General features: G+C 40.7%; 3 protein-coding genes and 1 pseudogene across 9 annotated transcripts; 2 read left to right on the top strand and 2 right to left on the bottom strand.

Annotated features, from left to right (window-relative positions):
- Positions 1-30: 30 nt before the first annotated feature.
- Positions 31-1,377, top strand: LOC140199710 (small ribosomal subunit protein uS19 pseudogene; annotated as a pseudogene).
- A 17,829-nt stretch (positions 1,378-19,206) lies between these two features.
- On the bottom strand, positions 19,207-79,744 carry hunk (hormonally up-regulated Neu-associated kinase). Of its 2 annotated transcripts, XM_072260094.1 has the most exons (10): positions 78,343-79,744; positions 73,679-73,971; positions 61,257-61,312; positions 57,411-57,546; positions 54,577-54,704; positions 46,840-46,975; positions 36,073-36,241; positions 32,480-32,560; positions 26,566-26,734; positions 19,207-22,776 (listed from the first exon to the last, which is right to left on the bottom strand). In XM_072260094.1, the coding sequence occupies exons 1-10, from the start codon at positions 78,565-78,567 to the stop codon at positions 22,115-22,117; spliced, it is 2,055 nt and encodes a 684-aa protein (XP_072116195.1). In that variant the 5' UTR covers positions 78,568-79,744; the 3' UTR covers positions 19,207-22,114. The 2 variants fall into 2 exon arrangements, with proteins under 2 accessions (XP_072116195.1, XP_072116196.1); XM_072260095.1 differs by lacking the exon at positions 32,480-32,560.
- Positions 79,745-120,177: 40,433 nt separating this feature from the next.
- Positions 120,178-139,001, bottom strand: cpox (coproporphyrinogen oxidase). Its single transcript, XM_072260093.1, has 7 exons — positions 138,422-139,001; positions 134,910-135,053; positions 132,278-132,388; positions 130,558-130,699; positions 127,461-127,679; positions 124,070-124,174; positions 120,178-121,065 (listed from the first exon to the last, which is right to left on the bottom strand). Exons 1-7 carry the CDS (start codon positions 138,912-138,914, stop codon positions 120,978-120,980), a joined length of 1,302 nt encoding a protein of 433 aa, XP_072116194.1. The 5' UTR covers positions 138,915-139,001; the 3' UTR covers positions 120,178-120,977.
- Positions 139,002-155,638: 16,637 nt separating this feature from the next.
- Positions 155,639-279,245, top strand: eva1c (eva-1 homolog C (C. elegans)). 6 transcript variants are annotated; one of them, XM_072260086.1, is made up of 9 exons: positions 155,639-157,268; positions 206,274-206,384; positions 234,747-234,952; positions 241,562-241,685; positions 244,185-244,334; positions 261,197-261,340; positions 264,764-264,838; positions 265,911-266,003; positions 267,035-279,245. In XM_072260086.1, exons 1-9 carry the CDS (start codon positions 157,157-157,159, stop codon positions 267,457-267,459), a joined length of 1,440 nt encoding a protein of 479 aa, XP_072116187.1. In that variant the 5' UTR covers positions 155,639-157,156; the 3' UTR covers positions 267,460-279,245. The 6 variants fall into 6 exon arrangements, with proteins under 6 accessions (XP_072116187.1, XP_072116188.1, XP_072116191.1 ...); XM_072260088.1 differs by lacking the exon at positions 155,639-157,268 and adding an exon at positions 204,815-204,848; XM_072260087.1 differs by lacking the exon at positions 264,764-264,838.
- Positions 279,246-288,358: the final 9,113 nt, after the last annotated feature.

Raw genomic sequence — 288,358 nt, 5'->3', positions numbered from 1 at the left:
AAAAGCCTTGAAATATATATTTTAGACAACATGCAGGTATCTGAAGGCTGACTGGATAAAATTGACATTAATTCACCAGCTGTAGTTTTTAACTTTTATTAAAATTCTGAATTCAGAATTCAAATTTCTTCTTTCAAAGTATTGTAGGTAGCAGAGCTTTTGAAAGATAAAATGAGGGACAGGGTCCTCAGAAATATAAAAACATTTAGACCTTATTGGTGGAAGCACAAAACATAAATACATAACATACATAACATGCTGGTGGATCTCAGTAGGTCAGGCAAGGGTAAAACAGTCTATGTTTCAGGCCAAAACCCTTCATCAGGACTGGTGGGGCGTCATGGTCCAAAACGTCGACTGTTTATTCCCCTCCATAGATGCTGCCTGACCTGCTGAGTTCCTCCAGCATTTGTCCATTGCTTTGGATTTCCAGCATCTGCAGAATCCCTTATGTTTAAATTTAACTAAATACAGCATTACAATCATATAGTACATTATTCCTTCTAATTACATTTTATTTTTCACCTCAGTAGCAGAGCTCTCAGGATGTTTTGATTTTGAAACTGAATGTGCGCTTGGATAGATATAAAAGCTTCTATAACAGTATCAAGAAGAAAGCAGATGAGAATTTAAGATGGACTGATAACCCACAGATGTTGGTTTGTAATCAGCCGTCTGATCTATCTTTGAAGTTATTATATGCAGCACAGCAAAAGAAAAACACATTTGTTGAACTTAAAGGTGAATTCCTTTCTGGTTCCGCAAAAATTACATAATAGAAGAAATAAATTAAGTGAAGAAAGAAAGGTTCCACCGAATAACTGCTAATGGGTCAGAAAAAGTGAAGCATGTTTGTAGTGTTCTCACTACTATAATATACATTATAGTCAAGATTTTATAGTTACGCTTTTCATCGAGAGCGGGTAATGATGGCGGACCCAGTTAGAGCAGAAAAAGAAAAGGACCTTCAGGAAATTCACCTATTGAAGTGTGGATCTGGACCAGCTCCTTGATATGTCCTATGAACAGTTGATGCAATTGTATTGTGCTCGACAGCGGAGGCGTGTGAACAGGGGTCTGCGCCGTAAGCAGCAATCCCTCCTGAAGAGGCTGCGCAAGGCTGAAAGGGAAGCTCCACCTATGGAGAAACCAGAAGTTGTTAAGACACATCTCCGTGACATGGTTATCCTTCCAGAGATGGTTGGCAGCATGGTTGGTGTATATAAAGGCAAAACGTTTAACCAGGTTGAAATCAAGCCTGAAATGATTGGCCATTACCTTGGAGAGTTCTCCATCACCTACAAGCCAGTCAAGCGCGGCAGACCTGGTATTGGTGCCACTCACTCCTCCAGGTTCATCCCTCTGAAGTAGTGAAGTAGTGTAAATAAAACTCATTCCAGAAAAAGAAACAAAATAAAAGATTTTATAGTTATAATGATGACTAAATCGCCATTGTTCCCACATTATAATACAAAATTGATAGCAATGTTTGGAGTATCTGCATGGGAACTTCTATATATACCTTGCATCTGCATGGTATGCATAGAGATGGAAATCTTTTGAAAGGAGCTTCATTTCTCACATTATTCTTACCATAAATTCACTTCATGTTAAGTCTTGATGAAAGAGGTGTATCCAAGGAACTATCGCATGCCATATTGTTATTACTGATCAGGAAGTTAACCGTATGTATGTAGAATTAAAATCCTCAGATTAAAATTTTAAATACCTTGAAGCTTAAAGGTGGTAAATTTAATTCATTTTTAAAGTTTTCTTATGTTTCAGTTTTGACACATATTTTGAGTATCTTTCAGAGAGATTTTTGAAATGTGCAGTGCAAATAAAAATTGTTTCTTGCCTTACTGAACTTTTAAAATTTAAATTAAACACAGAACTTGTTTTCTGCCGATCACTATGCCTGAAATTGTGAATGATACTGCAAAAAGTTTGGACAGTATAGAGCATGGATCATTACACAGAACTATGATGTTGCGGCCATTACTGAAACTTGGCTGAGAGAGGGGCGGGAATGGGCGATTAATGTACCGGGCTTTCGAAGTTTTAGAAAAGGTAGAGGAGGAGGTAAAACAGGGGTTGGGGTTGCACTACTAATCAGAGACAATATCACGGCTGCACTGAGGGGAGACATAATGAAGGGGTCAGACACTGAGTCCATTTGGGTGGAACTCAGGAACAGGAAGGGTGCAATCACTCTGATGGGATTGTACTACAGACCCCAAATAGCCACCAGGACATTGAGGGACAGATATGTAATCAGATGAAGGAAATTTGTAGAAATAATAGGGTTGTTGTCATGGGGAATTTCAATTTCCCTAATATAAACTGGGACCTTCTTAGTGTGAGGGGTTTAGCTGGGGCTGAATTTGTAAAATGTATTCAGGAAGGTTTCTTAAATCGATATGTGGACAGTCCAACAAGAGGAGGGGCCATACTGGACTTGGTGTTGGGCAATGAGCCTGGCCAGGTGACTGACCTTTCAGTGGGTGAACAGTTAGGGAACAGTGACCACAACTCCTTATCATTCAGGATAGCAATAGATAGGGATAGGTATGGTCCTTATGAGAGAGTTTTAAATTGGGCAAATTGCAAGGCCATTAGGCAGGAACTAAGAAGCGTTAATTGGGAAGATTTTTTCTCTGGCAAGTCCACATCAGACATGTGGAGGGTGTTTAAAGATCAATTACACAGAGTACAAGAAAGGTACGTTCCTGTTTGAAGGAAGGATGGGGATGGAAAGATAACAGGATAAGATAATAAGAATAAGATAAGAGGATAAGTTAAGATGTCCAGAGAGGTGATGAATTTAGTCAAGAAGAAAAAGGAAAAGTATGTAAAGTTTCGGAAGTCAGGATCAAATGATACACATGAGGAATATAAAGAAGCCAGAAAAGAACAAAAGAAGGGAATTACAAAAGCCAGGATGGGACATGAAAAGTCCTTGGCAAGTAGGATTAAGGTGAATCCCAAAGCATTCTATACATACATTGAGAGCAAGAGGATAACTAGGGAGAGGATGGGACCACCCAAGGATAAAGGGGGTAACATTGGCTTAGATGCAGAGAGTGTGAGTGAGTTACTTGATGAGTACTTTGCTTCAGTATTTACCAAGGAAAAGGATATGGAGGACCAGGAGATCAGTACTGAGTGCATAAGTATGTTAGGGTGTTTAGAGGTCAAGGAGGAGGAACTGTTGGGCCTCCTAATGAGTATTAAGGTGGATAAGTCCACAAGGGCTGAAGGGATTTACGCCAGGTTATTGGAGGAGGCAAGAGACAAGATTGCTGGGTCTTTGATCATTATCCCTGTGTCCTCTCTAGCCACAGGTGAAGTCCCGGAGAACTGGAAAGTGGCTTATGTTGCACCTCTATTTAAGCAGGGAACAAGGGGAAATTCCAGGAACTATAGACCGATGAGTCTCACATCAGTTATTGGGAAATTGCTGGAGAAAATTCTTAGGGATAGGATATATGAGCATTTGGAAACCCATGGCCTAATTAGAGAGAGCCAGCATGGCTTTGTGTGTGGCAGGCAGTGCCTTACCAACTTGACTGAGTTTTTTTGCCAAGGTGGGAAGAGAGATTAATGAAGGTCGGGCAGTGGATGTTGTCTACATGGATTTTAGTAAAGTGTTTGACAAAGTCCCTCATGGGTGGCTACTCCAGAAGATTAAGATGCATGGGGTCAGCAGTGAATTGGCTGTTTGGATTCAGACTGGCTTGCACATAGAAGACAGAGGGTAGTGCTTGAAGGGACTTATCTGAGCTGGAAGTCTGTAATTAGTGGAGTTCCACGGGGATCTGTGCTGGGACCTCTGCTGTTTGTAATGTAAGTAAATGACCTGGATGAAAATGTGTATGGGTGGGTTAGTAAATTTGGTGGAGTTGAGGATAGTGTAGAAGACTGGCAAAGAATGCAATATGATAGAGACCAATTGCAGATATGGGCTGAGAAATGGCAGATAGAGTTTTACCCAGATAAATGAGAGGTGTTCCACCTCAGGAGACAGCAGAGAGATTTTAGGATCCAAGTTCACAACTCCTTGAAAGAGACTACACAGATCGATAAGATGGTTAACAAGGCGTATGGAATACTTGCTTTTATTAACCGAGGCATTGAGTTCAAAAGCCAGGAGGTTACGTTGCAACTTAATAAAACTCTGGCTAGGCCACATCTGGAGCATTGCATACATTTCCAGTCGCCCCATTATAGGAAGGAATGTTGAGGCTTTGGAGGGGATGCAGAAAAGGTTCACCAGGATGCTGCTTGGTTTAGAGGACATGTGCTATCACAAGAGGCTGGATAAACTTGGGTTGTTTTTTTCTGGAGCCTCGGAGGCTGAGGGGAGATCTGATAGAGGTTTACAGGATTATGAGAGGCATAGATAGAGTGGACAGAGAGTATCTGTTTCAAGATCGAAATGCCTAATACTAGAGGGCATGCATTGAAGGTGAGAGGGGGTAGATTCCAGAGGGATGCGAGAGGTAAGTTTTTTATTCAGAGTCATGGATGCCTGGCATGGTGGCATGGTGGTATGATGGCATGGTGGTATGGTGGTATGGTGGTAGGGGCAAATACATTAGAGGTTTATAACAGATGTTTGGATAGCCACATAGATATAAGGAGGATGGAGGCATATGGACATGGTGTAGGTAGGAGGAATTAGTGTTTGGGTGTTTTTGATTTGATTTTTAGCTGGTTCAGAACAACACCGTGGGCTGAATAGCCTGTTTCTGTGCTGTTCTATGTTCTATATTCCAGCTGACCCAGAAAACATTCTAGCTTGAATTCTTTGTCATTTAGAACTAAATTACACACTATACATAAACAGCCCTCAATTTTATCTATTTAATACTTTTTTTATTTCTGCCTTTCACCAATTTGGCCTTTATGTCATAATTTTCATCTGTCTTGAAAATATTTAATGTTATGTGTCATGAAGCATGACTTTAATGTTATGAGTTAACTCCCTGCTTGGGAGGAAACATACTGTAAAGGGAAAGTCATTTTGACCTTTGTTGTGAGAATACAAACTTCATTCTTTCTTCCACAACTATCAGTCACTGAACAGAACTATATATCTGTATCTAAAACAGTCAAGGCTTGAATTTATTCCACGTTCACACACTGGAATTGTAGCTAAATTCTAATTTTGCAATGTTGTGGCTGAGTTAGTTTGTTTTCCTTACAGAACACTTACTTCATTTATTGGCACCAAAAGGTTTAGGGTCTCTCCATTGTGTAGTTCCTGTTGACAAAGCGGCCTATTGGGATTCACATATACATGTGGCTCCCAGTGGCTCACTGATGGTCTGTCAACCCTAGTTCTTCAAGGCCCATGTTGCTTTGTTGTGCTGAGAGAGACGGAGCGAAGTTAGATGCTATCTCAGCACGTAATGTAATCTACCTTCTCAGATGTAAAAGACCCAATACAAGAGTTGAATAGTCAGCTCCACATGATGATTAACATTTATTCCTCCATTTGACATCATGGCCACAGGGTAGGAATTGTTATTATTGGTAGGATGTTGACCAAAATCTGCCTGTCCTACTTCATAAATTACAACAGAGTACATACTTCAAAAAATTCTTCAGTGACTACAAAACATTTTGGCTTGTACATGAGTCCATCACAGGCAAAGCCCACCAGTTCACTGAGAGCATCTACAAGGAGCGCTGCACAAGAAAGTAGCATCACTCATCAAAGACTCCCACCATCCAAGCCTGCTCTCTTCTCTACTGCCATCAGGAAGGAGCTACAGGAGTCTCAGGTCCCATACCAACAGGTCCAAGAACAGTTATAACCCTTAAACAATGAGGCTCCTAAACCAGTGTGGATAACTTCATTTGCCTCAACTCTGAAATGATTCCACAACCAATGGACACAATTTCGAGGACCCTACAACTCATGTTCCCAGTACTATAAACACAAGAGAATCCCCAGATTCTGGAAATCCACAGCAACACACACAAAACACTGGAGGAACCCAACAGGTCAGGCAGCATCTATGAAAATAAGGCAGGGGCAAGCCTAGTGGCCGTCGTCTGAGTGAACAGAATGGTGATCTTGAGGATTTAGCTCTTCGAAGCTTCAGTCAGAGAAAGCAAAAGAAATGAAAAGCTCCAGGTTAAGATTTCTTTGTCCTTCCCTTCTTTATATCTGCCCAGCTAGGACAGTAGAGACGCCAGGCTGGATAGCTGAATGCTCCTGTTGCGGGATGTGGGAAAGCAGGGAGATCTCCAGTGTCCCTAATGACTACAACTGGGAGAAATAGATCCAATTGCATCTTCTAACAATTCACATTAAGGAGATGGAGCTGGAACTGGATGTACTCCGGATCATTCGAGAGGCTAAGGAGATGATAGACAGGACATATAGAGAGGTAGGTAGTTACACTCAAGATGCAGGATGCAGAAAACTGGGTGACAGTCAGGAAGGAGAAAGGGGTTAAGGATACAGTGCAGAGAACCCCTGTGGCCATCCCTCTCAACAACTCTCAGGGATACTGTCTAGCTGTTGGATAATGTCAGGGGGAGTGACCTAACAGAGGGAAGTCACAGTGGTCCTGTCTCTAGCACTGTATTTGCCTCTGTGACTCAGAAGGGAAAGGCGAAGAAGAGGCATGGTGTGGTGAGAGGGGATTTGTTAGTTAGAGGAATGGGCAGGACATTCTGTGGGTGTGAACAAGAGTCCCAGACGGTATATTGCCTCCTGGTGCCATGGTCAGAGACATCTCAGATTGAATCTTCAACATTCTTAAGTGGGAGGGTGAAAAACCAGAGGTCATGGTCCATATAGGTACCAATGACATGGTAGAAGGAGTGATGAAGTTCTGTATAGGGAGTTCAGAGAGTTAGGTGCTAAGTTAAAGGGCAGGACCTCCAGGGTTCTGATCTGAGGATTGCTACCCGTGCCATGTACTAGTGAGAACTAGGAAGATTATACAGTTTAATCTGTGTCTAAGGAGTTGGTGTAGAAGGGAGGGCATAAGATTTTTGGATCAGTGGGCTCTCTTCCAGGGAAGGTGGGACCTGTACGGAAGGGACAGTTTGTACCTAAACTGGAGGGAAACTAATATCCTAGCAGGAAGGTTTGTTAATGATGCACCGTGGGATTTAAACTAGAGTTGCAAGGGAATGGGATCCAGAGTGCCAGAACAGTTACCGGAGAGGTTGTGGAGGCAGATGTTGGTATAACCTCAGACAAAGTTAGAAATCAAAAGGTTGAGCATGGTATGACTAGTGTCCTGAGCTGCCTATATTTCAATGCAAGAAGTACAGTAGAAAAGACATATAATTGTGTTGAAGATGAAGTAGCTGGCTTACAAACAGAGGCGATGTGTAGTGAGGAGAGGCTGTTGATAGGGCAAAATTGCAGTCTTTTAAGAACCAACAGAAGGCACCTAAAAAGTTATTACAAAGGTAAGGATGGAATACAAAAGTAACCTAGCCAATAATATTAAATAGGATACCAGAAGTTTCTTCAGATGCATAAAGTGCAAAAGAGAGTCAAGAGTGGATATTGGACCATTGGAAAATGATGCTGGATAGGTAGTAATGGGGGACAATTTAATGGCAGATGAACTGAATAAGAATTTTGTATCAGTATTCATTGTGGATGACACTAGCAGTATGATGGAAGTTCCACGTGTCAGGGGTCATGAAGTATGTGAAGTTAACATAACTAGAGAGAAGGTTCTTGGGAAACTGAAAGGTCTGAAGGTAGATAAGTCAACAGGACCAGGTGGTGTACACCCCAGTGCTCTGGAAGAAGTGGTTGAAAAGATCATGGAGGCATTATTAATGATCTTTCAAGAATCACTAGATTCTAGAATGGTTCCGGAAGACTGGAAAATTGCAAATGTCACTCCACTCTTCAAGAAAGGAGAGAGGTTGAAGAAAGGAAGCTATAGGAGAGTTAGTATGACCTCAGTGGTTGGGAAGATGTTGGAGTTGATTATTAAGGTGGAGGCCACAGGGTATTTGGAGGCACATGATAAAATAGGCCAAAGTCAGCATGGTTTCCTGAAGGGAAAATCTTGCCTGACAAATCTGTTGGAATCCTTTGAAGAAATAACAAGCAGGATAGACAAACGAGAATCAGTTGATGTTGTGTACTTGGATTTTCAGAAGGCCTTTGACAAGGTGCCACACATGAGGCTGCTTAATAAGCTATGCACCCATAGTATTACAGGAAAGATTCTAGCATGGTTAAAGCAGTGGCTGATTGGCAGGAGGCATAGAGTGGGAATAAAGGGAGCCTTTCTGATTGTCTGTTGGTGACTAGTGGTGTTGGGACTGATACTTTACGTTATATGTTAATGACCATATATAAAAACTTAAATTAAGTAGTGCAAAAAGAGAGGAAAAACATATGGGTTTATTCAGAAATCTGATTAGATTCTGAATTTTCTTTGAATATTGTAAAACTTACATATAAGCAAGTTCTTCTTCCATAGACTTCAATACTGATGGCCAGAGTCATAGATAGGTTCAACTGGCAACAAGGACCCATCCTTGAATGGGTTGTCACCTTTTCACAATTCTCCTGTGAGAATTAATTCTCTAGAAAATTACTTCAATCAATCCAACAGGAAAATGACAGACATTCATAGTTTCTTTTAAGTTTTCCTTGAATCTTTCAATGGTTATAAAAACATTGGAGTTGTGGAGTTGAGGGGAAAATTAATGTTTTACCAACTCTACAAAAGCACACAACTAGATATCAAAGGCGTTGGCCATTTTCTGATTGAGTTGAGAAGTGAGAGAGAGTGTGGAAAGAGGTTGGTGCCCATGGAGTCTGCATCAACCATAAAGCACTTACTGTGACACAAATCTTATCATTAGCCATTTATTCTTTTCACATTTCTATCAACTACCCCCACGCCCAGATTGTACAACTCAACAACACAATATGGGCCATTTACAATGGTCAATTGACCTACAAACCCACACGGGTCTTCAGGGTGTGAAAGGAAACCACAGCACCCAAGGTCACAGGGAGAATGTGCAAAATCCACTCGGAAAACAGCCAAGGTTAAGATTGAAGCTGGGACTCTGGAATTGTGAGGCAGTGGCTCTAATAGATACAGAACTGTACCATCCTGTTGGATGTTAATAGAGGAAAACAAATAGGATAATATTTTGTGCAAGGATAAACAGTTATACTTTAGATCATGTTGAACTATACCGTAAATCCCACTAGAAACTAGTTTGCTTTAATGTAGTTTCATGGTCCAGGTCATGTACCTTTAAAGAACAATGCACTAAACAGAGTCTCTTTCACCACTTCTTCTAATTCATTTCCCTGTGGGGCCAATGTATGCTTAGCATTTGACCTGCACATGTGCATGACATTATAGTTTTCTAAGTTCAATAGGTACATTTAATGTATACAATATAAATCCTGAAATTCTTTTTCTTTGTGAACATCCATGAAAACAGAAGAGTGCCCCAAAGAATGTATTTCCAAACATGGGCTTCAAGCAACCATTTCTCAGTCCCTTAAGTTCCTAATTCTCACATTTATTGGCTGTTTTTCCTTTAACATGTCATAAATGCTGAAATCTACCAACATCTCTAAGTTCACATCCAAGACAATACTTGTTTTCCCTCTTCATAAATGCTTAGCCTTGTTACACCTGCAGCTACAGCTACATTATTAATGAGCATAATAAACTATGAGGGGTCTAACGCTGACCTGTTTCAGATATCACCACCACAGGGAAGTCCAGGCTGATGTGCATCAACTGGTGATCATCTCCACCTGCAGAACATTCCAGGAGGGCCCTCTTCCTTCTCTTGGATCATCTCATCATGTAGGTTCTCAACGCTGAGGAAAATATTATCAATTGGAGAGTTTGTTAGGATATCACTGCCATCGTATTGTACGTAAGTACATATTTGACTTTCTGAAAAGCATTCAATTTTTCAACATTATTTGAGTTTTTTTAGGGGGTGGATTTAGTGGGTATACTTCTGCCTCTTTGCTCCACACTCCACCTCAGTAGGTTGTGGTAATGCACCTTATGTTGGTCTGCTAACTGCAATTAAGCTTCATAAGATGAAGAAGAAGATATTACCTATCAGATAATCCACATCTACTAACTAGGTGGCTTTCCTGTTAATCCTTTGATATCAGATTCATACTTGCAATGTTTATAGCAATCTAAAATGTGGTATGATATGAGCTTATGTAATTTTCTTGCATTAATTAATTGATCATCACCATTATGTGCCATGTCAGTATGATGTGGGCAATCATGGTCGTATGACCTTGATTGTTCTTGACAAATTTTTCAACAGAAATGGCTTGTCATTGCCTTCTTCTGGGCAGTGTCTTTACAAGATGGGTGACCCCAGCCATTACCAATACTCTTCATAGATTGTCAGTCTGGCATCAGTGGTTGCATAACCAGGACTTGTGATATGCACCAGCTGCTCACACAACCATCTCCCACCTGCTTCCATGGCTTCACGTGACTCTGATCGGGTTGGGGGGGGTGGTGGGTAGAGTGGTTGACTAAGCAGGTGCTACACTTTGCCCAAGGGTGACCTGCAGGCTAGCAGAGGGAAGGAGTGCCTTACACTTCATTCGGTAGAGAAATACCTCCACCCTGTGGTTAACTGCATGTGGTAAAAGTGTTATGGTTGAAGCAAGGGTTAGAAGGGATAAAACAATATGAATGGTTGTTGTGTGATAGGACTACATTTTTATTTCAAAGCCACAACCTCTGTACCTATATCCTTATCTCCTTTGGACCACAGCTGTCTGAAATTCCTACAATATTTAATACCCATGTCGTGTAATGGTAAATGGAACAGATAAACAGATTGTGATGAAGGACAGGCAGCGAATTTGGGCATAGTGTATTCAGTTGGATTGATTGAAATATGTCCATTTTAAGGTGAGAAGGATCAGGAACAAGGGTGATGGATTCAGGACATAGATCAGTACATAAACTTACAATGTTGTGGCCATTAATGAGACTTGGCCTTCCCAAGGGCAGGAATGGTTGCTGGAGGTTCCCAGGTACATAGATGTTTCGAAAGGGGTAGGGGGAGGTAAAGAGTTGAGGAATGGCATTGCTAATCAGGGATAGTTCAAGTCTGCACAAAGGGAGGACGTCATGAAGGGATCATTTACTGAGTCAGTGTGGGTGGAAGTTAGAATCAGGAAGGGAGCAAGCACTTAATTGAATGTATTTTGTAGAAGCCCCGAGGAGCAGATCAGGAGGCAGATTTGGGAAATGTGCAAAATTGACAGGGTTGTTGTCATGGGTGACTTCAGTTTCACTGATGTTGACTGGCATCCCCTTATTCCCAAAGTTTAGATGGAGGAGAATTTATAAGTGTGTCCAGGAAGGATTCTTGAACAACTAGAGGAGGGTCATACTGGGTCTGAAACTAGGCAATGAACCTGGTCAGATGTCAGATCTCTCGATGGGTGAGCAACTCAGATATAGCAATCATAACTCCCTCACCTCTACTATAACCTCGAAAAGGGATGGGAGCAGACAATATGGAAGAATATTCAATTGGGGGAGGGGGAATTATGATGCTTTTGGGCAGGAACTTGAGAGTGTAAACTGGGAACAGATGTACTCACAGAAATGCATAACAGAAATGTAGAGTTGTTTAGGGAGCACTTGCATAGGGTTCTGGATAGATTTGTCCCACTGAGGCAGGGAGGGAGGTATGGCAAAGAGATCGAGTGAAAGGAAAGAGCATACCTAATGTTTGGGAAGCAAGGATCAGACAGGGCTCTGGAGAGTTGAAGAAATTTAAGAAGGGACTTAGGGGAGCCAGGAGGGGATATAAGAAGGCCTTGGTGAGTTAAATTAAGGAAACTTCCAAAGCATTCTACACATACATGAAGAACAGGAGGTTGACTAGAGTGAGTGTAGCACAGAACTTCCAGATAAGATGGGCAGGTGGGTGTTGTGAAACTAAAAACAAGAAGTATAATAATATAAGATAATAAAAGATGTTAAACTGAGGAAAGAATGGGAGTGTAAGATGAGGTCCAGCATCCTTAATAATTAACAAATTGAATTGACTCTATTTCTTACATCCTTCATATACATGAGGAGTAAAAATCTTTACGTTACATCTCCGTCTGAATGTACAATGTGTAATTTATAGTAATTTATAATAAATAGTATGTACAACAGGATAGTCAATATAACATAGAAATACAGTTGTATCAGCATTAATTAATCAGTCTCTCTGCTCGGTGGAAGAAGCTGTCCCGGAACCTGTTGCTCCTGGCTTTTATGCTGCAGTACTTTTTCCCAGATGGTATCAGCTTGTGTTTGGGGTGACTCAGGTCCCCAACGATCCTTTTTACACACCTGTCTTTGTAAATGTCCTGAATAGTGAGAAGTTCACATCTACAGATGCGTTGAGCTGTCTGCACCACTCTCTGCAGAGTCCTGCAATTGAGGGAAGTACAGTTCCCATACCAGGCAGTGATGAAGCCAGTCAGGATGCTCTCAATTGTGCCCCTGTAGAAAGTTCTTGGGATTTGGGGGCCCATAGCAAACCCCTTCAACCGTCTGAGGTGAAAGAGACACTATTGTGCCTTTTTCACCACACAGCCCGTATGTACAGACCACGTGAGAACTTTGGTGATGTGTATGCCGAGGAACTTAAAGCTGTTCACCCTCTCAACCTCAGATCCATTGACGACAATAGGGGTTAGCCTGTCTCCATTCCTCCTGTAGTCCACAACCAGCTCCTTTGTTTTTGTGACATTGAGGAAGAGGTTGTTTTCTTGACACCACTGTGTCAGGGTGATGATTTTTTCTCTGCAGGCTGCCTCATTATTATTTGAGATTAGGCCAATCAATGTACCATCGGCAGTAAATTTAATTAGCAGATTGGAGCTGTGGGTGGCGACACAGTCATGGGTATACAGATAGTAAAGGAAGGGACTTAGTACACAGCCCTGTGGGGCACCTATGTTGAGGGTCAGAGGGGCGGAGGTGAGGGAGCCCACCCTTACCACCTGCCGGCGATCTGACAGGAAGTCCAGGATCAGCTACACCAGGCAGGGTGAAGGCCAAGGTCTCTGAGCTTCTTGTCGAGCCTGGAGGGAATTATGGTGTTGAATACTGAACTGTAGTCCAAGAACAGCATTCTCACATTAGCATCCTTTTTCTCCAGATGTGTAAGGACAGTGTGTAGAGCTGTGGCTATTGCGTCATCTGTCGATCGGTTGTGTTGGTAGGTGATTTGTGGGGGTCCAGGGTGGGTGGTAGCAAGCTGCAGATGTAGTCCTTGACCAGCCTCTCAAAGCATTTGCTTATTATTAAGGTGAGTGCGACAGGACGCTAGTCGTTCAAACATGTTACCTTGGTCTTTTTAGGTACAAGAACAATGGTGGATGTTTTGAGGCAGAAGGGCACTCTACACTGGAAGAGGGAGAGATTAAAAATGATTGTAAACACACCTGCCAGTTGTGCCGTGCACACCCTGAGTACTCGCCCTGGGATGCCATCCAGTCCAGCAGCTTTGCGACTGTCCGCTCATTGGAAACACCTGCGTACTTCAGCCTCAGAGATGGCCAAGGTGCAGGTCTCTTTGGTGGCTGCCCTCAAGGGCTCAGTGTTGGCAACATCGAATTGCGTGTAAAAAAGATTTAGCTCATCTGGGAGAGAGGCAACGATGTTGGAAAACACCACTGCATTTAGCTTTGAAGTCTGCGATGGTGTGCAGACCTTGCCATAAGCTGCGTGTGTTGTTGCTGGAGAGTTGTGTCTGGATCTTGTCCCTGTATTGTTGTTTGGCTGCCTTTATGACTTTCTGCAGATTGTAGCTGCATTTCTTGAGTCACCAGCAACGTAAGCTCTATGTCGCGCAGTAAGTGCTGCTCGCACGGAACTGTTGATCCAGAGTTTCTGGTTTGGATAGACCCTGATCGATTTCTGGGGCACAGCATCCTCAATGCACTTCTGGATGAAACCCGTGACCCCTTCTGTGAACTCGGAGACATCCTCATCATGAAAGACATTCCAGTCGACGTCATCAAAGCAGTCCTGTAGCATGGAGGCCGATTGGTTTAATCAAAAGTGGACGGTTTTAACTACGGCCACCTCTTGTTTCAGCTTCTGCCTGTAGCTCGGCAGCAGCGAGATGGAGGAGCGATCCGACTTTCCAAACGGCGGACGGAGGAGTGCTTTTTAAGTGTTTTGGAAGGGAGAGTAGCAGTGGTCGAGTATGCTATCCCCTGTGTGCTCACCTGGATGTGCTGACAAAACTTCGGTGAGACTTTATTCAGTGACGCTCTATTGACAGTACAAAACGAAATCTATCCCAGGATTCTCAAATAATCATAATAGGAAGGAGTGCATGTTCTGGCAATTTCTTCTATGATCTTTTTGACTAAAGTTGTGGTAACCTGGATGAATATTTTTCCTATTTTATAAATTTCTATAATTTTGTGACTTTTTAAAACTTATTCCTTTGACAAAGCCTCTGGCCACCAATATTAACCTTGGCTTATGGAAACCAAGTCAATAAGCATTTCTTTGAAACACTTTGCATTACTTTCCAATTTTAAATACACTGTATAAATGAAAACAGTGTATATTGGCACGTTCATTGTTGTAGAAGAAGCAATGCTGAATTATATTCACATGTTCCTCATCCATCCCCACCAGCTGGTGGATAATTTGTTGCTTTTTTAACATGTAAAATAATGAAGAAAATATGATTTGCAGTGGTCCCATTGTATTGTAGCTGATGCATGTGGGATAGGTCAGACCTCCATCGGAATGGAAGGGATGCGCAAGATAAAAGTTCAAAGTTCTAAATTCAATGTTCAAAGTACGTATATGTCATCATATGCTACCTTGAGAAACATTTTCTGTAGGCATTCACAGTAAAACAAAGAAACAAAATAGAAGTAATGAAAAACTCTACACACTAGTTGTAAAAATTCAGCTCAGATACTTTGCAGTCTTATCACAATGAAGGCCGTGAATTATAATAACATAAATCCAAAATGGAACCTGGTCAAACACCACTGTGTTCCTTCCTCATCAGTTATAATTTACTTCAAAGGTTATTTTGGAAAGCAGTTTGCTTTTAACAGGGCTGTCTTGACTTCTACAGAATAAACAATAACATTTTCACTTTTAGTCCAGATATAACACTGTCTCCAGAATAAGTTGTTTACTCATTGTAAACAGAGTGTCAGACGGGGTCCATTCTTCATCGTGAGTCAGTGGAAGAAGGAGGCCCGTCTAGCAGCATAACTGCTCTTGTAATGCAAACAAAATAAATAGCTTCTTCAAATCCATGGTGCTAACTATTTTATTTTCTGACATGCCAGTTAGATGCTGTGCATGTAAAGAAAGCGTGTGTTTGAAGAGAAAGTTTCCGAGGATCAAAATATTTGCTCAGAAACATTTTTTTTAAATGTCATGAATCATTGCGGCAGAGTCTTTACAAATTACAAACATTCTGACGCTGATAAAAGAGATGGCAGACGCTGGAATCTGGAGCAAAATAACTGCTGGAGGGAATCAGTGGATCAGGCAGCTCTGGTGGAGGGAAATATACAGTCGACATTTTGGGTTAAGATTCTTCATCTGGACTACAGCTGCTGCCTGTGCTACCAAGCTCCTTCAGCAGATTGTATTTTTTTTGCTTAACATTCCAGTGCCAGTAATTTAATTCACGTTTTTAATGTAATTCTTGTAAGAATTAAAATGATTTGTGAAGGCAAGTGTTCAGCAATATGAATGATACTACAAGGGCGGAAATGAAATAAAAATACTGCATGAGGGACCCTAATCCTAATGCTTGAAATCCTAATGCCTCATTAAGGTGAGGCTTTGTGGGTTGCTGGTGCCAGCCTTGTTTGGGTTCCCAATATTCCACCATACGCAACAACCAAGCTTAGTTTATTCAGACCTACTAAGTAACATCATAAAACAAACTCCTGCAGAACCCATATGATCTGAAGGAGTCTTTCTGCTACATTAAGGAGAATCCACAGCAGTCTGAGACTATACTGCTTTAGGGGAAATTAAGTTTTATATGATTCAAATTTGAATGAGTAAATTAATTCAGGATCAGACTCTTAGTAATTAAATCTGTGGGCCAATAAGTAGATTGCTTCCATGCTGAAGAACTGCTGATAAATAATACTCATCTGCCAAACTGGATCCACATGGCAGATTACAGGATTACATCATCCTTTGTATACAGTACTGTGAAAAGCTTTTGAAAATAAGCAAAACAATTTCTTCCCTTTTGGAGCAAAGCAGAACATTTTAGACTCACCCTGCAAGTCCATCAGCAGACTCACAGAGTCCCTTCGGCCCAACTGATCCATGCAGACCAAGGGTTGTATCTAGGCTAGTCCTATTTGCTCATGTTTGGTACATATCCTTTTTTATGCCATAGACCAACACCATTAAGCAAGGGGTCCACGGACCCTAGGATGGGAACCCCTGTTTCAACCTTTCCTGTACCTGTCCATGTTCTTTTTAAATACTGTTAATGTAAGTGCCTCAACCACTTTCCCTGGCAGCTCATTCCATATACTGACGACGCTCTAGGAGAAAAAGGTTGTCCCTCAGGTTCCTGTTAAATCTCACCCCTCACACCTTAAACCAATGTCCTCCAGATTCCCCAACTCTGAGTAAAAGAGTGTGCACATTCATCCTATCTATGCCTTTATGCTCATCTACAACGTCACCCCTCTTTCTCCTTTGCTCCAATGAATAAAGTCCCAACCTGCTGAACCTCTCTCCATAAGTCAGTCCCTTGACTCTTGGCGATATCCTTGCAAATCTCTTCTGCACTCTTTCCAGTTTAATGGCATCTCTCCTATACCAGGGTAACCAAAACTGAGCACAACATTCCAAGCGTAACCTCTCCAACATCTTGTACAACTGCAGTGCAACAGTCAAACCTCCATACTCAATGCCTGGAATGTCAAGGTCAGCAGGGCAAAAGCCTCCTTCACCATCCTGTCTACCTGCGACTTCACTTTCAGGGAACCATGTTCTTGTGCTGGTGTAATAAGGGCTCTGGTGAGAGGATATACAGAAAGTTAAAGGTCAATCTGATAGTGCAGAGTAGAGGGATGAATAATGAAAAACAAAGTCTGTCAGGAATAGAAGGAGCATATTATCATAAAGATATTCCTCAATTTAGAATGAGAGAAAGAAATTGTGGAAATTGCAAGCTTAACATAACATTCACTGATTCACTAAAGGCACAAAAAGAAATGAATGGATGCGACCAATAGTTATTATGAAGATACTGTTGTGAAGTGTCCAAGGCTGGGATTTAAATATTTTAGGATATCTAACATCCTGGGGAAGTGCCAAAGTAGAAAGGGAAAACTGAGAATAAAATAATGGAATTACAGCAGAAGATGGATGCAGGATAAGTTTGGGTGCAGCTAAGAAAATTGCACAGGACAGAAAACATCAGTGGGATTTTGTGTAGGCTCTCCAGAGACTACTGGTAAGTAAGCACACATAACAAGCTTAACACAATAATCATCAGGCACTTCAATCTACATTTGTAATACTGTGTTTCATTATTCATCCCTCTACTCGGCACATATACATAGCTAGGGAGCCTAACACTTTAACACAGTATTACACATGTAGATTAAAGTGCCTGATGATTGCGGCCAAAAAGTTCTATTCTAAAGGTTCAAAGGAATATCTAAACAAGCCTGATGCATTTTGGAAATAAGTCCTGTGGACTGCTGAAGTTAATATAGAACTTTTTGGCCGCAATGAGAAAAGCTATATTTGGAGAAAAAAGGGTGCAGAATTTCATGAAAAGGACCCCTCTCCAACTGTTAAGCACGGGGGTGGATCAATCATGCTTTGGGCTTGTGTTGCAGCCAGTGGCATGGGGAGCATTTACCGGTGCAGGGAAGAATGAATTCGATTAAATACCAGCAAATTCTGGAAGCAAACATCACACTGTCTGTAAAAAAGCCGAAGATGAAAAGAGGATGGCTTCTACAACTGGATAATGATCCTAAACACACCTCAAAATCCACAATGGACTACCTCAAGAGGCGCAAGCTGAAGGTTTTGCCATGGCCCTCACAGTCCCCTGACCTAAATACCATCAAGAGTCTGTGGATAGAACAGTGCAAGCAAGACGACCCAAGAATCTCACAGAACTACAAGTCCTTTGCAAGGAAGAATAGGCAGAAATCCCCTGAACAAGAATTGAAAGACTCTCAGCTGGCTACTAAAAGTGTTTACAAGCCGTGATACTTTCCAAAGGGGGTGTTACTAAGTACTGCCATGCAGGGTGCCCAAACTTTTGCTTTGGGCCCTTTTCCTTTTTTGTTATTTTGAAACTGTAAAAGATGGAAATAAAAAAGCAATCTTGCTTAAAATTTTAAAGAAATGTGTCATCTTTAATTTTATGTCTTTTGGAAATTAGTTCATTTTTTACTCACTTAACTATTCACAGTAACAGAAATTTTGACCAGGGGTGCCCAAACATTTGCATGCCACTGTGTGTGTATGTATGTGTGTGTGTGTATATATATATATATATATATAGACAGATAGGATACCAAAGACTTTTGGACAGTATTGTATCTACTAAATGTTTACCAAAAACTTAAGATTCATAGATATTGCTATTTCAAGGACAAATTAAGACAGGATGGAGATAGATGCCTTTCCACTATGTGCTTTAAATCAGATCAAACCTTTGCACAGAACAATTCATGTGATAAATAATTGAATCTGAATCTGTTTTCAGAATTCAAAGGATAACCTAAAAATTGATAAGGAAATGTGAAGAAGAATACAAGAGTAATCCGGAAAAAAAACAAAGAGGCAAACTAAGTAATGAAGGGTACGGATCAAGAGCAGGCAGATGGAATCAGTTAAATTAGCATTTTGGTCAGTGCAGCGATAGTGGGCTGAATGGCTTGTTCCTGTGCTGTACTATTCTGCAAATCTCTCTATGTATTCAAAAATGAAAAGCTTAGGAAGAGCAGAAAAACTGAGTACCTTTTTAGAATGCAAGAGATTGGAAGGTGGTTGTTTTTTGAGGGATTGGGTTGTCCTTTTACATGATGGCAGAAAGTAAACCGAGATACAAAAAACAAGTAGTAGGAATTAAAGAATATGATAGTCTTTATTGCAAGAGGATTTATATACAAGAGTAAAATGTTGTACTGCATTTACAATATATAGGAACCCAGTAAGACTGCTCCTTGAATATTGCATAGAGGTTTGGTCAGTCTACCTACTTGCCTGAGATGGAAGGTATTTAATTTAAGAACATTAGAGACAAGGGTTGGTGTAGCCTGTCTCAGTAAGGGGAACTGATCCAGACTTGGCAACAAGACCATTTTTCCATTCGCTCCCCTTTGGATTTGACTTCCTTGTAGTTTAAATGTCAATCTCTACCCTGAATAGATGAAATAGATCCCCCTCCACAGCTCTGTGAGTAAAGAATTCCAATAATTCCCAACAATCTGAGAGAAAAAAAGTCTTCCTAATTTCCTGAAATGGGTAATCTCTTATTCTGAATCTATGTACTTCAGCTCTATATATCTTCACCAGGGAAAACATCGTCAAGGATTCCATTGTGTCATTTCTCTTCAGAATTTTATGTTTCAGTATGTTCACTTGCCATTCTTACATATCCATTTGTTCAGCTTTTAAAATAGTAACCTGCAGGCTATACTGAACAACAGATGGTAAGTCACACAGAGAATTTTAACTTCTCTCTGCCCCTGTTGCTACCAGACAGGCAAGGTTAAAAAGTCTCCTCAGGAAGGCATGGTTACAATTTTCAGTGAAACGTGCCAAATGTTGCTAAAACAAATCTTTAGAAAAAAAAACTGAATGCAATGTTTGTTTAAATTTAATCAGGCATCCAATTTATATAAAAATGATTTCAGTGCTGTGCAAAAGTCTTAGGCATGTACATATAGATAGGATACCAAAGACTTTTGGACAGTACTGTATATATTGAAAGTTTACCAAAAACTTAAGATTCATAGATATTGCTGTTTCAAGGGGAAATTAAGAGAGGATGGAGATAGATATCTTTCCACCATGTGCTTCAAATCAAATCAAAATTAACCCACACAAGAAATTATATTAAAAACAGCTTACAGTACCATGCAAAATCCTTAGAACCCTAAGAATTTTGCACAATACTGTAGAACAGTACAGCATAGCACAAGCCCTACTGCCTCCAAAATCTACCTCATGATTAAGCTAACCCTCCCACCTCATCATCATCATCAAGTGCCGTGCCCAGTTTGAGCTTTGACTGCCATGGCCCACACACTCCTGTTTCGGGTCAAGTGGATCAATTCATTGGTATTCATTTCCAGTTCTCTGGCTGCTGTCTCCATCATTTGTCTTTGTCTTCCTCTTGCTTTCTTCCCTTCAATCTTTCCCATAATTACCGTGCATTCTAACTCCTCTTTCCTAATCACATGTCCATTGAAGTTACATTGATCTCATACATTATTTCTCTTTTTGTGTTTACTCTGTTCATGACATCCTCGTTAGATATTCATTTCATCCATGATATTCTTCGCATCCTCCTCAAAAACCACATCTCTGCTGCTTCAATTCAGTTCCTCATGTTACTAGATATTGTCCAACATTCTGAGCCATATAACATAACTGGATAAATGTAACATTTCAGTACGCTGAGGCGAGTTGTCATGCCTAGTTTAGTATTGGTCCGTATACTCTTCATTCTCGTAAAGGTGTTTTTTGCTTCACTATTCTTCTTTTGATGTCCATGTTGCACCTGCCATCTGATGTCACCCAGCTTCCTAAGTAGCAAAAGTTCTTTACTTGTTTTATGTCTTCCCCATTTATTCTCAGCCTGCAGATAGGATTCTCCTTCTTTATGGATATCACCATACATTCTGTCTTTTTGCAATTGATAGATAGACCTATTTTTGCTCTTTCTTCAACAACTATATCAATTAGGTTTTGTAGTTCTTCCTCCATACTTGCAATTAACACAGTGTCATCTGCATATCTGAAATTGTTGATGTTTTCACCACCAACTTTGATTTCCAAGACGTCTCTTATTTTTTGTGATATTGTTTTACTGTACACATTAAATAAATCAGGGGAGAAAACATACCCTTGTCTAACGCCTCTCTTGATTTTCGTAAACTGACTCACTTCTCCATCTATTCTTATAGCGGCAGTTTGTTCCCAGTACAGAATTTTGATTAGGCAGAGGTCTTTCAAATCTAGATCTAGAGTTTTCTGTAATATTTCAAATAACTTATCCCTCCTACATAACCCATAAACCTCAATTTTTTTCATCCACATGCCTATCTAAAAGTCTCTTAAATGCCCCTAATGTATCAGCCTCAACCACCACCTACAGCAGTGCATTCCACACACCAAACACTCTGTGTCAAAAACCTACTTCTGACATCCCCCTTATACTTTTCTCCACTCAACTTAAAAAGATGTGCTCTACTTCTGCTGTCCTGGGGATAAAAAACTCTGGCTATCCACTCTATAATGTTTCTCAGACTGCTTAACAAGTTTGATCAGATATTTGCTTTTCTGTTAAATATCTCACTTTCCACAAAAGAAACATAATTGCTTGTCTGAAGTTTAGACCAGATGGCATCAGCACAGAATATGACACCTACAAAGCACAAAGTACATGGCAAGGCAGCTTTCGAGGTGCAATTTAACTTAAGTTCTTTGACGAATGGCCGCGTGCAATATAAAACACATCTGCGTGATTTGTAGCATTCAGAATCCAGACAATGGCTCACAAACAAACAAAGATTTTTCAGAAGTGGTTTCCCTGCTCTTTTTAATATACAACAACAGAGACTATTGTACAGGGAACAGTTCAATTTTGTGCTATTTTATAATAATACTGACCAAATTCATGGCCTTCTGATTCAAATTAGCTTAGCACAACAAAATGAGATTAAATATTTTCTATGAGTTCCTGAGAGAATTTATGTAAAAATATCATAGAAAAGAAATCATATAATATATATTTATATAGTGTATTGAATGAGAAATCTCATAAACCTTATGCATGCATCCCCGAGATAAACCACACCTCAGTCTATGGCTCAGGAGTGAAATGAGCACTGGGGTTGTAGACTGCCAGCAGTATACAGTATCTTCTGTATAATGTTTGATTTTGGGGTCACATGGCCACTCACATCTATGGGACTGTCTGTTCTTAACTGTAAAGCCTCATTTCGTTTTCTTAACATCTGTCCAATGCCCATCATTGGGAATTTGCCTCTGCTTTTAACCAAGTAAGGATTGGTCAATTCATTAGATTTTGCATTAGTTGCATTTGATGGAATAAGTGATGCCCTCTGGGGCCTTAAAATATCTTTCTTTCCATCATACATTGGAACAGTGTGAGCTGGATGACTCAGAGATTTCGAGGGACTTAAGCATTCATGCTGTTCAGTGGATGCAGAAAAGATCATTTGTGTAGATGCTATGTCCCTCTGCTGAGGAACCAGTTCTTGTTGTTCTTGCCCCATGCCAGGATGATACCCAGTGGTGGTGATTGGCAATAGATCTTTCATTCTTCTTTTCGAGCTCACCAAGCATAGTGGCTGGGATTCGTGCTGCCTGATAGGCAAAGGAGTCCTTGGCTGGGGACGATGCATTTCCAAGTACTCTAAGGAAGGTGACTTTAGGTAGCCGTTCTTGCTGGATGTTGCTCCACCTACTGGGATGGATCCAATAGGGCGGCAAGGTTCCGGCAACAACCCTGCAGGGAAAAGATTAAAAACAGACTTTGAGGCTTCAGATTTCCAAAATTTAAATAAATAAGTTATCTCAGCAACCTTGCAAATACTTAACGCACTCAGCAGAAAACCTTGGATGTTTTGCATTGCAACTATCTGCACATAATTTAAAATATGTGCTTGAAATTGGTTGGGTTGCTGGCCAGTACAGCTTGGTGAACTGAAAGAGCCTGTTCTGCGCTGCATCTCGAAATAAAAAAATTAATGCATTCCGTGCCTTTTTATTAAATTATTGCACCTAAAGTCTGAGACTTTAATCTGTTTATTTTAAATGGCTAAAGCCTTCATTAAAATAGATGGTTAATATGATAGATAAAATGTTTATATATAATAATAATTGAGAAATGGACTTTCTATTATGCTTTATAGTCAGTGGGGAATCATAGAGGAGAATAGGTTCAGAGGTCATTTGGTCTATTGCCTGCACTGTCTCATACACGAGAACATGTACAGATGCTGGAAATCCAAACAACCCACACAAAATGCTGGAAGAACTCAGCAGGCCAGGCAGCATCTATGGAAAAGAGTAAACAGCTGACATTTCAGGCCAAGGCCCTTCATCAGGACCAGAAAAAAAAAGATGAGAAGTCAGAGCAAGAAGGTGGGAGTAAATGTCAACTGTTCAATCCTTTCCATAGACGCTGCCTGGCCTGCTGAGTTCTTCCAGCATTTTGTGTGTTGCCTGCCATGTCTCTGTTGAAGTGCAATCCAATTAGTCCTATTTCTCTACAATTTTCCTCTGTCCGTGCAAGGTTTCATTGAATTTCTATCTGCCTGGAATGAGAGTTCATCTCATTCCCTAATTATATATGGAATAAGATTTACCTCGAATTCCTTCTGGTTCTTCTGCCAGTTACTTTAAATTTATGCTCTCCGCATTTCAACACTGCATACAATAGAAATATACTTCTTTGTTTATTCTTGTGTATATTTTCAGGAGTTGAAACGCCTCCATCAAATCTCCTCCCTTGGCCTTCTCTACTCTCAGGAGAGTTACTACCACAACTCTAGTCAATCCATTTATCAATGCTCTCTGGTACCTGGAACCACTCAAGTAAATCTCTTATATACCCTCTTCCAATTACCATAATCTTTCTCAAGTGTGAAATTGGAAACAATCAGGAAGCTGGGAACTAGTTAATGTTTTATGTAACTCTAACAAAGCTTTTTTGCTTCTATGCCATTGTACACAAAGCTGAGGATCCCATATTCTTTGCCAAATGCTTCGTTAATCCATATTGTCACCTTCAAATACCTGTAGCCTTCCTATGTTATTGTACACTTATCATCTGATTCATTACATTTCAAGCTCTCTGTGTCCCATCCACAAAAATTCTTTTAGATTATCTATGCCATTGATACCTATTGGTTCCTTAAAGTTGTCATGGCCGGTCGAGGGGGTGGGGGGCAGGGTGTGCATGTAGTAGTCGGGATAAACTCCCACTACCTATTAATTGCTCCCTCCCAATGGTGTGCATCTTAAATAACCTCTGACAACAAAGTCTGGCTCCTGGTTTTCATGAGTGGCTTAACTACTAGACCCGGCAGAACCGTTTCTACTGACAGGAGAAAGGGCAAAGGCAGGTTACTGGCACCTTAAAACCAGCTGCTTCAGGCAGATAAGACCTGTCAGCCATGTTTGGCATCACTCATGTATCTACAGACAATCAAATACATAGATCTTTACAAATTTTACCCTCAGTTTTAAGAATCCTTACACATTTTACCCTCATTTCCCTCTTTCAAGCTTGCATTTGTATACAAAATTATGAAGGATATAGATAGGATAATTGCAAGCAGGCTTTTTCCATTGAGGTTGGGTGGAACTACAACAAGAGGCCATGGGTTAAGGGTGAAAGGTGAAAAGTTTAAGAGGAACATGAGGGGAAACTTCTTCACTCAGAGGATCATGAGAGTGTGGAATGAGCCGCCAGCGCAAGTGGTCCCTGCAAGTCTGATTTCGATATTTAAGAGAAGTTTAGATAGATACATGGATAGCAGGGATATGGAAGGCAATGGTCCAGCTGTAGGTCATTGGGAGTAGGTGGTTTAAATGGTTTTGGCATGGACTAAATGGGCTGAAGGGCCTGTTTCTGTGCTGTACTATTCAATGACTCTATTTCTTCTCAAGCAGTCAATTTATCTGTCTTAAATACTGATACTATTTCTGTTTTATTTATTTTACCACAACCATCTCGTCACAGCTCTGGTAAAATCTTCTTCCGCAGTAAATGCTGATGTAAAGAATTCATTTGGTAGCTTATCGTTCTCCACTAATAGTTCTCCATTGTCTAATTTACCTTACATATTCTGACAATCTTTTTTTATTATTTAAATCGATTAACTCCTCTTCACGTTGATCATCATTCTATTTTCATACAGTCTGTTTGCTGCTCGCATTTCCTTTTCCTCTTCTTCTCTGTACTTGCTATAATCAGCTTTATTCTCCTTTGAATTATTCAGTTAACATCTATCATGTGAATTATTGTGTTGACCTGTTGATATCTATCATGAGAGTCCCTCTGCAGCTCCATCCCGTTTCCTAAATCTTTCACCATCCAGGAAGCTTTGGCCTTCCTACAACACTTGTGGGGAAGTATCAGTAAATTTTAAGTAGTTTGATTAATTGCTTTAAAAGATGTTAACGAGATTTTCAATCAAGCTGCATTTTTGCAGACCACCGCTATAACGTAGTACATTAATTTAAAATATAAACTTAATTTTTTCTTTAATGCAAGTGTAGGATATTTAAAATTTCAAGGACTCAAATGAAAAATTATTAACTGGAAGAGGACAAGTTACAGACAGCACAGTAGCAAAGTGTTTAGTACAACACTTTTCAGTACCAGTGACATGGGTTCAATTCCCACCACTGCCTTTAAGGTGTTTGTACATTCTCCTGTGAACATGTGGGTTTCCTACAGGTGTTCCAGTTTCCTCCCACGGTCCAAAGATGTACTAGTCGGTAGGTTAATTGGTCATTGTAAACCGTCTTGTGATTAAACTAGGATTAAATTGGGGGATTGAGGGTGGAGCCGCTCAAAGGGATAGAAGGGCCTATTCCGTGCTCAACCTCAAGCAATAAATAAATAAAATACTTTCTAAATAGCATAAGTTTACACATAATTTATCACTGCAGTTATCCACATTTAGAGAAAACTTTTCTTATTCACCATTTTAGTACAAATGTGCAATGGGACTGAAAAATGGACAAAAAGCAATATTGGAAATCTGTAAAGAGAGATGATTGTTTTAGGAAAGGGGGTTTCATTAGTTCTGTTGAAAGATCTATACCAAAAAGATTGTATTTCCAGTGGTGTACACTTCCATTGAACAGCTTGACAGTGCAAGAAAGGTGTTTTGAATAACAAAATCTAAGCTTTTACATGATTATGTAATGAAGTTCAAAAGAAAGCTATTGTTCTATAGATGTACATTGGGGTAGAAGTTCATCCTGAGTCACTTATGCCAAATGCATAATGTATTCTACAACTTGATGCTATGTATTAAATATATGCATGACGTACTTAATACAGCACATTGTATTCTTTTCTGGAACTTATTTTTGATGGAAAGAAATTTCAGAACTCATGCTCATTTTGCTGTTATGAATGGGCAATTGCTGTTACATTGCTCATTTGGTGCAAGAAGATAAGCACATATTCCTATGGTAACTCTATCCCCTCCACAGATGCTGCCCACCTGATGAGTGTTTCCAACATTTCCTGCTTATCCCATTCTACTGAACTTACCTCGCTCGGCTTTGGCGACCTTTCTGTCAGTCTGCGCAACTTTATTGGAGTTCACTGGAGCAAGAAAACAGGGTGCCTGTTTTGAAATATTAAAACCTTTCTCTGCCTTTCTGGGGAAAGGTTTCTGGATAACATCCATTTGTTTCCCTGGATCCTTGGTCTTCTTTTCCTACAAAGGAGAAAACAATTTAACTTATCATTCAAACAAAAAGGACTATTTCAAATAAATTATATCTTAATGGACAATTCCATTCAAAGTACATCAGAGAATAAACAAACTGTGCTGGCTTGCAGAAAGGTCTAGGCAATACTAAAATGAATAGAAAATAATATTTTTATCACTGAGATGCCAGTCAGTGCTCATCTCTAAGAAACAAGATTCAATGCCAGTAGCGTCACTGAGCTCTTACCACCAACATATAGGCGTCACTATTCACCAAGAACGTAACTGAAGCAACCACATAAATACTGTAGTTAAAAGAGGTCAGAGGCTGGCTGGTCCCATGGAGAAAGACTCACCTCATGACAGTGACTCTCACGTCTATACAGAAAGAGATCAGGCCAAAGTTCTGCTGCAGAACATGACAGACCCTCAGTACTCCTCAAAGGTTCAAAGGTTCATTTATTGTCAAAATACATATCCAGGTACAACACTGAAATTTGTCTTCTCCAGATAGCCACAAAACAAAGAAAGAACATGAAAGTGGTCCAGAGAGAAACATCAAACCCACCCCCTCCGTACAAAAGAGAATGGCATCCTGATCACCAACCCCCAAATCCATGCACACAACGGAACAGGAACATTGACCCCCTCCAAAAAAACAACCCTCCCCTGAACAAAAAAACTAACAGAACGTCAACCCCCAAACACCCTCCCCTCTCACAACAAAATGGAAAAGGAGTGGGTGATATAAAAACACAAGATATCAAAACCATATGTATGACAAAGCATGGGCAACTGCCGGTCTTCCATACAACCTTGCCCAGGCCTGCGCCCTGGAGAGTGAAGACTTTCCAGGCACAGATCCATGGACTCACAAGACTAACGGATGCCTTTATTCTTATTTAGGTATGAAAAAGTCCACAGTCCAAAAACACAATAGTCCAATCCATGAAAGTAGAACTATGAAACCATCCTCGGATATCACCAACATTCATTAAAGAGAGAGAAGCCACACGATGCAGAGAGGCCACCGGCCTGGAACAGCAAGCCAAGCTGCAAATGGCCACTCACAGACTCCTTCTCCAGCAGCTATCAAAAAAGGAAGGCAGTCGGCGCTGAACTCTCACTCACCTTCCGCATTCGCCTCGATGTCTCAAGCTTGCTCAATGCTTTAATCAGCGATTAATGGATGCTTTAATTGTCAAAATAGAGTTGAACATCAGCTCGTGTTCAATCTCATAGATTCTTCGTATCGAAGCCATCCGAGTACGCGCTGCCTTGCTTGCTGGACAGTTCAAGGTACAAATGCATCTCCCAGAGTACTCTTGAGGGAGAATTCAGAGTCCTTTTGATAATAAACTTCTACAAAGTTCAGAACAACCTTCTGTTGCTCCAAAGTTCTGTGTGCCTGACTTAAACAAGCTCAGCTTCAATTTCCCTTCAAAAAAAAATCCTGCAAGTAATTGATGATCCCTTTAAAGTGGACAGGTGCAAGCCTTGCTCCTGCTGCTCTGATTGATTTCCAGTTCATGGTCCACACTGTATTAATTGCATGTGCATAAATCAATTTGACAAGCAAGACATCAATTGTGCATTGCATGAGGTGTGACGTGTCCCTGAGCACTCTGGTACCACATGCACATGCTTTCTATGCACATGAAATTGTGCAGTGAAAAATCACATGCTGTGCCACGTGACCACATTTACCAGTCTATTTCATTCTACAGTTCACTTGCACAGCCCAAGGCCTTAGTGAACAAGACCTGAGGGGTGCAATGCCTCCCTGAACTGTGGATTGTGAATAATTTAACATTGTTTCATTTTGGAGTTGTACTGATTTAGCTATCTAATAAATATTCAAAAATATTTTGCTATTTCATTAAACAAAAACTTTTGATCTTTAACAAAACAACTGTAATTTTTTAATAATTTATGACTATGATTCTGTTTAACTATGATTCCATTAAATTTAAATTTTAAATTTTAAATTAATTAATTTGTTAGTCCATTTAATTATAATGGAATAACAAAGTAAATTATTTAAAATTTAAAATGTAGATTTAATAGAATCATAATTCAAAAGAATCATAATTCCATGACCATAAATTAAAAGGAATCATAGTTACAGTCATTACAACACTGAAATGGATTCTTCTGACTCATATCCATGCCAACTATTTTGCTATCTACACTATTTCCAGTTTCCCATATTAGACCTGTATCCTCTGGTTCCTTGCCTATTCAAGTGCATGTCTAACTAGCTCTTACATGTAGTGATTATATCTGATTCCATCCCCTCCTCTGACAGCACATTGCAGATAACAATGGCTCTGTCAAAAAAATTCCCTTTATATTGCCCTTCAAATCCCCCTTTATAATTCCTCCCTCTCACCTTAAGCCTACACTCTCCTTTCTTTACTGCCTCTACTGTGAGATTATTTGAATGCATTAGTTCCTCATATTAAAAAAAATTCAACAATTCCCATGGGAGCACATCCTGCACCTCCAACTTATTTCTCCATACCCAACCCTTGAGGATGTCATGTTAACTTATTTTTTTCCCCAGTCAAATGCATTTGAAGGAATGTTAGACACACCCAGAGCTTAAGTTTCAGACCCATTAAAATATTTTTTGACTTGTGATCAGGACAGATCTCAGAATCTCAGCATTTTGAGGCTTGCATCAGCTTCGCTTTGGGAACTGTCAGTCTGTCTCAACAAGTTAACTTGACTGGCAATTTCATTGCCTCAGCACATGCCCAATTGTACCTGATTGTCCTGTGCATTTAGCTTTCGGGCAGAAGCTAGGTTACTTTCAAAGGCAAAGCAGCTGGTGAAGTGAAACAGTTCCTTCATCAGCAGGATTCCCTCAGAAAAATTGAACATGAAATTTAAACTACATGAACATGAAACTAAAACACAGCTGCTCTTTGTAGGAATCTCACAAACACTTGACGCGACTTTGCACTAAAGAAAGATTTGTAAAAGCAGAAATTGTCAAGGCTAAAGAGCATGTGGCAGCTGCAAACGTTTGTCGAACTGCTTCAGGCAAACTTGAAGGTGAGTGGACAAAGAGGTCAGTCTGTTCAATGAAGCAAACAAAGGACAGCTTTCTATTAGCTTTCACATCTCACTGTAAGCTGATAGTGGCAACCATTAACACAGCAGATGGACCGTCTGTACTGTGAAACAATAGGGACTGATTTATTAGAAATAACAAATAACTTTCAATTACATGAAAAACTGGAGTCTTTTCTCAGTCAAGGTAGAATTTTTTTTTGCTGTTGTCATTAGTACCCTGAAAACAGAACTGTATACGTATATCACACTGTCCTTGGATCACCCATGTTTGTTGCAACTTTGGATGGTGCCCTCCCAAAATGAACACTAATTAGGGTATTGGAATAGGGTTAATACCCTAGCTAGTTATACCTTAGGGTATTAACATCAGAATATTATACAGGTTTCCCCCGCCATCCGAAGGTAGAGCGTTCCTATGAAACGGTTCATAAGCCGGAATGTCGTAAAGCAAAGAAGCAATTACCATTTATTTATATGGGAAAAATTTATGAGCATTCGCAGACCCAAAAATAACCTACCAAATCATGCCAAATAACACATAAAACCTAAAATAACAGTAACATATAGTAAAAGCAGGAATGATATGATAAGTACACAGCCTATATAAATTAGAAATACTTCTCTACAACGATTGCCTGCACTGTTCTCTGTAGTGAAAATCTCACGCAAGCGCTCTCGGCAGAAACATGGCGCAAGCGCTCTCCAGTAACCTTTAAGCTGTGAAACTGCCAAATATACCAAATAACATGTAAAAATATACCGCCGGTATAAAGTAGAAATAATGTATGTACAGTGTAATATCATTTATGGGAATCGGGAAGACAGCGTTGAGCACACTAATGATGGTGTGTTAGGCTGAGTCGTCGGAGGCTGGGGTGGTGCAGTGGTCCCCACTCTCTGGGCAGCAAACTGATACCGATCTGTGGAGAATGCAGTGGTCCAGCGGTGGTCGGGACACACCCAGCTCATCTTTAAGAAAAAAGCCGAAATAAACAAGCTAATTAATTAGGTGCCGCCCGGCACGTAAATGTCGGCACAGATCAGAGGCGATGCAATCAGCAATCGCCCCTGATCTGGGCCGACATATAGTCTGCGGCCCGGGGGTTGGGACCACTGGGGTGGTGGGACACGGGGGTGTCATCTCATCGTCGATCAGGGCAGGCAGGTCATCTTCTATGTCTGCCTGCCTCGATGTCGAAGGTCGAGGTTCATTGTCTGCTGTGGCTGATGTGGAAGACTTGAAAAACGACAGTATACTTGACTGCTTAACCTCGCACATTTTTCTATCATACAGTTCTTTGTAAGCACTCAAACCATCTTGCAAATATGCCCTAAACCTACGTACCCTTTCAAAATTAAAGTCATACTTTTCTGCAATCATTGCAGCAAAAATCTCACGCAGTTGCTTCACGTTCAGTTCCTGGACAACTTCACTTTCGCTACAGCATTCGGTTTTGATTGTTATCCTTTCCTCTTACAACTGCATCAGCTCTTCATCTATCAGTTCTTGGTCATGGGATGCCAAAACCTCTTCAACATCACCTTCGTCAACTTCCACAAGCCAAACTCACTTTGTCCTTACTTCGTTCACCACGATCGAAACGCTTAATTATGTCTAGTTTTACGCTAAGTTCAACACCCTTATGAGTTCTTTTAGGCATTTCCGATACCTTAGAACTCATCTTGCAAACGGACACATGTTTAAGCAATGCCAACAAGAATGCCGTTCCAAATCCGGGGGAGAGTGGCTGCTCGGGGCGCACGGCGCGCTACTTTTTTCACACGCTGCAGTGAAAACACTTTCTGTTAGCAAAAACAGGCAACTAATGTAGGTCTTTCGTAACAGTGAGGTTTCGTAAAGCGAACGTTCGAGAAGTGGGGGACACCTGTAATAGGGAACTTTTGAGTATTAACTCAATTGACAGAATATTACTGGAGAGAAAATTAGAGTATTTGTATTTTATTATTACTGAAGGCCCCTATTTCCTCTCTTTTTCATTCTTCATGTTGTAGCACTATTTTTTATAACATTCCTCCTTCTCTTCCCTTAAAAAAATGGTTTTGATTCCTTCCTCATCATGGATCAAACCAAAGTATTGCACACTTTATCCATATACATGAAACTCTTTACAAGACTTTCTTTTACAGCATTCTAGACTCAAGAGATTCTGCAGCTGCTGGAAGTCCAGAGCAACACACAAAAATGCTGGAGAAACTCAGCAGGTCAGGCAGCATCCATGGAGAGAAAAAAACAGTCGATGTTTTGGACCGAGACCCTTCACCAGGACTGTATCTCTACGTACTGATGCTGAGAGTCCAAACATTTCCAGTGTCCATTATCTATATTTCTTTTTTTCCCCTCATTATGTTTGGGATGATTCTACTTGTCCCCAAGACGTAGATCTGCCCTGCACATTACAAAACTCAAGCAGCCCCAGCAGATACAGCCACACTTAGATAAAACAGGAAGCTTCCAGAACTAAAAAGGAATCACCAGACTGATGACTTGTAGATAGTAGATAAAATCAAAATACATTTGCTTTTCTGAGATAATTATTCTATGTCCAGAATAGGATGCTTAGTTTGAAGGATGCAACTTGGAAATGTAAAATCATAGATGTGAAAATCAATATCAAGAAAAAAAATGGATCTACTCAGATTAAACTGTACCTCCTGCATTTCCTTGAGTCTGTATTTATCACACTGATGCAGTAGGTTCTTATAGCAAATGCCATCTGCAAAGTCTGCTTTCTGCAAAAGAAGTAAATATGATTAACATTGGCAAATGATTTTCTCAGTCCTGTTCTGAATCCTGTTAAATGGTAGAAAGAGTTTCGTATTGATTTAATATTACTTTCAAAGAGTCTTTGTTTTAAAGTGGTCCCTGGGTTTAAAATCAACAAAATAATTTGGTTCAGCTAAATTTATCTTTCACTATCCTGTTTTAACAAAGTTTCAAGGGATTGACAAAGATTTTAACTTCTTTTATCATTCTGTTCTTTTGTTACTGTTTGGTTTAACCTGACTGGATTAGAGGATTTACTGGACTCAGTGGAATGAACAGAGAAGTGATTAAAAGCAGAGAACCTCTGTAATCTTATACCTTCAACAGTAGGCATACTAAGTTAACTTTTGTACCATTAGGTTCAGTGTTCAGTTATTCTTCCCATCCATTTCCCTCAAAGCTATAGTTAGTGGTTAATTACCTAAACAAGATTTTTTGTAGAATTATATCATGTTCTCAGGTCATCAATAATTTTCACATTATTTAAAGTTTCAGAAAATAGAATAAAAGCGTTGTATAATATAATGATCTGCTATACAAAAAAACACGAAGTGAACAACTCAGAATCAAACAGACTTAGCATTTTGACAAGTGGAAAATTATGAGTGGGGTTCCTTTGATAAATTGACTGATGTATGCACTTGACTAGGTGAATGGAAATGCATGACAAACTATAAATTATTGCTTCTTAAGAGTTCCTAAATTGTTAAATGAATTTAATAAATGATTAAAAGGAAATTTAATTTACAAAAATTAATAATACATTAAATATACATTTAATTGACTGTGGATTTCTTTCCATCAAACTCTTATTTTTTAAATAATTTCTAAATCAAACACTATACAATATCAGTCCTGTCTGTAGGCTCTTTCATGTTGTTACCAGCTAAGGAAATCAGTGAACTTCCAATTAAAAAGTTGTGACTGGTACACCAATGTATCAAAGGCATGACACAAATATACCTCAGTCCTTTAAAAGTTTCTTTACCCAAAATACCATACACTACTCTTCAAAAGTGAAATGAACTTTACACATAATCAACTATTTACAAACATAATTATATAAAATAGGTTCAATATTTACATTTGGATCTACATTTATAAATTCACTCAATTATATATTCAATTGATTTATTGGTCCTCAATCTCCCATTCCACAAAATTGCATTTGTCATCCCTGAAGTGTCTATTTTTGACATCCTCGGTTCTGGTGCATCATCTTCTCCTGTAGGCAATGTGGCATCCATTCAATATTCAGTGGCTCCTGACCCCATCCTATGAAGTAACATCTGCATCATGGAACTGACCCTATAACTCAAATCCATGCATATTCAGTACCTCATGTTCTTGAGCACCTTCTTCACATTTACCAGTTAAACCACACTAACCCATGCCATTCGCAATTTGACTCCATAACATGGGTAATGGCTGCACTATTTCGTGGACAGCACGAGAACCAAAATGCTTTCCATCAATCAAATTGGGCCAGAAAGGATTTACTAAATTCAGAGGGGTGTAGACTCAGCGAGCAACGACCATCAAGGGCACCTTCCAAAGAGCGTGCCTCAACATAGGCGGACCCTCGGAAACACTTCCACTCTTTCCATTTAAAGGCCAGATGGTTGAAACAGTTTGTTCCCGTCTGGCTTACCAACCTGCCTTTCAACTGCTGCCTCCCATTTTGAGAGGAAAATCCAATTCTCTATCCTCATTGCAAAGTATCATCCTCTCAGTGCTACCACAAAGCATCAAAATACCAAACCCGCTGCCCTTGAGGGCCCTTTTGGCACAAGCAGTGATAGAGAGACAGCTATCAATAGAGTATTCCTTAATGGAGCAGTAAATCTCAGCTAATCAATAGTGGCTAGTACACCCATGTATCAAGGTCATCCCACAAGATGCACTCGGATGTTCAATATACGCATAGGCAGCGTAGAACACAGTATCCTCTACACAGAATATTGCAGCACAATATTGTGCTGACCTTTTAACCGACTCTAAAATCAATCTGACCTTTTCCTTTCACTCATTTCCTCTGAATTTCTTTGCATTTCTTCCTGCAAAGGCACCCTGTAATCTTTAGCATTATACACTTGTCATAGTTAGTCCCAGCCCAGAGTGCATATTTGGACTAGCACACTACCAGGAGTGAAGGACAGCTGCCCTGTCAGAAGTGTTGTCATTCAATCGCAGCAGGGGCCCTCCTCCATTGACTTAAAAGATCACATTACATAGTTCTAAAGAAAAGTTGGGTGTGAGTGATTGATTATCTGCTCACCACATTTGTGGAAACAGATTAGACATGAAGAGGAAGCCTCCAATATGGAGGAGTCCAGGACCAGGTTGCATCACCTCAGAATACAAGGGATTCTCTTTAGAACAGAGATGACGACACATTTCATAGGCATGAACATCGATTTTTCCAACTTCCAGTAATTTCTTTCCCCTGCAGCTTCCCTCTTCTTCAATTCCCCACTCTGGCCTCTTAAACTCTTCTCCTCACCTGCCGATCACCTCCTCCTGGTGCCCCTCCTCCTTCCCCTTCTCCCATGGTCCATTCTCCTGTCCTATCAGATTCCTTCTGCTCCAACTCATTGCCTTTTTACCTATCATCTCCCGGCTTCTTACTTCATCCCACTCTCCCCCCCTCAACCCACCTGGCTTCACTTGTCACCCTCTAGCTTGTCTTCCTTCCCCACTCCAGCTTCTTGTTCTGGTTTCTCCCCCCTTCATTTCCAGTCCTGACGAAGGGTCTCTACCCGAAACATCGACCGTTTATTCATTTCATTAGATGCTGCCTGACCTGCTGAGTTCTTCCAGCATTTTGTGCGTGTTGCCGAGAAGGAATTTCTTTAACCAGAGAATTTTGAATCTCTGGAATTCATTGATGAGGATGGCTGTGGAGGCCAAGTTGTTGGACATATTTGAAGCAGAAGGTTGATAGTAAGGGTGATAGAAGGGAAGAAAATGGGGTTGACAGAGTTCATATATGAGCCATGATTGATGGGCTGAATGGCCTAATTCTGCTCCTATATCTTATGGTCTAAATATCGCGCAAACATAGGCTGCTGTGTTTATCACAGGAGTAAACACATTGGTTGTAAGGTACTTTTGGATGTCCTAGATCTTATAAATACAGATTTTACAATCCAGCCTTGACAAGGTGGAAGCCAACATTATTGATCGAACATCCAACCATTTATACTTTCAGGGTGAGTAGAGTTGAGGACCACAATGCACCCAATCAAGACAAAATACTTACTTAAGCCCCCTTTAAGAACCCCAAGAAACTGAAGCTAACCCCATTCTGATATCAGCATAGACCAAAGATCAAATCGTGTCCACTAGGTTCCATGATCCATCTAACACAGCGTATTCTGTTGCTACAACAACAGAGGCTGTGTGGTATTTCTTGCCAATTTAATTTCTTCCTTTGCATAGTTCTTTTCAAAACATCACTGCTCAGTCTGTTACTTACCCCAATGCTTTTAAAATAGTGATCCAATTTCCTATTGAGCAGAAAGTAGATGGAAAGAGTATGGGAGGCTCGGTTTGACAGCACTGTGTTTACAACCTCAGCGTGCTTATATCCCATTTTCTCAGTCATGTGGAGCACCACACTCTGATTCAAGTCCTCTGGATGAAGCCTAGAGTAGTAAAAACAATTGGATGTTTAACAACAACCTTTTTTATCTTTCCAGAACATTGGAAGGAGAGAGAAAACACATTTCAGAACTAATTGCTGTTTGCTTTTGATAAACAGCATATGACTCACTCCAACAGTACACAATGTAATTAATGCTCAGCATTTTCAATAGACATCAGCAGCGAAGTACCACAACATTTCATTCAAAACTGAGTAACTGAGTAGAGTGTTCGTACATTATCCAATTCTCATGTAATTAAATGGCCTAATCACTTCAGTGAGAGAAAGGAGGCCATAATCTAGTCCTTAATTTTTGATTTTTTAATTCAACATTTTGGCTCTTTTAATCTAATTAAGGCAGCAGCTATATTTTATTAGGAGTTTGAGAAGATTTGGTATGCATCCAAAAACTCTTGAAAATTTCTACAGATGTCCTGTGGAGAGCATTCTAGTGGCTACCTCACAGCCTGGTATGGAGGGCCTTCTGCACAGGATCAAAGTAAGCTGCAGAGAGCAGTCAGCTCTATCATGAGCACTAGCATCCGTAGTATCCAGGACAGCTTCAAGGTGCGATGCCTCAAAAAGGCAGCGTCCATTATTAAGGACTCCCATCACCCAGGATGTGCCCTCTTCTCATTGTTAACATCAGGAAGGAGGTACAGAAGCCTAAAGGCACACACTCAGTGATTCTGGAACAGCTCCCTGCTATCTGTTTTCCGAATGGACATTGATCCTATGAACACTACATCACAACCTCTTTTATTTCTATTTTAGACTACTAATTTAATTTAACAATTTAATATTTATATACTTTATATAATTCAGTTTTTTTCTATTATTATGTATTGCATTGTACTGCTGTTGAAAAGTTAACAAATTTCAAGACAGATGCCAGTGATATTAAACCTGGTCCTGATTCTGATTTATAGAATTTTACTTTTTCATGTGGACTGCTTTAATTCTGTGAATATCATTATTCTAGCTTCTGCTACATCACCTAATGAACATGTTTATAAACCTGCTCCTTTGAGGCCATTGTTAGAAACAGGCAATTGCTAAAATTGCAGCTACTTAATAAACCACTGAGATTAGAAGACAGGCTAAACTACTTAAGTCTAGGCACCAGTCTTCATGTTAACACGGATTCTGTTGCTCTTTGTTCAGGATCAGGAATGAGATAAGATCAACATATGGCTAAGCAGCAGACTTTAATTGAGCAAATTCCATGTCATCATTTGCAACAGGGCTGACAGGAGGACAAATTAGACAGTTGGTCAAAAATATTAAAAATCCACAGGTAGAGCATCCTCATCTATCATTTTTAATTATCATTCTGTTTCTCTTGAAAATAGCTCTACACCGTGACTGCTAACTAGCCAATAGAGTACTGTGCAAAAGCCTTAGGCACACACATGTAAATATACTGTAGGTTAAAATAGGAAGGTGGTTGGGAAACATAAATTTGAGTACTTAGCTTTGTGTTAGTTCAGTAGTATTAAGTGTTATTTGGTAACTGGAAAGACATGATACACCCTAGCTATATATATGTGTGTAAGATTTTTGCACAGTACTGTACATACACATTAGCTTCTCTTCTCAGGACAGCACAGTAGAGTAGTGGTTAGCTTTATGGTGCCAGCAGCCAAGGTTCAATTCCCTCCACTGTCTGGAAGGAGTTTGTGTGTTCTCTCTGTGAGCACGTGTTTCATCCAGATGCTCCAGTTTCCTCCCACCTTCCAGAAACGTACAGGTTAGCAGGTTAATTATACACGGGTGTAATTGGGCAGCACAGGCTCGTCGGGCTGGAAGAGCCTGTTACTGTGTGCTGCATTTCCAAATATAAATCAATCAATCAATAAATAATGTGGACTTCAGACGAAACATAGCATCACACTACACAAATGGATGTAGATTTAAATGTTACATCCGTGAAACGTAGAGGGTGAGTCAGGGAAGAACTCTTTTCTAGCCAGCTTGTTTCTTGTTTCATCAGTGGAGCGACAGTAAATGTCATGTGTTGAGCAAAAAGAGCAGACGGTTCTCTTCAGTTTTCAAAGAAAAGTGTAGGGCTGTGCTCCAATTATATAGGGCACTGGTGATCCACATCTGGAGTACTGTGCACACTGGCCTTATTTAAGAAAGGATGTTAAACATTGGATGCGGTTCAGAGAGCTTTACTAGACTAATACTTGGAAAGGACAGATTGTCTTATGATAAATACAGGAGATTCTGTAGATGCTGCTCAGACAGATTTGTAATGCTGGAGTTAAGAAGAGAGAGGCACAGGAATCTGAAATATATTATATAAGATCATAAGACCATAAGACATAGGAGCAGAATTAGGCAATTTGGCCCATCGAGTCTGCTCCACCATTCAATCATGCCTGATTCTTTTTTTCTCCTCCTCAACCCCATTTCCCGGCCTTCTCCCCGTAACCTTTGATGCCATATCTAATCAAGAACCTATCAACCTTTGCCTTAAATACACCCAACGATTTGGCCTCCACAGCTGCACATGGCAACAAATTCCACAAATTCACCACTCTCTGGCTGAAGAAATTTCTCCGCATCTGAATCATGAAGGATCTAAACAGGATGGATGAAGAGAGGATGTTTGCACTGATAATAAATTCTAAAGCTAGTGTGCACTGTCTAGAGGTAAGTTAAGATAAAGATGAATTGATTATTTATTTCCCTCCCTGAACAGTTAAAGGTAAAGTCTGTCCCGAGCCTTGTGGCCCTTATGCCGGTTTCTGCAGCATAAAGCGACTGAGAGTACGAGACTCCCCAGCATTTGCCGGTACCCATTTTCAGCTGGGTGGACTGGCAAGTGCTTGAATACTTTTAAGCCCAATAAGTTTAAATATTTAATAAACGAGAAAATGAAAAGTTACTGCAGATCAATGAGAATTGGATTTGAGATTACTGTCAGGTCTTTTATGATCCATCACGGACAGGATGGTAGATTAGCAGTTAGTGCAATAATTTTACAGTGGAGCAATCACTAATTAGGGGTTGATTTCTGCCGCTACGTTCTCCCTGTGATGGTGGGTTTCCTCCAGGTGTTCCAGTTTCCTGCCACATTCCAAAGGTGTACGGTTAAGGTTAATAAGTTACGGGCATGCTAAATTGGCACAAGATCATGGTGACACTTGTGGGCTGCCCCATTTATTCACAGTTCAGGTAGCACTGACACCCAAAGGCAGATAGGCACAGGTAGTAGAAGCTGAAAGATATGGATGCTGAAGTGCAGCACAACTGTTTGACAACGATTACATTTCTTTTGATTATCCAGGGCCTTTAATAGAAATTCTAATAGACAGCTAAAGCTGACATTTTTTTGTTTTCCAGTTGGGTGGGAAGCAAATATTGTCAGACAGAGATGCCTAGCTGGCTGACTATTTAGCTATGAGCATTCCTTGTTCCAGCTGTGGGATTTTTCAATTGTCCTCCTGGGGATTAGCTCTGTGATCTGCCTGAACTAGAAGAAGGCTAAAGCTATACCTTGAACCTAAGTCAAAGAAAATAAATCAAAATTGGGAGCATTAGCAAAGGTACTGAGAATTTGAAACAGGCTGGCCAAACAATGCCCTTAAGCTTTCAACCTGTGACAAGGCGAATTTTCCAGTAGCTTGAAGTGTACAAGACTGACATCCATAATTATTATTGTCCACATGGTTTGATACTGATGAAGTCAAGAAGGCATCTTGTGGTATAATGTAAGAATATTTAAGTAAGAATATTTGTTCCCTAAATAATTACCAAATGTTGTTCACACCAATAATTTCAATGTAATTGAGCACAATCTAACCTGAACATGTGAGAAAAGAATGATGTGGGGTTAAAGAAATTGCAAACAGTTCAGAAACATGTATGAACAAGTCATTAACAAAACTGACTTATCTTCATTAATATAGCTTTCAACACCGATCCATGTATTTCAGTTTTTTAAATGTTTCTTCCCAATACCCCAATACATCTGGTATTACTCCTTCGCTGAGTTCCCAATTGAATGTGCACAAGTCATGTGTTTTAAAATTTCTGCCTATTGTGTTCACAAGCTGGGTAATAGGTAATGTATAACTGATGGGTGGTTTAATCCGTCCCCTTGCCTGGGAATTCTGGCAGAAACCTGAGACCAACAACATAAACAGTAACAACCTGCACCCTATCACTCCACAATACAAGTGGGTTAAGGTATCAAAGTACTGGTCAACCAGATGTTGAGTAAGCGAATCACCGTTGCTCAGAACTGAAGTATTTGAAGGGGCAAGGTCTGATATCCCACAACCAAATCCTGTGAATCAAGCTGCGTGCAACACTACTTGCTAGGCAGGTACTCCACAGGCTGTGAGGATTCTAAACAGCTCTGAGCTATGGGATAGAACCGCAAAAAAAAACCTGCTTGTTCTGCTTATTATTAACAAATACGACATTAAAGCATCCTTAAAGGTTGAAATTAGATTGTAACTCAATGAAGTTTGGTTACTTTGGGTCATATCTATCAGCTGTTCCTCACTTTTGAATTAACTTTTAATAAAAGCTTTAATCTAGTTAATTTAAGTTCATTATGAAATAATAAAACCAGATAATTTTTACAATTTTGCACAGGCTGATAACACTCATCTATTTTGGCATTTGGGACTAGAAAATCAGTCAACGTAACATATTTTATCAGTGTTGCCTGATAGAAGATGAGCATTACTTGAACGAAATGCAGCAATGAGCATCTGAATCACTCCCATCCATCCAGAAATTACACAATGCAAATTCCGGAGTAATTAAATCTTGGTCTTGACATGATTACTGCATCAGTCACACACACACACACACACACACACATTGTTCATTGTTCAGTGCTTCTTCTGGGAAATTAGACTAAGTTGCCTGGTCATTGGTTACTCCCGGGCAGAATTTGACTTTCGTACCAAAGAGTTTAAGGGGAACCTGAGGGAGAGCTTCTTCATTCAGAGGATGTTACAAGAGGAATGTGCTGCAGTGAATGTGGTGGATGCAGATTTCATTTTAATATTTAAGAGAAGTTTGGATAAGTACGTGGATGGGAGGGGTATGGAAGGCTATAGTCCAGGTGAAGGTCAATGGGGCTAAGCAGAATAACAGTTCAGCACAGACTAGATGAGTCAAATGTCGTTGTTGTTGATTCTCTCCATACCTTCTGGATCAATGGCCGGCAACCTTGCCACCTCTTTAGCATTTGTCTGTTTTTTATAAGGTCGAGTTGGTAGTTCAGTGCTAAACTCAACACGGATGGACAGCATCAAGGAGCCAGCCGGATTTGAGTTTGCTCACTTCAAAGTCCGGTGCGGATGCCACTACACCACTGGCCGGCAAAGATGGTCCAAATGCTGTATCTCTATGCTTCAGTGCTCTGTGAATCTGCCCTGACTGAATCCAAGGCATGGGTATTGACCCACCAGTCCCCTGAGACTGTAAAGCAGAGACCCCAATCTCCACACCCCCACCGTATCCACCCACATACCTAATCACTGCCCTGACTGAATCCAAAGCATGGGTATTGACTCACCAGTCCCCTGAGACTGTAAAGCAGAGACCCCAATCTCCACACCCCCCCCCCCCCCCGTATCCATCCACATACCTAATCACTGCCCTGACTGAATCCAAGGCATGGGTATTGACCCACCAGTCCCCTGAGACTGTAAAGCAGAGACCCCAATCTCCACACCCCCACCGTACCCACCCACATACCTAATCACTGCCCTGACTCAGATCCTGATGCCTATTACTAACTCCAAGCTGTCCAGCCCACTTTATGGCTTTCAATACCCTTTCAGTTTGGCCCTTTCTGAATGCATGGTTCACAGAAAGGCTCCTATACAGGTAATTGGGAAACAATTACCAATAATTTGGTAAATAATTGGGAAAGGTAAGAATACATTGTTGTTATCAAACGCAAAAGTAAGAGGTTACAGTTCATTGATAGAGGGCATTAGTGAGACCACATCTGGATTCTGTGTACTGTATGATATTGGCCTCATTTTTAAGGAGGAATGTCTGCATGTTGAAAGCCGTTCTGACAAAACATAATAGACTTAGTCCTGGATTGGCTGGATTGTCTTATGAGGAAAGGTTGAAGTGACCGACATTTGAAGTGGTGCATACAGCCCAGTCCATCACAGGCAAACACCTCCCACCATCGAGTACACTTACATGGAGCACTGCCACAAGAAAGCAGCATCCATCATCAGGGACCTCCACCACCCAGTCCATGATCTCTTCTCGCTACCTGCATCAGGCAGGAGGTCCCACACCTCCAGTTATTACCCTTCAACCATTAGGCTCCTGAACAAGTGTGCATAACTCACAACAATCCTGAACTGATTCCACAACCTATAGACTCACTTTGAAATACTCTGTAACTCGTGCTCTCAGCATTACCTTCTTTTATATTTGCACAAGTTATATTTACACATAGGTGGTCGGTAATTATTTATGTATATGTAGTTTTTCATAAATTCTATTGTATTTCTTAACTTTCCTATAAATGTCTGCAAAAAAAATCACATCGTTGTATATAGTGACATAAGCATTCTTTGATAATAAATTTACTTTGACTTCCAAGAGTTTGGATGGACTCAGTCTGTATCCAGAGGCGTTTCAAAGAGTGAGAGGGAACTTGACTTAACCATGCAAGGTCTTGAAGGATCATAATCAAGAGTGGTTGTGGAGAGTCCATTTCCATTGGGAGGAACTAAAACAAGGGGTCACCCAGTTAGGACACAGGTGAGGCAAAATTTCTTCTCTCTGAGGGTTGTGAAATTTTGGATTGCTTTCTTCAATGAGCGGTGAAAGCAGGGTATTTGATTATCATTAAGACAGAGTTAGAAAGATGCTTGATAAGGTTCAGGGACTGAATAGCGATCAATGGCCCCAAATGGATCAGTCACAGACTTATCAGAATCAGAATCTTGTTTAATATCACTGGCATATGTCGTGAAATGGCAGAGCAGGGTGAAAGGGTCAGGCCCTACTTCTGATTCTATCCCATTTGCTTGTATGTTTGTTTCTTAGCATTGCTATTTTTGGTGGACCAGGTATACTGCTTCCTATATGAACGATCTTGTAAGGTTGTTTTATTTCACCACACTCTAGTGAAATAGTTTTCTTTTCAATACAGTGACTAAGGTTAAGATCTTTCTTTCCCCAACGGCAGTCTGTCATGACTGTCTGTCATCATCAGAATCTGATGGATAGATTTGCATCAGTCCTAAGTTAACAGCTGCATACAATCTATCTTTTTTTTCACATTGCCTTAGCGTTTCTGCCTTCCTTTAAGGGACTTTCTATTTTACACCATGCTACATTCCTGACAGAGATGAAAGCAATCAAAAGAGATGATGATAACAATTTGAATTATTCTAAAACCTCTGTCAAAATCTACCCTCCAATCATCAGGGCAGGTGCAAATCCGACTCAGAATCCAATTTTCCCTGTGGCTTTGTATCCTGCCACAATATACTGGATGTCAAATATATTGTTCCTTCTTGCGGGCGGCTGTTAAACTTCTGTGATTTTAATTTGAAGTGAATCTCTAAATCTCCAGTGACTTGGTTTGCATCCTTACATCTAACACCTTCTGTGCAATAATGTTTATGAACAGCAGGGCTGGGCTTGAAACTCAATTGCCGATAGGTGTCTGCCTTGAACATTTTTGTTTAATTAGCGGAAGCTCTACTGAAATTGCAGCTTCTGATGGGAACATGAAAGAAACCATGCATATTCTGGTGAATCATATAGTATTTGTTTTACGGGTATTCTTCTGACAACAGGGGAGAACCATGCCAGCATTTATGGATGGTTACTCTGGACAACATAGATTTTGTTTCCTCAGTACTTTTAGGTGTATTTTATGGATTTTGGGCTGCTGATTATGAAAAGCACCATGAGATATCCCTATCACATACCATTTTTTTGAAATCACCTATATTTGTTATTTCAGTTCATAACTTGAGTCAGAAAAACTGATGCCAAGAAAGGCATTTTTGTTGGTCCACAAATCCAACAGGTTATCAATGGCAGGCAATTCAAGGAACTTCTAGTGGGACTGGAGAAAATCACATGTTGAAAATTTTCTTGGCAACTACAGTGCACCAAGCTACACGCAGCTGATTAACAACGTGCTTCAGGCACACAAAACCACGAGGTACAACATGTCACTAAAGATTAATTTTCTGCATTCCTACTTAGGCTTCTTTCCTGCAAATCTTGGCACTGTCAGGGATGGGCATGGTGAAAGGTTTCTCCAGGACATTGGAGGTCATGGAGAAACGGTATCAGGGCAACTGGAATCCATCAATGCTAGCCGATTATTGTTGGACATGTAAGCAAGGAGCCTCAGATACTAAGTACAAACAAAAATCACCAATAACACATTTTTAGCTTAGTTGAACAATTGCAAGCTGTCAGCTCTGTTATGCAATTAAATGCATTATATTCAATAGAAGTTAATTTCTTATTTCTCCAAGTTCCTACATGATACAAGTGGACTGACTTTATTTATTTATTTACGTACATATCTATTTATCTATCTATTTATTTATTCCAGTGTGGAATAGGCCCTTTTGCCCCTTCAAGCCATGCTGCCCAGCAATCCCCTGATTTAATCCTAGCCTAATCACAGGACAATTTACAATGGCCAACTAAACAGCCAACAGGAATGTCTTCAAGCTGTGGAAGGAAATCAGAGCACCCAGAGAAAACCCACGCAGTCACGGGGAGAAAATACAAACACATTACAGGCAGCAGCGGGAACTGAACCCAGCTCGCTGGTACTGTAATGTGTTGTGTAACCACTATGCTGCTGCCATGCCACCCCAAATTTATTACATTTGTGCTCAGCTTCGTGCGGTCTATCATAAACAAAGAAAAATGCCTGAGGAAGCAACACTTTTGAAAAAATTTGTTGTCCAGTGTTACTTGACTTGTCATTGGAGTTGTACATCGCACTGAATCCAAGCACCTAATTTATGCCAGTCCCATTTTCCTTATCACATCCCCACCAACTATTTCCGAATTAGACATATGGGCCAAATACAGGCAAGTGGGATTATCTTAGATGGACATTGTGATCAGCATGCCTGAGATGGGCCGAAGGGCCTGTTTCCATGCTGTACTACTCTGTGAATCTGACTTCAATTCTTTTGCCACATAACTAAGCTAGGAACAATTTATAGTAGCCAATTGAACCAACCATCTTTAGCAAGTGGGAGGGAACTATTTGCACTATTTATTTATTCATTTTTGTAGCTTGCAGTAATTGTTTTGTCTTGCACTGTATTGCCACCACAAAAAAAGCAAGTTTCACAACATACGTCTGTGATAATAAACCCAATTCTGATTCCATAGCAACCAGAGAGAAACCAACACAGTTACTGTGGGAACATGCGAACTCCACACAGACAGCACCCAAGGTCAGGATCGAACTCTGGTCTCCGAAATTAGTGAAGCAGCAGCGCTACCTGTGAACAACCTCTTTTCTCAAATGGGTTTGTACTCATGTTTCATAGAACATAGAAACCGACAACACACTACAGGCCCTTTGGCACACAATGTTGTGCCGATCACGTAGCCTATTCTAGAATTTTCCTACCACATACCCCTCTATTTTTCTAAGCTTCATGTACCTATCCAAGAGTCACTTAAAAGACCCTATTGTATCCACCTCTACCACTGTCAATGGCAGTGCATTCCATGCACCCGCCACTCTCTGTGTGAAAAACTTACATTTGACATCCCCCTTGTACCTACTTCCAAGCTATGCCCTCTCGTGTTAGCCCATTTCAGCCCTGGGAAAAAGCCTCTGTCTATTGACATGATCAATCCCCCTCATTATCTTATACACCTCTGTCAGGTCACCCCTCATCCTCCATCGCTCCAAAGAATAAAGGCCAAGTTCACTCAACCTATTCTCATAGGCCATGCTCTCTAATCTAGGCAACATCCTTGTAAATCTCCTCTGCACTCTATCTATAGTATCAGTGGCAGTGATCATACATATAACTTGGATGACAGTAATTTTAAGTTCCATTTGAGACTCGACAATAAAATATAGGATGGCAGCCGAGTGCATCATGTGAGATGTTTTCCTTCAGTTTGGGAAAAATGGTCCTGATGTCCTCTCAGGAGAACATTAAATATTCCTATACATTACATTTTTTCCCAAAAGAAAAGGGAATTCTCCTTCTGCTCGGTAATATTATTGCACCAAACAAAATCAATCAAACAGATTTGCCTAGAAATTCAAATCCATCGTACAATGTTTTCATACACTTGAAGGTTCAATTTCATCATGCAAGACAAGCTTTTCACTGTATCTCAGTACATATAACAAATAATAAACCAACTTCAAATCCAATTCATTAAAAAATAAATCACAAAGGAAAATTGTGGATTTTCTCTAAAAGCCACAAAGTCTGTGGCTTCCTGCCAGGTCCTCTGAGCATTGAATGCAATGAGAAACTCAGGCATGCACAGTGATGGCCAAGTAAATCCACAACTTTTGCTGAGATAAACAGGGCTTAATCCTGCTATTTGAAACAAACAGATGTCATTACGCCCTACCGGTATGAGTAAGCCGTCCTTGATGTAGGTGTCCCTGAGGAGTCGTCATTCAGCCAGTGATCAGAAAGTACCTGTTGAATGTTTGGCCGTTTAATGGGGTCAGGCTCCAGTAAGGATAGTAGAAAATTAATAGCAGCTGGGAAAATAATAAAAATAGTAATACAACATTTATTGATCACACTAAAATATCAATCTCTCCCTCTCTCTCTATCACAGAGTTTTAGTTATTTTCTCCTTGACATCTTTATGTAATTTCTCTCCGTCTGTGTCAGGATAGCATTCCAAAGTGATGCCTCATTTTGTTTTCATTGGAGTTTAATACAGGCACCTGCTTTACATTAATTTAATATTAACAGGCAGTCATTCCAAATTCACTCTGTGATTAAAGACAGCGTTGCAGCCTGAAGTATACAAATTTTACCAGTCAAGGGTTTGGAATGTTTCTGAGAGTTATGTTTTTATTTCTGGATTGCATTAACACTATAATATTATCAATCTTCATCTGAAAACAGACTTTAGAAGTAAAGAATAATAACAAATACTGCCACTATGAAATATTATGAAACATGCATAGAAATCGTTCAACAGTTCATTTATCAGATTTGAATTTTATTAACCCTGAGTTAAAATGCATGTTGTTGTGAAGGGTATTCTGTATATAATTTTTCTCTCCCAGTAGTTAAGAACTTAGCCCTGTAAGACCCTCTTTCCTCCACTGGTCAGATCAGAGCTCCCATCTTCCACTATGTATTTTTATGGTAATTGTGTTTTCATATTTTTAATCACCACACCACCACTCGATAAATGCTAGAGATTCTGCAGATGCTGGAAATCTTGAGGAACTCACACAAAATGCAGGAGGAACTCAGCAAGTTGGGCAGATCTATGGAGAGGACTGAACATTGACTGTTTATTCCCCTCCATGTAAAATGTTTGTTGTGTTGAGTCCCTCCAGCATTTTGTATGTGTTATACCATCACTCCGTTGGAATTCTAGAAAAGCTTAAACAGATTGGGAGCAAATTCCTTATTTCATTCAAGAAACTGACATGATTTAACTGGAAACAAAGATTTATCCTTCTAACAAGAAAATTAAAATCAGACATAGTAATTAAAATTATTTTAATGGTAGAATAAGCAAATGGATTTTAACAACTCTGCCAGTTCCTTCAAATTTTAGTTATAATTATAACTTGATCTCTAACAAGTTAATGCTAGTGCAGACATGTTTACCACATAAAATATCTAAAGGTATTTTGAATTTTAATTGCCTGTGACTTCTACTTATATAAAATTAAAATGTTCTTTTTATGAAAACCAATTGAGAATTTATTTTTTTAAGAAAGAGCCTTTCATGCCAGAGCCCTTTCATCATAGAAAAAATAATTTTAATAAAACTGAAAAAAAATTAAGTTTGCATTTTTATTCAGCAAGGCATGTCAAATTTTAATTCACTCATGGAGTCAGCCTTATTCCACAGTAGCTGTGTTCAATCTCTCCGGCTACATGCTAATTCTGAGAATGGATATATCTGTGGTAGCTATCAATATCAATCTTACCTTTATAGATATTGAAAAATACTCCACTGTAAATCCACCTTATAAGGTACAAGCTAAAGACATCTCCTTAATAAAGATCGACCATGGTCATGACCATCATGACCAATCTTCCATGTTGATCAGTGAGAACATTTATTTTATCTGCTATGTTACTGCTCAATACAGATCTTGGAAAAATGATTGCTAGACTCAATGACTTACATTCTGAAATCTTGTCCTGCATGCCTTTAGGGAGGTATCTAACTCGCTTAATAACTTACTTCCACGGCAATAGTGGGACTGAACTTGCATCTCACCACTCCTTTAATACCAACCCTTTGTTGCTTTTGTAAAGTACAATGCCATTACAAGCCCAACAACCATAATAACAAAAGCATCATCAGCAGAGTGGCATTACCAGAGTACATTGAAATCTACTCAGTTTCCAATTCATCATCACATTATAGAAAAGTATCTTTTTATTGCGGTTGTATTTAGTGATATTAAATATAGCATCAACAATATAATACTTAGAAGAAATGCCTTGATAAAAGGGTAAATTACTGTGAAGGGCAATACAGTAATTTTAAAACATTTCTTGCTTTGTGGTATAATTTCTGTTGCTTTTCACCCCCTGGTCCTATAATTTTGAAATTAAGGAAGGAAGGAGTAACCTGAGCTTTGAAAACAAAAAGTCACATGAGACGAAAGAACTGCCAATTTTTCTTCTCCTTTGAGATTTATCTTTGCATTGCCTGGAGCACATCTGCACAGTTCCAAGCATATAAAATTCACTGGAAGCAGAGCAATGCCAGTTCATCTGCTAATCAGAGAGATCATTACTGATCCAAGACCTAACTGCACCTATCAGTCTTCATTACCTTGGGATGAAAGCCATTTGATTCTAGGTGTTTGTCATTCTTAAGTTTTGTCATTATCTTTGTTGAAATTCTACTATGTTAACTTTGGCAAGACCACATCCTGACTTCACTGCTAGTTACGTTGGAACATCTGGCATCTATCCCATTCCTCAAATGTAAATACAGATCAATATAATTATTCAACATGCCTGTCTAAGCTTAGTTTCATTTACAATGTCATATTATCTGCTTTCAAAAGGCTACATTTTTACTGATGACACAGTTCTTCTAAATTGCAACTGGATTTTGTTGGATTGATTGGATATCCCTTGCAGATTTCCATTCACTCACTTTTAAAAAAATCTTTTGCTCCCCTTTGTAACTTTTCTATTATGAAGATCTGTGCAAGCTTTTGCAACTTTGCTATCTTTCTCATTAGGTTTTATGTTGCCCCTTAGTTTAATCATACATGGATTTTGATTCAGTAATTAGAATTCTTCCTCCTAAACTGGTTATGCATCACCTTAAATTCTTTACTCTCGTCCTATTGATCAGTGTTTACAAATCTTCTGTTGTTTTTCCCCATTAACAGATTTACCCAGATTACTGTGAAAGAAATCTCCTCTCTCTTTTTCAGTTATTTTCTCAGTCATAATAAAATTCTTAAAAGATATCTTGAAAAAAGTCCATAACATGTGCAATATATTATGGACTTTTTTTTAAAAAAGTGGCTGCTTGAACTACTAATTCCTGTCTGGATCCACTTTTCTTTGTTTAAACACAGTGAGAAACTAAAGTGACATAAATTAAAAACAGCCACAGACGCAGTAGGGTTGCATTATTTTTAGTTGGATTTGATATGACTCATTACGACAGTGCCCCAGTTGGTTCCACGTAGATACAGTTGTTGAAACTGATAACAGCTGACATATCTCACCTACCATAAAATAAGGCTTGTTGGCTGCATTGAGTATCACAGTGTTGGATGATGCATTACAGGGAACTAAACAGGGGAATGGAACTAATCAGGAGTACTTTGACCACAAGACCATAAGACATAGGAGCAGAATTAGGCCCTGTGGCCCATCAAGACTGCTCCACCATTCAATCATGGCTGATCCGTTCTTTTCTCCTCCTCAACCCCATTTCCCAGCCTTCTCCCCATAACTTTTGATGCCATGTCCAATCAAGAAGCTATCAATTTCTGCCTTAAATACACCCAATGCCCTGGCCTCCACAGCTGCATGTGGCAACAAATTCCACAAATTCACCACCGTCTGACTAAAGAAATTTCTCCGCATCTCTGTTTTGAATGGACGCCCCTCTATTCTGAGGCTGTGCCCTCTTGTCCTAGACTCTCCCACCACGGGGAACATCCTTTCCACATCTACTCTGTCTAGGCCTTTCAACTTTTGGAAGGTTTCAATGTGATGCCCCCCTCATCCCTCTAAATTCCAGCAAGTACAGACCCAGAGCCATCAAACATTCCTCATCTAACATTTTTATTCCTGGAATCATCCTTTTGAACCTCCTCTGGACCCTCTCCAATGCCAGCACATCTTTTCTAAGATGAGGAGCCCAAAACTGTACACAATACTCAAGATGTGGCCTCACTAGTGCCTTATAAAGTCTCAGCATCACACCCCTGCTCTTGTATTTTAGACCTCTTGAAATGAATGCTAACACTGCATTTGTCTTCCTCACCACCGGCTCAACCTGCAAGTTAACCTTTAGGGTGTTCTGCACAAGGACTCCCAAATCCCTTTGCATCTCAAATTTTTCTATTTCCTCCCCATTTAGAATATAGTCCGCACATTTATTTCTACTTCTAAAGTGCATGACCATGTCTCTTCCAACATTGTATTTCATTTGCCACTTCTTGCCCATTCTCCTAATCTGTCTAAGTCCAGCTTTGGCTCAATGGGACAAATGGCCTATGTTGATTTCATAAGAAATTAAAATTTCAATAACCACTGTTTTCTACTTCAGCATCAAAGTACATTTACATCGACTCAAGATTCAAGAGTTTGGAGTTCAATTCCCATGCCATCTCTATGGAGTTTGTATGTCATTCCGGTGAATGTGCTGGTTTCCTCCGAGTGCTCCAGCTTCCTCCTACGTTCCAAAGGCGTATTGGTTAGTAGGTTAGATGGTCATTGTAAATTGTCCTGTGATTAGGCTAGAGTTAAATCAGTAGGTTTCTGGACAGTGTGGCACGTTGCGTCTGAAGGTCCTAATCTGCACTGTGTCTCTAAAAAAATAAATTAGATCATGATTTACGTGTATATATCACACGTACATCAAAACATAAAGTGATGTATGTTATTTGCATTGACAACCAACGCACCTGAGGGTGTGCTGGGGATAGCTTGTAGGTGTCAGCATGCATGCCACTGCCCATATAGCACCTGGAGAGGATTCCAATTCCAGTTTCCAGGGAACACAGACTCAGGCCTGCAGACACTGGGCTTCGACCTCACCAGTAGACTCAGAGAGGTTCACAGACCCGACTCCAGCCAAAGGGCCTCGACCTCTGGACTTCTGATTCATCCTTGGGCTACAATCCTTGGCATCAATCCCAGGACACGCCAAGTACCAATACCAGGCCTCCAAATCAGGAGTTACTGATGGTAGGAAACCAAACCCTAGGCCTTGAACTCTGGTTTCACTGACCTCATAAACCCAGGGGGTCATTAGATCTCATTCCTCCTGCCCACACAGAAATCCAACTCCAGAACCTATTGACAACTTCCTGACTTGAAAGCACCCTCATCCACTCTCTGCCGATCCGACACGAAACATCCAACTATGGATATCCCACATCCATGTTGCTGGTCTTCAAACGCAAAACAATCACTTAGACATTTGTAAATGGGTGGAGTATATGGGCTGATGCATTCAGGCATCAATAACTTGATACGTGGCAGATCTCTCATTAGGAATTCAATAATTCTTGCAGTAGGGAAAGCTCTCCTGTGACTGCCACAAGTTGAACAAAAATCTCACGTCCACCAATACCAACAAAATTGTAAAAGCAAATAAAATATATTTAATTTTTCCTGAGAGAAATAATAAATTCAAGAAGTCTTTGCAACCACAGGGAATCACTGGTTTCAATCAAATATCTGCAGACTGCAAAGTTCTATAACTAAGTGATCTCTTCGGTGCTTCAATATTAATACAAAATTTTGTAGCCATGCTCCTTGCAGAAACCAATTCAACTGCAGTATTGGATTATAGTGTGTTCTGCAGCCTCACGGGACACAAAAGGCTTGGAAAATGATATTTTAAAGGGAAACATGAAATCAGAATGTATTCTTTCCTAATATAAAGAGTACTTTAGAAAGGAGGAAGCCATCATTGAAATACAACCTCCCATTATTATGGTAGGTATAAGGGCAGCAGATTATCAGTATCCCTATGTCTTCCATTTCACACATCATTCAAGCTTTCCTTATATGAGTGGTCAGAGAAGGAATCAATGTGTACAAAACACACATGTGGAGATAGAAAATGTGTGTGTGCAAAAATATATGCACAGAACAGAAATGCGCCATGATAACGACTGAGATTTGCTAAAATATGTTTTTTAAAAACTCAGTCGCGGTAGCATTTTCTGAGTTGTGTTTCTTTCCTTAATTCACTTTTGGCAATTCAATTCATTTTATAAACTATACAATATTCTTATGTTGTCCTGAGAGGAAACTAAGTTATCCTGAACTGCCATAAGCTTGATTCTTGGGTGCCAAAAATCTTCCAATTTATGGAATTGAATTTCAACTTTTAACCCACTGTATTTCCCCAGAAAACAAATTGCAAACAAGCAACAAGCTGCAGCCATTTTACTCATTCTATTCATTCTACTGATTTATATCAGTCTAAAACATAATTGCCACACTTTTAACCTTGGATTAATTCACTGAACAAGCGCAATGTAATCAGCTCCAGCATGTGAGTTAGGCCATGGTACGTGCTTTAGTATCTCAACAAGTTTTCTAAGCATGGACCACTCAGATCAAAGAGACTCCAAGTTCATCATTAGTCTACACTTAGCGCAAGTCTACATTCAGTTACTTGGCTTCATGCCAAGCAAGAGTGCTTCAGCCAACATGCAGGCAGATCCCTTCTATGTGAGCGTGAGAAGCTGTTGGAATTTTTCTACTGTTACAAGAACAGTCACTGAAGTACTCATTGTTTGCAATTTTATGAACTAGCGAGGCGCCAATACATTTGAAAGAGGAGAGAAGATGATGAGAGAAACATGGTGCAAAGGAAATTTTAAAAATACGTTGTGATCACTATTTTAAAATGAGGGCAAATTGAGTTGTTGATGCTCCAGAAGGTATAATTACTCCTGCCTGGTTGGCTTTGAACACTGTTGACCCAGCTTCGTTTGCTAACCTCTGTATAAACTAATACATTATGTTCTCAGATGTTTGACCCCTTAGGATATTTGGTTGCCATTACATTTTTCCCACCGGAGAAATTATTCTCAGAAACATCTGCATTAAAAATTGCAAGTGGAACACATACAATGAAAATCTTAAAGCTTCATTCATTTTCTTGACGAAGCATTTGCAAGTAAATTTAGTCACTTTTGTAAAAATCTTTAGAAGATTAAGTTCCCACTGTTTGTTGGGGTCAACCATAGATGCCGCGATCCAGCTGTCAATATGCAATACTCAATACAGGGCAGAACGATATGGGGAGCAAGTTGTTGCCCATGTAGCAAGCTCCCCTCCATATGCAGCTGATGAATCCAAAAGAACTGTAGAGACTGACACAGCTTGGCACCAGCGGTGTCGCAGGAGTAGCTAGTCAGCGTTGAACTCAACACAGGTTTACCTTAGGGACTCCAGCTGCTGATTTTTTTTCTCAGGGTTACTACCAAAGCCTTCACAATGAGTGGTCATAGTCACAAGGCAGCAGAGGTTTGAGATCAGAGTTTTCCTTCTCAGAGGTGAGCTGCATCTACCCAAAGTGACTGGTTTTAAGGCGCCAGTAGCCCAGCTTTGCCCTTTCTCCTGTCAGTAGAAATGGTTCCACCAGGCTGAGTAGCTAAGCTACATGTGGAGCCCAGGAACTATTTGAGGTGCATGCAATTGGGAGCATTTAATAGGTAGTGGGAGCTTATTCCCACTACATCCCCCACCCCACCCGCTATGAAAATCTAGAAGATTGGGAAGATATTTTAAGCCAACAGAGTAGAAGTAAATGAAAATAAAATTTTTAATGTGATTTCCTGGTTTCAATTATCCTCCAAGGGTACAGAAACTGTTGGTCCCATAGAAAATTGCTCTTGCATAATGTATTATAATAAAACTCATTGTGTGTAATTACCTGATGAGAGATGGACAGGTAGAGGATTAAGGTCTTTATCCACCATTTTCTGGTGCAAGGCTCTTAGGCTGAATGGTTCTACTGTGAAAGGTAAGGTGCCAGTCAGCATTGCATAGGTATTCACACCACTGGAAGACAAAAGAAAAATTTAGCGAATGTACCATTGAAAATTAAATTGAACTTTTATCCTCATTTCTCTGAACACCAAAACATATCCACCATACCTCAATCCTGCTACATTCCCACATTTCCTGTCCATAGCTCAAATGTAAAATCACATCTAAAGATTACCTTTACTTGTTATATGCAAATTGAAACATCAAAACATGCATCGATATACATCGTTTTGCATCAACATCCAGCATAGTCTGAGGATTGTGCTGGAGGCTGCCAACAGCTGTTGCCATGGTTCTGCTACCAACATAGCATGACCACAACTTACAAGTTTGCAACTCAATCGCTGACCTCCAACTCTCAGATACATGGAAATGTTCAGGAGTGATTTATTCTGAACATTATCTCAGAATAAAAAAGAACTTACATTCTTTAACCTCAAAGCTGGCTTGGAATTCTGTGATTTAGAAACTGGTCTTCATCATAAACTACCTTTTAGGAATGACCATATGTCATTTGAAAATTACTTGTAAATAACTTCATCTGCTGAGCAGATGCAGTGATGATTTAGATCAGTTCAGGCAGTTGGCCTCTGATTACCAGATGAGAATTGGACTCCAGTAGCAACAGGAGAATCAGGAAGATCCTAAGGATAAGCTTGACCGGTTGGCTGAACCCTCTGTTAACTACGCTGTTGGTGAAAAGCAGTCAAACCTGTGATCAATGTCCTGAGGTGCAGTCCAAAGTTGGAGGCCCAATGACTGTGATTCTGAGAATCTAGGGACAAGGACTAGAGGCAAGGAGATGCCTGTTATGGGACTGGAGGCCTATCTGGTTCTGTAAGCAGGTGGGAGCGATGGGAAAGGTGCTTGTTTTGCTGTTGACTTGTTCTGTTTTGTTGTTGCTTGTGTTGTTCTGTGTAAGATTGTGGGCATGCTATGGAATGTGTGGTGACACTTGTGGCTGCCCTGAGCACTTTATACTTTATACTTTATTGTCATCAAACAATTGGTACTAGAACGTACAATCATCACAGCGATATTTGATTCTGCGCTTCCCGCTCCCTGGATTACAAATATTAAATATTAAAAATATTAAAAATAGTAAAAATTAGTAAATATTAAAATTTAAATTATAATCATGCTTGTAAATAGAAAATAGAAAAATGGAAAGTAAGGTAGTGCAAAAAAACCGAGAGGCAGGTCCGGATATTTGGAGGGTACGGCCCAGATCCGGGTCAGGATCCGTTCAGCAGTCTTATCACAGTTGGAAAGAAGCTGTTCCCAAATCTGGCCATACGAGTCTTCAAGCTCCTGAGCTTTCTCCCGGAGGGAAGGGGGACAAAAAGTGTGTTGGCTGGGTGGGTTGTATCCTTGATTATCTTGGCAGCACTGCTCCGACAGCGTGCGATGTAAAGTGAGTACACGGACGGAAGATTGGTTTGTGCGATGTGCTGTGCCGTGTTCACGATCTTCTGCAGCTTCTTTCGGTCTTAGACAGGACAACTTCCATACCAGGTTGTGATGCACCCTAGAAGAATGCTTTCTATGGTGCATCTATAAAAATTAGTGAGGGTTTTAGGGGACAGGCCAAATTTCTTTAGTTTTCTCAGGAAGTAAAGGCACTGGTGGGCCTTCTTGGCAGTGAACTCTGCTTGGTTGGACCAAGTCAGGTCATTTGTGATACTGACCCTGAGGAACTTAAAGCTTTTGACCTGTTCCACTTGCATACCACCGATGTAAGTTGGGTCGTGCGGTCCGCTACTCCTTCTAAAGTCAACAACCAATTCCTTCGTCTTGCTGACGTTGAGGGATAGGTTATTGTCTTAGCACCATGCCACCAGATTCTTAATTTCCTCTCTGTACTCAAACTCATCATTACCCGAGATACAGCCTACAATTGTTGTGCCATCAGCAAACTTATATATTGGTTGAGCAACACACATCAAAGTTGCTGGTGAACGCAGCAGGCCAGGCAGCATCTGTAGGAAGAGGTGCAGTCGACGTTTCAGGCCGAGACCCTTCGTCAGGACTAACTGAAGGAAGAGCGAGTAAGAGATTTGAAAGTTGGAGGGGGAGGGAGAGATCCAAAATGGTAGGAGAAGACAGGAGGGGGAGGGATGGAGCCAAGAGCTGGACAGGTGATTGGCAAAAGGAATACGAGAGGATCATGGGACAGGAGGTCCAGGAGGTCTCGTATCCCTTTTGCCAATCACCTGTCCAGCTCTTGGCTCCATCCCTCCCCCTCCTGTCTTCTCCTACCATTTTGGATCTCTCCCTCCCCCTCCAACTTTCAAATCTCTTACTCGCTCTTCCTTCAGTTAGTCCTGACGAAGGGTCTCGGCCTGAAACGTCGACTGCACCTCTTCCTAGAGATGCTGCCTGGCCTGCTGCGTTCACCAGCAACTTTGATGTGCGTTGCTTGAATTTCCAGCATCTGCAGAATTCCTGTTGTTATATATTGTTTGTGCTGGTTGTTGATGCAAACAACGCATTTCACTGTACTACAGATGTGATTTAAAAAAAAATCTGAATATGTTAGAAAATGTCAGCAAAGAAAACTTGCCTGGATAAGAAAATTGAATCTAGTCAATGAAATTAGAAAGAAAAATAATGTAGCATTCATTTTGAAGAATAATATAAAACATTAAAATTTGAGGCATTTACTTGCAATGAAGTTCTACTATTTAAATCTAGTCTAATCATTAATAAAGCACTTACATTGACCATATATCAACCTTGGGACCGTACTTCTTCCGTGCTAAAAGTTCTGGAGCTGCATAGGCTGGACTCCCACACTGGGTGCTAAAAGGGTCAGAATAACCCAAAATTCCAGCACAGTTGCTCAATCCAAAATCTAGGTGATCCAAGAGAAAGAATGTCAAAATCAAACTGGACATGTACAGTCATTCTCAGCTTCAAGACATGCCTCAAAAATTTCCTTGACAAAATCTGTCCACAGATTGAAGTGTTTCATTTTTCCAGTCTTGTCTATCGACACTATTTTATCCTCAAATTCCAATATTCTACACTTCCTGCTACAAGTTAGAGTAGAAAATATTTACATACTTTTAAATCTCCAATTTTACAAAACAATTTGAAATAACAATTGCCACTCTAAAATTTGAAAAAAAAATAACTCAAGTTAAGCACTTTAAAAAATCTTCAGCTATTCCAAATGAAGCAATTGGTATTAACAATCATATATAAATTACTAACATTTAACATAAATCTTTTTAAATTTTTTGAGTCATTGAATTACAATATATAACAGGGGGAAATGCTTTTCTGCTCAATGTCTCCACGCTAAACAAAGTGCTTGCACAGTTCAATTCTCCTGCATTTGACCTGCACATACCACTAAATCTTTCCTATTCATGAACCTTGAATCTGGCCAAATGTCCTTTAAATGTTGTAGTTGTACCAGTCCCTACCACTTTCTCTGGTAGCTTGTTCCATATACAAATATACAAAATATATATTTTTTTTGTGAAAAATTTACCACTCAGGTCCGCTTGAAACCTATGTTTTAGACTCCCCTGCTCTGGGAAAAAATCTTAGACCATCTCCCTTACCTGTGCCCTCCATAATTTTATAAACCTCTAAAAGTCATCCCTCAGCCTACTTCATTCCAAGAAAAAACATCTCAGCCTATCCAGTCTCTTTTTAAAACAAAAGCTCTCCAATCCAGGCAACATCCTTACTAATCTTTTCTGCACCCTCCCCAGGTTAATCACATCCTTTCTATAGCATGGTTACCAGAACTACACACTCTATGTATGTAGCACTGTGAGGATCATGTTTTTTGATTTCTCAAGTACCCCCAATAGCACACAGCCCTCATTGTGGGGGAAAAGCTCTTTCAATGCAGGATGGCTCTTCCATTGTGTCCTGGACAATGGACTACCTGACTGGCAGACCACAGTCTGTGGCGCTTCGGAGCTGTGTGTCAGACATGGCTATAAACAGCACTGGGGCCCCACAAGGAACTGTATTGGCTCTCTTCCTGTTTACCTTGTATACCTCGGACTTTAGCTACAACACTGAGCCATGTCATCTGCAGAAATTCTTCGATGACTCAGCAATTGTTGGGTGTATAAAGGGAAGACGGGAGAGTGAATACAGGGCTATGGCGCAAGACTTTGTCAAGTGGTACAAGCTGAATCATCTGCAGCTCAACATCAGTAAGAGAAAGGAGACGGTGATGGACTTTACAAAGACTAAGCCTGCACTGCTCCCTGTTACTATTGATGGCAAGAACATGGTTGTGGTAAGGACCTACAAGTACTTGGGAGTGCACCTGGAAGGCAGACTTGAGTGGGGCACCAACAAAGGGGCTGTGTACAAGAAGGGCCAGGGTCACCTCTACTTCCTGAAGAGACTGAGATCCTTGGCAGTATGCAAGCCTTTCCTTCACGTGTTCTACCAGTCTGTTGTTGCCAGTACAATATTCTATGCGGTGGTGTGCTGGGGCAATGGCATCAACATGGGTACTGCCAAAAGGCCCAATAAACTGATCAGAAAGGTTGGATCTATTATAGGAGTCAAACTAAACATACTGGAGGCTGCATTAGAGCAAAGGACTCTATGGAAAATCCTGGCATTTCTGGAGAATTTTTCTCACCCTCTGCATGCCACCTTGGCTGAACAGAGGAGCACTTTTAGTAACAGACTAAGACAACTGGACTGCTCCAAAGAGTGCTATATGAGGTCATTCTTATCCTCGGCCACTAGGCTCTATAATGAGTCAACCTATAGCTGGGGAAATGATGACCTGCCTCCTGTTAGACTGTTTGAGGTAACTCATTTTTTATTCTTTCTTACTTCTCTTCTAATATTTGTATATCTGTGTACTTATAATGCTACTGAGACACTGTAATTTCCTTTGGGATCAATAAAGTATCCATCTATCTATATACACTAGGTGGGATGTCAAGTAATATACAAGGTCTTACTGATGCCTTGTATATTATTTGACATCCCACCTAGTGTACTCAGTTCGTGTCTGATGAAGATAAGCATGCCATGTGCCTTCTTCAGCACCTTGTCTATGTGTGTCATTGCTATGTGTTTGTGCTCTTTGGTCTCTCTGTTCTACAATGCTCCTCAGGGCCTTTCAATTACTGTTTAAGTCATGCTCTGGTTTTGCTGCCCAAGATGCATCACTTCGTACTTATCTGAGTAAAATTCCAATCTGTCAGTCTTTGGCCCACTTTCCCAGTTAATCTATATCCTGTTGTAACTTCAGGCAAACTTCTTTACTGTCTACCACCGCACAAATTTTAGTGTCATCTGTAAAATTACGATTCATGCCACCTACATTCTTAACCAAATTGCACCGATCCCTGTAGCACGTAACTGGTCGCAGGCCTACACTCTGAAAATCAACACACCACTACCACCCCCGACTCCTTCTACAAAATCAATGTGTGTCCAGTCAGCTATTCAATCATGGATCCCAAGTAATCTCACCAACTGGACCAGTCTACTATTTTGGACCTTGTCAGATGAGTTGCTGAAGTCTACATAGATAACATCTACCACTCTGCCCATGACAATCCTTTTGGTTACTTCTTCAAAAAACTCATGAGACATGATTTGCTAATGCACAAAGTCATACTGACTTTCCCTAATCGTTCCTTAATATGCTTCAGGACATCAGAATTCTATTCACTGAATTACCGGATTTTCTACACAGTAAATACAGAAGAAAGTATTAATTTTAAGACCTCATCAATTTGAACATTGCAATATGTGCTTTTATATAGTTCCTTAACATATCAAACACTTTCCAGAATGAATAGCAGTTGGAGACCAGCATCAAAGGCTAACAGTTTACTTTTTTAGTAGCTGCCTTTAACTATGTTGCCGGTGCTCTCAGGTATCTGCTCGTTCTCAGAGATGAAACTTTCTAGTTCACTGTTTACTCCTAACAACTTAAACTAAGATAAACAAAAAATCTGGAAAATTCATGAGATTAATCATTATCTCACACAAAAAGAAAAACTAAAAAAAACAATTATTTGTGTGGAGGAGCCCTTTGTCAGGCAAGTGTTCCTATGAAAGTATTTACACCTTGTTGCTTCAAGCAGTTTCTGAACTGGCTTGTCTTTCTCACTTTGTTTCTATTATGTTTCATCTTCTCAAATCCCCCTTCAATTGTTATTTTTAATTTTAACATCTGCATAGTCCCTCTCCCAGAAAAACCCTCTAATATTGGTCAATCTCCTCTCAGTATTTTTATTAATTTCACCACATAGTATTCACCAGCAATTTTCCCCTTATTTTATTTATTTAATTATTTATTGAGATACAGTAGCAATAGGTCCTTCCAGCCCTTTAAGTGGCATTGCCTAGCAACCCCTTTGGGACTGTGGGAGGAAACCAAAGCACCCAAAGGCAACCCATGCAATCACGGCGAGAACGCACAAACCTCCTTACAGACAGCAGTGGGAATAGAACCCGGCTCAGCAGTACTGTAAAGCATTGTGCTAACCCCAACAGCACGGGAAAAATTTCAAAGTATCCAAGCCTTCCCAATTCTGAACCAATGCCCACTGAGCATACCTATTAATTTTATATTGTTTTCTTCATCAAGTAAAAGGTTTTCAATCTTCAGATCTCTGCAAAAAGAACAAAAGTGAAACTCATTAACTCATTCAGAAAACTCTGTTACTGTATTTAGAAAGAAATAACTTTGGTTAAAGGGGCAAGACACTACTGAAGAGAAACAAAGCTAGAACTAAAGTAATTAAGCCAAACTGAACGTATGCAATTATTCAGAGTTAGCACATTCGCAAAATTTGAATGCAGTCATTGAAAACTAGGTAGGATGTTTACTGCTCATGAAATGGGCTGTTATGCTCTGGGGATCCGTCAAGCTTGTTTGTGGCACATAGGCACTGGCAGAATAAATATCTCATTCTACAGCTCTGAAGTACAGCAACACATTATAATTTATTTTTAAGCATGTCTAATGGCTTTGAAAACTGTGAAGACCCACAATATTTGCAGCAAGTGGGGCAACACCTCTTTTCACAGTGTCGGTAAACACTCCTGCATTCGATTCCTCTGTGGGTTATTTAACTAAAAAGACATTAATGGATTAAATAGAAAAGCATAGATGGGAAACTGTTACTACTACATTAAATAATTATTGCACAGATGAATTCTCAATTGCAGGTGCAATGCTCTTTCTAGTATGGCAGTAAAATAGCTTCAGGATAGGCAGAAATGTCTGCTTTGCAAAAGCAACGAATAGCTGATTTTGTGGCAATTCAAAGCTACAATTGCGACCAGGAATGAATTGTATTTGAGCATTTCAATTCCAAATTGGATACTTGTAAATAGCTTAACATTATTCTGTTCAGTCTGCAAGTAACAGATTTGTATGTGCAGAACGATGCATTCTCACTAGAAAAAACAAGATTTTCAGTGAAGAATCAAAAGTGCAACCGACTGGGTCTCATATATCCTCTGAAGTAATTCCTATTATGATAATACTTTGTTCTCATTCTATATATAATTATTCTTCACCTTCCTAAGACCACAGGACATGGGAGCAGAATTAGGCCATTTGGCCCATCAAGTCTGCTCTGCCATTCATCATGACTGATTTATTTTCCCTCTCAACCCAATTCTCCTGCCTACACCCCATAACCTTTGACACCCTTACAAATCAAGAACCTATCAACCTTCACTTTAAATACACCCACTGGCTTGGCTTTCACAACCGTCTGTGGTAATGAATTCCACTGATTAACCATCCTCTGGCTAAAAAAAAACCTCCTCATCTCTGCTCTAAAGGGACTTCCTTATTTTGTGAAGTTTTCCCCTCTGGTCCCAGACACGCCCACAACAGGGAACAACCTTTCTACATCCAATCTATCTAGGCCTTTCATTTTGGAAGGAACAGTGTAGTTGTCCAAACTGCTGACTTTTTAATGTGCACCTTAACACATTAGTCAAAAATAGTATAGGATGCAAAACATTTCTCAGTATAAGGAGGGAAAAATCAGCCCCTGGGTACTGAAAAATCCATCCATATACTTTTTGATTGAAGACAACTTGGTTTTATCGTTATAAGTCTTTAAGACATAAGAGACTGTGCCACCATTCTATTATGGCTGATTTATTACCCTCCCAATCCCATTCACCTGCTTTCTCCCTATAACCTTTGACCCCCTTAGTTATCAAGAACCTATCAACTTTCACTTTAAATATACTTGTTGACTTGGCCACCACTGCCTTCTATGGCAATGATTTTCACAGATTCACCACCCTCTGACAAATTCCTCCTCACCTCTGTTTTAAATGGATGTCCATCGATTCTAAGGTTGTGCCCTCTGATCCTAGATTCCCTCACTACAGGAGACATTCTCTACACATCCACTCTATTTAATCCTTTCAATATTCAATGGATTTCAATGAGATCTCCCCTCATTCCTCTAAACTCCTGTGAGGGCAGGCCCTGTGCCATTAAACACCCCTCATATGTTAACCTTTTCTTTCCCGTAATCATTCTCGTGAACATTCTCTGGACTTTCTCCAATGGCAACATATCTTTTCTTGGATAAAGAGCCCAAAACTGCTCAAAATACTCCAAGTCTGGTCTGAGCAATGCCTTATAAAATCTCAGCATTACATCCTTGCTTTTATATTCTAGTCCTCTCAAAATGAATGCTAATATTGCAATTGCCTGCCTTAACACCAACTCAACCTGCAAGTTCACCTTTAAGAAATCCTGCACAAGGACTCCCAGGTTCCTTTGCACCTCTGATTTTTTTAAAAATTTCTTCCCATTTAGAAATAGTCTACACCTCTATTTCTTCTACAAAGGTGCATGACCATACACTTCCCTCCACCATATTCCATCTGCCACTTCTTTACCCATTCTCCTAATCTGTTCAAGTCTTTTTGGGGACTCACTGCTTTAAAAATGTGGGTTATGACCCAAGAAAACAAATGGCTGAAGTCACATAGCACTTTAGTGCAAGGGACTTCATTAGGTGTGTCAAAAATCAAACTTACAAAAATTAATGAAGATAGCAAGAAGAAAAGTGCCAATTCTTACAAAAAGATGGCTACCAGAAAACACAATAATAGCTCCATACTTTGTCCAGTGTGAATTCCTGGCAGCCCCCATCTCTCTCTCTCCAACTGAGGACAATCTGCTCCTTTTTTTAACACTTGGACAAACCATCTTTAATTACCTACAAAGTTAACTTAGACCAAACATGAATTAGAATATGATGCACCCCACAGTGTAGGTACTTCTCTCACTCTCCTTTTTCTCCCTCTGTCCCTCTGAATATACCCCTTGCCCATCCTCTGGGTTCCCCCCCCCCCTGTCTTTCTTCCAGGTCCTCCTGTCCCATGATCCTCTCATATCCCTTTTGCCAATCACCTGTCCAGCTCTTGGCTCCATCCCTCCCCCTCCTGTCTTCTCCTATCATTTTGGATCTCCACCTCCCCCTCCCACTTTCAAATCTCTTACTCACTCTTCCTTCAGTTAGTCCTGACGAAGGGTCTCGGCCTGAAACGTCAACTGCACCTCTTCCTAGAGATGCTGCCTGGCCTGCTGCGTTCACCAGCAACTTTGATGTGTGTTGCTTGGATTTCCAGCATCTGCAGAATTCCTGTTGTTTACATATTTACACATCCCCATTACCAAAGGAATGGAAAAATCAGCCACATAAAGTGGAAAAGACACTATAAAGGTAACCCAAGTGTATTAGCTCAGTTTAGGACCCATTATGAGAATATACCAGGGAAGAAATGTGTGGTAAAGAAGGCAAATGCAATGTTCAAGGGAACTAGAATATAAAAGCAAGGAGATAATGCTGAGCCTTTATAAGACATTAGTCAGGCTGCACTTGGAGTATTGTCAACCATTTTGGGCGCCATATCTCAGAAAGGATGTGTTATCATTGGAGAGAGTCCAGAGGAGGTTTACGAGGATGATTCCAGGAATGAAGGGGTTAACATATGCAGAGTGTTTGGCAGCTTAGGGCCTGTACTCACCAGAATTTAGAAGAATGCATGGGGATTGCATTGAAACCTAAATAAAGTGGATGTGGAGAAAATGTTTTCTATGTTGGGGGTATTCAGAACTAGAGGGCACAGCCTCAAAATTGAGAGGCGACCCTTTAAAACAGAGGTAAGGAGGAATTTTTTTCACCCAGAGAGTAGTGAATCTGTGGAATGCTCTGCCACAGACTGCAATAGAGGCCAAGTCCATGGGTATATTTAAGGCAGAAGTTGATCATTTCCTGATCAGTCAGGGTATCAGAGGATATGCTGAGAAGGCAGGTGTATGGGTTTGAGTGGGATCCAGGATCAGCCATAATGGAATGGTGGAGCAGACTCAATGGGCTGAATGGCCTGATTCTGCTCCTATGTCTTGTGGTCTTATGGACACTGAAGTGCGTACACTCAGAGCAACGACTGGAGAGTGACAAGGTTTGTGTGTGTGTAAATGCACTTGTGTAAGGAATGTGTTTACTAAGTACTCTCCATCACACCCTGCTTCCTCAGCTCTACCTGCCCCTTCACCTATCTTTGTATTGTCCGCTAACATAGCCACAAAGCCAGCAGTTCTGTCATCCAAGCAACACAGACAAAATGCTGGAGGAACGCAGAAGGCCAGGCAGCATCTATAGAAAAAAGTGCAGTCGACATTTCAGGCTGAAACCCTTCGGCAGGACTGGAGAAAAAATGCTGAGGAGCAGACGTATAACATGATAAGAAGTGTTCTCGACAGCCGCCCCTGCGGAACACCACTAGTCACAGGCAACCAACCAGGAAAGGTCTTCTTTATTCCCAATCTTTGCCTCCTGCCAGTCATCCAATCTTCTGTCCTGTTGGTATCATGTATTATGTTAGATATCTTCTCCTCCACAATCACCTTCAGCACGAGTGCACCACAAGTCTGTGTGCTCTATTTGCTTTATACTTATAACCGTGAGACTAAGTACAGCTCCAATACCATGTTTAAGTGTGCTGATCACTCCACTGTGGTTGGCTGAATCAAATGTGGTAACTAAACAGCATATAGGAGGGAGATTGAAATTCTGGCTGAGTGGTACCATAACAACAATCTCTCACTCAACATCAACAAAACCAAAGAGCTGATTTATTGACTACAGAAGGAAGGAACAGGAAGTACAGGAGACAGTCCTCTTCATGGGACCAGAAGTGAAAAAGGTCAGTAACTCTATATTCCATGGTGTTATCATTTCAGAGAATCTATCTTGAGTCCAGCATGTGTCATTGTGAAAAAGGCACACAAGCACCTCTACTTTCTTAGAAGTTTGCCAAGATTCAGCATGTTATTTAAAACTTTGACTAACTTCTATAGATGCACAGTGGAGAATATACTAACCAAATGCATCACACCTGTAGGGAAACACCAATGCCCTTGAGCAGACAAATTCATAGATAGAATAGTACAGCACAGTACAGGCCCTTCGGCCCACAATGTTGTGCTGACCCTCAAACCCTGCCTCCCATATAAGCCCCCACCTTAAATTCCTCCATATACCTGTCTAGTAGTCTCTCAAACTTCAGGAGTGTATCTGCCTCCACCACTGACTCAGGCAGTGCATTCCACGCACCACCACTCTCTGAATAAAAAACCTTCCTCTAATATCCCCCTTGAACTTCCCACCCCTTACCTTAAAGCCATGTCCTCTTGTATTGAGCAGTGGTGCCCTGGGGAAGAGGTGCTGGCTATCCACTCTATCTATTCCTCTTATTATCTTGTACATCTCTATCATGTCTCCTTTCATCCTCCTTCCCTCCAAAGAGTAAAGCCCTAGCTCCCTTAATCTCTGATCATAATCCATACTCTCCAAACCAGGCAGCATCCTCGTAAATCTTCTCTGTACCCTTTTCAGTGCTTCTACATCCTTCCTATAGTGAAGTGACCAGAACTGGATACAGTACTCTAAGTGTGGCCTAACCAGAGTTTTATAGAGCTGCATCATTACATCGCGACTCTTAAACTCTATCCCTCGACTTATGAAAGCTAACACCCCATAAGCTTTCTTAACTACCCTATCCACCTGTGAGGCAACTTTCAGGGATCTGTGGACATGTACCCCGAGATCCCTCTGCTCCTCCACACTACCAAGTATCCTGCCATTTACTTTGTACTCTGCCTTGGAGTTTGTCCTTCCAAGGTGTACCACCTCACACTTCTCCAGGTTGAACTCCATCTGCCACTTCTCAGCCCACTTCTGCATCCTATCAATGTCTCTCTGCAATCTTTGACAATCCTCTACACTATCTACAACACCACCAACCTTTGTGTCGTCTGCAAACTTGCCTACCCACCCTTCTACCCCCACGTCCACGAAAAGTAGAGGTCCTAGTACAGATCCTTGTGGGACACCACTCGTCACGATCCTCCAATCTGAATGTACTCCCTCCATCACGACCCTCTGCCCTCTGCAAGAAAGCCAATTCTGAATCCACCTGGCCAAACTTCCCTGGATCCCATGCTTTCTGACTTTCTGAATAAGCCTACCATGTGGAACCTTGTCAAATGCCTTACTAAAATCCATATAGATCACATCCACTGCACTATCCTCATCTATATGCCTGGTCACCTCCTCAAATAACTCTATCAGGCTTGTTAGACACGATCTGCCCTTCACAAAGCGATGCTGACTGTCCCTGATCAGACTATGATTCTCTAAATGCCCAGAGATCCTATCTCTAAGAATCTTTTCCAACAGCTTTCCCACCACAGACGTAAGGCTCACTGGTCTATAATTACCCGGGCTATCCCTACTACCTTTTTTGAACCTTCAGAAGATAGTGGATATAGCCCAGATTATGACAGGTAAAGCCCACCCCACCACTGAGCACATTTGTAAGGAGTGCTGTCACAGGAAAATAACATCCATCATCAACCACCCCCACCATCTAGGCCATCCTCTCTTCTCACGGCTGCCATCAAGGAGGACGTATAGGTGCCTCAGGTCCCACACCACCAGATTCAGGAATAGTTATTACCCTCCAATCCTCAAGCCCTTGAACCAGGCTCTTGAACTCACCCCAAGACTGAACTGATTTCACAATCTGTGGACTCACTTTCTACAACTCATGTTCTCAATATTTATAATTTACTATTTTGTTTTTTGTTTCTCTTTTGTATTTGCATAATTTGTCTTCTGCATGTTCATTGTTTGTCCATCTTTGTTGAGTGCAGTTTATCATTGAATCTCAGGATAGTATAAGGTGATATACTGCATATGTACTTAGATAATAAATTTGCTTTGAACTTTAAACTTTATACCTTGATTATGTCCTGATGGCCCAAACTGTTGACTGTTTACTCTTTTCCATACATGCTGCCTGACCAGCTGAGATCCTCCAGCATTTTGTATGTGTTACTTTGATTTCCAGCATCTTCAGATTTTCTCTTTTTTGTAATTTTATGTTTATTATCAGTGAGCTGTTCTTCACAAAGGGCTTTATCAGATGTCTTTTGCAATTTCAGTTAAAAACACATGCTTTAACACATAACTTTAATATCCTCTTCAAAAACTTCCATTGGGTTTATCTTTTACCAATCTATCATTTTGCAGAACAACTGTAAAATTCTCAGTGCATTCAGTCACTCTTTTCTAATTATAGATTTCAGCATTTTCCTGTAACAGATGTTTTGCTGACCTGTCTAAAATTCCCTGTTTCCTCTCTCCTAATTAGCATAATAACATGCACAATGTTCATTCCCAAGTTACATTTCCAGAATCAAGAGAAATTTGAAATGTGATAATTAGAGTAACTATTGTGTTCTTGGCTAGCTGCTATAACATCCTAGATCTTGAGATATGACAGTCTCTAAAACCATTATTTCCATTGCCACAGAAATTTATATTTTGTTACCTTTATGGTTCCTTGTCCCTGATACAGAATTAGTTTTTCTATTAATTTCGGGATTCTATCTTCTTCTACAATAAATACTTATATAAAATACTTGCCAATATAATCAACCAATATCATGGTGTTGTTTAAAATATCACAATCATTGGTTTTTGCTGGTACCATATTGGCCCAACCACACCAAATTTAATTGTATTTTTAATTGATTTTAACATCCTCTTATTAACAGCTCATCCACCTCTTTACTATATTTTGTCAACAGATCAACAGAACCCACAATAGGTTTTTCACTTTAGTCTGCTCTTTTATTTTACTTTTATGTTGTTCTCTATCTCTGTAATCAACCGTGGCTTGCCTTTATTTTAACAATCATTGTCACTGTTTTGGACACTGCTGGTGTTCTGTGGTTTTATCCATTAGTAGATTGCTTCTCAAAGTCTAACCCTATATCCCCACCGTGAGAGGTGGAAACGGGTAAGGTCAGCCAATAGGGCTCTGGTGAAACCGTATATGCCAATCCCCTGTATAGTGGATACAATGGATTACAGAAACATTGATGAACTCCAACCATACCATCGACTTTGGACAATGGAGATGGGAGGTCATCAATGGCCCATGCTCCACTGGGAGATAAGGACCCAAGAAGATTAATGGGTTATTCTCTGCTGTGGCTGGTATTTCTTAAGGAATGGCTGGATATCTCCTTGTCAATTCCAATGCTTGTGCATGTTCAGTGAAAGACAGATGTTGAAGGCAAGGTGAAGGTCAGATATAGACACTTATAACCTTCTGTTCCACCATGGAAATTGCAGAGAGAACATCAGTGATGTACAGAATTACTGAGCTGAGAGGCAGGGTGTACAAGGCTGACAGAAGAAACAGCATCTCATCCATGCAAATAGGGTTATCAACCTGAAGTAAAAATACAAATGCATATAAATGGTTTATTTATTTTTCCTTGTTTAACTTTCTAATAATTACTTTTAGGACTGGATGGGGCTTTTGATGATTTTTAGTCAATGACAACAATTGAAACTATTTTTAAATGTATTTGATGCTTCCAGTTCTTTGACAGCAGTGAGTGGTCAAAGAGCATCAAATTATAGAGAGGAAGACCTTAAGATCTGCTACCTGAGGTTAAATCACTACTTGCGGGCAGAATGAGTCTGATTAGTTGGAACTCTGATTCTGAATTAGGTCATTCTGGGTGGGCTGGGGACACCATGAGCAGTGAGAACAAGGTGGTGGGTCATATCCAATAGGTGGAGTGGCTCGATATCATAGCCAGTCCTCTTTCTTGCCTACTCCCCACAGGTACTAACGCCTTTACAAACTAAAATTTGTTAAGTTTGAACCTTCAAAGATTGAATAATTCAGTCTCCACATCTCTTCAGCATAGAGAACTTCAGAGATTTATCACCCTCTGGGAGAAGAGAATCTTCTCACCTTTGCCTTCAATTAGAGGCAACTCATTCTGAAGCTGTGACTCCTGGTTCTGTACCCCACACCCTCCCATCTCCTGGCATCGATCCTGTTAGAATGTTATAAGATCAGCAGTCAATCTTTCAGACTTCAATGTAAATAGGCTCAACATGTTCAAATGTTCCTTATAAGACATCCTTTCATCATAGGAATAAAGGCTCGTGAACCTTCACTAAAATTCTTCCAGTGCAAAATCCTGCCTTAAATAAAAGATCGTAACTATTCAGCACCCCAGGTGTGGTCCCATGAATCCTTGTAAAGTTATAAGACTTACATTTGAATATACATATGAATGCATTTTTGTACTTAATTCCTCTGTGAATAAAGGCCAACATAACATTCCATTTACCCTCATAATTACTTGCTGTACTCGCATGTTAATGTTCTCTGTTTCATGTATAAGTATTCCCAGATCCCTTTGTTAGGCAGCATTCTGGAGTCCTTCTCCATTTAAAATTACCTTGATTTTGTATTTTTAATACCAAGTGGATAACTTACCATTTACCCTTATTCTGGTCCATCTGCAAAATACTGAAATAGACATTCAACCTACCTACTCTCAGTAGTCACCAGTACACCTGCTCATTAATGCAAATATCTAATCAGCCAATCATGTGGCAGCAACTCAATGTATAAAAGCAGGGAGCAGGGAGGAAAAAAAGGTTCAGTTGTTGTTCTGACCAAACATCAAACATCAACATGTGATCTAATTGACTTTTATTGTTGGTGCCAGACAGGGTGGTTTGAGTAACAGTCTCTAGAATTCACAAAGAATGGTGTGAAAAACAGAAGACATCCAGTGAGTGGCATTTCTGTGGACAAAAACATTAATGAGAGAGGTTAGAGGAGAATGGCCAGACTGGTCTAAGCTGACAGGAAAGCAACAGTAACACAAGTAACCATGCATTACAACAATGGTGTGCAGAAGAGCATCTCTGAATGTTCAGCAAGTTGAACCTTGAAGAGGGTGGGCTACAGTAGCAGAAGACCATGACCATACACTCAGTAGTCACTTTATTAGTTACAGTACCTCCTATACTTAACAAAGTGGCCACAGCGTAGATTCCTTTGCAGACATTTTGCATTGTCCTCATTGCTTACTTTCCTGTCTGCTTTTGTGTCATTAGCAAATCTGCCTCAATTCACTCCATCCCTTTGCCCCAACCAATAAAAAATTCTGTACATAATTGATACTAGTGATGCTAGTAGCAGACCATATCATGGAACTCTAATTAAATCTAGAATATAGCTGCTTCACCTTCCTATGGATGTGATTAAAATAATGTGTCTTTGTGAGTGATTCATTTTCCTAACCCACTTTTTCACACTGTGGATTGTGAGCGTATACAATGAGATACTAAAGGAGGTTCTAAACAGGGGTTCCCAACATGACTTCTACGGACCCCTTGCTTAATGGTGTTGGTCCATAGCATAAAAAAGGTTGGGAACCCCTGCTCTAAAGTGATATAACTGGTAAAATCTGAGAAAATGTTGGACAGAGCTATGAGTAAATGTATTGAGAAGCTTCTGAATATACTCACTCAAATCTCTATCAAATCAGTATCTAATGTGATATGTTATTTACCTAAATGGATATACCATATTAGGAATCTTGAAATGGCCATTGCTAAACTTATTGCATTAGGTGAATTAGTTTTTAAAGTCAGTTAGAGGCAGCAGAATAACTCACACAAAATGTTGGAGGAACTCAGCAGGTCAGGCAGCATCATTTTTACATTATTGACATACAGTGCAGAATTCGGCCCTTCCGGCCCTTTGAGCCGAGCCACCCAGCAATCCCCTCGATTTAACCCTAGCCTAATCACAGGACAATTTACAATGACCAATTAGTCTACTAACCGGCATGTCTTTGGGTTGTGGGAGGAAACTGGAGCACCTGGAGTAAATCCACGCGGTCACGGGGAGAATGTACAAACTCCTTATAGGCAGCGATGGGAATTGAACTTGGTTGCCTGTACCGTGAAGCATTGTGCTGACACTATGCTATGGAGACAAATAAAGAATTGGTCTTTTTGGATGAGAAACATCGTCTCTTTATTCCTCTTCATAGGTGCTGCCTGACCTGCTGAGTTCCTCCAGCATTTTTTTGTGTGTTAGTCTGCACCTGTAGAATTTCTTCTGTTTTAGAGATACCAAGATACTATTTTCAATTTTATAATATGTACCAAATTATTTAAAAATACATATGGGAAAAGGAAGAAGATGGCACCAGCAAACAACGCTACCAAAGGCAACCCCCTCAAGACAGTTCATGAAGCAACCCCCTTCACTTCTTCTACATCTTCTTTTCATTTCAGATATGGTTCTGCTACTGTTAGAGTCTGTTATCTACATCCTGGCATTGTGATGTAAAGCTGATAAGGCATTCTGGTGCTTTACTGTCTCCAGAGTATTCCACAAGGCTGCAACAAAGCATACAGTGTGGAAGACAGGAAGCAGGGAACGAGCTCATGATCAACTCCTTCTCTCCCTGATCTTGCTGATGAAAGCGCTGGGGAAGATTGAAATCATCGAGGTGGGTGCTGAGGGAAAGCAAGTGCTCAGTGCCATCTACCAGCCTCTCAATCACTGCTGCCGGAGAAGGCGTCTGCGTGTGGCAGTCTCATGCCCTTTCTCACTCACTACTCCCAAGGGAAAGTCCTTGCACTTGAGTTACCTCTTCCTCCCTTGATGCTGTCAGCAGGTGGTGCTGGAGCAAGGTTTAATTGACCCAGATTGTAGACTTGGACTCCAATTTAGGTTTATGATGTGTTCTAGTTTCTAATTCTCGCCCTGGTCACTCTTTTTTGTTACTACTTCTGGGCAACTTTTGAATCAGGGCCGCCTGCAGATAACGAACACTGAGATGAAATGTACTGAAATATGCCTTTTGATTTTGTGTTTTATATTCTATGTTTTCATTCTTTTTGTTGCCGTTTGCATATTTTTTTGTGCGTGGGGTGGGGGGGGTCGATATTTGATGTTTTTCTTTGAACGGGTTGGTTCTATGGTTCTTCTTTGTTTGGTGAGTGCCTGTGAGCAAGACGAATTTCAGAGCAATATACTGCATACATACTTCGATAATAAGTGTACTTTGAATCTTTGGAAAAGGTACCATCCAGTCCATCAAAACTCTCCCCATTCAATAGTTAACTTTCCTATCACATCAGCATCAGACTTCTAACATGCACATTAAATAACTTAAACATTGCTGGCAGTTTTTTTTTTCCTATGTTAATGAATAAAGATATTCATCAAGCCAGATATTCTAAATTTCCTTTATCCCATTCCCATTTACATTCCAGTTTACCTAAACAACTGTAACAGATGTCAGAACATTGACTTCAAGGCTTTCTGATATGCTATTCATCATTTTAAGGTATTTATTTTGACATATTTCAGGTGGCAGCATGACTTTTTGATGTTGGGAACAGCAGTGTCAGCCAAGTGTGCTTACATGACAGACAAAGAGTTGATTACCATCATCAATAATGATACTATGATAATATGCCCTTTTATAAGATTAAATCTACCCGTGAAAAGCAAATACACACACACACACACACACACACACACACACAAACACACACACGTATGCACACCCATACACCTACCTATGGACCACTCCTGCTCGGTGCAGGTGCTCCACTGCTAGAGTGAGTTGCCTGATATATCGGCGTGCCTCTGCTTCTTCCAATATCTTTCTGTCATACATTTTGTGCATTAAGTTGCCTCCTGTGCATAGCTCCATAACCAAGTAGTAGCTGTTCTCTGTTTCGAGTATATCCAGAAGCTGCGTGATATTTGGGTGCCTGATCATCTGGTGGATCTGTCCTTCTCTCCGCAGGTTCTTTGTTACATAGGAGTCTTTCTTGGCTTTCTTCTTATCAATAACCTTCACAGCCACCTAACAGATAACAGAAATTCTGATTACTATTCAGCACGAAATTTACTCCAGCCCACGTCTGCAGCTAATTGATGAGCTAACTCCTTTTGGAAAGATAATTGACTCAAAATGAACAGGTGCCGTGTGGCCACTTGGGTCTTATGAGGTTTGAAATGTTCATACTTTCCCAACTACAATTGTGAAATACACCCAGCAGTTAAAACTGTCTCTGGAGAGTACGGTTCAAATTATACATTGTAAGTAGTAAACAGAGTGTTGGTGATTATCGTCCTCTGATTGATGATAACCATTTGGAAACAAATTAAGGAAGGTTCCACAAGAATGTGAACTGTATAATGTCAAAGCATTGTTGTTTTACAATAATCTTTTAAAGTTAAATCAGGCCTGACATTAAATAATGCCAGCAATTCAGTGCATTATTTCTCAAAGCAGGAGACTTCACATGTTGCAATCTGGAGCATCTCAGAGCTCTGGTGGGGAAAAGGAAACGTTGACAATATTATATGCGTTTCTGCTCACCGCACTACCTGATTGATGGAAAGGATGCACAGGCGATTCACCAGGATGTTGCTTCAGTTATGACTCTGGCTAGACTGGTTTATTTTCCTTGGAGCCGAGGAGGATAAACACTAACTTGTCCCTCTCTTTTCCAGTTCTGATAAAGGGTCACTTACTTGAAACATTAACTGTTTTCTCTTTTAGATGCTTTCTTTTACAGTCTGAGGCATAGAATGCTTGAGAAAGGGGATCACTGAGAACCATATAAAAAGTTTTATGCAGTTGTGATCACCACGCTAGAAGAAGGATGTGATCATAATATTGTTGGTGTGGGAGTGTTGCCAGCAATGGAGATCATTAATTAAAAATTCAAGTATTCATTTTTAAGATATTTTCAGTAAATGTTAATAATTTAATGTACTTTTTATATCTTTACACCTGCTGTAATTTTCATGGAAAATTGATCAATGTTCAATTTTCTGCTCTGGGAAGAACCTTAAGAGCATTGTGATCTTGCACAAGGGAGAATGCTGCTTTCAAACCAAGGACATAGAACATAGAACAGTACAGCAGAAGAACAGATCCTTTAGCCCACAGTCTGTGTTGAACATGATGCCATATTAAAGTAAATTTTTCTACTTGCACATGATCCATATCACTCCATTCCAAGAATATTCATTAGCCTGTCTAAATGCCATTGAAACACCACTATTGTGTCTGTTTCTGCCCTACCCATTGGTGCAATCAGGTGACCAGAACTGCACACAATACTCCTGGTGTGGCCTAACCAAGACTTTAAAAGACATGCTTGTGAGGCTCTCCTGTAGTTGATTTGCTTCTTTGCTGCCACCAATAACTTAACTAAGAAGAAAGGAGAAGCACACCAGGGGATTCAAATCAAAGTTAATTGAGGTAAAGGTGTTAATTTGGTGGAGGAAATAATTCGGTCCTTGCACTGAATGTGTATTTGGAACTGAACTCTGTTATTGCAACTCATGGCAGTCTAGTCTTGAACTAAAAATATATAGGACTACATATTCTCCAAACCAAAGGGGACCATCAAAAGCCAAACCGTTCCATATTTTGGCCATCTTACTTGGAGTTCTATACTTGTATTCTTGCAATCTAGTTTCCACTATTGTTATAATACCTCCTTGTTAAATCTATTGCAAAAAAGTGGTAAAGCAGAACATTAATGTTTATGCATATTGAATCTTCACTAAAAATACTACAAACTGAATGTTCCAGACTGTTTGACATTGTAGAGAAGTTGGCACATCATGATTCACCCAAGCAACCAAAATTACAGTAAGAACATAAACAGGAATACAACATGTTCATGCATAAGGCTATATTATTGATGAAGATCACCAATAAAACCCTTTATAATTAATGCATTACTCTTTGACTTTCTCAGTCTGCCTCAGTCTTTAATATACTTGACCACCTCACCCCCTTCTCCCGTCTCTCAGCTACACACCAGCTAGGTTTGTCTGAATTCATCAAGCTCCATTCATATTTACCTAGTCATAACCAAAGATCATTCGCAATCCCTTTCCTAGATCTTATCTCTTTCCAAATTATAACCAAAAATCTTCAATCCAAAATATTAACTGAGTTTCCCCTTCCATAGATTCTGCTTCTACTTCAGACTTCCAGCATCTTCAGTTTTTTAATGTTAATTCCGCTCCCATCTCTATGGAGATTTGACATGACATCTAAAACTTTGATGAAATTTTCATATACGTGTGGTGGAAAGTATATTGACTGGCTGCATCACAACCTGGTATGGAAACATCAATGCCTTTGAATGGAAAATCCTACGAAAGGTAGTGGATTGGGCCTAGTACAGCATGGGTAAAGCCCTCCCAACCATGGAGCATATCTACATGAAACACTGTCATAGGAAAGCAGCATCCATCATCAGAGAACCTCACCATCCAGGTCATGCTCTTTTCTTGCTGGTGCTATCAGTTAGAAGGTACAAGAGCCTCAGGGCTCATACCACCAGGTTCAAGAACAGTTGCTACCCGACAACCATCAGGCTCTTGAATAGAAGGGGACAACTACACTTACTTGTCCCGTCAGAAAAATGTTCCTACAACCAATGATTTCACTTTCAGGACTCTTTATCTCATGTTCTCATTATTTATTGCTATTTATTTATATTTGCATTTGCACAGTTTGTTGTCTTCTGCACTTTGGTTGATCTTTCATTGATCCTGCTATAGTTACTATTCTATGGAATTGTGAGAATGCCCACAAGAAGCTCACGGTGTATAAGGTGACACATATGTACTTTGATAATAAAATTAACTTTGAACTTTCCCTTCCGGTGGCTACAGCATTGCCTCTGATTATAACCATGGACTTATCCATGTTTATTCCCATTCCTCAGTGATATCATCAAAAGACAGGAGCTATTTTCATCAAGTTGTGCCACACCATTGTATCATTCTCTGTCTCTAAATTTGTCCAGCATCCAAAATAAACCAATGAAGTACAGATAACTTTCTCCTGTTTTTGAACCAATTATTCCAAGTTTCCTCTGGTCAGTCTCTGAAGTTGAAGTGGATAGTCTGAAATATTGGTAATGCATTTGACTCAGAAATTAGTTTTCAGCTATTGTGCCATCAGAAAGAGCAGCTTCGGTCTCTATGAAATTGCCCGACTTTGTCCATGCCCAAGCTAATCTCCTGTGAAACCCCTCATGTCTGTTGTAAAATCTCAAGACCTGTCTATTCCAACACAATACTGGTCAGCTTTTCTTGGTGTTTCCTCAAAATATGAATTATCCAAAATTTTGCAGCAATCTTAAACAATCCCATTCACTGACTATCCTTATGCTTGCTGACCACCGAAGCAACACATTAGTCTAGAAATTGAATATTACCCTTTCTTAGTGTGTGAATGCCCATTCAGCTTCACAGAAAAACAAAAGCAAAATTGACCAATAAGACATTTGAAGGTACAGGAGAATGGATTACACGCAGAAAAATTGACTGAAATAGCATATGCACGGTTCGTAATTGGGGCCACACTTAATATAGTGCACCTTCAGCTGCTTCGCTATACACCAGTCTAAGGAAGGTATACTCTGCCTGGTAACCGCGTCCAATGCGGCCGTCAAGGTGCTGAGAAGCAGAGGGAACACCTTCTACATTCACTTGAGGTGGGAGGGATGACCTATGGGGAATAGTTCAGTAGAAGTGGTCCATAGTCTCTGATGAGTAGCAAGGTGAATACAGAGTCCCTCCTCCCCTGGACTGAAGAATTTAGAACTAAGGGTCGCGGTCTCAGTTTAGAGATAGGGATCCGTTTCTCTGCTCAAAGGGCGGCGAGTCTTTGGGAACCTTCACTCCAGCAAGCCACTAAAGTCCTTACTTTATGCTGAGATTTTTGGTCAATAAGGGAATCAAGAAGAACAGATATCATGTGGGTAGTGTACTGGCCGTTTTCTTGTTTTAACGAATAGCAGAGTGGAGTTCTCGCGGCTCTGTGACCTGCTCCAGCTCCTTTCCCATTGTATTACGGGTCAGATCACATCTGGCTCTGAGTTAAACCACCATCCCGAGGGAATACTTCTCCAGCATAAGTTAGCGCGCCTTTGACCAGAGGCGTTCAACTCCAGTGTAACCCTGCCTTGCTCCTCAAATGCCGGGAAACCTGTTCCGTACCTCCTGCACTTTTGTAAATATGCAAGGAGTTGTTCTAAACTATTGTCATTATCAGACCAGAAAACAGTAATTCTGGAAATATTGGCGTTAGACCTCTGAAGCAATTCATCTATTTTTAAGTTTTTGGTGTTTCAGCCAAAACTTCAATGATCCAATTGAATAAAAAAATTAAATAAGAGTCGGAAAACTAAGTTACCTTTTCACCAGTCAGAACATGCAATCCTTCTCTGACTTTGGCGAAAGATCCCTCGCCTAACTTCCTCCCAATCAGATAACTTCCGACCCGCTTGGTGTGGTGGAAATTGCGGATTGACTCTCGAGAAACATGGGCAACCGAAAATGGAAGGTTAATTTCCGAGCCGGAAACGCGGAACTCTCCCGGTGACGGGTCGTCCAGGCTGTCTCCGGCCGCCGCCGGCATCCTTGGCCTGGGAAGTGGCTTCTTTCGCCGCCTCTGCAGGAACGTGCCGGCGATCCGGAGCGATAAACGCAGGCAGCAAAGGTCCACAAAATAAGTAATACGCTCCGATTTCCAACTATCAGTAGTTCAACATCGGTCCAAACAACTCAGGCACCAAGTGGAATTGAAAGAAGTCGCCCTGTGCAGGTGTCCAGTTACTTGCACTTACAGTCTAATTGACACAAAGAATGTTAGTCAAGCAAGTTCCGTTTCTCTTCCCCGCTCTAGCAATGTTTACAAGTGGGGCGGCGAACAGTTTATATCAAATGTAGAGATCGTCATTCCGACAGCTCCACTGTACTTCCTGTGAGAGAGGCAAACGAGAGGGGTTTCAGAGGCAGCAAAGTAATCAGACAACTGCCATATCGGCGTATTTCTCTTCAGAAAACCCGCGGGCACGGTTTGCCGCTGGAACAGCATAGAGAGAGCAGCAGCTCCCAGTTCTGGAAGATATATATTCGTGTTTTCAGTTTGATCTCATTAATCGTGTCTGATCCATATTGACAGATGCGATGCCGCTCCGCGATTCGTATAGATTTCTGGTCAGTTTCGGTCACTGGAGAATTCTCTGAGACACACACAGACATGCACACACTGAGCTGCGCGAAGGGCACCACTGATTTCATCTTTTGAACTTTCTCGGATTTCCAGAAGGCGGGAGCAATCCCAACCTCTTTTCCTCGTACGCGATTTGTGATTTTTTAACCTTCCCACTGTCTCCTTTCAAATTTGATGACGCCTTGTTCTTTCCTCCTGTGAACTACCTTTTATTTTATTAATTGTACCTTTCTCGACGGCACGGTCTTTAATCAGCTCCTTTTGAAATCCTGTTAAACTGTTCTTTCCGATTCTCAGCTCACTGAAGTAAAAGAAAGGTGCCTTTAATAATACACTTTTCAAACTCTTTGCGCAGCGTTTATTAATGATGTATCATGTTTTCCCTCCTTTACCAAAACGGCGCCGAAACTTTTCTCCCAGGTTTTCCGATTTTGTTCGTATCTCCTCATCGCGAGGGAAAAGGAAAGTTGCTCCGCTTGGACATATTTCTATCACCATACATGGCTGGGTCTACATGCTGATTATTATTAATGTGGCCTTCACCCCAGCGGAGTTTCTGCAGAATTGTGTGATTGTGACCCTTGCTATCGTCTGTTTCCTTTTTAACTTGACGCTTCTGGATCTTTCCGTGATTTTATGCACGTTCGCCCTGACCCGCACAATACTGACCCGCACAATACTGACCCTTTCCTGGTCTCTCCCCTCCTCAGCTAGCTCTTTATTTTCCTTTTGGTTTCCCGTCTCTCGTCGAATTTTGTTCTATTTCACCCTCCCATTTCCCCTCTAATTCAGTTTATCGCGTCTTTAATTTGCTTTCTTTCGTGCTTGCCGCCCTGTGGTTTTGCCTCTTGCTTTGCTCACCAGGGAGCCCCGAAGCAAAGCAAACGCTAATAGTTTTCTGTTCACCGTTTCATTTGAATATTTGTCCCGAGGCAGCAGAGCTCTTAATTGGCCAGTGTCTTACGTCTGGAGAACAATCTAATTCCCTTGCATGCTGTCTAACAACCCACAGCAATGTTACAAGAACTTTTCATTCAATTATATATTCTGAGGCTAAATAATGCACATTTACACTCAGTGGCCTCTCCATTAGATGCCCCCTGTACCTAATACAGTGGCCACGGAGTGTATATTCATGGTCTTCTGCTGCTGGAGCCCACCCTCTTCCAGGTTCCACATGTGTGTTCAACTGCTCTTTGGCACACCACTGTTGTAACTTGTCCTTATTTGAGTTACTGTCACCTTCCTATCAGCTTGAACCATTCCACTCTGACTTCTTCCATTAACAAGGTGATTTTGCCCACGGATCTGTCCCTGCCCTCACTGGCTTTTTTTTAAATTTTCACACCATTCTCTGTCAACTCTAGAGACTTCTGTATGCAAATCATCACGTTTCTTCCCCATTCTGTTGTTTGTTCAGAACAACCAAAGCTCTTGACTACGACTGTACCTCTTCCTAGAGATGCTGCATGGCCTGCTGCGTTCACCAGCAACTTTTATGTGTGTTGCTTGAAATTCCAGCATCTGCAGATTTCCTCGTGTTTTCTTCTTGACCATTTCCGCATGCTTTTATGCATTGAGTTACCACTGCATAACTATTGCCTGATTAGATATTTGTATTAATGAGCACTGTTTCGGCGTAATTAATAAACTCGCCACTGAGTGTAATTTTGCTATAACAAAGACAGATCTGTGTGTTTTATGTTATATAAACTTTCCCAATCAAGGGAAAATTAAACAAATACAATTGGAGGCAGCATGGTAGCGTAGTGGTTAGCATTGAATCTGGACTAACAATCAATGTGTTCTACTTTACACTTACATACTGAAGGATGACAATAAATAATCGATGGTAGTTTAGCAGTTGGTGCAACGGCATCGTAGCGATTAGCACAATGCTTTAGAGCACCAGCGACCAGAGTTCAATTCCCACCACCATCTGTAAGGAGGTTGTACGTTCGCCCTTGACCACCTGGATTTCCTCTGGGAGCTCTGGTTTCCTTCCACAGTCCAAAGACCTATCAGTCAGCAGGTTAGTTGGTTTTTGTAAATTGTCCCATGATTAGGCTAGGGCTAAACCAGGAGGTGGACGGTGCGAGGACATGCTTCGTGCTAAATCCCAATAGATAAATATTAAAAAATTACAGTTCAGGGTTCAATTGCAATGCTGTCTGTGAGGAGTTTGTACATTCTCCCCATGACCGCGTGGGTTTCCTCTGGGTGCTCTGGTTTCCTCCCACAGTCCAAAGATGTACGGCTTAGTAGGTTAATAGATCATTATAAATTGTACCGTGATTAGGCTATGGTTAAATGGGGGGATAGCTGGACAGTGCAGCCCAGTGGGCTGTAGGGGTCTGTTCCGTACTGAATCTCAATAAATAAGATAAACAACGCTTTACAGTACAGGTGATCTGAGTTCAATTCCCACCACTACCTGTCAGGTGTGTGTACATTCTCCCCGAAACTGCATAGGTTTCTTCCAGGTGCTCTGGTCTCCTCCCACAGTCCAAAGACGTACCAGTTGGTAGGTTAACTTTTACATTGTAAATTGTCCTATGATTAGGCTAGGATTAAATCAGGGGATTGCTGGGCAGCTTGGCCTCGAAAGGCCAGAAGGGTCTATTCCACACTGTATCTCAATAAATAGATAATCATCAGACCATCCTGGCCTATGTTTAATACCGTGATATTTCGGGAGCCTTTGTTGCTGATTTTCTGATTCTAGAATATATTAAAATAAGAGAATGCAGAACATAACACTTGACTTTCATTCTGTGGAATGGCTTGAAACCATCAATTGTTAAATAGATGATGAAGCATGGGGAATACAGAAACAGAGATGTTTCTTTTGAGAGGAGAGCATTTGAATCAGACTGAGTGTAAAATACGGCAACTCACACCAGTTTGTTTGGAGCTCTGACCAGCGATCAGTCAGCCTTTGGGATTGATAAACAAGAACAAATTAAAGGGAGTCAGGGGAAAGCACAACGGCTGTCGTCTGGACAGTTAGAGTGGTGATTTTGAGGCTTCAGCTCTTCAAGGCTTTAACGAAGAGGAGCTTCAATCAGAGACAGCAAGAAAGAAAAAATCTAGGTACCTGTTTTCTCCTCCCTTCTCTACATTTGCTTAGTTGGGACAGTAGAGATACCAGGCAGGATAGCTGAACATTGCTCTTGTGGGGTGAAGGAAGGCAGGGAGACCGCCAGTATTGCAGGGAACTGCAAATGCGAGAAGTGCATCCAGCTGCAGTTTCCAACAATCCGTGTTAAACAGTTGGAGCTGGAACTCGATGAACTGTGGATCATTCGGAAGGCTGAAGGGGTGATAGATAGGACATATAGAGAGGTGGTTCCACCAAAGGTGGAGGACACAGGAAACAGGGTGATAGTCAGGAAGGGGAAAGGGGTTAAGGATCCAGTGCAGAGTACCCCTGTGGCCATCCCCCGCGACACAGGAAACTGAGTGATTGTCAGGAAGGGGAAAGGCATTAGGGAGCCAGAGCAGAGTACCCCTGTGGCCATCCCCCTCAACAACAGGTGTACCACTTTAGATACTGTTGCGGGGGATGACCCAATTGAGGAAGGTCACAGTGGTCGGGTCTCTGGCACTGAATCTGGCTATGTGACTCAAATGGGAAGGGGAAGAAGACGTGTGCTGTGGTGATGGGGGATTCGTTAGTTAGGGGAACAGAAAGAAGGTTCTCTGGGCAAAAACAAGATTCCCGGATGGTGTGTTGCCTTCCAGGTGCCAGAGTCAGGGACATCTCAGATCAAGTCCTCAGCATTCTCAAGTGGGAAGATGAAGAAACAGAGGTTGTGGTCCATGTAGGTACTAATGTCATGGGTAGGATGAGTGACGAGGTTCTGCATAGGGAGTTCAGAGAGTTAGGTGCTAAGTTAAAGGGCAGGACCTCCAAGGTTGTGATCTCAGGATTGCTATCTGTGCCATGTGCTAGTGAAGCCAGAACTAGGAAGATTATACAGTTTCATACATGGCTAAGGAGTTGGGTTCTCCTCAAAGAAAGGTAGGATCTGTACAGAAGCGACAGTTTGCACCTGAACTGGAGGGGAACTAATATCCCAATGAAAGGTTTGTTAATACTGCACGGGGTGGGAGGGGAGGTTAAACTAGAGCTGCAGGGAGTGGGAACCAGAATGCCAGAACAGTTAGTGGAGAGGTTGTAGAGGCAGATGGTGGTAAGTCCTCAAACAAAGTTAAGAATCCAAAGGTTGAGCATGGTGTGACTAGCATACTGAGTTGCCTATATTTCAATGCAAAAAGTTTCGTAGGAAAGGCAGAAAATAGTGCTGAAGATGTGGTAGCTGGTTTACAAACAGAGGCAATGTGTATTGAGGAGAGGTTGACAATAGGGCAAAATTACAGTCAACAGGAGTTGCAATGGAAAAGGCAGACAATATAAAAAGGGTGAATACAGGACTGAATATATATCTGAATATGTGCTGCATATGGAATAAGGTAGATGAATTTGTAGCACAATTACAGATTGGCATGTTTGATCTTGTAGGCATCACTGAATCATGGCTGAAAGAAAATTATAACTGGGAGCTTAATGTCCAAGGCTACACACTGTATCAATAGGGCAGGCAGGAAGGCAGAGGGGGCGGTGCTTCTCTGTTGGATAAAAAATTAAATCAAATCATTAGAAAGAGCTGATATAGGGTGGGAGGTGTTGAATCATTATGGATAGAACTAAGGAATGGTTCTGTCAGGGTAAAAAGACCCTGCTGAGAGTTATATACAGATGTCCAAATAGTAGTAAGGATATGACCTACAAATTACAGTGGAAGATAGAAAATGCATGCCAAAAGGGGAAATGTTACAATAGTCACATGGATTTCAATATGCAAGTTGATAGGGGATATCAGGTTAGTGCTGGGGTCCAAGAGGGGGAATTTCTAGAATGCCTATGAGATGGCTTTGTAGAGCAGCCTGAGGGTGATCCCACAAGGGGATCAGCTATTCTGGATTGGGTGTTGTGCAATGTACCAGAATTGATTAGAGAACTGAAGGTAAAAGAATCCTAAGGGGCATGATCACAATATGATCAAATTCACCCTGAAGTTTGAGAAGGAGAAGCTAAAGTCAGATGTATCAGTATTAGAGTGACGTAAAGGGAATACAGAGGTATGAGAGAGGAATTGGTAGAATTGAGTGGGAAAGAATACTAGCAGTGATGATGGCAGAGCAGCAATGGCTGGAATTTCTCGAAGCAACTTGGAAGGCGCAGGATATATACATCCCAAAGAGGAAGAAGTATTCTAAAGGCAAGACGATAGAATTGTGGCTAACAAGAGAAATCAAAACCAACATAAAAGCCAAAGACAGGGCATATAATACAGCAAAAATTAGTCGTAAGTTAGAGGATTGGGAAGCTTTTAAAAACCATCAGAAGGCAACTAAAAACATCATTAAGAAGGTAAAATGGAATAAGAAAATAAAGTTAATGAGGATACCAGAAGTTTCTTCAGATGCATAAACTGTAAAAGAAAGGTAAGTGTGTATATTGGACAGCTGGAAAACAATGCTGGACAGGTAGTGATGGAGGATAAGGATTTGGCGGACCAATTGAATAGTTTACATCAGTCTTCACTGTGGAACATATCAGCAGTATGGTGGATGTTTCAGGAGTCGGGGTCGTGCATTGAGTGAAGTTACCATAACTAGAGACAAGGCTCTTTTGAAACTTAAATGTCTGAAGGTAGATAAATCACCTGGACCAGATGGCGTACACCCCAGAGTTATGAAAGGGATGACTGAGGAGATCGTGGAGGTATTAGTAATGACCTTTCAAGAATCACTAGATTCTAAAGTGGTTCTGGAAGACTAGAAAATTGCAAATGTCACTCCACTCTTCAAGAAGGGTGAGAGGCAGGATAAAGGAAACTATAAGCCAGTTAGTCTGACCTCAGTGGTTGGGAATTATTGGAGCCACCCATATCATAATTGTATCCTTTTGAAATGCTTTTTGCTCAAAACTCTGAAAATTATTTTTATATCAAGTATTTTAAATCTGGGTTGCAAAATATGGTTTATAAAAGTGGAATTAAAACCTTGTCTCCCATCAGGGACACCAAACATAAACCACATCTTTACACTGATGATGTACAGAGCTGATGTGCCTGAGGCCTGAAATCCACTGATCTAGGTATCTTGTAGGCAACACAGCAGGAACTGGTGTAACTTTTTACAGATTTCAGTCACTCAACTCCTTTTGTGAACTCCATTCAGTTCTGCTCTGCATTAAGTAGAACTACCACCCACTTCTAGCCTTCTTAATTCCAGAGAGTTTAAAGACTAAATGCTCCTGTGGGAAAAGAATATAATCCCAATCTGTAATTCAATTGATTTCTTCGTTAAAACCCACACAAAGAGAACAGTACTTTTTCTTCAGTGAAGTAGACCACATTCAGCAACTCATTATGGTTATATTAGTTTCAAAATGAAAGGAAATATTTGTTGTTCGCTTTTTATAAATTAACTTCATAGATTCAGGTGGCAGCGAGAATATTACCCAATTTGTTTTCTAGACAGCTCTGTGATAATTATTGCCCTGCAAGATTCTGATATGGAAAAAAGTCCTAAGCAATCTGGGCCCTGTTCAGCTGTTCAGACGCCAATATCTTATTTTGTACAATAAGTATTTCTATTCTCACTTGCTTGATGATAAAACACCATGAATACAAACAGCATGGGTTTCATTCTGAACATCTTAAAAATAAATTATTTCAGAACAGACACAAAGACTTTTGGGTATGCTGGTTTGGGTGATGATACTTTTCTATGGTCTTTTTTCACTTTGTGGAAGAGCGCCTAAAGACATTAATCTGTGGAATTTTTGTTTTGCAGTCCATTCGGGTCATATCCCCTTCTCATTACTACATCAGGGTGGAGATACAGGATCCTGCAGTCTCACACTCAGTGATTTAGGAACAGTTTCTTCCCTCTGCCATCAGATTTCTGAACAGTCCATGAAGACATAAATACTAGCTTCTTTTATTTGTACTGCTTATTTATTTACATAGTTCATAGATTTTGTGTTACATTGTACTGCTGCAGCAAAACAACAAATTTCACAGTATATGTGATAATAAATCTGAATCTGATTTGTCACATGGATTCAGTGCATATTTTGATATAAATTCATACAACTATGTTTGTTGATATCTTGTTTCAAAATATTTATTTTAATCATATAGTAAGCGGTGTGATTAATATAAAGATTTCCAAATCAAGTAATTATCATTATTGCAAGCATTATTTATTTTATCCTTCATGTCAGTCATAGCTTACATATTCATTCATCTCACCTTTAGTTGGAGAGTTAAATAGATTGCTTCCCCTTGAATACATGGCTGTGTCCAATTCAAGATTCAAGATTGTTGATTGTTACTCTTCAGTACATGAGTGTAAAGGGGAACAAAAGGATCTGATGCAGCATAAAAAATAAGCATATAGAACACAATAAAAAAGAAATAAGCACAATAAATATAAATATAAAATGCAAACAACAGGAATTCTGCAGATGCTGGAAATTCAAGCAACACACATCAAAGTTGTTGGTGAATGCAGCAGGCCAGGCAGCATCTCTAGGAAGAGGTACAGTCGACGTTTCAGGCCGAGACCCTTCGTCAGGTCTAAATATAAAAGAAATCTTACAAAACACAATGCACAAAAAACTGTAATAGACAGACTGTATGTACATAAAGTGACACTGAGTAATAAGACCATAAGGTATAGAAGCAAAATTGTGCCATTTGACCCAACGCGTCTGCTCCGCCATTTCACCATGGCTGATCCAATTTTCCTCTCAGTCTCAATCTCCTGCCTTCTCCCCATATCCCTTCATGCCCTGATCAATCAAGTATCTATCAACCTCTGCCTTAAAGATGTAATGGTGGAGGGGTGACATCAGATAAGGTGTCTGTAGTAGTGGTATGGGTTCGTGTTGATTAGCCTGATACCTAGGGGACAGCAACTGTTTTTGAATCTAGTGTTCCTGGTGTAGATGCTGCGTTGCCACTTCACTGATGTGATTGGGATGGACAGTCCTTATGCAGGCTTTGATGTACTTTCTGAACTGTGGACGATGTGTTCTGGGACGAAGAGAAGTTGTGCAAGATGTGCAATGCCAGGAGTTTGAAACTGCTCACAGTTTCCACTGCTGTGCCATTGATGTGAAGAGGGGTGTGAATGGTTTTCCTGAAGTCAATAACCATCTCCTTTGTCTTGTTGACATAATAAGGAGGTCCTGAAGAAGGGTCTTGGCCTGAAATGTCAACTGTTTATTCTGTTCCATAAAAGGTGCCTGCCTTGCTGAGTTCCTCCAGCATTTTGTGTGTGTTGCTAAGAAAGAGTTTATTTACCAGGCACCAGGCCTCAAGCTCTTCCACCTCCTCTCCATAGGCTGTCTCATCACTGTTTGGTTGAGAGTAATAATTTGCTAATTGCTTAATATTATGCTACAATTGATCAGTTATGGAGTCAAAGAGTCAAACAGCCAGAAACAAGTCCATTGTGCTATCATGTCTAGGCAGATCAAGTACCATTTGTACTCACCCCAGGCACCAATACTTGGTGCACTTAGCTTTCTGCATCTCGGACTTGAGTGTTCATTGAGATACTTCTTAATTGCTGTGAGAGTAATGATCTCCACAACCTTCTCACCCAGTGTTTTCCAGATTTTTTTTTCTCAGATATCCTCTGACCCTTCTCCTCACCTTAAAACTACGCTCTCCGGATTCAGACATCTCCATTATGACAACAATCTTCTTAAGGCTGCTGGAGGTTCTAGGGTTTGGATGCTTCAAAAGGAAAAGAAAAAGAGGTAAAAGAGAGGGATGGGTATGGCATTACTATTACTAGGGACACTATTACAGCTGCAGAAAGGGAAGATGTGGAGGAGGCGTTGTCTACTGAGTTGGTGTACATGGAAGCCAAAAACAGGAAAGTGCAATCATTCTATTGAGAGTAGAGTATTGTTTAAACCCCACACCCCCCATTGGCAATAGAGGCACCGAGGAACAGATCAGAAGGCTGATTTTGGAAAGATGCTAAAATAACAGGATTGTTGTCCTGGGCGATTTCAAATTCCCTAGTATTGATTAGTACAAAAGATTGGATGGGATGAAATTTGTCAGATGTGTCTAGGATGGATTCCTGACACAATATGTGGACAGGTCATCTAGAGGAGAGGCAATGCTGGATCAAGTACCAGACCATAAATCTGACCAGATGACCGATCTCTCATTGGTTGAGTGTTTCAGAGATAGTGACTGTAACTCAGCAGTCCTCAACCACCGGGCCACAAAGCATGCGCTACCGGACCGTGAGGAAACGATATGATTTGGCGATATGAGTCGGCTGCACCTTTCCTTATTCCCTGTCACGCACTGTTGAGCTTGAACGCACGCGAGGTCATTACCCATGCGTCATCCATGTCAGCACGGGAAGAAGATCAACTCCTCGGGCTTGCAAATGACGGCGGGCTGAAAAGTATGTTTGACATAACATCTCTGCCAGCATTCTGGATCAAAGTCAAGGCTGAATATCCTGAGATAGCCACAAAACCACAGAAAACGTTGCTTACAACATATTTCTGCGAAGCAGCGTTTTCTGCAATGAATGCAACGAAAACTAAATTGCGGAATAGACTAGACATAAGGAACCCCCTTCGAGTATCGCTGTCTCCCATCACCCCTCGATAGGACCGTCTTGTTGCAGGGAAACAAGCCCAGGGCTCCCACTGATTCAGTGATATTGGTATGTTGCAATGATTTTATATGTTCATACGGGGAAAATATGTGCTGTGTGTTTAATATCCAAACGTTACTTAGAATGTTATGATGCTATTGACATATAACCATATAACAATTACAGCACGGAAACAGGCCATCTCGGCCCTTCTAGTCCATGCCGAACGCTACTCTCACCTAATCCCACCGACCTGCACTCAGCCCACAACCCTCCATTCCTTTCCTGTCCATATAGCTATCCAATTTTTCTTTAAATGATAATATCGAACCCGTTTCTGCCACTTCTACTGGAAGTTCGTTCAACACTTACTTCAAGCTCCCCGTCCTCCCCTGATAATTGACTTATCACTATATTCATGCGAGGAAAATATGTGCTGTGTGTTTTATATTAAATTCGTTAGATAAACCCTTTTAGAAACGAAATTGAGTGTATTGACCACTTATCACCAATATTCTGGTCGTGATTAACACCTGCCCCCCGGTGAACAGAATCGCCAAAATTGATTTGCAGGGGAAAAGAATCGGCAGGCGCACGCATGCACACTGGTGCCCGCGCAAGGCTTCATGGTCATTGTAGTCTTTCTTGGGGTAACCACAACGTATTTGACTGCTACTCTGGTCCGTTGGCAATCCTTCCACCCTCCCCCACCCCCCGTCGGCTGGTCCGCAAGAATATTGTCAATATTAAACCGGTCCGCAGTGCAAAAAAGGTTGGGGACCCCTGCTGTAACTCCTCGACTTTAACAAACATTGTACAGGGATAGGAGCAGATGGTATGGAAGAGTATTTAATTAGGGGAAGGGTGAATTATGATGCTATTAGGCAAGAACTTGGGCACATAAATTGGGACAGATGTTCTCATGGAAATGCATAATGGAAATGTGGACATTGTTTAGGGAGCACTTGCCTGGGGTTCTGGTAGATATGTTCCATTGAGACAGCAAAAAGGTGGTAGAGTGAAGGAACCATGATTGACAGGAGATATGGAACATCTAGTAAAGAGGAAGAAAGAAGCTTATTTAAGGTTAAAAAGCAAGGATCAGACAGGGCTCCAGAGAGTTATAAGGTAGCTAGGAAGGAGCTTAAGAAGGGATTTCCGAGAGCCAGGAGGGGACATAAGAAGGCTTTAGTGAGTAGGATTAAGAAAACCCCAAGGCATTGTACATGTACATGAGGAACAAGAGGATAATTAGAGTGAGGGTAGTACTAATCAGGAATAAAAGAAGAAACATATGCCTGGAATTAGAGGAGATAGGGGAGGTCCTTAAAGAATACTTTGCTTTTGTAATCGCTAGTGAGAGGGACATAATGAATGTGAGGACAACATAAAGAAAGCTGATATGCTGGTGGGTGCATGAACTGAGTTGTCAGAGATGGTGGTAGAGGCAGATGCATTAGGGACATTTAAGAGACTCTTAGATAAGCAGATGGATGAAATAAAAAATTGAGGGCAATGTGAGAGAGAAGTTTTAGATTGATTTTGGAGTCTTGCAAGACCATGGATCTGCACCTGGAAAGTCTTCACGCTCCAGGGCACAGGCCTGGGCAAGGTTATATGGAAGACCAGCAGTTGCCCATGCTGCAAGTCTCCCCTCTCCACGACACCGATGTTATCCAAGGGAAGGGCATTAGGACCCATACAGCTTGGCACCAGTGTCGTCGCAGAGCACTGTGTGATTAAGTGCCTTGCTCAAGGACACAACACACTGACTCGGCTGGGGCTCGAACTCACGACCTTCAGGTAGCTAGTCCAATGCCTTAACCACTTGGCCACGTGCCCACACATTGGTACAACATTGTGGACTAAAGGGCCTGTACTATGCTCTACTCTGCAATGTTCTCACCATCCATTCTACCTCTGACTCTCATAATTTTGTCTGTCTTTATCAGGTCGTCCCTCAGCCTCCTTGATGCCAAGGAGAAAAAGCTCAGGCTATCCATTCTCTCCTCATAACTGAAGCTTTCCACCTCAGGATCATTTCTTTTGTGATTGCAAGACCCTGTTAGACATTGATTGCCGCAGGCCTACTTCCTTTGAGTGGTGGATAAGTGGCGAGGCAGCAGTGTCTCCTCGGTTGTGGCGAGAACTAGGCCTCAGTCCTTGGGCTTGCATTGTAGCACGGTGTCTGGGCTCAGTTGGGGATGGCCTCTCCCATCTAGTGTTGCATCAGTGGAATTAAAGGTTGGTCTGCTGGGAACCATCAATTTGCAGGACTTGTCACTTGGGGGTTGGACTAAAAATGTGTTTTCTACGTGGCTATGTTCTTTTTATTTCCTTTATCATTATTCTGAATGTGCAGGTATGCTTTGGCACATTGGCCCCAGAGCACTGTTTCATTCAGCTGTATCCATGTATGGTTTGAATGACATAGATTAACTTGATTTGATTTGAGGTAACATCAAACAAAGTCATTGAGTACAACAACACAAGCAATAGGCCTGTAGCGTCCTGGTAAATATGGCATTTTAAAAGGACTTAAAAACCTGATGGAAATGTTCAGCAGGTTTGTCCACATTTTATGGACATAGCATGGAGCCCAGGCCTTTGGCCCATCAAGACTGTGCCTGACATCAATCATCCATTAACACTAATTTTTTTTTTTATTCTCCACCTGTTCCCATCAACTTCTCCCAGATTCTACTACTCACCTACACACATGGAGATGGGGGTGGTGATGGTGGTGGTAAATCCTGAGGATAAATATCTATAAACTACAGATAATGGGTTTGTTTTACTGCCAGTTACAACAATTAGTCATCAGACTTGGTACACCATTAAAACATCACTTTTACCTCATTCAGTGGGTCACAATATTCCCTGTTGTTCTATAGTTTGAACAATTTATAGGTGACTGAGGTTTTCCTCAGATTGTGAATTAAAAATAATTAAAGTGGTTAAGAATGCAAAGTAGGGCACCCTGTGGTGGACAGAATTGTACTGTCAGCATCATTTCGGATTTCCTCATTTGACTGCATGTGTGCAACTATCAGAAGCTGCTGTCAGTTTTATAAAGTGATGACAGTAATCAGTGATGACCTTACTGCTTTTACAATCGCAAAATCTGGGCCAAAAAGGGAACTTTGTCCATTCAGTGAGTACGTTATTAGGTACACCTGTACTCTTGCTCCTTACTGCAAATATCTAATCAGCCAATCATGTGGCAGCATTTCAAGGTTTAAAAGCATACAGACATGGGCAAGAGGTTCAGTTGTTGTTCAGACCAAACATCAGAACGGGGGAAGAAATATGATCCAAGTGACTTTAACTGTGGAATGATTGTTGGTGCTAAGTGGGGTGGTTGAGGTATCTCAGAAACTGCTGATCACCTGGGATTTTCATGCACAGCAGTCTCTTGAGTTTTCAGAGAATGGTACAAAAAACACATGTTACAACAGTGGTGTGGAAATGAGCATCTCTGAACGCCCAGCACATCAAACTTTGAAGTAGATGGACTACAGTGCAGAAGACTACGAACATGCATTCAGTGGTCAATTTATTAGGTATAGGAGATACCCAATAAAATGATCAGTGAGTGTACTTGCCACTAGCTGAAGAGAAATTCTTCAGCATCTTTCTGCCATCTTCACTTTATGAATATCTTTTCAGATGAGCTCATCTAGAGTGGCCTCTCCAGTACTTACAAGAACAGACCTTGCCTTGAGTGGGTAAGACTATCAGCCATCTTCAAATGGAATTTAGGATTTTTAAAGGTATTTTTAAAAGAACTTCAGTGGTCTTTCAACATGAGTTAGCACACATTCCCAGGCTTCACTGGGTGCAGGAAGGTACCCTCCATGATGGACTGCTGCGGATGGGCACATTTCCAGATGCAGGACTACATGATGAGGAATGCACATACAGTAACATCAGTTATACCATTACAAAGGCTTAATGGGGAGAAGCCACAATTAAGGACCTGTTGCCATTGCACACTGAGGTTCTGGAATCCATTAAAGTGCCTCAACTTGCTTAGTCATGGAAAAAATATTAAAGTAAAATCAATATAATGTTGATAGTAAATGAATCTTTTCTGTACAGTAAACACAACCTGGTGTGCTGTGAATTTTAATGCATAAGTGAATTTAAGTTGCATTTCAAGTTATATGAATGAAGAATCTTCTTGAGATAAAAAGAAAGCCTCCCATTCATTTAAGTTTTGGACCAAGAGAAATGTAGCAATAAGATGTTGTCAGTCTAAAACGTAGCTGTGCTTCGTACCACACAGAAAAGTTTGCAAATGCCAATCTGCAGGAAATCAATCTCCTCTACTTTTAGTCTGCAGGTTACTTAAAGATTGCATTTATGAGAACTGTCCATAAATCAAATTTTCTGTCAGTCAGAAATGATCAATTTTAATCAGGGTTAATTAACATAAACATTTATTTATTATTTTCCACCATGTTGTTACAGTGAAACAAAGTTGGAGAGGAGCATTCTTGATGGTATTCAGTATCTCGTGTCCATATGTCAGGCGTACAAAGAAAGTTCCATGTTCAGGAAGCAGTGAATCACTTCCTAAACTACCCACCCATTTACCATGTCAGGAAACTCCTGCCCCACCCATGGCAGATTCTGCAGATCTTACAGCATCCTCATCAGCCATCTCATAAACCAGAGAACTGGAGTGTAAGAAGTTTCTTCCTGATCCCAACAAACTGCCTTTGAGAAAATGACAAAACTAATTTATATCCTCAAGTGCTTGCTTCAAATTGAAATAATAGCACAAAAGATGGCAAAAAAGTATAAGTTTTGCAGACAACCCTGCATCTAAAGATCACCAAGATTAGTATAATCTGAATAAAATCTAGCAGTCTCAGGAGACTAGGTACTCAAAAGATCCTACCGATGTGAAAAAGCAATCTATCAAATCAATAGACTGTTGAATTGTGCAGTCAAAACATTAAAATAGGTATGATATTGTATTTTAGACTACATTGCAAGATGATTTATGTTCAAGAGTGAAGATAACTTTTTCCAACTGTATTAGAACTCAGGGGAAACCACACAGGGGACATTGTGCACCTATCTAGGGGAGGAATTAACAATCAATGTTTCGGAATGAGACCCTTCTCAGACCCAGGGAAAACGGAAGCATTTCATGGGGAGGATGTACAGAGACCCCTTACAGAACAGCACCAGAATTAAACTCTGAACTCTGGAACACCACTAGCTGCAATAACATTACGCTAACCGTTATGCTCTCATGGTGCTCTCTTAGCCTCTCTGACCACATCTCCATAATGTTAATCCCAGCATACCAGCCACTGCTGAAAATGGAGAAGACTGCCGTGGGGACCATCACTTTATGCTTTAGGACTACTTTGAACAGATTTATTGGCAGAAGTTCAAGGAGGTTATCAGTGATCATAAAGCTATTCTCTTCAAGGTAAATATGGAAAAGAACAGCTCTGGTCCTCAGGTTGAGATTCTAAATCGGAGAAAGGCCAATTTTCATCGTATCAAAAAAGGATCTGTCAAGTGTGGATTAGGACAGATTGTTTTTTTGGCAAGGGTGTACTTGATAAATGAAAGGGCTTCAAAAGTGAAGTTTTGAGAGAACAGAGTTTATATGTTCCTATCAGAATAAAAGGGAAAGTTAACTGGTTTAGGATACCTTGGTTTTCAAGAGATATTGAGGCCCTGGTTAAGAAAATGTGGGTATATGCAGGCAGGAGCAAATAAGGTACCTGAGAAATCAGAATCAGGTTTAATATCATCAGCATAGGTTGTGAAATTTGGTAACTTAGCAGCAGCAGTACAATGCAATACGTAAGAAAAAAGAAAAAAGAAATAAAACAATTACAGTAAGTATATGTAAGTATATTGAATAGTTAAATTAAAAATAGTGCAAAAACAGAAATAATAGAAGTGAAGTAATGTTTATGGGTTTAATATCCATTTAGGAATCAGATGGCAGAGGTGAAGAAACTGCTCCTGAATCTCTGAGTGTGTGTTTTCAGGCTTCTGTACCTCCTTCCTGATGGTAACAATGAGAAGAGGGCATATCCTGAGTGATGGGAGTCCTTAATGATGGATGCTGCCTTTCTGACCCACTGGTCCTTGAAGATGTCTTGGATACTATGGAGGCTAGTACTCAAGATGGAGATGACTAATTTTACAACTTCCAGTAGGTTCTTTCGGTCCTGTGCAGTAGTGCACCCCCTCCCCCATTCCTGATAGTGATGCGGCCTGTCAGAATGCTCTCCATGGTACACCTGTAGAAGTTTTGGAGTGTTTTAGGTGACAAACTCCTAATGACATTTAGCCGCTGTCTTACCTTCTTTATCGCTGCATTGGTATGTTGGGACCAGGTTAGAGTCTCAGAGATCTCGACACACAGGAACTTGAAATTGTTCACCCTCTCTACTTCTGATCACTCTATGAGGATTGGTTCATGTTCTGTCGTCTTACCCTTCTTGAAGTCCACAATCAGCGCTTTGGTCTTAAGTATAAGAAATGTTATAAGAGGAGTATGAGAAGGAGGACTGTAAGAGATACAAGACAACACTTAAGAGAAATATCAGGAGAGCTAAAAGAAGTCATGAGGTTGCTCTCACAGACAAGGTGAAGGAAAATCCTAAAGGCTTCTACAGATTTATTACGAGCAAAATGATAGCAAGAGACAAAATTGATCCTCCGGAAGATCAGAATGGTAATCTATGCATGGAGCCGAAGGAGATGGGGGAGATCTGAAATGGATTCTTTGCATCTGTATTTACTCAGGAGATGCACACAGGGTCTATTGTTGTGAGGCAATGCAGCAGCGAGATCATGGACCCTATGCAGATTACAGAGGAGAAGGTGTTTGATGTCTTGAGGCAAATTAGGATAAATCCCCAGGGCCTGACAATGCATTCCCTCAGAGTCTAGTGCAGAAATTACAAGGGCCCTGGCAGAGATACTTAAAGCATTCTTAGCTATGGGTGTCGTGCCAGAGGATTGGAGGATAGCTCATGGTTTTCCGTTGTTTAAGAAAAGCTCTAAGATGAGCCAGGAAATTATAGGCTGGTGAGCCTGACATCAGAGGAGGGAAAGTTATTGAAAGGTATTCTAAGGCACCAGATATATAAGTGTTTGGATAGACAGAGACTGATTAGGGATTTTCAACATGGCTTTGTGTATGGTGAGTCACGTGTAACCAATCTCATAGAGTTTTTTAAGGAAGTTACCAGGAAGGTCGAAGCCAAGACAGAGGAAGTTGTCTACATGGACTTTAGCAAGGCCTTTGACAAGGTCCCATATGGGAGGTTGGTCAAGAAGATACAGTCACTCAGCATTCAAGATTTAGGGAGTTAGATATTGGCTTTGTGGGAGAAGCCAGAGAGTGGTTGTAGATGGTTGTCACTCTGACTGGAGGCCCGTGACTAGTGGTGTGCTGCAGGGATCAGTGCTGGGAATCTATGTCAATGACCTGGATGATAATGCGGTGAACTGGATCAGCAAATTTGCAAATGACACCAAGACTGAGGGTGTAGTGGACAGCGAGGAAGAATATCAAAGCTTGCAGCGGGATCTGGACCAGCCAGTGAAATGGGCTGAACAATGGCAGATGGAATTTAATGCAGATAAGTGTGGAGTGTTGCACTTCGAGAGGACCAACCAGGATAGGTCTTACACTGTGAGCAGCAGGGAACTGAGGAGTGTGATAGGACAGAGGGATCTGGGAATACAGATCCAAAATTCCTTGAACGTGGTCTCACAAATAATTAAAGTCATAAAGCTTTTAGTACATTGGCCTTCAAAAATTAAGTAGAGAAGTTGGGATGTTATGTTTAAATCATCTAAGACTTTGGTGAGGCGTAATTTGTAGTATCGTGTTCAGTTTTAGCTACCAACCTACAGGAAAGTGGATTGAATAAGATTAAATAAGACTGAAAGACTGCAAAGAAAATTTATAAGCATGTAAGGATATAAAGAAAATTTACCAGCTGGGATGGGTCAAGTTGATGTCAGCAAACAATGATTCCTCAGGCAACATCTTTCCGATAGCCAACCTCTTCAATTATTTCACCTTCTCCACATCTTCTGCTTCTTCTTTTTGTCTCAATTGTGTTATGGAAACTGTTGGAGCCTGTGATGTTCAGTTCAAAACCTGATCGAACGATCTTGAGCTCTGCTGTGTACGGAGATGACCGAAATCACGAACTGCCTCATGGAGAAGACCAAAGACGGGTCCCAAAAAGGACTAAGAACACGAGCTGCATTGTGTAAAAGACCAGAGACGGGACACAGGGTCATGAATGACTCCATTTCCAAGTGCTGAGAAAGACTGAAGCATCAAGGTGAATGCAGAAGAGGTCAGCGGTCACTCTCATCGGAGACCATGGGGCGACAGCGGTCAGTAGCCAGGTCAGCGCCATTCGAACTCGCCGTGGTGGTCACTCTTCATGGAAGGACTGAGTTCGTGCAGCCGCTCTCCTCGAAAGATGACAGGAGGATGTTTTCGATATTCTGAGATTCATGTGAATATTGGACAGTACTTTATATTGGTCTCCTTCAGTTTTTGGTGTTTTCTTTCTTGTAGCAGATTGGCAGGTGGGTGATATTTCACTTTTTGTGAGAGGGAGGAGTTGGGGATTTAGGGTCTAATGTCCTTGGTGTTTTTCTGTGTAGGCAATCTGTTAGTTTTTTGTGTGTGAGAGAGGATTTGGGGTTTTGATGTTATTGTTGCTGCTATTTTCTACAAGGGAATGGCTATCTGGAGAAGACAAATATCAGAGTAATATTGCACACAATACTTTGACAATAACATCAACCTTTGAACCTTTGGAGGACCTAAGTTATAGAGAAAGATTGAATAGGTTAGAACTTTATTCCCTAGAACATAGAAGATTGAGAGGAGATTTGATTTAGGTACACAAAATTCTGAGGGGTATAGAAAGGGTAGATGCCGGCTTTTTCAACTGTGGTTGGGTGAGATGAGAACTAGAGATCATGGGTTAAGGGAGGTAAGTGAAATCTTTAAGGGGAGCATGAGGGGGAACTTTTTCATTCCGAGGGTGGTGAGAGTGTGGAACGAACTGTCAGTGCAAGTGGTGGGTGTGGGGCCAATTTTCTCATTTAAGGAGGGCATGGTCCGGTTGCTGGTCGCTGGGACTAGGAAGATTAATAGTTCAGCATTGGCATGGCCTAGATGGACCAAAGGGCCTGGTTCTGTGCTGTATGACTCTATGAGGCTGCCACAAATGGAGAACACACAGACCCCGAGGAATATACCTCATCTATCAGTAGCTACATCAGTTATAGTGTAGACGATGTTGATGACTCAAGAATGGTGATCTCACGGCCCAACCAGAATCACTGTCTGGACACCGAGGTGAACTTCCTACTAACAGCCTGGGGCACTGGTGACAGAACAGCTCTCAGGGCAGCCAGCAGAAACCTTATCTAAGGCATCAAGAGGGGAAAGACCACCTATGCACAAAAAAATTCAGGAACACTAGTCCAATAATAATCCTTGGCATATGCGGCTGGACATCAAGGCATTACTGACAGCCAAGGAAAAACAGCGTTGGCTTTACCAGTGACACCTCCCTCCCTAGTGCTCTAAAAAACTTGTATTCATGCTTTGAGGCATGCACCGCAATGCCGGCCACGGAAACTAGCCCCCTCCCAGATGAGCGACCACTGTCTGTAACAGCAGCAGATGTGGCAAGAACCAACCCCCATTAGACTCACTGATGTCATCACGGACACCTTCAACACTGCACTCATCCAGGCTACTGTCCCCACGTGCTTTAATCAGCCACCAACATACCTGTCCCAAAGAACTCTGCACCTTTAGAACTAAATGACTACTGTCTGACGGCATTCCACTCCTGTCAGCAATAGGCTTACCAACTGAACTGCTCTACACAGACGCCGTATCATCTGTCATGCACCTGACCCTGACACACGGAGAAAACAATGACGCATGTCAGAACTTTCTTTTTGGATTTCAATTCAGCATTCAACTCTATTGTCCACAAACCTCGATGAACCCTTCCTTAAAGGTCCCAACAGACCTCAGATGGTCAGAATGCACAACCACTCCTCCCTCCCCATTATCTTTAACATGTGTGCCCCCCAGAACTGTGTGCACTGAGCCTATTGCTATACACTCTGCTCACACATGACTACACAGCCAAACACCAACTGCTGACTCTTCCAGGGGTTTTTGAGTAAGTTAAACTTCCAGCTGATATTTCTTGCTCTGCCTCTTGTCATAGACAAGGGTCCTCGTTGGCCCGATGTTTCAAGAAGAAACAATGGGGTTTGCTTTGGCTTAATTAAACAATGCATTCACCTGGCTTGAGAAATGTAACTGAAAAATATTCACATTCATGTGAAGACATTAAGTAGTGAAACAAAAAGAGTATAAATGTTAGAGAGCAATCATGGTCATTAGGAATGACAGGAAGAATGACAGAATGAAGGGCTGACTGGAATCCATTCCTCTGCCTTCAATTTCTGCGATGGATGACTCATCTGGCTACAGCTCATTGGTAAGTCTTTTTAGCTTATAGGAATTGTACCTGTGTTTTGGAAATCCTCTGTGTTTTAGAAATTATTTGTAATTTGGAAATCTTTTATAAGATAGAAATCCTCTGTTAGTCTTAAATGTCATTTAAGCATTTTATCTGAACTTAAACATATATCACTGAAAATAAATGAACTGTAGGGTGTGGGACCCATCACTTAAATAGTGGGTATTGGCAGTGAAACTCACCATGGAGGATAAACAGGGAAGTGATCTAGCCTTTGAAAATGAGGCGGCTGTAGTATAACCTCCCTTTAGTGAGAGTAGCTGTAGCTATTTTTATCGGACAGAGCTGAAGAACTTTGCGAACAGCAAGCCCAATAGCATCACAATAATAACCAACTTTAACACTAAATGGCTGAATATCCAGGGACCACTGCAGTACACTTCTGTTGTTGTCTAAGACACAACCAGAGGATACAGGTTTAGACTCTCATCTGAATCTCCGCAGGATCCTGAAGAAGGGAAAAGTGTCGTCAGCACCAGAAGCATTTCCTTGTCTTAATGAAGTGGGTGGACTTCACTCAGGACGCATTTCCACATCCTTGCACTTTCATTCACTTGGCCAATCATCAATGAACACAAACAGGCGTGGGTGAAGTAGGCCTCATCAGGCCTAAATGCAGTGGCCAGTGTTAGCTATTCAACAGCACTACAGGAAAGGAAAAACATATATAAACAAAAGGAATTGCAGAGACAACATCAAAATCAGAATCACGTTTACTATCACTGACCTATGTCATGAAATTTGTTGTTTGTGGCAGCAGTACAATACTGACATAAAAGTTACAATAAGATACAAAAATACATACATAATGCAAAGATTAAATTTTATTTTATTTAAACGTATAGCACAGCAACAGGCCCTACGACCCAATGAGCCTGTTCCACCCTATTAACTTACTGACTGGTACATCTTCGCAATGTGGGAGAAAACCGAAGCACCCAAGGAAACCCACATGGTCATGGGGAGAACATACAAGCTCCTTACAGGCAGGAATTGAACCCGAGTTGCTGGTTCTGTAATACTGTTACACGAACCACTACACTGCCATGCTGCCCCAAAACATAGTGTTCATGGCTCATGGACTGATCAGAAATTTGATTGCAGAGTGAACGTTATTGTTCTTAAAACACTGAGTGTGGACCTTCACATTCCCGGACCTCCTCCCCAATGGTGGTAATAAGAAGAGTGCATGTGCCAGATGGAGAGGCTCTTTAATGATGAGGCACTGTCTTTTGAAGATGTCCTAGATGGCAAGGAGAGCTGTGTCTGTGATGAAGCTGGCTGATTCTACCTCCCTCTGCGGCGTCTTGAGATCCTGAGGTACAGAGGCCCAGGTTTGGAAGGTTGTTCGTTAGTACTGAGTGGACGATGGCGGTGATCGTTGATGTTTTGCTGTTGTCCCGGTGCTCCAAAGCTGAGTGGAGAGCCAGTGAGATTGTATGCACTGCAGGCCTCTGATTCTCTGATATTAAATGGAACCATTGAACCATTGAGCCAGGCGACAAATCGCAGTAGATCCAGGTCCTTGCTCAGGCAGGAGTTAACTGTAGCCATAACCAACCAATTGGAGACACGAGGAAATCTGCAGATGCTGGAAATTCAAGCAACACACACGAAAAATGCTGGTGAACGCAGCAGGCCAGGCAGCATCTATAGAAAGAGGTACAGTCGACATTTCGGGCTGGTACCCGTCGACTGTACCTCTTCCTGTAGATACTGCCTGGACTGCTGCGTTCACCAGCACTTTTTGTGTGTGTTACCAGCCAATTGGAATTGGTTTATTTGTGCCACATATATGAAGGAGAAGTGGAAAACATACATCTGCAGGCCATCCACACAGATCATTTCAAAACATAGGTACATCAAAGTAAAACTGATAACGGAATACAGAAAATAGTCTATTGGAACTAAGTTTAAGGAGTTGGACAATTATAATAGACCTCACGAATAGATCAGCTTGCAAAGCCTTTGCAATGTGTAGACGTTTATACTGAAGTAATTTTATAGTCACATTCAGGTCCCCTGAGCAATTATTACTTTCAGCTGCAACCTTTTGAAAGGATACAGGCCTAACCTACAGGTGCAAATTTCTATAATTCAAAGCCTCTTTTGTGGAGGTTGTAAAATTACAGATTATATGTTGACTTCCACTGCTCTTGTGGGAAGCTTCTACGACACTAAGATCAGTATGGACACCATTTATAATCCTTCCTCCTGCCCAATGAGCTAGAAACATAGTCAGCAGTTTCACACATCTTGACTGTATACCCCTTGGAATGCAGGCTGAATGGATTTATTCTTTTTCAAGACCTGTAAGCAGAATTACTGTCACCATTTATGTTAAAACTATAGTGCCAATGTAAAATGTAGTCACATAGTCACTTGTCTAACAGGTCTTTCTCACAATTTATCAACACCTCATTGAAACATTGAGCTCTGGTGCTCTTTTCCAAGTTTAGTCAATGATGTTTGATGTTTGCACCTCTACCCTATTTCCAGAGATGCAAATAAGTGTTAAAATATACTTTCATTTACATTAAACAGTATTCTAATTACAGCCATTACTCTCAGAACACTGCATACTTTAAGTTAAAGCATTTCCTGAGACACTAACTGCGCTGTCTGACATATGACCCAACTAAACAAAGTGACCTGTGGCTACAGTCAAGTTAATAAACTTCAACTGAACCCTAACCAGCTGCTGGAGAATTTTTTTTGCCAGCTATGGTCAATGTATATCCAAATTACTAATTCTGCATGCAAACGGGACCGTAATTTGAAGGTGTTGCTCAGAATAGTGAAATAACAGACTGAAACTAACCACAGATTATGTACTGGGCTGAAGAGTAACTAAATTTCAACAGATTGTAAAAATCTGTTTGCCTGTGGTTTGTTTAAAAAAAATATCCACGGCCTTGTCTTCATTTCAGCTGTGAACCAGCTTTGGGCAATAGTAATCATTTTCACAAACCTGTTTTGATAACTTGCAGGCAAAGAGTTTTAAAAACAGCCAGTCTGCTGCGTCACTTATCACATGATAACCAATCTGTGACTGCTATTGTGACACAAAAGGTTAATTTATTTCGTTCACTTGTCAAAGATTCCTGATCAAATTTTTTTTAATTTTGTTTTTCCCTCCTGTAGTGACATGCCCTATTTGCCTTACCGAGAAGCTGAGTTTGCAACCTGTTTCCTAGTTCTCTGCTGTGTAACTGGTTTCTAGAGTTGTGTGTGTTGATTGATCTGTTTCTCCCCTGTGGGGAAATACTTTGACTTTTGCAAAATTACAGATTTTCCCAGATGGCCCCATGGAAGCTCTGTGAAGAGAATGCTGATATCGATCATTATGCTACCACTCTGCACGCAGTCGGTTCGTGTATATGTTCAAACGCGCATCAAAATATACTTCTGATGACCTTGTTCTCAAACGACCACCATCCAGTGTTTGATTTGCACATGATCTAAGGCACAGTTAGAGCCATGGTGCAGAAACAGTCTCTTCTTTGCACCAAGTCCATGTTAATGGCAGTACCTTCCAGGCATCTACGCTTCAATTTTACTCAGCTCCCCATTGTCACTGAAGAGATATTGAAGAATTATTTCATTATGAGCAACACACACAAGATGCTGGAGGAACTCAGCAGGTCAGGCAGAGGAATAAACAGTTGACATTTCAAAGTACGAAGTAAATTTATTATCAAAGTACATATATGTCAACATAGACTACCCTGAGATTCATTTTCTTGCAGGCATTCACAGTAGAATAAAGAACTGTAATAGGGTCAAAGAAAAATGACACACAAACACTGACAAACAACTGATCTGCAAAAGAAGACAATCTGTGCAAATACAATAATAAATAAAGAAAGAAAGAAAGATGTAAATAAATAATACTGAGAACATGAGTTGTAGAGCCCTTGAAAGTGAGACTATAGGTTATGGAATCAGTTCAGAGTTGAAGTGAGTGAAGTTATCGATGCTGGTTCAGGAGCTTGATGATTGGAGGGATACAACTGCTCCTGAACTAGGTGGTGTGGGACCTAAGGCGGGTCCCAATAGCAGCAGTGAGATGGAAGCATGGCCTGAATGCTGAGGTCCTTGATAATGGATGCTGATTTTGGGCTGAGACCCTTCATCAGGACTGCAAAAGAAGGAGGAAGAAGCCAATTCCTAAGGAAAATCTGTTTTTTTAAATCAAGCCATAAAGATTTTTATTATTCTTTTCCCAAACACTTTGTGTTTTTTTTACCTATCATAATCTGGGCAAGTAGATAGGCATCTTTTCAACACATCATTCCTATACCTAGAAGAACTGAACCTTTTGGAACATGTTTAATCTAATAGTCAAAAGAACAAACAGCTACATAAAACATCAAGCAACACACATCAAAGTTGCTGGTGAACGCAGCAGGCCAAGCGGCATCTGTAGGAAGAGGTGCAGTTGACGTTTCAGGCCGAGACCCTTCGTCAGGACTAACTGAAGGAAGAGTGAGTAAGGGATTTGAAAGTGGGAGGGGGAGGGGGAGATCCAAAATGATAGGAGAAGACAGGAGGGGGAGGGATGGAGCCAAGAGCTGGACAGATGATTGGCAAAAGGGATACGAGAGGATCATGGGACAGAAGGTCCGGGAAGAAAGACGGGGGGGGGACCCAGAGGATGGGCAAGGGGTATATTAGAGGGACAGAGGGAGAAAAAGGAGAGTGAGAGAAAGAATGTGTCTATAAAAATAAGTAACAGATGGGGCACGAGGGGGAGGTGGGCATCAAAGTAGGAGGAACCCTTTTAAAGCCACATTTAAGAGTGGTTGCAAAGATACATTTCATACAATGTAATCCTAGAAGACTTGATATTTGTTTTTTTCCCCAAACATTGCACATAACATTGAACAAGATTACACAGAAACTGAATTCCACAAATGCCTTGCATTGGAGTATGTGAAATCTAAACTGCAGTAAAAGTCAAAATTGATGGTATCTGACCAATCACCTCTACCCTCTGGGCAGTGGCAGAGTAAATTAAGCATTTACAACACAAAGGGAAAAAGTCTTTGTACTGTCTTCACACTAATTTGTCAAATTATAAACACAGGAGATTCTGCAGGTGCTGGAAATCTAAAGTAACATACACAAAATGCTGGGGGGACTCAGTAGGTCAGGCAGCATCTATATATGGAAAGAAACAAACAATCGACATTTCGGGCCGAGACCCTTCATCTTTGTCAAATTATCAGAATCAGTAGAGGGCCCACATTGCATATATTTCCTGCGCTCATACTGTAGATTTTTGAAAATTAAAACAAAGTGTAAGAATTAACAAACAGCTGAAATAATATTTATAGAGACCCGTTTAATCAGAATTTGCATTTCCAGTGGTTGGATAAGAACAGGCAAGAGCACAGAAAATCGAATAAACAGATCATAACACTGCAGCTAAGACTTACTGCTTTACAACATTTTGTAGCCAAAGTCAAAGTCAAAAAAATTCAAAGTAAATTCATTATCAAAGTGTGCATATGCCATCCTGGGATTCATTTTCTTGCAGGCATCAAATGTACATACATGTATGCACAGGTGCAGTGAAGAACTTGCTGCAGCAGCTTCGCAGGCACATCACATCAGATAAGCAGCATTCACAAAAAAAAAATCAATCAAACATAAATTATATACAGTTTTCACAAGAGAGAACACAGCACCAAAACAAAACCAAGTCTGTTTTAGGAATTCCAGGAAAAAGAATCACAGGGTTGTATCTGGTGACATGTATGTACTCTGATAATAAATGTGACTTTGAACTTTGAAAGACTTTAATATGATGAGCATTTGATGGCTCTGGGCCTCTACTCACTGGAATTCAGAAGAATGAGGGGTGGTGCCCTTAATGAAACAGATGGAATTTTGAAAGGCTTTGATTTAGTGCATGTGGAGAGGTTGTTTCCTATGGTGGGGGAGTCTAAGACCAGAGGACACAGCCTCAGAATAGAGGGATGTCCTTGCAGAATAGAGATGAGAAGGAATTTCTTCAGCCAAGAGTGGTGAATCTATAGAATTTGTTGCTACAGGTGGCTGTGGAGGCCAAGTCATGGGTATACTTAAGGCTGAGGTTGATAGAGTCTTCACCGGTCAGGGCATGAGGGGGTACTGGGGGAAGATAGGAGACTGGTGCTGAAAGGGGAAATGGATCAGCCATGTGAAACGGGGACACCTCTTTTCCCTTATTAGGGGGAGAGAGAGAGAGAGAGAGCCTGTGGTTGTTGAATTACCGGGTGAATCAGTAGTCTTTGGGGTACTCCAGGAATGAAAGGGTTACTGTATAAGGAACATCTGGCAGCTCTTGGGCTGTATTCCCTGGAGTTCAGGAGAATGAGGGGGGACCTCATAGAAACATTTCAAACATTAAAAGGCCTGAACAGATTAGATATGGCAAAGTTACTTCCCATGGTAGGGGAGTCTAGGACAAAAGGGCACAACTTCAGAATTGAAGGACATCCATTTAGAATAGAGATGCGGAAAAATTACTTTAGTCAGGGGATGTAAATCTGTGGAATTTGTTGTCACGAGCGGCAGTGGAGGCCAAGTCATTGGGTGCATTTAAGGCAGAGATAGATAGGTTCTTGATTAGCCAGGGCATCAAAGGGTATGGGGAGAAGGTGGGGAGTGGGGAGGACTAGAGAATTGGATCAATCAATTGGTGGAGCAGACTTGTTGGGCCAAAAGGCCTACTTCTGCTCCTATATTGTATGGTCTTAAGTCTGTGTCTTCATTGATGCTTTGCTGCACGCCTGAAGGCTTGGTAGAAGATGCAGATGCTTTTTTGCTGGTGGGGGGGGGGTTGTCACTTTGCTGCTGCTTGTGCGTGGTAGGGGGGAGCTGGGGAGGCTTTGGGGTTCTAGCATTTAATTGTCATTCATTCTTTGGGGCACTCCAATTTTTTTGTGGATGTTTGCAAAGAAAAAGAGTTTCAGGATGTATATTGTATACATTTCTCTGACATTAAATGTACCTATTGATGAAATGGTGGAGCAATCTCGATGGGCCAAATGGCCTAATTCTGCTAAAGGTCATGTAGCAGTTAGCGTAACTGTTATGTTTTGTAATTCCAGTATATAAAGCTAATTGGAAGAAAACACGGAACCAGGATAACTCATGTACATTACTTTTGTTTTTACTTTAAACTAGGCATGTGCATATGACATGGTGGCATCATAACATATGCAGTTCACGTATTTTTACATATAACCCATAATGAATTATTTAAAATTGGAATGATTAATCAAACAATATATTTACAATATTACTCAAGTGCTACTGAAATATTAAATACACAACAGTTCTCCCAGTTTAACTATAAACTCCCTCAATATAGAATGTAACTCTACTCAAATATGTAACCTATTACTCTCTAGTCATCTATATAAACACACATGTACAAAATATTATACAATGTAACTACTATATACACATCCAGAGCACAATAACTTTGAAATTGTTCCATTCAGGACTAAAAAATTAATTGCTGTGGAGGATTTCTTCCTCTAGTGGGATAATGTCTTTCCTGACAAGGGACTGCTGTGGCATCATCCAATACTTTTCTGAATTCACTTTCAGCTCACTCTGTTGCAGGGGATGTGGCATGCGAATGGCGGATGGATCTCCAATCAAGTTGTAGTTGTCTCAGCCACTCACATCCCCACAAAGCTTTCCCTCCTGTTCTTACCACATACAAGTCCAACGTAGCTTGTTGGTTGTTGTATTTCACTATTATGTATGTTATTTCCACAGTAATTATCTTTTCTCCAGTTTAAGTTCTCTGTTGGATATCTGCAGGTTTCAATTCAGTATCATTGAAATGCCATTCAAACTCATTTTGTGAAATGACTGAAACAGCCTAACGAATATCCAATTCCATCTTAATTAATTTGCAACTCACTTCTGGTGAGTTATTGCTTATCTTTCATTAGTTTTCACATTGTAAGTCTCAAGGCTACCCAATCCTGTGTCACTCTCATCATTATCATATTTTTCATCACAGCATGCAGGTAGTGCTCTTTTTGAAACTGTAAATTTTATCTTTGTCATTTCCCTGTGCAGTCCATTTATTTTTGTCTGACCAAGATGCCCTTTGCATGTGTCCTACTTTGATGCACTTTCTTCAAGTTTTGTCTTTAGATCTACATTCGTCCGGCATATGTGAACCTAAGCCCTGAGCAAATTGAATGCAAACAAATACACTCAGCAAAACTGGTACTCGTTTCTCATTGACTATTTCACTTGCTTTCAAATACTGCTCAAATTGCTCAGCATACAAAATCCAGTCATCTCTTGTGCAATTGAACACATCAATCTTTCAGATGTAGCCAGCCATTTCTGCTTTTTTAAAATTTACGATTATTATCACCCAGTACTCATTGTTTATAAACCCGTGAATTCTTGTGTTTTCTGCCTTTTTGAAAACTCGAACATTTTTCCTTCTGTGAAGAAAGTGTGCTGCTCCAAAGAAAAAAATTGTGCTGCATTTTTTAATCCCAACCATTTCTCACTGCATTTCTTTTAACTCTAACAACTCACTGCACTTCAACAGGTATGTAGTCTACTTGGGTTCATGTAAAATATATTCATCACCACTGTTATGTTTTGTAACCCCATAACATAAAACTAATGGGAAGAAAACACCCAATTAGGACATCACTTATACATTAGTTTTCTTTTTACTTCAAGTGAGGTGTGAACGTATGACTTGGTAGTGTCATGATGTCTGCAATTCACCTATTTTTACATATAAAAATTAGGGCTTTTAGGGTAATTAGGCTTTTGCCAGTTGGTTCAAGAAGTGAATGGTTGAAGGGATGTAGCAGTTCTTGTGATCACGAGGCTCTGTTGGACATTGATGGTGTGGAATATTGCAAGTTTAATTCATTAGTTCATTGGCAAACTGCAGGGGAGCTGAATGGTCTCAGTTTTAGCAAGGATCAGGCCTCAAGCTGCAGTGTGGCCTCTGCAGATGCCCAGTGGGAGGCATCAGAGCCAGGCACTCCATCAGAATGCCGGAGGCATTGTGGCATGGCGCCTGTGCTGGAGGTGGTGCTGCCCCCCAGTGTTCCCTCAGCAGAAGACAAGCTGTACTGTGTTCAACTTCAGATTGCTGCAACATTCAAAGACTTTGGGTCTTGGACTATATATATATATTTTGTACGACTGTGTTTTACTGTTATCTTATATGTGCTTTGTGCTGTGTATCACTGTTGGTATTGTGTTTTGCACCTTGGCTTCGGAGTAATGCTATTTCATTCAGCTGCATTCGTTGGTATTCGTGTATGGTTGAATGACAATTAAACTTGAACTTGAGCTGTTCTTAAACCTGATTGAGTAGAACTTCAGAATCCTTCAGGTAGCTGTGAAAAGATTGTATGGCCAGGACTGGGGAGTGGGGTAATCTTTGATTAAGGACATTGCCTTCTCAAGGCAGTGCCTGTTGTAGATATATTCAATAGTGGGGAGGGGGTGCCTGTGATATATTCGGCAGAGTCAATGTGACTGACTGAGCCACACAAAAACTGGAACTGAGAAATATAAAAGTCTTTATTCACACAGCAATCCTCCAGGAGAGAGAGTCCAAGGGAATCCAAGAGAGTTCAAGAGAATCTCATTCTTCTGACATGATGCTTTATACCTTTACACAAAGATAACAGCAGCTGAGTAACTACAGTTTCAATTGCTATAATCGTACATAACCTTAATATTTTGAAACTAATCAGGTAAATTTGGAGAATTATTTACAAGTTCAGTACATCCCAACTAGCAGAACAACACACACAACATGCTGGAGAAACTCAGCAGGTCAGGCTGCATCTATGGAACTGAATAAGGGTGATTCTTCAATTAAAATTCACTTGAAATTCTGAAAAATGAAATTTCTTGAAACTCTGTTCTATTTATGTTATAACCTCTATTCTTGGCTCAGGAATGAAGACCAAGTCTTGGCATTGATCAACCTTTAAGAAAACTTCTACATTTTAAGGTATATTTGCAGTTTTAACAGATGAGTGTCATTACCATCACACCATCAAAATACTGAATTTAATATAAAATGAAATAACAAAGTATTCAAAGTAAACCTTGAAAACAAAAATCATGTCTTCTAATAAAATTATTTAAACTTATTTTTAAGTACGTTCAGAATATATTTTTGTGACACATTTTCTTAAGTGTGTCAATATTTTCCTTGGCTAAACAACAAAATATTTCTTTACTAATTAGACTATTGGAATTTCACCCTCTTTGACTGGATGCTGATTTTTGCATCAAAGCACTTGACTCTCCCAAATGAGTTCAGACCAATATTACCAACCAAAACTTTATTTCCCACCAAAATACACACTGTGATGGAAATGACAACATATTTCTGACATTGACAAACAATGGTTTTAGTTTAACATTAACTCTTACAAAACATCTGTCCAACTAGAAGAAGCAACACTTAGAATTAAAATCACATCCTTACAGTCAGCACCATTTATCAAAATTCCATAAGAGATCACAATTTTTAAGACAGGCGACTAGAGAACTTTGTTAAAAACATTCACGTGAAACATGAACAGAGGCAGCCCAGCTGAACTAGGCTTTGTCTAGTCTTGTTAAAAAAACAATAATGCTTACAAAACATCTGCCTAACCCTCCCCAACTGGGGAGTAAACAGCAATTCAAGTTTCAAACAGAGATCATTGTTTTGCAACTGTCCATAAGAGAGAATACTTTTTTAACACTGACATAACATTTACTCAACCCTCTGCACACTTTTTTTTATCAGTAAGACTTATGAAATATTCACAGAGATCTCAACAACTCTGAAAAAAAGCAACACTTTAAATTTAAAGCACCTTCTTATAGTCTCAGGAAGATGGAGGCCATTCTGTTCTTGTTGCTGGCCCACTGGAGATACTGATGGGGTATTCTCTGTTATAAAACTTTCTACTGCATCCCTTTTGTTTCTTTGATTAACTCTCCACTGTCATCTCTTCAGTCTCTGTTTGTGCTTTGGTAATTGTGGGATGATCTTAAGTTTTCCTGCCTTCCTTTCTTTTATATCTCTCGCTTTCTTTTTCAAGCTACTGCTGCTATTCCACTTTGGTCTTCCGTATTTTTTGATCGGTCAGCTGACGATTTTGGGGTCATCTTGACAACTTCTCCACCTGTTGTACAATGGTAAAGAGGTGACAGTAATGATATTCCTCACTTTTTAAATAAAAAGTTAGCTAAGTCTCGCACTTGCCAACTCGACTGGATAGCTAGCCTGGAAATGTAATTTGAATATACCGAAATAAAGTGAAGTTATTTATTTCTCAGTTAAAACACTCAAATATTAACTCATTTGGTAATAACATGTAATAAACATACTCACAGATCAGGAGGTATAAACTTATAAATTACTCACATTTCTGGACATCGAACTATCAGTCTTCTGCCATGACAGACACTATTACTTCTCATTCTTACGGCAACTACATAAGCAGTTGTTTGAATAAATTTGATTGATCTCTAAAATGTGTTGCATGTTGGTAAAGACTTAAGTGTTGGGCGCAGCGATTCTTTGTCATAAAAAATGTACAAATTGTATAGAAAATGATTCACATGAATTTGACATGCATTTTAAAAGTCCTTGTAACAAAATGCAAACTAAACGTTTCATGAGTTTAACACTTGTTACTTTATTTTGAAGACAAAGTTACAGTGTCTGCTTAGGGGCCCAAAATAGTGAAATTTGGACACATTTAAGTTTTTACCTCACTTAAAAATTAAGAAAATATTATTTATGAAGCATACTTAAAGAAGTTTAGTGTTACAATTACCTAACTCTTAAAACTACAGTACCTGTTTTTGTATAAGCTATTTTTTTTTCTAGAGAATCTACCCCAGGGACAGAAAAGTTACCCTAATTAAAGAGTCACCCATAAACATTCAATGTTTCAGACCGAGAACCTTCTTTGAATATTCAATAAACTAAAAGCTTCTTGAGTATAAACTCTGCACACTCAAGATATATTCTTTTGTTACAGCATTTAATGATAGCTTCATGAATATACAGCTAACCAGAAGGTTAAGTGACAAAACAGATTTTGTCCTAAACGGGACATTAAGTGACATCTTTAGTAATGTTCTAATAGCAGGAACATTCATCTATTGTCTTCCTCCTATGTAGTTTCAATGGGACAGAAATCAGAATATCCCCCACCTAATATCACTGGCCACAAAGAATTAGTTGGAAGTTAAATTGTATACAGGTTTTCACTCCTGAATCCTGGATCTGATTTTAATTAATCCATAATTATATTATTCATAATATCATAACTCCAAAATAATCCCTAACAGAGTCCACTAATCTTAGCAGCTTCTTACAATCCTGCACATTCGAATTGCCTTACCAGACCATGATGTCCTGAAGAAGGGTCTCAGCCCAAAACGTCAGCTGTTTGTTCATCTCTATGGATGCTGCCTGACCTGCTAAATTCCTCCAGCATTTTGTATGTGTTGCTTTGGATCTCCAGCATCTGCAGAATTTCTTGTGTGCACAATGCAACCGGTCAAAATTCTTTCAACAGTACATCTGTAGAAGTTCGTTAGAGTGTTTAGTGACAAGTTGAATCTCCTAAAAAAGTAAAGGTGGTTGCACATTTTCTTTATGACTGTATCTATATCGGACAGGCCATCCAATATGTTAACACTCAGAAATTTAGATATGCTGACTCTCTTTATTTTAGTATACATTCTTTGAATACATTTTGTGACAACTAAGAGAATTTTGACTCTAAATGCCAAGCAGATACAGAATGCTAGACACAACAGTTTCTGCAGATGCTGGAAATCTTGAGCAACACCCACAAAGTTCTGGAGAGAAAATTAGCAGGTCAGGCAGAATCTATGGAGGGGACTAAACAGTCTGAGAAATGCCTAGATTCTTAATCCCTGGGAATTGACTAGGATCACCAACATTTAACCAGACCACTCACCGAAGCTGGTGAAATCTTTCTCTATGTTGCATGTTGACCCTGATAATGTTAACAAAAGAAATGGGCAAAGTTATATCTTTTGCCCTCTAGGCTTGATTACTGTCATTCTCACGCATGTAGCAATTCAACCAATCATGAATTGTGACGTTGTAAGTAGACCCACATTTTCCCTATTTACTTGTCAAAATACTCAACAAACCTTGGAAGCCAGAAGTTTTCTCTTAAACTTTCTATGCTTCACTGATAAAGAGTCTGTGCTCATCTCTCTTATTCCTTGTATTATGCTAGTGAATCCCCTCTGTGTTCCTCTATGGTCTTGACATCACTTTAATAATTATCCCAACAGTTTCACCCCATACAGGCCTCTCCTCTCTCCATGGCTTTAGGCTTATTTTCTGCCTCATTCCGAGTACTTTAATCTTTGAATTGGACTTTTACTTCAGATGCTTTCTAGATCTCTGCAAATGAATGATCATTTGCATGCATGCTCTCACATTTACATGCCTGACCTAGTTTAATTGTCTGGTCCTGTACTTTAAAGCACGAATGAACTGTTTTGCTTCTCCACTGTGCACACAGATGTTGTTTTATTTCTTTTGTGAATCCTTGCTTGCTACACATACATTTTATCACCAACATCATCATCAGAGGAAATTCAAAAGACAATTTTTTGAAGATAAGGACACCCAAAATAAAGAGACATGCATTAATGCAACATTTTTTCACAACATCTAAATTATCTAATTAAAAGCCTCACAAACAAGAGAAAATCTGCAGATCCTCGAAATCTGAGCAACACATACAAAATGCTGGAGGAACTCAGCAGGCCAAGCAGCTGCTATAGAAAAGGGTACCGTTGATGTTTTGGACTGAAATCCTTTGGCAAGACAATAAAAAGGCTTTTTGAAGGGCAATAGCATTGCGTTGTAGGAAAAAAATGGAAAATAAACTGTAGTGCACTAATGAGCAGATAATGTTTTGATGACGGAGAAATAACATAAATATTTCCAGAGGAATGCAGATAATATTCCTCTGTTCTTTAAGATATTGTTTTGAGACCATACTGTACATCTCAAACTATGAGAGCGAGTGGGTCTTTGCTTTAATATCTCATGTAAAAGCAGCCTCTAACAATGCAACACTCTTGTAGAATTGAATGGGCTGATGTCCTACATTCTTGTGGAGAAGGTCATTGTTAGTTGCTGTATGCACAGAGGAATTCAGTCATCAGTTGTCACCTTTGCACTTTCAATCTATTGAATTCAATGAGACCAGTATGAAGACAAGAGCATAGTTTACTTTCACATAAATTTAGAGCAAATACAGAACAGACACAGTGGCAACAAGTGGTTGGGGACTTATTGCACTAGAAAACAGATAGAAGGTACAGACTGATGTTACAGAATCACAAACAAGAGAAAATCTGCAGATGCTGGAAATCAAAGCAATGCACACAAAATGCAGGAGGAAATCTACAGGGCAAGCAGCATCTATGGAAAAGAATGAAGAGTTGATGCTTCAGGTGGAGACCTTTCATCAGGACTGGGAAAAAAAGATGAGAAGTCAAAGTAAGAAGGTGGGGGAGAGGAGGAGGAAGTACAAGGTAGTAGGTGACAGGTGAAACCTGGAGGAGGGAGGGGTGAGGTAAAGAGCTGGGAAGTCGATTGGTGAAAGAGATTCAGGGCTGGAGAAGGGGGAATCTGATAGGAGAGGAAAGAAGGCCGTGGAAGAAAGGGAAGGGGATGGGCACCAGAGGAAGGTAATAGGCAGGTAAGGGGATAAGGTGAGAGAGGGAAGTGGGAATGGGGAATGGTGAAGAGGGAAAGGAGGGGAGGGGAGGGGAGGGGGTAGGAACAGAAACACAATCAACACCAAGTGAAACTATATTGGAACCTGGTAAAGAAGGAAGAATCATGAAAACTATTAAACAGACAGAGGGAATAGAAGACAAAGAAAACATTTTGTGGAGTACGTATGCAGATACTGCTTTTCTTTCTGTTGCAAAATATTCAAGAAATGTTTGCTTAGTATTCATCCTTCATATTAACCTGAAAAAAGTAAAATTCTAGATGTATTAATTGGCGTTCTAATCTGTCATTGGCTTGAGTGAAATTGGCTGAAATATGTTTAAGGCTCCATAAGGATATATACATATATTAGAAATGTAATTGCAAAGAAAGCATTACAGCACCTCTACTTCCTCAGGAGTCTGCGGAGATTTGGCTTGTCATCAAAAACCTTGGCAAACTTCTATAGATGAGTGGTTGAAACTTTACTTATTGCCTGCATTATAGCTTGGTATGGGAACACCAAATCCCTTGAATGGAAGATCCTACAAAAGGTAGACTCAGCCCTGTACATAAGGAGGAAAGCCCTCCCAACCACTGAGCACATCTACATGAAATGTTGCTATAGAAAAGCAGCAACCATCATCAAAGATCCTCACCACCTAGGCCATGTTCTTTTCTCACTGCTGCCATCAAGTAGCAGGTACAGTACAAGTACCTCAGGACTTGTACCACCAGGTTCAAGAACGTCTACTCCCCCTCAACCATCAGGCTCTTGAACAAAAGGGGCTAACTACACTCATTCTTTATTCATTGTTCATTGATCCTGTTTACAGTTATTGTTCTATAGATTTGCAGAGTACGCCCACAGGAAAAAGCATCCCAGGGTTAGATGTGGTGACATGTATGTATTCCGATAATAAATTTTACTTTGAACTTTTGAATTTTGAATTTTGCATAATCACTTGCACTTTTCATATGCATGAACACATTATTGTCTGGATACAATTAGTATTTCATGTAGAAAACAAACCAAAGGAATCAGATTAAAAACACCAAAATCTATTGTATAAAGAAAACAAGTCAATCAAATAGAGGAAATCGAAAAACTGATTCCAAAGTACTTCCAGTAGTCACTGGATTGAAAAGCTATTTTATACTAAAAAAAACATTGTAGACACAAAGGCAGGCTTTCTAGTCACCAAGCTATTGAAAAATTGACAGTAGCAATGTTTGGCAATTGCACAACTAACATAACCGTGCTTCTCCGGAAGCAGACCAATGCATTACTACAATATGTAAATTATACACTTTCTCACATTTTATGTTAAGAATGAGCTGAGCACCTCTCCCATTGAGTAACAAGTCTAAAACTCAAAATAAATGATAATGACCTTCCCAGTGGAGATGATTAGATTAGGTAATTCCTCTTTCAATGAAGTTTGGTGACCGCATCATTGTGAATTATTGAGACTGAATCTATACAGATAATTTGTGTGTAATTATCTTCCGCTCTGCATTTTCTTTCTTTCTTTCTTTAATTAGAGTCAGAGTTATACAGCCTGGAAACACAGGCCCTTTGGCCCAACTCATCCACACTGACAAGGGGCCTACTCAAATCAATCTCATTTGCCAGCATTTTGCCCATATCCCTAAACCTTTCATATCCAGGTACTTGTCTAAATGCCTTAGAACGTTGTAATTCTACCCACCTATACCCCTTTCTTTGATGGCTCATTACATATCCAGAGTGGTGAATCTGTGGATTTCTTTGCCACAGGCAGCTGTGGAGGCCAAGTTTTTATGTATATTTAAGGCAGAGGTTAATAGATTCTTGATTGATCAGGGCATGAAAGGATAGTGGGGTATGGGGGGGGGGCCGAGGCAGGAGATTGGGGATGAGAGGAAAATTAGACCAGCCATGATGAAATGGTGGAACTGACTAGATTGGCCAAATGGCCTAATTCTGATCCCATATCTCATAGTCTTATGGCCTTATACCCACCGCCTTCTGTTTGAAAAATTTGCACCTCAGCTCCTTTTAAATATTTCTCCCTTCACCCTAAACCTAAATCCTCTTGTTTTGGAATCTCCTACTCTGAGAAGTATACTGTGAACATCCACCTTACCTATCCTTTTCATTACTTAATAGACCTCTATAAGGTCACCGCTCAGTCTCCTGTGTTCCAGAGAAAACGAACTCTCCTTACAACTCAAGTTATCCAGTCCTGGCAACATCTATTCTTTGCCGTTTCCATCTTAATAATATCCTTTCCATAGCTAGGCAACCAGAGAGGCATGCAATACTCCAAGAGTTTTCTCACCTACGGAGACACAAGAGATTGCTGATGCTGGAATCTGGAGCAACACACAAAGACCTGGTGGAATTCAATAGGGTGGGCATCATCTATAGAGAGTAAAGACCAGCCAACATTTTGGGTTGAGACCCTTCATCTGGACTGGTCAGACCAATATCTTGTACAGCCGTAACATAATGTTCCAAGCCTTATACTCAGTGCTGTGATCAATGAAGGCAAGCATGCCAAACACTTTCTTCATCACTCTACCTTTCTATTGGTAGAGGATACTCAGCAGTTTCTATTTCTTTCCAAGATTATTGAAATTTGTGAGTAATAGAGCATAGCTTATTGGCTGTTGCAGTGTTGGCTATAAATATTTTCTTCACAACCACTTTCATTAGTCAAGGTGACAAATATCTTTAAATTATATTCTAATTTGATCTCTAAATTGACAAACAGTGTATGTAATAGTTTGGTTTTGAAAGCACCAACAAGGTCACTGTTTATAGTGGTGCTTTGCCTATACATCAGCAGGAAAGGATTTGGTCCTCATTTTCGCAGCTAAGTACAAGTCAACCTTAAGGCTAGTCAGTAACTGTGCAAATAATGTATTCTGATCAAGAACGTATTTTGATCTTACAGTGGCGTATAAAATCATGAGGGGCATAGATAGGGTGATTGAGCACTCTTTTTTTTCGCAGGGTTGGGGAATTAAGAACTAGAAGGCAGAGGTTTAAGCTGAGAGGTGAAAGATTTAATAGGAACCTAAGGGGCAACATTTTCACCCCGAGGGTGGTCTGTATTTGGAATGAGCTGTCAGAGGAAGTGGTTGAAGCAGGTATATTAATAACTTTTAAAAGAAACCTGGACAGCAAGGTAGATTGGATAGATTTAGAAGGATGTGGGCCAAACACGGACAAGTGGTACTGACTCAGATGTACATCTTTGTCAGCATGGAGCATTCAAGCCGAAGAGCCTATTTCCCTACTTTATGACTCAATGATCAAGAACAGTCGACCTATAAAATAGGAAAGGCAGTGACCAACAATCTCTTTCTAAATGTTCATTGACAATCACAGCTTAAAAGGCAGTTACTGCTCATGGTAGTTACACTAGATTTAATAGTTACACACTGCAACTTTTGAAAATAGCATCAGGGTAAAAATGTAACAGGCAGCTATTCCAGTTTCCTTATTTGAGGTTTTGCATCAAAGATTCATCCAGTCAAATTTAGAAATATAATCGATTGATCCAGCCTTTTACTATATGTTGCAAATAAGAGCATTATGCTAATTTTTTTGCCACTAATTTGTATAAAACACAATGAATCAAAGTTCAGAATCAAAAACCAGAGAATATTACATTATATTTGTGGCTACATAATTTGAGAATAGTCTGCTGATGTTACAAAGTACAGGTACCTGCTAAGACATCGCTTAACATAATATGCAATTAAAAACCAGCAGAGGGAAGCAGTCCATGGACAATAATTTGTGGCTTATTATATTTGAGTACATCCAGCCAGCTCCCTTGCGTGCTTTCCATCCGTGCTGGGTTAAGCATCGACCTAGCAACTCGGCCTCGTAAAAATAAGGAAGCCTGCTAAAAAAAACGCCATCATGATGGTGTCCCGATGACTCCACTTGGAGTTAAGGGCTTTCTTTTTCTTCTTCATATTTGACTCCAGGTTGTTGGCAAAATATCAGACAGCATACAGGAGCGAGACAGCTCAGTTGGTTGAGTGATATTGCAACAACAAACCTCACACCCAATGCCAGCAAGCGCAAGGAAATAACTGGACTTCAGAAAGAGGAAGTCAGGAAATGACAAACTAATCCTCATTGAAGGCGTAGCAGTGGGGAGGGGGAGCAGCTTCAAGTTTCTTGTTTGTTCATATCTCTGAGGATCTATCCTGGGCCCAACACATTGATGCGATCATGAAGCCAGCATACCTACTGCTCTACATCATTAGGAGCTTGAGGACATGTTGCATGTCAGCAAATTTCTACAGATGTACGGTGGAGATCATTCTGACTGGTTTCATTACAGGATCAAAAGAAGCTGCCAAAGGTTGTAGACTCAGATAGTTCCTTCATGGGCACAACCCTCCCAGTCACTAAACGCACCTTCAGGATGATGCCTCAAGAATGCAGCATCCAACATGAAGGGCCTCCATCATCTGGAACCTGCCTTCTTCTCATTTCATCCATCTCGTGCCTGAAGACATTATTCTGGAACAGCTGCTTCTCCTCTGCCATCAGATTTCTGAGCAGACCATGGACACTCCCTCATTATTTGTCTTTTGCACTATTCATTTTTTGTAACATAACTTTTGTCCTGCACTGTGCTGCTGCAGTACAAACAACACATTTCACAATGTACGGTATATCAATGATGACAGAACATAATCTAATTCTGAAGGGGCGGTTGCTTTTGGGATCATACAGCATTTTCATGGAATAAGTTGTGAACCTGGCCTATTTTAAATGCTCAACTTTATTTAAATTCCCTCAGTTGATTTCCTGATAGAAAGAGCCATCAAGCCAAGAGGTCAAGACAGACTAGACAGCCCAAAGCCATCTCTTAGAACTAGAAATTTGCTGGGTACTCCTGCTCCCCAATTTTTTTTTAAAAAACATTAGGGACATAGCTTTATGAGCCTGACCAACTACCCAATCTGACATAGCAGTAATGAAAGCTATGGTCAGGGTAATATTCAAATTCTCTTACGCTGCCATACAAGTTATAGAATCCTAATTTATGTTTGCTAATTAAAGCTCAGACTGTTCTGCTTTCAAAACTAGCAGATTTAAAATCAGAAATGGAGCAAAGGAAGGAAAAGTAATGCATTTCACATTTTTTCCTGACGGGGGTGGGGGGGGGGGTTGGAAGATCAGGAAATTGGAAACAACCAGTGTGATCCCTTGTTCAAAAGTAAGACAGAAAATCATCAATAGTTTAACATCGATTGTTGGTAAGATGCAAGAGTCAACGACCAACGCAGAAGCAACTAATCATTTAAGGAAGGCAAATACTAATTTGACAAATTTGCTTGAATTCTTTGAGAATGTCGCAGTTGAATTCATAGAGGGGATTCTGTAGATGTAGTGTATTTAAATTTCCAAAAGGTATTTAACAAGCTGTCACAAGGATCTGGTGCATTAATTAAGAACCTAAGATATTGAAGGAAGTGTGTTAGTGTGGATTAAAACTGGCTGTCACATAGAAGAGATGGAAGAAGTGAGTCATTTTCAGACTAGAGGGATGTAACTCATCGTAGGTAAATATTTGTGAGATGGAGAATTTGAGACCAGTGAGGAACTGACAAGACTTGAGGCCAGCTATGATCTTAAAGGAGTGCTGGGCAGGTTTGACAGACCTGGAATCTGAGTCCTGCTTCTATTTTCTCACTCCAAATAAAAAGCCATCTTCCTACATTCACTCGAAGAAAAATCAAAAATAGTAAAGAGCCTTGAATCCAATTAAAGGATCTCAGAAAATTTCTAAGACTCATGAAAGACAAACTACAGGAAACCAGAGTGGCTCTTTATTGAAATCAGAGCATAAAGTGCAATTGAATATCAAATTGCAATATTAATCTCAAATACTGAAACAATTATTATTCTTTATAAACTTTATTTTAATAGATATACCATTTAAAAATCCCAACACCAGAAGGGAATATCAACAGTTCTGAAAAATTACAGAACTAGAAAAAAAATCGGTACATGGGGATAGAAAAATGATTTGGATGTTATCTATTGTAAAGCTTTTCCTCACAGATAAATTTTGTCCTTTCATCAATTTCAACATATAAAAACTTTGAAGCTCTATTTTATATTTACAATAAATACTTCTGCACCTGATCTTTTTCTAAATGTTTTTTTTAAAATACAAACTAGCAGAATCAACTTTGGAAAAGAGATTATTATATCCCACTAACCATCGAAGATTAACATCACATTAAAAGTGGTCACATTCTATTGTTTTATAATACATTTGACTTGTTTCATAAAAAGTGCACAAGACTTGAAATATATATAACAAGTTTTGAAAGGCTGCACATTTCATTTTAAATTAAGACAAAATTTCTACTTTGCTCAGACCAACAATGAGATATGGCTTTTGTTTCTCAATCATCTTAATGCAGCATCAAGTACATTGAAACTTTGACATCAAATCAATCTTATCTTTCACTCCATCTCCAATCTTGGAGGGTGTAGAATTGACAAAGGCAATACATTCTGTATGTACACCTAGTGCATTGAAAGTTTATAAATAACTCATTCCTTCTAAAAATCATTGCAGCATTTTGTCTTTGGGTGAGAAAAGCAATAGCCATTGTGTTTATATTTTACAAAACAACGTAACAAAAGAAAGACAAGCTCAGTCTTCAGCCTTCTTGTTTACCCTTGTTTATCCACATTAATGAGCCCAGTCTTTGGGATTCTTCAATATCTCCAGTATTTCTGCCTCTTTGGTACCCTTGGCAGGATTATGCATGTATTCCCATCTGCACAACAGAAAAAGAACAGAATATGAATGAACGCCAGTCCTGACATCCACCCCTATTTTTGAAAAAGACAAGGAGATTTTAATTAAATCTGCATAACTGGCTGTCCTTATACCAGTGGTTACACTTTCCTCATCTGCTAAATCTCCACTTTATTTTGTGTGCAGATCACTGGAAATGGAGACTTCAAAATCACCAGTGAAATGGCAGAATGACCAGGACTGGGGACTGGCAACTGTAAGGTCTGAATAAGGAAACCAATTCAGTCTGGAGAAGTTCAGCGTTAAATAAAATACAGACAGGAAGGAAAACAAGGCTTCCCTATTGCCTTTTTTTATGCCTACTATTCTGATGGGAATTTTGAGCCAATATTGCCAGAAGCAAGACTACTGGTATGGGAAAGAATAGATTCCAACTCAATATTATAAACTTATCCTCCAACTTCAGATCTAAGATTTTACACAGTTGCATTAGGATGTTGTAATATGTCTCCTAAATCCATTCCTTTGCCATCAAATGTATGAACTTTAGAATCAAAGTGGTATGACTCAGACTATTAATATATTATGTTTAACACTACCAAGGGGATGAATTTCCAGAAAAATATTTATTTATATACTTAGAGATACAGTACAGAATAGGCCTTTCTGACCAGTTTAACCATAACTCAATCACAGGGCAATTTACAATGCCAATTAACCTGCCGGTTATGTCTTTGGACTGTGAGAGGAAGACCAAAGCATTCCATGGGATGGATGTACAAACTCCTTACAGAGGATGCCGGGATTGAACCCCAAACTCCAACACCTTGAGCTGTAATAACATTGCATTAACCAGGACTCTACCAAGGTGCCCATTTCCTTTGACTTCACATTGATCACTATGTTTCAACAAAAAGGCAATACATTTTTAGTCACAAACGAGAAAATCTGCAGATGCTGGAAATCCAAGCAACACACACGAAATGCTGCAGGAGCTCAGCAGGCCAGGCAGCATCTATGGATGAAGGGTCCTGACGAAGGGTCTCGACCCAAAACGTTGACTGTTTACTCTTTTCCATAGATGCTGCCTGGCCTGCTGAGTTCCTCCAGCATTTTTTGTGCGCTGCATACATTTTTGATGCTTGTTTAGCATATAGCAATAACCTGCATTTCTGGATGCGCACCTTTCTCTGGTTTGCTGTAATCCTTCTGAAATCTACCCTTTGGCCCAAGTTTCACATCACTTTCAGCTTGCACTCCCTAGACAGAATGATTTTATTGAATCTAAGCCCTGTCCATCACATAACTGTTATTATCTATATTCTTTCACCAAAGTTAGGGAGTATAGGTAAAGATTAATTTAGAAGATGAGGTATACAATATGAAAAACTGCAGGAAAGCAAGGCCAACCATTTGCTACTTTTTACTTTAAACAGAAGAATAGTTACTTTCACAAACAGTACCCATTTGAACTACATAACAAATACAGTGTGAGAATGCGGCTTTCAGATTTATAAATAATAACACCATCACGGAAAAATAGGAACGTGAAATATATGACTACCATCACAACAGATCAACAGCCAATGCCATTTCACCGGCTCTTCACTCAACCCTGGAACAGCTGGAGAGTGGAAATGCATACATCGGTGCCGGACCCAGGAGCGGAGGTTCCCCGGTTCGAAACCAGTCGGGTCCGCTCCCGAGTATGCTTTCCATCCATGCCAGGTTGAGTGTTGAGATCGCAACTCCACCTTGTAAAATAAAGGGAAAATACTGCGAAAATGTCTGTGAGAGGAGTGGTGCACAACACACTCTCTCTCTCTCATTTGCACCTTGTAAAAAGACATGAAAAAGACATCATCACAGACGCAGGCACACACCAAAAAAAAAAATAGAAAATGCATACATCAGGATGCCCTTTATTGATTACAGCTCGGCATTCAATACTATTATCCCCTCAAAACTAATCAACAAGCTCCAAAACCTCAGCCTCAGTACCTTCTTGTGCAATTGAATCCTTGATTTCCTCACTTGCAGACCCCAGTCAGTTCGGATTGGTTACACCTCCACAGTCACCAACAGCATTTACCACAAGGTTGTGTGCTCAGTCCCCTGCTCTACTCACTCTATACCGTGAGGCCAAGCACAGTTCCAATGCCATATTTAAGTTTTGACTGTCACTGGTCAAATCTAAGGCAGTGACAAATCAGCATGTAGGATGGAGAATGAAAATCTGACTGAATGGTGCCCTGACAATAACCTCTCGCTCAACGTAAGCAAAACCAAACAGCTGATTATTGACTACAGGAGGAGGAAACCGAAGGCCCACGAGCCAGCCCAGTCTATCACAGGTAAAGCCCTCCCCACCATTGAACACATCTACAAGGAGTGCTGTAGCAGGAAAACAGCAACCATTAAAGACCCCCACCATCCAGGCTATGCTCTCTTCTTGCTGCTGCTATCAGGAAAGTACAGGAGCTTCAGGACTCACACCACCAGGTTCAGGAACATTTATTAGCCCTTAACTCTCTGGTCCTTGAACCAGCAGGGACAATTTCACTCAACTTCACTCACCCGACCCTGAACTGTTCCCACAACCTATGGATTCTTCTTCTCATGTTCTTAGTATTTATTGCTTATTTATTATTATTATCTTTTGTAGTTGCAGTTTGTTATCTTTTAATATTGTTTGCTCGTCCGTCTTTTGTGTGCGGTTTTTCATTGATCTCAGCGTAGTAAATGATGATATATGTACTTAAATAATAAATTTACCTTGAACTTTGAAATTAAGCAACAGGGTAAACCTAATACAGTTGGTCAAGTTCTACACTTACGTAATTCAAAAAAACTTAATTTCAAGAATTTTGAAGGATATGTTACTTTAAATAACAAGTACCAGCATAATTATACTCAATCCATCAAAGTCCTTGGTATAAAGTATAGCAGTATATAAGCATATAACATCAGTAGGCTAATGGACAAAGACAGTGAAAGAATTAGCACTTGTAACAAACCCTTACCTAGCAGTCAGTGGAAGAGACATCAAAATGCTTTCAATCCTGGATCCTGGAGTTGCCAGCCCAAATTTTGTTCCTCTGTCATAAATCAGGTTGAATTCTACATATCTGAAATAGATCACCGGGGAATAACCAATGGCAGTATGTAGAAAAGCAGGAGAAAAATCTGAGGCTACACTGCTGTAAATTTTTCATTTAGAGACACAGCACGGAACAGCCCCTTTCATTCCAATGAGCCACGCCACTCAGCAAACCACTTATTAACACTAACCTAAACACAGGACAATTTACAATGACCAATTAATCTACTAAACAATAGGTCTTTGGACTGCAGGAGAAAACCAGAGCACCCAAAAGAATCTCACAAGGTCACAGGGAGAATGTACAAACTCCTCATGTTAGATTAAACCAAAACACAAACATCCCCATAAATGCTCCATGACCTGCTGTGCAGCATTTTCTGTGTTCTGCAAAATCTGGTATGCTTTTGACTGAACATACAGTGCCACCTACTGGAACTTCTTTGCATCATTCCACTCTAGAGAAACAGGCAGGAGTATCCATGGATCAGACAATGGGTCCACTACTATATCTTTCCTTCTACAGAATTTGTTTTGCTTTAATTTTTACTTGCCACTTCTTTTCTTCCTGCTTATCCTTGTCCTTTCAGGCATGGAAAAAATGTAGAGGCACACAAAAGCTATTCACCTTCAAGTTCCTACTGTAATAATTTTAAGTTTAAAAAAAAAGATTTAAAGATTTATTTTATCTGTGATATGTACATCGATAAATCGAAATATACAGTAAAATGTGTCATTCGTGTGAACAACCAATACAGCGTTCCCAATAGTTACTAACCCTAACCTGAACGTCTTTGGAATGTGGGAGGAGACCAGAGCACCCAGAGGAAACCCACATGGTCACAGGCAAAATGTACAAACTCCTCAAACAGCAGTGGGAATTGAAACCCTACTCCTGATCGCTGGTGCTTCAAAGCACTACGCTAACCGCTATGCTACCGTGCTGCCCCAACAACTTTTTAAAAATTTCAAATACTCTGCATCAGGACAACCTCCAGTGAAGGCATTTAATAAGAATATCTCATGTAGATTGGGCCCAAAGATCTCAGTGCACAACCTACTAGTTTCATATCAATCTGTGATAGAATAACCTAAATTTTGCTCAAGGAGGACAGCCAAATCTTGCATCAAAAACATCTGAGAAACACAATGAAGCTTTTTTTAAAAAAAATATATTTATTGCACTTCATATTCCTTCCCCGGTGAAGCCAGCGCTGCTGATTTGAAGAGCTAGCGATATTTTGACACTCCCTAAATACCAGGAAATAGCAGATATTATCACTACATAGAAATGAGCATCGTGCCATCAATGGATATGGAAACCTCACGGGAAAGGGGAACTGAGGCGAAGGATCAGTCATGGCTGAGGAGTTAAGAGAAGAAGGCACCGCGTCACAATAAGGGATATGCAATTTAGGACTGAGGTGAGGAGAAATTAATTTACTTAGTGGATGGTGAATCATTGGAATTCTCTAACCTGGAATACAGAAAGAGGCTCAGTCAATGTGGTGTGGGGCAGCATGTTTAAGAGACCATGGCCTTCTCTTGATGCTGTTCTTATGCCCCTATAATCTTAAATACCTAAATGCAACGCTTCATTGTTCGACTTACAATTCAAAAGCAAAAATCATAAATAAAACAGGATGTCCTTCCTTGATCAAATTTCCAGGTGCAAGGAGCTCTACTACATGGGCCACTAACATTTGTTGCAATTAATCAAACTTATAAAACCTTTAGACTAATTCCTGATTTATAGAAAGCATCCCTTTAAATCAATACCTCCACATCAAAAGCTGTCAAATTAACCAATCTCCCCAATCTACATGGGAAAATCTATGGCTTCATTACGATTCTGTGAAACACAAGGACATTTCGTAATGCTTATAAACTGCTATTCCTCCACATTTAAATGGTTCAGATCTTGTGGAAATGCTGTTTATTTCCTACTGCAAGTAGGTATTATGCACATCACACACAGAGGGCATGCACTTTGCCTTTGTCCTAATAACTTTATGGCAAGACAAGTAAAATTGGAATACCATTACCCAAGAGAGTAGCTAAAAAGGGGGAAGTTATATATTAGCATCTAGTTAAATAACTAATATGACCATCTACACATGCATTGCATCACAGACTTAAAAAGAGCTTATGAATTATAATGATGCTACAAATCATATCCTGGCAGCACACAGGCACAAGTAGTTTTGCTTTCTCACACCTTCAGCAACCCGGGATTTAAGCCCTTATTTCCTATGCTCTTTTTATGTAGTTTGCATTGATTTCCTCCAAGTGCTCTGGTTTCCTCCCACATTCCAAAGACGCATTGGTAGGTTACCTGGCTACTGTAATTCAACCCTGGCAGGAGTTTGATGGGCATGTGCAGAGTAGCTTACAGGAATTAAGAGTAATGTGACTGATGGGATTGATCTGTGAGCAGGCACGAATTCACTGGGCCCAATGGCTTCTTCTTCGTCACAAGGGAAAAAAAGTTCAAAGGGAAATTACAGGCTGCAGATTGCAGTGATAGTAGTTCAGAAGTAGTATATCTAGAAGTTTTGTAAATTGCCTGCTAAACATCGCCATATATCACCAGTGCCATCTTATCCATTAATGAGAATATAATGGTAATGTCTAAAAATAAGAACATATTAGATTACTACTATATTAACTTTAGTGAAACAAAATGCAGTGAGTTATTTGCAGCTACTTAACAACTACACACCTTGATATTTTTGACTATAATAAAAGCTATAATAGGTTATTATATTGAATCATGGGTATGAATTAGCTTTCTTAAATGATAGTATCAGATGGAATACTGTCCTCACACCATGGTGAGTTTGTTTTCTGTAAAGAAAGATATGAGGACATTACTGAGAAAACCACTCCCACAAAAAAATGACAGCAACTGCTGGCATAGAATTGAAGATTGTAAACGTGCTGCTTATCATCAAGACAGTTAAGTGCCAAAGCCAATACATTATTTTGTTCCACAGTCGTTCCCTATGGCTGCTGCAGTTCATGCAAAACTTAAGACAATTTTATGTTTGTGTTTAATATTAATAATCCAGATTATTTGATAACATATTAGTGTTTTCAGACACTTCTTATGTGCAAATTTGCCAATACATTTCTAATGTTACAATAACAATATTTCAAGCGTGCTTAATTAAGAATATATAAAGAACTGCATTGAAGAGAATTGCAACTATCTTTTAATAGGGAAAGAATATAATTCTAAATTACCACATAATGACCAAATTATCAGCTCCTGCAAGGTACTTCCCTTCTTTTAAGGATTTTGTTCAACATACCTGCCCCTGCGGAGTTGCTGCCATGCTTTCTCCTCTGGCGTAAAAGAGTCATAGAGGTGCTTCTTCACAATGGGAATATAGCAGGGAACCACTGCCTGAGCACAGCTACGTACAAATTTCAACAACTCATCTGCTGAAGGAGAATCCAGGTCGTCAAAAAATATGCCACCTACTCCCCTCCGCTCTCCACGATGCTTGATGAAAAAATAATTATCACACCTTTATGTGGGAAAGTGGGAAGAAGGTGGTTACAGATTGATAAGACGTTTCCAATTCCTTTCTCTCTCATTTCTGCAATACCCGAACAATACAACGGTGTTGCATATGATAACTTACATATTAACATAATTATAACTGCAATTTCTACCTTGGGACCAGAATTACAGTGTAAATACGATCATGGGGCTGGAGAAGATCACAAACTTCATAAGAATGGACTTGTGCATTAAAAATGCAAAAAAAAACACAAATAAACTGTAATGTAAGGAGTTTAGAATGACAATGAATTCCAATTAATTAGACCATTGGTTAGTTGGGGTAGCCATTTATTTGGGACAACTCTTGAACAAAAACTAAATTGAGAAAATAGCTAGGATTCCCTTTGTTTATTTGGGACAATATGCCACTTAATTGGGGCAGGAGACTGTTGCTGAACAGTTTCTAACTAGCATCAGTCACATGCGTTCGCATGGCCATTAGGCACTAAGCTGTGCTTAGAGTGGTCAGGTCTTAAAACAGCGTCAGCTATATGTATTTCTGTTCAAAAAGCAGTGATTTTTGTTACTGATAGTTGGTAAGAAATAAGCAGTAAACAATTCCGAACTGTTTTGCAGTTTCAAGCATTCAGATGCTAGAAATGCCCAGGAGTGAAAATGAAATGATTTCACTACTTCCAAGTCAAGAATTATGAAAAATCCTCCTGAAGATCTGAAGGGTGCAATTGTCTAAAGCATTGTAAGAAGGCAGTCCATTATCTGCACTAGGCGTCTGCACTGATTTTGTTCATTTACAGTCAATCAAAAGAACAGAGCAGATGAATTCCTCTGTCAATAACTATTAGGAACTAATACAGTTTTACAGTACCCTAGGAGTACTGTATTGATAGTGGGCTAAGTAATTCTGTATTTCATTTAAATACATAAATTGTTACTCAGTTAAATGGTAGTTTGTCTGTTTTTCTAATATCTTTTTAACTATTTCCATGAAACTATGGCTAATTGGGACAACCGCTTAATTGGGCCAAAATGTACTGTACCTGATCTGTCCCAATTAACCAGCACCTACTGTATTACATATTGAATTAACAGCACTGAGTGATACAGTACAAAGAGAACCTTCTGGAATACCAAATCTATAAAATTGGTTCACACTGGGATGCAGCCTCCAAACTTTCATAAGAAAGATCACGTTATTGTTCCAGCAAATGTGGCATTTATCCAATAAATTAAGGCAAATGACAAAACACCCCCAATATCAAATAATATGGACAGCTACCAGAATGAATAGTAGTAGGCTGGTGCAAGAAGATAAAAGATCAGTGCTGAAGAAGGGTCTCGGCCCAAAACGTCAACTGTTTACTCTTTTCCATGGATGCTGCCTGACCTGCTGAGTTCCTCCAGCATTTTGTGTGTGGTTAACTTGCAGTACAACTCAGTTATGATCACTTTTTGTAGAGATACAATAACACTTTCTACAAAATACAAAGAAAGCCTGTGTTCTTCTATATGCACATTCTTGTATAAGTGCATTGGATGTCATGCACTTTCAGCACAAAACAGGCATCACAAATGGTGCTCTTCCTTAGACTTGAAAAACAAATGCAATCTCACCAAAATGTTTTAGGACAAGCATGCAAGGTCAGTAGAGAAGAGCAAAGATACAGTTGGTGAAATAGTCCACAATGGAAGAATACAGCAGAAATCAACTAGTTCTCAATAATACCTTGCAGTTTTGGATATCTTTACAGAGGTAAAAACTGTGGTGGAGAAAGAAAAAAGAAAAACAAATCAAGGACAATTATGGAGGGAGCATTATTTTGGTTTTGTTTGCATAAAATAGGAAGATCTTTTCTTCAGCTAAGAGTAATTATTAAATTATTTCTGTATATAAGAATATGTTCAAGTGCCAACGTAAAATGTTACCAATATAAAAGTTCATCAAAACAGAGTTGGTGTAATTTTACTATTGTTCTACTGAATGAACTCAAACTTTAGAAAAATTAAAGATGTAAAATGCACAATAACGTTTTAATGCATTTGACATCACATCATTATCTTCAAGCCTGCACTCTCATGGACTAACTCGCACACTACATGTTTAAGCACAAACTTCTGCCATCACTAGGGTGAAATGGGTGACATTACTGTTATTTCAGACATGACCAGCAAGAATGCTAGAAAAGGATATAAACTAACAACCAAAGACTGAGCAACATAAAACAGCCCCACATGGTTGAACATCATCAAAAAGGGCAAACTTCGGAGCACTCAAACAATTGGGTGCATCCAGCTGGTTACTCATCCTCAGCAGTGAGGAAGGCATCAGTGTTAAACAGAATGACCCACCCTCTACAAGTTAGCAAGCAACCGATAAGGACACACCATCTAAACCTTTTGTTTGCTCCTGATAATGGTTGCCTCACCCAAAGTCACTGTGACCGGCCTTCACATACAGCGATCAGGCATAATCTTAGAGATTCCAAAAACATTCAGTCATTTAGCTCTATAACAACTCTGATCAGTGTGTCCTGGCCAGAGAACAGCAGGCTTGAATACGTATCTACATCTCCCTTACTGCTGATATTGCTTGTGTACTTGTTTCCTTCTCTTCTTCCCTGTGACTTCCATTTCCCCTCTTTTTTTTCCCGTCTTTCAGTACAAAGATTAACAAACCATTTGAACACTCCCAAAACAGTTGAATATTTACCAACCCATCTATTATCTTACTACACAAGGCCAAAGCTCTTGTTGAGTGATTGTGAAAATCAGCCTACATCAACTCTGCATTTAGAATTATTATTTGTTTTACAACAAAATCCCAGTTCAACAAAACAAAAATTAATATTTGTTAAGAAGGATATGTTATCTACTTCACTCACCATTTTTTGAAAGCTGGATAATAACTTTTATCATGTTTGTCACAGGCCTCCTTCAGAGTTTTGTGGAAATGCATAGCGTCATCTTTATTCAGGTAAGTAGGGGTAAGGTCTGTTCCTCCCCCAAACCACCATGTTTTTTGACCTGGCAGATGAAAATTTACAAACCTAGTTGGTAGCCAACAGCAAGATATTTCATATCTGAACAATTATTCACAATTTATAGCAGTGACTCTTTGCTCTTTAAATGGTCTTTCATATGTCATGAGTCAAAACTGAAAACTTTAAGCTCTACCACGAATACGTCAACAAGTAGAAGTTAAAGACTGATCAAAAACATCATCATCAGTTCTCTTAGAAATGAATTACACTAACTACATGTTGACCAATGAATTGGGTTTGGTTGTGTGTTTGGGGCTCAAGAGAAGAATATCACTGATTATGCTTAGAATGATGACACCACATATTCCCCTCTGACAAATCATTAGCTTTATTTTCAGCTGACTTGACAAGAGGACTCAATTTAAAGTTCAACATGAAAATTTAAGTTCTTCCCCAACAGGTGACTCAAAAATCTCATTCACGAGACAAAGTGCAGGAAAAAACAAAAAAAAGTGTATCCTCGTGGAAGTCTGTAAAGTTCACTTACGTTAGTTGGTCCAAACTCTTAGAAGAATTAGGTGACAGTGTTGGTTATAACATAACCCTTCTCAAGAGAGTGGCTAAGGGTTAAAGGACGGCAGAGAGGTGGAGCTAATAAAGCTGCTTCTCGAAGCTTCGGCAACCCAGGTTTAATTCTGACTTGTGTCCTGTGTGAAGTCTGCACTTTCTCCCTGTAACTGTACAGGGTTTCCTTTGGACACTCCTGTTTCCTCATTGTTCCCCAAGATGTGCCAGCTGCTCTGTTAGTTGCTCCTTAGTGTGTAAGCAAGCATTAGAATATGAAGGGAGCTGGTGGGAACACCAAGAGAATAACACAGAACTGGTGCAAATTGATGGGTGCTGTTTAGCTTTGGCTAAGTTGGCCAAAGGATCTGTTCCCATGCTACAATCCCCTACATGGTCTTTATGTGGCTGGAAAGGTTGAGTTCGACAAGGTGGGTGACTGACAATCAGAGACAATGACTTCCTGGTAGTTTGCAGAACTGACCATCTCAACTGCAATGCAGGACAAAATACTTCAGGGCTAAACTGTATTCCTTCTTGCTCATTATTGCATACTGCCCTCTGCAGTAGTAACACATGACATTGAGAAGAATCTTAAAAATCAATTGTGTCAACAATGCTCAAAATTAACTCACAATATACATTTTAGTACAGCCCCACTTTGTCATTAATACAGAAGTGGTTTGCCATTGATGCCTTCTGGGCAGTGTCTTTACAAACTGGGTGACTGACCCCAGCCATTATCAATACTCCTCAGAGACTGTCTGCCTGGCGAGAGTGATCACATAACCAGGACTTGTGATATGCACCAGCAGCTCATACGACCATCCACCACCTGCTCCCTTGGATTCACATGACCCTGATCAGGGCCTAAGCAGATGCTACACTTTACCCAAGGGTGACCTACAGGCTAACGGAGGGAAAGAGCAGCTTACATCTATTTTGGTAGAGATGTGTCTCCATCCCGCCACCCTAATTCAGGTAAAATATTAGCAGACACAATATAAATTAGCAATCTACCATTGAATATATAGAATATTTTATTGCAGATAATTACCATCTCCTTCTTGAATTTCAAAATATCGGTAGTTGAAATGGATTGTTGGAATGTAAGGATTCCTGGGATGGATCACAGAGCTCACTCCCATGGCACAAAAGGGCAGCTTTCCTGCAAACCAAAGCAACACATAACAAAAGGTGACCATTTACCCGTTTACTGAAAGCTCAATTTTACACATTTATATCCTGCACCAAAGCCAGAAAGTATAAGTTTATTAAAAAAATCCTTTCATGGCACAGATGCTCTTCAAATCAAAGTAAATAAGAGGTACTGTGCTGTTAAGAATAGACTACACACTGGTTGACAGTAGCAACTGGTCTGAAAATATACTTCTATAAATAGGCCTTGAGCTTTATTACCACAAGGAACCACATGCAGGCCAGTGGTACAAAACAAAAACTCAAGCTGTTGGACTCCACCGCTGTGTCTACAAGGGGCAGTGCTGGAACCCTTGTGGTTTGTAAATTACATAATCAATTTGAATGTGAGTGTACAAGGCATAGTTAGTAAGATGATACTAAAATAAGTGGTGTTGAAGATAATATAGAAGGGAATGGAAAATACAGGGGGATCTTGACTAGCCAGGAAACTAGGCCTCAGATAGACAAATGGCTTTCAATCCAGATAAATGTGAGGTATATTTTGGAAGATCGAACCAGTGTATGTCTTATACATTGAACAGTCGAGCTCTAGAAAGTGTTATGGAACAGAGAAACAAAGGAGTGAGAGTATGGTGTTTGCTGAAAGCAGCAACACAGGTAGGTAGAGTGGTAAGGAAGTCATTTGGCACACTGGCCTTCATCAGTCATGAGTTGGGAAGCTACGTGAAGTCACATAAGATGCTGCTGAGGTTGCACTTGAAGTATTGTGTGTACAGTTTTGTTATAGGAAAGAAGCTTTTAAAGTAGAAAGAGTGCAGAGAAGTTTTACCAGGATGTTACCTCACTTCAGGGCTCGAGTTACAAGGAGAGGTGGCATAAACCAGGACTTTATTTCCTGGAATGTAGGAGATCCACAGACTACGTGGTAGAGGTATAAAGGACCATGAAGGGCACAGACACGGTGAAAGCACCTAGTCTTTTCCTCTCCAAAGAGGTGGTGCTAAAAACAAGAGAGCATAAGTTTAAGATCAGAGGCAAGAGGTTTAAATATCAGGTCCCTTTTTTTAAAAAACACAAAAGGTGGTCCATATATGGAAAGATTAGCAGACATAGTGGTGAAACGGGTGCATTAGCAATATATAACCATGTAGATGAGTATTTGTATACAAGAGGTTTTAAGGTCTATGGGCAAACACTGGCAGATGGTACTAGTTTGCTGGGCACTAAGGTCAGCATGGACAAATTGGGTTGCAGAGCCTGTTTTGATGCTGTACGACTTGATTACATTACTAGGATAATAAAAATGCATGAAGGCACCTGGTAAATGTGAGGTGTATTTTGGAAGATCCATTAATACTCAATTTGGGGGACAACAAGCAGTGCCCGCCAAAGTACATAGCAAATCAATTTACCATATGTTTCCAAAACAAGAATAAAAACCCTGAAAGCCAAAGAAAGGAAACACGCTATGATTTATTTCGTTGCTGTGAATCAATTGTTTTGATAGCAGGATGTGTTACACTGTTTAACATTTTTGTTTTGCTGGGGAAGGAGAGAATGCAGATGAGATATGTGCATCCAAATTTTTGAAGTTATTTGCAGTTTTTTCAATTCTAGTTGACTGGCATGTATGCAAGAAGCTGCACAAAGTGTGAAAGAAATCAAGAAAAATTAGATGAAGTGAAAAATAATTTTCAATGACTTGTTTGAAAGAAAATCCTAATTTTGGAGTAACGCACAAAATGCTCGAGAACTCAGCAAGTCAGGCAGCATCTGTGCAGAAGAATAAAAAACATTGTGTGATACTCTGTATTTTCAGCATCTGCAGAATCTCCCAAGTTTCTGTCTCCATTTTGGAGCACCGATTTCACAGTATTAACATGGGAGGTTGAAGGCGCCCCAGATCGCAGACCTCAACTGGAGCTAGAGCATAGACAGGTTTGCTCTCCAGGTTCCAGGTAAATAAGGATGGAATTGTCAGAAAGTGCAAAAGTTTTGAATGAAAGATCAGGTAGCAAGGTCACAAACCACAGAAGCATTGGTGGAAGGGGGACAAGTGGTACACAGACCTCAAGAACACTGTGGCTGAGGTCGGAGTTCAGGAGGAGAGATCGACGATTGGGGTGGCAGGATAGCGTAGTGGTTTACACAACACTTTACAGTGCTAGCTGTAAGATTAGGGTTCGATTCCTGCTGCTGTCTATAAGGAGTTTGTATGCTTTCCCTGTCTTCTCCGGGTGTTCCGGTTTCCTCCCACATAGGGTTAGTGAGTTGTGAGCCTGCTATAGTGACACCAGAAGTGTAACAACATTTGCAGGTTCACCAGCACAATCTTCACTGATCCTGCAAATGACACATTTTACTGTATGTTTCAACATACATTTGATAAAAAAAGTTTTAATCTTGAAGGACTTAAGAGTACAGTTGCAGCATTAGGGATGGAGTGCTGCCACAGGAATGGGGAAACTTTCATGATGCCACATCACTTTGTAGTTACGTACAACAACTCCCTCTGATCCTTCCCTTACCATCTTTTGGCTTTAGTTCTTTTCCTCTGCTCCTCATCTGCTTTGCAGCTTCTTCTGAAAGATTGCCATATACCACAGAAACATTGACCCCGGCTTTCTCAAAGACCTTCCCATCTTGAAGCACACAGCTTATACCACCACCACCTGCAATTATAAACGAATCACAATGAAATTAATTCAATCTCCAAGGTCATGCTTTTGAAAGTACTTGCATAGAACATTCACCCAAAATGACATTTTTGTTTGCCTTTAAAAGGATTGTGGAAAACAACAGGTGTTCTTCCTACAGTTACTACTTTACCATAGCCTAATCGTATGCTAAACATGTATAACTAGAGAACTAAGATATAAGCAAGAGGAGATTTAGGTATGATAATGCAAAATATTGATTAGAATACATTGAACAGCTCTGGACATGTTGCACAACAAAAGGTATATTATATTTGAAGAAAAGCCCACAGAGCAAAACTTCAAAATATGGAAATCAATTTTACATGAAGTAGTAATGGGGTTATCCTATCCTGTTGTGTGGCACTAAAATTGTATAAATAATGAAAGTTGCCTTTATTATCTAAAATAAAAACAGAAATGCCGGAGATACTCAGTATTTCCAGCACTCAAGACAACTGCTTAGTTCGAAGACTCTTGTGCACCACTGAGTTATTAAACAATAAAAGCAGCAATAGCTAGCAATTCCATGACAAAGCTCTGCCATCTTGCCACATAATATTCATGAACAGCGGTGGTCAATTAAACAGCTGGTAAAAGCTAATTAAACAGCACATGAAAGTTCCTAGCCTCAACATTAGTGGGGACCACCATGACTACTAAAGACAATGGAGCTACTTTGAACCAGTATGGTTGCCCATCTCAGCTTTCTTCTGTGACCCTCAGAAGCTAGTCCTCAGTCAGATTGATGCACTGGCTTGTAACACTAACACCGGCCAACTCCATGGGACAAACCAATATTCCAGCTATGGTACTGGAGTGCACCTACTTTTCACCTCTTCCATTTCCGTATCCACCTTGTTAATCTCCCGTAATGTAAAATAAAAAAAGAAGCAAAATTCAACCATTTGGGCCCAATCCATGAATCAAATATGATCATGGTTTATGGATCGTGGATAAAGGATTTCAGAACAATGGTCTCACCTTCTCCCCTATATTTTTACTCATTAGTAAATCAAACAGGAGATAGAAATGTTTAATGAATTGGCCACCACTGCCTTCTGTGCTAGAGAATTATAGGTGTTTCCCACCACATGGTTGAAGAAAGTTTTCCTTTCTTTTTCAATCTTTTTATTAGTTTCATAATGATAAACATACCATAATATTGATACAAAGTTGTTGGGATTACATTGTTATGATTAACATAGTTAAATATAAACTCAGTTAACACATGGATATTAAACCTCTCAATCATACAGGATGCAAATGTAATAAACAAAAAAAAAGAAAAATATAGAAAAAAAATCAAGGAAAAAAATATACCCCCAAAGAAAAACTAACCTAAACAGTGTTAATCAACTAAACTAAGAAAAAAAAGACATGGGCTGTTATGTAACATGAAAGAAAAAGGAACCATTAGCTTCGTTGACTCCGCTCCTCTCAACATATATTAGAAAGAAATAGAGTAAGTTCAAATTACATCATATGAAAATGTTGAATAAATGGCCTCCAACTCTTTTCAAATTTAATAGAGGGATCAAAAATAACACTTCTAATTTTTTCTAAGTTTAAACACAACATCGGTTGAGAGAACCAATGAAATGTGGTGAGAGGATTAATCTCTTTCCAATTCAGCAAAATGGATCTTCTAGCATTAAATGTAAGAAATGCAATCATCCGACGAGCTAAAGAGGTTAAATGACTTGATTCTATCACTGGTAACCCAAAGGTGCAGTAACAGGGTGAAGTTGTAGATCAATATTCAGAACAGTTGAAATAATATCAAAAATATCTTTCCAATATTTTTTCCAAAAAAAGGACATAACCAAAACATGTTAAAGAAGCTATCTCAAAGTGGCATCTATCACATACAGAATTTATATGAGAATAATAACGAGCTAATTTATCCTTAGACATATGAGCCCTATTCACTACTTTAACCTGTATCAATACATGTTTAGCACACATAGAGGATGAGTTAACTAAATGAAGAATTTTTTCTGACGAAAGGTCTTGGCCCAAAACGTCGACTGTACCTCTTCCTAGAGATGCTGCCTCGCCTGCTGCATTCACCAGCAACTTTTAGGTGTGTTGGTTGAAGATTTTTTAGTCATAGTCATACTTTATTGATCCCCGGGGAAATTGGTTTTCATTACAGTTGCACCATAAATAATAAATAGTAATAGAACCATAAATATTTAAATAATCATATGTAACTTATGCCAGTAAATTATGAAATAACTTCAGGACCAGCCTATTGGCTCAGGGTGCCTGACCCTTCCATTTTTCAAACGGTAAAGTTCCCTTTCCCAATCAGTCCTAACTTTATTAAATACGTCTGGAAGTATTTTCATAATTATATTATAAATAACTGCTATTACACCTTTCTGAAAAGGATTTAAATCTAAAACTTTTTCCAAAATATCCGTTGAATATAAATTCGGGAAAGTAGGAGAAACAGTACGTATTTAAGAAGTTTCTAATCCGTAAATATCTAAAAAATGGGATCCAGGCAAGTTATATGAAGAAAGTTTTCCTGATCTGGGTTCCGTGGCATATCCACATCCTGATACTGTTTCGGCATTCCCCAGCATCAGGTACGTCCTTAACCTCGCGTTTTATGAGATGCTCTCTCATACTTTCAAACTCCACAAAACATCAGAGTAAGAGACTCAATCTCTCCTGGTAAGTCAGTCTAGTCACTCCATAAATCAGCACAAAGACGAGAAAATCTGCATATGCTGGCACTCCAAGCAACAGGCACAAAATGCTGGAGGAACTCAGCAGCATCTACGGAAAAGAGGACAGTTGACGTTTCTGGCTGAGACCCTTTGTGAGGATAAAGGCTCCTGATGAAAGGTCCTAGCCGAAACGTCTACTGTCCATTTCCCTCCACAGATGCTGCCTGACTTGCTGAGTTCCTCCGGCATTTTGTGAATCCTTCATGATTTCCTGCATCCGCAGAATTTGGTACCCGATAAAGGGTCTATACATTGCTGTAGGGTGTCTCCGCTCCAATAATTACATTGACTTGTAATGAAGCCCAAAAATGACAATGTGTGGTTCTATAAGTTGACCACACATTTGTAGAAAGTGACTTGGTGATCAGCTCTAGCATTAACCGTTTAAAACCGTAACTGCATGCAAAAACAAATCAAGACTGCTCAAAATAGGCATAATATCCAAAAATCTTAAATATATGTCTGCCTAAGAATAACATTTGTACGCTATATTCACACATTTCTTTCGCAGTTTCGTTGACAACTGGCTACCCAACAACTTCCTCAACTGTAGTTGACGCGCATGATTATCAGCACGTAGATTGGAATTGGGAAATACTGTACCTTCTTCGCGGTGCCATCGGTCTACTTTGAAAGCCTGACCACCCTCAATCTCAGCCAAGGCTTTGCAAACATCAGCCTGTACCTCCATGATTAGCAATTCCATCCGAGTCCTAATTTCATCCTTGTTTTCCAGCAGTTTGTTGACGTCGGTCACCGGATCAGACATGAAGTGACTGCATTTCTGCAATATTTCATTCAGCGCTTGCTGGTCTCTGTTGGGCGGGCTTTTGGAAGCCATCAGAGCCCGGTTGCGATTGAGCCCAAAGCCGGCGACCGTCGCCCCGACCAGTGCAGCGGTGCCGACCAGGAACCTCCTGCGCAAACTACTGGCCCGTGGGGTCGTGCCGGAGAAGCAACGGAAGGCGGCGGTGGCGGCGCCTCCTGAAGCGGAAAATGCGCTACGGTGTTGAGGTGCCGACACGGCGGAGAGAGCCGCGCCGCTGCTTCCCAGCAGGGAGCGGCGCAACGCCAACAGAGCCAGGGGCCGGGACATGGCAGCAGACCCCCTCGCCGGCTCCGCGTCCGCGTACCAACATGGAATGTCCGCCCGCCGCGCGCACCGCTCGAGACCGGAGTGGGGCGGGGCCTCTCGCGGAACCAGATTGGTTGACCGCGGGGCTTTCTGGGATTTGTAGTTTAATTCCCCACAGATGTTCGGCCCTGAAAGTTCACTGAAAATAACCAACAACTACTAAAGATGCTGGGAATATGAAATAGAAACGGAAAATGCAAGGAAGACATGTAGAGGATGAAATAATGTTTTAATTTGAAGACACTTCGTCAGAAGGCCTAGAAAGTCAAAGCACTACGAGTCCTCCTCTTGCTCCATCCTCCTTTTCTTCCATAATCTAATATCCTCTCCCTTTTCCAGCCCAATCATTCAACAAGCATCCCTCTCCCTCCCAGTTTCACCTATCACCTACCACTATATACGCAGACATCCCACCCTGCAAAAACTCATTTCAGGGAGGTAGCACCCACGCCCCACGCAACCCCATATCTCCCCACCCCCACGGTCGACCTCCGAGGGTGTATGTTTACTTTGTTTAGTGATTTTCTCTAATACGTAAACCAAGTTGGGTATATGCAGAAAATATGACATTAAAATATGTACTTATATCATATTTTCATGTTTATTCTATTACAACCTTAAGCAAGTGTACAGGGAGTTTGGCGTCATCACGTAGGACATCAATAGAGTAGCTCCTTAGCAGCTAGCCAGCTAGTTTAAATAACGTTAGCTATGCTAATGAACGAATGACACCTGTTAAACTCACCTCAACATGTCTTTTACATTTTAACCCACCATGGGCAATAGAAAAGTCACTGTTGCAAACAGTGCAGCGAGCAACACTGTCATTATTTTTTACGTCGACTGTAAAGCCCGCCCATAGAGAAAACTGATAGGTCTACTTAGCAGGGGTCCGCAATCGTTTTTGCACCGCAGACGGGTTTAAGATTGACAATATTCTTGCGGACCGGCCGGCCGAGGGCGGAGGTGTTAATCACAACCGGGGAATATAGGTGATAAGTCAATCGCATCATAACATTTTAAGTAACGTTTGGATATTAAACACACAGCGCATATTTTCCCCGTATGAACATACAAAATCATTGCAACACACCAATATCGCTGTATCAGTGGGACCCCTGGGCTTGTTTTCCCGCAACAACACGTTCCTATCGAGGGGTGATGGGAGACTCGAAGGGGGTTCCTTATGTCCAGTCTATTCCGCAATTTAGTTTTCGTTGCATTCATTGCAGAAAACTGCGCTTCACAGAGATATGTTAGAAATGGAAGCAACGTTTTCAGTGCTTTCGTGGCTATCTCAGGATATTCAGCCTTGACTTTGATCCAGAATGCCGGCAGAGATGTTATTTCAAACATACTTTTCAGCCCGCCGTCATTTGCAAGCTCGGGGAGTTGATCTTTTTCCCGCGCTGACATGGATGATTCACCGGGAACATTCACAAATGGGTCACTGACCCATTGCTTTGCACGTCTCGGGTCACTGATGACCTCGCGTGCGTTAAAATACAACAGTGCGTGACAGGGAATGAGGAAAGGTGCAGCTGACTCATATCGTTTCATATCGCCAAAGCATATCGTTTCCTCGTGGCCCGGTGGTTGGGAACCACCCTTAGCACGAAGAGAGACCAATCAGGATGCTCGCTCTCCCTCTCCCTCTCACACTCAAAAAAATCTATTTTCGGGATATTGTATATAATTTCCGGGCGTCAGGAAGCCACTATCGATATGCGGGAGACTCCCGGAGCTTCCGGGAGAGGCGGGACGTCTGTATACGTCTTCTTCCCCTCCCCCCACCTTGCTCGAGCTTCTCATCTTTTTTTCCAGTCCTGATGAAGGGTCTTGGCCCAAAACATCGACTTTTCCATAGATCCTGTCTGGCCTGCTGAGTTCCTCCAGCATTTTGTATCTGTTGCTTGGATTTCCAGCATCTGCAGATTTTCTCATCTTTAGTCTAGGGGTCCTCCTTGGTGCTGCAAATGTACCCATACAGGCAACATGGAATCACACAATTCACAAACTCAATAGATTTTGCAGATATTGGAAATCAGGAGCAACACACATAAGATCAGGCAGCATCTATGAAAAGGAATGAACAGTCGATGTTTCGGGCCAAGACACTACATCAGGATTGATGAATAGGATTGTAAAATTTTTTTCCCCCTGCTACTGAAAGAGGGTAACACACAATACATGGAGCTTAGAAAACTAGAGGGCTATGGGTAAGCCTAAGGTAAGGACAAGTTGGGCACGGCTTTGTGGGCTGAGGGGCCTGTATTGTGCTGTAGGTTTTCTATGTTTCTATGTACAATTTCCTCTTCGTTAATCAGTTGAGCAATGGCAAGAGGTGCTCTTGCTGTCAGTTGGTCTGATCCCTTGAAACATCATGAAGTCAGGAGTAAGTCAAGAGGACTCCCGAGGTTAATGTATCTGTACACTTCATGTGGTTGATCCATCCTGTCCCCCACCTGTGGAACGGGATGTAACCAAAGATCATGTTCATTTACTGAGATGCAGGCCCTTCTGGCTCTTCAAGCTATGCCATACAGCAACCCCCAGAACAACCCTCGCCTGATCACGGGACAATTTACAGTGACTAATTAACCTACCAAGAGGTACATCTTTGGACTGTGGGAGGAAACCGGAGCACACCTGGAGGAAATCCACGAGGTCATGGAGAGGATGTACAAACTCCTGACAGACAGCAGCGGGAAATGAACCCGGGTCACCGGCACTGTAAAGAGTTGTGCTAACCACTATCCTACTATATTGCCCCACAGACAGAGGTGGGAGTTGAACCCCAATCTCACAGCTGGCTGCTGTAAAGTGTTGGGCTTTGGAGGGCTTTGGTACCTTGGCTCTGGGGATTTTGAAGAGTCTTAGAAGTAAGCTGATTCAGGGAGCCTCCAACATTGGAAAATCAGGACTGCAGCTCCCTCATTCAAGAAAGGAGGGAGGGAGAAAGCTGAAAAGTATAAGCTGCTTAGGCTAGCAATGGCCATGGGAAAATGTTGGAACCTCTTGAAAAGGAGACGGTAGCAGAAGTTTTAAAATAATAATGATATCAAGCAGATTGTCAGAAAAAGTAGAACAATACAGGAACAGGCCTTTCAACCCACAGTGTCTGTGCCAACCACGAGGCCTGTATAAATATACGAATCAGCACACCACGTGTTTCCATCCAAATAATTATCGGGGTCCCAGCACTGATCCTTGTGGAGAACCATTGGTCATGGATTTCCATTCAGAATAACACCCCTCCACCATTACCTGCTGTCATCTAAGGCCAAACTAACTTTGAATGCAATTCACCTTTCAGAATCAGATTTATTGTCATTGACTTATATGATCAGACTCATATGATCCAAAACTAATTAATAAGCTTCAAGACTTGGGCCTCATTTCCTGCTTGTGCAGTTGAATCCTCAATTTCCTCACTTGCAGATGCCAGTCACTTTGGATTGGGCAACAACATCTCCTCTGCAATCTCCAACTGGTGCACCAGTTGGCACTGATCTCCCACTCACCTTCCGCATTTTCTTCAATGTCTCAATCTTCCTCGACACCTTAATTGGGAATTAACTGAAGCTTTGATCAGCGAAATTGAGTTGAACATCAGTCTCAGGGTTTCTTCGCATTGAGGCTGGCCAAGTACACTCTCTTCTCAGAGCCAGCAAAGTGCTGGATCATTCAATCAATCTCCAAGCTGTAAATCGCATGCGCTAACAGTCCCAGAAACACATTTAAGGTGAAAAACAGACACAAAAGAAGTAAAAAAAGGTATTTTTGAGAGCTATCTGGAAGGTGTCAAACAGTCAGAATGCTCTGTGCCATTTTTATATAGGAAGTTGTAAGAGTCTTTGGTGCAATACCAAATCTGCTCAGGCTCTCAGTGAAGTAGAGCCACTGGCACACCTTCTTCATGGTTGTGTCAATGTGTTGGCCCAGGATAGATCCTCCGAGATCCCACATGACTTCATCTTCTGGACCAGCCTACAAAAGCTTTATTAAGGTCCATATGTACAACATCCACTGCCCTATCCTCCTCAACCCTCTCCATCACCTCTTCAAAAAAAAACTCAAGTTTGTAAAACATGAGCTCCTCAAAATGAGTCATATTGACTATCCCAAATAAATCGATGTTTTACCAGATGCAAGAAGATCTAAGAATGCTCTTTAATATGTTCTCTACCTCTTATGTAAGGCTTATCCTAAAGTCCTGGAAAAAGAACATTGGCTATTTTTCAGTCCTTTGGGACCTTACCTGTGTCTAAAGAGGATGCAAGTGTCTTTGTGAAGATGTCATCAATCTCTCCTCTTGCATCTCACAATAACCTGCGATCAACACCCTCAGGCACTGCAAAATTATCCACCTTAGTGATCAATCAGAGCGCCACACCTCCTTCTTGATATTAGCAGGCTCTAGAATATCTGCCCATCCCACTCTGATCTTGCTTTCCTCCATGTCCTCCTCCTTGGTAAATATCAATCTGAAATACTTATTTAGTACCTCACTACTTCCTCTGGCTATAGTCATAAGATGTCTCCCTTGCTCTTTAGTGGTCCCACACTCTCCCTCTTGTTTTTAATGTATGTATAAAACACTTTGGGATTTTCTATGAACCTGCTCACTAAGAACATTTCATGGCCCCTGTTAGCCCTCCCCTTTATGTTCTCTCCTGCTTATTTAGCACTCCTCAAATGCCCTGCCCATTTCAGCTTCCCAATCTTTACATATGCTTCAGTGTTTTTGGATTTAACTTTCAATATCTCTCATCATCCAAAGTTCCCTAACCCTGCCATCCTTGTCTTTCATCCTCACAGGAACACGTTGCTCCTGAATTCTAACCAGTTGACCTTTACATGACTCCCATTTGTCAGATGCCGACTTACCTAATAGCAGCTGGGTGATCGACACCCCCTAGCTCCTTGCTAATACTGTTTTAATTTCTCCAATTTAGCACTTGACCTTGCATTCCATTATTATCCTTTTCTATAACTATTTGGAAACATACAGAGTTATGATCATTGTTCCCAAAATATTCTCCCACTGAAACACTGATCACCTGGCCAGTCTGGCCTCTTCCCTGGTCTTATTGTTTACATTCTGTGTCAAGAAACTCTACCAGCATTGACACACACAAATGCAAAGAAATACAATCAAATTTACTCGATGGGCTGAATGGCCTAATTCTAGTCCAATGTCCGATGGTCTTTATGAAAAACTCTGCATAAACAGACAAAGACAGACAAACAATCAATGTGTAAAAGACGACAGACTGCAAATAAAGAATAACATTGAGAACAAGACTTGTAAAGAGTCACTCAAAGTGAGTCTTTTGGTAGTGGAATTGGTTCAGAGTAATGGTGAATTAAGTTATCCATATGGCTCCAGGAACCTGATGGTTGGGGGGAAATAATTGTTCCTGAACCTTGTGGAGTGGGACCCAAGGTTTCTGTACCTCCACCCTCTTGGAGAGGATGTTTCCAATGGTGGAAAGGTCTAAAACCAGAGGACACAGCCTCAGATGGAGGGGTGTGCTTTTAGAACGGAGATGAGGAGGAATTTCTTTAGCCAGAGAGTGGTGAATCTGTGGAATTCTTTGCCACAGGCAGCTGTGGAGGCAAGACTTTAAGTATATTTAAGACCGAGGTTGATAGACTCTTGATTAGTCAGGGCTTGAAGGGATACAGGTAGAAGGCAGGAGATTGGGGCTGAGAGAAAAAAATGGATCAGTGATGCTGAAATGGCAGAGTAGACTTGATGGGTCAAATGGCCTAATTCTGCTTCTGTATCCAATTCACCTACCGAAACAACAGGTCTGCAGCAGATACTATCTAGTTGGCTGTTCGCATAACCGTGGAACATCTGGACAGCAGACATGCATACATCAGGATGCTCTTTATCAATTACAGCTTGGAATTTAACACCATCATCTCTAAACTAACCAGTAAACTCCAAGACATGAGCCTCAATACACCCTTGTGTAATTGGATCCTGGATTTCCTCACTTGTCGACCCCAGCAATTTAGGATTGGCAAACACATCTTCTCCACAATCTCCATCAGCACAGGAGCATTGCAAGGATGTGTACTTAGCCCTCTGCTCTGCACGCTTTACACCTACAACTGTGTGGCTAAGTACAGTTCCAATGTCATATACAAGTTTGCTGATGACACAACACTGCTGGGGACTGTGTTAAAGTTGGTGATGAATCAGCATACAGGAGGGAGATTGAAAATCTGGCTGAGTGGTTTCATAACAACAACATCTCACTCAATGTCAATGAGACCAAGGCACTGATTGTAGACTTCAGGAGAGGGAAACCAGAGGTCCATGAGCCAGTAGTCATTAGAGGATCAGAGGTGCGAGGATCAGTAACTTTAAATATCTGAGTGTCACTATCTCAGAAGACCTGTCCTGGACCCAGCATATAAATATAATGGCTTCTTTGCAATGTTTCACTGCTAAGGCTAATGTAATGGCTTCTCTGTAATGTTCATTGCTGAGGTAACAGTTTCTCTGTAACAGCAATGTTTGGGTTATGGCTGGAGATAACAGGACGATAGTATGCATGTTAGTCAATCGGAGATTGTTGTTTTGTCTTGGGTATCGGGAAGGATGTTTTTTTCGTGGTCTTTTGTCGAGCAGAGATGAAGCGGGAAGACATGTGTGGAGAGAGCTGGTAGACCACCGGACAGATTGGACTGGGGTCTGAGGGCCCGAAGGTCAGCGGCGCTCAGAGGAGATCAATTGTGGATGAATGACTACGTGAGCTCCAACAGCAACTTTGACTTTGACTTGGGCCCTTTTTTCAAATTTTCATTACTAACCCTATATTCGAATTAAGATTCATAAAGTTCAATCATTTAATTGCATATGGTGTACTTTCTGATATTTTGCGTTGTGGGTTTGTAACTGGGGGTACATTACACAGCATCCACACAAACGAGATTACCCAGTTTGGCCTTGCTGAAGGCTGATTCCCCCAGATGAACGCGAGCTGGGCAAGCCTGAGGGTTAAAATTGTGGGGGCTATGTCCTGGATTGATTCTGTTGGATGCTGTGTGATTGCCCTGTTTAAATCTGTGCTGGTATGGATGCTGCTGGGGTAGAGCAGTGGTGTGCCTCCATGGGGTTGCCGGTAATTAAGGGTTCTATCGTTTCTGAGGAAGGAGGGGAAAGAGTGGTCGGATTGGAAAGTTTAATTAGTCCCTGTCCCCCAGTGAAGAGTAAGGGTTCTGAGTTGTCATCAGCCCTTACCTCCCTGGCGAATAAGTGGCCCAGTGCACAGGCAGCGGGTCCCCACCAGAAGCTAAGAATTTTCTCTGGAATAACGCCCATCCCCAAGGGGGAAGAGGAGTATGAGACGTGTGTGGAGCTGACCTCTCAGTTGTTAGACGAGTGGTAGTGCTCTGATGACGAAAAGTGACAGAGATTGGTTGAAAGTTTGAAGGGGATAGTGGCTGATGTAGTAAGAGGCGTGACAGTTAACCAACCCTCTGCTCCCCTTGCTGAGTATCTAGACGCATTAGAGAGCGCTTTTGGTATGGCAGGGAGCCCACCGGAGCTCATTGGGGGGGGGTTTCAAAACATGCGTCAGGAGAAGGGGGAGAAGTTTTCCGCGTACGTTTTTCGGCTAGAGAGACAGCGAGATTGCTTGCCGCACCAGGAGGGGGGGGCGGGGAGTCATTCAGGCTGCTGAGGTGGATAAGTTCAGGATGGGTCAGATAGCCAAGGGCACCCAGCCCCAGGACATGATTGCTTGGGGTCTCCGGCAGTCCCGTAAAACACAACCCTCATTTGTTCAGCTGATCAGAGAGGTGCAGGAGGAGGAGAACACGTTGGGGGCGTGAGAGGACTCCGTCAGCAGGGTACAGTCCTCGGTAGTCGCCCCTTGTGGTGAAGCGACCGGGGCCAGCCCAACCCAGGAAATGGTAAAGGAGATGATGGCAGAGCTGAGAACTGAGATGTCCCGGGTGTTAACAGCCGGTGTGGACCCTCAGTATGATAGGACTGGTAGAGAGGGACCCCCCCGCCGGGGGACAGACTACATGGAGGGCTGCGGCTGGCTGGGGTTCCACGAGAAGAGGGGTGGACGGTAGCGTGTGCTATAACTGTGGGGAAGAAGGACACTTCCGGCGGGAATGTGAGCGGCAGGAAGCCCCTCGGAGCAAGCTCCCGGGTTTCTAAGCAAGGAGAGGTGTTGGGAAACTTAGAGGAGACTCAGTGAGGTAATGGCCTGGTGTCTCCGGGGGAACACGTTCCCAGCAATGTACCAAGGAACTCCCGAAAGCAAAAGACCCTATTCCTGAAGGCTTAATGGGACCACGCTCCAGTGTGTTACTACGGATAGAGGGAATATACACTAAAGCCATATTCGACACCAGGTCGCAGGTCACGTTACTGTACCATTCGTTTTACAACCACTGTCTGAAGCATTTACCCTTGACACCATTAGGAGCGCTGGAGATTTGGTGTATCAGTGCTGGGGATTATCCATACGATGGTTACTTGTCAGTGAAGCTGGAGTTCTCGGAGGCCGATGTGGGAGTGTCTGAGGTTCTCGATACAGTGGTGCTGGTTTCTCCGGACCCTGTTGAGACGGGTGGCGTTTCAATTCTGGTGGGGAACAGCCCCCCTCTTGTGAGGAGGCTCATGGGGGCCTGCAAGGAGAAGGCTGGCGAGAGCTTTCTGGGGACATTGTCTGTGCACCCGGTGTTTCGAGCTGCTTTTGAGGAAGTGCGTGGCAGCATTGGGCCGGATACCGAATTTAAACGAGGGACTGTGTGGTTCACCCAGTCGAAGCCAATGGTGGTACGGCCCGGGGAAGTAGCAAGAGTGATGGGGACCTGCAAATTTCCCGGAGTGCCTGAGGGTGAAGCCCTCTTAGTGGATGCTCCGGAAGACCACGAGGGCGAGTCGGGATTTCCAGCTGAGTTACTGGTGAGGCCCGAATTGCAGAAGCCCTCGGTTGTACAAGCGAGCAGGATGGCAGTGATCGTCAGGAACACTACGAAGAGGGAGGTCACCTTCAAGCAGGGGATGCCCCTGGCGCATTTGTTCCCAGTGACAGTGATGTCTAGTGCCCCCGTGAGGCACGCTGGGGAGAAACTATTGGAAAAGGGGGAAAAGTTGACCGCTGAGTCATTCAACTTCGGGGACTCCCCAGTGCCGCTGGGTTGGAAAAGGAGGCTGGTAGAGAAGATGTTGAAGCTGGAAGGTGTCTTTTCCACTGGCGAGTTTGATGTGGGTTGTTCCAAGAGCACTCGTCATACTATCCAGGTGACCAAGGACACCCCGTTTAGAGAGAGGTCATGGCGACTGGCCCCTGCAGACGTGGAAGACGTGTGGCAGTATTTGTGTAAGTTGAAGGAAACTGGGATCATCACTGAGTCCCAAAGCCCCTGTGCATCCCCAATAGTAGTACCCCGGAAGAAGAATGGGAAGGTACGCATGTGTGTGGACTATAGGACTCTGAACAGGCCCCTGACCAGTATACGGTCCCGAGGGTCGAAGAGGCACTGGCCTGTCTGAGTGGTGCGAAGCGGTTTAGTGTGCTGAATCTGAAGAGTGGATATTACCAGATCCCGATGAGTGAGGCCAACAAAGAGAAGATGGCATTTATATGTCCCCTGGGATTCTTCCAGTTCAAAAGGATGCCGCAGGGCGTATCGGGAGCCCCGGCAACCTTCCAGCGGGTCATGGCGAAGACAGTGGGGGATATGAGTTTGCTTGAGGTGTTGGTGTATTTGGATGACCTCATAGTATTTGGATCCACCTTGGAAGAACATGAAGCAAGGCTACTGAAGGTGCTCGGCCGCCTAAAAGCTGAAGGGTTAAAACTTTCCCTGGACAAGTGCCAGTTCTGCAAGACGTCTGTTAGCTATGTCGGACATACAATCTCACGGAATGCAGTACCTACAGACCGGCTAAGATAGAAGCAGTGACCATTTGGCCAAGGCCCCAGACTGTGAGCGCTCTGCGCTCTTTCCTTGGGTTCTGTGGTTATTATCGGAGATTCGTGAAGGGCTACGCCAAAGTGAGTCACCCCTTGAACCAGCTTCTACGTGGTTATGCTCCCTTGGGGAAGAAAGGGAGGGGGAAAAGAGGACAGGAGGGTGAAGAATATCTAAACCCATCAGAGCCCTTTGGACAGAGGTGGGATGTAAAAATGTGAGGAGGCTTTTCAGTCGCTGAAGGAGCTGCTGACCCAAGCGCTGGTGCTGGCTTTTGCAGACCCCCAATTGCGATATGTACTGCACACAGATGCCAGCTGAGAGGGTTTAGGGGGCATCCTGTATCAGGATCAGGGCACCGGGTTGCCTGTGGCGTTTGTCAGCCAGAGTTTGTCTCCCTCCGAGAGAAACTATCCCACGCACAAGTTGGAATTCCTGGCGTTGAAATGGGCGGTGGTGGATAAGCTGAGTGACTATCTCTACAGGGCCAAGTTTGAGGTGAAAATGGACAACAACCCCCTAACTTATATCCTGACCTCGGCGAAACTTGATGCCACAGACCATCGGTAGTTGGTGGCATTGTCTGCCTATGATTTCAGCCTGAAGTACCGGCTGGGAAGCAGGAATATTGATGCGGATACTTTGTCCCGACAGGCACATGAGGGACTGGTCAGGGATGAGGAGTGAGAGAGCTTTCCTGCCCCTGGGGTGAAGGCCATGTGTCAGGTTGCCATCACCGTGAAGGCAGAGGAAAAGGAGAGGCCGGATCGAGCAGTGGATCAATTGGGGGGCTTCTGATGATGCCATACCCCAAGTTTACTGTAACCTGACTGCTCTGAAGACAAATCAGCTGCCAGAATTGAGTTCTGGGGAAGTGGCTGCTGCTCAGCGAGATGATCCGGGCATTGGCATTATTTGGTCCGCAGTTGAAAAGGGAGACATAGCTCAGGCGGAGAAGATGAAACACACTTCGGTGCCTCCATTACTGAAAGAATGGCCTTGGTTGGAGTTGAAGAACCAATTCTTATACCGGGTCACGTCAGCCCCGGACAGACCTTGGTGTTGCCAGTTGGTTCTGCCCGAGAAGTTTCAGAGGATTACGTTGAAGTCACTTCATGATGATTCTGGGCATTTGGGGGTGGAAAAGACCTATGGATTGCTCAGAGACCGGTTTTACTGGCCCTGAATGAAGTCGGAGGTTGAAGAATACAGCAAGTCGTGCATTCGCTGCATACGGCGGAAGACACTGCCTATGCGGGCAGCACCTTTGTCCCACTTGCAGAGTGCAGGGCCCCTGGACCTGCTGTGTATGGATTTCCTGTCCATAGAATCCAATGCCAGCAACACAGCGAATGTCTTGTCATGACAGATCACTACACTAGATATGCTCAGGCTTTTCCTACCAAGGACCAGAGGGCAACTACGGTGGCAAAAGTGTTATAGGAGAAGTATTTTGTTTACTATGGCCTTCCCAGGCGGATACATAGTGACCAGGGACGCGACTTCGAGCGCAGACACATCTGAGTTACTGGGCATGCTTGGAGTTGAGAAGTCGAGGACCATGCCCTGTCATCCGCAGGGAGATCCCCAGCCTGAGAGGCTTAATCGGACCCTGCCAGACATGCTCGGGACCCTGGAGATCAGCAAGAAGAGCAGCTGGAGTCAACATATTGGGCATCTTGTTCACTGTTACAACTGTACACGAAATTAAGCTACTGGGTACTCACCATGGTGTTTGGGCATGAGGCGAGGTTGCCCATTGACCTTTGTTTTGGGACTGACAAGGGTGACTTGCCACCAAAGACTTATCTGAAGTATGTGTCTGATAAGAGGAGAGAGCTGAAAAGGGGTTATGAATTGGCTGGGGTTGCGGCCGCCCAGCAGAATTGAGGAAATAAGAGGAGGTATGATCAGAAAGTGAAGTTCTCCCAACTCCTGCTCATAAGGAATTTGGGGCTACCTGGAAAGCACAAGTTGGCTGACCACTGGGCGGCCACACCCTATGTGGTGGAGAGTCAGATGCCAAATCTACCAGTTTTCCGGGTGAAACCAGAGGAGGGGAATGGGCCTGTCAAGATTCTCCATCGGAAGCACCTGTTGCCCTGGGACAAGAGGTGCAGGTAGACCCAGAGCCTGACTTGGAGCCTACACCTAGTAAGAGGACCCTGCGAAAACGCAGGGCGATTGCAGGGCCCATAGCAGGAGAGGCTGGGCCGGGCCCCACCCATGAGAGGGATACTGATTTGGAGGATGATGATCTGGATGTGTGGTATGTGCTGCCTTTCGCTAACTCCCCATTGGTTGAGGAAGAGACTCCCGACCCTTCTCCTGCTGAGTCAGGTGAAGTGGGGGGGGGGGGCTATCAGTGGCCAGCCTGGGTTACAGCAGGACCCTGAAAGAGAGGAAACGGGGCCTGGACACGAGCCAGGGGGCTCCGAGTTGCGGAGGGGCATGAGTGATAGATTGGGGGAGGACTCGCCAAGCAGACCCGAAGTATCCACAGTAGCATCTGAGCCTGAAGAGTTAGGTGAGGACGTACGGAGGTCTCAGAGAATTAGGAGGCAACCGCATAGATTGGCCTATGTAGCGCCTGGGGAACAGGGCGTGATCTCTACTGTTTTGGGGAGCTATGTCACTGCCTTTTGCACCTGGATTGGGCTTTGTGTTTTGCAGGAAGGGTTGGCGAATTATCTCAACGTCATGAAGACATGACTAAATTTGGTGGGGGGAGAATGTAATGGCTTCTTTGTAATGTTTCACTGCTAAGGCTAATGTAATGGCTTCTCTGTAATGTTAACTGCCGAGGTAACCGTCTCTCTGTAGCAGCAATGTTTGGGATATGCCTGGAGATAACAGGACTGTAGTATGCATGTTAGCCAATCGGAGATTGTTGTTTTGTCTTTTGTATCTGGACGGGTGTTGCTTTTGCGGTCTTTTGTCGAGGAGAGAGGAAGAGGGAAGACACGTGTGGAGAGAGCCGGTAGACTACCGGACAGAGTGGACTGGGATCTGAGGGTCCGAAGGTCGGCGACGCTCGGAGACCAATGGTGGAAGCATGACTACTGAGTGAGCTCCAACGTGAGTTTGACTTGACTTGGGCCCTTTTTTTATTTTCATTACTAACCCTATATTCAGATTAAGATTCATAAAGTTTAATCATTTAATTGCATATGGTGTACTGTCTGATATTTTGCGTTGTGGGTTTGTAACTGGGGGTACATTATTCAGCATTCACACAAAGGCAATTTCCCATTTTGGCAGGGCGGAAGACTGATTCCCCTAGGCAAACACGAGCTGGGCAAGCCTGAAGATTACATAAATATAATTGCAAAGAAAGTACAACAGTGCCTCTACTTCCTCAGGAGTCTGCAGAGATCTGGCATGTCATCAAAAACCTTGGCAAACTTCAATAGATGTGCGGAGGACTGGCTGCATTACTGCCTGGTATGGGAACACCAACGCCTTTGAGTGGAAAATCCTACAAAAGTTAGTGGATTCGGCCCAGTACGTCATAGGTAAAATCTTCCCAACCATTGAGCACATCTACATGAAACATTGCCATAGAAAAGCAGCATCCATCATCAAAGATCCTCACCCCCCAAGGCCATGCTCCTTTCTCACTATTGCCATCAGGTAGAAGGTACAAGTGCCTCAGGACTCGCACCACCTAGTTCAAGAATAGTTACTACTCCTCAGACATCAGGCTCTTGAACAAAAGAGGATAACTACACTCATTTAAGGACTCTTTTATCTTATTTCATGTACATTATTTATTTCTATTTATTTATTATCTGCATTTGCAGAGTTTCTTTATAGCTTACAGATCAGAATCAGGTTTATTATCCCCAGCATGTGACGAGAAATGTATTAACTTAGCAGCAGCAGTTCAATGTGATATATAATATAGACAAAAATAAAATAATAATAATAAGTAAATAAATAAACAGAATCAATTACAGTATACATTTATTGAATAGATTAAAAATTGTGCAAAAAACAGAAATTATACATGAAAAAAGTGAGGTAGTGTTCAAAGGTTCAATGTCCTTTTAGGAATCGGATGGCAGAGGGGAAGAAGCTGTTCCTGAATCGCTGAGTGTGTGCTTTTAGGCTCCTGTACCTACTACTTGATGGTAACAGTGAGAAAAGGGCATGCCCTGGGTGCTGGAGGTCCTTAATAATAAACGCTGCCTTTCTGAGATACCGCTCCTTGAAGATGTCCTGGGTACTTTGTCGGCTAGTAACCAAGATGAAGCCGACTAAATTTACGACCCTCTGCAGCTTCTATCAGTCCTATGCAGTAGTCCCTCCATACCAGACAGTGATGCAGCCTGTCAGAATGCTCTCCACGGTACATCTATAGAAGTTTTTGAGTGTATTTGTCAACATATCAAATCTCTTCAAACTCCTAATGAGGTATGGCCGCTGTCTTGCCTTCTTTATAACTGCATCAATATGTTGGGACCAGGTTAGGTCCTCAGGAGATCTTGACACCCAGGAACTTGAAACTGCTCATTCTCTCCACTTCTGATCCCTCTATGAGGATTGGTATGTGTTCCTTTGTCTTGCCCTTCCTGAAGTCCACAATCAGCTCTTTCATCTTACTGATGTTGAGTGCCAGGTTGTTGCTGCAACACCACTCCACTGGTTGGCATATCCCATTCCTGTACACTTTTTCGTCACCTCCTGAGATTCTACCAACAGTGGTTGTATCACCAGCAAATTTATAGATGGTATTTGAGCTAAGCCTACCCACACAGTCATGTGTATAGAGAGAGCAGAACAGTGAAGCACACATCCCTGAGGTGCACCAGTGTTGATCGTCAGCAAGGAGGGTATGTTATCACCAATCTGCACAGATTGTGGTCTTCCGGTTAGGAAGTCAAGGATCCAATTGCAGAGGGAGGTACAGAGGCCCAGATTCTGCAACTTCTCAATCAGGCTTGTGGGAATGATGGTGTTAAATGCTGAGCATTGAACAGCATCTTGACACAGGTGATCTAATGTCGTGTGAAGAGCCATTGAGATTGCATCTGCCGTTGACCTGTTGTGGCATTAGGCAAATTGCAGTGGGTCCAGGTCCTTGTTGTGGCAGAAGTTTAGGCTAGTCATGACCAACCTCTCAAAGCATTTCATCACTGTAGATGTGAGTGCTATTGGGTGATAGTCATCAAGGCAGCTCACATTCTTCTTCTTCTTAGGCACTGGTACAATTGTTCTGGATTACAGTTACTGTTCTATAGATTTGCTAAGTATACCTGCAAAATAAGAATCTCAGGGTTGTATGTGGTGAGATGTATGTACTCGGATAATACATTTTACTTTGACCTTGTATCTTTTGGCCTACTTGATGGTGGTAGCAAGAAGGAGACATGGCCTGAATGGCAGGGGTCTTTGATTATGGATGTTGCTTTTTTTTTGTAGCAGCGCTTGGTGTAAATGTACTGAGGAATGTGGAGGGTTTTGCCTGGATAGGTTGTGTCCAACACTTTTCATAGTCTTTTGCCCTTCTCTCCCTCGGTCTACCGGTAGGCCTATAGTATAACCCCAACTGTAGTGATGACCCCGTCTTATTCCTGGGCTTGATTCACAGGACGACCCCTGTCGGACATCCTCGTTAAGAGCCGCTGTGACATTCTCCCCGAGTAGCAGTACAACTCGCGCATCTCTTTTACACCCTTCACGATCGCGACTGAAACATCTGAATCCTGCATAATTGAGCTGTCAGTCCTTTACAATTCACTGCAGGACATATTATACAGACACTGAAGTGAATGGACCACATAGATCATATTACTTTTTTCCCCATTTCGTACTGCATGGTCCCTCCCGACTGATACATTTAGTATAATTGCTACAGCGAAGGTGTATTTAATTTCATCGATGTATCTTTGGTACTGCCTTGAATTTGTTAATCTGAGATTAATTTAACCTAAACTTAATTAATTGCGATTTTTGAACATCGTAATTAGTTTCCTGGCGTCGATTGTTGTTTATTCTTTGATATAAACAACTAAAAGACGAGAATAATTGAAAATAGAGGGTGGGCGACACTTTACCATTACACCACTAGAGGGTGCGTTTTGCAGTCCCGAGCATATTTTTATCTAAATATTAGTAACACAGAAACGTCATCTTTATTTGATAATACATTATATCATACAACACCTGAAAAATCACTGTGATGTTTGCGCATTGAGTACAACTTTAAGACTGTAACTTTTTGCAATGCAAATTACGTCAATTTAGACTTCTTTGGAAACCTCTGTTTTTGACGCTTTTGAAAGGATAAATTGTTTTGAAAACAAAAAATTAATATCAAGTGCATCGGGTTCGGATGGTGCAATAGGTATTGTGCACTTAAAAAGCTGGGAGCAGAATGTTTAAGTTTCTTTGCAAAACGATAGACGTCACACAGGTGCGTAACTTTGCTTATAGACATAGAATTAATTATTCCGAGTATGAACTGGCCCGGCCGATTCCCACCTTACTTGCGCAGGACATTTTCAGGTAACACTGCCCTGTGACTTTGCACAATAAACTGTAATTACTCTCTACGTTGAATTATACTCTCATTTTCTCCGTATCATGTACATGGTTCTACATTCGGGCTTTTAGTTCTGGCTCACGTACGTGGCTCATCAGACCCAGGAAAAGTTGTCGTCTCCATTAATTCAAGGTTAGTGGGGAAAACAGGATTACAATTGGTTCCGCCCACGGCCGCTGACGCTCCCGTGTTGTCAATTCAACCACCGAAACAGGCGCGGTGGGGATCTTACCTAAAGATCCTACAGCTGACCAATCGTTTTTGTGGAAGTGATAACGAGAAGGTGATGTGGCGGCGAAAATTAAGGAATAGGAGTTACTAAAAAAAACGTGAGCTGCCAGGAGCAACAGGAGGCGCAAAGCGAACAGCAGTGGTAAAGTTTCAGGAACCGAGTTGGAAGGAGCGGGCAGGAGCTGGGCGCTTGCAGCTGCCAGTGAAAATGGCAAGGAGGGAAGCGTCATCACTTCTCCGGTCCGGCAAAACAGGGGGCGAGAGGTGATGGAAAAACCAGAGCCACAGCAAAATATTCCTCAAAATGGGAATGAAGGCAGCCCTGACGTTTTCCTAAATTCAGCCTGCACGACAGTGACTTAGCTAAATCGAAAGGTTGTCCGAATTAAATCCTTTCGGAGCACCATCCGTAGGCGGCACGAAATACCTGGATTGCGCAACGTGGAGCTGAATTGCAAAACAAAATCAAGCGCAATATATTTTAAAGGACTAATCTTTGGCGAATTACAATGGGATTAATAGGTGTTGTGGATAACGCAGGCATGGAATAATACCTGAGCGTTGAACATAGTCTTTACCAAACGATTTATACATAAATGCAAACTGGGGACCAAACAATTTTGGAGGAAGCTACGAGCCACACCTCCAAAAGTCGGGGAAATAAACTGCAATCAACAGCAATAGCGGCCAAAAAGCGTAACGGTGCAGGATGGAAGCAATTCGAGTTGGTTTTGTCAGAGAACTTTGTACCAGGTGGGGTGAGAAGCTACGCATGATTTAATGTCTAAGCGTCAAATAACACCGGGCAGTTGCGTTAAGGAAGTTGTAATTGCGGTAAAACAATCATTTTGTAACTAGAGACGCAACCGGCTGGACATTCAACAGGAAATTAATACTCAGATCAGCAGCTTTAGCTTGCGCCCTAAACTGGACACCTCTGCCCTCTTGCTTGGGAATCTGCACATCCACCCTTCGGGTGGTGGGGTTCATCGTCCTCGTGCCTTGCGGTAGTGCTCGTGTCTTCCAGGGGTGGGGTCCTATTTCCCACGCGCCCCCAGGTGTGGGATTCGATTATATCCCACGCGCCCCCAGGGTCGGGTTCTCTTTCACGAGTCCCCGGGGCTAGGGTTGTGTTCTATCCCACGCGTCTACGCTGGTGAGATTCCAGCCTTTCAGTACACCCCCACCCCACAGGGCGAGAGTTTCTTTTCCTTCCCTCGGGCGCCCGCGGGTGGCTTGGATTGCGTCATTCCACGCCTCAGTCGGGTGGGCGTGCCCTCGAACTGTGTGCCCAAGGCGGCCACTTTCTGTGGATCCTGTGAAGCGAGGTGACAACTCATAGCATCTGCTCTTTTCCTGGCATTGGCACTCCCGGGCTGAGGACTGGACCTGTGGGGCGAACGTCACTTAGAAATGGGCGTACAAGGGCAGATTTGAAATGATGTGAACTCCTGACTGCACTTGCACGATGACCCTGTTCGATGGAAGTCAAAGGAGACAGATACCAGCACTTGCCATTGTGATCTACCTGCTTATACTTACCCAGACCAAAGAGATGAACGCCTCAGGCATTTTTTCAGGTAAGGAACGAATTTTTTTTCACAAGAACTAATATGCACTTGACAGTTAGCAGAAAGAAGAAAAAGCTGAAAAGCATTCGGTATTGTTTCTACTTCTATATGCGACTTGGTAGTTTTGTAAAGTCAATCTTTTTATTTATTCTCGTCCGAGTGGCATCTAATCTACTGACACAACTTTCTGTACCCGGTCATAACATTTTGACATTTGCTTTGTTATTACGTGAATCGTTATTTACCTCATATCTTCCCTTTGATAGCTACGTTTTTGATATCTATATTGAAATGATTCTATAATATTAGTCTGGCGCGTTATCCCATCTACTTCGCCATGCAGAATGTTAAAAACTTGTTTTTGGAGGTAACGTTGGTATTGTGGACTTCTGTTGTGCAACACGAAGCATATAAGGGAAATGGGATTACCTCCAGATGACAGTAGAAGTCCCATTGCTCTTGTCCCCACGCGAACATTTTTAACATTGTCTACTTACGCTCTTTTCTTAAAATGCCTTTTGCTTTTTCTCTTGGTATGTTTTACTGTAGCATAAGCACTCAGTAGCCACTTTACTGTATTAGGTATCTCCTGTTGCAAGTTCAGAGATGCTCTTCTGCACACCACCGTGGTTATTTAAGTTACTGTCGCTTTCCCGTCATCTTGAACCCATCTGGTCATTCTCCCAGGACCGCTCTCATTAACAAGATGTTTTCTCCCACAGAACTGCTGCTCACTAGATTTTTTTCAGGGTTTTTTTTTTTGCATCATTTCCTGCAAAACTCTAGAGACTATTGTGCGAGAAAATACCAAGAGATGAGCTGTTTCTGAGATGCTCTAACCACCCACTTCTGGCATCAAAAATCATTCAGTCAAAGTCACTTACATCACGTTTCTTCCCCATTCTGATGTTTGGCCTGAATAGCAACTGAGCCCCTTGACCATGCCTGCATGCTTTTATGCATTCAGTTGTTGCCACATGACTGGCTGATTAGAAATTTGCAATAATGAGCAGGTGTATTGGTTGGTGCATCTAATAAAGTGACAAGTGAGTATCACAGCTTGGCATGGAAACACCAATGCCCAGGAATAAAAAAGGCTGCAGAAAGTGGTGGACACAGCCCAGTCTATCACAGGCAAAACCCTCCCCACCACTGAGTATATTACATGAAGCACTGCCACTAGAAAGCAGCATCTGTCATCAAAGACCCCCACCATCCACACAAATGCCCTTTTCTCACTTCTACCATTCAGCAGGACAATAGCCTTAATTCCCACCCCAACAGGTTCAGAAATAGTTGTTACCCTATAACCAACATTCTTCTGAATGAGTGTGGATAACTTCAATCACCACTAGATTCTTTACAACTCTTGTTCTCATTTTTTTTATTTGCACAGTTTGTTTTCTTTTGCACATTTGTTGCTTGTCAGTCTTTGTTTATGTACAGTTTTTGTGAAATTATGTTGTATTTTTTTCCTGTAAATGCTTCCAAGAAAATGAATCTCAAGGGAATATAGTGCCTTGAAAATGTATTCAGCCCCCACAACTATTTTCACATTCTTACTGTCTCATTTTCTATATTTAAAATATATTGAAGTAGGATTTTTGAGCTAATCTATAAAACATTGCACATTACGTCAAATCAAAAGAAAAATTCTCAAATCTGTTGACAGTTTACTAAAAATTATAATCCAAAATTGTGAGCTGAAAAAGTATCCACCCCCTTTGTAATTACTACGCCAACTTTCCCCTGTAGCTATATGTTGCCTTACCAACTCATCCAATTTGTTGATATAGAAAATAGGAGGATCACCTGTTCTCGATGAATTTATAAGAATACTGTAAATACACCCTCCTTCTGTAAGGTCCAATAGTATGGTAGATTTTCAACAGCCCAAACCAAAATGAAGCCAAAAGAGCATTCAAGACATGATAATAGAGAAGCACAGATCTGGTGAAGGGTATAAGACCATCTCAGAGGCTCTGGACATAGCTGGGGCTGGGAGCTCAGTGCTGTTCAGCATGAAAGAGTGGAAAAAATATGAAACCACAGCCGCACTGCCTGGGTAAAGGGTACTCATGGAAGAGTGGCAAGGAAGAATAATCTGTCAGGAAAAAAAAGCATAACTTTGCATGTAAAAACTCTGACAAAGGGAAGAAAGTCTTTTGGTTAGATGAGACAAAAATGGCACCTTTTGGCCTCAACACTAAGCAGTACATGTGACATAAATCTCATATAGCCAGGTAATGGCATCCTTAATGTAAGGCACAGTGGAGGTGGTGTCATGCTAAGGGAAGCAAGAAAAAAACTGCAGATGCTAGAAATCCGAGCAACGCAGACAAAATGCTGAAGGATCTCAGCAGAGCATGCAGCATCTATGGAAATAAGTACAGTCAATGTTTTGGGCTGAGAAACATTGACTGTACTTTTTTCCGTAGATGCTGCCTGGCCTGCTGAGTTCCTCCAGCATTTTGTGTGTGTTGTCATGTTATGGGGGTGCTTTTCAACAGCAGAGACTGGACGTCTGGTCAGGATTGATGGGAAGATGAATACAGATACATTCTGGATAAAAACGTGCTAGCCTCTGCCAGAAAGCTTAAACTGGAGAGGAAGTTTATCTTTCAACAGGACGTTGCCTCGGAGCACACTGCCAGAGCAACCAGGGAGTGGTTTCAAATGAAAAAAAAATTATGTTCTTAAGTCGCCCATCAGAGTCTTGACCTTAACCCAAATAAATGTCTCTGGCAAGATCTCAAGCTTGTTGTCCATTGCTGCTCCCCAACTAACCTGACATAGCTTGAGCAATTTTGCAAGGAAGAATGGGCAAACCTTGCCCCATCACGTTGTGCACAGCTAATAGAGACTTATCCAAAAGGACTACTAGCTGTAATAGCTGTGATAGATGGTTCAACTAAGTACTGAGCAAAGAGGAATGAATACTTTTGACCTGCTGACATTTCAGTTTTTGAATTTTAGGTGTTCTTGCACTGCAATTTTCCCTGTTTTTTGGGCTCTACTATGGAAAAAAAAGGAGCATGTGATTCCCAAAAATAAAGTCCTCAGTTAAATAGATCAAAATCCCTGGTTGTAATATTCATTTAGTAAACAAATGGTTGAGGGGTGACCTACACATACTTTGATAATAAATTGACTTTGAACTTTGAGCTTTGAGTTGCTTTAACAGTTGGTAAAAATTTTTTCATGGGTCAAGCGAACCACAGCATGAAGGTTTATATCAGGATTTTGGTGTGACCCACAATGGTATCTCTAATTAGGCTGCCTTTTATTTATTTTCTTTTCCGCTGGGCATTTATGCTGTATGTTCCGCCAGTCAGTAACTGGAAATAGCATTGCCTTTGAATATATTGTTGTTAGTAGTTCTAAAGTCCTCCACAAAATTCTGATCTCTCCTAGTGTTACAAATTAGTGGCTCGGTAGTTTTGATCCAAAATACTCAGCCAAATAAATATCATCAGGGATCAAGGAAGAGTGCCACTTATTACAAGATTATGCAAGTTGCTTAAGTTCTCTCATCAGCTTAATCCATTAAAATAATATAATAGTCACTGGAAGACATATAAGGACGCCCTTTAACCAACTGTTCTTCTCTGTCAGGAAGTCTATGGCCTCCACTCCTATAGTGAACATGACCTAGACAGGATACATGTTGTCATGGGATAAAAATGAAAGCAGAGTTTGCCACACTGTAACATGCTATACTCCTGCTCCAGTACACTGTACTATACATTTCCCCTTAACTCTTCATTAACTTCCATCAGTACTCCCTTTACATTCAACATTATTAGAAATTGAAACAGAGAACTTGTAATCAAATTCCTGGAGCTGTGAGCTGTAGGAATTTTAACCATTTAACCAAATATAGAAGAGCAGCAAACCCCAGCCCCTCCCAACTCTGTTTTCCCTGAAAACCATGTAATCAACAATATTCTGGTCCTTCTCTTCTTTAACTGCATTTAATAATAGCTGTAATATCATATATTTCATCCTGTATAACTGTGTAAAATAGCTAGCAAACATTCATACTGAATAAGAGCACGAATGTTAGCTTAAAATCGCAATTTGACTGATCACAATTTGATTTGGACAGGCATCCAGCGGTGGGAGCAGCATAAAATGCTGAATCAGTGCCGCTGGATGCCTGTCCAAATCAAAGCAGCGCAATCACTGATAACTTTCATGTCACTTTTTAAGGTTGAGTTATTATTAAGTTAGCAAGTTCTAAACTACTTATGTCATTTTATGAAGCTGTGTGCTTCTCTGCAGATGTAAATACTGTATATCTTTACTTGCATTTTCTGTGATCAGTCAAATTGCGATTTTAAGCTAACATTCGTGCTCTTATTCAGTATGAATGTTTGCTAGCTATTTTACACAGTTATACAGGATGAAATATATGATATTACAGCTATTATTAAATGCAGTTAAAGAAGAGAAGGACCAGAATATTGTTGATTACATGGTTTTCAGGGAAAACAGAGTTGGGAGGGGCTGGGATTTGCTGCTCTTCTATATTTGCTGTTTCAATTATTGTTTTGAGGAGGGATGTTATCCAAGAAAAATAAAAGAAATGTCATAAATGGTCACCTATTTATTTATTTATTGAGATACAGAACTGAATAGGCCCTTACTCCTCTTTGAGCCCCACCGCTCAGCAATCCCCGAAGTTAGTCCTCGCCTAATCACGGGACAATTTATAATGACCAATTAACCTACCAAGCAGTATGTCTTTGGACTGTGGGAGGAAGCCCTCGCAGTCTTGGGGAGAATATGCAATCCCTTTCCAGGCGGTGGTGGGAATTGAACCCAGGTCACAGGTACTGTAGAACATTGTGCTAACCACTGCACTACTGTACCACCCAGCTTAATGCTGGACTGTGGGCCACCAAACACTTACAGCAATATATAAAATCGAAGAAGCAAGCATTTATTTGGAAGTCCTTAAACCAAAGGGCAGTATGTGTAGATTTTATCTACCCCAACAAAAGCAGTATAAGAAACATAAGGGTTTATGGAAGATGTATTCAGGAGAACTTTTAAACGTGGTATATCAACGTGGATAGGAACAGTTTGAACATGATTTTAGAAAATAAAGCTGGGATAGCAACGATATTGGTGGTGGTGATCATAATAGTTTTGTAATGGTAAAGAATAAACATAAACAAGTTGTAAAAGTTCTACTTTGGAATAACGCCAAATTTTTGAGACTAAGAAATGATTTAGCAAAAATGCATGGCAGGCAGCTAATTTTGACTTGCATCAGAGGAGTGGGAGGTATCAAAGACTGAAACTGAGTTCAGAGCATGTATGTTCCCACAAAGAAATGTGTGTGAAAGTAATTCCTGCCTCCTTCCCAGATGTTAAAGGAAAAAAGGGCGGTCAGTGTCCAACACACAACTTTGCAAAACTCCAAGCACAGAAAGTGTGAAATAAGAAGCAAAGAGTTTATTGAAAAATATACTGATGGGCAAAATCAAGATAAAAGATATTTAAAAATATATAAAAAGCCAGAAAAAAGCAATGATGATTGTGCATGAGGGTGCTAAAATTACAGGTCTCAAAGTTCACACTCCAGAGTGGATATTCCCTGTGCATGGGTACATGTGCTTGCAACACTGTGTGTCTGACAGAGTGATCAGCAGCACTGGGGCTCCACAGGGGACTGTCTTGTCTCCCTTTCTCTTCACCATTTATACCTCCGACTTCAACTACTGCACAGAGTCTTGTCATCTTCAGAAGTTTTCAGATGATTCTGCTGTAGTTGGATGCATCAGCAGGGGAGATGAGGCTGAGTACAGGGGTACGGTAGGAAACTTTATCACATGGTGTGAGCAGAATTATCTGCAGCTTAATGTGAAAAAGACTAAGGAGCTGGTGGTAGACCTGAGGAGAGCTAAGGTACCAGTGACCCCTGTTTCCATCCAGGGGGTCAGTGTGGACATGGTGGAGGATTACAAATACCTGGGGATACGAATTGACAATAAACTGGACTGGTCAAAGAACACTGAGGCTGTCTACAAGAAGGGTCAGAACCGTCTCTACTTCCTGAGGAGACTGAGGTCCTTTAACATCTGCCGGACGATGCTGAGGATGTTCTACGAGTCTGTGGTGGCCAGTGCTATCATGTTTGCTGTTGTGTGCTGGAGCAGCTGGCTGAGGGTAGCAGACACCAACAGAATCAACAAACTCATTCGTAAGGCCAGTGATGTTGTGGGGATGGAACTGGACTCTCTCACAGTGGTGCCTGAAAAGAGGATGCTGTCTAAGTTGCATGCCATCTTGGTCAATGTCTCCCATCCACTACATAATGTACTGGGTGGGCACAGGAGTACATTCAGCCAGAGACGCATTCCACCAAGATGCAGCACAGAGTGTCATAGGAAGTCATTCCTGCCTATGGCCATCAAACTTTACAACTCCTCCCTTGGAGGGTCAGACACCCTGAGCCAATAGGCTGGTCCTGGACTTATTTCATAATTTACTGGCATAATTTACATATTACTATTCAACTATTTATGGTTCTATTACTATTTATTATTTATGGTGCAACTGTAATGAAAACCAATTTCCCCCGGGAACAATAAAGTATGACTATGACTATGACAAATGGGCTTCATTGAACAAGATTCTAATCAAGTAGCAAGGAGGTGCATGCGTACCAAATGATGGAAGATGAAGACCTCAGAACGAGTTATGGTGAAAGGATCATTTTCACATCTAGAACATGTTAAGACGGGCCAAGTGGCCTGTTCTTGTCAAAAACTTAATAATGTTCTAACTGACACCACACATTCTCCAAAAAGTCCTTCAAATTCATTAGAATCTGAATCTAACAAACTATTGTTAGTGGCCTTTCCCAGGCTAACATCTCCACCAGTAAGAAGTTAGCTACACTCAGTTAATTACATTATATGGCCACATCATTCACTTGCCTTGAGGAACGACTGCTTTTTCCCAGATTTGTCACAGATTGAGATTACCATGTGGATGAATGGAAAGTTTCAAATGTTCTCAAAGACTCTTTTAAGAAGTGGAGGGATGGGTTAGTAAATTTGCTGATGACACAAAAGTTGGAGGTGTTGTGGATGGTGTGGAGGGCTGTCAGAGGTTACAGCGGGACATCAATATTATGCAGAACTGGGCTGAGAAGTGGCAGATGAAGTTCAACCCAGATAAGTGTGAGGTGATTCATTTTCGTAGGTGAAATATGACGGCAGAATATAGTTGTAGTGGTAAGACTCTTGGCAGTATGGAGGATCAGAGGAATCTTGGGGTCGGGGTCCGGGTCCATAGGATACTCAAAGCTGCTACACAGGTTGACTCTGTGGTTAAGAAGGCATATGGTGCATTGGCCTTCATCAACCGTGGTACTGAGTTTAGGAGACGAGAGGTAATGTGCAGCTATGTAGGACCATAGTCAGACTCCACTTGGAGTACTGTGCTCATTTCTGGTCGCCTCACTATAGAAAGGATGTGGAAACCATCGGAAGGGTGCAGAGGAGATTTACAAGGATGTTGTCTGGATTGGGGAGCATGCCTTATGAGAATAGGTTGAGTGAACTCGGCCTTTTCTCCTTGGAGCGACGGAGGATGAGAGGTGACCTGATAGAGATGTATAAGATGATGAGAGGCATTGATTGTGTGGATAGTCAGAGGCTTTTTCTCAGAGCTGAAATAGCTAACACAAGAGAGCACAGTTTTAAGGTGCTTGGAAGTAGGTACAGAGGAGCTGGCAGGGGTAAGTTTTTTACGTAGAGAGTGGTGAGTGCGTGGAATGGGCTGCCGGCGACGGTGGTGGAGGTGGATATGATAGGGTCTCTTAAGAGACTCCTGGATAAGTACATGGGCTTAGAAAAATAGAGGGCTATGGGTAACCCTAGGTAATTTCTAAAGTAAGTACATGTTCGGCACAGCATTGTGGGCCGAAGGGCCTGTATTGTGCTGCAGGTTTTCTATGTTTCTAACAGAAGCATCTCCACTTACTCTGAGCACACTCAAAGTGGAGAAGGAGCATTTGGAATTGTACTGAGAAGCTTATGTCAGTGCATCAGGAACAGTGGAAGCCAAGGAGAAATGGAGGAAGGAGTCTGCCACCTTATTAACTCTCCACCCACCTGCCCTGTCAGCCATATCCTGCTCCATCTGCAGAGGTCCATGCTGTTCGCACCTTGACAGATATAGAGTTATTGGTAGTATTTAAGAAGCATCTCAACAAACATTTCTGTTGCCTAGGCACAGATGGCTATGGGCCAGTTGCTGGAAGATGGAATTAATACAGATGGGTGTCCACTGGCGACATGGATGTGATGGGCCAAATGGCTCGGACTGTAAAATATAACGGGTTAATCAGTTGAACATGCAATTCAGACCGTGGGTGTTGTAGTTCTATGTGTGGGGAGGGCAGACAACAGAAGATAATACATAAAATGTGATTCAGTACTGGGAAATGTAGAGAAACAGAAGGCAGGAGAGCATGTCCGTTAATCCCTCAACGTAACAGGTTTGATGGGTAGGATAGTTAAGAAATCGAGATTTCATGTCTTTATTTGCAGAAGCTTGGAATATAACAACAAGGAAATTCCTACTGGAATTCTGTGTGCAGGCCTGGTCAGGACACAACAGAAAGATATGATGACATCTGAGAAAGGTGCAGGGGAGGTTTATATGAATGTTGCTGGTGTTGGAGATTGGCTGGGCTGAAGTTGTTTACTTTGGAGCAGAGGAAGTAGATGGGAGATTGCACCCTGTGGCACAAACATCCTGGGATTCCAAGAAAGGATGAAAAGGATCAACCTATCTCTTTCATCGGCAAGAGGGCAGTAAGATAATTGGTAGGTGGAATAGGGGAGATTTGTAAAATAAATTCAGCCAGCGTGCCTGAAATGCTGATGGAAGCAAAAATACTCATCATCTTTAAGAAGTACTCGGATGAATACCTGATGTACAGTATGTGAACTATAGGGTTGTGAACTAGAAACTGCAAGTGTGCTTATTACAAATAATTCTTCTTATGTGAGTAACAAGATTATGATTCCAATGGCTTTACTGGCAGTACACAATTCTATGAAATTTTATTGACACATTAGGTGTTCTCCAGATTTTCACTGAAGTCTTCGATAATTTTAAGCTGTAGCAAGTGTAATACAGGGGTAAGCGTTGTGATGAAGGAAAACAAAACATCTCCATGTAAAAGGTAAGTACTGAAGCACAATGGAATCATCTGTCAACTGCAAATTGTAAGACAGTCGAGTTTTGTGGGGTCTGTGGTTTCTTCTTCATCCATCAGCCTTTCTGTTTCAGTGAGTGCAGCAACAGTTGTACACAATTCAGGGAGCACAGGGACTGCTTGATGGGATATTAATCGTTCTATGGATTCATGCATATCTATTGAATGTAATCCAGCAAACCCATCTTCCAAAGTGAACTGAGTGGAAAAATATAAAAGTTTTAAAAATTGATACAAATTGTGGTGGGTGGTTTTGCTTTTAACAAAGAATTGAGTTAGTCCTACCTTGTTCTAATTTCAAAGGCAGTACGAATAGATATCATCTTTACAAGATATCTGCCTTCAGATATATTTGCAAAGTAAGGTTAGAACATTTTTATTGGCTTGTTGACAATATGTTATGTAGTCTAATTCTTGATACTTTCCAATGAATATATTAAAGTTGATGTGAAGGCCATGCCACAGAAATACTATATTTCTGATGTTTAAATGCTGGCTAATCCATTTATAGTTTAAGGTACTGTGATTAGAGTACAGAAGGTGAAGTGATCCTGGTAGTTCATGATACCGTGTGAAGAACTACATGCAGAGCTGAGCGAGAATTAGGGGAAATAATAAATGTAAGAAGTAGCTGATGGATCTAAATTCATTGGTTGCACGCTTCCTGTTCTTCCAACTTCTATAGCAGTGAGATTTTCATAAGCATAAGTTACAAGCAATAAATCAAGGGCAAAGCTTGAAATCTGTGCTTAACTGTTTCCTTAAATTCACAGCTGTCACACTATTATTTAAAGCAACAGTATAAAAACTGCCCAGGGAAAGATGAGACTAATTATTTTCAAGGAAAAGGTAAAAGTAAGTGAAAACACATGGCAAAGACATAACTCAGCCTTTCGCTTGATTTTCTGCAACTTTAGTGACTTAATACGCCCTTTAATCTAATTGAAAGTAATCACTTCATGCAGTCATTTCAGAAGAAGCATGACATTGACAAAAAAATACTGATTCGGAAGAGGGAGATATCAGAATAAATGAATTAGTTTGGAATAAGAAGCAGGTCAATAAAACAGCATAGAGAAACAAGAGACTGCAGTTGCTGAAATTTGGAGTGAAAGTAAACTGATGGAAGAACTCATTGAGTCAAGTTTCAATTTCAGATAACCTGCACCCCCTATGTCCTCTCTTTTTCGCTTCCTTCAGCTTTTCCACACTCCTCCCCCAAATTTGGTTCCCACTACATACCTCCTCTTATCCCGCCCTTCTCTTGCACTTTTCAATGCTGGCCAAACTTCTCTTTCCTCTTCAGTCCTAATGCATAAACTTGACTCAAAACCTTGTCATGTCCCTGGTGCCCCTGGAGATGCTGTCTGACCGTTAAGTTCTTCCTGCAATCCTCCTAGTCACATAGGCATATGCATGATATGCAAGTGTTCACAGTAGGGTAACAGTTAGCAGAATGCTTTACAGTGCCAGTGACACAGGTTCAATTCCTGCCACTTACTGTAAAGAGTCTGTACATTCTCCCCATGACCGCGTAGGTTTCCTCCCACATTCCAAAGGCATATGGGTTAGCGGGTTAATTGGTCACATGGGTGTAGTTGGGCAATGCGGATTCATTAGGCTGGAAGGGCTTGTTGGTGTGCTATATCTCTAAATAAACACATTTGTAACTAGGAGGAGAAATTGTAAGGGATGGCATTTTCAGATAGCTGTTGCCTTTGTATAATTGGATGGTAGGCTTGGATAAAGCAGTAGAAGAAGCCGTGGAAGGCTGATGTAGTGTGTCCTATAGATAACACGTACTGTCACCCAGAATACACCAGTGCTCAGAGGATGATGTTCGGCTCAGTGGATGAGATGCTGATTATTTCAAATATGAGCAACTCAAAGTGAGTAGATATTTAACAGAGGAATCCAGAGACGTGAAGTGATTTCTGATTCACTGGCCAGATCTAGAGAGGTAACTGTAAATGAGTGAATGGAATGGAAAGGAATTATTGGTTTTAGCTCTCAATGGATGGTCACAGAGGTGAAACTGATTTTGTTGGGATAGGTGTATGCAAGGAGACAATGACAGTACCTCTGAAGATCCTTTGAAAAAATCCTAGAGAGGTGCAGACAACTTTGGTAGGCTTATCAAGTGGTGATGGGGGTGGGGAGGATGCTGAAGTCGGGGAAGACAATAAGAGTAAAGGCAGACAGAGGAACAGTGAAAATGTGTGATTGGAGTTGTATGAGCACTTCCTTGAAGGTGAAAATGAAGAATATCATGATTTGGCAACAGGAAGTGGAAAAGCAGGACTCAGTGGGTTAGAAGAATCTATAAATATAAGGAGGAAATAATGAAATTAGGTTTAATGTATACATAAATTAAGGACAAAATAGATACAGAGGGAATTGGATTATCATTATCGGTTAATTATTTACAGAATTTTTGTGAATGTCATCCATATGACTTTGCTTATTATGCATATTGGTAATTCTGCACTGGAACATTCTTGCAGCCATGCGTGTTAAGTCTTTTGTCACAACACACTGGAGGAACGCAGCAGGTCGGGCAGCATCCGTGGAAACGATCAGTCAACGTTTCGGGCCGGAACCTTTTGTCAGGACTGAAGAGGGAAGGGGCAGAGGCCCTTAGGTTGAGTCATTGTGACTCATACTGGATTAGAGTTACGTTTTCACTGACATTACCTGATTCAAATGTGTTATGGATAGTTGATCATGGATACTGTTGTCTCACCTCTAAATGATCTCATCAGATTTTTTTTAACACTACGCAACCTTTGGCACGGATCAGTTATTTCATAATTATTAACAAGGTTTAAAACCTGTGCAAATGGAACTTGGTCACTCTCCAGAGACATTAAGATGAATGAGATTGAGGGGAGATTTGATAGAGGTATACAAAAATATTTATTCTATTTAGAGATACAGTGTGAAACGGCCTTTCCAGCCCAATGGCCAGCAACCCCCCTATTTAACACGAGCCTAATCACTGGCCAGATTCAGGGAGGGAACTGAATGGGTGAATGGAATGGAAAGGAATTACTGATTTTAGCTCTCAATGGATGGTCACAGAGGAGAAACTGATTTAGTTGGGATAGGTGTATATGCAAGGAAATCAGAGCACCCAAAGGAAACTCACCTGGTCACGGGGAGGGGGTACACACTCCATACAGAGATTACTGCAATTGATCTCTGAACTCCAATGCCCAGGTTGTAATAGTACTACACACCACGAGGGGTATATGAAGGGTGTAGATAGGGTAAATGCAAGCAGGCTTTTTTACTGCTGGGGTTGGGTAAGATCATAACTAGAGGTTTTTTGAGGATGTAACTAGTAGAGTGGATAGGGGAGAACCAGTGGATGTGGTATATTTGGATTTTCAAAAGGCTTTTGACAAGGTCCCACACAGGAGATTAGTGTGCAAACTTAAAGCACACGGTATTGGGGGTAAGGTATTGATGTGGATAGAGAATTGGTTAGCAGACAGGAAGCAAAGAGTGGGAATAAACGGGACCTTTTCAGAATGGCAGGCAGTGACTAGTGGGGTACCGCAAGGCTCAGTGCTGGGACCCCAGTTGTTTACAATATATATTAATGACTTAGATGAGGGAATTAAATGCAGCATCTGCAAGTTTGCGGATGACACAAAGCTGGGCGGCAGTGTTAGCTGTGGTTGGATAGGTTAGGTGAGTGGGCAAATTCATGGCAGATGCAATTTAATGTGGATAAATGTGAGGTTATCCACTTTGGTGGCAAAAACAGGAAAACAGATTATTATCTGAATGGTGGCCGATCAGGAAAAGGGGAGGTGCAACGAGACCTGGGTGTCATTATACACCAGTCATTGAAAGTGGGCATGCAGGTACAGCAGGCAGTGAAAAAAGCAAATGGTATGCTGGCATTCATAGCAAGAGGATTCGAGTACAGAAGCAGGAAGGTACTACTGCAGTTGTACAAGGCCTTGGTGAAACCACACCTGGAGTATTGTGTGCAGTTTTGGTCCCCTAATCTGATGAAAGACATTCTTGCCATAGAGGGAGCACAAGGAAGGTTCATCAGATCGATTCCTGGGATGGCAGGACTTTCGTATGATGAAAGACTGGATCGACTAGGCTTATACTCGTTGGAATTTAGAAGATTGAGGGGGGATCTTATTGAAACATATAAAATCCTAAAGGGATTGGACAGGCTAGATGCAGGAAGATTGTTCCCGATGTTGGGGAAGTCCAGAACGAGGGGTCACAGTTTAAGGATAAAGGGGAAGCCTTTTAGGACCGAGATTAGGAAAAACTTCTTCACACAGAGAGTGGTGAATCTGTGGAATTCTCTGACACAGGAAACAGTTGAGGCCAGTTCATTGGCTATATTTAAGAGGGAGTTAGATATGGCCCTTGTGGCTAAAGGAATCAGGGGGTATGGGAGGGAAGGCTGATGCAGGGTTCTGAGTTGGATGATCAGCCATGATCATACTGAATGGTGGTGCAGGCTCGAAGGGCCGAATGGCCTACTCCTGCACCTATTTTCTATGTTTTCTATGTTTCTATGTTGGCTAAGGGTGAAAGGTGAAAATGTTTAAAGGGATCATGAGGGAGAATTTCTTCACTCAGAGGGCGGTGAGAGTGTGGAATCAGCTTCCAACAGAAGTGACGGATGCAAGTTCAATGTCAACATTTAAGAGAAATTTGGATATCTATATGGATGGGAGGGGTTTGGAGGTCTATGATCTGGGTGCACATTGATGGGACTAGGCAGAGTAATAGTTCGGCACAGGCTAGGTGAGCTGAAAGTCTTGTTTCTGCACTGTAGTGCTCTATGACCATGAGAAATATTGGAATAAATATTTCCAGCTTATAAACAGAGGATACGAAGGGGAGGGAACAAGACCACATAGCAAAATACTTAAAGAAATCCCTAAGGCACGTTGTAGTTGGCTCTAACAGAAACATAAGAGTAGACTAAGCTTACCATAGCAGTCGTCCTATTTATAGAGAAGTAATAGAGATTGTAGTTTGAACACAGGGGGAATCATCCTTGCGGGTGTCCATCTGATAACATTTTGTGCTTTTTAACTTTAAACATTAGCTTTGTTATTTTTTAAAGAACTGAGATAAGATAGCTGTATTGGTCTAATCATGTATAAGATTTTAAATCTGGAAATTAATCACAGGCAAATCATCAATACATAGATTTTATGGAAAGTAAATAGCAGTGTTCAAATTATATTCTGTCATAATTTGTTCAAAGTAAACTTTCAGTTAAATTTTTGTCATGTTTTCTTAGACACAAATGAATGATGAACAAATATATGTTTTTCAATTAATATACATTCACATGAAGAGTAATCCTTACAGATCACAGAGTATTTGAATAGGCTGGATATCTTTTGTAGCACAAGCAAGTCTTTACAATCAGAACAACATTGTAATTTGGTTTTGATGAAGGGTCTCGGGCCAAAATTTTGACTGTTTATTCCTCTTAGATGCATCCTGGTCTGCCGAGTTCCTCCAGCATTTTGTATGCCTTGCTCGAGATTTCCAGCATTGTCTGAAATTCAGAAAAATTAATGTTTTTCAACTTGAAAAATACTGTCCAATTTGGCACCTTGCAGCATAGTGGTTAGGGCGACGCTGTTATAGCTTGGGGTGTTGGAGGTTGGAGTTCATTCCTGACGCCTCTGTAAGGAGTTTGTTGTACATTCTCTGTGTGACCACGTGGATTTCCTTTGGGTGGTCTGCTTTTCTCCCACAGTCCAAAGACTTACCGGTTAGTCAGTCAATTGGTCATTGTAAATTGCCCTATGATTAATAAATAAGTGGTTTGCTGGTTGGCGCGGCTCATTGGGCCAGAACAGCCTGCTCCACACTGTATCTCTAAATAAAAAAAAAATATTTAATACTACTAATTATAGGGGAAAATCACTGCTTGAATCATTTATACTATTTTCTTTTTGATTATTTTTCTAATTATTACTGAATCATTGATTAAAATATTTTGGTCTGCTCTCTTCCACTGCTCAATCATATGAACCTATAGCCGCTGATTATAAAAGATAAAGTTATTTAATGAAAGTATGTCTGTGTGATTCCATAGTAGGTTAATAATTGTTTAGTAACAAATGCAAACCAGAGTGTTGACCAGCATGAAAAAGTAGAAGAGCTTGGGCAACTAGACGTGGTTTCTGTTTCTGATTAACAAACATTAATTCTTACTGGAAGACGTGTACTATACATGGAGATAAGGCAAAGGTAGGATTGGTATTTGCAATGATGCCATCTATGGTTAAATTATCTGCCAATATTTACTCACAGGACATAAAAGTTTACCCATACGAAAAATTTGAGGTTTTAGATTGGGGAACAGGGAAGAAATATTTAATTCTATCAGTCAAATGTAGGTTATTTTTTATTATTCTATATTCCACATTAGTGGACGTGCATAACAAAAGGTTTTATTTAAGTAAAAGTAAAAATATGTCAGAGGCTGTTAAATATAAACTCAAGAACTACAACCACATAGAACCCAATGATTTTTCTGTGGGGAGATAGAAACTGCTACAACAAACACAAAGAGAAAAAGGTCATATTAGCATAACAGTACAGTAGTTTGTTGTACAGAGCTCTGACAATTCTTGGTTTATAAACGGCATAATAAATGCATAAAAATGATTACAAGGCATGAATAGAAATGTTCAAGGTCGTGAGTCAAAGCTGAGTGGTTCATTTAAATGCCAAGGTTAGATTATGGTCACAATGATAACCCACGATATCTGGGTGGTGATTGTTTTTGGAGGGAGTGGGAGGTTGGATGTGAGAACATGGGCAGGATTTACTGGTTCTTTGTTTTATGTGTTAGACACTAAGAATAGTAAGCGTGTTGCCATTATTTTTAAAATTAATCATCAAGGTGAATATTTATTGTCTATCCTTTGTTCACTGAGAGAAGTTGACCGAAATATCTGACAAATCTCATGCACTGGTGTTTCCTTGAATACAAACAAGCTACATTTTGTTTGCTAAAGGAAATTATTGAACTTGTTCAGCTTATATAACAGTACAAAAACGATGGTGATTTTTTTTTACCAGATAATTAAAAATATGAATCCTTTGGTCCATCTCTGGCTGAATTATAGCAAGCATAATGAAAAGGTCAAACTGGGTACAAAGGTCATGTGAGTAGAAGTACACCAGCTTTGAAAGTGAGCCTCACCAATGCAGAACCATGCTATAGTTGCAGACTGGTTTGTGTAACTTTAAGACTTTGTTTCTGTATATGGTGTTTTTATTTCCCACTTTCAATGGACAGGATTTACTCTAGATCAGGAGTTCCCAACCTGGAGTCCACAGACCCCTTGCTTAATGGTATTGGTCCATGGCATATAAAAGGTTGGGAACCCCTGCTCTAGATGTTACTCCTAATTGAAGAGCGTTTTGCCAAGTTATTAATAAGGATAACAACAGGCATTGCAAAATAAATAGTGTACATTATAAGCAAGGATAGGATAGTTTTGATTCTTCCAGTTTTGACTTGTCTCTTCATCCTAATATGATTCCCCCAGGTTACACAATATTCCCTGTAATGACAAAACTGTGATGAAACACGGAATTCATGTCAAAATACTTAACATAAAGGTATTAGACCTTCAGAATAAATGGAAGATAATTGAGATAATGAAAGCAAACTGCATCCTGTTTAGACACTGCATTAATGTGAAGGAAATAAAAGTAGTGTAAAAAGCAAATAATGACCAAAACCTGCCACCTCTATCGCAGTAAGAGTGATTTGCTTCTAATTAAACTATCTCATGATCTGCTACTTTCTTGTAGCATTATATCGAGGACAGCAGCATTGACTAAGAATGCTTCTGCAGCTCACTTCAAACATTTAACATGCTTAAAGTGAGCTTCCAAAACTTTCAGACGTCTAAATCAAAAAGAACAATTGACTAAAGTCCGCCAGAAGAAGCAGGATCTCCCGTGGCCACCCATTTTAATTTCACTTTCCCATTCTCATTCCGATATGTCAGTCCATGGCCTCCTCTACTGTTACGATGAGGCCACACTCAGGTTGAAGGAACAACATCTTATATTCCATCTGGGTAGCCTCCAACCTGAAGGCATGGACATTGATTACTTGAATTTCCAGTGATGCCCCCACCTTTCACTATTCCCCATCCCCTTTTCCCTCTCTCCTTGCCTGCCCATCGCCTCCCTCTGGTGCTCCTCCCCTTTTTTTCTTCCATGGCCTTCTGTCCTGTCCTATCTGACTCCTCCTCCTCCAGCCTTGTATCTCAATCTGTAATCAACTTCCCAGTTTTTTGCTTCATCCCTCCCCCTCCCGGTTTCACCTATCACCTTGTGTTTCTCTCTCCCCTCCCTCACCTTTTAAATCTATTCCTCAGCTTGTTTTCCTCCAGTCCTGTCAAAGGGTCTCGACCCGAAATGTCAACTATACTTTTTTCCATAGATGCTGCCTGGCCTCCTGAGTTTCTCCAGCATTTTATGTGTGTCGTTCAGATTTCCAGCATCTGCAGTTTTTCTCCTGCTTGTGATTAAGTGGGTTTGGATTGTTGTATTACAGTGTGTTTTGAGGGGAAGGTGGGAGATGGTATAAGTTTATACCTGTACTTATTAGAGATTGGTCTCACTTATTATCTTCTTCTCAAATATCGTAGCTGTTGGGTGCAGTGCCATCTGCACAGCATAATGGGAATTACCTGGTTTGACAAAATGACACTGAAGTACTACAGCCTGCAGCCATTTCAAGGATGGAAGCCATGCTAGCAGAAAGACAAATGCCTTAAATCTTAAAGACAAATGAAGATGAAAAAAACCACGCAGCTGCTACAAGGAGTGCATCAAGTGGCACATAGTCTGCCAAGAGTATCCGAGTCGTGCAACACAAAAACCAGCCCTTTGGCCCACCTTTTTGTCCATCTACACATATCCCATTTGCCTTCATTCAGTTTGTATCCTTCTGTGCTTTGCCTCTTCAAGTGTCCGTCTAAATATCTGTTAAATATAGTGATTGATTGTATCTAATTCCACCACCTTCACTGGCAATGTGTCCCAGATATCAACCAGACAGCAAGTTTATGAAAAAAAAAATCTTTCCCCTCAGATTCCCTTCAAAATTCCTTCTTCCCACCTTAAACCTCTGTCTTCTTATTTTTGATACCCCTACCATTTTAAAAAAAAAAATTCTTCCTACACTACTTGCCTTTTTAAATTTTGTGTTACACTGTCAGGTCTCCCCTCAGCCTACTTCACTTCAAGGAAAGGAAACTGCAGTGGATTCCGATTAACTGGGACATGTCGGGTCCAGTACATTTTTGCCCAATTAGCCAAAGTTTCATGGAAGTAGTTTAAAAAAAAAAGTATAAAAAGTCAAATTACTATTTAACTGAGTAACAAATTATGTATTTAAATGAAATAGGGAACAAATTAGAACACTACCAATACTGCTACAGTACTATAAATCTGTGTACTAACTTTGTATTAGCTATCTCAGGAATAATTCATCTACGGTACGCTGCCATGTTCTTTTGATTCGCTGTAAATGAACAAAGTCTGTGCAGACACCTCGTGCAGATAATGGACTGCCTTCCTTGCCTTCCTGCATGAAGTAGCATCAAAATTCACTCTGTTTTTGCAGTCCTAATTTTTTTAAGCTCTCTCATACATACTCTATATACTCCAAGATATTTTTTCAATTCCAGTTTCCTATACTTGTCATAAGCTCCATGATCAAATTTTCAATATCCTTTGTCATCTAAGGTTCTCTAATCTTGCTATTTTTGCCTTTCACCCAAACCAAAGGTGCTGGTCCTGTACTTTTGCAATGTCTCTTTTAAAAGGGTTCCATTTGTCAGATATCGTTTACCATAATCATTTACTCTCAAACCATTTTTGCCACATCCTCTCTTGCCATTGAAACCAGTCTTCCCCAATTTAGGAATTAGACTTGTGGACCAAACTTATCCCTTTCCATAATTCCCTTGAAATGTACGTAGTCCTAGTTATGGTCTCTCTTCCCAAAGTGTTTTCACACACTTCTCTGCTACCTGACATGAATCAACTTTAAGATGAGGGCAAGTACTGCTCCATCTGTAGTAGAGTTATTTACACATTGTCTGAAAATGCTTTCAGGTATGCACTTCACAATTTTGCCCCCTCGCCCCTTGCACTAAGTCAATCCCACTCAATATTGGATAGGTTAACATTCCCCACTACTATCACTCTTCTTTATTTATGTATCTGTTCCTCTAACTCCCACTGACTGTTGGGGGTCCTCGAGTAAAACCTCAGCAAAGTGATTTCCTTTCTTATTGTTAAGCTATACATACATGGTCCTATCAGATGATCGCTCCAGGATGTCCTCTTTTAATGCTGCCATTATATTCTCCTCAGTCAGTGGACCTTCTCCTCTTACTTCTCTATCTGGTACGCTGAAAACTTCTGCCCCATGACGTTTTGCTGCCAGTCTTATGTCCCACTACTTTATTTCTGTGATTGCAATAATAATATAATTCCAATTTGCATTGAAGTAAATCAATTGAGCCTGCTAGCAATCCCATGCCCATTAATTTGCCTCTGTATGCTCTGCCCACTGGTTTGAATCATTCTCTACATTTGAGTCAGTCTCCCCACTTGCTGAAAAGCTACTATATTATGTTCACATTTATTTTAAATCCTCTGAGTATCAGATAAGAATACTGGTCCCTTTCCACCTTAGGTGCAGCCCTTCCTAGGTCCTATCTGCCTCAGAAGAGATTGTAGCAATCCAAGTACCTGAAACCTCACCCCTCCCACCCCCCGCACCAGATCTTTAGCCACACATTCGTTTGTGCTATTCTCCTCTTCCTAACCTTACTAACACATGCTCAGGGTGTAATCGTGAGATTTCAATCCTAGGTGTCTTGTGTTTTTTTAATCTTCTGCCTAACTCCCTAAATTTACTTTGTAGGAGCATATCCCTTTTTCTATCTCTGTTGTCTGTACTAGTATGTAGTTGGACCTCTGGATGTTATTCCCCTCCCTTCGGAATGTCTGTACCTGCTCTGAGACGTCCCTGACTCTAGCACTTGGATGGCAACATACTATTCTGGGGTCTCGCTGTCAGCCATAGAATTGCATGCCTATTCCCCTCATTAATGAATCCCCTCCACTAATGACCACCTTGGCTTTTCCCTCTCCAGCTGTGCATCAGAGCTAACCGTAATGCCACATTTTGACTGTTTGGCCTCTGAGGAAAACGGCATCCACCCCTGCAGTAAGCAACAGCTATTGGACTTTATTGATGTGAGAGGATATGACTGTGCTGTGGAAGCTTGCTACTGTAGCAGCCCCTTGTAACTGTGCTTGTACCTTTATTTTGTGGGTTTTGAGGTGGCTGAGGAGGTCAATGTGGGAAATGCAAATCATCCCACAGTGGGCAGGAGGTGCCTGACACTGTGAGCAGAAGAATAGTTCCTGAGTTAGTTTGTTGCTTCCACCATTTGTGGAGGACTTACTCGTGCTCCCAGTGCACAGACTTGAGATTCTCCAAACTGCTTCTTCTCTGCTTTGAGTGGCCACAGGCCAGAGATTCCCAGGAATATTACACTTCTTCAAGGGGACTTGAGTACATCCTTTATCCTTGAATCTTTTCCTCTGTCTCTCTGGTAATCTCTTTCCATGACAGAACTCATAACGGAGTGTCAAGTAATGGGCCCATGAACCACGTGACCTGTCCCCCATAGTTATCTGAGTGCAACTGTGGCCTCAGTACTGGAGATGTTGACTTGGGAGTGGACTCTGATGTAACAATTTGCCTTTATTCCAGTAAACAGACAAATTTTTGTCCTTGACATCTGCCTTCACATCTGCCTTTACCATGAAGTAGCTCTCAAGATGAGGGAAATAGTTGATGTTTTCCAGCTTCTTACCATGAGGACAGCAGTGCTGCAGGGACAGGTTGGTAGAGGGCCGTGTGTCTTGCAAATGTTGTGTATAAGACCCATCCTGTCACATGAAAGTATCGATGATGGCTTGGAGCTCAGCCTCCCAACTTGTGCAAATGCAAACCATTGCTTGCAATTCAGCTGTAGATGTTCAGGTCCCTTGGCGCAACAGAGTTTAGACTAACAAACCATCTCACATAGGAGCAGAGGCCATTCAGACCACTGAATCTGCTTCACCATTCCATCATGGCTGATTTATTCTTCTTCTCAACACCATTCTCCTGCCTTCTCCCTGTTACCTTTGATGCCCTAATTAATCAAGAACTTATTAACCTCCATTTACTCAATGACTTTGCTTCCGCAGCCATTGGTGGCAATGAATTCCACAGATTCACCACCCATGGGCTGATCTTAAAGGACGTCCTTGTAAGGCTTGTCCTCTGGTCCTAGACTCACCCACTAAGGGTAACTTACTCTCCATATCTATTCTATCTCGGCATTTCAATATTTGATTGGTTTCAATGAGTTGGTCTTCCTTCATCTAAACTCCAGCAAGTACAGGACCAGAACCATCAAATGTTCCTCATACATTAACCCTTCCATTTCCAGGATCATCCTGATGAATATCATCTGGACCCTCTCCAATGCCAGTGCATCCTTTCTTAGATAAGGTGCCCAAAATCTGCGCACAGTTCTCAAGTACAGTCTGACCAGTGCTTTATAAACCTGCAGCGTTACAACCTTATTGAATAGTTTCTCAACAGCTCTAACGATTAGCCCCACTCCTACTGCAAGTTTGTTGGAGGTGAGGTGTGACGTAGCAGTGGAAAAGACTGAGAAAAGTGTTGGGCAGTGATTCAGCCTTGCTTGACACTGGTCCATTGTGATTTACGGCACTATCATATTTATTCATTTATTTTACTTAGAGATTCAATGAAACACAGGTCCATCCAGCCCACGGAACCATGCCACCCAGCAACCCACCTATTTATCCGTAGCCTGATCACAAGACAATATACAGTGACCAATTAATCTACTAACCGGCACATCTTTGGACTGTGGGAGGAAACTGGAGCATTCAGAGGAGTGCGATGTAGTCATGGGGAGAATGTACAAACTCCTTACAGACGGTGCCAAAACTGAACTCTGAATTCTGGGAAGCCCGAGCTGTAATGGTGTTGCACTAGCCGCTACACTACTGTGGCACAATGATCATAGTTAACTAAAAATGGCAGTCTTGTTCCAAACTTCCTTTCTATATCTAGAGTTTCATAAAACTTTCACAGAAATTGCAACCAGGTAGAATTTGATTTGATTGTGATGGTGCAATGAATCTTTTTACTCTTTATTATTCTGTCTTTGACATATTTGTAATTTAATTCGTGGCATATATATTTCTGTGTTATACAATAAATTATAACTATCGTGCTTTTTCATCAAATTATTTATGGGTTATTTTAAGCAAAATCATATAATCCAAAAGGAGAATGAATTCAGTTTTAGTTACGACATTGAATTTGGTTCATTTTATATAAGCTCAAGTTGAAAGGCTTTGTTAGTGTTTTTTTTTACCAGAACACTAGTGACTCATCGTTACATAAAATACATTTATAGTACTTATTAAAAAGTATTTGTCCCCACTCCCTTGGAAGTTTACATGTCTTCTTGTTTTACAACATTGAATCACCGTGGATTTAATTTGTTTTTTTTTACACTAATCAACAGAAAAGACTCTCATGTCGAGGTGAAAACTGATCTCTACAAAGTGATCAATATTGATAACAAATCTAAAACAAAAAATAACTGATTGCATAAGTATTCACTCCCTTTAATATGACACATCAAATCATCATAGGTGCAGCCAATTGGTGTTAGAAGTCGCATAGTGACTAAAATTGAGATCTGTTTTTGGAGACCTGTGTGCAGTCAAGGAGTTTCAATTGATTGTAGTAAAAATACATCTGTATCTGGAAAGTTCAACTGCTGGTGAGTCAGTATCCTACACCATGAAGACAAAAGAACACTCCAAGCAACTCCAAAAAAAGGTTATTGAAAAGCTCAAGACAAGAGGTGGTTACAAGAAAATTTCCAAGCCACTCAATGTCCCTTGGAGTACAGCTAATTCAATCATCAAGAAAAGGAAAGAATATGCAAGAACCATTCAAGAAAGGGGCTAGTGAGGGAGGCCACCAAGAGACCTATGACAACTCTAGGAGTTACAAGCTTCAGTGGCTGAGATGGGATAGTTTGTGCATACAACACCAGTTGCAGTTTTCTGGGAGAGTGGCAAAGAGAAAGCCATTATTGAAAAAACTCACATGAAGTCTTGACTAGACTTTGCCAGAAGGCATGCAGGAGACTCTCATGTTAGCTGGAAGAAAGTTCTATGGTCTGATGAAACTAAAATTGGGCTCTTTGGCCATCAGACTAAACGCTATGTTTGGCATAAGCCAAACACCGTGCATCATCAAAAGTATGCTATCCCGACTATGAAGCATTATGCTTGGGGATGCTTCACTGCTGCAGACCCAGAAAGGCTTTTGGAGTTAAATGGTAAAACGAATGCAGCAAAATACAGGGAAATCCTAGAGGAAAACCTGTTGCAGTCTGCAAGAGATCTGCAACTTGGGAGAAGATTTGTTTTCCAGCAAGAAAATACCCCAAGCATAAAGCCAAAGCTACACTGGAATGGCTTAAAAACAACAAAGTTAATGTCCTGGAATGGCCAAGTCCGAGTTCAGACCTCAATCCAATTGAGATTTTGTGGCTGTGCTTAAGAAGGTCTGTTCACTCATGACCCCCATTCAATCTGACAGAGCTTGAGCAGTTTTGCAAAAAAGAAAGGGGAAGAGGATGATAGAGACTTATACACACAGACTCAAGGCTGTAATTGCTGCCAAAGGTGCATCTGCTAAATACTGACTTGAAGGGGGTGAATAATTATGCAATCAATTATCTTGTGTCTTATGTTTGTAATTAATTTAGATCACTTTGCAGAGATCTGTTTTGACTTTGACACGAAGAAGTTTTTCTGTTGATCAATGTCAAAAAAGCCAAATTAAATCCACTGTGTTTCAATCTTGTAAAACAATAAAACATGAAAACTTCTGGGGGGGAATAGTTTTTTTTATAGGCACTGAGGTCAGTGAAAGTCCACTGCTTTCAAATTATTTATAGACCTTAGCTATTGTTCTAATTCAGCTGATGATTAACTATTATTTTTGTACTGCATAGTCAAAGAACAAAATGTGCTGTATCTTTTCTAGGACTTTAGCTTTTCCCCCCTCTACTCTTAAGTTAACATCTGTGTAGTTTGTTCAAGTAGAGCTGAAGAGACAATCCACTATAGTTATGACGTTCTTTATCTTTTCCTCTCTTTCTTATATGTATATTTCACCAAAGGGAGGTTATTTCTTTCAAGAGTTAAGTTATTTGGTAAGGTAAAATCCTAATTGTAATTGAGGACATGCATGCCATCCACCAGGAATGATGGATACAGTAGGTTTATAAACACAAGAAAGACCGCAGATGCTGGAAATCCAAAGCAACACAAACTACAAACGTTTGTAAATGCTGGAGGAACTCAGCATGTCAGGCAGCATCTATGCAAATGAATATACAGTTTTGAGATGAGAGCCTTCTTCAGGATTGGAAAGGAAGGGTGAAGAGGCCAAAATAAAAAGGTGGGGGGGGGTGAGGAAGGATAGGTCGAAGGTGATAGATGAAGCCGGGTGGGTAGGAAAGGTAAAGGGCTGGAGAGGAAAGAATCTGATAGGAAAGGAGGGTGGACCGTAGGAGAATGGGAAAGATGAGGGGACACGGGGAGGTGATAGGTAGGTGAGAAGAGGTAGGAGGCCAGAGTGGGGAATAAAAGAAGAGGAGAGGTGGAGGGATTTCTTTCTGGTGAAAGGAGAAATTGATATTCATACCTTCAGATTGGAGGCTACCCACATGGAATATATGGTGTTACCCCTCCATCCTGAGGGTGGCCCCCTCTTGGCACAAGAGGAGACCATGGACAGACATGTAGGTTTATAAGTTTTGCCTTGTTGGGACCATCATACTTGCTACAAATCTAATTTTGTTACCTATTACTAGAAGGAAAATCTTTACATGCCTGGATTTGCCCTGAATCTCCAATAATTTTCTAATGATTCCAGGGCTCTGGTATCCATTAGCCTGCATTACATGTAAAGCATTATGGGAATTAGTGCGTTTGACTCACACTTTTGCCTGGCTGTAAATATTGTGGAAGCTGTAGTTCTCTACACACAGGAAAATTGGGGCACATGAGTGGTACTGATTGAGAAACAGGTGTAAGAAGACTTATCAGAAGACAAAAATTACATGCTTGTTTGGGAGTTGAACATGTTTCACCAATAGAGCTACGTATCCATATGATGCTGCAGCAGCTTATGAGATCTCATCTTTGGCTATAGTCTGTTGTTTAGGGTCACTGGCATGCAGGTTCAACTAAATACAACATTTCTCAAATGCAGTGGCTCAGTATTCCTTCCATTTTGGAAAAAATCATATATATATATTTGTGTGTGTTCTCTATATCTCCTCTGGATGAAAATGTCTTTCTTTTCCCTTGCTCTAAACCTATGCCCTCTGGTTTTATATATCTCTACCATGAGAGGAAGTTTCCTTCTATCTATCCAATCTATGTTGCTTATAATTTTGTGTACCTCTATTAGCTCCTTCCTCAACCTCCCCCACTCCAAAGAAAACAAATCCAGCCTCTCTGTCTCTCCTCATAACTGAAATACTCCAACCGAAGCAGAACCCTAATTAATTACCTCTGTATGCTCTCCAGTGCAATCACATCATTCCTATAATACAATGAGCAGAACTGAACACTGTACTCCAGCTCTGGCCAACTAGTGTCATATAAAATTGTACCATCATGGCCCTGCCATTATATTCCATGCCCCGGCTAATGAAGGCAAGCATCTCATGCTCCACCTTCACCACCTTATCTAACTGTCCAAAATCCTAAATTGTAATGTACATGTTAAGCAGTGTAGTGTGTTCTACTCTCTATATACACGTCCTTGTGGCTAGTCATAGCTCAAATGCCATGTATAAGTTTGCTGACGAGGAGCTGATTGTGGACTTTAGGAAGGGTAAGACGAAGGAACACATACCAATCCTCAGAGGGATCAGAAGTGGAGAGACTGAGCAGCTTCAAGTTCCTGGGTGTCAAGATCTCTGAGGATCTAACCTGGTCCCAACACATTGATGTAGTCATAAGGAAGACAAGACAGCGGCTATACTTCATTAGGAGTTTGAAGCGATTTGGCATGTCAACAAATGCACTCAAAAACTTCTATAGTTATACCGTGGAGAGCATTCTGACAGGCTGCATCACTGTCTGGTATGGAGGGGCTACTGCACAGGACCGAAAGAAACTGCAGAAGGTTGTAAATCTAGTCAGCTCCATCTTGGGCACTAGCCTTCAAAGTACCCAGGACATCTTTAGGGAGTGGTGTCTCAGAAAGGCAGTGTCCATTATTAAGGATCCCTAGCACCCAGGGCATGTCCTTTTCTCACTGTTACCATCAGATAGGAGGTACAGAAGCCTGAAGGCACACACTCAGCAATTCAGGGAACAGCTTCTTCCCCTTTGCCATCCGATTCCTAAATGGACATTGAATCTTTGGATACTACATTACTTTTCTTATTATCAGTATTTCTGTTTTTGCATGTTTTTAATCTATTCAATATATGTAATTGATTTACTTGTTTATTTATTATTATTTTTATTCTTTTTCTCTCTCTGCTAGATTGTATATTGCATTGAACTGCTGCTGCTAAGTTAACAAATTTCACGTCACATAACCAGTGATAATAAACCTGATTCTGATTCTGTGCCATCAACTTTTCTAAGGTGACATATTTGAATTTAAATAACCAACAGAAGGTTTATATGCAAACTGCTTAATATATTAAATTATTACTAAAGTATTAATATAGTAATATAAGAACATAAGAAATAGGAGCAGGAATAGGCCATCTGGCCCATCAAGCCTGCGGCACAATTCAATAAGATCATGGCTGATCTGACCGTGGACTCATCTCCACCTATTTGCCTTTTTCCCCATAGACCTTAATTCCCCTACTCTGTAAAAATCTATCCAACCTTGTCTTAAATATATTTACTGAGGTAGACTCCACTGCTTCACTGAGCAAAGAATTCCACAGATTCAGCACTCTTTGTGAAAAGCAGTGCCTCCATGCTAAATTTACTCCCCTGAATCTTGAGGCTCTATCCCCTAGTTCTAGTCTCACCTACCAGTGGAAACAAGTTTTCTGCCCCTATCTTATCTATCCCTTTTATAATTTTATATATTTCTATAGGATCTCCTCTCATCCTTCTGAATTCCAGCGAGTGCATTCCCAGACGACTCAATCTCTCCTCATAATCTAACCCCCTCATCTCTGGAATCAACCTGGTGAAACTCCTCTGCACAGTATCATTTTGAGCCTCAGATTGTAAATGGCTCCCAAAATGGTTGCTATCATCCCCCCTCTGGGGGCAGTAGGATTTTCTAAGGGGATGATAAAGATAAAGGGAGCAGTGGGAGGGGGCGCTTGGTAGCAAGGGAACAGCTAATGGATTACAGACTTAATTTAAGAAATTAATTACTTATTATAATTATTTGATCTTCATTGCCTCATAATTGATTGCAATGATCACATAATCACCTCATCTCTTGCTAACCCACTTTGTTTGATGCATGTTATAGTTTTTGAAAACCAATGTGATATTTCTGTATTTGCATATCATGAGAAACCTGGACTGAAGAAATTGTGTTATTTCTGTGTTATTGCCTGTGCAATATTGCCATTCACTACTCTAGTACAGTATTAGCTATTACAGTTTCCATACCCTAATCATGCCATGACACAGTTCCTGTGAATTCAGTTATGGCATTCAGTGGGGTGAAGTTCAAACTCTGCCCTTCCAAATGATCTTGACCACATTTCTCTAGCTCACTGCCCCACCGAGATATCACTGCCCCACTTTATGTACCTTCAGGCAGTCAGGTTTTGCCTGAGCAATTGATCTCAGTCCTTTAGGATGGATGTAAACAATAGGTGATTGACCGTGATCATTATTCCATCAGGAAAATGGCAGAAGCAGACTAAATGACAAAGAAAGTACAGACAGTATAGTCTGGAGTACCTGAAATATGGATTTATACTAACACCAGGCAACAAACAGCAGCCAGTGTATCTGCTGTGTTAAAAAGTTTTTCAAATGAAGCAGTGAATCTATCCAGGCTCGTTGAATATTTGAAGAAAATTCCCTCTGATAAACAAGTAAAAATTTGGCTTATTTTCTGTCACTTCGTGAAAACTTTCAGAAACAAGAAAAGACTTAAAAACATGTTTGCCAGAAATTCACAACAAAACAGTCATGATTTGTGTGCTTCATAGTACATCTCGCTGCTCATTGCTAAATGTGGAAAGCCCATACAATTGGAGAACACATACGGTTTTGCATAAGTTACCAGACCAAATAATTAAAGTAATTCCACTCTGTGACAACTCTGCTCAAAGACGAGTAGATGAAATTTGTGAGAAAGTGGAAGACAGATTGTGCAACATACTTAGGATGAAAGAATTTTCTCTACAGTTGGATGAGTCAACTTTGCCAGGCAACTAATCTTTGCTTCTTAGTTATGTTTGCTTCATTAAAGATGATGGCTTGGTTCAAGAGTTGTTATTTGCAAGGAGACGAGAAACAGATATGAAGTGGGAATCAATACTTTGGGTTGTTGAGCAATTTTTCAAAGAGAAAGACATTCCACTCATGAACAGTTTTGTTCATGCAACAGATGAAATACCATCAATGATAAGATATCCCCATGGGGTTATTAACCCAGGGTCCTAAAGGACTGTGCTGAGTAGCTGTGTGGAGTTCTCCAGCACATTTTTCAGTCTGAGTCTCAGCCTGGAAAGGGTCCAGTGGCCCTGACCTCACACATTATGAAGACCCTAGAGAGGCTGGTCCTGGCTCACAGCTGACCCCTGGTCGGATCAGCCCTCGTGCCCCTGCAGTTTACCAGGAGCACATTGGAGTCAATGATGCTGTCATCTACCTGCTGAACAGAGCTTACTCCCATTTGGATCACGATGGCAGCACCGTGAGGATCAATACCATACGGCCGTCATTGCTGGAGAGAAAAGCTCCATTCAGTGCAGGTTGGCACTTCCATTGTATCCTGGATAACTGGCAGACCACAGTTTGTGCAGCTTCAGAGCTGTGTGTCAGGCATGGCTATAAGTAGTATTGCAACCCCACAGGGGACTGCATTGGCTCTCTTCCTGTTTACCCTGTATACCTAGGACTTTTGATACAAGACTGAGTCATGTCAGCTGCAGAAATTCTCTGATGACTCAGCAATAGTTGGGTGTATAAGGGAGGATGGGATGATGAATACAGGGCCCTGGTGGACGACTTTGTCAGATGGTGCAAGCTAGATCATCTGCAGCTGAACATCAATAAGACAAAGGAGATGGTGATGGACTTTACAAAGACTAAGCCTGCACTACTCCCTGTTGCTATTGATGGTGAGGATGTGGATGTGGTGAAGACCTACAAGTATCTGGGGGTATACCTGGATGACAGACTTGAGTGAAGCACCAACACAGAGACTGTGTACAAGAAGAGCCAGAGTCTACTCCACTTCTGGAGGAGACTGAGGTCTTTTGAAGAATACAGCCCTCTCCTTCACATGTTCTACCAGTCTGTTGTTGCCAGTACAATCTTCTATGTGATAGTATACTGGGGCAATGGCATCAACACGGGTGATGCCATCAAGCTCAAAAAACTAATTAGAAAGGCTAGCTCTGTCATAGGAGTCAAACTAGACACACTGGAGACTGTGTTAGAACAAAGTACCCTACAGAAAATCCTGGAAATTCTGGAGAATGTTTCTCACCCTCTGCATGTCACCTTGGCTGAACAGAGGAGCACTTTTAGTAATAGTTTAAGACAACTGTGCTACTCCAAAGAGCGCTATATGAAGTCATTCTTACCCTTGGCCATTAGGCTCTATAATGAGTCAACCTATAGCTGGGGAAGTGATGACCCCCTCCCATTAGACTGTTTGGGGTAACTTATTTTTTATTTTTTCTTATTTCTCTTCTAATAGTTGTATATCTGTGCTGTTGTAATGCTACAGTGACACTGTGATTTGCTTTGGGATGAATAAAGTATCTATCTGAGCATCTAATTGAAAACAGTTGTATGTAACATTTATTATTCACCGAGTTATTCAGAGACAACATCTTGTCACAAAAAAACTTAAGTAATCGGCTGTACAAATCATTAAGTATTGTTATCACAGTGGTAAATAAAATCAAGTCTCATGCTCTCAATTCTGACTATTTTGAGAGCTTTGTATTGAGAATGATGAACAATTTGAACACTTGCTGTTGCACACAGAAGTCAGATAGCTCTCGAAAGGAAACTACCTGAGACGCTTTTATGTATTTTTTTGAAACTGTGATAAAATTCTTTGAAGACTTGAATACTGCATTCAGTAATTAATAAGATTAGCCATGATATTGCTTATTAGTTTAAATTATTCACGAAGTTTAATAAAATCAGTCTTCAGTTGCAAGGAAATGATGTGAATCTATTAAGGTCAAATCAGTCATCTTCAAATTTCTGTCCAAGTAAACCCCATTTAAGTGCAACATTGGGCGTTGCGACCTTTTCCAATTTATGAGCCTCTCTGAGCTGGAAGAAAAAGAATACCAGATAAGGATCTTTAAGTATACTTTACCAGCTGGGTGAGCTGCATAAACATATGTCAGAGAGATCTTGGGATCCTCTCTCAATACAAATTCCAGATTGGATAATAAATCCACTTGTAATGAGGAGTTAACAGGAAGGATGGAAGAAGAACTGATTTTGCTACAAAATGACTTTGAGCTGAAGCCGAGGTTTAAAAGGAATCAAAACTTTTTGTTGCAGAAAGCAATCTCTGAATGCTATCCTGCACTGTGGAAAATAGTCAACATTTCCTTTATTGCCTTTCCAACATTATATTTAGTGGAGCACGGTTTCAGTGCAGTCACCCATCCTCTTTCAAAGCAACGAAACAGACTGTTAGTTGCTGAATGTGGGCACCTGAGTCTCCTTCTAAGTGACATTCAGCGTGATGTTGAGAAGCTGATTATCACTGCACCAAGCCCATCTGTCTCATTGAAAGGTGAAACTGTAACAAAATAGTGAAAAGTTGGACTACTGATACACAGTCTAAAATTGTTGATGAAAATTGTTTTTTCAGACCTGAAATGTTGACTGTGCTTTTTTCCATAAATGTTGTCTGGTCTGCTGAGTTCCTCTAGCATTTTGTGTGTGTTGCTCAGCTTTCCAGCAGATTTTCTGCAGATTTTCTCTTGTTTGTGAAATAATTTTATTTGTAGTTTTAAATAGGTTTGATTTTTTTTTTTGCAATTGTTTGTCACTACTTTGGACTTTCACTATGCATCATAAAACAAAAATCTTTATAGTGTTTAAGTAATGGCCAGAAAGGGAGATGTAATGTAATAGCTAGGAATGTGGTCTGGGAGTCAAGGGGGTAGTAACCCAAAAAGTTTGGGAACCATGTTATTATAGATGGTCTGGCCAGTTAGACAGATACTTCTAAGATGGAATTTAATTCAGAGAAATATAAGATACTGCATTTAGGGAGGAGCAACAAGGTCTGGGAATATACAGCAGGATTTGAGCGTGATGGAGGAACTGAGGGACTTTGGTGTCAGTAAGTTGGTCCATGTGAAATGTTGGTCAGGTTAATAAGCCTAGATTTTGTTTTTTTTTGTTCAGGTTACTGGAGTGAAACTTTCTGGCTGAGAAGTAAGCATGCTATTACTGAGTAACTTACAAACACTTTCGCATTGATACACTCTAGGCCTGGATGCTGGTGCCATGTTTCAGCCCGTACCTGACCTTCCCAAGTCAACCCGGAGCTTAGATTGATCAGACCTCACTCTCCGGTTAAGGTGGACGGGCTCGGAAAGTCCTCTCCTCTGACCTTTCTCCACTTCGCACAGCCCGTCTCCATTTTGACCATGTCTTGACTTCACTCCCACCACTTCCCCTCGAACGTGCCTCAATCTTGCTGTCACCTACACACCTCAACTCCTTGAATCAGCCTCGCTTTCTCTCATTGTTTGCAGTGATAGTTTAGCATAGTGTATTTTTTACAGAAAAGGTGTTATTAATGAAGTATTTATTTGTAATTCTTTCTTTGGGAACCACCAGTAAGCTGTCACTCATCTTCAGTAGCGCCATCTTAAACCAGGTACTGTGAAAACAGGAGGATTGGTCTGTGCGGATTCTACTTTCTGATTATCTTAATTGACTTTGCCATTTTTTTCTGCCCAAGTTTTGTTATGATTCCTCTAGAACAAAGTGAGTTGGGCAGAAATGAGAAATGATTTTGCATCTATTATAAATCTCAGCAGAAGAGATGAAATTATGGGAAAATTATGGGAAATTATGACAAGAAAACAAAAGGTATGAACGCTCTTATTCTGAAATAAAAACATTAAAACGAAAACGCTAGCACAATAATAAGGAAAATTACACAGGGTCTTGCTTAATATCTAAGTATAGATTGTTGCTTCCTTAAGCAGATGGGAATAGACCTGATGGAGAGTTGTCACTCAGATCAATAACATTTTCTAACCTTCTTCCAAGTTCTGGTTTATTAATTTCTATACACATGACCTTCATTATGGAATTCAGCAATATAAAAGAAACATTTAATCTCTGTGGACGCATCACTTATTTGATTTTATTATATTGCTATTGTATAGAGAAAGATTTGTATCTTGTGGTTTCAGGTTATTTTGCCAGTTTTCCGCAATAGGAACCACAAAAATGTGTGAAATTACATCATTGTGGGGATGAATTTCCCCAGGTATCTTTAGCATTAAAATATCTCGGTAGTAACCAAGCTGTAACATGGAATTATCTTGCATCTAGCTCTGAACACTATTTTAGTAAAGAACTATACAGTAGGAATGGGATTAGGAATTGACCGATCTTTGAGATTGATTAATTACGGTTAACAGAGAATTTAATTACCAGTGAAACTGCATAGTACATAGGTGGAAAGCAGTTCAATTAACAATGATTTGCATTTGAAAATAATTTTTAGGATTGATAAAGTTACCTTATTGAACATCTTATCACATCTTTGTCAGCTAGTCATCTGTTTTCAGCCTGGAAGTTCCGTGAGAACTTTGCCTAAAAGGGGGCGAATGCCACAGTACTCCACTAAAGCAGATATCTTAGAAAAGTTACGAAAGGAAAGGAAATGTTTAAATAGGCAACACTCAGGGATCCATTGGGGGGGGGGGAAGATAAGAGATCAGTTGCAGGATACATCAGCAGTAGAAAGGGAAAAAGGGAATGAACATTTATGAATGTGGGAATAATTCTACCCTGAGTCTCTAAAACCCAATATTCCTATGTTAACAGAATCCAAGAACACTAGGACTAGCATGTAAGCAAGTTGAACTTTACCAGCAGGCTATTACAGAGATGATGACCTTGTAGAACAAGTACCTATTACCTGCCCTACTGCTGACAGTGCATTACCTAGGATCTAAGTATCACCTAGTTTTTATGCTGGTGGAACTTCCTAGGTTGTTATATGTAATATGAAAGAACACAACTCGCTGTGCATTTTCAAAAGACGTAATCTATAGAAAGGTGGTATTAGTAAGTGGTGACTTTTTGCATGCAGCTCCAATGGCAACATCAAATATTCCCGTTTAGGACTACTACAGCTGAAATCCATTGATACTCAAAATCTAGCAATATCAACGGATCTCAGACTGCAGCCTCTAGTCACGAGTGCAGTCCCACTTTAAGAAAATGGGAGCGTAGAAGTCGAGCCAGTTTGCAAGTAAGATTGAAACACAGAGCCCTTAAACCCCGTCTCCCAACTATCCTGCTGGTGCATGTACAGTCTCTGGAAAATAAAACTGAAGACCTCAGAGCACAATTACAGTACAAGAGGGACATCAGGGACTGTTGTGTACTTTGCTTCATGGAAACATGGCTCATGTCCGTCATTACAATTGTAGCACTGCATAATTGTTTCACCATTCTCCGCAAAGATGGGACAGTGGAGTTTGTTAAAGGTAAATGAGGTGTACTGTGTTTCATGATTAATGCATTGTGGTACACAGACATGGCGGTTCTGTCCCAGTCTAGGTCACACTCCTGGGAACACTTAGCAGTCAAATCTTGTCTATTTTATCTGAGGGAGATTTCTGCCATCATCCTGGTTTGGATGTAAACTCCACCTCAGGCCAACATCAGGCAGGTACTGGAGGAGTTGAGCACTGAGATCAACAGTCATGAAACAGCGCACCTAGATGCTTTTACCTATTATTGTGGGATATTTCAACCAGGTAAGCTTAAGGAAGTCTTTGAACAACTTCAACCAACATATCACCTGTGGAACCGAAGGAGCCAACACACTGGACCACTATTATACCATCATCAAGCACACTTACCATGCCATCCCATACCCACACTTTGGTAAGTCCATTCACCTCGCTGTACTTTACTCCCAATGTATAGGCAGAGACTAAAGACTGCAACTCCAATGGTGAGGACCATGAAGGTATGATAAAGGGAAGTGGACGAGCACTTGCAGGACTGCTTTGAGTCAGTGCACTGGACAGTATTTTTAGGGAACTGCCTTTGAATCTGAATGAATGTGCCACAGTTGTCACGGATTTCATCAAGACCTGTATAGATGAGTGTGTGCCTTCGAGAACGTACCAGACATACTCAAACCAAAATCCACAGATGAACAAGGAGATTTATAGTCCGTTGTGGCATTCAAAACTGGTGATCCAGAACTATATAAGAAGTCCAGGTATGACCTACGGAAGGCTATTTTAAGAGTGAGAAAAACAATTCCATTTGAAGTTAGAGACAGAATCAGATGCACCTCAGCTCTGGCAGAGTTTGCAGGCCATTACTTCCTACAAGGCGAAACCTAATATCATGAAACTACACCTGTGCAAATCCCTGCATCATCTGGTGACCCCTTGATCCCTGTCTTAGAGGCTAATGTCAGAACATCCTTAAGAGCGTGAATCCCTGAAGGTGTCAGGTGCTGATGGTGTACATGGTAGGGCATTGAAAACCTGTGCCAGGCAGGAGTGTTCAAAGACATATTTAATCTCCCATTGCTGCAGTCAGATGTTCCCACCTTTTCAAAAGGGTGGCAATCATACCAGTGCCCAAGAAAAGCAGGGTGAGCTGCCTCAATGACTATTGCCTGGTTGCACTCAGGTCTACTGTGATGAAGTGCTTTGAAAGGTTTGCAAAGTTCTCAGTTCAAGTAATCAGCATAGTGTCAGAGTTAAGTGCATAACAGAGAAGTCAAACTGAGTAAGGAAGCCACATTGGATATGGAGTAACTGCATTAACTGTGAAATGTCTGAAAGCAAAATGGTGAAGTAGCGAGAGTTGTGTAAATACTTAATGGGGTCACAGGATGTAGTGACATCATGCCATATGTTTGCACCATGAATAGGTAGTTTCTCACTTTTTTTTGAAGATCTCCTATTCTCCAAGTCCAGCAGTAACCAAGGATGCATTGCACTCTCCACAAATGCAACATGCTAGAAAGCATATTTCTGCATGAACTTTAAAAGAGAGTAAGATTGACTTCTGCTTCATGCCAGACTACAGTTGAACATAGAGGCTATAGATGCTCACCTATGAGTAATTTCAACCGAGGTGAAGTACTGGAACCTATTTGTCATGGTACCCTAGCACACCTTATTGCCTTCAGCAAAGGAAAAATAAAAGTGGCATTGCATGCATTTGGATAGTTCTACATTTTTTGCCTGAAAGATTTTAAATTCATCGCCTCGATTACAAATTTGCCACAGTTAAGATCAGAAGTACCATGATGTGTTGATTACAATAATAGGATTCTGATTCAGCCTTCAGATCTTTTGACTTGCAGCCTACTATATCAATACAACATGATAAAACTTCCATTTTCTCTCCTGTATCTGATTATGTCATGGTAATTCTACAAGCGAGTAATAAAGGCGAGGCTGCTGATCAAAGAATGATGCGAAAGAATGAATTGCCTCCAGGTTGCTTTCACTCACCTCGTTCTGAGTGGCATCTAAAGGCTTGGGAGAGCCTGAAGGCTAGGGTTTATTTAAGGTACAAGAACAGGAAAGGAGCAGTATTTTCAAAAGAAAAGCAGCTCTATAGGCAAAGCATTAGGATGGTGCCTTACACTCATTGTTTAATTATACATTATATCATATAGATTAAGATCAAGTGTCATTGCTGAATATTCTTTTCCTGATAGTAGCAATAAGTCTAATATAACAATCAAAAAGCTCTCAAAGATTTTAGTTATATAATATTAACTAAATAAGGCAAAGTGAAACCATTTTTATCTGGTAGTATTAGAAAGCAAAGAATAAATAAACCGACTCAAAAGTGTAACTCAATAGAGCACTAAAAATGCTGGCAGACGGAAGGGTTGTCATGAGGACAGTAAATTACTGAATGAAATTATTCCTGAATTGGTTTCTAGAAATATCAATTGGTTTCAGAGAGGACAGGAAAATTTTTAATTGGGGAAAGGCAAATTATGAGGCTATAAGGCTAGAACTTGTGGGTGTGAATTGGGATGATGTTTTTGCAGGGAAATGTACTATGGACATGTGGTCGATGTTTTGAGATCTCTTGCGGGATGTTAGGGATAAATTTGTCCCGGTGAGGAAGATAAAGAATGGTAGGGTGAAGGAACCATGGGTGACAAGTGAGGTGGAAAATCTAGTCAGGTGGAAGAAGGCAGCATACATGAGGTTTAGGAAGCAAGGATCAGATGGGTCTATTGAGGAATATAGGGAAGCAAGAAAGGAGCTTAAGAAGGGGCTGAGAAGAGCAAGAAGGGGGCATGAGAAGGCCTTGGTGAGTAGGGTAAAGGAAAACCCCAAGGCATTCTTCAATTATGTGAAGAAAAAGAGGATGACAGGAGTGAAGGTAGGACCCATTAGAGATAAAGGTGGGAAGATGTGCCTGGAGGCTGTGGAAGTGAGCGAGGTCCTCAATGAATACTTCTCTTCGGTATTCACCAATGAGAGGGAACTTGATGATGGTGAGGACCATATGAGTGAGGTTGATGTTCTGGAGCATGTTGATATTAAGGGAGAGGAGGTGTTGGAGTTGTTAAAATACATTAGGACAGATAAGTCCCCGGGGCCTGACGGAATATTCCCCAGGCTGCTCCACGAGGCCAGAGAAGAGATTGCTCAGCCTCTGGCTAGGATCTTTATGTCCTCGTTGTCCACGGGAATGGTACCGGAGGATTGGAGGGAGGCGAATATTGTCCGCTTGTTCAAAAAAGGTAGTAGAGATGGTCCAGGTAATTATAGACCAGTGAGCCTTACGTCTGTGGTGGGAAAGCTGTTGGAAAAGATTCTTAGAGATAGGATCTATAGGCATTTAGAGAATCATGGTCTGATCAGGGACAGTCAGCATGGCTTTGTGAAGGGCAGATCGTGTTTAACAAGCCTGATAGAGTTCTTTGAGGAGGTGAGCAGGCATATAGATGAGGGTAGTGCAGTGGATGTGATCTATATGGATTTTAGTAAGGCATTTGACAAGGTTCCACACAGTAGGCTTATTCAGAAAGTTAGAAGGCATGGGATCCAGGGAAGTTTGGCCAGGTGGATTCAGAATTGGCTTGCCTGCAGAAGGCAGAGGGTGGTGGTGGAGGGAGTACATTCAGATTGGAGGGTTGTGACTAGTGATGTCCCACAAGGATCTGTTCTGGGACCTCTACTTTTCGTAATTTTTATTAACAACCTGGATGTGGGGATAGAAGGGTGGGTTGGCAAGTTTGCAGACGACACAAAGGTTGATGGTGTTGTAGATAGTGTAGAGGATTGTCAAAGATTGCAGAGAGACATTGATAAGATGCAGAAGTGGGCTGAGAAGTGGCAGATGGAGTTCAACCCAGAGAAATGTGAGGTTGTACACTTTGGAAGGACAAACTCCAAGGCAGAGTACAAAGTAAATGGCAGGATACTTGGTAGTGTGGAGGAGCAGGGTGATATTGGGGTACATGTCCACAGATCCCTGAAAGTTGCCTCACAGGTGGATAGGGTAGTTAAGAAAGCTTATGGGGTGTTAGCTTTCATAAGTCGAGGGATAGAGTTTATGAGTTGCGATGTAATGGTGCAGCTCTATAAAACTTTGGTTAGGCCACACTTGGAGTACTGAGTCCAGTTCTGGTCACCTCACTATAGGAAGGATGTGGAAGCATTGGAAAGTGTACAGAGGAGATTTACCAGGATGCTGTCTGGTTTAGAAAGTATGCATTATGATCAGAGATTAAGGGAGCTAGGGCTTTACTCTTTGGAGAGAAGGAGGATGACAGGAGACATGATAGAGGTGTACAAGATAATAAGAGGAATAGATAGAGTGGATAGCCAGCGCCTCTTCCCCAGGGCACCACTGCTCAATACAAGAGTACATGGCTTTAAGGTAAGGGGTGGGAAGTTCAAGGGGGATATTAGAGGAAGGTTTTTTACTCAGAGTGGTTGGTGCGTAGAATACACTGCCTGAGCCAGTGGTGGAGGCAGATACACTAGTGAAGTTTAAGAGACTACTAGACAGGCATATGGAGGAATTTAAGGTGGGGGCTTATATGGGAGGCAGGGTTTGAGGGTCAGCACAACATTGTGGGCCGAAGGGCCTGTACTGTGCTGTACTATTCTATGTTCTATAATAGGATATTCTGGATATGCTCAGGCAGGTCTGAGAAAGGATGGGCCCCTTATCTAAGAAAGGATGTGCTGGCATTGAAGAGTGTTTGGAGGAGGCTCATGCAAATGATCCTGGGAATGAAAGGGTTAATGTATGAGGAGCATTTGACGGCTCTGGGCCTGTACTCAATGGAGTTGAGAAGAATGGCGGAGGGAGAATCTGTTCGAAATCTATCACATATTGCAAGTGTAGATAACGTGAATGTGGAGAAAATGTTTCCTCTCATGGGGGAGTCTCAGAGGGCACAGCCTCAGAACAGGAGGACATCCCTTTAGGACAGAGATGAGGAGGAATTTCTTTAGCAAGAGGGTGGTTAATCTGTGGAATTTACTGCCACAGGCGACTGTGCAGGCCAGATCATTGGATATACTTAAAGCGAAGGTTGATAGGTGCTTGATTCGTGAGCACATCAAAAGTTACCAGGAAAAGGCAGGAGAATGAGGTTAAGAGGGATAAATCAACCATGGTAGAATGACGTAGCATACTCAAAGGGCTGAATGGCTTAGTTCTGCTCCTATGTCTCATGGTCTTGTGGTCTGTCTTGTGTCTCACAAAAAAACAGGCTTTACAATCGATGTGAGGGTCTGGCTGTACCTGTGTGCCACATATACACCATTGAATATTCCTGGAGTGACAATCAATGTGTATTGTGCTTCACTGGATGTTTCTATCCATATTGTGGGTCCATCATGTTCCATGCTTCAGAGGCATGGGAATGCTCAGAACAAACACCACAGGACTTTGGATTTTTATTATTTAGGATTTTGATTGAGGACGGAGATATGGGGAGGCAGCTTTAGAAGTGGAATTAATTGGTTGTTTAAACTTCTTTAATAATAAAGCTTAAGAGAAAACATGTAATTCAGAGACCACTAAAGCACAACTCGTGGGGGCATACAAAGCCAGTCTGATGGGTGTGGAGAGCAACGACTATCAGTGCTGATATACAAATTTATGTTGAAAACACATGACAGGAAAGTTGCCAAAAAGGAAGTGTGCATATGTTTAGTCTTCTTTGATCATCTAGTTATTTCTCTCCCATGCTTACCTCCTTGTGGTCCTTGTGACTAAAGAGATCAGGGGGTATGGAGGGAAGGCTGGTACAGGGTTCTGAGTTGGATGATCAGCCATGATCTTACTGAATGGCGGTGCAGGCTCGAAGGGCTGAATGGCCTACTCCTGCACCTATTTTCTATGTTTCTATGTTTATCCTTGAACTTCCAATGAAGATCAACAGAAAATGTTCTATCAGTTAAGTGCTTTGCAACCTTATAGATGTAACATTGAATTCAGCAGTTACAGGTAATAAGTACTGTTTGTGCAAGTTGGATTTCATCATCATCTAGAAATATATCTTGTTTCTTTTATTGACATATTATCACCCCCTTTCTCTGTGCAATTTTATCTCTTCTCTCAGTCTTCCACATCATTACACACTTTTTCATTCAGTTCTATTGTCCTTCTTCCTTTGTAAGTTACTAAAACTTTTATTGAGATACAGTGCAGAATATCGAGCTGCGCCACCCAGCAATCAACTGATTTAACCCTAGCCTAGTTACGTGACAATTTACAATGACCAATTAACCCTACCAGCCTGTACGTCTTTGGATTGTGGGAGGAAACCGGAGCACCCGGAAGAAACACTTGCAGTCACAGTGAGAACGTACCATTGAATTGCAGCGGGGATCGAACCTGGGTCCCCTCTACTGTAAAGTGTTGTACTAACCACTACACTACCATGCTATCCTGTTGCATTTAAACGTTCTTCCCAGGTATGATGAAAGGTCTTTCTCCTGAAAAATTAACTCTATTCTATACCATGACTACTTGACCAGCAGAGCATTTTTAATTTTATTTTAGGTTCTCAGCATTCAGACTATTTTGCTTTTGTCTTACTGAATTTTAAGTTACTTATTGCCGATTGAAAACAAGCAAAATATTCACTGCATCCACTTATAACTGAACATTAGCAGTGTGCTAGGTTAGCATATGTAGGAGGCATCTTCTCTAAAATACTGTAGGCTTTAGGTGTGCTGTTCACCAAGTTGTACCTCCACCTAGAACTGTAGCACGCATACCTATGACATAAATGAGGGTTCCTAGATGGTGTACCTACAATCTAGACAAGAATCTGAAGTGTGTTAGTTAAAAACAGATTCTATATATGCAAAGTTATTTAAAAACATCCTTACTAGATATTATATACCGAGCAAGAATCTTCTGAACTTTCCTAATCTTAAGTTTTGAAAACAATCATGCTAGATGATTCTATGAAATCTTTAAAACCTGCTCAATTTAGAATCAGAATCCTTTATTATCGCCAAGTATGTGGACACATACAGGGAATTTGATGCCTCTCTTATCTTTATTGAACATACCTTGCCTTTATTTAACATACCAATAATTCCATTAATTAAAGTAAGCATGCTCAGATTTGCAAATCAGAAAATCAGTCATAGTTGGCACTCAGACACGTCAGCAACCACAGCAACCTCACTCTAACTGTCAATCCAGAGTTTCACTGTGACATTAGTGTATTGCAGGTATAAAAGCATGTGTGGTCTCAGAATTCAAGAGCTCCAAACCACAAGTGTAACTTTAGAAGGAGAGAAAATGTATTAAAGAATATTATTGTAAAATATATCCTAATACACATTGTGTTGGTGCTGCTTCATGCACCCATGCTGAGCTTAACCCATAACCCATTTTTGACACCTCTGTCCCCTTTCTAGATCTCTCTGCCTCCATCTCTGGAGACAAACTGTCTACCGATAGCCTTTATAAACCTACCGATCCCCAAGGCTATCTTGGCTATACCTCTTCCCACCCTGTCTCTTGCAAAAATGCTATTCCCTTTTGTCATTTCCTTTGTCTTGGCTTCATCTGTTCCCGTGATGAGACTTCCCTTTCCAGGACACCACAAATGTCCTTTTCCTTCAAAGAATGGGGTTTCCCTTCCTCCACCATTAATGTTACCCTCACCTGCATTTCCTCCATTTCCCAGACATCCGCCCTCACCCCATCTTCCCAATGCCTTTACAGAGATAGAGTATCTCTTGAGCTCACTATTACCCATGAATTTCCATATCTAACACATCATTCCCTGCAAAATCCACCACCTTCAACAGGATCCTACCACCAAGCACATCTTTACCTTCCTCCCCTCCCACTTTCCACAGGGATCGCTCCCTCCCTGATCCCCTTGTACATTCGTCCTTCCCCACTAATCTCCCTCGTGGCACATATCCTGGCAAGTGACAGAAGTGCTGCGCCTGCCCATTCACCTCCTCCTTCACTTCTATTCAGGGCCCCAAACAGTCGTCCAGGTGAGGCAACACTTCACCTGCAAATCTGTTAGGGTTATCTGCAGCTGGCGCTCCCGATGAGGTCTCCTCTGCACTGGTGAGACTCGAGGTAGATTGGAAGACCGCTTTGTCAAGCACCTTTGCTCCATCCATACAAAGCGGAATTTCCTGGTGGCCACCATTTAAAGTTCTATCCCCATACCTGTTCAGACATGGTCAGTCCAGTCCATGGCCTACTCTTCTGCCTTGATGAGGCCACTCTCAGGATGGAGGAGCAACGCCTCATATTCCATTGAGGTAACCTCTGACCTGATGGTATGAACATCAATTTCTCCTTCTGGTAATTTTTTTCCTTCCCTCTTTCCACTTCTATTCCCCAATCTGGCCTCTTACCTCTTCTCCTCACCTGCCTATCACCTCCCCTGATAGCCCTCCTCCTTCCCTCTGTCCCATAATCCACTCTGCTCTCCCATCAGATTCCTTTTTCTCCAGCCCTTTGCCTTGTCCTCCTATCACTTCACCCCCCCCCCCACCCACCTGGCTTCACCCATCACCTTCTAGCTTGTTCTCCTTCCTTTCCTGCCATCTTTCTATTCTGGAATCTTCCCCCTGTTCTTTACTGCTTGATGAAGGGTCTCTGCCCAAAATGTCAACTGTTTATTGATTTCTGTAGAAGCTACCTGACCTGCTAAGTTCTTCCAGCATTTTGTGTATGTTGCTTTGAATTTCCAGCCTCTCATGTGTTTCTAATAATTTTGTTTGGAAATGTCCTGAATAATTAATCAAGTATTTTAATTATCACAAGTTTGAATGATTTTGACTTGGTTCCTGGTATATGCAGGGCTTAATATAAAAATAATGAAGTCTGGCACCAAGCTAATAATTGCTTATTGCGTAGCTCTGGAATTTCGGTGTAAACAGGGAGAGGCAGTTACTGCTGTTTCATTCATATTGTTACACAGCAGTGCAAGATCATGCATGCTTACACTGTATTAAAGATGACCAAATGATAATTTCTTGTAAGAATGCAAAAGACTTCTGAACTTTGGTGTGCTAAGCCTAATGTTATTCAGTGGCATGTGCGCATGCAGGGTGAGCTCAGAATTGGATAGAGTAGTGATATTTTCCACCTGAGGGCATGAAAAAAGAACTATGAAATCAACTCAAGTGACTCTGCCTCACAAACAACATAATTATGAGAATTTTAAATGTGAAATATTGAGTTAAACAGAACAGTTTTTAAAGTGAATTCAGATTTTCCTTGAGAGCACATTGGAGGAAGATCTTCAGTAGTAGTCCCAGTTTCCAGCAGTGACATTCATCCTTGGCCAACTGCTGTTTTGATAGACCTCCAGACGAGTGCAATAGGGCAACCCAGTTTTCCGTAGCTCCTTCACTCTCAAGCTGCCTGCTAAACCTGAGTTAAAGCTAATCCAGACACAGCAACACACACAAAGAATGCTGGTGAACGCAGCAGGCCAGGCAGCATCCATAGGAAGAGGTACAGTCGACGTTTCGGGCCGGGACCCTTCATCAGGACTAACTGAAAGAAGAGACGGTAAGAGATTTGAAAGTGGGAGGGGGAGATCCGAAATGATAGGAGAAGACAGGAGGGGAGGGGTGGATCTACGAGCTGGAGAAGGGAGAGGATCGTGAGATGGGAAGCCTGGGGAGAAAGAGAAAGGGGGAGGGGAGCCCGGAGGGTGGAGAGCAGGCAAGGAGTTATAGTGAGAGGAACAGAGGGAGAGAAGAGAGAGAGAGAGGGGGGGGAAAATAAAAATATAAAAATATATAAAATAAGGGATGGGGTGTGAAGGGGAGGAGGGGCATTAACGGAAGTTAGAGAAGTCAATATTCATGCCATCAGGTTGGAGGCTACCCAGATGGAATATAAGGTGTTGTTCCTCCAACCTGAGTGTGGCTTCATCTTGACAGTAGAGGAGGCCGTGGATAGACATATCAGAATGGGAATGGGAATGGGATGTGGAATTAAAATGTGTGGCCACTGGGAGACCTTGCTTTCACTGGCAGACAGAGCATAGGTGTTCAGCGGAATGGTCTCCCAGCCTGCGTCGGGTCTCACAAATATATAGAAGGCCACACCGGGAGCACCGGACACAGTATATCACCCCAGCCGACTCACAGGTGAAGTGTCGCCTCAGCTGGAAGGACTGTCTGGGGCCTTGAGTGGTAGTGAGGGAGGAGGTGTAAGGGCACGTGTAGCACTTGTTCCACTTACAAGGATAAGTGCCGGGAGGGAGATCGGTGGGAAGGGATTGGGGGGGATGAATGGACAAGGGAGTCGCGTAGGGAGCGATCCCTGCGGAATGCAGAAAGAGCGGGGAGGGAAAGATGTACGTGGCAGTTGTTTTCAAACAAATGGGAGACATGGGCTATGTAGGAGAAAGGTAACTAGTTATGCTCTGAGTATTATTTAATATTTGAAAATGCCAAAGAAAATTAAAAATCATTCAGTCATGTCAATAGCCTTGACAGCCAGTGAGTCTGCAGATTATGTCTTCACTAAACGGGTCTACAAGAGAACTGCCTTAATTTTTCAACCTTAGATTGCCTGTGGTGCTAAGATGCAACTGCGCATTGTTAAAAAAAATGCTCAACTATGCACTCCAGACCAAGAAATAGTTGAGAAGTCAGGTCCCTAGAAGGTTGTCCGCAAAGTTCACCTCCACATTTGTTTTTCTATTGTCTCTCTACTTAACTCTTTCTCCTTTTTTATTTCTATTGAGATCTATTGCTTTTTCCTCTATTTTTTCAGTTCCTTTCATTGTTCACATAGCTAAGCCATCAGGCTTAATGTTCAGGCGACTCCTCAGGAGATATTTTCATTGTGCCACGTGGGCTATTGCTGCAATAACATTGTTTTAAGAAGAAGAGTGAAATATTTATCTATCTAAAACTATAATTTCCTAGGTTTTCTCCATGAATATGCAGTCATTCATAGCTTTCATAATAAGTCTATAATTGACTTACCTTACATCTAACTTATAAAACCATAAGATATAGGAGCAGAATTAGACCATTTGGCCCTTTGAGTCTGCTTTGCCATTACATCATAGCTGATCATTTTCCCTCTCAGCCCCAACCTCCTGCCTTCTCCCAGTGTCCCTTCATGCCCTGACCAATTAAGAAACTACCAACCTCTGCCTTATATATACATAAAGACAGCCTCCACGGCTTCCCGTGGCAAAGAATTCCACAGGTTCACCACTCTCTGGCTAAAGAAATTCCTTCTCGTCTCCATTCTAAATGGATGTCCCTCTATTCTGAGGTTGTGTCCTCTAGTCTTAGCCTGTCCCACCATAGGAAACATACTCTTCACATCCACTCTATCGAGGCCTTTCAGCATTCAATAGGTTACAATAAGGTCACCCCTCATTCTTCCAGCGAGTACAGGCCCAGAGCCATCAAACACTCTTCAAATGACAAGCCGTTCAATTCTGGAATCATTTTTGTGAACCTCCTTTGAACCCTCTCCAGTTTCAGCACATCCCTTCTGAGATAAGGGGACCAAAACTGCTCACAATACTTCAAGTGATGCCTCAACAGTGATTTATAAAGCCTCAACTTTACATCCTTGCTTTTATATTCTAGTCCTCTTGAAATGAATGCTAACTTTGCATTTGCCTTCCTCACCACAGATTCAGCCTATAAATGAGCCTTTAGGGAATCCTGCACAAGGACTCCCAAGTCCCTTTGCACCTCAGTTTTTTTGTATTTTCTCCCCATTTAGAAAATAGTCAGCCCTTTCATTTCTTCTACCTAAGTGCATGACCAAACACTTCTAAAAACTGTATTCCATTGTCCATTTCTTTGCCCACTCTCCTAATCTGTCTAAGTCCTTCTGTGACCTCTCTACTTCCTCAAAAATATCTGCCCCTCCACCAGTCTTCATGCCATCTGCAAACTTTGCAACTAAGCCATCAATTTCATCATCCAAAGCATTGACAGATAACAGAAAAATTGGCCCCAACACAGACCTCTGTGAAACGCTACTGGTCATGGCCAGTCAGAAAAAGCTCCCTTTGTTCCCACTCTTCGCCTCCTGCCAATCAGCCACTGCTTTACCATCCTAGAATTTTTTTCTGTAATACCATGGGTTTGTAGCTTTTTAAGCAGCCTTGTCAAAGGCGTTTTGAAATTCCAAGTACACAACATCAGCAGATTCGCTGTTGCTTATCCTGCTTGTTATTTCTTCAAAGAATTCCAACAGATTTGACTGGCAATATGTTCCCTTGAGGAACTCTAGATTTTACATCATCTGGCCTTATCTACCTTCACATCGTTCAGTTTCCCAAGAACCTTCTCTCTAGTTACGTTAACTTCACACACTTCATGACCCCAAATTATATCAGTATTCATATTGGATGGTTCATTCAAAATCTTCCAACATGAAAATGACTTCATAAACTTTAATAATTCCAGTCATCTTATGAATTATTAGCGAAACAATCCCAACAAGAAGGCAATTTGTAAAACTATGGATGATGACTTGTTATGATTGTACAGAATAATTGATTACCTAAGGAATCTTAAGTGTTTAGAAATATAAAGCAGCTGAATGTTTACTGAAGAAAGGATGTTTATTGTATGTCATTTTCACAGATGTAAAATAGCCACTGTTTAATCCTAGTCAGCCCATTGCTGCCAATGAGAGTTGTAGAAATCTAAATGAGCTTTTTTGTGGTTATATAATCCATTTAAAAATTACTGTTTAGGTACAGTGGATTCCAGTTAATTGAGCCATTGGCTAAATGGGACATCTGCTTATTTGAGGCAACTCTTGAAAAACAAAATAAAAATCTAGAAAATGGCCAGGGTGCCCTTCATTCATTTTGGACACCATGTCACTTAATTGGGACAGGAGACTGTTGCCAAACAGTTTCTAACTAGTATCAGTCATGTGGCTATTGGACACTACACCGTGCTTGGAGCGATATTTTTTAAATAGTATCAGTTGCATGTTTTGGTGTTCAAAAAAGTGATTTTTGTCACTGATAGTTCGTACAAAATAAGCAGTAAGACAATACAGAACTGTGTTTTCAGGCATTCAGACTGGAGATGTCAGAAACGAATGGAAGTGAAAATGAAATGGTTTCACTACTTCAACAAATTAGGGCCTACAAAAAATTTAAAGGTATCGACAATCATCATGAATGTTACAATGAAATTGAAGATTTGGAAGATGCAAAATGAAGGCATTTATTGAAGGTAGTCCATTATCTGCACTAGGCATCTCTGCTAATTTTGTTCATTTACAGTCAATCAAGCGAATACGCCTGTGTACACTGGATGAATTCCTCCATCGATAACTATTAGCAACTACTAATACACAGTTTTCTAGTACTGTAATAGTTTTGACAGTATTCTAATTTGTTCTGTATTTCATTTAAATACATAATTTGTTACTCTATTAAATGAAAGCTTGTCTTTTTTATACCTTTTTAACTATTTCCATGAATTTTTAGTTAATTGGGGCAGCTGCTAATTTGGGCCAAAATGTACTGGTCCCAATGAATCCTAATTAACTGGAATTCACTTAATTAGGAGGACAAATACATAACATGCAAATATGATATAACTTTGAAACACTCTACAAAATGTTGTGAACCCAGAACTTGCAGAATTGTTGGATCAAGAGACTTAGGAGCTGGAAATTAGTAATGCTATTTAAATTCATCTTGGATGGTACTTTCCTATACCAAGAGGACATTACAATGTGGAATTCCACGGTGACACATGAGGAAAATCATTCCTATGTACTCTTGAAAGGACCAGGAAAAAAAACACATGAGCAGTGACTATTCTCTTTGGCAGTTTCTGAAATGTTCTATGTACTTACTAATTAATTTACAGGGGATCAATTATTTCACATGGGCTAAAAGGCTCTTAGTTTTTTTCCCCTTCTTCAGTTCAGTAAATCCAGTTGCACTGTTATCTTGAACAGGCGATCAAGCCAGAATCTGACTTGTAGCATTTGTTGTGGTTATGTAAATTACCCGCCATCTAGGACCAAAGGCTGATTTATTTTGTATCTAAATAATTATATCAATTTTCATATTTTATAATGCCGTCATAACTTCCATTATGTACAGTAAGTGATTTTGTAAAAGCTCATACTTTATATTACGAATATGGAACATAGATCAGAACAGCACAGGAACAGGTCCTTTGGCCAAAATGTTGTACCAAACTAACTAAATTAGTAATTAAGTGCCCAACTGAACTAGTCCCTTCTACCTACACAATGTCCAAACATTTCCATTTCCTACTCATGCCTCCGTCGTATCTGCCTCCACCACGACACCTGCCAGCACATTTATACATCGTTACAGGGTTTAAGTATAGGAACACCCTCTTTTGGGTTATTTTCACCAGGCAGACTGTAGTGGTTCAAGAAGGTGGTTCTTAACAAACTTCTTAAGGGATATTAAGAAAATGCAATAATTTCTGGCCTGTGATGGCTTATTGATAACCAAAAGCCATGAATAAAGGGATAAATATTCCACATTATATCACTTTTATACACTCATGATGCCACAATATCAAAGGGTATATTATGGAAAATCATTCAATATTTTGTCCAAGTTGGAGAAGTGAGAAGCACTAAACTGTACCATTTTTATTTCCATTCAGCAGTGAATGTTGTCATCTCACAACTGGGTAAGAAACCTGAGCCCGAGATTTCCTTAACTCCTGTCAACATGGAGTTTAGTTGTTGCTGTAGGAGCACTGAGGCTTTCAAAAGTAAGAATATCAGTTCAAGATCTCTGTTCACCCTTACGAACAAAATACAGTTATGTTTTACATTATTTCAAAGTTATTAGATGTGGCACTTTATATTTTTACTTGTACACTATCATTTCTCACTTAGATCCCATTATTATTGAGCTTATTTGCTTTAGCTATATATATATATATATAAAAATGCATTATTGTTTTACAAAATACTTTACCTTGAAGCTTTTTTGTTCACTGTCAGAGTAAAAACTATACCCTGTCAATGCAATAGTCTCTGCGTTGTTTAACAATGCTCAGGGATTGGAAGTTGTTTTGTTATCATAAAGGAACTACATAAATGCAAAAAAAAAAGAGATTTAGTTTATTAACTTCTGCAATGCTTTAAACTATGATGTGTATTCCAACTGCATCCATTCCAGTTTTGGTAATCTATTTATATGTTTGAGACCAATAACATAAAATTACTTCAGTAATGATGAGTTGGACGTGCATGTGATAAAAATGTTGTATATTTATGCAATCAAACGTAGTATTTTTAATAAAATTATTCAGTTAAAGATTTTTTAAAGTTTCAAGTTGATAGCAATGAAATATTTCAGTAGGTTTTCAAAACTATTTTAATTTAATTTTTGGTAAAATTTTCATAATTATCAGTTTAAATATAAGAAGTGGATTGAGAGGAAGACAGGTGTATTTAACAGAAATACTGATTTCTTTTCCAGCAACTGAACATGGATATCATGCAGTGATATCAAAATGTTCTCAGCTGCGAGGAAGGGTATTAATGCACCAGAAACTACTAGGATGAGAACTTTTCTTGCTTCTATCAGGGATCAAAGTTAAATAAGATATAATAGTCTCCATTAAGTCCTAAGTTGACATGAATGTTGCAGTAGTGAGTGAGGAATTTGAGTTAATGCAACTTCAGCATTCTTGAAAAGAATAAGAGACAGTATCTGTGTAATGTAAATGTTGCACTGACAGTAAGGGGTTATCTTTGAGCATTACGCATATTGGGGTAGAGAAAAGGCTCTGCACTATGTCTGTTCTTACCCAACACACTGCTAAAGTGCGAAAGTGTGGACTGCTGCTGTAACAAAATGCAAACGGCAACATTTTGGCACCTTGCCTACTTACTGTGAAATCATTCCAGTGAAAAAAGGTAAGTCCCAGTTATGAGTCCTATTTGCACAATAAGTGTTGTTTCTAACAAGTTGGACTCATTACATAATGTATGGAAAATGAACTCATAATTACATCTGTATGAATTCTTTAAATTTGATGTCACATTTATCAACTTTTAAAAATTTAACCAAGATGAAATAGAAAATACATGAAACATTTCAAAGTGAGGCAATCCCAGTAAAGTAATTGTAGTTGTTTAAGGTGGTAATTGTTCATATGATGTAATCCCACAAAATGCCCACATATTTGCTGTAAGTATGAACTGAAAAATGGCATTGTGATAACATGGGCCATTTGTCATCTTCAGCAATAAATTTTAGGGGCTGGGCACTAAAGAAAAGAATATCTAAGTGGGAGAACAGGGTTGTCGCTGAGTGGAATCGCTTGAATTGTTTGGTATGGTGAGTTGTGCAAAATTGCACTCGAACCACCTGGTAGAATCAGTTCTTATTGTGTGGGGCTTTCCAGATTCAGCAATGAGTGATGAAATGCTGTATGAAGCATGCAAACCATCACTGCTTTATTGCAAAGTGCTTGCAATCATGTTTTCTGTTTTTGAAAGTTTTCATGAAGTGAGTGAAAATGAGCCAAATTCACACCTGTTTATCAGAGTATATAATCTTCAAATGTTAAAGGAGCCTGTACGGTTTCATTGCTTCATTTGGAAAAAAAACTTCTTCACACAACAGACACATTGGCTGCAGTCGGTGGCTTGGTGCTGGTGTAATCCATATTTCAGATATTCCACACTATACTGTTGACACCTTTCATTTGGTGTGCTTCTGGCATTTTTGTTATGGATTAACGACAACAGTCAATCAGCCAGTGTTTAAGTCCAACCTCAAGCACTATGATCAATAAAGTGGAAAGTTATAATGTTATCATAGCTCAGGCAAAATTTAACTCTCTGCCTGAAGATACGTAAAGTGGGGCAGTGGGCTAGAGAAATGTGGTCAAGACCATTTGAATGGGCAGATTCTGTATGTTATCCCACGGAACACCATGCCTAATTTCACAGGAATTGCGTCACTGTGTGTTTAGAGTATGAGAATTATACTAGTTAACACTGTACTGCAGTCATGAATGGCAGTAATACACAGATTGGGCTCAAAATAACATGATTTCTTGAGTGCAGATTTCTCATGGTACACCAAATACAGAAGAATCACATTGGTTTTTCAACAACTATAACATAATTTGAGCAAAGTCTAAGAGAACAGTGGGTTAGCATGAGATGAGATGATTATGTAATCATTGCAATCAGTTATGAGGCACTGAGGATCAAATGTTTATAATAAGTAATTTACTTCTTAAATTAAACTTGTAATCCCTCAGCTGTCCCCCATGCTACCAAGAGCTCCCCCACCACTCAATTTATCTTTATCGCCCTCTCAGAAATTCCCACTGCTTCTGGGGGATGGGGTGCGACGTTTCTTAACTTAAACTTGAACTCCCTCATCTGTCCCCCACTGCTCAATTTATCTTTATCACACTCTTACAAATTCCCACCACCACTTGGGGGGGGGGGGGCGGAGTGCGATATCACCCACTTTGGGAACCACTGCCCTAAACCTTCCTATCCGTGCACTTGTCTAAATGTATCTTAAACATTGTAATTGTGCCTGGAACATTTGTTGCAGGTTGGGTGAGCAGGACTCATATGACATTAGTGGAGCTGCGTGAGTTTACAACTCTCTGCAGCTTTACCTGATCCTGTGCAGTGGCCCCTCCATACCAGATGGTGAAGTAAGCAGCTGGAGTGCTCTCTATGGCGCATCTGTAGACATCTTCTAGAGTCTTTGGTGACATACCAAATCTCCTCAAACTATATTTTTTCTTCACCACAATATCTAACTGTGTTGCCACTTTCAGGGAGAATTTCTCTTCACCTGGCAGTGGGAAGTCGTGTAAAGGCCCAAGGTATTGGACATTGGTGAATTGGCAATACAGATGAACAACAGAATTGACAGTGCGAATTGCAGTCCTCCTTTCAAGGTTCGGGACAAAGGCCGGAGTGATGCGGAGGAAAAAGCAGGTTTAAATCATGATGAGTACAAATAGCAGTTAGGAGACGGATTCAGAGAAGATCAAATATGTGATGGATGGGGAACAGATGAGGTTCTAGTTTTTGGTATTTTGTCAAGAGATCAGTGGTTGGGGAGATAAAGTGATAGGGTCTATACTATGAGTGGAGAGTGGAACCATGCTTAGGGTAGAATGGGTAAGCCATTAAATTAATGGAGGCCTACCTGAGCTAGCAACTGTATAAAATATGATTGGATCAAGAGTGTCCAATAAGCATTCTTTAAAATACATGACCATTAAGCCATTTTTAAAACAAAATCCAGTCTTTATTTTCTCAATGCCACATTTGTAAAGCTGTCTGTCATAATCCATAAGAATTTGCATGTGTTTTTTTTATTTGTCATTGTTGCCTTATATTGACCGACTTCAGATAATGTTATCTGAGACAGGAAACTACAATAGTTAAGAGTAGATATGTTTTGGCAATTAGTTACCTAATATTTACAAAACATTTCGATTGCCTATAAAACGTATTCACCTCCCCTTGGAAGTTTTCATGTTTTTTTTGTTTTACAACGTTGAATCAGAGTAGATTTAATTCAGCTTTTTTTGACACTGATCAACAGAAAAAGACTATTTTGTGTCAAGGTGAAAACAGATCTCTACAAAGTAGTCTAAATTAATTACAGACATAAAACACAAAATAATTGATTGCATAAGTATTCTCCACCCAAATCATCACTGGTGCAGTCAGTTGGTTTCAGAAGTCACATAACTAGTTACATGGCAATCACCGTGTGCAGTCAAGGTGTTTCAATTGATTGTAGTAAAAGTACACCTTTATTTGAAAGTTTGAAATGCTGATGAGTAAATATCCTGGCAAAACCACACCATGAAGACAAAAGAACACTCTAAGCAACTCCACGAAAAGCTTATTGAAAAGCACAAGTCAGGAGATGGATACAAGGAAATTTCCAAGTCACTGAATATCCCTTGGAGTATACAGTAGATAAGTCAATCATTAAGAAATGGAAAGAATATGGCACCGATGCACATCTGCCTAGAGCAGGCTGTTCTCAAAAACTGAGTGACCGTGCAAGAAGGCGACTCCTGAGGGAGGCCACCAAGAGATGTATGACAACTCGGGAGGATTCACAAGCTCCAGTGACTGAGGTGGGAGAGACTGCGCATGCAACAACTGTCGCCTGGATGCTTCACCAGTCGCAGCTTTACGGGAGATTGACAAAGAGACAGCCACTGTAGAGAAAAACTGACATGAAATCTCAGCTAGAGTTTGCCAGAAGGCATGTGGGAATCTCCAAAGACAGCTGGAAGAATGTTCTATGGTCTGATGAAACCAAAATTAAGCTTTTTGGCCACCAGACTAAATGCTTGGTTTGGTGTAAGCCAAACACCGCACATCATCAAAAACACACCATCCCTACCATGAAGCATGGTGGTGGCTGCATCATGCTGTGGGGATGCTTCACTGCAGCAGGCCCTGGAAGCCTTATGAAGGCAGACAGTAAAGTGAATGCAGCAAAATACAGGGAAATCCTGGAGGAAAACCTGATGCAGTCTGCAAGAGAACTGCAACTTGGGAGAGGATTTGTTTTCCAGCAAGAAAATACCCCAAGCATAAAGCCAAAGCTACACAGGAATGGCTTAAAAACAACAAAAGTTAATGTCCTGGTGTGGCCAAGTCAGAGTTCAGACCTCAATTCAATTGAGAATTTGTAGCTAGACTTGAAAAGGGCTGTTCACTCATGATCCCCATGCAATCTGACAGAGCTTGAGAAGTTTTGTAAAGTAGAATGGGGAAAATTATAGTGTCCAGATGTGTAAAGCTTTTAGAGACCTATCCACACAGACTCAAGGCTATAATTGCTACCAAAGATGCATCTACTAAATTCTTTATTTAGTAGATGAATAGTTATGCAATCAATTATTTTGTGTTTTATATTTGTAACTAATTTAGATCACTTTGACCCAAAAGAGTCTTTTTCAGTTGATTAGTGTCAGAAAAAGCCAAATTAAATCCACTGTGACTCAATGTTCTAAAACAATAAAACATGAAAACTTTTATAAGCACTGTAACTGCAACTTAAAGTACATGAGAAGAAGAAAACACATTAAGAGAAAGAGACATTCAGTAAGAATTTATAGAAGTACTCTATTTTTAGTATCTACTTATTTCTTTGGCACATTTTTCTCTTTCCCACGATCAAGATACCATAATACTTAAGTTTGTGTCTAGTTGAAACAATATTACACGAATTTAATGTGTTTTGAAGTACAACTATTCTTATATTAGCCAAGTTTCTTTATACACTTGGAATGCCAGTACACTTTCAGTTAGCAGACTGTCCACTATGATTTTATGCTCTACTTAAGACTGCTATTATTGCATAGAATTATGGAAAGCCCACCTGACTATATCGTTCTTGTGATCGCAATTTCCTCAAGAAATCATTCAAGTAACTGAAAGGATTTGGGTACACAGAGTCTGCCTGTGAATGATGTTCACAAATCTAGAACTTAATAAAGCATGACCATGATTACATAAAAGAGAAATGAGGTAAGGTTTTCAAATGCTAGGCAACAAAGTGGGAAAATGCAACTAAATTTTGAAATATAAATCAAGCTTGCTGTTGTTTTCCAAGTCCAAGTAAAGGATGTAGCTCAGCTCAAAAATCACATTAATTGCATTAAAGCAAACTAAATATATATTATGATTTTAGCACAGAGTTAATTCAGTGGCACTTATCCACAGTCCTGACTGAAGCTGACATTACATCTGTTGTTCCCTTGAGAGCTGATGATACCTGATTTCCTCGCAGTGAGAAAGCACATAATTGATGAGGAGCTTGGAGAAAACTACCATGTGATACGTGCGCACCTTACCTAAAGTAAACTCGGTTAGACCCACATTTCATACTCCTGTGTCTTCCTTTGAAGTAGGTTAATGTTTTGAGGTAATTTTAAAGCGAACAGAACATGGCTATGGACCTGTTCAAGCGAGACACTTGAACAAGAAGAAAAACAGCAAGGAACGCTGAGTTAAATACGTAGCCCAACATGTTCAGATGGTTGAGTTTAAAAAAAAAATTAGTGCAAGTAGTCGGGGCTGCTCCCGAGTACGCTTTCCATCTGTGCTGGGTTGAGTGTCGAGATCGCAACTCGACCTCGTAAAATAAAAGAGAAAAGTACTGCAAAATGTCTGTGTGAGGGGTGGCGCACCACACAGCGGTGTCTCTGTCTCGCTCCGCGCCTTGTAAAGGCATGAACAAGACATCGTCCCGCCAACATCGCACACACGCGCACGCACACGCCAAAAAGAAAGAAAGCAATTTACTAGGTGTTGCAAGGCTGCCCAGGCATCAGTATTACCTGAATGACATTATTATTACCAGTAAAGATAACAAGGAACATCTCCAAAGCCTCAAAACAGTGTTAAAAAGATTAGATTATGGGCTCAGAGCATAACATAATGTATGGGTTCTTTAAACCAAGCATCACTTACTGTAGTCACACAATTGACACACAAGGATTATACAAGTCTGCTGAGAAAATTCAAGCAATGAATTTTGACTCAAAAGTTGTTGTTGGATAGTCTGGAGTGTTGTCATATGTTACAGCGTGACAACAATAGGATGCAGAACTGGGATGAGAAATGGTAGATCGACTTCAACCCAGATAAATGTGAAGTGGTTCATTCTGGTAGGTCAAATTTGAAGACAGAATATAATGTTAATGGCAAGACCCTTGCCCTGTGGAGGATCAGCAAGATCTTGGGGTCTGTGTCCATAGGACACTGAGAACTGCTGCGCAGGTTGACAGTGTTGTTAAAAAGGCATATGGTGTGTTGGCATTCATCAACCATGCGATTGAGTTCAAGAGCCGTGAGGTAATATTACAGCTATATAAGACCTTAGTTAGACCCCACCTGGAGTACTGTGTTCAGTTCTGGTCACCTCACTACAGGAGAGTACAGAGGAGATTTACAAGGATGTTGCCTGGATTGGAGAGCATGTCTTATGAGAATAGGTAGAATGAACTTGGTCTTTTCTACTTGGAGCAACGGAGGATGAGAGGTGACCTGATAGAGGTGTATAAGATGATGAGAGGCATTGATCGTGTGGATAGCCAGAGGCTTTCCCATGGCTGAAGTGACTAACACGAGAGGGCATAGTTTTCAGGTGCTTGGAAGTAGGTACAAGGGGGGGATGTCAGAGGTAAGTTTTTTTTTTACACAGAGAGTGGTGGGGGTGTGGAATATACTGCTAGCAACAGTGGTGGAGGCGGATACAGTAGGGTCTTTTAAGAGACTCTTAGATAGGTACAAGGAGTTTAGAAAAATGGAGGGCTATGTGTTAGGATAATACTAGGCAGTTTCTAGAGTAGTTTACATGGTCGGCACAACATTGTGGGCTGAAGGGCCTGTAATGTGCTGTAGATTTCTTTGTTTTATGTTCTGTGTTCAATGGTGGATACCCCAAGGCTAAAGGACATTACCCCACAAGAGTAAGAAATGCTCCACAGCAATGTCTTCCTTTGAATTAGTTTGATGTTAATGAATTAGTGGACAATTCTGATTTGATGGAGACAGCCGTGAAAGCACAGGGGAACATCTGGAGAAATTTCTGAAACGCTAGTTTGCTGCTGTTGTTACTGCGCAGTCGGGAATCTTCCGGAGGGAAGGCCTTAAAATCCCCGGTTTTGCCTGCTTTTGGCGACTGAGATTGAGGTTGAATCGTTCAGACAGAGATGGCGCTTAGTACTCAGTGTCAGACGGCTGATCGGAGGCTCGAAGTTTTTGGATGGCTCAGAGTCAGACTGTGTTCGGGCATGGCAGAGAGAGTTTTTCTTCCTTCTCCCGTCTGCGTAAGATATGGGACATTTGAGAGACTTTGAACTTTTTACTGTGCTCATGGACTTCTTCCTCAAGTTATAGTATTGTTGCACTGTTGTAACTATATGTTATAATTAATGTGGTTTTGTTAGTTTTTTCAGTCTTGGTCTGTCCTGTGTTTTGTGATATCACACCGGAGGAAATATTGTATCATTTCTTAATGCTTGCATTACTAAATGACAATAAAAGAGGACTGTGTGTTTTCATAATCTAATCTAATGTTCTAAAGTTACAAAATATAACACCATGTTTTTTGACTGACTGTAAATGAACAAACTCAGTGCAGACACCTTGATGATAATGGACTGCCTTCATATAATGCTTTCGATGATTGCATCCTCCAAATCTTCATTATCATTGTAACATTCAAGATAATTGTCAATACGTTCATAATTCCCAACTTATTGAAGTAGAAAAATTGTTTCATTTCACTCCCAGCTGTTTCTGACATCTCCAAGCCAGAAGTACTTAAAACTGCGGTGAGCAGAAGATTTCTGAATTGTCTTACTGCTCCTTTCTCTCCAACTATCAGTGACAAAAATCACTGCTTTTTGAATACCAAACACATACAACTGACACTATTTAAAAACTGATCGCTCTAAGCAGAGTGTATTGCCTAACAGCCATGCAAATGCGCGTGACTGACGCTAATTAGAAACTGGCAATAGTCTCTTATCCTAATTAAGTGGCATATTGTCCCAAATAAGCAAAGGGAATCCTGGTTATATTCTTGATTTTGGTTTTGTTCTTTAAGAGTTGTCCAAAATAAACAGTACCCTGATTAACTCTTGGCCAATTAACCAGAATCCACTGTATTCTACTAAATCGTTGTATAATTTGGTACTTGTATTTTATGTTGTAAACTGATTACATATATTTTGGTTGTTATAATTGCAAGCTGATGCCAGTATTGGAGCTGCTGTGCTTCATGGGGTTGGGAGGAGAGGTGATTAGAGCAAGGATGTTTGAAGGTAGTTTCCCGAATAATTGTGAGCGAGGGAAAGCTGGTGCAGTGTTCCCAAGTGTTGTTAAACAGAAAGACCTTGGGGGGGAATACAAGTATGTGTAGTTTCCTGAAAGTTGCAACACAGGGTGTTGGAGAAAGCATAAGCATGTTTGTCTTCATCAGCCGAAGCATTGAGTAGAAGTGTTGGGACATCCTGTTACTGATGCACAAAATGTTGGTTAGACTGCACTTGGTGTACTCACTGCAGTGCTGTTTACCGCAATATGATTAAACTACACAAGATTGCTACCTGTGCTACGTGCCAGTGAGGGTTAGAATAGGATGCTCTGGAGGATGAACAAGTGGCTGAGGAACTGGTGTAGGGGGCAAGGTTTCAGATTACAGGATCATTGGGACCTCTTTTGGGGCAGGTGGGACCTGTACAAGAGAAACGGGTTACACCTGAACTACAAGGGGACCAATATCCTTTCAGAGAGGTTTGTTAGTGCTGTTGGGGAGGCTTTAAACTATATTTGCAGGGGGATGGGAACCAGAGCGCCAGAGCTGACAGTGGGGCTGGGGTGAAAATAAATGATGTTAAAAGTTCAAGCAAAGCTGCAAATAGAAAGGTTGTGAGTGGTGGTAAAAATTTTCTGAGGTGTATATATTTCAATGCTAGGAGTATTGCGGGGAAGGCGGATGAGTTGAGGGCATGGATTGACACGTGGAATTATGACGTTATAGCAATTAGTGAAACTTGGCTACAGGAGGGGCAGAACTGGCAGCTTAATATTCCAGGGTTCTGATGTTTCAGATGTGATAGAGACAGAGGAATGAAAGGTGGGGGGGGGGGTAGCATTGCTTGTCAGGGAAAATGTTACAGCAGTGCTCAGGCAGGACAGATTAGAGGGCTTGTCTACTGAGTCCTTATGGGTGGAGCTGAGACACAGGAAAGGTATGGCCACATTAGTGGGATTGTATTACAGACCACCCAATAGTCACCGAGATTTGGAAGAGCAAATCTGCAGAGAGATAGTAGGCAACTGCAGGAAACATAAAGTTGTGGTGGTAGGGGATTTTAATTTTCCACATATTGATTGGGACTCCCATATTGTTAGGGGTCTAGGTGGGTTAGAGTTTGTAAAATGTGTTCAGGAAAGTTTTCTAAATCAATATATAGAGGGACCAACTAGAGGGGATGCGATATTAGATCTCCTATTAGGAAACGAGTTAGAACAAGTGACGGAAGTGTGTGTAGGGGAGCACTTTGGTTCCAGTGATCATAACACCATTAGTTTCAACTTGATCATGGATAAAGATAGATCTGGTCCCAGGGTTGAGGTTCTAAACTGGAAGAAGGCCAAATTTGAAGAAATGAGAAAGGATCTAAAAAGCGTGGATTGGGACAGGTTGTTCTCTGGCAAGGATGTGATCGGTAAGTGGGAAGCCTTCAAAGGGGAAATTTTGAGAGTGCAGAGCTTGTACGTTCCTGTCAAGATTAAAGGCAAATTGAATAGGAATAAGGAACCTTGGTTCTCAAGGGATATTGCAACTCTGATAAAGAAGAAGAGGGAGTTGTATGACATGTATAGGAAACAGGGAGTAAATAAGGTGCTTGAGGAGTATAAAAAGTGCAAGAAAATACTTAAAAAGGAAATCAGGAGGGCTGAAAGAAGACATGAGGTTGCCTTGGCAGTCAAAGTGAAGGATAATCCAAAGAGTTTTTATAGGTATATTAAGAGCAAAAGGGTTGTAAGGGATAAGATTGGTCCTCTTGAAGATCAGAGTGGTCGGCTATGTGCGGAACCAAAAGAAATGGGGGAGATCTTAAATGGGATTTTTGCATCTGTATTTACTGAGGAAACTGGCATGAAGTCTATGGAATTAAGGGAAACAAGTAGTGAGATCATGGAAACTGTACAGATTGAAAAGGAGGAGGTGCTTGCTATCTTGAGGCAAATTAAAGTGGATAAATCCCCAGGACCTGACAGGGTATTCCTTCGGACCTTGAAGAAGACCAGTGTTGAAATTGCAGGGGCCCTGGCAGAAATATTTAGAATGTCAGTGTCTACGGGTGAGGGGCCAGAGGATTGGAGAATGGCCCATGTTGTTCCGTTGTTTAAAAAAGATGAAAAGTAATCTGGGAAATTATACGCCGGTAAGTTTGATGTCGGTAGTGGGTAAGTTATTGGAGGGAGCACTAAGAGACAGAATCTACAAGCATTTGGATAGACAGGGACTTGTTAGGGAGAGTCAACATGGCTTTGTGCATGGTAGATCATATTTGAACAATCTATTGGAGTTTTTCGAGGAGGTTACCAGGAAAGTGGATGAAGGGAAGGCAGTGGATGTTGTCTCCATGGACTTCAGTAAGGCCTTTGACAAGGTCCCGCATGGGAGGTTAGTTAGGAAAATTCAGTTGCTAGGTATACATGGAGAGGTGGTAAATTGGATTAGACATTGGCTCAATGGAAGAAGCCGAAGAGTGGTAGTAGAGGATTGCTTCTCAGAGTGGAGGCCTGTAACTAGTGGTGTGCCACAGGGATCAGTGCTGGGTCCATTGTTATTTGTCATCTATATCAATGATCTGGATGATAATGTGGTAAATTGGATCAGCAAATTTGCTGATGATACAAAGATTGGAGGTGTAGTGGACAGTGAGGAAGGTTTTCAGAGCCTGCAGAGGGATGTGGACCAGCTGGAAAAATGGGCTGAAAAATGGCAGATGGAGTTTAATACAGACAAGTGTGAGGTATTGCACTTTGGAAGGACAAACCAAGGTAGAACATACAGGGTAAACTGAGGAGTGCAGTAGAACAGAGGGATCTGGGAATACAGATACAAAATTCCCTAAAAGTGGCGTCACAGGTAGATAGGGTCGTAAAGAGAGCTTTTGGTACATTGGCCTTTATGAATCAAAGTATTGAGTATAAGAGCTGGAATGTTATGATGAGGTTGTATAAGGCATTGGTTAGGCCGAATCTGGAGTATTGTGTTCAGTTTTGGTCACCAAATTACAGGAAGGATATTAATAAGGTTGAAAGAGTGTAGAGAAGGTTTACAAGGATGTTGCCGGGACTTGAAAAACTCAGTTACAGAGAAAGGTTGAATAGGTTAGGACTTTATTCCCTGGAGTGTAGAAGAATGAGGGGAGATTTGATAGAGGTATATAAAATTATGATGGGTATAGATAGAGTGAATGCAAGCAGACTTTTTCCACTGAGGCAAGGGGAGAAAAAAACCAGAGAACATGGGTTAAGGGTGAAGGGGGAAAAGTTTGAAGGGAACATTAGGGGGGGCCTCTTCACACAGAGAGTGGTGGGCGTGTGGAATGAGCTGCCAGACGAGGTGATAAATGCGGGTTCTTTTTTAATACTTAAGAATAAATTGGACAGATACTTGTATGGGAGGTGTATGGAGGGATATGGTCCATGTGCAGGTCAGTGGGACTAGGCAGAAAATGGTTCGGCACAGCCAAGAATGGTCAAAAGGCCTGTTTCTGTGCTGTAGCTTTTCTATACTTTGGTTTATAAACTGTACAGAAAACGTTTCTCAAGGATGTCACCTGCATAGAAGGGTTTGTGTTATAAGGAGAGTGGATAGGCTGGGTCTGTTTAGCCCAGAGCAAAGGAGGCTGAGAGGTGACATGATCAAATAAAGTTAAATTGTGAGAAGCATAAATAACCTGTGGCAGTGGTGTGAAAAACCTAGAAGGCATAGACTTAAAATGAAAGGGAGGGTGTTTGAACGAGTTTCATCTTTAGAAAACGAGTAGGTAGTATCTGCAATGAACTTCCGGAGGAGGTGGTAGAGACAGGACCAGTAACAATATTTAAATGACCATGTATTTGATTGAGAAAGGCATAGAGGTTTATTGAATTAATGCAGTCAAGTGGTATTAGCATTTATAGGTATGGTAGATAGGGCCAGTTCCAGAGAGATGCAGTTCTGACATAGTGACTCTAATAATATAAAAAGTTGTAATTTTGCACCAATTTCCTTTGTGCTTTTCTCCATGAGAACGGAAATTTGTAATATGCATGTTATATATTGAATATCTGTGTCTGTACAGATTTCCTGTCTGTGCCATTTGACTCCCTGCTGTCACAGTTCCAGTGTCAGTGTTCCTTTTCATTATAAATTCCTGTATCCACATTTATAATAGAGCCATGCTGTAAGTGAATAATACTGCTTTACAGTGCCCTGAGCAGAATACTTCAGTATTGTTAGGGAGTGCTTTCTGTTTAGAGAATTGTCAATCATTTTATTTTTGTTCAAGTGAGTTCTGCTTTTAACTTTTTAAGCTAAATTTTCTTTTTTGGGTACCTGGTATTTTCTAGCTTGGCTTTTAACAGTTTCCACTGATTTGATTACAGGGATTTTCAGCACTCTGAAAACAAATTGGCTGCATTTCAAAATATAGTTTTATTTCTTTTTTTAATTTTCTTAAAATATTTACCATTAAACCAGGATTTGACTATCACTATTGCCTCAGGCGTGCTGTGTGTACGTTCATGCCACAGCCTCTTCAATGATATTTTAACTCTCTTTAATTTCCGAACCGCTGGTTGTGTTTGAAGGTCACCTTGGCTGATGGATATTCTCCCTTCCTTTGCTCTTTCATGTTCTAACAGATATTGATGCGGCTGTTGGCTTATTGTCAGACGCGATGACCCCTCCCCCGACCATTTACTATAATCTCAGCTACAAGTGCTGAGCATATTTGATCTTGCTCACTAGTCCTTTTTGGGTCCCAGACGGAGTTCTACCATTTCCTGCTCTTCATCTCCCAGCTTTCGATTTTGTAAATTTAGTGGAGCAAAGTCAATGTGACAGCAGTGATGTCCTAAGTACAGGGACTCTGATAGTAGGACCATTTATGCAGCTATTTCAGTTCCTGAAGGGAGTTTTTACATTCTTCCAGTGACCGTGAGGGCTTCCTCTGGTCGCTGTAGTTTCCTCCCACACTCCAAAGGCACACTGTTAGGGTCAGTAAGTTGTGGGCATGCTATATTGGCACTGGAAACATGGTGACACCGGCAGGATGCCTGATAACATTTCAGACAATCGATATATTTCACCGCATGTTTCGATGTACACGTAACACATAAAGTTAATCTTATGAGCAGAATAACAGTTAACATATTCAAAACAACAGACCAATTTAACACTATTGATATAACCATATAACCATGTAACAATTACAGCACGGAAACAGGCTATCTCAGCCCTTCTAGTCCATGCTGAACTCTTACTCTCACCTAGTCCCACTGATCTGCACTCAGCCCATAACCCTCCATTCCTTTCCTGTCCATATATCTACCCAATTTAACTTTAAATGACAACATTGAACCTGCCTCAACCACTTCTGCTGGAAGCTCGTTCCACACAGCTACCACTCTGAGTAAAGATGATGGGAAATTTCAATGTTCAATCAAATGTAATATAAATATTTTATCCGATATCTTGAAATCATTAATAAAAATACTTGAAAATATATATTTTTATGATCGCAAGCTCCTGCTGGACATTAGGAACTTAAGGTACTGCAGGTCTACACCATCAATGAGTTTCTCATTGGCAGAGAAGCTGAAGGAGATGGACTTGGTGTGAATCGTCCGGCTGTCTACAATCAGAGGAGTCAGTGCTCAAAGGCGGTGTGCAATCTACAGTAAGTGATCGTCTTAGTCGCTTTTCCTGCGATTGCAAGACCCTGTTAGACATTGTTAATGCGAAATGCTGCAAGTCCGATTCACTAATTAATTGATGGATGACAGTGGTGTACGGTGGGGGAGTTGTGTGGCCTCGACTAGACCTCAAGCCATGGTGGCTCCTGTTTACAGCTGCCCGGGAGAGAGGTGTCAAAGTTGGTGCACTTCACTGGAGGTAGCATGGTGTGGCATCCAAGTTGGAGTTGGTGCTGCCCCCTGTTGTTCACTTGGCAGAAGACAAACTGTATTGTGTTCAACTGCAGACTGCTACAACATTCATGGATTGAGGGCCTTGGAGTATATTAATTTTTGTGTGACCGTATTTTACTGATATCTTATGAGCTTGCTATTTTATATGTGCCATATGTGCTTTCCACTGTGTGTGACTCTTGGTGTTGTGTTTTGCACATTGGCCTCAGAGCAATGACTTGGCATCCACTGTCTTCTGTGTAGAAAGTTACACCGATTCACCAACTTGGTGACAAAATTTCTTCTGATCTCCATTCTAAATGGTAACGTTTGTATCCTGTGATACCTGATTCCAACCTCCCAAGCCATGGCAAACAGCCTCCTTGTATCTAGTCTATATAGGCCTGTTAGAATTTTATAGATTTTTATGAGATACCTTCTCAATCTTCTCCAGTCCTGTGAACATAGACCTAAACAGCACAACATCTCTGCGTATATTAGTCCTGCCATCTTTTAATCAGTTTAGTAAACCTACAATGCGCTCTGTCCATGGCAAGAATCCTTCCTCGGAGAAGACCAAGTGTGCAGACATACTCCAGGTGGAGTCTGACTACGGACCTTTAAGGTTTGGCTCCATGAAAACCACTTGCAACAAAGGCTACATGCCATTTGTCTTCCTAACTCCTAATATGAATATGAATATTTTAAATATGAAAATACAAAATACCATCTCTTCACTTCATGGCTGGTGAACCTTTGAAAAATACTACCACAGTATATCCAAGACTGAGACTGCAAGATATGTGGGTACTTGGGAAATCAAAGGGCATGGAAGTAGGACAAGAAAATAGTTGATGTAAATATTCAGATGTGATCATTGAATGACTGAATATGCTTGTGGAGCAAATAAGCTACTCTTTATGTTTGCATTTTCTTAAATTACAATTGAAACAACGCGTGTTGACTTATCCAGAATACAAGTCCTTTCTTCATTCTTCTTGAGTATGCTGACAGATGGAATCACATTTCTTCAGTTTCATAAATCACTCTGATTACATGTGCAGCAACAAGTTTATAACTGGTTGCGACAAATGGGCCCTTGAACCAACAAGTTTTGTTTGATTTGTTTTATTTCAAACCAGAAATAGTTTTCTACAGATACGGTATCCAAATCAAAAGTATCCTTGGGCTTGTTGGATTTCAAATTTTCCCTGATTTTGGTCATGTAAAAAAAGAAAGTTTAATAAAATTAATTCTTAACAAATATTCTTCTATTGTTTTCCAAAGTAGGTTAGATATTTTAGGTCAGGTTGACTTGCACCTGAACTGGCACGTCACTCTAAATCAGAGGTTCACAAGCTGGGGTCCTCGGACCCCTCGATTAGTGGTAGGGGTCCATGGCAAAGAAAGGTTGAGTACCCCCTGCTCTAAATGATGCAGCAAAGTCAGAGACATTTTAACTTGCTGAACTTCCAGAAATGTCTAATATTTAGGGAACAGGACTTTTAGCTTAAGACCTGTATCATAGTTCAATCAGCATTCGACATCACATCAATGTAATAAAGCCTAAATTGATGTCACAAGATTTATCAATTTCTTCAGCTCAATTTTACAGCACATACATTCTGAAAATGTTAAGTAACAAATTACATTGTTTTCTGTGATTAAATATTTATGAAATATTCTATATTAAAGATTTGAAAGTAAATATTTACCATTTACTGCCATTAATAATGTCTCATATGAAGATAATGTGTGCAGACATCCCACCCTGCAAAAACTCATATCAGGGAGGTAGCACCACCACCCCCACCCCCCACAACCACATATTCCCCCCCGCCACCCCGGTTGACCTCCAAGGGTGTATGTATACAGGACATTTGATTATGAAGGAACACAACAATTTATTTGATCACATATTGAAGCTATTTACACACACACACACACACACACACACACACACACACATATTCTTTGTTGAGTATTTTGTTGGCAGTCTCAATGCTAATAGCTAAATGCTAATGCAAATAGCTTTTCTATTTCTTTTGCAAATTTTCCTTGTACTGTGCTGTGGCTTGCTTGGCAGATTTGAGCATTTTGCCAGAAGCCTCAACCTCATAGCAGTCTGTGTCAATGAATTTGTTAATTTTGCAAGGCATCAGATTCACAAGATTCACAATTGTATTATATTATCATGGTGTCGCTTTTTTTTATTCTATTACAACTTTAAGTAAGTCTGCTGGGAGTTTGGCCTCATCATGTAGGTCATCAATAGAGTAGCTCCTTAACAGCTAGCCAGTTAGTTTAAATAACGTTAACTATGCTAATGAACAAATGACACCTGTTGAACTCACCTCAACATGTCTTTTACAGTCCACCATGGGCAATAGAAAAGTCACTGTTGCAAACAGTGCGGCGAGCAACACTGTCACTATTTTTGACCCCTATTAGGTAGGGGTACAGTTTAGTGTAGTCTGGGGTGAAGTATGTTTTATATATTTTTTTTGGAACACTCTGCCATGGCACTGCAGGACACTAAACTGAACTGATGGCCAATGAAAGAGAGGGAGAGGTCGACTATAAAGCCCGTCCACAGAGAAAACTGATAGGTCTACCTAGCACAAAGAGAGACCAAACAGGATTCTCTCTATCTCTATTTCTATCTCTCCCCCCCCCCCCGCTCACTCTCAAAAAAATCGATTTCCAGGATATTGTATATAATTTGCAGGCATCAGGGAGCTGCTATCAATATGTGGGGAAACTCCCGGAACTTCCAGGAGAGGTGGGATGTCTGTGTACGGAGAAAATTAAGCATGGGTTATTGAGACCTTAATTCACGTCATCTGGCCTTGATGTCTTGCTGTGCTGTGCATAAAAGTTCATTATTGCAATATGTTCAGAGACAGAAGTGTCAACTTGTGTAAATGACAGTATTGTTCCAGTCTTTTGACCATATGTTTCAGTAAGTCTTGTGCAAGTAACTCAAGCCATGTTGAAGAATGGTGTTCTCAGAACTAATCCGGTTGCTACCATTGTGGGAGCAGTCAGTATAAATCATAACCATTTTCCCATGAGGCAAGCACAGCTTCATGAGAGAGGAATAGCCAACTTTTCAGCTGGCAAGCTCAAATTAATCTCATGATATCTCTTTTAACAAAATATTTTTAATAAAATTAATATGCTAAAAAATTATTAGAATCATAGAAAACTACAGCAGAGAAACAGGCCTTTCAGCCCATCTAGTCCATGCTGAACTATTTAATCTGCCTCAACCCATTGACCAGCATCCAGACCACCTCCCTCCCATCCATATACCATATCTTAAACATTGAAACTGAGATTGCATCCATCACTTGCACGAGCAACTTGTTCCACACCGTCACTGAATGAAGAAGTTTCCCCACATATTCTCCTTAAGCATTTCACCTTTCATCCTTAACCCATGACCTCTAGTTGTAGTCTCACCCAACCTCTATCAAATCTCCTATAAAACTGCTGCATTAAAGACCTCCAGCACCCAAGGCTTGCACTTTTCTCACTGTTACCATCAGGTAGGAGATACAGGAGCCTGAAGGCACACTCTCAGAGATTCAGGAACAGCTTCTTCCTCTCTGCCATCCGATTCCTGAATGGACTTTGCAGCTTTGGACACTACCTCACATTTTTTAATATACAGTATTTCCGTTTTTGCACAATTTTTAAATAATCTATTCAATATACGTAATTGATTTACTTGTTCATTTATTATTATGTTTTATTTTATTTTTTGCTAGATTATGTACTGCATTGAACTGCTGCTGCTAAGTTAACAAATTTCACATCACATGCCGGTGATAATAAACCTGATTCTGATTCTGATTCAATTTAGAGAATAAAGTTCTAACCTTTTCAGTCTTTCTATATAACTCAGCTCCTCCAGTCCCTTCAACATCCTTGTAGATTTTCTCTGTACTCTTTCAATGTTATTGACATCTTTCCTGTCGGTAGGTGATCAAAACTGCACACAAATTGCTCACCTACCACCCCACCAGCCTCCGGGTCCAACATAGTATTCTCCGTAACTTCCGCCACCTCCAACGGGATCCCACCAGTAAGCACATCTTTCCCTCCCCCCCCCCCTCTCTCTGCATTCCGCAGGGATCGCTCCCTACACAACTCCCTTGTCCATTCGTCCCCCCCATCCCTCCCCACTGATCTCCCTCCTGGCACTTATCCGTGTAAGCGGAACAAGTGCTACACATGCCCTTACACTTCCGACCTTACCACCGTTCAGGGCCCCAAACAGTCCTTCCAGGTGAGGCAACACTTCACCTGTGAGTCGACTGGGGTGATATACTGCGTCCGGTGCTCCTGATGTGGCCTTTTATATATTGGCGAGACCTGACACAGACTGGGAGACCGCTTTGCTGAACATCTACGCTCTGTCCGCCAGAGAAAGCAGGATCTCCCAGTGGCCACACATTTTAATTCCACATCCCATTCCCATTCTGACATGTCTATCCACGGCCTCCTCTACTGTAAAGATGAAGCCACACTCAGGTTGGAGGAACAACACCTTATATTCTGTCTGGGTAGCCTCCAACCTGATGGCATGAACATCGACTTCTCTAACTTCCGCTAATGCCCCACCTCACCCTCGTACCCCATCTGTTACTTATTTTTATGCACACATTCTTTCTCTCACTCTCCTTTTTCTCCCTCTGTCCCTCTGAATATACCTCTTGCCCATCCTCTGGGTGCCCATCCTCTGGGTCCCCCCCCCCGCCCCGTCTTTCTTCCCGGACCTCCTGTCCCATGATCCTCTCGTATCCCCTTTTGCCTATCACCTGTCCAGCTCTTGGCTCTATCCCTCCCCCTCCTGTCTTCTCCTATCATTTTGGATCTCCCCCTCCCCCTCCAACTTTCAAATCCCTTACTCACTCTTCCTTCAGTTAGTCCTGACGAAGGGTCTCAGCCTGAAACGTCGACTGTACCTCTTCCTACAGATGCTGCCTGGCCTGCTGCGTTCACCAGCAACTTTGATGTGTGTTGCACAATATGATCTGTTATTTTGTTGATAAACCGTAACCCATACCATAAACAAATTAGTTATTTCAAATGGACAGATCAAATAATGTAAGTATTTCCAACAAGGACATTTCTCATTGCCTTCCATTGGCATTCAAGGAGATTTTGAAGTCACTGTCGATCAAAATCTCAGTTGGGCTAGCCACATAAATATAGGAGCTATAGAGTAGACTAGTTAACTCACCTCTTAACGCAGTAAATTCTTTCAGCAGTCTAACAGATACAGATCAGAAGTGGAACACTCCACTCTTGCATGCATGACTATAGTTCCAGCAACAATATTAAAAAAGCTCAGTGCTATCCAGGATAGGAATCCCTACATTATCCACCACCCTAAACATGTGAATCCTTCATCATTAGCACAATATGAGTGCATTTTGTACTATAAAACATATACACTGCAGTAATTTGTCTAAGCAACACTCATAACACACTGGAGGAACTCAGCAGGTCGGGCAGCATCCGTGGAAATGATCAACGTTTTGGGCCGGTACACTTTGTCAGGACTGTAGAGGGAAGGGGCAGAGGCCCTATAAAGAAGGTGGGGGGAGAGTGGGAAGGAGAAGGCTGGTAGGTTCCAGGTGGAAAAACCAGTAAGGGGAAAGATAAAGGGATGGGGGAGGTGATAGGCAGGAAAGGTGAAGAAGGAATAGGGGAAAGCGCAATGGGTAGTAGAAGGAGGCAGAACCATGAGGGAGGTGATAGGCAGCTGAGGGAGTGAAACTGGGATGGGGGATGGGAGGGGGAGGGAATTACCGGAAGTTGGAGAATTCAAGACCCTCCCCCTCCCGTCCTCCATCCCAGTTTCTACTACCCATTGTGCTTTCCCCTATTCCTCCTTCACCTTTCCTGCCTATCACCTCCCCCACCCCTTTATTCTTCCCCTTACTGGTTTTCCACCTGGAACCTTCCAGCCTTCTCCTTCCCACCCTCCCCCCACCTTCTTTATAGGGCCTCTGCCCCTTCCCTCTTCAGTCCTGACGAAGGGTTCTGGCCCGAAATGTTGACTGACCATTTCCACGGATGCTGCCCGACCTGCTGAGTTCCTCCAGTGTGTTGTGAGTGTTGCTTTGACCCCAGCATCTGCAGGTTATTTTGTCTTAGTAATTTGTCTAGGCTACTCTAATAGTATCTCTAATATCCTAGACCTCTACCACCAAGAATGATATCACAGCAATCATGATTTCTCTTCTAAGCTGCATAGAAACATAACAGCATTCTTCATTGTCAATAGCTTTAATTATACACCTCTCCTATCCAACAATATTAGGCAGCTTAAAAGGAGTGCGTCCACCAGAATGACAATCAAGCCAAGGGTATTTACGATGGCTAATAAATTCTGGCTTTGCCAACAAATTAATAAGATTTTTTAAAAACTGTTATTAAGCAAAATTTCCTTCTTAGTGTTAGTCCATAATGTTCTGCTTGTGTTCTTTTTCTTTATTCTTATACACTTCCAAGCTGTTTGCTAAGTGACTTCTTCTTGTATAGGAGTAGTACAATACACCAGGACCCCAGACCTGAAAAGGTATACATAATGAAAGAAAGCACAGCTGAGGTTTTACTCGCAAACACGAGGAATCCTGCAGATGCTGGAAATTCAAGCAACACACATCAAAGTTGCTGGTGAACGCAGCAGGCCAGGCAGCATCTCTAGGAAGAGGTACGGTCGACGTTTCAGGCCGAGACCCTTCATCCTGACAAAGAGTCTCGGTCTGAAATGTCAACTGTACCTCTTCCTAGAGATGCTGCCTGGCCTGCTGCGTTCACCAGCAACTTTGATGTGTGTTGCCTGAGCTTTTACTGTTCTGTTTATATCAAAACCATTGACTAAATATTGCCTTCCATTCTTTTCATCCCTTTTGCTGTTACCAGTTGCAGAACACCTTTTAGAAGCAAAAATTTGTTTGTACTTTTAAGGTGAGTGCATCTGAGATACTGATTTTACCTTACAGATGATGTTGAAATTGCAATCTTTTTCCTTATCAACCATCTCAGATGTGTTCCCCTTATTTTACTCAATATGCATTTTGTCATTTGCCTTGTTATTCCACACTACATGCACATCATATAGTACAGCAAACAGATGCTTCTTCAGATATCTCCGACATTAACTTTCTTTGATCATAATCTATTGTGATATCATTTATGCTTCAGCAAATATGTACTACCAGTCGGAACAGACAGAACAGAATTGTTTGTTTGAACCTGTGCAATACTCATGATTATCATCAACCATAGATTGCTTAACTTTGTGGAACTGCAAATGTTAGGTCTTCATTGTGTTCTGGTTTTATCAGTATATTATTTTTGTGTGGAGATAAATAATCATGAAAGAGCAGCATAGTAGAGCAATGGAACATATTTTTGAAAGGGATACCGTAGTGGAAAAAGCAACAGACTGTTATCTGAAATGAAATACCACAGATTCCTAATGCGTGATGAGAGTATTCTATATTGAGCTAGTAAATACATCTATTAACCAGCATATAAACTTTTCATCTTGTAGAGAACTATCAGCAGTTGCATTTTGGGCTTCATAAAGGGATTCATTTGAACTTAAATGATTGCCATCTTAATTGAGGAATTATTATTTACTATTTTTTCATTTTCCTTTTGCTTCTTTCAAATAAGACCATAAGATATAGGAGCAGAATTTGGCTATTTGGCTGGTCCATTTCTATCTCAATGCCATTCTCCTGCCTTCTTCACATAAACTTTCACGCCCTGACTAAGAGTTGGTAATAACCTACCAACCTCTGCCTTAAATGCACCCAGTGTAACGTAAGATGTCACAATGCTTTTCAGCATCAGCTATAAGATTGCCGTTCAATTCCTGCCGCGGCTCAGATTAGTTATGTTTCTTTCGTTTTTTGTTAGGTTCCTTTGGATGGTTTTGGGGACATAGAGGGGAGCTAGTGGTTAGGTTAGGGTTTATAGACAGGGATGTGGGGAAATTGGAGGATAAGCCCCATTCTGCGTTTGGAGCCAGTTGCGTGGGTTTGGTTAGATGTTGGGCTGGTGGACTGGGAAGGATATTCTGGGACCCATTATCAGCGAGACCAGAGCTTAAGGCCTGGTTTTTGGGGTCCCATCATCGGCAAGTTCGCTATTTGAGGCCTGGCATTCGGACCTTTATCCAGGTCTTGTCTTGTCATTATCTGGGAGTCCTAGGCTGATAACGAAGATTGAAAACTGAAGACTGATTGGAGGTTAGGATCAAAGCCCAAATACCGATTGGAAGTCCAGAAGTCAAGGTCTGATGGCCAGAGTCCAAGTTTGTGAATCTTTGTGAATCTGTTGGGGAAGTTAGTGCCCAGTGTCTGCAAATCCACAGGTCTGCTGAAGGCCGAAGATGACCTGTCTTGTGTTAGAGGACTGAGTATGTGCATGGATGAGAGGGACTGAGGAACAGGGCTTGTATTGCTGTTGTTTTATTGCTTGGTATGCTCCATTTTGTTATGTCCTGTGTTGTTCTGCCAAGCATTGTGTACATGCTATGTTAGCACCTGAATGTGTGGCAACACTTGCAGGCTGCCCCCAGTGCATCCTTGGGTTGTGTTGCCTGGTTAACACAAATGACACATTTCACTATACTTCTGATAAATAAATCTGAATCTGAGTTTGTCCGTTCTCTTTGTGACCATGTGAGTTTTCTCTGGGTGCTCCAATTTTCCCCACACTCCAAAAATGTACAATATGGGTTAATGAGTTGTGGGCATGTTATGCAGATGCCGGAAACATGGTGACACTTGTGGGCTGACCAGCACAGTTCTTGCTGATTTGATGCAAACAACGATCATTTCACTTTGTTTCGATGTACGTGTGACAAATATAGCTAATCTTTAACCTGCTCAAACAAGGACTGCCAGGAGAAAATTACTGGTTTGAGAATATCTTATGTATATTGTCCCATGAGAGATTTGTAGAGTTTTTCCACCAAATTTGCAATTTTTCTGCAGTAAGTTTGATGAAAGTCTTGTGACCTTTCTGGACTTGGCACATAAGCATTACTCCGGAATTCCACACCAACTTCAGCAGAAAGTCCTCGAAGCTCCGGAAAATGAATGTCAATTGTGCCATTTTGCACTTAACAAGGGAAATGAAGAATAACATTTTTCGATATACTAAGAAGGGGGAGAAACTAAGGGATGGTTAAAGCTTACTAAAAGTGTGATTAGGTGAGCATATCGCAACTACAAAACAATTGTATCACTTTTCACTGGAACAACACCTCAGAGATGATGCAGACAGAAACTGGAAGATTACTCATATTACACACACTAGATTCTGAAGGAACTCAGCAGGCCAGGCAGCACCTATGGGAAAGTGTACAGTCGACGTTTTGGGGCTGAGACCTGATGAAGGGTTTCAGTCCAAAACGTCGTCTGTACTCTTTTCCTCAGATGCTGCCTGGCCTGCTGAGTTCCTCCAGCACTTTGTGTGTGTTGCTTGGATTTCCAGCATCCGCAGATTTTCTCTTGTTTGTTGTTAGACTGTTCATGTTGCTACCAGCATGATTGCCAAACAGCTACAAGATAGATACATTTCAAAAAGGAGGTAAAATGCATCTGAAAATCCTTGGAGAACAAAGAGAGGAAGTTGCAGAACATGGATTTTCCAAAAATCACTGAATGTTGGAGAGGAGCCTAGAGGCTGAGGGAAAACAGATGATACTCTTATTTTTAAAAATAGCAGCAGAAACTGCCTCAACAATGTAAAATGATTCATTTCATATAGATAATGGAGAAAGTGTAGAAATCATTCAAATATAAAGTTATAGGGATAGCAATAAAATAAAAAAAGATAATTGATATCATTCCTCTACAACCTTGGTGATCTTATTTATTGGATATCTTTAAAAGTGAGAGGAAGGAATTATATGCTAGTTGTAGTGTTTTTTTGTTCTGATTGTATTCTTTCTTGCTAAAAGCTGTGTATATATTTTTTTCTTGTGAATGCTGCTTATATGATGCTCTTTGCCTGTGATGCTGCTGCGAGTAAGATTTTCATTGCACCTGTGCATGCATGTACTTGAGCATATGACAATAAACTTCTGACAGTCGGCGAGAAGGGGCAAAGGCTGTAGGTAGGTTTTTTTTTTCATTTAATTTTTTCTTTCTTTTTCATTGCACAATTAGAGCAGAGGGGATGCCAGGCAGCATAGTGGAATGGTGCTCATCATGTGGGATGTGAGAAGGCAGGGTGACCTCTAGTGTCCCGGATGACTGCTCCTGCAAGAAGTGCAAACGACTGCAGTTTCTCACAGACCAAGTTAAGAAATTGGAGGTGGAGCTAGATGAACACAGGGTTATTCAGGAGGCTGAGGAGTTGATCGACAGTGCACACAGGGAGGTAGTTACACTTAGGTGCACTACTACTACGTCAACTCAGGCCTAGGGGCTGGACACAGGTAATTGGGTGACCACTGGTTGTTGGCGGGGGGGGGGCGTGCAGGGAAGTGGAGAGGATAGGCATTCAGTTCAGTGTTTTGCTGTGCTGTTCCTCGCAGTAACAGGTATACCACTTTGGATACCGTTGGGGGTGGGGTGTGTGGCAATGACCTAGCAGAGGAAAACCACGGTGGCCAGGTCTCGGGCACTGAGCCTGGCTCTCTGGTTCAGAAGGAAAGGGGGAGAAGAGATGAGCCTTAGTGATCAGAATTATAATCAGGTTTAATATCACTGACATATGTGGTAAAATTTGTTGTTATGCAGCAACAGTAGATTGCAATACATAATAATAAACGCTATAAATTACGATAAATATATATAGAGCTAAATAAATGGTGCAAAGAGAGAAAAAAAGTAGTGAGGTCCTATTCATGGGTTCAATGTTCATTCAAAAAAATGTCAGAGGTGAAGGAGCTATTCCTGAATAATGTATGCCTTCAGGCTCCTGTACCTCCTCTCTAATGGTAGCAATGAGAAGAGAGCATGTTCTAGGGATTGGGGCGCTTAATGATTGATGCTGCCTTTTTGAGGCATTGCCTCCTTGAAGATATCCTGGATGCTGGGGGAAGCTACTGCCCATGATAGAGCAGACTGAGATTACAACTTTTTGCAGCTTTTTTCGATCCTGTGCAGTAGCCACCCTGCATACCAGAAGGTGACGCAACTGGTCAGAATTCTGTCCATGGAACATCTGTAGAAATTTGTGAGTGTCTCCTCAAACTCCCAATAAAATACAGCCGCTGCCGTGCCTTCTTAGTACTGTATCGATATGTTGGGTCCAGGTTAGATCCGCAGAGATGTTGACACCCTGGAATTTAAAATTGCTCAACGTTTCCACTGCTTATCCCTCGATGATGATTCTTGTGTGTTACATCATCTCACCCCTCCTGAGGTCCACAATCAATTCTTTGGCCTTTCTGATGTTGACTGCAAGGTTGCTGCTGCAATGCCACTCAACTAACTGATCCATCTGCTTCGTGTACACCTTCTCGTCAGCATCGGAAATTCTGCCAACAATAGTTGTGTCATCAGCAAATTTATAGATGGCACTAGAGCTGTGCCAATTCATGGGTGTAGAGAGACTAGAGCAGTGGGTTAAGCACACATCCTTGTGCTGTACCAGTGTTGATTATCAGCACGATGTTATTTTCAATCTGTGCAGACTTTGTTCTTCCAGTTCAGTTGCAGAAAGAGGTACAAAATTTTTTGATCAGAACTGTAGGGATGACAGGGAATTCAATGGGCAGGGGAACAGACAGGAGGTTCTGTGGATAAGAATGAGATTCCCGGATGATATGTTGTCTCCCAAGTGCCAGGATCAGAAACATTTCAGATTGAGTTCACAGCACTCTTAAATGGGAGGGTGAGCAGCCAGAGGTTGTGGTGCATGTCGGTACCAATGACATGGGAGGGAAGGGTGATGAAGTCCTGCAAAGTGAGTTAGGGGAGTTAGGTGCAAAGTTAAAGGACAGGACTTCCAGGGTTGTGATCTCAGGATTGCTACCCCTGCCATGTGCCAGAGAGCCCAGAACTAGGAATATAGTTTAACACATGATAAGGAGGGGGAGCTTCAGATTTTTTGATCATTGGGCCCTCTTCCAGGAGGGTGAGACCTGTACAGATGAGGCGGTTTGCACTGAACTGGAGGGGATTAATATCCTTGTGAGAAGGTTTGCTATTGCTGCATGGGCAAGGGTTTAAACTACAGTTGCAGCGGGGTGGGAACCAGAGCAATAGAGTTCAAAATTAAGAGACATCCTTTCAGAGCAAAGATGAGAATTCTCCTCAGCATGATGGCGAATTTTCTAAATTCTCTACCCAAGGTGACTGTGGAGGATTAGCTGTTGAGGATATTCAAGGCAAAGATTAGCAACATTTCAAATACTAAGGACATCAAGGGTTTAGTGCAAGAAAGTGGCACTAAGATGCCGTAATATTACTGAAAGCTGAAGAGATTGGGAGCTGCAGAATGGCATCTTGCTGTTTCCATTTCTTCTGCACTTATTGACAGCATTGATTAAATATTGGTATGACATGACCAGATAAATAACACACACACTATATTGCTTTCTGTCATGGTGCAGTAAAAGTGTTTTGTAGATAGATGGACGTTGGGTAAGTTGCTGTCTACTTTCAGGCTTGAATACCAGCTGAAGGCATTTGAGTTCACCTTTTAGTGATGGCAAGGATTTCTAGTAATCAAAGATTATCTGGGTTAAATCTAAGATTGATTTTGTGGTCATAAAGATAGCCCCTGAATGACAATGAAATGAAAGAAAATTGAATTGTAAATGGGCATCCCAGTGTCTGACTGATTAACAGGAAGTGGTAGGAAAGCAAATTATTGCTGACAGAGTTTTCATAACGCTACAGTATATGCCACAAAAATGAACTAATTGCCTTCCTATTATATTGTACATCAAAGGAAACACTTCAAAAATAACATCAAAATCATCTTCAAGAAATTCACCATTACATCTAAAAACAGGGAAGACATTGAAGTTAATAGACACACCTGAAGGAAATCTGTTCAAGACGGAGCTGTTCCACATGAGAACGTCTTCCGCTGTGCCACAGAGAACAGCAAGTAGCAGCTGCAAAAGGAGAGACTGAACAACCAAAAGACCTAACCACTAACCACTGTCATGACTTACTCTTACCCGCACTGTATCAGAGTATGTGTATCCTGGATTGTTCTCTACATCCATCTGAGGATCCACCAATAGACAACCCCATCATACTTGTTCTGAGTGATCGCACTACAAATATATTGCCCATCAATTGTTGTTGCAATTGTTGCATTACAGAGGTTTAGACTTTTTAAACTTGATCTAAAGTGTTTTTAAAAAAGTATTCAACAGTCCTCTTTTCCCCCCATAGATTACTTATCTAAGGTTTTACGTAGTCACACAGAGCAAGCTTGTGATGGCAGTCGTGTAAAGCTGCATTGTCCTCGAGATACAACAATAAGTATACAGTCAGCATTTTATGGACGCAAGGTGCCAAGTTCCCTTTTGTGTCCAAGTTTAAATTCCAGAAACACTGTGGAAGAAAATTTAAACTGCACAGCACCAACCACTTTACAGGTAGGACAAGAAATTATCAAATAAGTTTTACTATTACCCTGAAAGTAGCAAATGTATTTGCACAATTTTATGTTAAAATTAAGTTTTAACTTACAGATTTTGGATTGGTGATGAAAATCAGTGAGTTTTCATTGTGATTTGCACTGTCTGGCCATGGACTACCCTTTCTAAATTATTCATGAAACAGGGGTACATACATTGAGAAAAGGATACAAATAAGCTTATTTTCACATTCAGACTCTAATAACTGTATATTGAATTTCAAATGGAGGAATCTAAAACAGATCCTTATATGCAGATAAAAGTCTAGAGACCCACATGCATTTTTTAATGAAATGTACAACTGATTTGAAGATCCAGGTTGCTTAGGTCAGTTCAGTGTATGTTATAGGTAACAGATGTGTGGAGCTCGATGTACAGTATATGCTATGCTCAACTACAGCAACTCTCTGTGCAACACGTGTAATGTTGCCACTGAGAGAGGGAAGAGTACCTCAGAATCAGGTTTAATATCACTGGCGTATGTCATGAAATATACTGCTTTGCAGTCATCATATTTTGCCCATAATAATTGACAGATATCATAACTTTAAAATAATTAATTACTCTATTCTAATAGCTCTAAATAACATATTTAGAAAACCAAACAAAATCTGCGGGAAAGTGTTATGAAGATGGAAAAGGGAACATAATTGAAATTTTGTGTTGATCTTTCTGCAGAACCAAAAAGGGGTTTCCCATTTCTCGGTCATTCGCACTTTTTGATTCAGGATAAGAATATCTATGTGTGAAACATTCTTATCCAAATGTACATACATCCAATCTGAAACTCAGAAATAGGATATAAATTATCCAATCCCTCTGAACTCCATTTTCCTGCCTTTTCTCCATAACTTTTGACACCCTGACTAATCAAGAACCTATCAACCTCTTCCTTAAACGTACCTGGTGAACTGGCCTCCTGTCACAGGGGGTGCTGGGAACAGACCCAAATGCAAGACACAGACACTGAAGTACTAGGAACAGGAACAGACAAAACTAAATGACAGGACAGGATGCAGACTAGGAGTAGGGACAGGAACACAGACTAGGCTAGGGAAGCAGGACCAGGATGAGGGACTGGGAACAAGGAGCCTGGGCATGGTCTCTGAGCCAGAGACTGGACAAGGACCCAGAACCTGGGTCTTGACTCAGGCTCAGACCCTGGAACTAGGCAAAAACATGACAAGGCTTGGGTTCTTGGAGACCAGGCGAAGACATGATGAGGCTTGGGCTCTTGGAGGCTCGGGGTCTTGGAGGCTAGATGAGGACATGACGGCGCAAGGGTACTTCGAGGCAACTCCTGGGCAGGACACGGGACTCCACCCCACGGAGGTAAGGACAGGAAGGGACAGACCCAACCGCAGGGTAACGGCAAACCGCCTGGCTTACCCGACAGAGGTAAGGGACAGGGAGGGAGCTAGGTCCAGGGTGGCTCCAAGACTCAAGGCAGCAGGTAACCTCAGTAGGCTACAGAGCAGCCAAATCCATATCTGAATGACTGCACTAGCCTTCCACCAGTGGGTTGCTCTAAGGGGAGACTGACAAGACGACCCAGCAACCACACTCGATCCCGGGGCCACTCATATTCCCAGCCCCAAGATGAGCATCAGGTGCTTATGGTTAAGTCCAACGGAATCAAGGGACAGCCGGAAGAATCAAGGACCAGACCATGAACCGGAATGCGGACTTCAGACCGGACCATGACACCTCCACACCCATCTGAGACAATGAATTCCAAAGATTCACCACCCTCTGGCCAAAGAATTTTTTCCTCATCTCTGTTCTAAATGGACATCCCTCAATTCTGAGACTGTGCCCTCTAGTCCTGGACACACACTATAGGAAACCTACTCTCCAGATCCACTCTAACTAGGCCTTTCAATATTTGACAGGTTTCATTGAGTTCCCTCCTCATTGTTCTAAGCTCCAGTGAGTACAGGCCCAGAGCCATTAAACACTGCTCATGTGTTAACCCTTTCACTGCTGGGATCATTCTCATGAACCTCCTCTGGACCGTCTCCAGCGCCAGCACGTCTTTTGTTCGATAAGGGGTCCAAAACTGCTCAATACTCCAATTGTGATCTGACCAATGCCATATAAAGCCTCAGCATTACATCCTTGCTTTTGTATTCTAGACCCCTCAAAATGAATGCCAACATTGCATTGGCCTTCCTCACCACCGACTCAACCTGCGTTAACCTTTAGGGAATTCTGCACGATGGCTTCCAAGTCCCCTTGCACCTCTGGTTAATGAATTTTCTCCCTATTTAGAAAATAGTCCATGCTTTTCTTCCTTCTGCCAAAGTGCATGACCACACACTTCCCTATGCTACGTATATTCCATCTGCCACCTCTTTGCCCATTCCCCCAATCCATCTAAGTCCTCTTGCAAACTTCTTGCTTCCTCAACACTCTCTGCCCCCTACCTATCTTTGTATCATCCGCAAACTTGGACACAGAGCTATCAATTCCTTCATCCAAATCATTAACATATAACATGAAAAGAAGCGGTCCCAACTCTGACCCCTTTGGCACAACACAAGTGACTAGCAGGCAACCAGAATAGGTCCCCTTTATTCCCAATCTGCCTCCTGCCAGTCTACCCCTTGAAAAAACCATGCTGACTTTGACCTACTTTATCATGTGCCTCCAAGTACCCCAAAACCTCATCCTTTATAGTGGACTTCAACATCTTCCCAACTACTGAAGTCAGGCTAACTGGCCAATAGTTTCTTTTCTTCTGCTTCCCTCTCTTCTTAAAAAGTGGAGTGACATTTGCAATTTTCCAGCCCTCCTGAACTATTCCAAAATCTAGTGATCCCTGAAAGATCAATACTGATGCCTTCACAATCTACTGCTTCCTCTTTTAGAACCATGGGTTGTAGTCCATCTGGTCCAGGTGACTTTTCTACCTTCAGACCTTACAGCTTTGCAAGCACCTTCTCCTTAGTAATAGCAACTGCACTCACTTCTGCCCTCTGACCTCTTGCATTTCTGATATACTGCTGGTGTCTTCTGTAGTGGAGACTGATACGAAATACTTATTTAGCTTGTCCACTATTTCTTTGTCCCCCATTATTTCCTTTCCAGGGTCATTTCCCAGCAGTCTGGACTCTCTGTTAAACTTTATATATCTGAAAAATTCCTTTTGTACTTTTTTATATTATTGGTTAGCTTTCCTTTTCTCTTTTTATGGCTGTTTAATTGCCTTCAGTTGGTTTTTAAAAGCTCGCAATCCTCCACCTTCCCACTAATTTTTTGCAATATTATATGCCCCCTCTTCTGTTTCTATTCTGTCTTTGACTTCCCTCATCAGCCATAGTTGTGTCATTCTCCATAAAATACTTCTTCATCTTTGGGATGTATCTTTCCTGCGCCTTCTGAATTTCCCCCAGAAACACCAGTCATTGCTGTTCTGCCATCATCCCTGCTGGAGTCCCTTCCATTCAACTTTAGCCAGCCCCTCTCGTATGCCTCTGTAATTCCCTTTACTCTACTGTAATACTGATACATCTGACTTTAGCTTCTCCTACTGAAACTGCAGGGTGAATTTTATCATATTATGATCACTGCTTCCTAAGGTTTTTTTTACCTTAGCTCGCAAATCAAATCTGGGTCATTGCTTTACACCCAATCCAGAATTGCCATTCCCCTAGTGGGCTCAACCACAAGTTGCCATAGATAGCCATCTTGTAGGCATTCTACAGATTCCCTTTCTTGTGATCCAAAATCAGCACCGGCTTGATTTTTCCAATCTATCTGCATTTTGAAATCCCCCATGACAATCATAATATTGCCCTTTTAACATGCATTTTCTACCTCCCATTGTAATTTGTAGCCCACATCCTGGTTACTGTTTGGAGGTGTGTATATAACTCCCATTAGGGTCTTTTTTCCCTTGCAGTTTCTTAACTCTACCCACAAGGGTTCTACATCTTCTGATCCTATGTCACCTCCTTCTAACGACTTCATTTCATTTTTTACCAACAGAGCTGCCCCAAACCCCCTACCTACCTGCCTGCTCTTTCAATGTTAAGCTCCCAACAATGATCTTCAGTGGAAAACAATGCTGGAGAGGTAGTAATTAATGGGGGACAGCGAAATGGCAGATGAACTGAATAAGTATTTGGCATCATTCTTCACTTTGGAAGACACTAGCAATGTGGTGGAAGTTCTAGATGTCAGGGGACATGAAGTGTGTGAAGTCAGCCATTATGAATGAGAAGGTTCCTGGGAAACTGAAAGGTCTGAAGGTAGATAGGTCATCTGGGCTCTGAAAGAGGTGGCTGAGGAGATTGTGGAGGCATTATTGATGATCTTTCAAGAATCACTAGAATCTGGAATGGTTCTGGAAGACTGGAAAATTACAAATGTCACCCCACTCTTCAAGAATGGATAATATAGGCCAGTTAATCTGATCCCCGTGTCTGGGTAGATGTTGAAGTTGATTGATAAGGATGTGTTTTCAGGGTACTTGAAGGCACATGATAAAATAGGCCGTAGTCAGCATGTTTTACTCAAAGGAAAATCTTGCCTAGACAAAGCTGTTGGAATTCTTTGAAGAAATAGTAAGCAGGATAGACAAAGGAGAACTTTACTTCACTTTTCAAAAAGCCTTCGACAAGGTGCCACACATGAGACTGCTTAAAACGTTAAGAGCCCATGGTATTACAGGAAAGATTCTAGCATGGATAAAGCAGTTACTGATTTGCAGGAGGCAAAGAGTGGGTATAAACGGAACCTTTTCTGGTTGACTGCTGGTGACCAGTGGTGTTCCATAGGGGTCTGTGATGAGACCAAGTCTTTTTACATTATATGTCAATGATTTGGATGATGGAATTGATGGCTTTGCTGCAAAGCTTGGCGGCGATAAGAAGATAGTTGGAGGGGCAGGTATCTTTGAAGAAGTAGAGGGGCTACAGAAGGACTTAGACTGATTAGGAGAATGGGCAAAGAAGTGGCAGATGGGATACAGTGCATTTTGGTAGAAGAAATTAAAGGGTTGACTATTTTCTAAATGGAGAGGAAATACAAAAGCGTGAGGTGCAAAGGGACTTGGGATCCTTGTGCAGGGCTCCCGAAAGGTTAATTTGCAGGTTGAGTCTGTGGTGAGGAAGACAAATGTGATGTTAATATTCATTTCGAGAGGACTAGGATATAAAAGCAAGGATATAATGTTGAGACTTTATAAATCACTGGTGAGGCCCCACCTGAAGTATTGTGAGCAGTTTTAAGGCCCTTATTTTATAAAGGGTGTGCTGAAACTGGACAGCATTCAAAGGAGGTTCACAAAAATGATTCCAGGATTGAATGACTTGTCATATGAAGAGCGTTTCATGGCTCTGGCCCTGTATTCACAAGACTTCAGAAGAATGAAGGGTGACTTCACTGAAACCTAGTGAATGGTGAAAGGCCTTGATAGAGTTGATGTGGAGAAGATGTTTCCTATGGTGGGAGAGTCTAAGATCAGAGGACACAGGCTCAGAAAAGAGGGGTGTTGTTTTGGAATGGAGATGAGGAATTTCTTTAACCAGAGATTGGTGAATCTGTGGAACTCGTTGCCACAGGCAGCTGTGGAGGCCAAGTGTTTATGTATATTTAAGAAAGAGGTTGATAGACTCTTGATTAGTCAGGGGATACAGGGAGAAGGCAGCAGATTAGGGCTGAGAGGAAAATTGGATCAGCCATAATGAAATGGCGGAGCAGATCGATGGGCCAAATGGCCTAATTCTGCTCCTAGATCTTATGGTCTTAAAATACAACCGAGTACAAAACAGTCCAATCACAACCAGATGTATATTACTTATATTTTCTATTTTCTATTTTTCTATTTCCTTTATTAAAAATTATGTTGCCTTAATAAAAATGGTGCATACCTTTCCCAGAATATCATCTAGCATTCTTTATCCATGGTCAGAAGGGGAGAAATTTAAAGTATCAGTAGAAGTAAGACAGAAATGTAAATTGGGTTTACTTGCAACTGATAAGTGGGTCAAACTGTTTGGGTTCAAACTACTCATATTGATCAAGGAAAAAGAAGATTTAGGGTGAGAAAATAGAGACTCATTTATCAGGACCAAGCCATGCGCAGGGATAGCATTAACAGAGAGACCAAATATGAAATTACGATTAGTTAAATAAAAAATAAATAATGGATTATATATGTAAATGTTTGGGGATCTAAATGACCTGAAGCATCATGAGATTAGCATGAACCAATTAATGGCATTACAGAACTTTTTGTATCAGAACTTGATAAATGAAGTGGATTGCCAGCTGCACAGCCATTCTAATTCTAGATCTAATTATTGAAAGGCTGTTCACAATCAAAGTGGTGTTTAGTTATCTTAATTATTATTTTCAAAATAGAACCATGACTGTATTCCATAATTTTTGCTTGTTTATGCTAATATTTTGAGACTGTGTATTTATAAATGTTAACAAAATATTTAACATTCACATTGTAAAAACTAGTTAGATCACATGTTCAACCTGAAAATAATGCACGGGCCTGTGGATAATATCTTTTATTCCTGAAGCACGTCTCCTTACTTTCATTTTTGCCAGAAAATACTGGACGAATGCCAGGACCAGCAATCTTGCCAGGTTCTAGTCAATAGACAAGTTTTTGGACTTGACCCATGTCCAGGCACCAGCAAATACCTCCTTGTCTCCTATAAATGCAAGCCCAGTAAGTAATACTTTCACAGTTAATGAACACACATTTTCTCATTAACCCTTTCAGTTCACGTTTAAGAATGAAAAGTACTCATTATACAATGCGAGAGATTATACTAATAATTAGAGCTTGTATTATTTATACGTGGTAACCTGTTTATTTTCATTTTCTTTCCTTTGAACGATTTTATAGTTCAGATTTAGAAATTATTAAAGCCTGTTAGTCAATGCAATTGTTTCTATTTTAATTCGTTTGTTTAATTTCATCATATCTTTCTCCACATTGAGGGCAACAGGGTTAATTTTTTGATTGATCTCCCTTGTGGGATTTCTAGCCAAGAAAAAGCAGAGCTCAGAAATTTGGTGCTCCGTTTCAATAGCCATACATGTGACAGTGTCCAGCTGGAAATGTATTCCACTGATGTGTTCTAAATGGGAAGGTGAATGGTTTGTGTGTTGATATTCTTGACACCAGAAATTAGTGGCAACAATCATCAGCTTGTCAGGGATAGGAGTTCAAAAATACAGAGCTTAGTTAGTCAATGTTAGTTTTTTTTTTATTTCATCATGTTCCAAATGTAGTATAGCCTTCTACCTGCTATATGATGAAACAAATCTTTTTTTTCTTCCTGACAGACTTAAATTGGCAATAGTTACTGCTTTGACAAGGAACATGTTTATTCTTTGGCCATATTTTGTTGGCACAGATACCTTTTCTTTCAATTTTATTAAAATAATATCAGACAGAAGCACATTCACAATTAATACAAAGACAGGATTTCAGACACCATAGTCACATTGCATATGTTCCTGCTCATGCCTCGTAGGATCTTGCTTTAGGAACTGAAGCTTGTCCTCATTTATTTTTTACAGTAAAGCTGGGAATGGAGCTTAGTTTGAAGTGTTCTTACACAATAGTCTTTCAGTCCTTGCATAGGTCTCATCTTGCTTAAATGCATCCCAGATTTGGGTATAGTTTAATTAAATCCAGATTAAGGCTCTCTGTCTCCCAAAACAACAGTCTCAGAGATCACCCCTCCTGGTGCTGTTGCAAGTAATCCAATGATTTCTCTGAATGGGATATCTAAGTGCCAGTATTTTTCTATTGGTTCATGGCCTGTTTGAGCAGGTTTGACCAAATTCCCAGAAAGGCAAGATTAAATGTACAATCTGTGTGGCCATTTCTGTATCTGAGGGGTATGTCTGGAGTGTACTAATCCATTGCATTTTTCACTGATGAACAGTGCTAAGAGACAATCACATAGGCATCTGTTTTGAAGCCAACTGCACTTAACTTGTGCATGGCTGGAACTCTGTATCATGTTCTGGTTACCAAAGAAAATGTGTTATAGTACTAAACAGAATGCAAATTAATTAGTGAGGATATTGCCTGAACTTTTATTAGCAGAAGGCTAAGGCCTAAGAGACTGGGGAGTGGAGTTCCCAAAATTGTTCTGTTTAGGATGGGTGAACGCAATAAGCTGCATGTCTTCTTTCTGCACCATTAGCAATGCTAAGACTTTAAGAGAACATCCATACAGGTCTCTGGCTATGCTGCATTGCACATTTTTACATATCTATTGGAACAATTCTCTGGTAAGTTAAAAATTAAAATAAGCCTGAATGTTTGCTTAGGACTGGGAAAATCCATTTACATGGACTGAACATTTTTCATGATAAGATGGAGAAGGATCTTAACAAAAGTCAAAGATTCTAACATTCAAATAAATGTTATGTGCATTACAACTCTTAATTCTAACTCATTCAGTTGTGTGCAGCAACCCCTAAATGACAAAAAATATCTGAATTCTGTAAGTAGTCCTGCTACGTGCAAAGCATTTATTTCACCTGTAATCCCAGAGTCAACAAAAGTTAACTTTTCTGTTTAGTTGCCAGTTGTCTCTGAGATTCTAATGATGGAATTTATGAATAATTTAATACAGTTATTATTTTCTCTGCTGTTGTAGCCTGATAAAAGATAACTATAGAATGGAAGTTGTTTGAATTTTGTTTTGGTCTCCTGCTGTAACTTTGGTGGGAAGTAAATGGAACCATCCTTCCAATGCAGTTTTGAGATATTTATGCAATTCTGTGGAACACTTGTTCACTTCCCAATATGAGAAGCAAGCTGTACATGCTGTTGAATTTAAAGACCCCTAAATTTAAAATTTAGAGTTAGATGAAAATGAGAATTAACTGTGCTATATCTGTGCTAAACAATATCTAGCAAGAACTCAGGAAAGATTAATTTTTCCTGGCCCAGCTCCTTAATTATTTTTAAAAAGTAGTATTTTATGACATCATAATTGGACTATGAAATTCATTAACATTAATTTTTAACGTTTTTAAAAATCATTCCACAAGTGTTCCACACACAAATGAAACATGAAGTGACAAACTTTAGATGTAATTGATGTGTAAGTAAAACATAGAGTTTTATGCTATCATCAAAGCTTGCATATGTTGTCACCTGGAAGTGTAACAATGTTTAACATATTGCTTTTACTTGCAGAAGAGTACAAAAGCAAATTAGCTTGTGAGGGCAAGGAACTTAAAATTCGCTGTAGAAACTCTGCATTGATTAATATCTATTCAGCAACATACGGCAGAATGTCAAATGGAAATCATGCTTGCCCATCAAACCTTAAGTTGCCTAATATTGGTAAGTTATACAGAGATTCAACTTTTCAAGCAAAACTTCATGCAACTAAAAGAATAACAGCTTGGTTCTTAAAAAGTGGAAATTGGTAAAATTGAAGGGTTCTGGTTTAAGTTTCAAGTCTTGACTTTTTTCTTTTTGTTTAAAACGATAAAATAAATCAAAATTAACCATGAATTTCAAAGCACAAAGTGTGAAGGACAGTTTGCCTTCACTGAGAGGTTGATGGAAGATCTTAGTTTATTCTAAGTAGTTTAGGTTGTCTGCAAATTCTGGTAAGTGATTGAATCGAGATGAGTGTTTCGACTTATTCCGGTATACGTATAATAAGAGGCATATGCCTACACAAATCTGTGTTAGATTTGTGCAGACAGTGATGCAAGCTTCACAGTGCAATTTAAAATCTCAGCACGCACTTTTACATACCCTGTTTTTCAGTTGACTTCCAAGTTAAATAATTCTTCAAAGCAGTTAAAGTCCTGGCAAGATATTGTGCTTTATTTGGTGTCTCTGGAGTGGCTAGCATTGTTTATGGTGTCAATTTGACTACCAAAGTCAGGATCAACAGCTACAATTACAGTGTAGTTTGGTGTTGATAATTTGAATTTCATTTCAAAACGATATCATGTAGTTAAAATTACAATTATTTTGTGTTTGTGCAATAACATGAAGATTACATGCAGATTAAACATCAAAAAAGAGACTTACAAATTGTTTTTAGTTGCATCCATACTTAACTTTTAAATCTAAGAGTGTACAGTACTTGAAAATATTCATCTTGCATATTACTATATATTCTAGATATACGATAGATATAGAAAGGTTTATAGATATAGAGAGATACCGCACGGAAATAGGCCCTTTGATCTAGCAGGTCTGTCAACCATCAACAACTCATTCATACTGATTACTTTTCTTTTATTCTACTCACATTCCCATCAATTTCCCCCAGATTCCACTACTCAGCAACGCGCCGGGGCAGCTTACAACGGCCAGTTGACTTTACCATTCAGCAAATTTTTGGGATATGGGAAGAAACCGGAGCACCTGAAGCCAACCCTTGCAGTCACAAGGAACATATGTAACTCCACACAGACAACATGGGAGCTGGACCTCTGGTACTGAGGCAGTGGCCCTACCAGCTGTATCCATTTAACATCTCCAGGCAACTGTTAGTTATTGAAACAACCTCTTAAAGCACTTTGTCGCAGTAGATGTGAGTGCAACTGGGCAGTAGTTATTGAGACAGCTCAGTGGGTGTGGATACATGTGACAAGCTGCCAGAGGAAGCTGTACTGGCTGAACTGACCTGTAGTGTATATTCCATATTTCAATCTGAATTCCACTAGTGCATCATCTATTGCAGTTCTCAGGCAAGGAAGAAAACAATTCGGCCCAGCTTATCCTCTTGGCTAGAAGAAAGTGCAATGGAAAAAAAACTCAATGGCTTATCAAGTTAAACACCAGGGTAAAAGAAACAATTTAATATAATGTGAAGCCAAGGGAGCTTGTGTTTAGGGAGCGTTTTGCAGTTGAAGTATTTGCAGGCAAACTAGGTGCCAAACAGTAAATTTGCCATCCCAACTTCAATCTGCTCTGAGGTGCTTCAAAGTTTACCCAATTTTCGTGGAAGAGTGGTTACTGTTGAAGTTAAATATAGAAAACCCAGTAGCAATCTCTTTGGAAGAATCAAGTTTAAAACTCTCTGGTCATCAAACAAATTCATATTTGCAGAAATTTTTTGCGAACATTGTCAATTTGTAATGAATTTATTCAGTAAAGCTGAGATCAATATTCCAGCTATTCCCATTGTATCACAGACAGTGGTTGCTCTGTGCTTACTTAATAACTGGCAGCAATTTATATTCTAGCTCTTAGTTCAGTATGAGGAGCTGGCTAACAGCAAAACAGTGCTACATGTATCATGTCTGCTTCCAGCCTCAATTCTTCCCTCAGGTGAAAGCGTTGTTGCCCATTGATAAAGCACATGTATGATTTTGCCACCGGCCATGCAAATATAAATATTTTGAAAACCTTGTTGGAAGGATCTAAGGATTTAAATCAAAATTATTCTAAGACAATTATCAAATAATATGACTTGTATGGCACAGAAAGAAGACCTTTGGCTCAACTCATCCATGCCAATCAGGATATCCCATTTGCCTGTGTTTCGTCCGTATCCCTACAAACCTTTCTTATCAATGTACCTGTCAAAGTGTCTTGTGATTGTGCCCATCAGTACAGATTCTTCTGGCATCTTGTTACATGTACCCACACCCACTGAGCTGCCTCAATAACTATCACCCAGCTGCACTCGCATCTACTGTGATGAAGTGCTTTGAGAGGTTGGTCATGGCCAAAATCACCTCTTGCCTAAGCAAGGACCTGGACCCACTGCAATTTGCCTAGCACCACAGTAGGGTAGTGGGTAGTGGCTCCATATGTCACTACTACAGGGTGTGACGACCATGCCTTACACGAGTCCCGGGCTCAGCTGGCTCCGGCTGACTGTACACGGTATGGGCCTCTATCCAGGGCTACGGATTCCACGGCCTTGTGGGTATCTTCGGGAGAAGAGAAGGCCAAGGAGTAAACTCCACACAAATCCGGAGTGGAGCCCCTAAGGCGGTTGGATGACATCCGCGAGGCCGAGAGGGGGATCTTGACGTCTGGGCAGCCCAGGATCTCCATATTCATCACCTAGGTCTGCTCCCCGGAGAGGACCGGGTGCATCCATTGTCTACTTAGACAGGTGGAGCCATTAATTAATTAATTAACAGTAGGTCTACAGCAGATGCAACTTCACTGGCTCTCCAGTCACCCTTGGATCACCTGGACAATAGCAATACCCACCTTAGACTGCTGTACCTCCCTCTGCAATGGATCCTTGACTTCCTCACAGGGAGAGCATAGTCAGTGTGGATCGGAAATAGCTCATTCTCCTCACTGTTAATTAATACTGGTGCACCTCAGGAATGTGTGCTTAGCCTACTGCTCTATTGTCTCCATACCAGGGATTCCCAACCCTTTTTATGCCATGGCGTGTGACTATTAACCAAGAGTCCATGGACCTTAGGTTGAGATCACTGCTCTACACCCATGACTGTGTGGCTAGGGACAGCTAAAACACCCTCTAAAAATTTGCCCATGACACGAGTATCGTTGGCGGAATTTCAGATGGTGACAAGGAGCAAGATAGATCAGCTGGTTGACAGGTATCACAACAACAATCTTGCACTCAGCAGGGGTAAAACCAATAAATTGATTGTGGACCAGGAAGAGGAAGTCGAGGGAATGCATTCCAGTTCTCATTGAGGGGCCAGCTGTAGAAAGAGAGAGCATTTTCAAGTTCCTAGGTATCAACATCTCTAAAGATCTGTCTTGGGTCTAACGTATTGATGCAATTACAAAGAAGGCACGATAATTAGGAACAAGAGAAAATTTGCAGATGCTGGAAATCCAAGCAACACACACAAAATGCTGGAGGAACTCAGCAGGCCAGGCAGTATCTCTGGAAAAGAGTACAGTCGACTTGGTATGTCACCAAAAACTCTCGCAAGTTTCTGCAGGTGTGCTGTGGAGAGTGTTCTAACTGGTTGCATCATTGTCTAGTATGGAGGGGGCACTGCACAGGTTCAAACAAAGCTGCAGAAAGTTCTAAATTCAGCCAGTTCCCTCATGAGCACCAGCCTCCCCAACATCAAGGACATCTTCAAAAGTTGATGCTTCAAGAAGGCAGCATCCATCATTAAGGGGCCCCATGGCCCACGAATTGCCCTCTTCTCCTTGCTGCCATCAGGGAGGAGGTACAGGAGCCTGAAGAAGCACAGTCAATATTTCAGGAACAGCTTCTTCCCCTCCACCTCCACCTTCAGATTTCAGAATGGACAATGATCACTACCTCACTATTTTTTTTTGCTCTCATTTTGCACAACTTAATTAATTTTTTAATATGTATTTCTTATTGTAGTTTATAGTTCTTAAACATTATTATGCATTGCTGCCACAAAACAACATATTCCAGTGATATATTAAATCTGATTCTGATACTGAACACCTTCTCCTTAAATCTATGCCCTTTAGTGTTACGCTCCCCTGCTCTCAGAAAGCGTCTGTGATCATTCACCTTATCTATGCCCCTCATAACTCTATAAGGTCATCCATCAACCTTCTAGGCTCAAGGAAAAAAGTCCCAGCTTATCCAGACTCCTCTTCTAGCTCAAGCCCACCAGTAACTGGTAACATTCTCATTAATCCATTCTGCACCCTTTCCAACTTAATGACATCCTTCCTCTACATGGGCAATTAGAACTGCACACAATACTCCAAGTGTGGTCTCACCAGAGACATGTAATTTGTGAGTTCAATGAGGTAAACAAGACAAAATGACCTGCAGCATAATGCTGGCTCTGCACAAACAAAGCCATAAAACCATTTATTTATGCTTTTAAGGCCAGCTATCAACAATCTTTTTGTGGATCCCTGCTTAGATTGCTGCAGACCCAGGTTGGTTCAGCAGAGCTTGCAGTGATAGCATGCAGACTTCTGGGAGGAATTGGACATGAAAGATAGGAGCCTAAAATTGTAATAGCAAATGTTTTTTTCATTAAATTGTCAAGATCTACAAAAGATAAAGTAACCTGACTCAATGTCTTGTTTTGATATGGGCTACATAAATGATGGACAATAGGCCATAGTCACCTGTGCAGTGTTTCCATCTGGGCCCTTTCATGGCTTCATAGAGTCCACATCCTTGTTCCTTCATTGGTGAGTGATTGAGAGAAAGGATGTGCCTTTCAATAAAGGGGGTTTTGAGCAGTACATTACCACCTACAGGAACAGGTTTGCAACTATGTGGATTAGTTTTCCCTTGGATAGAACAGATTTTCATTCCCAGCAACCTGGGTTATCCTGTAATCTAGATATAAAAAATAACACACAGTGATCAGAGACACTGTCACCAAATCTGCGTGGCAAAGAAATTTGCAGTGGTGTCCTGGAACCAAAGTGCATATATTAAGAAGGCATGTATTATTTGAAAGTTAGGTCCTTTGTTCTGTGCTTGCATGGTATTTTTATAATAAAGATCAAAAAAAGTAACAAATTTTGCCCGTTGCTGCTTACACATGGGAAGGAGGGGAGCTGGGGGGTACTTTGGGGTTCTAACATTTAACTGTCATTCATTCCTTGGGGGCATTCCTCTGTTTTCCGTGGATGGTTGCGAAGAAAAAACATTTCAGGATGTATATTGTATACATTTCTCTGACATTAAGTGTATCTTTGAACCTTTGAAATGATTTAGCAGCAAGGAAGACATGATCAATTAGGCTTTCCAAGTAAATTCTCAATGGTGACATAATTTAACAATGATAGAGTATTGCCAAATGAGGTCTAATCATTCCAACACGCTGTAATTGCCGTGGAAACTACATGCAAATTGGTATCTTGATCATAAAAGGACTTAGGCCAACACATCAAGTAACAAGAATATGATAGAGTAAAGATTAATTCTCATCGTTTCTTAGATACACAGCCAACGATCTTTACAGAGTACCATCAAAAGCAACAAATAAAATCCACAGGGATGAACTTTGGGTTCTATTCTGTATTTGGGTAAATTGAGGAAAGCTACATGATGGAGACACATACCTTAGGCACTTTTGGCTCATCAAGCTAGAAAATGCTGTAACAGTAACAGACATAAGGTCGGCAGTGTGTAAATGAGTGCACATTTGATTGCCATGCTGCCTTTTAATTACAATGATTTCATTGCAGCCAGCATTGACCACCCCATTTGTACTGAATGCTTCAGAAGGAAGTCAATATCCTGAATGGCCACAGCAGTTTACCAAGCTGGCACAGCTTAATGCTAGCCCGCATCTTTGAAAGAAAGGTCTATTTCTGTGTACTGCAAGTCCTGGCAGTTGCTTGAAGAGTGAACCTGACACTCCTTGGCTCACCACCCACTATCATTCACCCACTCTATCAGCAAGGATACATGCCTAACATTCATAGACTTGCACACATACTTGGAACTGCTGTAAGCCTTAAACTAGGAACTTGTAGCTTACACACTGCTAACTATTCAACCATTTCAGAGAACAATTGTACGGTACTCACTCCCATGTTTCCCGTGCAGGAAAAGTGGCGTACAGCCAAGGCAAGAACTAGATTTTATTTGGTAATGCTTCTGCAAAGCACCATTGCGTGTGTTGTTTTTTTTTCCCCGCCATGAATGCTTGACGTCAAGGCTGTTGATTTGCAGAGCAGAATGGATTTTCCAGCGTTGTCACAGCTGCCTCATAAGCAACCATCCAACAGGTTACCAGGATCACTGAAGCATGTTCTTGCAGAATTGGCAGTCGCTCCATGCAGCCTAAAACTGCTGACCTTTCTTTGGAAGTCAGCATTCTTCTTTCACCAGTGTCCATGCTTCAGACTGTCACTTACCGTAGCTATTGGACTGTTGACACTTGCGTTAAGGTGGTGTAGTCCACAGCCAGATCTAAGTCTAGACCACTTGAACGTCACGTGCAGTCTCCAGCACTGAAAGTCAATAACCTTTCACCAGCGGTGCTCCATCTATAAGGGTGACAATGTGTAGAGGCTCCAGGACAGGGCAGCTTTCACTACAAGCACATTAGTTCAACACAGTGTTGCAACCAGCAGAGCCTCTGCCTCTTGGAACCAGCAGCGTGTGTTCAATTTTGACCTCCAATACTGACTGTTTGGAGTTTGCTTGTTTTCCTAGTCAACACATAAGCTTTGCCTGGATGTTCTGCCTTCCTCGCACATCATAGAGAGGTGCTGGCAGATTAACTGGCTGCTGTAAGTTCAAGTTTATTGTCATTCAACCGTACACATGTATACAGCCAAATGAAACATTGGTCCTCTGGGACTAAGGTGCATAGCACAGTACATATAGTCATGCACAGCACATGTAGTTACAATCCACCACATACAGTCACACAATATGAGCACAAGTCCCTGAGTGGAATGGCCTGAAAATTGACAGATTGACATAAAGTGCAAGGTGCATGTCTGTGTAAGACAGGATAATGTTACTGACATTATTATAATAAAACAAGCAGTCGTATGAATATGTGAAATAGCAGTATGCAGTACTGCAGTATCTGTGCAATATGAGAGTGTGTCCATAAGTTGGGGAGTGAGGGGGCAGGTCACTCAGGCAGGGACAGTAAATTTGTCCCTAGTGAATCAGGCAGGTAAGGGATGGGTAGTAGATGCATTTATGGGAATGTGAAGAGAAAGGTTTGCAATGAAACTTAGTGGGAAATAGGATTGGGATCGCTCTCTTGAGTTGATTATATACTTGACGGACTGAATTGGTATTTGTTTATATTGTCGGCAAATATGGAAACTTTTTCACCAGTGTGTTTACGTACAACTTATTCAAGCTCTCAGGACACTGATAATGTCTGTGAGTACCAGTGAAACTATGTATAAATTAAATAATACAGAAAATACTGGGAATGCTTACCTAGTCAGGCAACATCTAACGAGAGAGGGGACCTTTCAGAACTGGGATTAAACAGAGAATGGAAAAATGGTGATGAGAACAGAAGCAGCACACATAAAATGCTGGAGGAACTCAGCAGGCCAAGCAGCATCTATGGCAAAGAGTAAACAGTCAAAGTTTTGGGCTGAGACCCTTCAAGACTGAAAAGAAAGATGAGAAGTCAGAGTAAGAAGTGAGGGGCGTGGAGGAAGAAGTACATGAGTTCCTCCAGCATTTTCTGTGTGTTGCTTTGGATTTCCAAAATCTGCAGAATTTCTTGTGTTGGTGAGAACAGAAGGCAGCATTTGTGGTAGAATAGACTGCAGGAAAATCTGACAGAAGTGATGCTGGAACCTGCTGGTAGAGTTTAGTGGGTAACAAGAGGAATGGCCGCAGAAGGTGTAAATAAGAGTAAAATAAACTCTCTTGTAGAAGCCTTCAGTATTGAATTAGGTCCCTAGAATCTACTGAACTACTTTCTCAAAAACGAATGGTATCTGACTCAAATTACTTTTATGGAAGTTGGCATGCAGGATTGCAGCATCAGTGATGGAACAATGTTGTGCTCATGAACAGAAATGCTTGAGTTTACTTTCCCACATGTGGACTGGTGACAGAAAAGGTAACAGCTATTTGTTAGTCATCAATCTCCAATATATTGAATAAAAAATGTAGAATATTCCACATTAGATCATTTTCTTAGAATTTGTAGAGTTGAGGTGTGCCCTGTTAAAATATTTTCCTCACCCTATCAACTCAGAACATTTTGCTGTGTAGTTACTGGATGTGCCCTGATAAAGGAGCAGATGAGACTTTGATGAACTAAGATGCCAGCAGTGTCCTTTCTTAAGGAGTCAAAATGAAACCGAGAATAGTAAAGAAGGAAATCGGAAAATCAAGTCAAATCAAATACACAAAAGAAATAAATGGACATAGAAAGATAGGGTAAGGAGGGAGAAAAAAAGACTGAGAAGAATACTATGAGCTGTAAGAAAATTAAGCTTTAAGTTTTAAAATCCATAACATCACTAAGCACTTGTGGGAATGATTTTTCCAAATTTAACTTGTTCCTTTTCCAGATCAGAGAAGTTGTGTGGCGTTGCAGAAACATCACTGAGACAGAGGTTCAATTGTGTCATGATATTAATGGACTTCCAAGTAATTAAGAGAGATCTTTCTTACCTTAGGTGAGGATATACCTGTCCGAGTCCATTATCTAGCCATTGCCAACCACTTAAGTAAGCATATTGCAATTATATATTAAAATAATGAAAGTGGTTGCCAAATGTATTTTCATCATTTTGAATTATTGCAACCCAGGACACATTTTACATCCAAAATTGCTCCAGAAGACATTAATCTAAATTGGATCAAAACCTCATTCAATTGATTGCTCTGTTATTAAATGCACGTAAGTTGCCAATAACTCAAAAAGGACAGTTAAATAACTGAGACTTGCTGAAACTAGCTTCAGTTCTTATACCAGGGTGAGGCTGCAGAGCCCACAAAATTCATATAGTCGACTTTGGCATAACGTCAGCAGGAGTAAGGAATGCATATTCATAGCTGGTCTGCATTCCACCACAGTCAGAGTCATACACAAGGAGGAAAAGGGCAAGTGGAAGTACTCTGTAGTACCCCTCAATAACCATCTTCAAAATTGTGCAAATTGAGGTAAGGAGTGTAAAGGCACATTTTAGGAAAATTCAACAAGCAGTATTTCATGCAGTTGACCTCTGGTTGATTTTTCTCTCACCCAGAAACAGCCAAAGCTCTGCCAAAGCTAGCTCAGGATTTTCCAGCAATTGAATTGATTTTTTGTTAAGTGTGTTGCCATTTCAAACTGAGCACTGAACTAACTGAAAGAGCCATCAAGGGATTACTTGAGTTTAAAATAGTTAACAATTTTTTTGTGTAAAGGAAGGGTCTTTGTCGCTTGAGTTTATGTTGAGTCTTTCAATTCAAAAATACAAAGAAAATATCAGGAAAAAAATAACAGTCACTGAGATCTTGAAAAGATCATGCTGTTTCTTTATACAAGGAAGGAAGCTGAAGCTATATCCTGCTGTCTTTACTCTCCATATACAACTGATGTCACATCCACTATCCCCCTTTCCAACCCACCCCACACACACAGCTAACATATTTTTCTGGATAATCAGTAGTTCAATACATTTGGAATCCTGTGCTGTTAAGCATGTAACTGGTGTCTTTTTAAATAACAGAAAAGCATGTTCTGTTTACCTAAAATGTTACTGGCATTATTTCAAACCCCAAGAAGAGTGTTTTTCAAAATAACTTGAAAATAGACACATTATACACAAGAGATTCTGCAGATGCTGAAAACTTTAAGTAACACGCACAAAATACTGGAGGACTTATCAAGCCAGGCAGCATCTATGGAGGGGAATAAGCAGTTAACATTTCAGGTTGAGACCCCTCATGAGGACATTAGAAAATGTTTTTTTAAAATATATGTTTCAAAGAATGTGCATTTGCCAATATATTAAACATGACGTTCATGCACAGATTTAAAGGAATTTGGATCAGGTAAATCACTTGGTTTAAACTCCAATTAAGGAAAAAAATAAAGGTTGTCATCTAAACTTGCCTAAAGTAACTTTTTGATATCAGTTTCTGAAAAATACTGATTTAGAAATACGGTCATGTAAAGAATTTGACTTGTCTTGTTCCCACTGAGTTCCTTGTAAATTGTGTAATATTCTGGCAAGCATTAAATCAACAGCAGTGATGAAGTGGACTCGTAAGGTCATTAAGTACTTCAAGGAACTGCGGAGTCTAATACTTTTCTGAATGTGTACTTTAGCAAGAGGCTGTATTGTTTAATGAAGTGAAATAATACAAATAGAACAAAAACGTCCATTTTAGAAAAAAACACATTTTCAAAAAGATGGGAAAGAGAAAACAGGTCACTAACTTGTTAGCCTAACATAAATAGAAGGGAAGACACTGGAATCTGGAAAGAAAGATGCAACAATGAAAAATCCAGGAAAGAATAACAGGGCAGCATGGATTTATGAAAAGGAAACCATATTAGAGTAATCTATTAGTACTGTTTGGGAATATGATTGCACAAGAATAAGTTATTGAATATGCTGTATTTAAATTTTCAGAAAGCTTTTGATAAGATGTGGCAATGTGAAAATACAGGGAATTGAGAATTAGTTAACACAAATAAAACAAATGGGGATTTTTTTTCTCACATTGACAGGGTGTGACTAACGGAGTACCACAGGGATCAATGCTTGAGTCCATTCACAATCTGTACCAATGATTTGGCCAAGAGGACCAAATGCACATTTTGTGGTTTGCTGATGATTATATCATAAAACAAAACAAAGTGGGATTGTGAGCATGAAGGAAAATGCAAAGACAAGATAAACAGCTAGCCCGCCATGGTAGTGTAGCAGTTAGCGAGACGTTTTACTGCTCGGGGTGACAGAGTTTGGAGTTCAATTCCAGCGTCCTCTGTAAGCAAGTGGGCATGTGGGATTCCTCCATGTGTTCCGGTTTCCTCCCACAGTCCAAAGATGTACAAGTTGGTAGGTTAATTGGTCATTGTAAATTGTCCTGAGGTTAGTCTAGGGTTAAATCAGTGAGATGCTGGGTGGGGCTGGAAGGGCCTGTTCTGCACTCTGTCTCTAAATCAAAAAATAAACTGGATCACAACATAGTAGATGGGGATATATGAAGGTATCTACCTTGGTGCATAAAACAGTAAAATTGCATCTATTTTTTAATTAAGAAGGCAAAGGGTATGTTGGCCTTCACTTTGGCAGGACTTTAGCATAGGAGTAGAGATGTCATATTGCAATTATATACGGCCTTGGTGGGACTGTGCCTAAAGGTTTTATCTTCTTATGTAAAAAAACTGCATATTTGAAATAGGGGAGTACAGCAAAGATTCACTGGACTGGTTCCAGGTATGATGGACTGCTGTATATGAAGACATTGAGTAGATTAGGCCTATATGCTGTAGAAGTCCGGAGAATAAAAGGTTATCTGATTGAAATTTGCAAAATTCTTAGAATTGAACAAAAGGATGCAGGAAGGATGTTTTCCAGTAGCTGAGGACCTTAGAATCGGGCATCAGAATCTGAGCAGAAAGGATAAGTAATGAAGGACTGAAATGAGGGGAAATACCTTCCTGAATGGTAGTGAACCTTTGGATTTCTCTGCCCCAGATGACATGAAAGCTCATTTATTGAGTTCATTCAAAACAGAGATTGATATATTTCTGGTTATTAATAAAATCAAAGGAAATGGCACTGAGATAGAAGACAAACCACGGTTTTGATGAATGGTGCTGCTCGTATTACTTATGTTTCTTGTATAACAGAGCACCAAACATGTAATTAATCTTATTTCAGTTCTACATAGTAGAAGATTAGCTAAATTTTCCATCAAACTGAAATTCCTTGAGGTCATGCAGGATTAGTGTGGAATGTTTTGATCTGAATGGTTTGTGGGGCAGAGAAGTAGGATCATGAGTCTGCGTTTTCCTTTCTACATCAGACCTTTGACTTAGTACTGACATTGGTTGACAATATCTCTACTGGAGATGAAGACTATTTACTTCCTGCTTTCTCTAATATTCTCCCCTTTCGCTTATGCATATCAATTTGTTGTTAAACACTGAATTTTTGTATTTTCTGTTTTGTACATGAAGCATCAGGAAAATTGTGCAATTGGATTCATACCACAATGCCAAATGTTTTTGAAGAGAATGGCTGCTTAAAACAATATGTTAGCTCAGACTGGTCAAAATTATTATAGTGACGCCTCTATTGTGGAGGTAAAAAAAATCAATGGGAAAGAAGAAATTGTGCAGTATATAAAATATCAACAATTGTTATCAATCCAAATTTATCTGAGATGGATTTTTCTGAAGATGGAATAACTTCACAACTTCACTTGCCCCATCACTGAAATGTCCCACAACCTATGATATCACTTTCACGGACTTTCCATCTCATGTTTTCATTATTTATTGCTTATTTATTTTTTAATTATTATTATGATTTTGTCTCTTTTGGATTTGCACAGTTTTTTGCAGGTGTATCTAATAAAGTAGCTACTGATTATAACAGATGTAAGTGGTAATAAAATAGACAGAGAAGTCCTCATTATGCAAATACTGTAATTATCTACATCCACAGTCATACAAACATGTTAATGGTGCTCAGCCTAGCTTGAGATGTACATATTTCTAATTTTGTCATTCACCCTTAAAAACATGTCATTATCTTGGCTAATTAATTAATTCAAGACTATTTTAATGCACATTACAAAATCCATTGTACAAATGGAGAAATTAACAATGCTTGGAAAATAATAATTGGGTTCTTCTAAGTAATGCCTGCTGAGCTGAGTATTTCCAGCCATTTTGTTTTTGTTAGAAAATGCCATCCATGCCCACACTTGGGGAAATCAGATCGGCAGGTCCTAGGGTCATAGAGGTACAGCACAGAGCAGGCCCTTTGGACAATCTAGCCCATGCTGAAATCATTTTTAGGTCATGCTTCTGCTTTCTGCATAGAGGCAGAGATTGAGGTGTGTGGGTGCACCAGTGGAGAGGACCAGGAAGGGATGGCCAAGGGAGATGGAGGAATGTATACACGATGCTTTAAAGCAGTACCTGGACTATATTCATCAATGGATCTGAACAAATATGCCACAGGCATCACCAGTTTCTTCAAGAGCTGCGTGGATGAGTGTGTGCCCACAAAAACATACCAAGTCTTCCCAAACCAGAAGTCCCGTATGAACCAGGAGATTGTAGTCTGCTGAGGGTTAGACCTGTGGAGTTCATAATGGGCAATGCAGGGAACTGAAAGATGTCCCGGTATGACCTCCAGAAGGCCAAAATAGGAATGAAGAGGCAATTTCTTTAGAGGAAGCTGGAGGCATGAACGGACACTGCTCAGCTGTGGCAGGGCTTGCATACCATCACCTCCTACAAAGTGAGAACGAATACAATAACCACCAATAAACTTCACTCCCTGATGTGTTTAATGCTTTGAGAGGGAGAATAATTCTACATGTGTGTAAGTATGCACAACACCTGATGACCCCATGTCAGTTCTGAAAGCAGCCTCAGTCCTCGAGGCTGACTTCAGAACATCCTTCATGAGATGGCATCAGGCTCTCATGACGTACCAAAGAGCTAAAATTGTGCACTGACCATCTGGCCGAAATTTTCAGGGACACCTTCAGCTTTTGAGTTTTGCAGTCTGAGGATCCCACATGCCTCAAGATGGCACCCGTTATACCAGAGCCCAAGAAAAGCAGGGTGGCCTGACACAATAACTACCATCCAGTAGTGCTTACCCCCACTGTAATGAAATGCTTTGAGAGGTTGGTTTTATTTTCAAATAAACCCCTGCCTCAGTAAGGACCTGAATCTGTTTCACTTCAGCTTTCCACACAATCAACCTGCAGCAGGCATTATCTTACTGGCTTTCCACTCTGTTCTTAACTACTTGGATAACCAGAACACACATGTCGGTCTGTAATTCATTGCTGCCTGAATGTGAGGAAAGGCTGAGTGATCTCGGGCTCTTATCTCTAGACCGAAGGAGATTGAGAGGTGAATTGACAGAAGTGCATAAGATGATAAGAGGCATAGATGGAGAGGTCATGTGGCAGCTTTTTCCCCAGGACAGCAATGGCTAGTACGAGAGGGCATAGCTCTAAGTTGATTGAAAGAAAGTATAGAGATGTCAGAGGCAGGTAACTTACACAGAGAGTGGTGGGTGCTTGGAACTAACGGTGTTGGTGGTAGAGACAGTTATATTAGGGAGGTTTTGGAGACTCAGATTGGCATGAATGAAAGAAAGATGGAGAGCTATTATATGTGAGGGGAATGTGTTAGATAGATTTTGGGGTAGGCTAAAATATCATAGGCTGAACAGCCTGCACTATGCTGTACTGTTTTATGTTCTATGTAAGCAGCAAAGACAAGCAGGATCCTTATTAAGGATTCCATGATGGTTCCAAAGATGTACATGCAACTGGCAAATTCTTCCGTTCTGAAATGTTTCCTTTCTGCTTTATGCTTGCTCAGAATGGCAACTGAGACGTGAGTTTAATGACACCAGGAGGGGAATTCAGGGTCATTACAAGCACTCTGCATTTTTTATATATAATGTTGCTAAGGCATTACAACCAGTGTCAAAATGATTACTTGTTAACCTTGGGTTTGATTCAGGGCCAAAACTGATAGATTTTTTTTTCACAAATTCCTGAGGAAACGACAGCTTTTAATTAACAAAGTGATGGAAAATCTAATATGGCCTGAGGGGAAGGAAAAGATCTTTAATTTGTTCGTTTCTGTTTCCAGACCACAGATTTCAGAATCATCTAATCTGGAGTATAGATCCAGTGCAGGAGCAGGAGGTGTGAGCCTAGTGTGATTGTGGAGATGCCAGGAGAGATACCAGGGTCTCTGTCTCTCTCTCTCTCTCTCTCTCTCGCTCTCGCTCTTGCACTTTCACTTGTTCTCATTCTCTAATTATATTACAAAAAAAATGGTATTTGGATTGGATGCAGAACTGATTTTACATTATAAAAATACCTAAAGCCTTATTTTCTTGTTAATTCAGGCTGTTTTTTCTGAACACATATTTTATTTTTAAGAACTTAAAATATTATCTGTAAATTCTTGAAGATTTTGAATTTTGTTGTAGATTCTATTCCACATGGTAAGGATTGCTAATGTATGTTTATCAAAGCTATACTGGTATGCAAATGATAATAAATTATTTAAGTGTTGCCAAAAGATTCACAGGGCAGACTGCATTTTTTAAATAACCAGTAAGTTCTGAAACTATTTTGTTTCATGTTGGTTTCAGTTATTTAACAGCTGATAATAAGCTAAAGCATTGTGAGACTGAATTTTTTTTTAAATTGCAGATACTGGAAATCCAAAATAAAAACAGAAAATGCAAGAAATACTCAGCAGGTCAGGCAGCATCTATGAAAAAAGAAGCAGTTAACGTTTAAGTTCTAGGATTCCTCACCAGTTCTGATGAAGAACTCTGAACCCGCAACATAAACTGATTCTCTTTCCATGTATGCTGTCTGGTCTTGTGAATATTTTTATGTGAGGCCGTGCTTGAAATGGTCACATACTACGCGCTGAGCTGAAAATATCAAACACTCCTTTGGTGATGTTTGGAGTAGATGTCGATATGAAACAAAAGTTACTTAAATCAGATAAAATCTGCCCTATAACTGTTAAGCAGAGCATCAGTATTGTAAACTGTACTGAGGAGGTAGTACAGACTTTAGGAGTTATCTGAGGGTCACAGCACAGACATTAGGATGGAGCAAAAAAATTAGAATGCAAGTGGATTTGCAACATTCTGCTACTAGACAGGTTTTCAATCTTAGCTGGAGAACAACACATGTTTGAGAAAAAGTGAGGAAATTGTTGTTTTAAAAGAAGGAAAGGCTTTAAACTTTGTATGTTGTGAGTTTTGAGAGAGAGGCAAGGAATAACACAAGCAGGCTTATTGTTGTTGTAATCCATGACAATGGTTTGTTGGACCACTGTCAGAAGTTCTAACAAAGCTAGTAATTAAGATCAAATTATTTAAAAGTGAATTAATCTCTGGTTTTATAGATTTTTTGCATTCTCCATGTAACAAGGGTGAAAAAATTGTGTAGTTTTAATTATGAATACACAAAATATTCTAACCAACGTATTTTTATAAAAAGGCACCTTACTTGATAGCACATTATTGCTTCTAGGTACCGTCTTAATAGGAGGCATATGAGGTGGCTTGTCCATAATCTTGAAATGGCCTAGAAACTTTCCTAATTTGGCTATGTATCAGTTGTGATTAGGAGAGGAGAAAACTTAGGACATTAAAATAAACATATTAAAAGGCACTGAAAAGGTAAAAAAAAAAAAATTCCGAATACTCAGAGAAAGTAATATAAAAAGTATAGTCCAAAATGTGGCCTGTTTGGATTTGCATTCATTCTTGGCCCCCTTCCATCAATTCATTCACTCACAAATATACCCTTTTGTAGTTGTTGGTTGCATTGGCAAGACCAGAGTCGTTGCTGTCTCTATATAAGACCATAAGACCATTAAATGTAGGAGCAGAAGTAGGCCATTCGGCCTGTCGAGTCTGCTCCACCATTCAATCATGGGCTGATCCAATTCTTCCAGTCATCCACACTCCCCTGCCTTCTCCCCATACCCCCATATTTGTGATTCTGAGCCCATCTGAAGATAGATTAAAAGTATACTTACACAACATATGTGAATTGTTCATGTATTTGTTAATTTATTTATTGTTTTCCTGTATTACAGAGTGTTTGTCACATAGTGCCTTGGAAGTTGTAGCAACAAGCTGTTATGGTAAACAAAACTGTAAAATTGTTGTCAGCAGCCACTATTTTGGAGACCCTTGTTTACCTGGAATGCAGAAGTATCTCAGTGTCATCTATATATGTGGTAAGAATGAGTCATTTCAGCATTAACATATTTATTTTGAGGGAGAAATGGTTCCGACTGCACAATAGATTTCTTTATTTCCTTCTGTGAGATTCGTGTAGATAGGCATTGAGCCAGTCACTAAAGCACCTGTGTCTCTGCTGTATAGCTCTATGACCAACTCGTATTTTATATCTTCATATTGCACTTTGAATTGTAGCTCAAATCTCTGTGCTGCAATTTCCCACACCAGCAAATTCCTAATCTTACTGATAGCTTTGATGTTGTGTTTGTCATAACTAATAAGGTTTAGTACTTTCGATACGGGATCTCATGGGATATTGAATCATTGAAGAATTCCTTTGGCCTCAGTGTGCTGGGAAATGCCAACAACACATAAAATTGCATGCCTTTCTCAGTGTAAGTGCCACCAAGTTTGGGAAATGCAAGCAGAAATGCTGGCTGAGCTTTACCAATGATTCATAACTGTGTTACATGCTGACCTTGGCATGGCAGAGGGTGTACTTGCTTTAATTTGCCACCGGTTGTACCAGGGAGCCTGCCTGGTGAACCTGCGGCAGGTTTAATCTGACACAGACCCTGAGCATATTCATCCAGATGGAGAGGAACAGTTGCCAGGGAGAAGGGTAGGATAGTTAATATACAGCATTTCATTTAAAGTTAATTCTACTTCCATGTTTTTATTTATTTAAAAGTGCTTTTAAGTTATCTTAATCTTTATTTTTGTAAACTTTTAATCATTTTATTTTTAATTGTTTCATTTCGTCTTAATATTTTTCAAATAATTTGACTGCTTCTGATGTCAGGAAAATTTAGCAGCATTTAAAATAATAAGTTGATTGGTTTGCCAGTGGTGAAAGTTCTTACAGGTATTATGTGATGACATTATGTTACTTAGCGTGCTTGGCCTCATCTGTGAGGATGTGGATGGCAACTAGCAGCAAGTCAGCATCAGTGGATCCACAAAAGATTATGTATAGGTTAGCAGTGAACATAAGTAACTTGCCACTGGCATTGGCAATAAGCTCCACACTGTAGGATTACTAATAATGATCAGGAAGCTGGAAGAGGACCATGAATGGGTAACCCATCCTTCTCAATGGCAGAGTTCAGCACTTAAGTGTAGCCAAAAGGGCTGAAATGCTTGCAATCATTCCTCAGCCAGACATATTGAATGAATGATCTTTCAAACCATAAGACATAGGAGCAGAATTAGCCTATTTGGCCCATTAAGTCTGCTCCACCATTTTCATGCATAAACTCAACCCCATTTTCATGCATAAAATATTTTCTAATATATGAATTCCCAAACCAAAGAGAAAATTAGGCATCTAGGAACAATAATACCTGCAAGTTCTTCGGAAGTCACATTGCTAATCAGGTTTGCAAAGATATCTTTATTTTTGGTGGATACCCCTTGTTAAATCATAATACTGGTGTGCCTTCAAGGATTGCACATTTCTGGAAGATAGCTCACCATCCTCTTTTTAGGGACATTTAGGCTTAGGCATGAAATGCTGACCTTGCCAGCAACATTCATAATCCACATGGGAATAAACTAATTCAACTCAATCAGGCAGCTCTTGAAAATCTAAATTCTTTCTTGTTTTAATATCCTTCGTTGGAGAGTTTACCTTATCATGCTGAAGAAATATAGTTCTGTTAAACGGTTCAATAACTGCATACTTGTGAATGATGAGTTTTATTTAACACACATCAGTCAACTATGAAGAATGTAATGTGATCTCGTGGATACAGATCCACAAGTCAGCCTTAAGAGTTGTCATTGATTATGATGACAAATTGTTACTTTAAAAGATGAAACAGAATGATCTAAACATTCATAGATTTGTGAAATTGAAATAAATGAAGTAAGGCTCCTGAACTAATTTCTGCTGATAGTAGTTAATTTATATAACAATACCAGTGATTACCTGTAGCTCTGCTATCCCATACATCACTGAACAAGTGGGCAGTATGTTCAGATTTACATGTCATAATGTTATTTATTTGCAAAGTTCCTGTAGATATATTCAGTATTTTTTAAACCACCAGTATTTAGGCACATATAGTTTTAGCAATATTTTCAAATGAATAGCACTTTATCTCTTCTTTACAAATGGTGTGATCAAATTAAAATCTAATATCAAATCATTTTGTTTTTACAACATCATGAAGACAAACACATCCAACATGATTATTTTCTTTCAAGTAAAAAAAGTTTATCCCTTTTGACTTTTGAATGTCTTCTAGAAAAGGAAAACGTTTGATCTTTTCATGTTATGGTTATAATTTTTATATACTTAAAAAAACTCAAAAGAACACGAGGTCAGTTTCCATAGAGTCTCATATTTTTATCCACCCATGACTCTAGAGGAGGCATATAAAAGGGCAGATTAAAAATATAGGGAGATTGAGTGAGTTTGTAAAATGGGAGAAAGCTTCAGAAATTGGGAAGAGTGACATTCATACAGTATAGCTATGTTTCATGGAAGTTCAAGGGTTACAAAACTGGCCAGGTACACTGGAAATGTTTAAACTTTTAGAGACTAGAAAGGCTTGGATGCAAGTTTTATCATTGATTGGGCATTCTGCGCTCAGCACTGTCCGGTATATCCAGTTTAAAATACAAAACGCCATATTTAGAGCCCTTTACAAATTGTACTATTCTCAATCTATGAAAGTTCAAGTGCAAAATGGTCAAGCAATGACAAAACTTGAATCCAATCTTTTCCCATCTCTAAAGTTTTAAAATTTCCAGTGATCTTGCCAGTTTTGTATCCCTTAAACTTCCATGGAACGTTCATAGAATCTCCAGTGGTAATTTGCTACTTATTTTTGCTCCTATGACATTTTAACAGGTCTGAATATAGTCTGTGAAAGCAGGGTTTAGAAATGTAATAAATTTATCTGTTTAAGTTTCAGTGATTCATTTGGGGAACTTCAATGTTTTTCCTGTGAAAATTGCAAGTTGTTCATTGATTTATTTTATATAAAAAAAAGTTACTGATTTGAAATTATAGCAACACACATCAAAGTTGCTGGTGAACGCAGCAGGCCAGGCAGCATCTCTATTTGATTTGAAATTATGTCTTGATTTGTATTTCACGCTGTCTCCTCTTAATAAAACTAAAACTCGTACAGTTTGTTCAGTATCTTCATATAATTAGAGTCATGTTATTGTCTCATTAAAGATAATTAGTGCAATATACCCTATGGTCCACAAGAGATAAGTGGTCAATTTACAGGAATGGCATGCAGTACAGCAATGCAAAGATTACCAACAGCTTATAGAGTCAATAATATGGCAAAATAAGAAAACTTCTTGTAGGGATCTTGTATGGTTTATATGCTCCATTAAGAGATAAATGAATACAGCTGCTATTTTTTATTTAATTGGTTTACTTTATAAATCTTTTTCAGTTTCCAAAATGTTGCTACAGGAAGCTGATCCAGGTTTGTCAGCTCTTCCCCCTTCATTGGTTTATAATAAAAATGGTAGGTTTATAACCAATTCTCTCTCATCTGAGGGTTCAGTCTCTGATAACATTGTATCTTGGGATAGGTATTGGCATTCTTTACAGAGTCATTTTAACATAACTGTTCAGTAATTGAATGTAATCAGCTGCCAGAAATAGTGGTGGAAGCAGACACAATTGTGACATTTAAGAGGTTTTTGGATAAACACGGGAATATGTAACAGATTGAGGGATACGGTTCAGGTGCAGGCAGAAGGGAATTAGTTTAATTTGGCATCATGTTCAGTACAGACTAAGTAGGCTGACAGGCCTGTTCCTGTGCTGTACTATTTGATGTACACTATGGAAACATATTCTACTTGAGCCCTGTGCCAGCATAAAAGTGTAAAACTGGAAAGTAGAGCTGTGCTTTCTCTATAAGTAAGGACTTTTCATATTGCAGAAGTCTCTATGCTGTCCTGTTGAATCTGTACATCCATAAGCCTTTGACATTTTTAGTCCCAACATCTACACACAGTTGATAATAGTAGGTGTAATCCGAACCCCTCGCCATTCCTGCTTTGAAATTTGTTGTCTTATATTAGATGTAACATGAAGCATTGAAACTGCTCAGCATATCTTTAAATAGAATGACAAGGGAATGAAATCCAGATATAACTTTAAGCGGTCCCTTTTACATGATCCAACAACCAGGTTGACCTCTCATTGACAGGCATTCTCTGAGCAGGAAAAGTTAGAATTTGAATGCTGCATCCCAAGGTCAGCAAAGGCATGAATTTCCCTGTACAAATTGTGGCAGAAATGTTTGGAATTGTGTTCATGCAATGACCTTGTCCTAGCAGCTTCAATAAAGGTCCTTAAGATATTTTTCAGATGGTTTTTCCAACATACAGCCAAGTAACACTGGTGAAATAAAAAATAAGGCAACTTGGTGATTTAGCTTAGTGCCGTTTATGGAACCTTTCCTTGCTCAGTATTTGTTGAAATACTGGTCACACTTTATAGTTATTTCATGACAAGTAAATCACTTTGAGATACAGCACTTCCTTTGCCAATTACGATTAATTTTCTTTACCTTTTTACATATGTAGCCAATAGGTCCTTGGGCCCTCAAGAATCCAGATATTCAATGAAAGAAGGAAAAATTGTCATCAGCACCCTCATTATATTTGCTTATATTAGAAGTAAGTGTTCATTATTTTAGTATACTCTAATCAATTTAGAGCTAATACTGTACTTCACAGTGATCTTGTGCAAGTGATCCTTGAAGAGATACTTGAACTAATCCAAGTTACAGAAGATATTGAACATCTCCAATATTTTCAGTTATATAAAACAAAATATGCGGTGTTTGTGTGCTAAATTATGTATGCTAGCATTGAAAACAAACTAAATCTTGTATGGTGGTAATTTGAATGTTTAACTCAAAAACCTCTCTGCAAGATTCAAATATTTAAATTATATATTTTACCAGATCTGACTAAAATAAATCAGGTGGATAAAAATATTGAAAAGCTTCATTATGTATCATTTTTCACTTAAATATTTCAAATATAAAAGCATGAACAGAGTGAGGTACAATATTGACTGGGTAAGAAATGATATTTATAAAGAAAAGCTACAAAAGTACTCTTCCCATAAACACATAAAACACAGACAGAACAGCACAGGAACAGGCATTTGGCCCGTGATGTCTTTGCCGATACGATGCCGAATTAAACTAAACCCAGCTGCTGCACACAATCTATACCCTTCCATCCTCACCATGTCCATTTGTCTCTCTAAATGTCTCTTAAATACCTCTGTCACATCTGCTTCCAACACTCCCCTGGCAATGCTTTTGAGACATCTACCATTCTCTATGAAAGTATATCATATTGTAAAGAGAAAAAAATTCCTGCTCTTTATCCAGCCTATAAACTATGATTTGAAAATGCAAGTCTTATTCAAGGGTATACATTTGTTTTCAGATGAATTGTCAAAATAATGATACAAAGCTTACTGAAAAATAGCTCTATGTAATGCAGATTTAACATGAAAGGAGCTAAAGTTCAAAGGATTAAAGATGTGCCATGTGATACAAAGTGGTTCAATTTGCTAGTCGATATAAAGTGCTCTGCTCCTTACTCTGCATAAGCAAGATCATATACTAATATCCTCTCTCCTCTATTTACGAATTGTATCAAATGATAGCACAATTTTTGTGTTGTTGCAGGTAACCCAGAAATGGTTGGTTTGCTGTTTGTATCCAGTGTATGCATTGGGTTAATCTTCACACTGTGTGCAATTGTGATTCAAGTATCCTGCAGAGTAGACATGCAAAAAACTTACCACAGGGAAATGGACTTACCGGAAACATACCACAGGAAAATGGACTGTTGTCAGGACAATTGTGACATTGAAGACAACAACCACAGTGATGAAGATGTAAGTACTAATGATGATGATGATGATGAAGAGAGCTCCTCAGACTTTACTTTTGAAGGATTAACAAAATTTTATGGGACTCCACGATCTAACAGTGCAGAAGCAGCTGAAATAGCTGAGAGGATAGAACGTCGAGACAGGATCATTCAAGAAATCTGGATGAATGGAGGTTCAGAAGTGCCTGTCATAAGGAACTTTAATCAGTATTACTGATAACAAAGGAAATCAAAGACATCAGTGTGAATGTATTGGCAATTTGACACGATGGACAGATTTTGACATAGTCTTTATTATATTGACAAAGTTATTTTAATTTTATTTCTATAGATCCCTCATTAGCTATAAGTTCCTTCTATGAAGGAAATTTATGTAAACTGCATTGTGATATTTTTAACAAGGTGAAACATTATGACCAGACCTCAGCTTCAGGGACACCACTGTGAATTCAGCAAGTTTACGGTAAATTTAAAATTTGCAGAACACTGTACACTGGATCAGACTAGACATTCTTCATAATAATTCTGAAACAGAGATGTATTCTATTATTGACCACATTAGATTCTTTAGGCCTATAGTTATACATTTCACTAGAGTCTGAATAAAGGGAGCATAAAGTTAAAAGAAAAGAGAATGGTTTCAATGTATCTCCTGCTAAAAATATTGCTTGCTCATAAAACTTATCACTGAACAGTTTGAATATATCTAATTGCAAATAAAGGCAGCAGCCGAGGTATTTATTTATTACTTGGTATACAGCATGAAATAGGCTCTTCCGGCCCTTCGAGCCGCCCCACCCAGCAACCCCCCCCCCCCAACTTAACCCTAGCCTAATCACGGGACAGTTTACAATGACCAATTAACCTACCAACTGGTACGTCTTTGGACTGTGGGAGGAAACCAGAGCACCCAGAGGAAACCCACATGGTCATGGGGAGAACATACAAACTTCTTACGGATAGCATCGGGAATTGAACCCAGGTCACTGGCACTGTAAGTCGTAGGGTTAACCACTATGCTACCATGCCCATCCATCTTCTAGTGTACCCCTGTTGTGTGGAAGTCCAACTTTTCACCAGCTGATGTGATGGCAAGATGGTGCGGGCATACATTGCCCACTCTCTGCACATATGCCTGCAGAGAATCTCAGGGTATGTATGTGGTGACATGTATGTACTCTGATATTACATTTTACTTTGAACTTTCATGATAGCAGCAGCTGATATTTAAATACTAGTATTTGCATCATTACAGTTTTACACAGTAATGATGCTAAGGCTGATTCTAAAATGGATTGAATGTGGTGGAAGAAATGGACAATTATTTGAAGGATTGAGAGTTGAGGATTATAAGTCATAGGAGCAAAACTAGGCCATCAAGTTTTCTCCATGATTCTGTCGTGGCTGATTTGTTATCACTCTCTTATTATGCCTTCTCCCCATAACCTTTGACACCCTGACTAATCAAGAACCTATCAACCTCCACTTTAAGTACACTCAATAACTTGGCTCTACAGCCACCTGTGGCAATGATTTCCACAGATTCACTGCCCTCAGGCCAAAGAAGTTCCTCTTTATCTCTGTTTTAAATGGACATTCCTCCAATCCAGAGGTTCCCAACCTTTTCCATACCATGGACCCCTACCATGAACTGAGGAGTCCATGGAACCCATGTTGGAGACCCCTGCTCTATTCTGAGGCTATGCCCTCTGGTCCTAGACTCACCAATATAGGAAACATTCTCTCCACATACACTCTATCTAGGCCTTCAATAATCAATAGGTTTCAATGATATCTCACCTTCATTCTTCTAAACTCCAGCAAGTACAGGCCCAGCGCTATCAAATGCTCCTCAGATGTTAACCCTTTCATTCCCAGAATCATACTTGAGAATCTCCTCTGGACCCTCTCCAATGCCAGCACATCTTTTCATAGATAAGGGGCCCAAAACTGCTCACAATACACCAAGTGCAATCTGATCAATGCCTTATAAAGACTCAGCATCACATCCTTGTTCTTATATTCTAATCCTCTCAAAATGATTGCTAACATTGCCTTTGCCATCTTTATCACTGGCTCAACCTGCAAGATAACCTATAGGGAATCTTGCATGAAGGCTCCCAAATCCCTTTGCACCTCTGAGTTTTGAAATTTCTTCCTGTTTAAAAAATAGTCTATACTTTTATTTTTTCTACCAAAGTGCATTAACCATACACTTCGCTACACTATATTCTGTCTGCCAGTTCTTTATCCATTCTCCCAATCTGTTTAATTCCTTCTGCAGACTTCCTGTTACCACAATAGCACCTGCCCCTCCACCTACCTTTGTATTGTCTGCAAAGTTGACCACAAAGCCATGAATTCCATCATCCAAATTGTTGGCATATAATGTGAAAAGAAGCAGTTCCAGTACTAACACCTGAGAAACACCACTGGTCACTGGCAGACAACCAAAATTGGCCTCCTTTATTCCAATTCTTTGCCTTCTGCCAGTCAGTCAATCTTCTGTCTTTCCTGTAATACTACAGGCTCTTTTCCTGTTAAGCAGCATCATGTGCAGCACCTTGTCAAAGGCCTTCTGAAAATGCAAGTAAACAACATCCACTGACTCTCTTTTGTTTAGCCTGTCTTATTTCCTCAAAGATTTCCATCAGTTTTGTCAGGCAAGAATTCCTCTAATGAAAACCATAAGGACTTTGGCTTAATTTATCATGTGCCTCCAATTACCCTGAAACCTCATCCTTAGTAATGGACTTCGACATCTTCTTAACCACTGATGTCAGGCTGACTGGCCTATAATTTCCTTTCTTCTGCCTCCCTCCTTTCTTAAAGAGTGAGTGACAATTGCAATTTTCCAGTCCTCTGGAACCATTCCAGAATCTAATGATTCTTGAAAGATCATTACTAATTCCTCCACAATCTCTTCAGCTGCCTCTTTCAGAACCCCGTTGTGTGGTCCATCTGATCTAGCTGACTTATTTACCTTCAGACCTTTTAGCTTGCAAAGCACCTTCTCCTTAGTTATAGCAACTGTACTCCTTCTGCCTCCTGATGCTCTTGAATTTCTGGCATACTGCTAGTGTCTTCCACAGTGAAGACTGCCACAAAGTACCTATCAAATTCATCTGTTATTTCTTTGTCCCTGATTACTACCTGTCCAGCATCATTTTCCAGCAGTCCGATATCCACTCTCACCTCTCTTTTACTCTTTATATATCTGAAAACTACGTGGGGAAGTGGCACTGAAGAGGAGTCAAAACCAGAGTAAATCAGACATGAGGAAATACCAGAGAAGGCAGATGCTTAAAAATGGATCAACACACAAAATGTTCAGCAGGTTAGGCAGCATCTAAATGGACAGTCAGTGTTTTGGCCTGACACTTTCATCTGGACTGAATGATAGAGTTGAGGGAGATAGCTATTCTCCACTCCCTTCTCTGTCACGACCCCACCCCCTCACCTGGATTGCCTGCCAACTCTTGCTGCACCTTCCCTCCACCTTTTTCATTAGTTATCTCCCCTCTTATCTTTCAGTCCAGATGAAAAGGCTTACTTGAAACACAACTGCCCACTTCCATCCATGGATGCTACCTGGAACACCGAGTTCCTCCAGTGTTCATGTTGTAGATCAGCCATGATCTTACTGGTTGGCAGGGCAGGCTCGAAGGGCCTGATGGTCTTCTTCTTTTGCTACCTTCTTGTGTTCTTGTGTCAAAATGTGTCTTTCAATTTAAGAAAAGATGAATACAATAGTTTAATCTACCAAATGGTATCTTGAAATATCTGCCCAGCCATTTTTGCTGTTTCGTTAGAACACATGTCAAAAAATGAACAATTAAGATTATGAAATCAGAAGACAGCCTCTCCTCTCTTGATTTTCTACTTTCAATTACAGTTTCCAGTTACTAGAAAGAGATCAGTTGAACTGTGTAAATTTGGATTTTACTCCATTCAGCCCCAGCAGGAAACTGGAAAATGATACAGGCACCAATATTTTCTGTGGTATTAGTTGAAGATTATTTCAGGAATTGCATATATATCCAAGAAATAATTATCATCGAGAAGCATTGGTACAATCTAATAAAAGGATGATCGAGGGCTAATTAAAATCACACTTGACTGCAGCTCCTGAAGATCCAGAAGGTCTGTAATATTCAATTAAGTTTTTAAAAAGTAATCAACTGACAGAACGTCCCTCAGGCTGAGATGCAAATCCGTATTGCATTCTTTTACCATGTCCTCTTTTGTTACTTCATGGTAGGGGTTCCCATCCTTTCTTCTGCCATAGACCCTTACCAGTAACTGAGGAGCCTGTAGGCCCCAGGTTGGGAACCCCAATGGGTTGTAGGTTTAAACATGCTTTGCAATTTTTATGAACTATGCATTGCAGCAATGTCAACAATACACATGTGTTTCCTTTAAAATATTAGGGCCATATTTAAACATATCATTGTTCATGCATTTTGTGTGTGTTGATTGTTCATGCAAGTTTGCTTATTGAAGATATTTTAAAGTGTTACTGTGATGCGCTGATGGTCTCAGGTGATCAACTAGGTTATATATTTTCTTCATACTAGCATAGATTTGTACACAAGTTTTGTATTACGATCTTGGAAGGGATTAATAGTTGGTATCTTGTTGCATAAGTTGATACACAGGAGGAAGAAGAAAGGAATCACAAACAAAAGTGCGAATATTGCGGGCTGCAATGCCTTGAGTATCATTTCAGGTGGTGAGGCAACATGTTTGGTACTGAAGCATCCTTCACATTATCAACAGCAAATTTAGCATTTATAGCTGAAGTGCCACAATTCATTTTGCCTTTCATGCTAAATGGGAAGACACTTGGTGTCATCAAAAATATATTTAAATGTACTTAAGTAGCATCCCAGCTGTGTGGCAAATATTTAAATAGAGACTGAACAGATGGACCTCTATGCATAAGGCTACAAGAAATAGGAACAGGAGAAGGCCATCAGGTTCTTCAAACTTGTCCTGGCATTTAATATCATTCTGGCTGATCAATGCTGGGCGCTACCCATCTTTGCCATTTCTTACGCCTATTCCTCAATCTGTCAAATATTTATCCACCTCCACTTTAAGTGCATCCAGGAATCCAACATCCACCGCCAATCAGGAATTCCAGAGATTCACTATGCTCTTTGAGAACAAGTTTCACTGTACCTCAAATCTAAATAACCAGCTCTTTATTATGAAGTTCTGTCCTCAGTTAAGCACTCTCTTGCAAGAACATCCCAACATCTATCCTTTCAAGCCCCTTTGTGAGTTTGTGATGGACCCTTCACCCATTACCCACCTGCTACTGTCTCCCAACCCCACCTCTCCCACTCTCCCACCTGGGCGACATTTTCCCATCAACCCCCTTCACACCTGTTTCTTACCAGCCCCTTCCTCATGCTTTCCTCTCACCTCTTTATGCTGGCCATCTCCCCTCTGCACTCCCAATCCTGATGCAGGGACTAAACCTGAACTGCTGACCATCCCTTTGCAACCTGACCTGCTGAGTTCTTTCTGAAGTTTTCCTTTTGCGCTAGATTATACCATCTTCAGTATCTTGAGTCTCTTGCCATTTTGTTTCTGAGCTGCTGTGCATTTCCAGAATTTTCTGCTTTTAATTTACAGTATATTCAAAGATTCAAGATTCAAGATTCAAAAAACTTTATTGTCATTCTAAGCATACATCAGCTCTGCAGGGCAGAATGAGACAGTGTTTCTCAGGAGCAGTGCAATCATAACATAACAAACGCAACACTAAATAATAAACATAACAATAAATAGTAAAACACAACAGCCACATGTCAGTTCAAATCAAGTTATAAGTGTCCAGTGCAAGTTAAAAGTGTCCAAAGCAGAGTCAGGTAGAACAGCTATTTAGCAGTCTGACTGCCTGTGGGAGGAAGCTGTTTAGTAGCCTTGTGGTTTTAGTTTTGATGCTCCTGTAACGTTTGCCTGATGGCAGAAGAACAAACAGTTCATGGAGAGGGTGTGAGGGGTCTTTAATGATGTACCGTGTCTTCTGGAGGCATCGACTCTGAAAGAGGTCTTGGACAGAAGGTAGGGAGACCCCAATAACCTTCTCTGCTCCCCTAACCACCCTCTGCAAGGCTTTTTTGTTGACAGCGCTGCAGCTGGAGTACCAGGTTGTGATGCAAAATGTCAGCATACTCTCAACCACGCCTCTGTAGAATATTGTTATCATCTGCAGTTGTTTGATTTAGTCTGTTTGCTGCTGACAGAGACGGTTAATATTTTGCCCCAGCTACACGAAGTTGGTTAGGGGAAGTTAAATAAGCATTCTTTTTTCTAAATATTATACACTAATTCTCACTTTAAAAAAGTTATCTGTGGATAAGGGAGCATATCACTTCCATCGTAACTACGCTACATTGGCATCATGTATCTTTTAGAATTGATTCTAAAGTTCTCTTAACATGATTTTAAAGCTCTCAATGGTCTGGGACCAGAATACATCACAGAATCACTTGCATTTTGTAATCCTGCTCAATGTCTCAGGTCTTCTTCTGCCACTCCCTGAAGTTTGAGTTATCTCCCTTAATAAAAAATTGACAGGTCAGCCTTTTTTTAAAAAAGAAACTACTCTCCTATACTGTGGAATTCAATACCTAAACCCATAAGAGTTGCAGACTCAGTTGACACTTCTAAACACCAGCTCAAAACCTATTTATTTAACCTTGCTTTCAGCTAACATCATTTTGTCCTTTATTTTTATATTTGCACTTTATCCCATTGTAAAGACCTTTCAATGTTGTTTGTATGAAAAATACTCTATAAATAGTTACTATGATGATGATGATGATTATTATTATAGGTTGATTTCTGTGATCAATGTGGTTAATGATTTGATATTAATTGAGGAATATTGGCTGTGGCTGATTCCTTCTGGAGCAGGAGTTCCCAATCTGGGGTCCACAGACTCTTCGGCTAATGGTAGGGGTTTTACAGCATAAAAAAGTTTGGAATCCCCTGCTCTGGAGAAATCATGATGATAAAAAGATTTATGGAATATAAAACAAAGCAGGTAGAAATTAGAAGTCAAGTGTCACCCGTGGAGATCAAAGTTTTATGTAGATGTTTCAGTTAGAGGTTCTTTATCAGAACTTTGTACAACTTTTGCCTCCACAGATGGTGCTGAAGTCTTCCACAACCCTGTTTTAGTGTTCCACATTTTAGCATGTGCAGTCTATTTTCCCTTTAGAAGAAAATTCACCAACTTTCATACATACAGAAACTTAAAGTGCATTAAAATTCCAAGATTTGAATCATTGATTTCACTACACATCCAATACTGCTTTCTGCATTTAAACCATTTAACAGGACAGGTCAAGTTAATATGATTTTGGAAGAAATGCTGACCAGAAAAAAATCTTGAATTTGCTTATGCATGGCATGAGAATAATGATTGAGCACAGGTGACCATAGGATCATGCATAATTGCAGTACCTTTCATCATTGAACAGCCTATTAACTATTATTAAGTGTTGGCATGATAAGTAGACAATTAGCTAAAGAACTGAACTCTTCAAATGTGATAGTCTCGTTCAAGACTTTAGACAAACCATACTTGCAATTGAAGGAATATGTTGCTGATATCAAACAATGAGGAAAATTTAATTACAAAAATATAGTCAATCATGAAAGCTGTGCCACTTTTTTGAAATACTTCATAGATGAGGAAGGAATGTGTCACATGAGAACAGCTGAATAGAATTTCTGCTCCAGCTACATCAGAACCAATTCTGTTCTTGTTGAATCATGAAATATGTTAAGTGCCAAGAAAGTGATGAAATTGTCAAGGGAGCCACAGGAGAACCACGGTGATATAATGCTTCTACTATGATGTGAAAGAGGATTCTGCAAAGAAAGCTCATCAAAAGAAATCCAGAACAATCCATGCACAGTACTCCAGGGAGAACCAGTTAGCAATTGTGTACACAGCCCTTCAGCTGCAGGATTTGATCAACTATCAAACATAGTTTTGACTGAATTCCTGGCCCTATCCTTCATAAAAGTTCCAAAAGTTTATGGAGGTGGGTAAAATTACATTTTTGTGTTGTCTGGGTAGAGCAAATTATTAACATCTCTCACAATTTACGATGTATGAATATTCACTAATCCTTAACTGCTCCAATGACCAGAGTTAAATTGTATTCTGAAGGTTGCGAGCTGGGGCAGTTGTTTCTGTGCCACTGCAACTACTGCACCAGCGACGGCAAATATTAGAACAGGGAGACTCAAATGTTTTAATGTTTGTTAGTTGTCATTTTGCTGGTAGTCTCTGATTGCGCTTAAAACAAGCCACTTATGTATTATGTGAATTTGTTTCCATTCTTTTGCTGGAGGAATTCAGGTTAACAACAAAAATGCTGCGTTGCAGCTGAGCAGTAGAATTGTTATGCAATCAAGACTGACTGCAAATATGAAAATATCTTGCTTTAAATGTATCCAGAGTCAATTGCCCTTCTTTCAATTCAAAGACCAATAGGTTATTTAAGCTTTTGGCTGGAGAAACAGGGAATAGTGAGGTCTAAGAAATGAAGCACAGAGAATGGGAAGGGGGTAGATGGAAATGAGCCAGAAGTGAGTAGTGTTACATACCTCACGGAGATCTGTGATTTTTTTTTTGTGTGAGAATGATGTAATGGTCTTTTGGAGGTCACCTGATGTAAGTTTCCCGCCGATGTGAGGTCACGTGATGACATGTGCACCACGGGTATATAAGGGAAGACCTCAGATGACGCAGTTAGTTTTTAGTTTTCCAGCTAGAACGTTAATGTGTTTCCGTTTCTGTTGCGTATTTATTTTATGACGCAGTTTCATTTTTAAAATGGAGTGTTATATTCTGTTGCAAGGTACAATAGTGCTGGATTGGCAATTTTTGCTAGATGTGTTGATGTAACTTTTTCCAGTAGTGTGGGAGAGTGAAGACTTTATCGAAGTAGGGGATCTGAAGGATGAAGAGAAGTTGGTATCCTTTGGCAGTTTAACAAAGGATTGACCTTATTGAGTCTTCGTTAAAGTAGCGACCTGCATCGAAGATAACTCTTGCCAAAAGAGAAAGGAAGTTCATGCAAAGGTTTGCTCTCTCTAAAAGAAATTAAGGTCAGTTGTTTTAACATAGAACATAGAACAGTACAGCATAGTACAGGCCTTTTGGCCCACAATGTTGTGCTGACCCTCAAACCCTGCCTCCCATATAAGCCCCCACCTTAAATTCCTCCATATACCTGTCTAGTAGTCTCTTAAACTTCACTAGTGTATCTGCCTCCACCACTGACTCAGGCAGTGCATTCCACGCACCAACCACTCTCTGAGTGAAAAAACTTTCCTCTAATATCCCTCTTGAACTTCCCACCCCTTACCTTAAAGCCATGTCCTCTTGTATTGAGCAGTGGTGCCCTGGGGAAGAGGCACTGGCCATCCACTCTATCTATTCGTCTTATTATCTTGTACACCTCTATCATGCCTCCTCTCATCCTCCTCCTCTCCAAAGAGTAAAGCCCTATCTCCCTTAATCTCTGATCATAATGCATACTTTCTAAACCAGGCAGCATCCTGATAAATCTCCTCTGTACCCTTTCCAATGCTTCCACATCCTTCCTATAGTGAGGTGACCAGAACTGGACACAGTACTCCAAGTGTGGCCTAACCAGAGTTTTATAGAGCTGCACCATTACATTGCAACTCTTAAACTTTATCCCTCAACTTATGACAGCTAACACCCCATAAGCTTTCTTAACTACCCTATCCACCTGTGAGACAACGTTCAGGGATCTGTGGACATGTACCCCGAGATCCCTCTGCTCCTCCACACTACCAAGTATCCTGCCATTTACTTTGTTCTCTGCCTTGGAGTTTGTCCTTCCAAAGTGTACCACCTCACACTTCTCTGGGTTGAACTCCTTCTGCCACTTCTCAGCCCACTTCTGCATTCTATCAATGTCTCTCTGCAATCTTTGACAATCCTCTACACTATCTACAACACCACCAACCTTTGTGTCATCTGCAAACTTGCCAACCCACCCTTCTACCCCCACATCCAGGTCGTTAATAAAAATCACGAAAAGTAGAGGTCCCAGAACAGATCCTTGTGGGACACCACTAGTCACAATCCTCCATTCTGAATGTACTCCCTCCACCACCACCCTCTGCCTTCTGCAGGCAAGCCAATTCTGAATCCACCTGGCCAAACTTCCCTGGATCCCATGCCTCCTAACTTTCTGAATAAGCCTACCGTGTGGAACCTTGTCAAATGCCTTACTAAAATCCATATAGATCACATCCACTGCACTACCCTCATCTATATGCCTGGTTACCTCCTCAAAGAACTCTATCAGGCTTGTTAGACACAATCTGCCCTTCACAAAGCCATGCTGACTGTCCCTGATCAGACCATGATTCTCTAAATGCCTATAGATCCTATCGCTAAGAATCTTTTCCAACAGCTTTCCCACCACAGACGTAAGGCTCACTGGTCTATAATTACCCGGACTATCCCAACTACCTTTTTTGAACAAGGGGACAACATTCGCCTCCCTCCGATCCTTCGGTACCATTCCCGTGGACAACGAGGACATAGATCCTAGCCAGAGGCTCAGCGATCTCTTGGCTTGCCTCGTGGAGCAGCCTGGGGAATATTCCGTCAGGCCCCGGGGACTTACCCGTCCTAATGTATTTTAACAACTCCAACACCACCCCTCCCTTAATATCAACATGCTCCAGAACATCAACCTCACTCATATTGTCCTCACCATCATCAAGTTCTCTCTCATTTGTGAATACAGAAGAGAAGTATTCATTGAGGACCTTGCTCACTTCCACAGCCTCCAGGCACATCTTCCCACCTTTATCTCTAATCGGTCCTACCTTCACTCCTGTCATCCTTTTTTCTTCATATAATTGAAGAATGCCTTGGGGTTTTCCTTTACCCTACTCGCCAAGGCCTTCTCATGCCCCCTTCTTGCTCTTCTCAGCCCCTTCTTAAGCTCCTTTCTTGCTTCCCTATATTCCTCAATAGACCCACCTGATCCTTGCTTCCTAAACCTCATGTATGCTGCCTTCTTCCACCTGACTAGATTTTCCACCTCACTTGTCACCCATGGTTCCTTCACCCTACCATTCTTTATCTTCCTCACCGGGACATATTTATCCCTAACATCCCGCAAGAGATCTCTAAACATCCACCACATGTCCATAGTACTTTTCCCTGCAAAAACATCATCCCAATTCACACCCGCAAGTTCTAGCCTTATAGCCTCATAATTTGCCTTTTCCCCAATTAAAAATGTTCCTGTCCTCTCTGCTTCTATCCTTTTCCATGATAAGGCCAGGGAGTGGTGGTCACTGTCCCCCAGATGCTCACCCACTGAGAGATCTGTGACCTGACCCGGTTCATTACCTGGTACTAGATCTAGTATGGCATTCCCCCTGGTCGGCCTGTCCACATACTGTGATTTCCTGCATGGTGAATCCTTTGGACAGAACCAACAGGAAAGTCGCGTCTATGAAGAAATCCTTCTCCAGAGAAGTCTCTCCAAATTGAAGGTATAAATCTGTTGGACTTTCAAATATTCCATTTTAAAAACTATATCTGACTTTCCCACTTTAAGAACTGTTTTCGCATTTAACGCTTTAAGAACCAGTGCCGAGTGACGATTTGTTGAACGGCTGCATAGCGGTTAACTTCCAGTTAAGTTTTTCATTTGTTTTTATTATTTATCCGTGTTTAATAAATGTTTGGTTGTTTTTATATAACCTGTCTTGATTGATATTCATTGTTGCCGGTTACGTAACAGTAGTAAGAGTACGAATTCCTTGTGTGACTGTTTAAGTTGATGTTAACTGTCAGTTTTGCGATGCAAATACCTGGACTCTGAGGTTAAATTATGAGATATGATTGCAACAAATGGGATTGTATTCTTTGGACTTCAATTTATTCTATAATAAAGAGACAATTTGTTTGATGTTAGGATATAAGAGTTTCAACTGGTTAGGAATCCTTAAAGATAAAATCTTAAGATCTAAGACTGATTTTTCAAAAGTTAAGAAACATTTTTAAACACATGATGGAAGAGATTTGACATGCTCACTTCTTGCTGCTGCCTTTGGGAAGGAGGTTCAGGAACCTTAGATCCCATATCACCCGCAATGTTTTGTAACTTCAAAACATAAGACTAATTGAAAGAAAAACACGGGCACCAGGGATAACTCATGTACGTTTAGTTTTACTTTAGCAAAGCGCACGTACTGTAAGGTGACGTGACATATGCCATTTATGTACTTTCACCTATAATCCATAATCAAAGAATACTTTTCTTTTTCAATCTTTTTATTAATTTCAAAATATAGAAACAAAACATAGCAATAATACAGATAATATGAGATGCATTGTTACATTTAAAAAAAGAGTAATTGCAAAACCAAATAGTGGAAATTACCAAAACTCCCATACATGTAGAACTGATCACGGATAATATAAAGCAAAAAAAAAGGAAAAAGAAAGAAAAAGAGAAAAAAAAACCCATCCCAAAAGAAAAAAAAACAACTAAACTAAAAGACTTGGGCAAAACTAACAACTTAAAAATGGAAAAGAAGAAAACCTCAGTGTCGACGATTCCATTCCCCTCCAACAACAGTACAGAGAAATAAAACAAGTTTGGAAATGATCAAATTACATCAAATGAAAATGCTGAATAAATGGCCTCCAAATTTTTTCAAACTTAATAGAAGGGTCATAAACTGCACTTCTAATTTTCTCCAGATTCAAATACACCATAGTTTGTGAAAACCAATGAAATACAGTAGGAGGGTTGATTTCTTTCCAATTCAACAAAATGGACCTTCTAGCTATTAAAGTAAGAAATGCAACCATCCTTCGTGATAAAGAGGTTAAATTATTTGAGTCTATCATTGGTAGTCCAAAGATAGCAGTAATTGGATGAGGTTGTAAGTCTATATTTAGGACCGTTGAAATAATATCAAAAATATCTTTCCAATATTTCTCCAACAAGGGACATGACCAAAACATGTGAGTTAAAGAAGCAATCTCAGACTGGCATCTGTCACATATTGGATTAATATAAGAGTAATAATGAGATACTTAATTGAACAATATATTTATAATATTACTCAAATATTACTGAATACACAACACTCCTCCCTGCCTTGCTATAAACTCCAACTCAATATGGAATGCATCTGTTTGTATACATATTTACAGTATACTATATAATACAACTACTACATAGACAACCACACCATAGTAAATTCTAAATTGTCTCATTCAGACCTAAAGATTTAATCACTTTGGAAGATTTCTTACTCTTGTGGGATAAGATCTTTCTTGGCGGGGGCAGGAGGGGTCGCTGCTTTGCAGGTGAGACTTGAGGCTCTGGGCTTCCTCCATGGTGATTACAGGAGTTGACTCTGGGACTGCAGGAAGTGATTCTCAGAGGTCTGGACACCTTTCTTCTCTAACAATTGACTCTGCTTTCCTCAACTGATCGATATAGCATCTTTAGACACAATCTCCTCTGTGCAGGAGAGTGGTCCAGTTCTGTCCTTAATTTTTCCAAGTACCCACTTTTGATCAGCTCTGTAGTCCCTCGCCAGAATGGCTAGTCCGGGAGCAAAACATCAAATTGCCTTGTTTGAGGACTTCTCAATTTGCGTCATCTATTTTTCCTGCATACTCCTGAGACTGTGTTTGAGGAGATCCAAGCGTGAGTGCAAGGGACATCCCAGGAACAATATAGCTTGTGAGTTATTGGTTGTGGAGTGCGCTGCATTGTGGTATGCAACAACGAAGTTGGTGGGCTTCTGGTTCAGCGTTAGTGCTGTGTGTTCTGCTGATGTTGCTCACTGTGTGTTATTTAGCTCCTGACAAACCCTTCCTCCAAGCCATGTGTAGCTGGGTGATACGGTGCAGAAGTAATGTGTCTTATTCCATTCATTTTCAGGGATGACTGAAACTGTTCCATGCTCCATTCTCACTGACCAGGTGTTCTGGAACACCAGTCCATGAAATAGACTTCTCAACACATCAATAGTGAGCAAAGCTGTATTGGAGGCTATTGGGAACACCTCTTGGCACTTTGTACCTGTACCCACTACTAACAAGAAATTTGCACCTGTGAATGGTCCAGCAAAATCCACATGAATCCTCTGACAGGGCAATAAATGTCATTCCCAGGGACGGAAAAGCGTTGCTCTTGGCATCTTCTGGACATCTCGGCTTCCTGAATAGTGCATAGCAAGTTGTCCTAACCCAGGCTGTTCATAAAAGCTTCGAGCCATTTTGACCATGCCTCGATGCTCGGCATGTAGCTCCTTCAGCACTTCAGCTCTCAGTTTGGATGATACGACACTCAATCCCCACATAAGGCAACCCATGGCATGGTCAAGCGTAGTAAAAATGAAGGAACTGGAATTTCTGCTGTGCGTTCCAGCCATTTAGCACCTTCTGCTGCATCAGGCCACATGGCCCTGAGACAGTGTGGGGTCTCTTCTAGTTTCGCTTTGGATCATCTCTGTTAAGATGTGGAAACTTTAATTTGCATTAGATTATGAAGACACGCAGTCCTCTTTTATTGTCATTTAGTAATGCAAGCATTAAAAAATGATACAATATCCCTCCGGTGTGATATCACAGAAACATAGGACAGACCAAGACTGAAAAAACTGACAAAACCACATAATTATAACATATAGTTACAACAGTGCAACAATACCATAACTTGATGAAGAAGTCCATGAGCACAGTAAAAGTTCAAAGTCTCTCAAATGTCCCACATCTCACACAGACGGGAGAAGGAAGGATAACTCTCCCTGCCATGCCGACCACAGTCCGATTCTGAGTCATCCGAAAACTTCGAGCTCTGGTCAGCTCTCCGACACCGAGTACTGAGCGCCATCTCTGTCTGAATGATTCAACCTCCACCTCGGGCTCCAACAGCAGGCAAAGCCGGGGGTTTTGAGGCCTATCCTCCGAAAGATTCTCGACCATGCAGTAATGACAGCAGTGAACGAGCGTTTCAGAAATTTCTCCAAATGTTCCTCTATGCTTTCACATCCACTGTCCATCAAATCAGAATTTTCCACGGCCGCTATTTAACAGATACGATATCATTTTTCACCAGAGGGCTGCGCACGCACGCGGTGTGCTGCTCTCTCTCCTCCCGCCGTAGGGAAATGCATCGAGAGGTGTCCTGTAATTTTTTTTAAGATATTTCCTTTTCCAATGGTAAACTGTTCAGTCCATCAGCATTTCCATGATTATTGTCCTCTTGAATCTGATCTTGTAATTGTGTCCTCTGAGAAACAGAATCCATCTCTGCATTCAGTCTGCTGCGGTTAGTGGAACACCCTTCTGCGGATTGAAAATGGACACCAGTGGTTGATGATCAGTAATGAGGATAAACTCTCTCCCATACAAGTGCTGGCTGAAATGTTTTACACTCCAAACCAGACTCAAGGTCTCTCTGTCAACCTGTGCAAAATTTTTCTCTGCTGCTGTAAGGGAACATGATGCAAAGACTATGGAGTATTCACTTCCATCACTCAGAACATGTGATATGACTGCACCGATACCATAAGGCAGGGATGGCCAACCTATGGCGCATGCGCTAAAAGTGGTGCATTGGATGATTAGAAGTGGTGCATTGCACCCCAGTGATAATAATAATTAAAAAAAAGTAAGCCTACTCATGCAAAAAGTATTAACCAAAAACCGATTTGTAGAAAAAAAAAGATCCATAACAGGAATTCGAGTGGCTCAGAGCTAGAAATGGATTTTACTGAGAATAAATCTAAAACTTAGCAATTATTTTTAGCAACACACATAAAGGTTGCTGGTGAACGCAGCAGGTCAGGCGGCTTCTCTAGGAAGAGGTACAGTCGACGTTTTGGGCCGAGACCCTTCGTCAGGACTAACTGAAAGAAGAGCTAGTAAGAGATTTGAAAGTGGGAGGGGGAGATCTGAAATGATAGGAGAAGACAGGAGGGGGAGGGATGGAGCCAAGAGCTGGAAAATGTGAGTACCTGGGAGACTCGCTATCACAGCCATATATCCTTTCTTGGAACATGTCTCTGCCGCCAACTTACTCCAGTTGGCTTTAGGATTCGTTTTCGAGCCTCTCAATTTGGACCTTCTGAGGATCCCAGGTACTCACATTTTCCAGCTTTTGACTCCATCCCTCCCCCTCCTGTCTTCTATCATTTCAGATCTCCCTCTCTTCCTCCCACTTTCAAATCCCTTACTCACTCTTCCTTCAGTTAGTCCTGACGAAGGGTCTCGGCCTGAAACGTCGACTGTACCTCTTCCTACAGATGCTGCCTGGCCTGCTGCGTTCACCAGCAACTTTGATGTGTGTTGCTTGAAGTTCCAGCATCTGCAGATTTCCTCGTGTTTGCATGAATTATTTTTAGCGATTTTTTTTTTTTTTTTTTTAAATTATTATTTCGTGCACATCTTTTGGCGAATGTTATCTTCTTTCACATTAATCTGTTTTCAATTTTAAAAAAATGTTCAATGAATCAAACTAGGAAAGAGGGACTTTTGTTCTGCAGTCCTTCCCATAACTGTTCAATACACGTTTGATACTTGTTTGATCCTGAGGTGCCAGGAGTCTGCACCAGCGGTGCGTCGCAGGTTTTTGCCAGTCAGTTTACAACTGACACTCGTGCACTGTGGAGTTGTGCTTTGTTCATCCTTTGTGAACATTTGCAGTTTTGTACTTTTTTGAAAATTAAGCCTTGTTTTTACATTCAGTTACCCATCACAGTGATAGTAAGCGTGAATTCAATGAACAGTGAGAAAATGAGTTGTTATTTATAGTGGTGATGCACCATCAATAACTCCAAAAGACTGGAGGTAGAGTAAATACTGAAAGGCTTTTATTAGCAGTAAAATGTGACCTCCACCATGCTGAGTATCTGCCCCTGGACTGAGAGGGGGAGCAATAGCACAATCGCCTTTATTCATGGATCTGTGGGGGGAGCCACAGGAGCAGTCAGCAGAGGGGCGTGTCCAGACAGGTAACCCAGTTACAACATATATTTATGGTTTAACCACAAGTGGGTATGTCAGGAAAACTGTCGCGCATTGTTTGTGAAAACACTTTCTCACATAATAGAAGACATGATCTTAATAGACACCATAAAACACAACATCGGACTGAAATAGAAGGAAAACTGAGGCTCGTGCTTGGGTCTGAGTTACAGAAAGAATATGCGATTAAGAAAAAGGAAGAAATCAAAAGAAGACAAAATATATTTGTTAAAAGAAGTCTCATTAAGGTAAGCAACACACACAAAATGCTGGTGGAATGCAGCAGGCCAGGCAGCATCCATAAGAAGAATCACAGTTGACGTTTCAGGCCGAGACCCTTCATCGGGACTAACTGAAAGAAGAGATAGTAAGAGATTTGAGAGGGGGCAGGGGAGATCCAAAATGATAGGAGAAGACAGGAGGGGGTGGGATGGAGCTAGGAGCTGGAAAGTTGATTGGCAAAAGGGATACAAGGCTGGAGAAGGGAGAGGATCATGGGATGGGAGGCCTAGGGAGAAAGAAAGGGGGAGGGGTGTGCCAGAGGAAGATGGAGAGCAGGCAAGGAGTAATTGTGAGAGGGACGGGGGGGGGGGAGAAAAAAGAATAAATAAGGGATAGGGTTAGAATGGGAGGTGGGGCATTAATGGAAGTTAGAGAAGTCAATGTTAATGCCATCAGGTTGGAGGCTACCCAGACGGAATATAAGGTGGTGTTCCTCCAACCTGAGTGTGGCTTCATCTTTACAGTAGAGGAGGCCGTGGTTAGACGTATCAGAATGGGAATGGGACATGGACATGGAATTAAAATGTGTGGCCTGCTTTCTCTGGCAGACAGAGTGTAGATGTTCAGCGAAACGGTCTCCCAGTCTGCGTTGGGTCTCACCAATATATAGAAGGCCACACCGGGAGCACCAGACGTAGTATATCACACCAGCCGACTCACAGGTGAAATGTCGCCTCACCTGGAAGGACCGTCTGGGGCCCTGAATGGTCATGAGGGAGGAAGTGTAAGGGCAGGTGTAGCACTTGTTAAGGTCTTTTTTAAATTTTCTCTACATTAAGTCAATATATCATGTAAAAATGCTAAATATGTAATGGGGGTACAAGAGTTGTATGGCGCATCTGAACTGATGTGGAAAAAATTGACGCATGGAATGTAAAAGGTTGGCCACCCCTGCCATAAGGCGAGGTATCACAGGCGAGCTTCACTGGATGGTGTGGATTGTAATGTGTGGGATCAGTGTCTGATGTGACCACTTCCTTAGTCTTTTGGAAAGCCACCTCACACTGCTCTGTCCATTGCCATTTATTCCTGATCTGTGGTAATGAGTTCAACGGGTAGAGCACAGTAGCCAGATTTGGCAGGAACCTGTTATAGTAATTGACAAACCCTGAAAAGGACTGCAACTGTGACACAAGCTTTGGACATGGGGCATCCAACGCCACCTGAGTTTTCGCAACACCCTAGTGTAATTCTTGTGTGTCAATAGCGTGATCGCAATAAGTGATGCTTCGTCTAAAGAATTCACACTTGTTGCATCTTGCTCTGAGCCCATAATCTTCAGATTTTGGAGATGTTCCTTGACATCCTTACCAGTAATAATTTTTTTTAAGTAACACTGAGTGCCTGAGCAGCCTTGCAACACCTAGTCTGTAATTTTCTGCCAGACTGCAGGCACAGATACTTCTCCAGAAATAAGCCTATTGTGGTGATAAAGCCCTTTGTGAGCGTTCATGGAGAGAAGCACTTGAACTCTTATTCCATCTCCATCTGTAGGTAGGCTTCAGCTCAGTTTACTTTGCCGAAGTGTTTTCCTTCAGAAAGGTTTGCAAAGATATCTTCTAACCTGGGCAGAAGGTACTTATCTACTTTCAGTACTGGGTTGATAGTGTGTTTACAATCATCACAGATCCATTCTTTTTGGATACTGGGACCACTGGTATTGCCCGTGGGCTTCACTCAGACTTGGAAAGAATTCCTTTAGCCTTCATGCAATCTAGTTCACGAACTACTTTATCCTGGATGGTATAAGGAACCAGATGGGTTTTGTAAAACTTGGGTATGACATTTCATTTAACAATATTTTACCCTTGATATGTTTTGAGTTTTCCAATGCCATCCTGGAACAGTTGTGGCATCTTCCAGTATCTTAATTGACTTCCAGTTGACTCTTACTGTCTGGGTGTGACATGCACATGGTGGGTGGATCTCCAATCAAATTGTAGTTGTCTCAGCCAATTATAGCCCCACAATGCTGGCACTCTTGTTTTTACTCTGTACAAGTTCAATGTGGCTTGTTAGTTGTTGTGTTTCACTGTTACAAATGTCATTCTCATAGGAGTTAATTTTTTCTCCACTATAATTTCTTAGTTGGATATCTGTAGGCTTCAGTTCAGTATCTTTGAAAGGCCATTCATAGTCATTCTGACTGAAACATTCAAGCCAGTATCCAATTCTATTTTAATTAATTTGTTGTTCACTTCTGGTGTAAGCCATATTGCTTGTCTCTTGTTAATTTTCACATTGTAAATCTCAAGGCTATACATTTATGTGTCACTCTTATCATGATCAGATTTTTTCATCAATAGCATATAGATTACTGCTCTTTTTGACATTTTATCTTTTTCTCTCCCTGTGAAGTGCATTTATTTTTGTCTGCCTGACATGCTCTTTGTATGTGTCCTACTTCATTGCATTTTCTGCAAGTTTCATCTCTAATCCTGCATTGATCTGGTGTATATGAGCACTTGCCACAATGGTACACACAATTTGTTTGGCCAGCTGCTTTAAACTGCTCTTTTAAAAGTGAGGTGCACTTCAGTTAGCAGCTTACAGCTAATTTTGAATGAAGGATTTGAGATTGAAGGTTCCGAGATTGAAGGTTCCAGAAACTAAACAATCTCTCTGTGCATCATTAAGTCCATCACTGATTTGACAATGTTCAGATTTTAATTCAGCCACATAAGCTGAAATGGACTCCTCTTTCTTCTGACTCTGCTTTGAATCCTAAAGCATTCTGCAGTCAATAATGGTTTCAGTTTTAAGTGCTCTTGCATTATTTTCATGATATTAGCAAAGTTCATGCCAGCTGGTTTGGTGGAGCAGTCAACACCACTAAGCAAACTGTATACTTTTCCACCCATTGCAGCTAGCAAAACTGGAACTCATTTTTCATTGGTTATTTCATTTGCTTTAAAATACTGCACAGTTCAGTATGCATCAGCCAGTTATATTTTGTGCCATTGAACGTGTCTCTTTCCACTGTAGCCAGTCATTTCTGCTTTTTTAAATTTGTGATTGATTGGTCTGAATGGCCGAATGCTGCTCCTATGTCTTGTGGTCTTGTATTTAAAAAAATATATATATATATAAAACAAAACTATTGGATGTTGGTGGAAAGCAGTTTTAATGATTTGAGTCTGGCATGATCTCATTGGATGTGGGATAAGCCTGTGTGTGTGGTGTATTTTAAATGCTCTGTGTTCTGCAGTTTGGTGCAGAGGAACCCATTATTAGTCACTTATGTTTGCTAGCCACTTTGCCATCAGTGATGGACATTATTTTTATATATTTAAATAGCCTTTGTTCACTGTGTTTTTAAAAATTACTCTTTTATTTGGTCTGCTGGTAGTCTCCCTTTTTGAATCAACTGTTTCCTGAGGAAAATTGCTTTTATCTGTGGTACAATAGTTGAATTGCAATGAAACACAAACCTAACCTATCTCCATCTCACTGATGTAGTTCTGTCATTAACCCTTGGGGAATTATTAATGGAAACTAGACAGGAAAACTACAAACAGAGAAAGTCTGCAGATGCTGGAAATCTGAGTAACAGGCACAAAATGCTGGAGGAACTCAGCAGGCCAGGTAGCATCTATAGAAAATGTACAGTTGACGTTTCGGGCCAAAACCCCTCAGCAGGACTGGAGAAGAAAAGTTAAGAAGTAGACTTGAAAGGGTGGGGTTGGGGAGAGAGAAATGCCAAGTGAAAAGTGAAACTTGGAGGGGAAGGGATGAAGCAAAGAGCTAG

This window comes from Mobula birostris, chromosome 6 (genome assembly GCF_030028105.1).
Source record: "Mobula birostris isolate sMobBir1 chromosome 6, sMobBir1.hap1, whole genome shotgun sequence".
Taxonomy (NCBI): Eukaryota; Metazoa; Chordata; class Chondrichthyes; order Myliobatiformes; family Myliobatidae; genus Mobula; species Mobula birostris.
Note: the sequence above shows the minus strand (reverse complement) of the source record. Positions and strands in the feature narration are given on the sequence as shown.

What these genes read in the sequence shown, in the direction of transcription:
- hunk (XM_072260094.1), bottom strand. Translation starts at nt 78,567, where the DNA reads ATGCCGGCGGCGGCCGGAGACAGCCTGGACGACCCGTCACCGGGAGAG. An exon ending in GACTCAAGGAAATGCAGGAG is followed by an intron (nt 26,735 to 32,479) that starts GTACAGTTTAAT and finishes TCTCCTTTGTAG; the next exon opens with GAAAAGAAGACCAAGGATCC. An exon ending in GGTCGCCAAAGCCGAGCGAG is followed by an intron (nt 22,777 to 26,565) that starts GTAAGTTCAGTA and finishes TTTTCCCTGCAG; the next exon opens with GGTTGTTGCCGGAACCTTGC.
- cpox (XM_072260093.1), bottom strand. Translation starts at nt 138,914, where the DNA reads ATGTCCCGGCCCCTGGCTCTGTTGGCGTTGCGCCGCTCCCTGCTGGGA. An exon ending in CCGATGGCACCGCGAAGAAG is followed by an intron (nt 135,054 to 138,421) that starts GTACAGTATTTC and finishes TTATAATTGCAG; the next exon opens with GTGGTGGTGGTATAAGCTGT. An exon ending in TGAAATTCAAGAAGGAGATG is followed by an intron (nt 130,700 to 132,277) that starts GTAATTATCTGC and finishes TTCATCTGCCAG; the next exon opens with GTCAAAAAACATGGTGGTTT.
- eva1c (XM_072260086.1), top strand. Translation starts at nt 157,157, where the DNA reads ATGACCCTGTTCGATGGAAGTCAAAGGAGACAGATACCAGCACTTGCC. An exon ending in CGCCTCAGGCATTTTTTCAG is followed by an intron (nt 157,269 to 206,273) that starts GTAAGGAACGAA and finishes ATTTCCATTCAG; the next exon opens with CAGTGAATGTTGTCATCTCA. An exon ending in GAGCACTGAGGCTTTCAAAA is followed by an intron (nt 206,385 to 234,746) that starts GTAAGAATATCA and finishes TTCCCCCCATAG; the next exon opens with ATTACTTATCTAAGGTTTTA.